The sequence below is a fragment of the Ochotona curzoniae genome, unplaced genomic scaffold (genome assembly GCF_017591425.1).
Source record: "Ochotona curzoniae isolate NIBS_2020 unplaced genomic scaffold, NIBS_Ocur_1.0 contig_2235, whole genome shotgun sequence".
Lineage (NCBI taxonomy): Eukaryota > Metazoa > Chordata > Mammalia > Lagomorpha > Ochotonidae > Ochotona > Ochotona curzoniae.
The window spans coordinates 3,446,484-3,727,027 of record NW_024465384.1 but is presented as its reverse complement, the minus strand read 5'-3'; the positions used below and the strand labels follow the sequence as shown (position 1 = coordinate 3,727,027).

At 46.0% G+C, this 280,544-nt stretch overlaps 1 protein-coding gene and 1 long non-coding RNA gene across 4 annotated transcripts; one reads left to right on the top strand and one right to left on the bottom strand.

The window, feature by feature from the left end:
* Window positions 1–2,156: 2,156 nt before the first annotated feature.
* Window positions 2,157–15,482, top strand: LOC121151073. Its single transcript, XR_005883117.1, has 3 exons — window positions 2,157–2,290; window positions 11,239–11,243; window positions 15,455–15,482. It is a non-coding gene; the product is annotated as an uncharacterized LOC121151073 (long non-coding RNA).
* A 32,597-nt stretch (window positions 15,483–48,079) lies between these two features.
* On the bottom strand, window positions 48,080–236,380 carry TMTC1 (transmembrane O-mannosyltransferase targeting cadherins 1). 3 transcript variants are annotated; one of them, XM_040972266.1, is made up of 20 exons: window positions 236,073–236,380; window positions 221,282–221,459; window positions 210,114–210,187; window positions 206,596–206,772; window positions 203,334–203,528; window positions 151,168–151,249; window positions 150,291–150,394; window positions 137,918–138,107; window positions 123,006–123,127; window positions 112,078–112,245; window positions 98,942–99,055; window positions 81,585–81,728; window positions 66,677–66,785; window positions 59,971–60,073; window positions 58,286–58,421; window positions 57,653–57,797; window positions 56,117–56,254; window positions 54,760–54,882; window positions 51,908–51,985; window positions 48,080–49,058 (listed from the first exon to the last, which is right to left on the bottom strand). In XM_040972266.1, the coding sequence occupies exons 1-20, from the start codon at window positions 236,378–236,380 to the stop codon at window positions 48,918–48,920; spliced, it is 2,829 nt and encodes a 942-aa protein (XP_040828200.1). In that variant the 3' UTR covers window positions 48,080–48,917. The 3 variants fall into 3 exon arrangements, with proteins under 3 accessions (XP_040828200.1, XP_040828201.1, XP_040828202.1); XM_040972267.1 differs by lacking the exon at window positions 98,942–99,055; XM_040972268.1 differs by lacking the exons at window positions 150,291–150,394; window positions 151,168–151,249.
* Window positions 236,381–280,544: the final 44,164 nt, after the last annotated feature.

The following is a 280,544-nucleotide window of genomic DNA, read 5'->3' as shown; positions in this document are numbered from 1 at the left end:
AGCGTTATGGATGGGATAAAGCTATAGGAATGCAGTCCAATGCATAAAGAGCGGCAGCATCCTACCATGGTTCAGTCAAGTTTACGGTAACATTACATATGACAGTTTTCTCAAGATAACAACAGTACCACGCGTCAGGGAAGAATCGAGACAGTTAGTAACAATACACTTAATACACATTTCAGTGCATACAGAGCCATCTCAGGAAAGGGTGAGGGAGCCCAAGGGTCCAACCGTAAGTTACTTATCAGCAGTCCGTTTTGGGAAGTAGCTTGAGTCCTGCATGGACTTGGACTGCTTCTTATGCCGAGGATATCTCTTTATCATTAAGGTGGTGACCAAAGTACAATAAGGAGTCATAGCTTTTTATTCATGCAAGGAAGACGTAGCCACTCTAAAGGCCCTTGTTATCACAAGCATCTAGTTGGGGGATGGAGTAGGTAGTATAATTAATTGCCAAGAAAGATAACAACTTTTAAGTAGCATTTCCATTTTCAGTATCAGGGTTTAAGTGTGCTACTCTTCTAAAGGCACAGACTGGATAAAATATTGGTATTTTATAAAGCTCTGATTGTGCAGGGCCTGGGACTGGCCCTGCCAGGAGTTCTCTGCCCACAGGCACTGGCTATCATGATCCGTTTTAGATGTATATATTTTTGTCCAATGAAGGCCTCTATGGTATTTAGGATGTATTTGGGGGTAGTGATCGTTAGCAGTTAGTGCCACATTTTTCGTTGATGTTGAAGGTATTTGAGTCTGTGAGAATGAAAACTTTTAACATTCATTTGCTTTTTGACAGCAAAGGTTTTAAGCCCTGCCAGGTGGGCAGGATGTTTCAAAGTCATTATGTTGTGGCAGGCTTTTAGATAAGCCATAACTTGTGTACCAGATTTTTGGGTGTTTTGTTTACTACAATCTTTCCACATATGACCCAGTTTGCCGCAAGTGTGACATTTAAGTCTATTTTCCTCTAATCTAGTGTTTAATGCAGCAGTCAACATTTGGGTTTTGTATCCTTCAGAGCCAATATCCATACAATGTCCTCCTTACTTGGGGGGTCCAGGACTGAGCCCACCTCTCAGTTCCCGGCATGGAACCCTCTACAGGCTGATAACTTACGTTAGATTGACCTCAAGGTAATAGGACAGTCCCAATCTTGTGCAATTTAGACCGACAAGCTTTTTGCCAATGAAATCCCTTCTCACAGCGTGGATAGCCAGTGCGAGGCATATTTAAAATGGGTTTAGGAGTGTCCATATGTTTTTTGCTGTTTAAAATTGTGAGACAAATTTCTGGTGGGAGCGCTGTTGCTGAAATGCCCGACTCCACCACATGAAGAGCAATTGTTTCTTGCTTTCTTCTTTGATGACATCTAATGTTCTTTTTTTATTATTATTTTATTACATTGCATCATGCGACACAGTTTTACAGGCACTGGGATTCCCCCTCCTCCCCAAAACCTGCTCCCCCGCCGCATGGTGGATTCTTCCATCTTGTTGCATTACCACAGGTCAAATTCAGTTGAGATTTTTTTCCTTGCAAGCATCTACAAAGCATAGAGTCCAGCATCTTATTGTGCCGATAAGTTCAACAGTTTCTTGGGGAGACAGTCTCTGGTCCGAAGGTACAGCCGAAAAAGTATCATCCCAATCAATTGAAAGCCCCGACATTACATCAGTAGCGATTTATAACGTAATGGAATTAGTTGGCATGGTATTGTGTAACCAGCATGTTCAAAGAGAGAAAGAGGAAACAACAACAAAAGAGTAAAAGTTCTGAACCACATCCTATGACTTCTACATTGACATTACAATTATTAGTTTATATACAGCTGGGTTCTATACACCTTAAAATGGCTATAGATTACTATTCAGCTGTCTCATGTCTATTTTAATTTTAGTAGTTAGCAGTTCATAGTGTTGAAGCATGATTTTGCAAAACCTGGCTGTTTTTTGGGTAGTCTATAACTGTAACAAGAGATATGTCAACAGTTCAGGTGAACAGTTTTAGGAGGGGTGTGCAGAGAAATCTGCAATACCCCAGTGAGGAGCAACCAATCTTTGTGTCCCACCCGGTGAGTTATAAGTGCATGCCCACTGCCCATTTCCTGTTTCTAAGCTTTCCTTGCTGTTCCCCATCTATTCTAGAGGGTTTTTTTGTTTATTTGTTTGTTTGTTTTGAGGGGTTTCTGGAGCAATCCTGATGGTCATTATGAGAGAGAGTAGGAACCCAAAGTTAGAACCAGTCAAGAACCAGACAAAGCTCCTCTCCCTAGTCCTGAAGGAAGTTTGTTTCTGCGGACCGCTAAGTGCTCCTGGTTGTCATTCCGATGACCTTGGATCCTGCAAGGCGGGGTATGGGCTTCTTCCATCCCATGTGGGAGACCCAAATGGAAATAGGTGACCTCCGAGTTCTCGGCCTCCAAAGGCACTCCAATTCCCCGTGGTCTCCTTGGCGGTTGGGATGTAGTCCTCGGAGCTCGTAGTGATAGTCCTTGGTGAGGATCTAGGAGTCTTCAGAGTTGGGATATGAGCTTCCTCCTGTCTGCCTGCTCCACTCTGTGCATATGACCTCCTGTTAAGAGGTTGTTGGATGCTCCTGATTCCCCCCATATGCCCTCGTAGTTTTGCTATTGTCTAATGCTGATTTGAGTCTGTTGTCTATGAGTTACCGGTTATGATCCTGATAGGTTATACTTCCCGTCTTCCTCACACCTTCTTGGGTGATGTAAGATTTCTCTGCTCTCCCTTCCCCTTTCCGAGTAGCATAGAGCCTTACAAGTATATTAGGTTTTACCATTCTTTGATGTAGATCAGAAGCAGTCTGTCTCATATCGATTATTGATTCATTGATTACTTCACAATATCTTATTGCATGAGATACAGGCTGTTTGGGGTTGAAATAATATTAGTGTTTCAGATTGACATGAATTCATAACAGCTACATCAACAACAACAGCAACAACATTGACAACAAAGTATATCACCCTGAAAAAAAGTAACACCACTGAATAGCCAACACATGCATCTAATGTTCTGTAACATCTGAGCTTGAAGAGCTCCAGCAATAGTAAATCCTTGCATGTAAGATGGATTTACCTTAGCACAAGCTGGAACATAGTCTCATGAGTCTCCTGGTCTTGTTACTGGTTGAAATAAGCTTTGGCAACCTGGAGGTGCATTTTCAAAAGCCAGCTATTCAACAATGAGATCTGTAGCTCGATTGTAAATTACCGCCCAGCTCACCGCTTCGGCGAGTTGAAGTACAAAATCATCAAAACGCTCTTCAGGCTCCTGTAAAATATTTATGAAACCTGAAGACTTTTGATCTGGGAAGAGCAGGTGTGTCCATGTTCCTCATACCAGGGAAAAGATAAGCTGTTGTTAGATTCGGGGAGAGTCCAACCCCGTGGAGGGGAGCCGCACCGTCATTGGCAAAACAAGTCAAACGCAGAGGCTGCAATAAGCATGAGGATTTTATTGAGCATTCGCGAATGGGCAACAGAGTCTCTGGAGGCACCCAGGACTCTGCGCGCCTCACAAACATTTTGGAACAATTTTTATAGGGTAAAATCATAAACTCTGCATAACAGTCAGCATTTCTCACTTTCAGATTAGATAGTCCGGGGGTCCCTTAACTTTGTATATTTTCTCAATTGTTGACAGTCTGTATTCCTTGTCACTTTCTTATCCATTACATTCTTGCGTTGGCCTTGCTTCTTTATCTTCTGTATTCCTGTAATTGTCTGACTCATTTCTGGGAAACTAAAACTTTACTTGTTTCATGAAATGACTTCTCTATACTTGTTCTAACATGGCTCTGCTCTTGCTCAGCAGAAAGCAATATACAGAAGCAGAATCAGGCGGTTATTCTAAGCTCTTACATTCCCCCCTTTTCTTTTAGGACATATTTTTAATCTTAAAATATAAGCATTAATAGGCATTTTCTTGTAAGAACTGATATTGACTGGTTAATACAAATGCTTGAATTACAGACAATCTATTTTTCATGAAATATAATAAGCGATTAATAATACAAGGTCTTATAGTTAAAAGGAGTAACAATAATAATAAAGGTCCTGTTAAAGTGGAAACGAGAGTAGTTAGCCAGGGAGATTGAGAAAACATGTTTTTAAACCATTTTTGTTGGGCTGACAATTCTTTCTGTCTTTTATTTAACCTGTCTTAGTCGATCTAAAGTAAATACCACTCATTTTCTACTTGGCACACTCTTTCATAGCCTTCTAATTGCACTATTTCATTCTTAATTACTCACCACGGTGCACTTCCACCCCTCTGCCGGCCCAGCGGGGCAGAGGGAGGGAGGCAACTGTCAACATCCACTTACGCCAATAAGCACACATCCCCCCACGGTCATACACATTCTTTTAACAAACATAAACGTACCCAAATTCAAGGGCACTTGCACAATCTCTCAGCCTATTCTCTGATAGTCACTTTCTTACAAGGATTGCCCAAGGGCCAGCAGTATACTTGGCCAGCTCCCTTGGGGCAGGCACTGTGAGTCATTAATCACTGGGAAGCTGCATTTTATCTCCAAGTAAAGGACAGAGCATCTATTTGGGGCACAAAAAAGGGTCAAAGGTATGGAGTGGATTCACTGGAGCAGTAATTTGGAGTTCTGCAGGCCATCAGAAACAGGGGGCTGGCTTGGACTGTGAGGGTTGACATGAAAGTGCCTGGCAGCAGCCAGGGAGGGAGTTTAGCCCACAGTGTGAGGGAAAGCTCAGTTTCGGTCTACACTGGGCTAGAACTCCCAGAAATTACCAGAGGTCTGGGCAGTAAGAGGTTTGCCTCTTACACCAAGCTTTGCACTTAAAGCTACACCGCTTATGACAGTGCAGGCGCATGATGTCTCTATGGTTTTGTCTCTACAGCCCTAAACTCCAGCCACTCTTCACACTGCAGGACAGGTTTATAGCAAAGCAATGCAGACTAGGCTTGGTCTAAATATACAGGAACCAGCAGCCAGGACCCAAGGGCTGCAGGCAAGACACTTCTGGCATCACTAGCTGTAGACTCTTTTAGAACAAATTAAACCCTTCACTGGGTGGCCCCCAGGAAACTTACAAGAGGTCATTAACACCATAAATACTGCAAACAAGAGTTCTTACACAGTACATTAAATATCATCTGGCTTGTTATAAAAGTTATCTGCAGACTCTAGGCGTGCTGGGAGCAGGAGCCCCCGGAGCCTGCCTGTGGGGATTTGCATAGGGCTGGCTGGGAGGGCGGAGGCAAGGAGGGCACAGGGAGGCCTGGGGTGCTTTATGTGGGAGGCATGTACCCAGGCAGCAATTCCGTCGACTTTCAGGGCTGTTGGAGTAGTCAGTAGGACGGTCAGCAAGTGGCTTCCAGATGTACTCTCTCACTGTCTGGAGGGCCTGGAGATGCGCCTGCAACGAGTGTGAATGGGGGAATATGGTAGGATCAAAATCACAAAAAGAGGATGCCGGTGGCGGGCTTCCATACAATATTTCAAAGGGAGTCAATCCAAATATGGAGGGGGTGTTTCATACTCGGAATAAAGCTAGTGGTAGGAGCACCATCCAATCTGAATAGCCAGTCTCTAAGGTTAATTTACTCATGGTCTCCTTTAAGGTTCTGTTTATTCTTTCTACTTGACCTGAGCTCTAGGGTCTATGAGTGTAATGTAATTTCTAATTAATCCCTAGTATAGTGGCCACCTATTTACTCACCTGGGCAACAAAGGCAGGTCCATTGTCAGACCCTATTACCTGTGGTATTCTAAACCAGGGGATGATTTCTTTTAAAATCTTTTTAGCCACTACTATGGCAGTCTTTTTCTTGGTCGGGATGGCTTCCGTCCATCTTGAAAAGGTGTCCACGAAGACTAGGAGATATTTGTTCCCGTATTTAGTAGGCTTGACCTCTATGAAATTAACTTTTCAAGTCTGTTTTTTTTTCAGTCTCTTTCTTGTTACTGTGGTTCTTCCACGGGAATTAACTTGTTGGCAAGGTGTGCAGTACTTGACTATTTTTTCAATTAAGTCCAATGTAAACCAGTCTTTTTGAGCATTAGCTTTTTCTTCTGGAAGGACAATATGGCCTGTCTCCATCCTCCCGAGTTGGTAGCCTTTATTCTTTCTGCTAGCCTCAGGGCCTGAGTCAATGTCATTAGTTCTGCTTTTTTTTTGGGGGGGGGCAAATTCCCCCGGGTAGTTTACTAGTCCATATTACTTTGTGTCCATGCATTACCGCCACCCCTGCCATCCGCTTACCCTCTGCCATATAGTTATTACCATCTGTGAACCAGGTAACTTCCACATCTGCCAGTGGCTGGTCTTTTAAATCACGGATTCCTGCTGTCTCGACCAGAATTTCCTGACAGTTATGAGGCTCCACCTCTCCAGGGTTGATGTCCGGCAGAAGTGCAGCTGCTTTGAAATGGGCTATAGGGGCAAACTTTATCCATTCCAAATTCAGGAGCAGGTTCTGGTCAGTAAGGCCTGCTCGATCCCATCAAAGGCTTTAAGGGTATTGCCAGGGCTGTATACCCTGGAATCCACAGTCTGCAGAACCCAGCAATTCTCAGAATTCACAAACCTGACGTGCCGTTGGCTTCTGGCAGATCTGGGCCTTCTTTGCAGATGTCCGTTGTCCCAATTGAGCCAGTTCTTCTAGCAGGGCAGAGGTTTCATCGGCATGGAAGGGGGCTAGGTCTCACTGCTCGTCCCATTCCGGCAGTCTCTGCCCACGTTGCTGGGCGCCGGTCTATCCAGTCTGGTTGGCAACCAGGGGGCAGGGGTATCTTAAAGAGGTGATGTTCATTTTTTAATTTTATATACAGTTAGTACTTGCAAAAAAGTGACTATCTCCATCTATTACTCGGGGTCTCATTCTTGTAAAGGTGATTTGGGCTCTCAATTTTGTTTCTCTTTTCTGGGCAGTCTTAAACTCAGTGTCTTTTTTTCTTTATAATAGGCGCATTGGTCTTTGGTTAATGCTTTTCTAGGCCGCCAGTTGCCCAGGGTCCCTATTTTTTTATATTCTTTTTTATCTTTCTCCCTGTCCTTGACTACGGTGGCCAGGATTTTCATTAAATTCTTTTTCTATTTCCCATTCTTTATTCTTTCCTATTTCCTATCCTTAATTCTTTTCCTATTTCCCATCTTTAATCTTTTTCTGCTCTCTCTCTCTTTTATTCTCTGTCTCTCTTATGCACTTACTCTGTCCCTCTTATAAACTTACTTTACTAGATTCTGCAGGGAATTTCTTTTTTTAGCCCGTCTAATTTTTGAAGCATTTTCTTTATATTTGCAGCTGCCTGATTTATAAAAGCCATAGTCATTAAGGCTCTCTGTTCCTCTGCCTCTGGATCTATGAGGCAATTGAGGAGCACAGAGGGGGGTTCAGTGGGCCCCTGAAGAATTTCTGTTACCTTAGCCAAGTTTGTGGGACGCGTCGCGGCCCCTCTGAGACCAGCCACGAGAGCCTGGTGATAGATTCGGAGGTGCTCCCTACCTTTAACGGTGTTGAAATCTCAATTCGGCCGCATCAAGGGGAAACCGAAATTTACAACATTCTGCAATTGAGTAGGGCGTCCATCAGGTCCTGGGACATTTTTTCGGGCTTTTAGGCGGATGCGCTCTCTCTCCTCAGTGGTGAAGAGTCTGCAACAACTGCTGACAATCATCCCAGGAGGGCTGGTGGGAAAAGACCAGGGATTCTAAAAGGACACTTAACTTCATTTATATAAATCTGCTGAAGAGAAAGAGAAAGGCCAATAAAGCAGAGGCTGCAACCCATTTGCCTTTTGTCCCTTGAGGCCTAAATGCCTGGAGAGGGAGGGCCACAGTGGTGTCTGGGGTTCCCGGCCTGCCTACTCCCGCAGTGGTCCCTCGGAGGGAGTGAAACAGGAGGAGGATCCGATAAAAGTCTTCTTGGGTCAATCTGTTGACCTCAGGGCAGCCACAGCGGTACCTGTGCCGGGCAAGGGGAAAACCAGAGACGGATCCATGGGGGGATTCCCAGAAAGATTTCAAACCAGGATAAGGCTGCTGATCAGGGTGGCTTTTTGGACCTGTTGGAAAAAACAATCCTTTAAACTGCTTGGATGATAAGCAGCCCAGGTTGAAAACGGGGCCCTTCTGCAGAGCAGAAAGTCTGCCAAGATCTTTTCTTAACCGGGAGGGAGAGGTCGTGAGTCCTGTCCTTAACTTCAGTCCAATGGTCAAGAGTCAAACTAAGGGGAATCATCACAGTCTGTTCCATAATGAAAGACAAAAGACCACACACAATAATTACAAAACAAATGACACAAACAGGATTCGCGCGATGCAAGATTTCCTAAGGGCCCGATACAAAATACAAGAAGGTCGACCACACAAAGCCAGACGAGGGTGAAGTGATCTTCACCCCGTCTCCAAGGCACCGGGGCATCCCCCGGCGTACAAGGCCAGACGAGGGTGACATGATCTTCACCCCGTCTGCAAGGCACCGGAGCATCCCCCGGCGTACAAGATCAAGCCGGTACCGTTCAAAGACTGGGGGGGACAAGGACAGTACAGAACAACACAAAAACAAAAACACACTTTCCGATCGGTCTTACCTCCCTCTGCGAGAGTTGTTTGCTGAAGACAGTCGCTCCATTCCCGGCCAATGCAGCAAAATGTTAGACTCGGGGAGAGTCCAACCCCGTGGAGGGGAGCCGCACCGTCATTGGCAAAACAAGTCAAACGCAGAGGCTGCAATACGCATGAGGATTTTATTGAGCATTCGCGAATGGGCAACAGAGTCTGTGGAGGCACCCAGGACTCTGCGCGCATCAGAAACATTTTGGAACAGTTTTTATAGGGTAAAATCATAAACTCTGCATAAAAGTCAGCATTTCTCACTTTCAGATTAGATAGTCCGGGGGTCCCTTAACTTTGTATATTTTCTCAATTGTTGACAGTCGGTATCCTTGTCACTTTCTATCCATTACATTCTTGCGTTGGCCTTGCTTCTTTATCTTCTGTATTCCTGTAATTGTCTGACTCATTTCTGGGAAACTAAAACTTTACTTGTTTCATGAAATGACTTCTCTATACTTGTTCTAACATGGCTCTACTCTAGCTCAGCAGAAAGCAATATACAGAAGCAGAATCAGGCAGTTATTCTAAGCTCTTACACTGTAACTTCCGCTTAGGCAGAGTAAGCTGTTCTGAAATCCCAACATGAGTGGCCTGTCCTAAAAGCATGTGTGAGGTAAAGCATTGATATGCCTCACAGCTGCCAGAGTCTTTACCTCTGATTTGGGGGGAAGGCTTGTGCTAAGGTATAAAATAAAAAAGTAGTTTTATGCATTGAGTCGTTCTGTTTGATTATCGCAGTAAGAAATAGTAGTAAGTGTTGGAATAAGGGTGCCTTCAAGTAGAATGTAGACTAAATGAGTTCAGTAGCCAAGCATGTCATAAGTAGGAAGATCTGTAATAGGAACTAGTATTGAAATAAATAGATGTTTTTCGTGGTGGGCTTTCTTTGGAGAGATGGTTTTGGCTGGCAATTAGTATTTGTGGTAGTAGTCAGAATGTTAGATTAAGAGGGGGGTAGATGATGGATCAGACGAGAATATGAGGGAGAGGTTTAGGTTGTGTACGTTATGTTGATTTATTAGTAGTAGTGGCACAAGGCCGATGAGGAGGCTGTGGATTGTGGTGTTAATTCATAGTGTTTTGTTTTCTGAGTATCAAGTCGATGGTAGGAGTATAATTGTGGGGATTATTTAACACTGTAGGATGTTTAGGTTATGTACATAGTCTAGGCCAACTGTGTTGGATATGATGACTAGTAGAGCCAATCCATCGGCAGCCTCGCAGCCTGCGAAGGCCAATAAGATGACTGGGGATACAAACGACAGGGTAAAATTTCTATTGAGTGAAATAGTGGTGGCTCGTACAAACAGGCATAGTATTCTACCTTCTAAGCGCAGTAGTGAGGATATTAGGGGAGATCGATCAACGAATATGCCAAATGGAGCTATTAGGAAAGCTACTGTAATATTTAAGGTAGTAATAGACATATTGAGAATTCTGGGTAAGCCACAATCTAATGAGTCGAAATCATTTGTTTCGTTTCAAGTAATTATCCTATTCCACGCACGCTAGGCCTTTTTGGATTCTCTGGTAGGCTAGGCCTATTGCTAAGACTGAGCTAAGGAGTAGTGCGATGGTGAGTATTGACATTAAGTTGTTGGTTTGAGTAGCTCCGGGAAGGGGAAGGGGAAGGGCAATGTCTAAGTCGAAAAGCAGGAATGTGATGGCCACGAGGAAAAGTTTTAGTGAGAAAGGTAGGCGGGCGTGCCCAAGTACAGCTCTAGGTGAGTTCGGAGCTCGAGGAGGGTGTGTGGAGTCGGCGGTGACAAAAGACTGAGACACTGTCACTCGATGCCTTCTTGCTGCAGCTCAAGGAGAAGCAGTCCTTTTTATTTACTCAGACACATTACAAGCCTCTGCACAATCGTTTGATTTTAGTTACTGTCATCAGTCTCTTTAGCGTTGTTAGTCACTCTTCAGAAGTAGCCATTAGGTGACAGTCCGGACTCCAAGGGCAAGGCACAGATGGCTGCCTACTAATCAGTGAAACATTCCCACTACGTTTTATGTTCACAACTTATCTATCACTGAATGGGAGAGATACATCAAAAGAGAAGAGAAAGAAAAGATCTAAGAGAAAAAGTTTCAAACAGTAAATCCCCCTACCACTGCAGGCTCTACAACCTCATAAACAATCAAACAATAATGCAAAGTATATCTGTATGATGGTAATAAAATTGCTCTATGTTTTCTCTAGTTAAAACATTTTGGAAGCAGCTGAAACAACTACATTTCCTATGCTCTAAAGAGTTGCAAGGACAGGCTAACCTTTAGAGTCGCTGTAAGTATATTTTTTGCCATTGCAGCTTCCACTCATACTCCCATCACTTCCATTACTTTGTAAAAATCTGATCAAGCCGTTTTACAGAAGGCATGCTATATATCTGGGTCAGATTTCAGGGCAATGGGTAGGCACACAATAAGGTGTGCAGATACGTGATGGATTTCATTGTACTCCTGTGTGTAAATTGTCAAAGGTGTACTCACCGGGACATTACCAATAACATTAACTCTCAAGCTCATGTTGGTTGCAAAAGCCATCTTGCAGGGGCAAATAATGGCTCAATAGATGACAAAATTTGTAGTGGGGTGGTTGAGTGTCTCTGTGAACAGGGGGTGAGACTGTGTCAAGGTGGCCAGAAAGGAGTGTGCCGGGCCTGCCAAGCAGGGGAGTTGTTCTCTTGACACCTTCGTGCCATGCACACCTTGTGCACAGAATTCAGCATTTCCTACTTATTAGGTTGAAGGAGGTGCAGCGCTGTACAAGTGGGTTGAATCATGGAGCTGAATGGTCGGAAGATGACTGGAACAAGAAAACACAAAAAGGAGAACAATTAGCATGATTCCCAAACTAGTAAAGAATGAAGAAAAGGTCTTATCAGAAATAAAAGATGAAAGAATGTAAAAATGGATGAGCAACACCTTCCATGGAAGGGGCCAGAAGGTGAGAGTAAGAGATGGCACAAATCTGGGCATGTAATTCCTGGATGCTAAGGGTAGTAGAAGTCCTATTGCATGCACCTTGGAGATGAGTTTTAACATCATTCCAAGAGACAGGTGACTCATTATTAGGGAGAGGAGTGATACGGATCCATTTGAAAATACTTTGGCAAGTGGCACCAAATCTGGGTTTTAAGTTTCATTGCCAATAGAAATCACTGCCTCTTCTAATGCGTTCGTCTTAGCCTCTAAATCTTTATCAATACTCTCCTGGGTAAATAAGGCAGGCTAACATTACGAAAAAGAGTATTAACCTGATGAGCTGTATGAACTTGTTGGGTAAGGGCAGTCGCTGAAGCTGCAAGAGATCCAATGAGGGTAAGAAAGGCAGACCTTAAAATAAGGAAACCACAAAGCGTTATGTGCCGGAGTCCAGCTCCAGCTGAGTTCGGAGCTCGGGAAGGGTGCGTGGAGTCGGCGATAAAGAAAGACACAGACACTTGTTGCGTTTTTTCTGCCTGCTTGCTTCTTGCTTGCTCGCTTGCTTTCAGCTTCGCTCGCTCAAGAAGAAGCTGTTCTTTTTATTTTCTTAGACACATCACAAACTTCTGCACAAACGTTTGATTTTTTTATCTTTTACTTTAGAACTGAGACAGCATGCACAGATGTTCAATTAATTTTTACTTCATGGTCAACCAGGTGCTCTTAAAGATAATTCTGTAAGTTACTATAATCAGTTTCTTTAAAGCAAGCCGTTATTCATTCTTCAGAAGTGGCCACTAGGTGACAGCCAGAACTCCAAGGCCAAGGCACAGATGGTTACCTACTAATTAGTAAAACATTCTTACTACATTTTATTTTCACAACTTTATCTATCACATAATGGGAGAAATACATCAAAAGAGAAAAAATATAAGGGTCTAAGACAAAAAATTTCAAACATTAAATCCCCCTACGACTGCAGGCTCTACAGCCTCATAAGCAATCAAACAATAATCAAAAGTATATCTCTGTGATGTTAATAGAATCATCCTATATTTCCTCTAGTTAAAAGATTATGAAAGTGGCTAAAGTAGCTACATTTTCTATGCTCTAAAGAGTTGCAAGGACAGGTTAACCTTTAAGGTCACAGCAACTATATTTTTGCCATAGCAGTTTCAGCTCATACTCCCATCACTTCCATTAGTTTGTAAAAGTCTTGTTAAGCCGTTTCCCAGAAGGCATGCTATATGTCTGGGCCCGATTTCAGGGCAATGGGTAGGCACACAATAAGGTGTCCAGAAATGGCATGGGTTTAATTGTACTCCTGTGCGCAGTTAAAGGCCCACTCACTAAGACATTATCAATAACATTAACTCTTAAGCTCACAGTAGTTGCTAAAGCCATCTCACAGGGGCAAACAATGCCTCAATAGATTACAGAATTCTTAGTGGGATACTTGAGTGTCCATGCAAACAGGGGGTGAGACTGCGTCAAGGTGGTCAGAGAGAAATCGCCGGGCCCTGCCAAACAGCTGGAAGCTCCCCAGGCCCTGCCAAGCAGGGAGCTGTTCTCTTCACACCTTCGTGTCATCCATACCTACTGCACGGACCCCAGCAGTTATGGATGGGATAAAGCTATAGGAATGTAGTCCAATGCATAAAGAGTGGCAGCATCCTACCTTGGGTCAGTCAAGTTTACGGTAACATTACATATGACGGTTTTCTCAAGATAACAACAGTACCACGCGTCAGGGAAGAATCGAGACAGTAACAATACACTTAATACACATTTCAGTGCATACAGAGCCATCTCAGGAAAGGGTGAGGGAGCCCAAGGGTCCAACCGTAAGTTACTTATCAGCAGTCCGTTTTGGAAAGTAGCTTGAGTCCTGCATGGACTTGGACTGCTTCTTATGCCGAGGATATCTCTTTATCATTAAGGTGGTGACCAAAGTACAATAAGGAGTCATAACCTTTTTATTCATGCAAGGAAGATGTAGCCACTCTAAAGGCCCTTGTTATTACAAGCATCTAGTTGGGGGATGGGGAGGTTGAACAGTAGGTAGTATAATTAATTGCCAAGAAAGATAACAACTTTTAAGTAGCATTTCCACTCTCAGTATCAGGGTTTAAGTCTGCTACTCTTCTAAAGGCACAGACTGACTGGATAAAATATTGGTATTTTATAAAGCTCTGATTGTGCAGGGCCTGGGACTGGCCCTGCCAGGAGTTCTCTGACCACAGGCACTGGGTTTCATGATCCATTTTAGATGTATATATTTTTGTCCAATGAAGGCCTCTATGGTATTTAGGACGTATTTGGGGGTAGTGATCGTTAGCAGTTAGTGCCACATTTTTCGTTGATGTTGAAGGTATTTGAGTCTGTCACAATGAAAGCTTTTAACATTCATTTGCTTTTCGACAGCAAAGGTTTTAAGCCCTGCCAGGTGGGTAGGATGTTTCAAAGTCGTCATGTTGTGGCAGGCTTTTAGATAAGCCATAACTTGTGTACCAGATTTTTGGGTGTTTTGTTTACTACAATCTTTGCACATGTGACCCAATTTGCCGCAAGTGTGACATTTAAGTCTATTTTCCTCTAATCTAGTGTTTAATGCAGCAGTCAACATTTGAGTTTTGTACCCTTCAGAGCCAATATCCATACAATGTCCTCCTTACTTGGGGGGTCCAGGACTGAGCCCACCTCTCAGTTCCTGGCATGTAACCCTCTACAGGCTGATAACTCATGTTAGATTGACCTCAAGGTAATAGGACAGTCCCATTCTTGTGCAATTTAGACCGACAAGCTTTTTGCCAATGAAATCCCTTCTCACAGTGTGGACAGCTGGTGCGAGGAATATTTAAATTGGGTTTAAGAGTGTCCATATGTTTTTTCCTGTTTGAAATTGTGAGACAAATTTCTGGTGGGAGCGCTGTTGCTGAAATGCCCGACTCCACCACATGAAGAGCAATTGTTTCTTGCTTTCTTCTTTGTTGACATCTAATGTTCTTTTATTATTATTATTATTTTATTACATTGCATCATGCGACACAGTTTTACAGGCACTGGGATTCCCCGCTCCCCCCCCCCCCCCCCGTGGCAGATTCTTCCATCTTGTTGCATTACCACAGGTCAAATTGAGTTGAGATTTTTTTCCTTGCAAGCATCTACAAAGCATAGAGTGCAGCATCTTATTGTGCCGATAAGTTCAACAGTTTCTTGGGGAGACAGTCTCTGGTCCGAAGGTACAGCTGAAAGAGTATCATCCCAATCAATTGAAAGCCCCGACATTACATCAGTAGCGATTTATAACGTAATGGAATTAGTTGACATGGTATTGTGTAACCAGCATGTTCAAAGAGAGAGAGAAACAATAACAACAACAAGAGTACAAGTTCTGAACCATATCCTATGACTTCTACATTGACATTATAATTATTAGTTTATATACAGCTGGGTTCTATACACCTTAAAATGGCTATAGATTACTATTCAGCTGTCTCATGTCTATTTTAATTTTTGTATTTAGCAGTTAATAGTGTTGAAGCATGACTTTGCAGAACCTGGCTGTTTTTTGGGTAGTCTATAACTGTAACAAGAGATATGTCAACAGTTTAGGTGAACAGTTTTAGGAGGGGTGTGCAGAGAAATTTTCAATACCCTAGTGAGGAGCAACCAATCTTTGTGTCCCACCCGGTGAGTTCTAAGTGCATCCCCACTGCCCATTTCCTGTTTCTAAGCTTTCCTTGCTGTTCTCCATCTATTCTAGGGTTTTTTTTTTGTTTGTTTATTTGTTTGTTTGTTTGTTTTGAGGGGTTTCTGGAGCAATCCTGATGGTCATCATGAGAGAGAGTAGGGACCCAAAGTTAGAACCAGGCAAGAACCAGACAAAGCTCCTCTCCCTAGTCCTGAAGGAAGTTTGTTTCTGCGGACCGCTAAGTGCTCCTGGTTGTCATTCCGATGACCTTGGATCCTGCAAGGCGGGGTATGGGCTTCTTCCATCCCATGTGGGAGACCCAAATGGAAATGGGTGACCTCCGAGTTCTTGGCCTCCAAAGGCACTCCAATTCCCCGTGGTCTCCTTGGCGGTTGGGATGTAGTCCTCGGAGCTCGTAGTGATAGTCCTTGGTGAGGATCTAGGAGTTTTCAGAGTTGGGATACAAGCTTCCTCCTGTCTGCCTGCTGCACTGTGGGGTCCCCCCCTGCTCTGTGCATATGACCTCCTGTTAAGAGGTTGTTGGGATTGCTCCTGATTGCCCCCATATGCCCTCGTAGTTTTGCTATTGTCTAATGCTGATTTGAGTCTGTTGTCTATGAGTTACCAGTTATGATCCTGATAGGTTATACTTCCCATCTTCCTCACACCTTCTTGGGTGATGTAAGATTTCTCTGCTCTCCCTCCCCCTATCTGAGTAGCATAGAGCCCTTCAAGTGTATTAGGTTTTACAATTCTTTGATGTAGATCAGAAGCAGTCTGACTCATATCGATTATTGATTCATTGATTACTTCACAATATCTTATTGCATGAGATACAGGGTTGAAATAATATTAGTGTTTCAGATTGGCATCAATTCATAACAGCCACATTAACAACAACAGCAACAACATCAACAACAAAGTATATCACCCTGAAAAAAAGTAGCACCACTGAATAGCGAACACATGCATCTAATGTTCTTTAACATCTGAGCTTGAAGAGCTCCAGCAATAGTTAACCCTTGCATGTAAGATGGATTTACCTTAGCACAAGCTGGAACATAGTCTCATGAGTCTCCTGGTCTTGTTACTGGTTGAAATAAGCTTTGGCAACCTGGAGGTGCATTTTCAAAAGCCAGCTGTTCAACAATGAGATCTGTAGCTCGATTATAAATTACCGCCCAGCTCACCGCTTTGGCAAGTTACACTACAAAATCATCAAAATGCTCTTCTCCTGTAAAATATTTACAAAACCTGAAGACTTTTGATCTGGGGAGAGCAGGTGTGTCCATGTTCCTCATGCGAGGGGCGCCTTGCCTTGCCTTGCCTTGCCTTGCCTTGCCTTGCCTTGCCTTGCCTTGCCTTGCCTTGCCTTGCCTTGCCTTGCCTTGCCTTGCCTTGCCTTGCCTTGCCTTGCCTTGCCTTGCCTTGCCTTGCCTTGCCTTGCCTTGCCTTGCCTTGCCTTGCCTTGCCTTGCCTTGCCTTGCCTTGCCTTGCCTTGCCTTGCCTTGCCTTGCCTTGCCTTGCCTTGCCTTGCCTTGCCTTGCCTTGCCTTGCCTTGCCTTGCCTTGCCTTGCCTTGCCTTGCCTTGCCTTGCCTTGCCTTGCCTTGCCTTGCCTTGCCTTGCCTTGCCTTGCCTTGCCTTGCCTTGCCTTGCCTTGCCTTGCCTTGCCTTGCCTTGCCTTGCCTTGCCTTGCCTTGCCTTGCCTTGCCTTGCCTTGCCTTGCCTTGCCTTGCCTTGCCTTGCCTTGCCTTGCCTTGCCTTGCCTTGCCTTGCCTTGCCTTGCCTTGCCTTGCCTTGCCTTGCCTTGCCTTGCCTTGCCTTGCCTTGCCTTGCCTTGCCTTGCCTTGCCTTGCCTTGCCTTGCCTTGCCTTGCCTTGCCTTGCCTTGCCTTGCCTTGCTTGCCTTGCCTTGCCTTGCCTTGCCTTGCCTTGCCTTGCCTTGCCTTGCCTTGCCTTGCCTTGCCTTGCCTTGCCTTGCCTTGCCTTGCCTTGCCTTGCCTTGCCTTGCCTTGCCTTGCCTTGCCTTGCCTTGCCTTGCCTTGCCTTGCCTTGCCTTGCCTTGCCTTGCCTTGCCTTGCCTTGCCTTGCCTTGCCTTGCCTTGCCTTGCCTTGCCTTGCCTTGCCTTGCCTTGCCTTGCCTTGCCTTGCCTTGCCTTGCCTTGCCTTGCCTTGCCTTGCCTTGCCTTGCCTTGCCTTGCCTTGCCTTGCCTTGCCTTGCCTTGCCTTGCCTTGCCTTGCCTTGCCTTGCCTTGCCTTGCCTTGCCTTGCCTTGCCTTGCCTTGCCTTGCCTTGCCTTGCCTTGCCTTGCCTTGCCTTGCCTTGCCTTGCCTTGCCTTGCCTTGCCTTGCCTTGCCTTGCCTTGCCTTGCCTTGCCTTGCCTTGCCTTGCCTTGCCTTGCCTTGCCTTGCCTTGCCTTGCCTTGCCTTGCCTTGCCTTGCCTTGCCTTGCCTTGCCTTGCCTTGCCTTGCCTTGCCTTGCCTTGCCTTGCCTTGCCTTGCCTTGCCTTGCCTTGCCTTGCCTTGCCTTGCCTTGCCTTGCCTTGCCTTGCCTTGCCTTGCCTTGCCTTGCCTTGCCTTGCCTTGCCTTGCCTTGCCTTGCCTTGCCTTGCCTTGCCTTGCCTTGCCTTGCCTTGCCTTGCCTTGCCTTGCCTTGCCTTGCCTTGCCTTGCCTTGCCTTGCCTTGCCTTGCCTTGCCTTGCCTTGCCTTGCCTTGCCTTGCCTTGCCTTGCCTTGCCTTGCCTTGCCTTGCCTTGCCTTGCCTTGCCTTGCCTTGCCTTGCCTTGCCTTGCCTTGCCTTGCCTTGCCTTGCCTTGCCTTGCCTTGCCTTGCCTTGCCTTGCCTTGCCTTGCCTTGCCTTGCCTTGCCTTGCCTTGCCTTGCCTTGCCTTGCCTTGCCTTGCCTTGCCTTGCCTTGCCTTGCCTTGCCTTGCCTTGCCTTGCCTTGCCTTGCCTTGCCTTGCCTTGCCTTGCCTTGCCTTGCCTTGCCTTGCCTTGCCTTGCCTTGCCTTGCCTTGCCTTGCCTTGCCTTGCCTTGCCTTGCCTTGCCTTGCCTTGCCTTGCCTTGCCTTGCCTTGCCTTGCCTTGCCTTGCCTTGCCTTGCCTTGCCTTGCCTTGCCTTGCCTTGCCTTGCCTTGCCTTGCCTTGCCTTGCCTTGCCTTGCCTTGCCTTGCCTTGCCTTGCCTTGCCTTGCCTTGCCTTGCCTTGCCTTGCCTTGCCTTGCCTTGCCTTGCCTTGCCTTGCCTTGCCTTGCCTTGCCTTGCCTTGCCTTGCCTTGCCTTGCCTTGCCTTGCCTTGCCTTGCCTTGCCTTGCCTTGCCTTGCCTTGCCTTGCCTTGCCTTGCCTTGCCTTGCCTTGCCTTGCCTTGCCTTGCCTTGCCTTGCCTTGCCTTGCCTTGCCTTGCCTTGCCTTGCCTTGCCTTGCCTTGCCTTGCCTTGCCTTGCCTTGCCTTGCCTTGCCTTGCCTTGCCTTGCCTTGCCTTGCCTTGCCTTGCCTTGCCTTGCCTTGCCTTGCCTTGCCTTGCCTTGCCTTGCCTTGCCTTGCCTTGCCTTGCCTTGCCTTGCCTTGCCTTGCCTTGCCTTGCCTTGCCTTGCCTTGCCTTGCCTTGCCTTGCCTTGCCTTGCCTTGCCTTGCCTTGCCTTGCCTTGCCTTGCCTTGCCTTGCCTTGCCTTGCCTTGCCTTGCCTTGCCTTGCCTTGCCTTGCCTTGCCTTGCCTTGCCTTGCCTTGCCTTGCCTTGCCTTGCCTTGCCTTGCCTTGCCTTGCCTTGCCTTGCCTTGCCTTGCCTTGCCTTGCCTTGCCTTGCCTTGCCTTGCCTTGCCTTGCCTTGCCTTGCCTTGCCTTGCCTTGCCTTGCCTTGCCTTGCCTTGCCTTGCCTTGCCTTGCCTTGCCTTGCCTTGCCTTGCCTTGCCTTGCCTTGCCTTGCCTTGCCTTGCCTTGCCTTGCCTTGCCTTGCCTTGCCTTGCCTTGCCTTGCCTTGCCTTGCCTTGCCTTGCCTTGCCTTGCCTTGCCTTGCCTTGCCTTGCCTTGCCTTGCCTTGCCTTGCCTTGCCTTGCCTTGCCTTGCCTTGCCTTGCCTTGCCTTGCCTTGCCTTGCCTTGCCTTGCCTTGCCTTGCCTTGCCTTGCCTTGCCTTGCCTTGCCTTGCCTTGCCTTGCCTTGCCTTGCCTTGCCTTGCCTTGCCTTGCCTTGCCTTGCCTTGCCTTGCCTTGCCTTGCCTTGCCTTGCCTTGCCTTGCCTTGCCTTGCCTTGCCTTGCCTTGCCTTGCCTTGCCTTGCCTTGCCTTGCCTTGCCTTGCCTTGCCTTGCCTTGCCTTGCCTTGCCTTGCCTTGCCTTGCCTTGCCTTGCCTTGCCTTGCCTTGCCTTGCCTTGCCTTGCCTTGCCTTGCCTTGCCTTGCCTTGCCTTGCCTTGCCTTGCCTTGCCTTGCCTTGCCTTGCCTTGCCTTGCCTTGCCTTGCCTTGCCTTGCCTTGCCTTGCCTTGCCTTGCCTTGCCTTGCCTTGCCTTGCCTTGCCTTGCCTTGCCTTGCTTGCCTTGCCTTGCCTTGCCTTGCCTTGCCTTGCCTTGCCTTGCCTTGCCTTGCCTTGCCTTGCCTTGCCTTGCCTTGCCTTGCCTTGCCTTGCCTTGCCTTGCCTTGCCTTGCCTTGCCTTGCCTTGCCTTGCCTTGCCTTGCCTTGCCTTGCCTTGCCTTGCCTTGCCTTGCCTTGCCTTGCCTTGCCTTGCCTTGCCTTGCCTTGCCTTGCCTTGCCTTGCCTTGCCTTGCCTTGCCTTGCCTTGCCTTGCCTTGCCTTGCCTTGCCTTGCCTTGCCTTGCCTTGCCTTGCCTTGCCTTGCCTTGCCTTGCTTGCCTTGCCTTGCCTTGCCTTGCCTTGCCTTGCCTTGCCTTGCCTTGCCTTGCCTTGCCTTGCCTTGCCTTGCCTTGCCTTGCCTTGCCTTGCCTTGCCTTGCCTTGCCTTGCCTTGCCTTGCCTTGCCTTGCCTTGCCTTGCCTTGCCTTGCCTTGCCTTGCCTTGCCTTGCCTTGCCTTGCCTTGCCTTGCCTTGCCTTGCCTTGCCTTGCCTTGCCTTGCCTTGCCTTGCCTTGCCTTGCCTTGCCTTGCCTTGCCTTGCCTTGCCTTGCCTTGCCTTGCCTTGCCTTGCCTTGCCTTGCCTTGCCTTGCCTTGCCTTGCCTTGCCTTGCCTTGCCTTGCCTTGCCTTGCCTTGCCTTGCCTTGCCTTGCCTTGCCTTGCCTTGCCTTGCCTTGCCTTGCCTTGCCTTGGCTTGCCTTGCCTTGCCTTGCTTGCCTTGCCTTGCCTTGCCTTGCCTTGCCTTGCCTTGCCTTGCCTTGCCTTGCCTTGCCTTGCCTTGCCTTGCCTTGCCTTGCCTTGCCTTGCCTTGCCTTGCCTTGCCTTGCCTTGCCTTGCCTTGCCTTGCCTTGCCTTGCCTTGCCTTGCCTTGCCTTGCCTTGCCTTGCCTTGCCTTGCCTTGCCTTGCCTTGCCTTGCCTTGCCTTGCCTTGCCTTGCCTTGCCTTGCCTTGCCTTGCCTTGCCTTGCCTTGCCTTGCCTTGCCTTGCCTTGCCTTGCCTTGCCTTGCCTTGCCTTGCCTTGCCTTGCCTTGCCTTGCCTTGCCTTGCCTTGCCTTGCCTTGCCTTGCCTTGCCTTGCCTTGCCTTGCCTTGCCTTGCCTTGCCTTGCCTTGCCTTGCCTTGCCTTGCCTTGCCTTGCCTTGCCTTGCCTTGCCTTGCCTTGCCTTGCCTTGCCTTGCTTGCCTTGCCTTGCCTTGCCTTGCCTTGCCTTGCCTTGCCTTGCCTTGCCTTGCCTTGCCTTGCCTTGCCTTCCCTTGCCTTCCCTTGCCTTGCCTTGCCTTGCCTTGCCTTGCCTTGCCTTGCCTTGCCTTGCCTTGCTTGCCTTGCCTTGCCTTGCCTTGCCTTGCCTTGCCTTGCCTTGCCTTGCCTTGCCTTGCCTTGCCTTGCCTTGCCTTGCCTTGCCTTGCCTTGCCTTGCCTTGCCTTGCCTTGCCTTGCCTTGCCTTGCCTTGCCTTGCCTTGCCTTGCCTTGCCTTGCCTTGCCTTGCCTTGCCTTGCCTTGCCTTGCCTTGCCTTGCCTTGCCTTGCCTTGCCTTGCCTTGCCTTGCCTTGCCTTGCCTTGCCTTGCCTTGCCTTGCCTTGCCTTGCCTTGCCTTGCCTTGCCTTGCCTTGCCTTGCCTTGCCTTGCCTTGCCTTGCCTTGCCTTGCCTTGCCTTGCCTTGCCTTGCCTTGCCTTGCCTTGCCTTGCCTTGCCTTGCCTTGCCTTGCCTTGCCTTGCCTTGCCTTGCCTTGCCTTGCCTTGCCTTGCCTTGCCTTGCCTTGCCTTGCCTTGCCTTGCCTTGCCTTGCCTTGCCTTGCCTTGCCTTGCCTTGCCTTGCCTTGCCTTGCCTTGCCTTGCCTTGCCTTGCCTTGCCTTGCCTTGCCTTGCCTTGCCTTGCCTTGCCTTGCCTTGCCTTGCCTTGCCTTGCCTTGCCTTGCCTTGCCTTGCCTTGCCTTGCCTTGCCTTGCCTTGCCTTGCCTTGCCTTGCCTTGCCTTGCCTTGCCTTGCCTTGCCTTGCCTTGCCTTGCCTTGCCTTGCCTTGCCTTGCCTTGCCTTGCCTTGCCTTGCCTTGCCTTGCCTTGCCTTGCCTTGCCTTGCCTTGCCTTGCCTTGCCTTGCCTTGCCTTGCCTTGCCTTGCCTTGCCTTGCCTTGCCTTGCCTTGCCTTGCCTTGCCTTGCCTTGCCTTGCCTTGCCTTGCCTTGCCTTGCCTTGCCTTGCCTTGCCTTGCCTTGCCTTGCCTTGCCTTGCCTTGCCTTGCCTTGCCTTGCCTTGCCTTGCCTTGCCTTGCCTTGCCTTGCCTTGCCTTGCCTTGCCTTGCCTTGCCTTGCCTTGCCTTGCCTTGCCTTGCCTTGCCTTGCCTTGCCTTGCCTTGCCTTGCCTTGCCTTGCCTTGCCTTGCCTTGCCTTGCCTTGCCTTGCCTTGCCTTGCCTTGCCTTGCCTTGCCTTGCCTTGCCTTGCCTTGCCTTGCCTTGCCTTGCTTGCCTTGCCTTGCCTTGCCTTGCCTTGCCTTGCCTTGCCTTGCCTTGCCTTGCCTTGCCTTGCCTTGCCTTGCCTTGCCTTGCCTTGCCTTGCCTTGCCTTGCCTTGCCTTGCCTTGCCTTGCCTTGCCTTGCCTTGCCTTGCCTTGCCTTGCCTTGCCTTGCCTTGCCTTGCCTTGCCTTGCCTTGCCTTGCCTTGCCTTGCCTTGCCTTGCCTTGCCTTGCCTTGCCTTGCCTTGCCTTGCCTTGCCTTGCCTTGCCTTGCCTTGCCTTGCCTTGCCTTGCCTTGCCTTGCCTTGCCTTGCCTTGCCTTGCCTTGCCTTGCCTTGCCTTGCCTTGCCTTGCCTTGCCTTGCCTTGCCTTGCCTTGCCTTGCCTTGCCTTGCCTTGCCTTGCCTTGCCTTGCCTTGCCTTGCCTTGCCTTGCCTTGCCTTGCCTTGCCTTGCCTTGCCTTGCCTTGCCTTGCCTTGCCTTGCCTTGCCTTGCCTTGCCTTGCCTTGCCTTGCCTTGCCTTGCCTTGCCTTGCCTTGCCTTGCCTTGCCTTGCCTTGCCTTGCCTTGCCTTGCCTTGCCTTGCCTTGCCTTGCCTTGCCTTGCCTTGCCTTGCCTTGCCTTGCCTTGCCTTGCCTTGCCTTGCCTTGCCTTGCCTTGCCTTGCCTTGCCTTGCCTTGCCTTGCCTTGCCTTGCCTTGCCTTGCCTTGCCTTGCCTTGCCTTGCCTTGCCTTGCCTTGCCTTGCCTTGCCTTGCCTTGCCTTGCCTTGCCTTGCCTTGCCTTGCCTTGCCTTGCCTTGCCTTGCCTTGCCTTGCCTTGCCTTGCCTTGCCTTGCCTTGCCTTGCCTTGCCTTGCCTTGCCTTGCCTTGCCTTGCCTTGCCTTGCCTTGCCTTGCCTTGCCTTGCCTTGCCTTGCCTTGCCTTGCCTTGCCTTGCCTTGCCTTGCCTTGCCTTGCCTTGCCTTGCCTTGCCTTGCCTTGCCTTGCCTTGCCTTGCCTTGCCTTGCCTTGCCTTGCCTTGCCTTGCCTTGCCTTGCCTTGCCTTGCCTTGCCTTGCCTTGCCTTGCCTTGCCTTGCCTTGCCTTGCCTTGCCTTGCCTTGCCTTGCCTTGCCTTGCCTTGCCTTGCCTTGCCTTGCCTTGCCTTGCCTTGCCTTGCCTTGCCTTGCCTTGCCTTGCCTTGCCTTGCCTTGCCTTGCCTTGCCTTGCCTTGCCTTGCCTTGCCTTGCCTTGCCTTGCCTTGCCTTGCCTTGCCTTGCCTTGCCTTGCCTTGCCTTGCCTTGCCTTGCCTTGCCTTGCCTTGCCTTGCCTTGCCTTGCCTTGCCTTGCCTTGCCTTGCCTTGCCTTGCCTTGCCTTGCCTTGCCTTGCCTTGCCTTGCCTTGCCTTGCCTTGCCTTGCCTTGCCTTGCCTTGCCTTGCCTTGCCTTGCCTTGCCTTGCCTTGCCTTGCCTTGCCTTGCCTTGCCTTGCCTTGCCTTGCCTTGCCTTGCCTTGCCTTGCCTTGCCTTGCCTTGCCTTGCCTTGCCTTGCCTTGCCTTGCCTTGCCTTGCCTTGCCTTGCCTTGCCTTGCCTTGCCTTGCCTTGCCTTGCCTTGCCTTGCCTTGCCTTGCCTTGCCTTGCCTTGCCTTGCCTTGCCTTGCCTTGCCTTGCCTTGCCTTGCCTTGCCTTGCCTTGCCTTGCCTTGCCTTGCCTTGCCTTGCCTTGCCTTGCCTTGCCTTGCCTTGCCTTGCCTTGCCTTGCCTTGCCTTGCCTTGCCTTGCCTTGCCTTGCCTTGCCTTGCCTTGCCTTGCCTTGCCTTGCCTTGCCTTGCCTTGCCTTGCCTTGCCTTGCCTTGCCTTGCCTTGCCTTGCCTTGCCTTGCCTTGCCTTGCCTTGCCTTGCCTTGCCTTGCCTTGCCTTGCCTTGCCTTGCCTTGCCTTGCCTTGCCTTGCCTTGCCTTGCCTTGCCTTGCCTTGCCTTGCCTTGCCTTGCCTTGCCTTGCCTTGCCTTGCCTTGCCTTGCCTTGCCTTGCCTTGCCTTGCCTTGCCTTGCCTTGCCTTGCCTTGCCTTGCCTTGCCTTGCCTTGCCTTGCCTTGCCTTGCCTTGCCTTGCCTTGCCTTGCCTTGCCTTGCCTTGCCTTGCCTTGCCTTGCCTTGCCTTGCCTTGCCTTGCCTTGCCTTGCCTTGCCTTGCCTTGCCTTGCCTTGCCTTGCCTTGCCTTGCCTTGCCTTGCCTTGCCTTGCCTTGCCTTGCCTTGCCTTGCCTTGCCTTGCCTTGCCTTGCCTTGCCTTGCCTTGCCTTGCCTTGCCTTGCCTTGCCTTGCCTTGCCTTGCCTTGCCTTGCCTTGCCTTGCCTTGCCTTGCCTTGCCTTGCCTTGCCTTGCCTTGCCTTGCCTTGCCTTGCCTTGCCTTGCCTTGCCTTGCCTTGCCTTGCCTTGCCTTGCCTTGCCTTGCCTTGCCTTGCCTTGCCTTGCCTTGCCTTGCCTTGCCTTGCCTTGCCTTGCCTTGCCTTGCCTTGCCTTGCCTTGCCTTGCCTTGCCTTGCCTTGCCTTGCCTTGCCTTGCCTTGCCTTGCCTTGCCTTGCCTTGCCTTGCCTTGCCTTGCCTTGCCTTGCCTTGCCTTGCCTTGCCTTGCCTTGCCTTGCCTTGCCTTGCCTTGCCTTGCCTTGCCTTGCCTTGCCTTGCCTTGCCTTGCCTTGCCTTGCCTTGCCTTGCCTTGCCTTGCCTTGCCTTGCCTTGCCTTGCCTTGCCTTGCCTTGCCTTGCCTTGCCTTGCCTTGCCTTGCCTTGCCTTGCCTTGCCTTGCCTTGCCTTGCCTTGCCTTGCCTTGCCTTGCCTTGCCTTGCCTTGCCTTGCCTTGCCTTGCCTTGCCTTGCCTTGCCTTGCCTTGCCTTGCCTTGCCTTGCCTTGCCTTGCCTTGCCTTGCCTTGCCTTGCCTTGCCTTAGAAATCTAAATATTGCCTGACCACCGTGCTCACATGTCAGTATTGCATTCTCCCCACTGTCAGTGTGTAAATTCCTTGGTGACAACAAGAATCAAGAATGTGAAACAATTTAACAAGAAAGCTTGCACACATTCCTCACAAAATCTTCAATTTTGCAACTATCCCAATGGTAAGTACACACTGAAATTATTGAGAGCATGAAATTTTTTTTTAAAAAAACTATTTTGCATGCTGATATAGAAGTTAACACAAGACACATTAAACTGAAACCCTGTGGTTCTTGACCTCTCCATCCTCATAGAGCCGCTGGTGATCATCTCTACAAAAGATGACCTTTCTGACTTTCCATATTGAACATCGTAGGCCTTTGTTGCAGGAAGAATTCTGTCCGAGGATCCTGGAGGACAGAAGCTGGTGATGGTCTTTGGCACTGAGGCTGGCAAGCTGAGCTTCTCTCCTTTGAGGAGTCACAGTACAAAATGATCTGGAACATACCAGTGACCAATGCAATGAGGTAAAAAAAAAAGCCATTGAAGCCATTGAAGGAAGTAGAAACGCCAGATCCATTTGACGAGTTTCAAAGCGAGGTGGAGGCCCAAGGAATAGTAGGTATCACATGGTGATCAACTGGGCCTGGCGTCTTGCTGATCATGAAGAGCTGCGGCAGGATGGCCACCGACTCCAGGGTTAGGAGTTCCTGTCCCACAGTACCCTACAACAGGGCAGGGGGTACACTAGTCAGCTGATGTATAACTCCACCTCCCCACAGTACTTTGGGTGCCTTGATGTGGGGCTTTAGCTCCCAGAGTTCTTTGGGTGCCCTGACATGGCATCTTGCTGGCAAAGGCAAAGAGGCCTGTGTTGCTACAAGCCCCAAGGGTCTTCCACCCCCTCCCGGGCCTTAGTGGGCAGAGCTTCAGCCTTGGATGCATGATATTCTGACAACACGTGTCCGGGAACACTGTCCTGGACCCCAGCCTGACCCTAGGATGACTCAGGCTCTGCTCAGAAGGCCTGAGCTGACCAGGGTAGAAAGGGCAGCTTCACACACCCTCTGGTGGCCACCAGGACTCATTGCAAGACACTCCTCCAGGCTCTCCTGCCAATTCAAGGGAAGCACCCCAGGCCAGAGAGGCATTCCTTGTGAAGGACTCTGCTGTAGAGGTTGCACAGGAGTCCCATGATGGAAGCCCTACACATGCACGCCCTCGGGGTCTGCATTGGCAGGAGAAAGCAGTCTAGAGCCACAGCACAGCACAAGGCATACTCCCTCCTAGGGCGGCTGGCAGCTTTGTGCCTGCGTGCCTGCCTGCCTCCGTCCTATTTGCTTTCAAACACAGAGGAACAGAGGGAGAGACAGCAATCTTTCTTGCATCTGCTGGCTCATTTCCCCAAGGACCACCACGAGAGCCAGCTGTGGCTGGACCAGGACAAGCCCGGGAACCAGGCCCTTCTTCCAGATCTTCCACGGGGCATGGGCACAAGGCCCTGGACCATCCTCTGCTGCTCTCCCAGGAGTATCGGCAGGGAGCTGACTACAGGGGAAGCAGCCAGGATTTGAAGCAGCACCTAAACAGGGCATCTGCCTGGCGGGCTGCGGCTTGACCCACTGGGACACCACCCAAGACCACACCACCCCACCCCACACCACCCAACACCACCCCCCACCATGCTGGTTTCTTCACCACCTCCTCCACCAGGCAGGAGAAGGTGCCTGCCCCTTGGCTTGCACAACATATGCTGCTCCGTGCTGTGAGAGCAGCAGGCATAAACGAGGCATCCAGGCATGTTGCTCCTGTACCTGTCCTGGTGAGAAGGACCTCTGCGGAGAGCAGACACCAGCTGTTGGGGTGTCCCGCGGCACGTGGCTCATCAGTGGCAGCCTGCAGGAGAGTTGAATCCAGGATGCCCCTGGGGGAGGGTGAAGCATTCCCGGTGAATGAGAGGGCAGCGGCATCTGGTGGGGGGCTGGGGGCCGTGGGGCCAAATTCCTGCCTCAAATGCACACGACAGGGATGCCTGACCCCTCAAGTGTTTCCTAGCAGGCCCTGATGAAGGGAAAGGGGTCTTGTTGAGTCCCGGCATGGAGATGGCATGGGAGGCCATGCTGGACCCCCACATCAACAAGGATGTGGCAAGAGGAAGCCTATGGCATCTTATGGACACACACAGACACACACACATGCACAGGCCCTATAGGAGAGAATGACAGTGGGTAGGTAGGCAGGAGGGCAGGGACAGACTCCAGTACCTGGGAAAGGGATATATGACAGCACCGGCAGGAGGAGCAAGCAAGCAGGCCATTGTGGGGAGGCCGCAGCCCCATGCACGTGACCTTGAGCTGTTGAGCGACCTGCCTGTGTAGGTAGGAAAGTGTCCTGTGAAAAGTGATGAGCCAGAGAGCGCGGGAGACACCCTGGAGCCTGAAGACACGCACGAGGGAGGGCAGGGCTTCTGCGGAAAAGCAGGAGGGTAACAGACCTGTTGCCAGAGACCAGCAATAAGCAAGTGAGCAGGCGAGCAGTGTCTATCAGGGCAACTTGAAATGAAGCACTGAGCGGGCAGGGGTATACAGGGCAGCAGTGAGGGCCTCCAGGAGGGGCTGGGGTGCACGGCCAAGGCAGGGGCAAGCAGAGAATGGGCGAGTGGTATCTGAGCGTAAGGATAAGGAAGGCATCCCTGTTGACCAGCAGAGGCTGATCATTGCAGGCAAGCAGCGGGAACATGCTGCACCCTGTCTGACTTCCACATCCAGAAGGAGTCCACCCTGCACCTCGTCCTGCGCCCGAGGGGAGTTGTCCAAGTTCTCCCCCTCAAGCTTTTGGCACATTTCATCACTTCTCTTTCAATAAAGTTCTTGCATTCTCCACCTCCCCAATAGGGTGACCACTTTTAGGTGTGTACCAGCCACATGAAAGCAAGATCTCACCCTGCTTTAAACTTTGAGATATCACATAACAAACCATCAAGATATGAATCTGTATACGATTTACATAATTGTACATTTATGCTAATGAAAATATATGCTTACATATATGACAGTGTGTGCTTATGATTCCCTAAGATGAACCAAAATTTTTTCTTTCTCCTTTACCAACACAGAAGGCCAATCACCCACCCCCCAACCCAAGATAACACTAATGGTGAACACTGAAAATTTCTTCCTGTAACATATAGGCCTATGTTATATTTTATAGTTTTGGAGATATGGGCAGCTTTAAAAGATCAGCATTTTACAGTCTTAGACCTTCTGAGACCAAATTTTTTAAATGTATATTGATACAGATGCTGCATGGTATATGGTGGGATATGTTCCAATAAGCCCATTGTTAAGTTAGAATATTCTAAGCCAAAAAAAATGCATGGTCTTCATCCAATCCAGCGAACACCATAGTTTAGCCCATGTACCTTGCATGGGCTCAGAACACTTCATTAGCCCAAACTTAGCTAAACTGATCTTATAAATACGTGTTGATTGTGTCCTATCATGTATTGACTGGTGCTGAAAGTGAGAAAGGTGGCTGCATGAGTAAGCTTTTGCACTATTTTAGGTTGAAAAAAAATCCTCAATCAGGAGGCTGGCACAGTGGTAAAGATAGGCTAACCTACCTGCAGTGCTGGCATTTCATACGGCACAGGTTCGAGTCCCAGCTGCTCCACTTCGCATTCAGTTCCTTGCTAATGGCCTGAAAATGCAGCAGAGAAGGGACCAGGTGCTTGGGCTTCTGAATCCACGTGGAGTACGCAGAAGAACCTCCTACCTCATGGTTTTGGATCAGTCCAGCCCTGACTGCTGCCTCCGCAAGCAGATGGGAGGTCACTGCCTCCCCATCTCTGTGCAAGTCTGACTTTCCAATAAATTAATCTAAAACAAATGTTAATTAGCCCGAGTTGGCAACCACCCACTTCACAAAAATAGTCCATGGACCTTTGATGCAACATGTTAAATCACACTGACCTCATACACATGTCAACATTAGAGCTCCACAAATTTGTTCTTGCAGGCCATATGGGACAGACTTAGGATTCAGGCCTATGTTCGTTATACACGTTCTCTTAGTGTCCTAAAAATCCTCTTTTCAAATCAGTGCAAGTAACCATGTCTTAAAACTGAAAGTTAATTTTCTCTCCCAGCTGGAAAGAACAAATTGTGTGTTGCAAGACTCTAAGCACCTCTCGGTCACCCTGTGGTTGTGAATTGCTCATGGCTGGAGGCGTCGGAGGGGAGGCACATGGGTTCAGGAGCTCTGCCGCTGGTCGCTCAGCAAGTACTCTCCAAACCCTTTCTCTGTAGCAGTGAGCTTCAAGCCCTGGGGACGGGGCGATGGACAGATGTGATTCGAAGAGACTTGCACTCTGTCGAATGAGATATAGAACAAGATTGCAGACACTTACACCAATAACGTGTGGGTGAAGAAGTCAGATGGCAAGGTACTGTACTATGGGGTGCACGGGGAGACCTGCCACAGCAGCGTGTGGTTCCTCCCGAGAGGGAATTGATGAGGAAGCAGCCATGTGTAGACTGTAATAAGAGCACTCCATGTGGGTGCAGAGTAATATAGAACTTCATACTGGGTTCCAAAATGAGTCATTTCTATTTGCCTGTCATTAATACTTGCCCTGTCTCTAGGAGTTACAGTCCAGGAAAGTGGCTGGATTTTTCTGGAAAAAATGTGGAAGCAGCTCTAATCCTATCTATACACAGGTGACACGGACACTCTCCTGATGCCTTCTGTGTGATCTTACAGAAGCGACCCAGCACTCCATGACCATCCCAAGCTGCTGTGTTCCTTTACCCCTTACAAAGAAAGAAAAATATCTGTGGGACCCTGGACAGGTATCAACAGAACATGTTTAAAGATGAAAATGGAAGAAGACATGCAAGTTACTTGCATTTCACAGTATTATTAAAAATGTAGAAGTGTGTTAACATTCCTCCCCAGTTTGCATGAGCTATAGGATTCATTGTCCTAAGCATTCAAATCACTTTTCAAAACCATTCTGCTTGGCCCGGCGCAGTGGTTAAGGTCCTCGCCTTGCCCGCCCAGGATCCCATATGGGCGCCGGTTCTAATCCCAGCACCCCCACTTTCCATCCAGCTCCCTGCCTGTGGCCTGGGAAAACAGTCGAGCACAGCCCAAAGCTTTGGGACCCTGCACCCGTGTGGGAGACCCGGAAGAGGCTCCTGGCTTTGGATCGGCATAGCATCGGCCGTTGCACACACTTGGGGAGTGAATCATTGGATGGAAGATCTTCCTTTCTGTCTCTCCTCTCTGTATCTGCCTTTCCAATAAAAAAAGATAAAATAAATCTTAAAAAAAAAAAAAAACATTCTGCCTGGACTTGAAGTGTCATTACACATTGTGGAATACTCCAGCTATACACCCAGTGAGTTGTTACTCTCCTACAGACTGTTCAAGTCTGTACATAGATCATGCAAAATGCCATCTTTTATCCAGTCACCTGGATTGAAGCAATAAGCTTAAAAGAATTTTTTCAATTCCAAAGTCAGGAACAACTGGCCTCTGCTTTGAGCAGTCTGTACTGATGACCTCTCAGGAACGTGACTGGCAGGGGTCAGCAGTAGCTGCCAAGGTGAGGGGAATTTGAAAATTTTACGAGAAATGTACTTGAAGTTGTCCCTGGTAGAATCAACTTGGACATCTACTTAGATTTCCCATAAACACACAATTAGCATGAACTTTTGAACAATTCCTTACCCCATCACTGTAGTTTCTAAAACTAATTTCCATCTCCTTGAAGAGGTAGAGATTGAGGCTTCCACTTGCTGGTTCACTCCCCAAATGCTGTCAATAGCTAGCCCAGAGCAGGCCAAAGCCAGGAGCCCCTAGCTTGACTTGAATCTCCCGCGTGGGTGGCAGGGACTCAAGCACTGGATTCACCACCTTTTGCTTTGTGGTAAGCAAACATTTGCTGCAACTTGGATTGAAGTATAGGAATCTGGACTTGAACCAAAAACTGATAAGGTATGCAGGTGCCCCAGACAGCATCATACCCACTTCAAACGCATCCCCTGCTCACTTCTTGTTTCTTCATCTAGGTGTTGCTGACACAGGTGATCACCTTTTGAAAATTCTCCCGACTGTCAAATTGCTTCTCAAAGATGTTTCAAAACTGGAATCAACACCCATAAATGTATTCTATAAAGGTCTCTACATGAAAAAACTCAGGTGAGAGTCCAAGTGGCTATAAAAATACAGTCACTTTTGCTTTGTGACAAGTTCTCCCATTTTCTCTCAAAAACACTTTACCCAGGAGTGAATTGAATTACTTCTCAGCGCACCTTATGCACTACAGTTTCTCAATGCACGTAGACCTCCCCCCCTTATAGCCACACTCATTCCAATTCCTTGCATGGGCATCACACACTTCATTTTGGCTTATTGAGGGGAACAGACCCAGTCAGGAGTCTGTGCAGTACCTTGCCGATGTCGGACGCTCCACAGCACTGGCCATTTTCGTCATTATGTGCTGACTGATGAAACTTTATTTTCAAAGACACCCTTTAAATCATTCCTCTGTAGTAAGGAGACAATTCCTAAAGTCATTTTTACATATGACAACTTATACATAAAACTTTGGGTGCAGCATAATTAAAATGGTGGGAGAGTCGATAACAGGAATCTCAACTTACAGTGAAACTGCATCTGGAATAAATCCTTAGAACCTCCATTTTCTCAAAATGCTCCTGGCATTCGAGTTCACCCACTATCTGTCTCCTGTGACTAGAGAGTTAGAGGGATCACGGTTTGCATTTGGCTTTCAGCCCCTGTCAGCTGCACAGCACCGGTTAGTCAGTTCACCTAAGGCTCCGTTGTCTCAGCTTGAAAGGGAAGCAGTGGACGTACGGACGTACCTCCAGCATTTGTAAGGAGGTACGTAACAGAAATACATGGGAAATGGTTCATCTGCACCTGTGTAACAGCAAGCCATTAGTGAATGCCAACAGCTCTCTTGTCACTCTGCTTCTTACAGCTTCACATCCTGTGGTCCAGGGATCTACTTCCTGCCTTTTCTATCCTTTCATCTCAAAGTCCATGTTATTTGAATGTTTCTTGTATACTGTCCACTGGAGTCCCTGCAGAAGATACTATCTGAGTAAAGGGCATTACATTTGAGATTATGAAGAAGCTTATTTATCTTTACAAAACTTCCAAAACAGAGTGTCTGACCCCCTGAAGCACGTTCTCCAAGATGAATGGTCTATTTTTCTTACACGGTCTGTGGACACTTTGTGTTCGCTTTGAACACAAGTTCTGTACTATTTCCTGAGGTTCTTGCTGAATATTAACTCCCGGGCCTCACCCGTCAGCCACAGAATCTCCATCTCTGTGTCGGCCTCAGGGTTATTTACTGTTCTAATGCCATCAAGGTGATTCAAACATCCTACATCCAGATATACAGATCTCGATCAACTCCACCGTAAGTAAAAATCCCTATTACACAAATATTTACACTCACCTCAGGACCGATCAGTCTCACCTTGAAGCAGTGGGGATCCATCTTACCATCTCTTTTCAAATGCATCATCCTGTTACTAGGTCTGAGTACCAGCATGCAATTGAAGGTCATACAACGTGTACCTGTGAACGCTGTAGTAACATCTAGATTTACAGTAATAAAAATCTAAATCATAGTATCACCCAATTAAATTTTTTTAAACAGTGATTTGGTTTTCTGCAATGCTGGTTATACCGCATGTTGGAAAGAAACACTCATTTCATTTGTAACAAAAGCATTCTATCTCATTGGAAAACTTTGCAAATAAGGCCAAGGTACTCATTTTCTCTATGCACAACCTCAACCGATTCCTAATGTGTAATGTACGATGACTTCAGTAAAAAAAAACCCCAACACACACAGATGATCATGTATTCGTGATCCTTCCGAGTATGTTTCCGGAATAGGCTAGTACCCGAGTTCTGTTTCACCAGGAACTGCCCTCCCGCGACATGCGCACTGTTCTGCTGCGCTTGGAACCGTGCTTCCACTCTGCCACCCGTAAGGTCCAACCCAAACTCCAGGTCTACCAAGATTCTAGTCTGTAAGCTACATTGGCATGCAGGTGCCAAGAACACAGCTACCAGGCTGAGGTCAGTCTGTCCAGTTTAAGTCATAACTGAACGTATTCTTAAGATTAGCAGCCAAGTAGAAATAGTTTTACATTACTTTTCTTGAACATGAACTATCACCACTACAGGGAATCGACACAAAAAAAGTTAAAAAACTTTCTTAAGTGACCAGAAAGTACACTGTTCCCATTTTCAACTTCCTCTAGGGACTTAAACGTTACCTAAATGTTCGAAACCCTATTTATATCCTCCATGTTCCCCTTAAAAACATTACTTTCAATCATTTGCTAACTTAAGAATGTTAAAGCTCCAGTTTCATAGTAGCAGGAGTTGTCCGTGCAAGAAAATCACATCTATAGTCTGCCGCAATAGTCTGTCCTGAAGAATGCCAATGCTGCAACCATGCTGCACGCTGACAGTTTCCACATTTGCAGGATGGAGTGTGGGTCCAGCACAACGGCTAAATGCCTAAAATTCTCAGATGTGTTCAGTCCTCCCTACTGTGAGTACCAACAATGGGGCATGTAATTTTCCACACAAATCAACCTGTCTATGCCTTCATCTTACACTGAAAGTGCAACTTGTGTTGTTTTAGTTTCAGGTGGACCTATCTTGGGGACTGTGTTTTCATGATGCTAAAAGTCTTACTCCTTTTGGGGCTGATTCCTTACATTGGTCCCCACACCAGTTAGCATGTTCTTACCTATCAAGTCTCAACTTCATCCTCTCAACTCATAAAAACTGACATGTCACTTTAATACCAAGACATTGAGTGTAAATTCCTTCATCTCTCCTGTGCATCAGCCTCTGTTGCTTTAAAAAACATGGTTTCCCAAAATCAAAATGTTCTTATTCGCTGTGCTCTCAAATGTTTCTCTGGACTCTTGCTGTGTCTTTTGCTCACGGATACAGCCGAATCCATCCTGTCCAAATACAAGCTTCTCTTGATACACTGCATCAGAATCACGGCTTCATTTTCATCTCAGAAAATGGGAGCTCCAGGCTGAAAGCTTGAGTCAGAAAACCCTCCCGTCACCCATGAGGCACTTTCACCCTCTCAAAACCCAAATGTTGAGCTCATCAGTACACCTCATGCTCCTAACAGAAGCAAAACTTTCAATGTTACTTATAGTAACTTTTCCCCCCAAGCCCTTTCATCCTTGCTATTGGCCAACACAATAACCAAAGCGATTCTTTCAAAATATGTTCCATCTTGTCCTTACTCTGTCCCATATCCCTCAAAGGTTGGCCATCTCCAAGTCAAACACAAAGTCCTTCCCATGGCCCAAAGTCATGGCCCGCCACGACCTAACCACTTCAATTCCTCCAACCAACTCTTGGTCTTCAGCATCCCTGTGATTCCAAATACATCAACTGTATTCTTGCGTCACATGCATCACTCTGTCTACCTACAATGTTCCTTTCTGAAATAATCGTGCATCTTCTCTCCTCCCCTTATCCAAACCACCGTCAACATGCACGTTTATGATGCAGCATTCCCGGACCACCCCCTCAGCACCTTGCGTGTGCCGATACTCTACCTCTTACGTCTTCCTCATCGTTCTCTACCTTTACATGCACCTGCTGCCTTGCCCCATGCTCATTTTCCCCACAAAGGAAAGCATTCTGGTGCGTCATGCACTTCCGGATCCCTACCACCCGAAGTCATGTGACAGATTTCCAAGGCTTCAATATCAGTCTGCTGACTATTGCTGACACCAGAGCTTCACCAAACACTTGAACCGTTATGAATATTGCTTCTGTTCCCACAGCTCTTCAAGTCTCAATTTCCACATGCATTGACATTTCATCGACTCACTTTCCTCAACCAGCAAAATCTTAGATTGGGAGACCAAACCAAACAAAAACCTTTGAAGCGGCTAACATCATAGCCAGGTCATTTTTTTCTTCTGTAGCATTTCTCCAACTTCTCTGTCTACACACACACACACACACACACACACACACCATATACCTCCTTAAATCACTCAGTCAACTTTGCTCTCCCATTTTCATTGTACCAACACAGTTAAGTAACACGGACTATAAAAGTTACTTCCTGTTTTTTAACATTTTCCATCTCTCTTCTTACAAGTCGTTAACAGGATTGTCATTTTATGCATCCTTATGCTCCTTGTGTTTCTCCAAGATATGTTTAAGATTGCAAAGATACTGGCACAACTTTTACAGTTTAACTATATCTAAGGGTATCTAGGAAAATAACTTGTAATACACTGAAACTTATGTAGTATTGACTATTTTATGTCTTTCTAGGTGATACTCAAAACATCACCATGGTTACAGAAACATGTGTAGTAGCATTAATCACCAAATTCCTCTGTCAACTTCAACGACAGATACCGTTCACATTAAACCTGATTTTCCAATAAGCAATCATGCTAGTATGACTCAAGTTGATGATTTATTTTGAACACATGAAACACATGTTTTTCAGCCATAAAACATATACTTAAGTAAATTAAACAGTAAGACTCTAGTTAAGCTGCTCTAGTTAAGAATATGGCATCATAAATTGCTGTATTTATAGATTTATATTTTTATTGCTTGATTTCATTAGCAGTGGGAGAGGATCATCCTACTGGGGTTATGTACCGGTTGGGAGAACACGTCTTGTCTTTGCAATGGTTGGCAACAAATCTTCTCACTTTCTCCAAAAGCCATCATCCCCTCAGGTTTACAACCTGTGGACATGTGCAAAGGAAGCGAGCTATGGTGCCTTTGTGAATGGGCATTTCAAAAAATGGTACAGAAGTCAGTCTGCAACTGCACCATTTATATTATTTGCATTATTTTGATTTATGGTAACATGTTTTAGTTGCTATGATTCAGATACTTTAGAAATCCTACTGTTTGAATTCTTCACATACAAGATCCATGCAAATTTCTCAATTCACAAATCAAGTGGGAGCTCACATGTGTGTAATACATCCCACTCATTTACTCTCCTGCCCACCATGTTCTACGATGTCCTGGCAGCACTGGACTCCCTCCCAGTTGTTGCTTTGAGCAACACCAAGTTGCCATACCTTGTCCTGATTTTTTAGTTACTGACCTCAATTTTAAGTGTTGAAAACTATGGGTGAATATGAATAGGGCACTTATAGCTAAAAAAACAAAAAAAAGCCTAGTTTTCAATGTAGCACAGCCCTTGTATTTGCTTTCTGTTGAAGACTTCTCCTCTGCCAGCTCCCCAGTCTAGGGCATTTGAGCTAAACCACCCTGTTTTCCCTGGCTCCCAACCACACCAGGGGCAAACTCTTCATTGCACACCTTGGATCCTTTCCCAGGAGAATTCATTCCCCATCCCCATCTTTAGATAGTAGAAAGAGTTAACACCCTTCCCAGTAACAAATCAACACTTGAAAGCATTGTAACTAGATTAGAATAAAACGTTAAATACTATAACTTCTAAAATGTGCACAGAAGCTTCCTAAAGTCAGAGACCTACATTTTTTTAAAGCGACTTAATTGCTATGCAGAAAAGAAGTCATTTAATTTCACAGATTTTTCATTCTCAAAAATCAAAAGATGTAACACGTCTGATTTTTTAAGAGTTAGAAATATCTAATCCTACTTCAAATGCTTGCCAGTTATTGAGGAGTGGGGGAGGTAGCGGAGAAGAAAACAGAGGAAGAAACATACAGAAGATTGGACAGCTTATAATGTTAATCCAAGGGCTGAATCACACATGTCCTGCTATTCATTTGCTTGCGGCATTAACTATCATTGTGAATTTGTATGGCCCTGTTTCAAGTCTTACTATTATTAACATTTGCTTCAAAACTTACTAACCTTGTCAACCATCTCTTTTAGGTGACTGAACTGGCACATAGTTGCTACTAGGACACAACTGTTGCGTCATTGCAGTGGACCAAGAAACAAAGCAGAAAGATCCCACAAGAAGCCCAGGCCCACTTGCCTCCGAGGGAGCACTGCTCTGCAGCTGTGCCAGGGTGACAGTGCTCCTGGAGCTGTTTGCTGGGCAGCTGAGGATGGACAGACAGTGAAGGACAGATGGTGCCGACAGGATGCTCTGTGGAGCTGGGTCCAGCTTTTGGCAGAACTTGGCTGCTCTGTGAGCTACCTGCTACTGGGGGGCACACTGTCTCTCTCTCCTCCCTTTGGCCGTGAAAGCACCCCCATGACATTCCCTCTGCAGTTGGGCCTCTCCGCCCCTGCAGAGCAAGTCCCCGGATGCCTCCTACCCAGCCTTCTTCCAGCGATCTCACCTCTACCATGCACTAGAGTCACTTATGAATACATTAGACATTTCCAGAGCTGTGCCTTCACCTGGACCAATTAATGAGAAAAATTACTAAATGCTGCTTCATTTTCCCACTTGCTGCCAAGTGCAGTCAACAAGGCTCAAGGGCAGGAGAGAGGAACAATCTGTTTTCTAGTGCTCTTCAGCCATACAGAGGCAAAGCATCAGCTGAATAAATGAAAGCAGCTCTGCCGACTATTCTCAATGGCTGATTCTACAATCTCTTAAGTGGAAAAAAATCAATAATGTCATGAAAATTTGGTACCAAATTTTATGTTGTTAGTATCACAGCATTAGGTAATCCTGATTTCACAGACCAGCATTCATATACATTGGCCTAAGATCTTTAAAATCATCAATATCACTGCATTGTAAAACTCAGCTCTAGCCTCTCTCAACTTTCATTCCTGTGATGGAGAAGGCAGTAGCAGTCTGACATTCCTTTTTATTTTACTTTTGTGCAAATTCTTTTGACAGTCAGATTTTGCTAATATATCACCAGTACCCATTACTTTCAGTGGCACGACCGAAGTTCATGGGCATTGTTAATTTCATCAATGAGCTCTTTCTGCGTGATCCTTTCCACGCTCTCATGCCTGAAGACCAGCTGGGAATGTTCTGAAGTCACGGCTTAAGGCTCATCCCTTCAGAAGATTTAGTTTAGTTTCTGCCAATCAGTACTCACCTCCATACACTCTCAACTAAGATCTCGGCTTGGGGGGAATTTAGGAATCACACAGGTAAGGTCAATTCCAACCTCACACTCAGTGAGGGCTGGCTCCTAAGTCAGGATTCTCATGTGAACCTTAATTGGACAAAGCTTTTCTTATCTAACAGATGATAAGCCTTATTCACTGTTTGTGACCCATCTCCCAGCCCTCCCCCATCTTTCAATCCACAGCCTCCCACAGGTTAGGCAAATCCCTCAGCATCTGGGCTTTTGTTAGGCCCCGAACACGTGCTAATCACATCCAAAATAGTACGCAGAACCTTTAGCTAGCTAGTCCACAGTGCTGACAGAAACAAGTAACTTTTGATCACATTTTCCAATAGCCCCGACTGCTTGGTTGGGTATACAGTGTACAACAGCCCAGCCAACATCAGACACAAGTAAGCACGAGGATGATTGGCACGTTAAGCCAAAAATTTGTGGCTATCACTGCTAGCCTACTCAGTGCATGAATTACAGCTTACCGACTGAACAAAATTATCTTCAAAAAGGCACAAAGCTTAGCTATTCTGTTACAACACATACTCAGAGAAATTAAAGTTAACCCAACTTAAAAGCTAACCTAAATTCCACTCAGCGTTTCCTGCAGCAACATATGGTCAGAACTCATGCACCTAGGGCCACTGGACTCAGGGTGAACTAGTCTTGCCTCCTGGGGTGCATCTGGGGCTTAGTCTGGGCAAATGCTCATGATGGAACCCACTTGTCAACAAAGATACCACAGGCAACACACTCAGAATTTGCAGGGGAATTTAGAGCTTTCCTTCAAACACAGGGAAGGGAGAATACCTGTGCCTACACGTTGCAATCCCAGAATCCAAACAATTTCCAAAAGCAATCCTGACAACGCCTTGAACGGATCAACGTGCACCTCCATCGCTCTATTCCTTCCCTCCCTCTCCCAAATGCACCACACGACACGACGGACTCACGCATCGTAAGGGAGTAATCCGCCCTTTCCAGCAGGGCAGCACTACCTGTGCCAGTGCACCAGAGGAGTCTGTGCTCACCTAAACTCCACGGGAAGCCACAAACCCAGCACGGAAGGCCTCTTCCTGGGAAACACCTTCAATGAAGACAGGCTCCGCCTTTATTTACACCAGCGGGGCCAATGGGCTACACCTGCCCTGGTGCTACAGGTGCCTCTCTGCAAGATGTGGGCCCTGGGTTTGTTTCTAGCACCTTCTGGCCTCTGGCTCTGGAGATCTTTGCGAGGCTGGGAGGGATGCTCTTGAGTGTCCAGTCAGGGGCAGGGAGCAAGGCTTTCATAGCATGTGGCGCTCTGTCCTTGACTTTTCCTTCCAAGACAATGTAATGTAACCCAAGCCAGTACAACAAAACTACTGCCTGTACTAAACACAAGCTGGTGGATGTCTGGAAGGTGGGACCTCATCCAAGCTGCAAGTGTTGATATTTATACATCAACCAGTCTGAGGTTAACCTTACCTGGCTGTCTAACCTCCAGCTAAAGCAGCTATCAAAACACCCAGAGGTCCCAGGGTGAACGGAGGAAGACAAGTAGGAGGCAGTGAGTGGGTGGAGCAGCAAGATCAGGCAACCGAGGAGGGCAGAACATGGCCACATGTGCAAGCAAGTGAGGACCCCTCGTGAAAGAGACCTTGGCACCCACACAGAAAACTCCTGGCTCCAACCTGTTTGCTCCTTAAACACAAAGGGGTTCCTGAGATCCTTGTGTTCAAGTCTCAAAACAGAAAAGCACTAGAGCTGCATTGTGCCATAGGGTGAACCGACGCTGCACGTGGCTGGTTGAGGAGCAAGGCAAGTGGCACTGACAGGTTAAGCTGCTGTCTGTGGTGATGGCATCCCTCACGGGTGCCACTTAGTGTCCCAGCTGTTCCACTTCCAAACTAGCTTATTGGGAAAAGCAGTGGGAAATGAACTCAATGTCTGGGTCTCTATTACCCTTGTGGGAGAACTGAAGAAGCCCCTGGCTTCAACCTGGTCCAGCACTGGGGAGTATCAACAACTCATGACAAAGACATAAAATAATGTGACTATCACTCAGGCATTATCATTATCTCAATGATGAGACTGCAGGGAACAGACTCATGTAACAGGTGACTCCGATTTCCTGGGAAGGCCAGAGAAGGGGACACGATTGATACACAGTGCTGGCTCCCATGACTGCCAGGTCTCCAAGGAACTGTTCTAGCCTCTCTCAACTTTCATTCCTGTGATGGAGAAGACAGTAGCAGTCTGACATTCCTTTTTATTTTACTTTTGTGCAGATTCTTCTGACAGTGACGTTTTGCTAATGCATCAACAGTACCCATTACTTTCAGTGGCACGACCGAAGTTCATGGGCATTGTTAATTTCATCAATGAGCTCTTTCTGCGTGATCCTTTCCGCGCTCTCATGCCTGAAGACCAGCTGGGAATGTTCTGAAGTCACGGCTTAAGGCTCATCCCTTCAGAGGATTTAGTTTAGTTTCTGCCAATCAGTACTCACCTCCATACACTCTCAACTAAGATCTCGGCTTGGGGGGAATTTAGGAATCACACAGGTAAGGTCAATTCCAACCTCACACTCAGTGGGCTACACCTGTCTGGTCCTACAGGTGCCTCTCTGCAAGATGTGGGCCCTGGGTTTATTTCTAGCACCCTCTGGCCTCTGGCTCTGGAGATCTTTGTGAGGGTGGGAGGGGTGCTCTTGGGTGTCCAGTCAGGAGCAGGGAGCAAGGCTTGCATAGTGTGTGGCGCTCCATCCCTGAGTTTTCCTTCCCAGACCTCATAAGTAACCCAAGCCAGAATAATAAAACTACTGCTGTTATGTAGCACAACCAGTGATAGCCAGCACGCACCGACAGTGGGCAAATGAAATATGGCTGTGTCCCCTACCCTCTGTCCTGAAGGTGGATCCTAGCAGCAATGGAATGATAATTCCATCCTCAACCACTCCCCTCATGTCTTAATTTAGTCAGGATATTGGATGCAGACAAGTCTGATTCTTCTAGGTGTTTTTAGCTACAAACCCAGTTCCTGTTCCTGCCCATCCCAACGAGCTCTAATCAACCCCTTAGCCCACAACATTTAGGTATTTGCTCCTCTCCCCCTGTGACTCACCTATCAACGGAGAGGGGACAGTATTGCATTGTCATGTAACCACTCCCCTCACAAGTCCCCTTAAAGGGTCTGTGAAGTGGGGGCTCGCTCTTTTTGGCCAGGTGCTTCTGTTACTTTGGCACCTTGACTCTTGGCTGACCCAGGACAGGTAATCCCCTGAGCATGGTCCCTGTGTAGTGCTTAGATGGGACAATGGATATAATAATGTTGTTTCTGGTTTGTGTGCTGTCAGGAGTTCCAGGAGGGGTGAGGCCTAGCAGTGATGGAATGTGGGCAGAGAAGCCAGGGAAAGGTGAATGTCTGCAGCTTTGGAAGTGTGTCCAGGTTATTTGTTGCATCTCTTTTAGGATGACTTATATTGTTGGGGAAGCTGGGACATAGGTCTTCAGCTTAATGGATGGACTTAAGGATAATGACCATGTGTTCCTTTCCAGATTGTTTGATTGGATTGGATTGGTTGGATTATGATTGGGTGGCTTGCCGTATGGACTTGTGATTTGCTATTGTGCTCTATTATCACCAAGCTTGGTTAATAAAGACTCCTTAATAAACCTTAGACATGTCGGGTGATCTCGCTCGCACCCCGCAACACTCCCTGTGCTAAACACAAGCTGGCGGACGTCTGGAAGGTGGGGCCTCATCCAAGCTGCAAGTGTTGATATTTACACATCAACCAGTCTGAGTTAACCTTACCCAGCTGTCTAACCTCCAGCTAAAGCAGCTATCAAAACACCCAGAGGTCCCAGGGTGAACGGAGGAAGACAAGTAGGAGGCAGTAAGTGGGTGGAGCAGCAAGATCAGGCAACCGAGGAGGGGAGAACATGGCCACAGGTGCAAGCAAGTGAGGACCCCTCGTGAAAGAGACCTTGGCACCCACACAGAAAACTCCTGGCTCCAACCTGTTTGCTCCTTAAACACAAAGGGGTTCCTGAGATCCTTGTGTTCAAGTCTCAAAACAGAAAAGCACTAGAGCTGCATTGTGCCATAGGGTGAACCGACGCTGCACGTGGCTGGTTGAGGAGCAAGGCAAGTGGCACTGACAGGTTAAGCTGCTGTGATGATGGCTTCCCTCACGGGTGCCACTTAGTGTCCCAGCTGTTCCACTTCCAATCTAGCTCGCTGGGAAAAGCAGTGGGAAATGAACTCAATGTCTGGGTCTCTATTACCCTTGTGGGAGAACTGAAGAAGCCCCTAGCTTCAACCTGGTCCAGCAATGGGGAGTAAAACAGTGGATGGATGAGCTCTCTCCCCCTTTCTGTACAAATAATTTTTTTTAACTCAGTACCTTATATTAGCCACATTTCAAGCTCTCAATACCCCATGTTTCTAGAACATTTCCATCATAATAGGTAGTTACATTGGACAGTACCATCCCTACATGTAGTATCATTTTATGGCCAGTACTAAATAAAGATACCCTGGAGTCTACCTTGGAGATAACACTTGTGTGTTGTATAGGAGGGGGCTCTAAGAGTAAGAAGCCCTCTTGTGAAGATAAGCACTAAACCCCCAGAGGATAAGATGGAATTACCGCAAGACACAGGGGGGAACATATGATTTCCAACCTGCATCTACTCTGTAAATAAAAGCATCTACCAAGGGCCTGGCATGATGGCTCAATGGCCAAATCATTGTCTTGCATCTGCTGAGATCCCATATGGGCACCGGATCATGTCCCGGCTGTTCTGCTTCCCACCCAGCTCCCTGCTTGTAGCCTAGGAAATTAGAAGAGGAGGGCCAAAAGTCTTGGGACCCTGCATCCATACAGGATACCTGGAAAAAGTTCCTGGCTTCCTGGCCTCAGATAGAGCTCAGCTCTAGCCATTGTGGCAACCTGGGGAGTGAATTAGAAGATGGAAGATCTTTATCTTCCCTCTATATCTGCCTTTCCAATTAAATTCTGTCTTAAAAAAAAATCTACCAAGTCACATGACAGAAGGTTGGCAGCCACATAGTCTCTGTGTGGAATGTTCGGGCAGTGTGCATAGAGAGCCACAGACCCAGGCAGTGCAATGGCTGAATGAACAAACGGAGAAGGAAAGCTGTCTTTATTTTTCACATTTGTTAGAGAGGGAGTAAGACAAAGGGACACACACACACACATACACGGAGCCTCATTTATAGGTTCACTACCAAATGTTGCAAGCTAGGAAATGGAAACTCTTTAAATCTCCCATTTGAGTAGTAGGAACCCAATTACTTGAAGCCCATCTTCCTCCCAGTGGGTGCATGACTAGGAAGCTGGAATCCAGGGCACAGGTAGGATTTGCACCCAGGCATGCTGAGAGGGGAACTGAATGTCCCAACAGGTGTGTTAATCACTATATCCCAGGCCTACCCTTTTGGTCTTTAAAGGACTTACCTGGATATCATGGACTTACATGGATACCACTGAGTACTAATACACAGTAGTTAATTGATTTAAGCCAGATGCAAATATATAGACATTTATAGAAGTTTCGTGTGGAAAGACCTAAGCAGGATACACATAGTCAGATGGAACAGAAGACAATTTTCTGAGCATTTCTAATGAACACAGCAAAATTAACAAAATCATACATTTATTAAATACAAGTAACCAAGACAGGAAATAAAAGCATCGTGAACAAAGAACACGACACAAGTTTCTTCCTTCCCAACAAGAGGAGGTTGCACATGAGTCACAGGATGTCTGACAATTTCCACACTCATTTCGGTTCCTTAGGATGAAGTTTTGCCTCCTTTGTCCCAGTCACATCACAGCGCCACCGTGAGAATCTTCAGGTGCACAGAAACAATGCCCATCTCCTGTGTCATGTGAAAACACTGGCTTTTCCATGTTCATAACTGTATTAACAATCATTAAAACAAAGAGCAGCAGCTAACACAGTGCTTTTCAACCCAGCTTTTAACGTACTGTTGAAGCAGTTCAATGGAGCCACCAGACCACCTGGCCTGTGTGGGATGATGATAACTAAGACACTGGCTCTCCTGGCCCCAAGTGAGGCGGCTCCCCGGTAGAAGACCGAAAAACCAGAACCCAGAAATGTTGATTCTTGGAGCAGTGAGCCATTGAGATCCACAACCCCGGAAGGCATGAATGGCCTAAGCTGGATACTGCCACCATGGCAGGTGCACCATGGACAATGTACAGACATCCCGGGATTCCTGCTTGTACACATCTCTTTCCCAGTAGGAGTAAACAGTGATGACGGCTGCGCATTGTGACAAGGGATGGTTTGACATGTTACATTCCCTAAGGTTTTCACTGAACACACACATGGTGATGAAAGGGGAGCCTTTAAGTATGGATCAATTGAAACATGAATTCTTTCTACCTTGAAATTCAACCATACTTTTCATTGCACATAATTTCCTCTAGAAGTGACACTGGCTACTAAAAACAAAGTCATCAGATTAGATTTTTAAATTATTTAACATATTTTTCTTTAGCAACCAAAACTTGAAGAATAACCATAAAACAGATATATTTCCCTAAACTACTTTTTGGTATTTATGCTTTTACATTTTTCAAGTGCAGCATAAACACAGTAGATTATTTTTGGTCTTAAGGTTAAAAACATGTCCTTTAGATAGTTACAAGTTGCTACATTGGAAGGTATCAACATGTTACTGGTTGATAAATGTGATAAGCAAGCCAGGAACACTCAACTAAAAGCAAACTACCTGTAATCATATTTGCTTTGAATGTTTCTTCTAATACTTTTGCTGTTTTTATTCATTCCAAGGAATCCATAAACTAAAATATTTTTGTTTTTTCAAAAAGATTCTAATAAATAAAAATAAGAAAATCCATCAATGATAGATTCACCTGCTATGTACTTGAAAGAGCCAGAGATGCGGGCATACATTTGATGCCATGAACAGAAAAGCATCAGTCGGATATAAAGGGCAATGTGTCTGGTGTAAGCAAACAGCAAGGCGACTTTCTCCATCTGAGATCTAAGTCTGCAAAATTAAGGCCAAGTGCTAGGCCTGCTGATTCAAAGACAAAGCCAGTCACTTGCCTGTCAACCTTAGAATGACACCCTCCAGTGGGTTCTCAGGAATTCTTTAGTGTGATTTTTTGGTTCATTTTGGGTTGGATTTAAAAGCAAATTTCTTCAAAGATGATAAATGCCTCTTGCTTGTAAATAGATTCCCATGAAAGTGGTCAGCCTTGCGTGGTTCTGTAGCTTTACTGCCCATCAGTACTGACATCCAGACAGACAGGTGTCTAGGACTTGGAAAGGTCCCCAAGCGGCTCTAAAGAGCAACCAGCATCGAGTCGCTGTGTGTGTTGAGGGCTGGGGGCAGACCTCGACTCTCAGCCCAGTCAGGATCATCCACCAATGCCTGAGACAACCAGCCACGCTGGCTCCTTATTCTCCTCCCAGTGAAAGTTACTGTGGGACTAGGAGAAACTGTTTGCACGGAGCATCCGTGAACTCATCGCAAAACCCTGCCCAGCTCCAGGTAGTACCTACCACTAACTCTAGCATCTCAGGGTAAGGGTTAAGAAGTTCCACAGGGAGATGGAATCCAAGGGTGGATAGTCCTCTCGGGTTTGTGATGTGCTTCAGAATACACAGCCCTTCGAGGGTCTGCCTCAGGAGTCCCTCCAGTTTCCGTTCCTCCGAGGTACTTCATCTTTGGTTTAGTTCACATGCATTATATCACCTTTCAGGTCTGTGAACTCCACTCATCAACTGGCGACATCGCAGACAGTGATATGGCAAGGTAAACAGATGCTGCTAAAGCCATTTTGGTGGCCTCTGTGTCCAAGGACATCAAGGGACCATCACTTTCGGGCCATGTAAGCGAGGGGAACCGACCATCAAGCACAGGGGCACAGACTAGACAGAAAAGGTGTAAAATATGCATATGGGAACTCTACATGCAGTGGAGACAACACTGGTAAACACTGGTCCTATTCACAAAGCAAACTTGTCCTTAAGTCTTGGCCAACCAAAGCCACCCCTTTCTTTTCCTTGGCCATTTGTCTTTTGCCATCCAGTAGCTGCTCCCTAATTCTAGCAACTGGTGCAACATTAAATCACAGGATTTTATCTTCCCAAACCACTGGGAACTTGAAGCACCGCATTCAACCAAGTGTGGGATGCCTCCAAGTATATGGACTTTGGGACAGCATGGATTGCATGTGCAGGTTCACACTGCTCTTCCTTTCCAGAAAGATCTATGTATCAATTCACATGCCAAGCATGCCTTCGTGGAGGGCAAGCTGTGTCCCTCTCTGAGTGCTCCAGAGTAACTGCTGCTTTGAGGATGAATTACTCTCATTATTTCCCATGACAATAATCAAATACAAAATAGCGAAATACCTCGTCTTTAAAAATCAGCCTGTGATTCTTTTCCTTAAATGTTTCTTAAACATTCATTGGCCACAATCCAATGAAGGATAAAAATATCTGATCCAGTAAACACTGCTTACTGCTAAAGTTCCATCAGAAGCCTGTGCATGCAAACAGAGAAATGAAGGTGGGACCAGAGGGGCACAGGGGAGACTAGGACAGAAAACCTCCTGAGGTCCACAGGACCCTTTTTAGTTGGGACAGGGAGAAAACTAAATTCTCATACATTTATGCTATGCAAGTGGACTTCAGAAAGTTTGTGGACCATGGGATTTAAAGATGAATGTATTTAGGGGTAAAAACTTTGAAAACTATGCATGTCCAGGATCTTCAAAGAATTAAAGGGAAACGTGTTATAAAAAAATTTGTATGGATTTCACAACCTTTTTATACCAAACTTTTTCAATTTCATTTTCTGCAAAGTTTTGATTTCCCCTTGTATAACCCTAAAAGGCCATTAGGAACAGAAAGAGCAATAGACATACATTACTGGGTGTCTGTTACATATAATAACACATGTGCTAATGCCAATTTTCTAACAATGTGCCTTTAGAATACTGGGCCCATCAATCATTCCCAAAGAAATTCTCCTGGTTGTTGAGACTTATCTCAACAGAACAACAAAAATAATCACATATACAACTGGTTCTTTCCGATGCTGGATCGAACCAGACAGGAGGCCTCTCTCTCTCACTCTAGGGACAGGCAGGTACAACACGTGTGCCTGAACCACTCTACGTGGGCAGACCTGCCTCAGCACGGGGAGCCGCACACGCTGCCCGCCAACTTAGAATCGGCTGTTCCAATTTCCTCACCGTCGAAGGATCTCAGCTGAACACTCGGTGCCAGTCCCTAACTACTCTAATGTTAGCGTGTGAGTCAGCCCCAGCAGAATGCTGAGGGGCTGTGCAAAGCTTCACTCTCCCATACATTCCATTGAGACCGTTACAGAATCACCTGGAAGCACTACAGACAGAACAAGGAGATGTGTGGGCATATATTAGCGATTTCCTAAGTTACGCAATAAATAACACTTCAAAATATGTCGTGAATTCAACTTTGCTTTCCTTCCCTTTAAAATATGCATAGTATTTAAAGGATACAATGAGGCCTTTTTTTTTTTCCATCTAGATTCTTGGAGCCTTCCTCATGAGATTCCCAAAACTATAAATACACAACCAGTCACTCTGGGTGGCAGTCCTTCCTGTTCTAAACTCGGAACTGTCGTCCGCCGAGGAAGACAAGTCGGTCCCCTTCCATCCAGCGGCCGTTGCACTAAGCCTTCCATGATGCACTGTCAAGATTTCTCGATGGTTGAATACACTTTCCAGAAAAAAAATAAAAATCTCATGAACTCTTAACATCAATACAGTATGACTTTTTTTTCAGTTAATATCTTTAATATAGAATATACTATTTCTTTTTCTTCACCAAAATAACAATATATTTGAAGACAAGAACATCAAAGACTTTAAATGCACTTTTGAAATCTGAGAGTAGGAGCACTACTCCGGTAATACTTGTAATAAAATTAAGATAATTTTAAAACATTTCTTTTCTGTGAACAAGTAGGGTGCAAGCTCCTTGATTTTCCACTAGGGATAAAGATATCCACATTCAATCCTACAGCCCCCTCACGCTGTATTAAACTACGGGATACACTTCGAAGAGAAATCAATTTCCTCCTCTGTAGGACTCTAGCAATATCCTTAGCAGGATATTTAGATAAAGCTCAATGAACAATAGCTTTTTTTTTTTGCCTGCCTATTCTGGAAGGTTCTGCAAAAGCTATTAGATACCCATGCCTGACTGTGGAGAATCACACAGGCTGCCTCTTAGGGGGCGCTGCCCACACAGCTTCCCCCAGAGGGTGCTTCCCCCTCAAAACATCGCATCCTACTTCACTACATTGCAAAGCTCCTGTATTTCTGGGGCGTGCAAGTCCGAACGAAGAAATGGAAGCCGATTTCCACGTTGCAAGAGCCTAGAAGCCTCCAGGGAACTCTGAAGTAAGAGCAAGCAATGATTCCCTCATCAAGCCTGTCGTGGTTTTCTCCTGGCTAGAACCTTTTAGCTGTGGCTGGATCCTTCCAATTTCCTTCCTGGAGATTCATGTCCTCTGCCGGCATCCTGGGCGGGAGACGGCACGCACCTGCTGCCCAGAGAGCTAGCCTCTTTCACTTTTTTTTCCCCTCTCCTGGAGGCACAGTGCTACTCCTGGCTGCTGCTATGTATGATCCTTGTCTCGAAGCTCTTGTAATCGTTTCTCTAAACGGTCCAGCTTGGCCAGGTTCTCCTTCAGCAGCTTGCTGTCTGGAACCAGTTGCAGGGCTCTCTCGTAATAAGCTCGTGCGGATACGTAGCTTCCCTGCGGGGAGAAAGAGAACTCTTACATCCAGCACACTCCGGGTAAGGGGGCAGAGAGACCCACTCTGCCCACGTGATCCTATGGAAGCCCCCGCCTCTGGGTTTCCTTGCGGAGTTCTTCCTTCTGTCTTAGTACTTGGTGGAGACTCCTCGGTTTCAAGGACCTGAGTAGCACAGGTGAAGAATGCATGTTACATAGTAAGCGCAAAGTGCAGGAATGCAACTTTTCAACTCTACTGAGCCATGAGGCTGACCACCTGGCACAGTATTTTCACAAGTTTTTTTTTTGCCTTTATAACCAAATGAAACCAGGGCTAGAAACTCCTGTTTGTCACACAGAGACCGAGGGGAGAGGAAGAGAAGACACGAGAGGAAGCAGAGGGAGACAAACTCAGAGAAGAAGGGAAGAGAGAGTTAATTTAGGCAGTTCAGCATCTTTATCCATCAGTATAATGAGTTACTTTAAGATTCAGCTGAAAATATTGAAGCAACTTTTGCCTAAGACTCTCTCTCTCTGGCAGCAAAAGTACCATATAGAAAATAGCAACTAATGTTCACTGCACGTGTAACTTCCATGGGACTTCGTAGGTGTCAACAGTTTTGTCACGCGCTCACACACACGAGCTCTCACTAGTGTGACAGACACCCCCGCAGAGGCACATCAGGGCTGCAGATGAGTATCACGTACTTCTTACAGTGTCCGCTTGTCTATCTGATGAGAAACCTAGGTTTATTTCCTCACTCTCCATTCATTCTGTCTCGGGTTAAACCAGAAGCTTTCGTTTTGAACAGTTATGTTCTGATCCCTTAAGTCCATGCCCCAGATCATAGCTGGGGGTATTTTCCCTGGTAAGTGCCATGCCATACTTGCCATCTGTTACATCCAGGCTGTGAGCCATGGATACCCACCCTACGTCCTGTCCCACGTGCGTGGTCCTCAGTCACCTGCACTTAGCATGGGTTTTTGAGACAGGTGGCCTGACGTCCTTGTAAGCCACACCAGGTCTTTGTTTAGATTCTAATCATGGCATTGCTCTGGGATGAGGGCAGAGACAGAGAGAGGCTTGAAAGCAGCTCAGCTAGAGAAGAGAGACACCTTCAACTCAGGCCAGAGCACGCCCTTTCTCTGCTCAAGGTCATCCAAGGACCACGACACGTTTGGACTCCAGGCTCTGCCAAGACCCCGTGCACGCAGCTCCTGTGGCCTCTGACCTCAGCTTTGAGCCTCTGCTCCACTTGGCTCTGCCCAGCCACACTGCATCCTCGCTGCTCCTGGAACACGGAAGGGCCACGCACACTTCAGGGCCTTTTCCTCTGTTCTTGCTGTGTGCTGTTTCCAGGTCTCTGCACACGGAGCATGTTTCAACTGAGGCCTTCCTACACGTGCCTTCATTTCAAATTTTAGCTCCACTCCTTGGTACTCTAATTTTCTTCCCTTTTTCCCCTTTAAAGCCCCGATCAGCAGCTGGTATGTTCCCTGTACGTATGCATATATGCATACATGAGGGAGTGTGCATTCACTTATCACAAATCAACTGTTAGCTCCGTGAGGACAGGGATGCTGATCGCGTTTGGTCATGGCTGTGGTCCAGGGCTTGGAAGCAGACCTTGCACACAGCACGCTCCCCATCAGTGCTTGACAGGTGAGTGAAAGGCTGCCTGCAGAGTCTCTGGGTGCCTTGGATACAGAGGGTGGTCCAACCAACAGCCACGCTGAATCCTCAGGTAACTTTTCTATTTTGTTTCATTTTTTTTATTTTTGAATAAAGGACCAAACATGCTTCTTTCTTTGTAAAAGGTTAGGGAACATAGAAATAAGAGATTAATAGAGACATCCCTCCAGACATACAAACTCTATGCCCAGGGATTCAGATCAACCACAGAGCAGAAACTCTAACACAAAACAAACCTGCATCTGGCCTGCACATGCTCAGACATTTCTTGTCACTGTTCATTATAAAATACTGTCTACACATGGAGTGCGACAGCCAGGTCCACGGCATCTACACTGCATTGGGTGTTATGAGTAATCCACAGATGAGTTAAAGGATAGGAGAGGCCTGCATGGGTTAAATGCAAATCCTGTGCAGTCTTATATAACGGACTCAGGCATCTCTGGTGGGATTCTTGGGGGGGTCCTGGAACTATGCCCCACAGATACCGAAGAAAATTACAGTACATGTAGATGCTGAAATGCTCCATGTTCCTCCTTAAACTGAAGTTTTAAAGTGAAGCCAGATTTAGTTTTGACAGCGAGTCGCAAAGAAAATAAGCCACGCTGCATTTCAACAAGGATTCAGTTCACTAAACACACTGTGTCTGCCAGCATTTCCCTTGACCGTAGGTGATGTTCTCTACGATTAATAAAATCACGGACTCTGACTTACACGGATTTACTTAAACATTCATTTCTTACACACACACACACGGAGGCATGCACATAGACAAAACAGAGCAAGCCTTCCCCTGCTGGTGCACTTCTCGGATGTCCTCAACGCAGGGGGAGGGCTGAGTCAGGACTGGAACCTCCTGCAACCAAACACTCCATGCAGGGGGTTGCGGGAACCCAGGGAGTACATTATCAGGAAACTGGAGACAGGGGCTCAAGCCAGGAACCCAACTCAGGAATTCGGATGTGGTTGCGGACTTGTTCAGCTTGAGGTTCGCTGCGCATCCCTGGACACACTGTCCAATGGTTTCACCATATTCAACAACGATGGAACACAGGATGATGAGAACCTATGCTTGTAGCACCCAAGGCATTACAAAGGGGACTGAGGGCTTCTCCGTCCTTTCAGGGTGAAGACAGACGGGAGGAGCAAACCCACGGGCAGTGAGCACGAGTCCTACCTGGATGTGCTGGATCCCGCCCATGTTCATCCAGGCCTGTGCTTGATCTGGATTCAATTCCACCGCAGCTTTATAGCTCTAAACGGGCAAGAAACAGCTTCCGGTTAGGGAGCCAGAAACTGGCTTTAATATCCCCGCAGGGCACATACTGTTTATTTACTCTGTGAAAATGCAAATACTTGATACACACCACGAAACCAGCTGCTCCTGCTTCCTAGTAGACGCTCCGTTCGTTTCTTATTTTCTAAACGTGAAGATTCGAAAAGGGGAGGAAGTGGATTTGAGTCTCTTCCCTACCAAGTGAACCTTGCCTGCAGGGAATCCAAGTGGTCTTCTATGATGTGGTTTCCATTCCCAGAATCGTAGGGAACTTTGCTAAAGAGCTTAACCCCGTTCACAATGATCATGGACTTGGCAAGGCCAGCCTATGCTTCAGTTCTTGGACACCATGCTGGATATTTCTTCAAACCTATCGATTTCACTAGAGTTTTAAATCTTTACGAACTCTTGTTTTTCTTACAGACGGGGTCTCCCAATGTTTGAGAGAGCTCCTTATCTCTCAGGTAAATATGATGATCTCAGGAATACACAATATCCTAATAAATGTAATGTCCATGAAGTCTGTTCTTAAAATTGCAAATACTGCTTTGCATCAAGCATATCAGAAAGTCGAAGGCTGGGAGGAAGGCCTTTGCAAGCAAAGCTAACCATCTGCACACATCACATCATGCTCCTTGCTATTTTTCTACATTATTTTTATGGGAAATTCACATAGACAGAGAACAGGAGAGGAAGATCTTCTGTCCGATGACTCACTCCCCAAGCGCTGCAATGGCCGGAACGAAGCCAATCCGAAGCTAGGAGCCCGGAACCTCCTCCAGGTCTCCCATGCAGGTGCAGGGTTCCAAGGCTTTGTGCCATATCCTCAACTGCTTTCCCAGGCCACAAGCAGGGAGCTGGATGGGAAGTGGGGCCTCTGGGACAGGAACTGGTGCCCATATGGGATCTAGGGGTGTTGAAGGTGAGGACGTTAGCTGCTAGGCTACCGTGCCAGGCCCATTCCTTGCTATTTCATTAGCAAGTATAAAGTCAATAGATCCACCAATAAAACTGTGTCCATGTTTGCCTTTGAATTGTAGAGAAAAAGCAGCAAACGGTCAGCAATCAGGCGGCTTTCCAAGAGCTAGAATCAACTCCTGATTCCACTTCTAAAGGTCTGTGTGACTTTGACCCATACCACGCCTCTGAGTCTCAGATTATACAGGTATAAAACAAGGACAATGGGGCCCGGCACGATGGCTCAGCGGCTACATCCTTGCCTTACGGGCACTGAAATCCCTTATGGATGCTGATTCTTCATGTCCCGGATGCTGCACTTCCCATCTAACTCCATGCTTGTGGCCTGGGACAGCATCAGAGGACATTCCAAAGTCTTGGGACCCAGCCCCACCCAAACGGGAGACCTGGAGGAAGCTCCTGGCTTAAGATCAGCTCGGCTCCAGCCACAGTGGTCACTTGGGGAGTGAACCTGTGGACAGAAGATCTTTGGTCTTGCCCTTCTCTGTATGAATCTGCCTTTCCAATAAAAATCAATAAATCTTTTTTTTAAAAAAAAAGGCCAAGGACGATGACCAGGCTCTTTCCACCCGACTGCTCTGAAAAATAGATTAGTTATTTGTTATCTACTTCACATCCAGGAATGCTAACAGCGCACAGCCACACCCATCAGCCAGGCCCTGCCTCCTAATCTTTCTAAATCCAGCTACTCAGTAGAGGGTTATTTCATCCACGGTCTAGCTACTGAAAAAATCTTTTGTTTCCAGTGTAAGATATTAAGACCTAGGCATTTAAGGATACAATGTAAATGTTCCTGATTAGATTATGGGTGTTTATTGAAGTTACGTAACTGAAAAGGGCACAGAGTTACTCCTGACAAGGTAGAGACACGCACAAGGTCTCACTGTGAGATGTACTCTCACAATGCCCGCAGAAGATGCAACCCCGTCGGCCGTCGCTCTGCGGGTTCCCACTCAAAGCAGTCTGTCCAACATCTAGGTGAGGCTTCCCAACACGGGGTTTCCAATGTTATTTGACACGGTGTGCTTTTTCAGCACAATTCTGGCACTCGAGATTTTACTTTTCCCACATGGATATTTGGTATGATTTTGGAACTCTGTAAATTCCAACGGGGGGCACCAGCAGCTCCCAAGGATAAAGCATGGCCTTTCTGTAAAATTCCTCTCTGTGTTTTTGTAGATGGCTGCTTGATTTCAAATTGTGCGTGATCGCATTGAAAGCTGTGGATAACGGTCATTGATAAGGCGCGAGACGCTGCTTTAAAGCAGACGACAGCAGCAGGGAGGTGGCAATGAAGGCAGAGGTGAGGGGAGACGAGGTAAAGGGAGGGGAGGGAGCAGAGACCTAGCAACCCGGACACTCCTACTGGAGACAGGAAGAGCTTTCGGAATCTGGAACAGGGATGAAGGAATCAGAGAGAAGCTGCTGGTGGTGGTGGTGGTGGGGGGGTGAAGCACCTGTGGAAGAGATCCAAACTGACCTACACGAGGCCCCCTAATCACAGCAAACAGGGAGAAGGAAAGAAAAGGCAGTTTCAGGCAAAATGCTCTGAGTGTCTCGTGCAAGCTGATAAGCTAGACGATTATGCAGAAATACAGCGTCCTCCTGGATCATGAAAAGCCAGAGGAGGAATGAGCGCCTAAGAGGATGTCAAGCGCTCAGAACAGCAACTCTTGTAGCGTTTGTAACACGCCTGGGCCTCGCCCAAGCTCCTCACCAACACCAGCAGGCTTTTCCCTTCAGCCCCTGAATGTCACGCCATCAAGTGTCGTTACCTCAAACGCTTTGTCCAGCAGGTTCTGCTCCCGCAGCTGGTTGCCCTTGGTGAAGAAGAGCTCAGAGACGACATGGGGGTCCTGGGGTTGCAGCTGCAGCGCCTTGTCAATGGCGTCCAGGGCCTGCAGAGAGCAGACATGCGTGAGGGACAGGGGTAGGCGAGGCCAGGATCCAGAGTGCCTCCAGCGAGTCTCTGGAGCTCTGCTCAGCCTGTGGGGCAGCTGTCGGATCAGGGAACCACTGAGCCACCTCCCATCCTGTCTGCTGTCTTTTCAACATTCTCAGCAAAACTCTGCATTCTTGCATCTTCGTCATCGTAGCCTTCCTGGCGCTGAGCACAAGTTCCCAAACACCTGCTGGGATGCTCTCACCCACGCAGGTAAAGGAGAAGCCACTCAGGTGACGGGATGGAGTTCTGCCAATCCACTGGCCCCATGGTGTCCCCTCCCCCGCACAGCCAGAGAGCTCCCTCCAGGCACACAGCACACTGGCCCCTGCTCTCTTCAAACTCCTCATCTTCTCCCAGGAGAGGAAGGAAAACTCTTGGTGTGGCCCCAAGCCCTGTGGGGGCCAAGCCCCCCAGATGCACCTCACACTGTCCTGTGCCCTCATCTTTATGTCCCATTGGCTCTCCCTGCTGCCACGGGGCCTTTGCACCTGCCATTCCTGTTGCATGAAACCTTCTTGGCCGTCCCTTTGCCTAGTAACTCTATTCATCATACAAGTTGGACCTCCCTCACTTCACTGGGCAACTTGACCTTCCCAGGCAGTGCAGGTTCCCTGATCACATGTTCTCGGATCAGTCACAAACTGGGTATGGATATATATTTATTGTTTATATAAATATACATTTGTTTTGTGATTTCTGGTGCAGTTCATTGTCGCCTTGTACTGTGAGCTCCAAACCACAAGGGCGGTCACTTCTTTCTTTTAATGTCACCTTACTCCTCCCAACAATGGGAGGTCGGTCGTGAACTGATAAATCAGGTGACTGTCCCGAATGCTAACAGGTGCCTATCGGGGTCACTGAGGTGCCCTGAAGAGGTGTTATCAGGACCACCTGGAATGATACAGGGACTGCTTCAAGAAGTTCATGCGAAGTGGACGTGACGACTTTGGTGACATGCAAACCGTGCAATCCATGTATAACTTTTTTTTTTTTATAATATTTAGTTTTTAGAAATTTTCTGGAGACTCCTCGGGGGTTAGAAAGGAAGATGAAAAACAATGAAGCACATTGGTATACAGCTGGCTGCAGACAGGCTGTGGGGCTATTACAAAAGAAGTTGACACTGAACGCAGCAGGAATGTACCATGACCCATGGATGTCATCCCAGCCAGCAGGGACTTCCCTACCTGGGCGTGGCGCTCCTGCTTGCTGTAGATGGCGGATAGGAGGCGATAGCATTCCAGGCATTCCTTGTCCTCTTCCACGATGTGAGTGGTCATCTTTTCAGCTTCCCTGGTCTGACCCATCACGGCCAAGACCTGTGCCTGCAAAACCACATGGACATGGGCTCAGTAAATAGTCGGACAGCACCTCGTCCGACCAGCTCCTGCAAGGGGGTGCTCAGCGAATGCTCCCAGCAAGGAGACTCAGCCTCCAGGCAGTGGCTCACAGCGGAGTCTGCATGACCACGGCTCACGGGTTAGACTTCTCACACTGGATCTAAGCCAAAAAGCTGAGAAGTGATTAGGGTTCGATTTCTCACTGTCTGTTTTCTCACTGAAGGAAATGCATGCGTTTATGTGTGAATGGCAGGAACGCCACGGACATCCAGTGGGACGCCATGCCTTTTCTAAGAGGAGCTCGACTCAGAATATCAGATGAGTAAGTGCTACGCTGTCTGCAACAAGATCACAAGCTTGTGCATCTAAGGAAGAGGCGGCGTGAAGGCGGAAACACCAGCATATTGCAAACAGGGTTACAAATCTTCCTGCATTTGCAAACTGTATTGCAGGGATGACAAACATGTCCTCATGCTTAGAAACTTCAGTAAGTCTATAGAAAATGGAATTAAAAATAAGCTACTTTTAGTGCAATGAAAATTGAAATCCATAAACGTCTCCATAATATGCATTTTCTATGAACTTAAAACAAGAGATGTATTCATTTATTTGAAAGGAAGCGTGACAGAGAGAGGGCGCAGGACAACGGGGGGTTTATTTGTCACCTATTGGTTCACTCCCCATACAGCTACGACAGCCAGGGCTAGGGCTGGGCTGGAACAAAGGTCGGAAGCAGAGCTCATCAGGGTCTCCCATGCGGGTGCCAGGGCCCCATGCACATGAGAACAAGCCAACACGTGCTCACTCCCAGGGGCATCCGCAGGAAGCTGGACCAGCAGGGGCTTGAAGCAGTGCCCATTCCGAACTGCAGCTTAACCTGCTGAGACACGATGCCCATCTGCCTCGCCACAGACTTCTCAAATGCATGGATCTGAAAAGTTTTTGAGCCCAAACAAACTTCTTAAAAAAATTAATCTTTTTCCACAAGTGTTTTTAAAAGTGTTCTCATATATGTAGCTGTATTCAGGGGGAAAAAAAACAAAACAAGGGACGTGAGATCTGTAACTCCAATATGGTTCAGGAGAAAAATAACTTACTGAGAACAGGCATATGCATTTAGACCTAGCTAAACGTGCACTCTCTGGGGGCAGTGATAAATGTCTCATCACCTGTGAGAGGGCATACTGGAGTTTACCCGTCGTCTGGCAACTTCTCCCTGAGTTTGAAATCATTTCCCAAAAAAGAGCATTTCAAGTGTAGTTTGTACGTATGAATGAAGTGACGTTGGCCGCAGGCATCTATGCACACCGTGGATGCTCCTGCACCAGGGCTGCCTCCTGGAGCACTGCCTATTCTGCAGGCTTCCACTGCCATTGAACTCACCAGTGCCAGGCGCAGTTCCCTCTGAGCAGGCTGAAGGGCTGCAGCTTCCCCATAAACCTGCAGAGCCTCCTCGTAGCGGCCGGTGTTGTAATACAGCGCTCCCAGAGGGGACAGGATCTCGGCTTTGCGTGCCACCTGCAGGGCGCTGAGGGCACAGGAGGGTGAGTGGACACTTACACGCCTTCCTGCAGGCACGTCTGTATTATTGCCACGCTCAGACTGGACAGCACTTGCCCACTGATTTATCTCAGCTTCAAGTTTTTAGGTCAAGACTGAAGTTTTAAAAATGATCAGGTGCCGGCACAGAACAAGGGACTTGGTCAGGAGACCCAGCAGCGAAGAGAACGAACTAGAGGCATTCCTATTCATGGAGTCAGACTGCCACATTCTGATCCTTTTCATGTGTGCCCATGGTTTGTGGCATGGGCGGCAGTTCATAGCTTTCCCAGACAAAGGACTAACGAAAGTGACAACTACATTCCAGCCACGGTTCCGCACCCCATCCCTAACCGAGACAACCACTTCCACCATCGTGGGCTGCCCCTTGGGGGCAAACGTGACCAGTGCTGTGGAGGCACACGAGGCACAGACAGCCACAAAGCAGCTCAGGGAGTGAGCAGAGCATCTTTTTACCGTTTGTACCAGTCTTCCGCCATGCTGTTCTCGCCCAGGGACCTGTAGAGGCGGCCCAGGTTCACCATGGCCACGTGATGACTTGGGCTGAGTTTGATTGCCTCCTGGTAGTGGGCTACGGCCTTTTCCGGAGAGCCTGAGACAGGGCCGGGGGCAGAGGGGGAGAGAACAGAGCAAGCCTTCTAAGCTACACAAGCTCTCCAGTTTTGCTCTGACACCTATCCCCTATCCCCGATATTACAGTCATGCTATTAGGTACTCAGCCCGAGACAGAGCTCGCATCCCAGGTCCGATGTGCATCACTGCCACACCCCAGACCACGTCACTATTCCGTCACGCTTCCGGAGACTCTAGCAGCAGAGCACTAAGGCACCAAAACACAGCTCTCTTACAAGTTATATTATTTCGAGTCCAAGTATTTTGTGGCGACTGTCCTGATGCCTGAGCCATCTGGAGATCACGGGGGGGGGGGGGTCGTTATTTCTCTAAGCCCCCCCTCACCAAACCACGGCAGGACAGGGGAGCCCGGAAAGCTCAGCACTGCAGAGTGGTGTGCAAGGCCCGGCTTACTGCTCGCTGCACAGTCACTGACATTTTGGCATCCCCAAGTCGACATCAGTGGGATCTTTAAAGTGCATTTTACAATTCCACACTTGCGGGGGTCAGCGTTGTGACTCAGCCACTGCCTGTGACACCGGTACCCCACATAAACTTTAAGACCTGGCTGCTTCACCTTTGATCCAGCCTCCTGTTTTAGCGACTGGGAAAGCAGCAGCAGATGTCCCAAGCATGTGGGCCCCTGCAGTTCCAGGGTTCTGGCGTCATCTGTCCAGCTCTGGCTGCTGTGGCTGTTTGGAGGAGTGAACCACCAAATAGAAGAACAGCGCCCCCCCCCGTAAGAAGTTGCTGTTATTATTTTTAAGTGTGTGAGATGATAACATCGATTGCTTAAGTAAAAGGAAGAAGGTTGGATTTGGCCAGCAAGAACCCATTGGTTTTGCCAATCTGCTGTATTTAACCTACTATGTGGCTAATGAACCAGCAGGTGGCGCTGCAGAATAACTTTACACACAAACATGGCTTAAGGCTCCGTGGGTGCAACAGACTATAAATTCACATTCTACAAAACAGAAGCAAAATAAAAACCCTCCCAAGCATTTTCTAGTGACAAAAATAACTGAAGTTGAATGTTACTGCATGGAAGCTACTCTTATAGTCAGTGAATGTTGCTTTTGTATTAAATTCATAAGCCTTTTTATTCCTTCTCACCAACAGGGCTGGGCACAAGTCATGAAGAAATTAGAATCCCTGCATTGAATACGATAAAGCAAGTGCGATCTGCAAAGGCAACGTGGCAACGTGCACTTTCTGCGATGCTCATGAAGGTACCATGCAATGCTTGGACAGTGTTTCCAGGCTTTGGATCACTCACAGGCAGGCTGTGCATCAGCTCAGGAGAAGATCGCATCATGAGAGACTTACAAACATGCACAACCTGAACAGGACTGGGACTCGGGACTTCAGCAGGCCCACCACCTGTGGGGGAGACCCAACTGCAAGAGATTCAGCTTCAGGACAGCCTCTGGGTGCGTGGTGACGGCCAGCAGGGGGAGGAACCTCACTTGCTTGGCAGGTGCGGCCAGCTGTTCACGCACCAGGCACCTGCTCCCTGCGGTGTCTCTTACCGGAATCCACCAGGAACACGCCGTAGTTATTGTGCAGGTCTGAGCTGTCCGGGCAGTTCTTGATCCCAGCCTGGTAGACATCTTCAGCTTCGTGAAATCTCTCCTGCAAGGAGAGCAAAGATGAACCTATGACACGGTTCTGCAAAAGCAGGCACAGCTAGATTAGCGGGGAGATGAAGAGACGGGAGGCGCTCGCTGAGCACCTGCTGCAGTGCCGGTTCCCTGTGCACCTGGCCTGCCGTCGATGCCCACAGTGCCCACCTGCGTGGGGTCCCTTCAGGGCAAGCAGGCAGCGTTCACGCACGGTGGGGGGCGGGGGTTGTGCAGAGATTTCACAATGCGTGCAAGCAGCCTGCACCGCAGGGCGTCCTTGACCTCGAGAACTCGCTGGGACGCACACAGTGGTGCATCCACATGGGGAAGGTCCCACAGGTGGCAGCTGGGCCGGGAGGCAGGACAGTCTGGTGGATTTGCCTGACAGCCACATCTGCACACACAGTGGCTTGGTCTACCTACATGGCAAGGCATGAGCTGGGAGGCCGGGAGGAGGGAAGGAGAAGCTGGGAAGAGAGCTTGAAATGGAAATACGCCTACTCCCCTTCAGCTGCCCAACACCTGTTCACCCCATTCACTGGTGCTGCCCTGCCTGGGCTGGACCTCCAGCAGGACTCTAGGTCGCCCTGTCTGCCCTCACAGTGAGCTGAAAGGGATTTTTTTCCCCATGAAAGGAATAACCCTGATGTCACACTCTCACTTGCTGAAGTGAAACGCAGTAGTCAACAGCACCTTTCAAGTTACCATTGCATCTGATCTTGCTGGGTTCCTCTCCCTCCCCAGGTCCCTGCTGCTCCACTCCAGAATAAGGAGAGAGAGAGAGAGAAAGGAGGGGAGGGGAGGGGAGAGCAAAGGAGAGAGAGAGAGACAGATGATCTTTATCATCTTCAACTTTTCTCTTCGGGGGGGATTTACAAGCTGAGCTTAAGCCTGAAAAAGCAATTTCCAAAGTATCAAGAAGTAATGCAGTTTTAAAAGGCCCCCGTGTGTCACGTCCTTGCATTTTCAGCCACCCTCAGGGCATGCTCAAGGCTCTGTGGAAAATGTCTTTAATCCATCATTCTTTTCCTCTCCTTGGACTCTGGATTTCAAGGAATGCTAGCCTCGACTTACATACATGCTACAGAGACCCACTGGGGTAGCGCAATGCTATAGGTGCTATAGGTGTTCAAAATAAATTGCACTTTGGATGAGAAAAGTGTTTTGCGTCAAGTGGAGGCACGCGTCCTCACTAAAGCTCCGAGGCAAGCATTTCCCTGCTTTGTTCTGTCTTAGCAAGAAGCCCTGAGCTATGCCTGACTCCCCATTCCTCCCCCCTGGTCTCTGCGAATTCCTGAGTTTCAGAGCAAGGGCATACAGGCCTATTGTAGCGCAGCCTCCATCACAGTTGGCTGCGGCACCAGGAGAGGTCTGGCCAACAGCACTGTCCACTGTTGCGCAGGGCCACAACTGACCACAGCCTCAGCCTTCCGGGGCAGTGAGTGGCTCTAAACAGACAGCTTGCAGCGGGGTTCCTACCCAAGGTTCTGCAGGTGCTCAGACAGATGGGAAGAGAAGGGACCTTGGGGCAGACAACAATCAACATTGGCACTTCTTGCAGGCTACAATAATCTAACTCAGCGTGCCTTGCCCTTTCCAAAAAAGGGGGTTCCAATTCTAACTGTGCTGGGAGAAACTGGTGGTTGGAAACTTTTCCAATAGCAACAAACTCTATAGTTTCGGTCTCAGTAACCCAGCGAGTGAAAATTGGCGTAACCCAGTATCTCTCAGGCTTCCTGGTTTATGAACTCTAACAATTATTTGGGAAACTCAAAGAGATCTCATGGATATGGGCAACAGCTACCAGTGTCCACTCATAAGAGAAAAGAATTTGAGCATTTTCTTAAAAATACATACGTCAGATTATTAAAAAGGTAAACAGTGATAAAATACTTCCATGAAGAGTGGCTCTTTATTAGATCTTACAAAGCCAAAGGTAACGATTCTGCGAGCAGTGGCAATCATTTATCTGACTTAACAGGCGACAGTTGGATTCTTTTGTGTTGGTGGCCTGAGCGACAATGGATCTCTAGATACAAGCTAATGGCTTCTCTAGGAAACCACTGAAGACCCAGTGGCTCCAAAGGCAACACAGAGCTGCTCTCCCACCTTGCTCACTTTCAACATATTACAAGAGACACCCTCCACCTTTAGCATGCGCATTGATGAGAAGCATACCGTCACTGGTCAGGACTCCTCTGATTCAGCATTCCGCCCCTTTCAATCACCTCCTAGGTGTTTTCTAACCCTGGGCTTTTGAGTCTCCCAGCAGAGTGGGATCATACCATTTTAAGACAATTCCAGCAAGGAACCATAACCACTAGTAAGAAGGAAACGCCAAGGATGGTAAGACACCAGCTAAGAGCAAATGTGACCACAGCAGGCACCTGCAGCCTTGGGGCCAGGCATTGTGGGGAGCCCCCCTGGCATATAACTATAGCTTTCTGCTTCTCCAGACTTTGATGACCATTTTGCCCTGATCTATACCTCCGGGCACCATGCTCTGATCCTCCGAATCTCAAACAGTCCATTCCCTCTGACCAGAAAGCCTTTTCTGCAATCTTCATCTATTCAGATTTCAGATTAAATACGATCCTTGGCAACCACCCAGACTCCCTGGAAGCTCCTTCCCATGAGGCTGGTCCCCTTAGGGCCTCAGGGGACTCACTTCCCTTTGGGATCTGTGCTCCTCTCTGTCACGTGTTTCACAAGGGACTACACCTCTATATCAGGGTAAGCCTTCTCTTCTAGAACCTGTCTCTCTGAGCAGAGGTCACATCCCTTGCCATGCAAACAACCTCCTGTGTTTGGTGATACGTATGTCCTCAATATACAGATCATAAATCAATGCAGTTAATTCTTGAATCAGTGTGCATTCCAAGATGACCACATCACCCATGCGTTTGTATCCATGTCTTAACCCACCAAAAATTGGCATTTGTACAGAGACACAAACCCTGAGCCTCCTCGTCTGATCTACAGCCTTAGCTTAGATCTCATTCTTCCAGTTTCCTTTTCATTCTTAAATCAAGTGAAGTCATTTCCCACAACACATGAGAAGAAAATATTTTAAGTGTTACCACATTAATTAATTGAGTTTCTCAATAAGTGATAAACCTGGAGCTTGTAATAACTTACACCGGGTCAGAGTCATAAACAATGCTAATTTTATTCCCTTTGTTGCTAGTGCAATGTAAAGCTGTATAATCTATGGTAAGAGTAGCCTGGTTATGAAGGACTATGGGCTTATAAATGTTTATGGTCCTGTCTGCAAGCTGGAGCCCAGCCAGACCTGCAAGCCATCCGAGAATGAGAGAGGAAGCCAGAGACCACCCGGCACGAAATCTCCAAGTTCATGTTTGTCTTCAGTTTTCCCGACGTCTCTGCCATAGCAGACAGAGGAATGTTATCTGTTTGCTGGGCCCTTAGACGTGTGTGGCTGTCGCATCAGCATCTCCCATCTCTCCTCCGTCCCTTGCCCTCCCTTCCACTCCTCCCATATCCATGCTTCTTCACTACTGCCTCATTTGGGGACCACAGCTTCTTACAATGAGAAAGTCCAGACATCAACTATTTTTCTTTTTTTGTTTTAAACTTATTGGAGACTGAAGTGAAGATAGAAAGAGCTCCCATCTTCTGGTTTGCTTTCCAAACGCCCATAACAGTTAGGGCTGGGTAGGAGCAAAAGCTGGGCACCAGTAACTCAACCAAGGCCTCCCATGTGGGTGGGAGGGAGGGACCAACCACTGAAGTCATCACCAGTGCCTTCCAGGGTCTGTGTTCATAGGATGCAGAAGTCCAGACCCGGTATTGGGAATTGAAGTCAGGCACTGTCACACGGAACATGGACATCTGATGTGAACGGACAGAAGAAATGTCCTCTCCCCAGGGAACAACTTCAGCCTTGGTTCTAACGTCGGTTATTCGGATGAGCTCTGTGCTTCTTGCATCTTTATAAAATGAAAAGCTTAGAGAGTTAAAAAGTCTCCATTTCCCCCTCAGCGAAGTCACCTGCTCGTTGTATGGTTTTGTTTGTCTGAAGTTCTACATCTACTTTCTTAGCCCTGAACACGGTCACTGCGAGTTACAGATCTCCAATGGGCTGAGGCATTACATGTCCAGAACATGAAATCTTGGTTCATGTTCACGGTGGGAATCTGTAACCTGCCCGTTCCAAAGGGAGGTCAGGAAGCAGATCTATGAGGTCACTGTGAAAACTTACCCAGGGAAATCCCAAACTAAACTAAGCAAACTAAGCCAAGAGATGCTATACGCATGCCTGGGCTACACACTGAACTGCGCTAACCCTCAGTCAGGGCACAGTCATGCAGAGGTACCGAAGGAATCTCTGGTCATAGAAAGGAAGACACAACTGGAAAGCTAAAAGGAAACATAATTAAAATTTCCAGGAAGTATTTTGCAAGACACAAAAATGTGTGATTATTTCACACGCTGACGTGGGTTTCCTTATACAAAGTTATGAGGAAAGGCCACTCTCTAGGAGACAGTGATGTAGGTGGTATTGGTGTATGTGTGCGTGCGTGTGTGTGTGTGTGTGTGTGTGTGTGTGTGTGTGTGTGGCACAGGGGAGTGCAACAGAAGATCAATTTGAGTGGAAGCGTGGGGAGGATTAAATATTACAGTAAGAAAAAAAAATGGCAGTATAGCAATATATAACCGTCCGAACAGAAATTCCATTAAAAATTCTGTTTTCATCTGCCTGAAACACAGAGCGAGAAAGAGAAGGAATCTTCCCTCTGCTGGTTCACTCCCTAAATGCCAGCCAAAGCCGGGGCTCCCACATGGTTATAAGGACCCAACCCTCTGAGCCATCAGCTGCTGTGCTCTACAGTGCAACATCAGGAGGTTGAATCAGAAGCAAAAAAGCTGTGACTCAAACCGGCATTCCACCACAGGACAGGAAAGCCTCAATGGTGGCTTCACGTCTGCACTCTAACACCTACCCACAATTCCCTTCTTAGAAAGAACTCCCCGAAGCCAACATAGCAGGGTGCTGAAGTGCAAGGGAAGTGGAAGTCATTTATGGAAAGGATGATTTTCATCACATACAAAACTAGAGTATTAACGCCATGTTTCATTTACTTAGGCCTCTTGAATCCACCGAAAAATTGAGGAAGCTTTTCAAAAATACACAGCACAAACTGAATAGGAAAACATAAATATATATAACATTTAGGGAAAGCTTAACATTGTCTAACAATGCAGCATGAAAGCATTCCTCTCTAGAGTCCCCACACAGAAGTCACTGAAAAATGTCATAGTTGATGGCATCGGGTCCCTGCCATCAGCTGCAACAGGTCACGCGGATCCTTCTCCGACTATTCTAAGCCTAAGAACAGCATCACACCGAAGCACAATTCAGTCACAAGACAACATGGCCAACGCACACCTCTACCTGTAACCTAAGAGTAAAACCGAGAACATACCAGATCCACCATCTCGCATCTATACTGGTTCATGGAGTCCCTCCAGAAAAGCTCACTCATCATTTTCCAGGTGGCAGGCATGGGAATATAGCCATGAATAAAATAGACAGCTCTGCTCACAAATATTCCAGAGATGGGACAAAGATACCACCAGATAATCACCGGGCAGAAATGGCTCTAACCTGAAAACTCCAAGCCACTAGGGAAAGAAGCTGCAGATGGTACAGGTAGTGCTTGAGCGAGCCACACGGTGGGCACCCGCTCCTGGAGCAGTGGGTGGAGGGTCCCGGAAACATGAAGGAGCCTGGAGGATACTAAAGGACAAAGGCCATCCTTTCTTTAGAAGACCCAAGTGTGTCCGCTTCCCTACTTCAGGCTGCCAGATTATTCCAGAACATGACCACAGTCAGTTCAGTTTCAACCCTGCTCTGGAACATGACTTCGGATACTCAGCAGAAAATGGGGTGGCCCACCTATGCTACACAGAGAATATCAGAAAAAGCGAACGTGGTTTACAGTATCTGCCACTCACATGTCCACACAACATCTTCATTTTGTTTCTCAGTGGAGCCTCCAAAAATTTGTGAATGAAGATTGTACCGCATGTAACCGACATGCCGTATCAAGTCATCTTGCAAAGATGTTTTTACATCAACAACAACCTGACAAATGGTGAGGCAGTACAGCACAAGGGCTGTCAACAAAAATGTCATCACCCTGAGCTCTGCAAAGTGGGCGTCAAATCATTTTGACAAGTGCAAAGGAGGAGTTTCCCAGACGCCCCTGCTCTGTGCCACAGGAAATCTTCTCACAGGACTGACTCTGAGACCTAGGGACATGAGGACAAAGGATCTACAAGATCCTTGCTAACTGGATTCACATGGAGCTCAGAGGACTGATCCCTTAGCCACTCCCCTGAGAACAATGACAAGTAACCAACCATGGAGGCAGCAACCAGCCTTGTTCTCGACACTTTAACCTGCAGTGGTCAGCAGATCCTCAGCTCTGTCTAGAGGCTCAAACACAGAGAACGCTGGAGAGAGAAACAGAGCTTGCACTCTGTCATGCGCAATGGGAGCTGAAATGAATCTGTTAGCACCATAATCTGTGTGACACTAACTGATATACTCAGTAGTAGCTGTGTGGAATCCAGTGAGGACGGTTACCTGCTCAGCCAATAAGGAAGCCAGGCTTGAATACGCGTCCGCAAACTCGGGGCCGTACTTGATGGAGTCCTTCAGTAAGCGGATGGCTTCCTCCTTCTTCTCCTGGGACCTACAGAGGCAAAGGGGAATGATCACCTTTCATCACACTTTGTGTAAATCCCTCCCATCAGGATGTAAGCTGTCTCCTGCCGAGCAAAGACAGCTGATTCATTCTGGATTCCATCACCAATGAATTGAACTGGGTTCCTTGAAGGCGCTATTAACACCTTTCTGTCTGCGAATTCTTTCTGGAAATAGCCCTATGCAATACTGAGGGTTCTTTCTGGACTCTTCAACCATAGTTCATTAAGTTCATTACCAAGAAACTTTGAGCCTCAGGGGATCAGTTTGTGGCTGTGGGCACTGTCAGGGCAGCCTAGGAGTCAGCTGTACTACTGTAGGCTGAGATGCCCCATGATGGCTGGGCTCGCTGGCAAGGATGAGCCAGGCTAACCTATCAAGGTGAACCTTTGCAGTTGTATTCTAAAAGGGGAAAAATCCACACACAGCCCACGCAATTAGAAAGCAGTGTGATCACTGGTGCCAAAGAACAAGCAGCTACTTTGACCCCATTTTGTTCCTGAAAATCAGGGCTAGCTCTAGCTTCCTCACTCAACTCTTGGTTCGGCTATTATGTTCTGGCTTAAAAAGGACTTAAAGCCTGAAGGTCACTGCCATCTTCTTGGGTAAAGTTCTCTGTCCTGTTAGTATCATGGGGAGACACTGGATTTTAATCCTGGTCATCAAAATCCATGAAGAAAGAAAAAGTAGGGATCAGCTTTGCTCATGAGGCAACTCCACAAATGCTGATCTCTTGTTAAAGGCAGATATTGTAACTGGCAAAAAAAAAAAAGTAGAAAGAAGAAGAGAATTCCTTGAACTGTGGGGGAGCACACTTCTCCCATCCCCACCAGTTACAAATACAGGGCAATATGGGTGAGAATTCATGGATTTAACAATAACTATATGCTATCCACTCACAAATTTTCACTAATATTATTAATTCTTGCAATAACCCTGTGTGGTAGGTATTACTGTCCTATTATTGTAAATATTTTCAATTAAAAATAATTATTTATTTGAAAGGCAGAGTTACAGCCAGACAGTGAGAGAGAGATAGAGACCTTTCTACGGCTGCTGATTCACTCCCCCAAATGGCCATACTGGCTGGGTCATGTCACGAGTGTCAGCTAGGGTTCCCACACTGGGTACAGGGGCCCAAGCCCCTTGGCCGTCTTCTGTTGCCTTCCCAAGCACTCCAGTCCACAGCCAGAAAGGAAACAAAGCAGCTGGGTCATGAATTGGCACTAACATAGCACACTGGCATCACAGGTGTTGACTTAACCCATGGCACCAAAATGCTGACCCACAACTGTACTGAATTTTTAAAAAAGCCTTATTTTTATTTTTATCGCAAAGTCAGATACGTAGAAAGCAAGAGAGACAGAGACGAAGATCTTCCATTCGATGATTCACTCCCCAAGTGACCACAATGGCCTGGTGCTGCACCAATCCGAAGCCAGAAGCTTCTTCCAGGTCTCGCATGTGGGTACAGGGTCCCAAAGCTTTGGGCCATCCTCGACTGCTTTCCCAGGCCACAGGCTGGATGGGAAGCGAGGCTGCCAAGATTAGAACTGGCACCCATTTGGGATCCCAGCGCATTGAAGGCAAGGACTTTAATTGCCAGGCCATCGCACTGAGTCCCTCTTTTTTTTTTTTTTGAATGAGAAAATCTGCTGTCCAGGTCCATCAAGGGACTCAGGCATGTTCACACAGGCAGCCTCTGGAGTGCCCCTCCACCATCCCGTACCTACTTATTCTCAGTACTTCGACACTCAGCTCTTCTGATCAAGCAGTTCAGAATGTGATTCAGCCTGCTGCATCAAGAGGTTAGAAACACAGACTCCGACCCCATCCCGACCAACTGGTCGACACTCCGCATTTTCTAAAGATTTCCAGATGATCTACCTGCAAAGGCCAAATTTCAGGAGAAATGTTCCATGAATGATCACAAGGCAGTGAAGGCGTGGTCCTGCCCAGCTTCCCTACAGCTTCAGCTGCTGTTAGGTGAAGGTAGCCAGGGGGAACCTTGACTCTGCAAGTCTGAGTTCTTACTTAACAGAAGCAGCTCATTACAGGGCAATATCGCCTCGCAGAGTTTGGGGCAGGAAGTCATATTGCCAACACCAGAGTTGGATTTCAGGATACAATTTCATAAGTACTTGAGTGTCTATTACGTGTCTCACACTGAGCTATTATTGCCCTAGGAAGTTGGCTGTCCACACTGCATGATGAAGGTCTAGCTAACTCCTAATGGGCTCCTTGGAATGCAGTCATGAGTGTGAGAACAAGGTTAGGCACCTGCGTCTTTACATGGCTTCTCCTTGGCACAAATGCGGCTTTAACAGTGCAAGATAATGGCACATTTGGCACGACATATCCCAGTGCTTACTTGTAGATTCACATATCCAGTCAAAAAACCATTTAAAGAATGTCTGCTAAGCTCCACGAAGCCCACATGCTTGCGTGCAATTAGGTTCTGTTCCAACAGATCCCTTGAACTAATTATTCCTCCAGTACACATTTTTACAATTAAAATGTACTTCTTAATCCTACTAACTTGACTAAGGTTTTCTACTCAGCAGACCTCTTCCTCTGGGGATTTCATAAATCTTTATTAACATCCATTTTGAAATCCTCCTGAAGTCCAAAGGCATACATGGACTTAGGAAATGAAGGCTGTAGGTTGAGTCCCTCGGGGCAATACTGAGCTGGGGTATTCATCTAAATGAGCAAACACAATGACAGCAGCCTGACAGAAATGGTGGAGAGCTTTGGACTTGTCCTGGCTCCCACCAGTCAGAAGGGATGCTTCTTCCACGTGAACTCCCCAAGACTGGTGAGCATTTTAAGACTATCTATGAATATACTTGTAAACACTTCTCACTTCCCAAGGACATTAATTCATGGGACAGACTAGAAAAGTTACTAATCTTGGTGAGGTTGTATTGTCTATGAGAGAAAAAGAAACACAGCTGTATCTTGAGGCAGGTGTCTGGCACAGTGGGTGAGCCACTGCTTGGGATGCTGGCATCCTATATCCAAGAGTTGAAGTTCCTGTCTCCTGGACTCCAGCTTCCAGCTCCTGCACACCCTGGGAGGCAGCAGGTGATGGCTCAGGTAGATGGGTTCCAGCTGCCCATGAGGAACATCCACAAGGCGTTCCTGGCTCCTGGTTGCAACCTGATCTAGTCCCAGCTCCAACAGTCATTTGAGGACTGAACCAGCAGAGAGAAGATTCTCTCTTTCTCCCTTTCAAACAAAACAAACATTAAGAATAAATAATAGGGAAGTTTTAAAACCCTAAAAGTCTTCTAAGGGATGGTAGACCTTAAGAAAATATCTCTTAGCATGACTTTGTGGGTGAGGATGACAATGTGCCAAGAATGTGGAAAAAGACATTTCTTCCAGGCCTGTACCCACGGGCCATGTTGTGTTTGCTTTGGAGTCTTCGAGAGCCTTTTTCCGCACCATGTGGTCAGATTAACCAAGAACACATACAATTTGGGGAGGCATCATTCAATGTCCTAAAGCAAGACTCCGAAGTTACTCAAGTGGTCAATTTCTTCCATAATTTCTCTCATTTGCTCTTTGGAGGCAGCTTAAGAAACACATGTGTTTTGAAAATAATGCATGTCCTTGATCATGCAGTTACTGCGTGGGCATTAAACATCACTACGAACTGCCCACAGCAGCATCTCTCTCACAGACACAGGAGAGCACATGGTGCTCGGCTTACTGGTCCAGACGGACAGTGTTCAACAACTCTTCTGGATTCCTACAGTCCCAGTGCACCTTACCCAGCTGTGCTTAACACCTTCATCCCCACATCTGTCGCTAGTTCCTTCCACATATCACAGGCAGACAACTCAAAGTCCTTCAAGAGCACTGCTTTCAACATGTTCTCTTACAAAAAAAAATCTTGACAAATGCCCTTTTGCTCACAGACTGTCTAAAACCGGCAAGATGGTTCTGACCAAGACCACTGCCCCAGGTGGGCTGGGGAGGGGCCTTGGCACTTCTTCCATACCACCTTGGGCATCCAACTACTCCATTGCTTCTTTGACTCCACAGTCCCTTAATCTCATCTGGACTGCTCTGAAACAGATCTGAGTGTTCAGAGATTAAGCTTCTTAACAGGATGCTTTATGACAACCACTCATTTTAGAAACTGAGGCTACAGTTGGAGGTCCTGAATTACAAGAGTGGAAAGTGAGAACCTCAAAGCCTCCACCATTTCCCTCGTCCTTAGAGAACAAGACCATTGCAGTGGCCTTGTGCCTGTCAGCCTGGCATTCCAGCACTGCAAGTTACAGGGCTCTGCCCTGTCCCCACACTACTTCCGGTTCTCTTGTGAAACCTTTCCCGACCTGCCAAGTTCAAAGTATTATCTCATGGTCACAGCTCCTAAACACAATCCAGAAAGAAAAAGACAAGAACAAACAACCCATACATAACTTTGTCTATCTAATCTTTATCTTCACGTTTCTATTTTCGCTTGGTATCTCAGTAATAACACCTGGAAAAGCAGTGGAACGGCTGAGAGCCCTGCTATCCAGGCCCAGCCCTGGCCATGGTGGCCATCAGGAGCCTCTCCTGTGTGTCTCTCCCTCTCCCTTCTTAACAACAAAAACAAACAGATACACTGAGCTCTAAGGTTTGTGCCTCCTTCCACAGTCCTTCGGCACCAAGTGGGAACTCTGCATCTCGCCTGCCCCATAGGTGGGCACACTCTGCCTTCTTATTTCCTCCCAGTACCTCACTGCCTGTGACCTTTCCAGGCTTTCAAGGAAGGATCCGTATCTGATTCACCTTGAATTCTGTTTCATCCTTGAGACTAGGACAATGATCTGCACATGGCAGAAAAGGCAGGAAATACAACTCGGGTCTTCATAAATCTCCTTACACAAGAGTCCTAATATTTCAGTAAATTTAGAAGTTTAGACAGAAGGGGGCAATGTAATAACTTACTTATATCTTTGCTTTGCCAGCTCTTTAAGGATTACAGATGTGTTCCTGAGGATGACAGACGCATTTCAAGACTTAGAAGCACAAGAAAACAACAAGAACGCAGCTGACATCCGCCTTGACTACATTGCTAAGCAGTGCACCTGTCTCAACTCTGCAGAGCAGTTAAAAACACAAACTCAAGATCAAGTCCAAGCTTCGACTTCACTCCCACAGGCAAACATTCTGTCCCTGCTGTGTCTCAGGCCCACAGCAAAGACTCCAGACGCTTCGGCCTCTCTGATTCATTTGCTGTTTTTCAAATCTCACTAAATTCTCTCTTTTCCCTTCTTTTTTAAAAAATAAGATTTTATTTATCTGAAAGGTAAAAGCTGCAGAAAAAGACAAGGACAGACAAAGACACTGTGATCTTTCATCTGCTAGTTCACGCCCCCTGATCGTCGAAAGTGTCGGGGCTGGGCCAGTCTGAATCCAGGAGCCTGGGAGCTTCATCCGCGTCTCCCCTGTTTGGTTGCAGAGGCCCAAACAGTTGGGTTATCTTTTGATGCTTTCCGATGCACATTTGCTGGGATCTGGATTGGAACTGAAGCAGCCAGGAATTAAACTGCAGCCAATATAGGATGAAGGCATTGGAGATGGCGGTGTTGTGTGCTACACCACAGCACCCAATCTTAGCTACTCCATTTCTGATAGAGTCCACTGCAGGCTCCATGGCATAGGACACTGAGAGTTGCCACTGGACTCTGCACTCATGCTAAAGAGGCAGTAGTGCCATGCCCACCGGGGATACTTCTGGATATAGGGGTCATGGGATGCTGGCTGGAGTGGCTGAGGGGCACAGGGACACCCAGTCACGGCAGGGCAGTCTCCTGTCCCATCAGAGCTCCTGCAGGAAAGACCTCAGCTGTGTATCCACATCACGGCCCCCGTGGTATCTACCCCAGCTCCCCAATGCCAATAAATACCCTCTAGTATCGTGGCAACTTCCCACATGATTCCCTCGGGAACATCCCAGAGGCTGCAACTCCTTGGAATGGGTTCCTGGGACCAGGAGAATCTCTATCGCTGATTCCTAAGAGTAACAAACAGCAGGAATGAGATCTCGCTCATCACATGCAGATGCTGCCCTTAAACACTGCGGTTTCACGGGGAATGTTCCCTCTGGTTGAATGGCTTTGGGACTGTTTCTTCCTGTGTGTTCAGGAAAAGCATTTGCATCCTCCCGCTTGCCTGGTTGCCTCCCAAGACAGACACTGAGCAAACGCAAACAGGGCTCCAGCACAGTCCCTTCCAGTAATTAAGACTCTGTCAAGTTTGTCAACTTAGAACACTTTCTGCATTCCTATCGAGGAGTCTCATGACACATTCGTTTCGACTAAAAGCAGATGCCTGCTTTGGAATAAAAAAAAAAAAACAACTGACACTTGGGGAGAATTTAAGAAATTCCAGTAACAGAAATGAATGGCTTTGGCGAGCCACTTGGCAGCAGTAAAATTTCCCATTAACCACAGTGTGAACTTGGCGTGCTACTCCGCCCACTTAATTACCATTCCTTGTCAGGGCGTGCTGTTGGTGTTGGATCCACAAAGGACGCCTCCCACAAACGGAAACAGCCACACTGCACTTCTCCAGCTCCACCTTAAAAGCTGCAAACTCCAACTGAGATGACCTTTGGAGAGGACCCAGTTTTTCAAAGCTTTTCTCTCTTTTACATGCAAAGACAAAATGGGATTATATTCTGCTTAGGTGGCTTAGGTTCAAGCTTATGGAGAGCAACTCTGGGCCTTGCAATGGAAACACAACACCTTCTTCCCAAGGTTCACCCTCGTTTTGCTTTGACTTCTGGCTGGAGCCATGCACAAAGACCTGAGGACATTGCTCATATTACAAACTTGTGCAGAAGAGAACATTTTTTTTTTTCACAGTTCAAAATTGTACTTATTCTAGTTAAAATTCAGAAAGGAGATTATTGCCCCTGGCCTACCACATGCCCTCAGGTTGGAAATTCAGGAACTAAAGAGGGAACGTGCAAGCCTGTGCTGTCACGCAACAGCCACAGTAGGCGATACAGTCCACATCAGGACCCTTCCCAGGGGCTGCCCAGAGCAGCAACCACAGAAACACCAGCCTTGAGCCTTCCTGCCTGTGCACTTTAGAAGGGTCTTGCCCTCTTGGTGGTCCGTTTCGTTACGCTGTGGCTGTGTACTAGTCCCAAAACAGCCATGCTCCCTGCACATGCGTAGCCATTTCTTCACGTGTGCATGGAGGTGAGCTAGGAACCAGGGCCAAGCCAGTATCATTTCGAAGAGCACCTAACATGTGCTGTTGAGACTTGAAGGAAAAGGTTGGGACCTGGGTGACAGCAGCCAAGAGCATCCTGGTTTAAGCCAGAATCAATGTATCTTGCAGTGAAAGGCCGCTTGGATGACCCTGTTTAAGGCACAGTCCTAAACAGAGATGGCTGCCTGTTGTCTGAGCAGTGTGACATGGCAGATGCTTCAACTCTGAGCTTCAATGTGTGTATCTGCGAAAGATACACATCACCCTGCCTTTGCAGGGGTCTGTATCATGAGGAAGGCACCTTGCAGAGGTTCTTGCCCATAGAATGATGCAGCAGATACATAAATGTCAGGTCCACTTGCTCGTTCCTACTCTCCACCCAGAGGCCACTGATTTCCCCACGAAAGGGGAGGGCTGACACCAGGGCACGCACTACACCCGGAGAGAAAAAGCTCTCCGCTGGCCACCTCCTCACCCCTTGGCTCTGAGACCCGAAGCCTGGAGGCCTCGTTAAAGGCTACAGCTCCCAACTCTACCACCTGGTCCCACCTTGAGAAGGAGACTGACCCTCACAGAGTGTTGCACGCAGCTGTCCAACTGTGTTCTTTATCCCTGACTTATTAGGAAGTTTAGACCAAGATTCTGAGCTTCACACTGGAAGTGAGAAATTACGTCCCTAGAACACTTATGGCCAAAATTAATTCCATCTGTATTGGGTTCCAGGTCCTATGTTAAGTGTTTATGTGGACTATTACACTTGGTACCCATGAAGCATGGAGTCCCTGGTCTGGTGTCCACGTCTGCCATGAGTAACTCAAGAATGAACTTGTGTACTCAAGGCCACACACCAACACACAGTGTAGCTCAGACTCCAGTTCATGCAGCTGGGGCCTGGGACGTTTAGTTTCAAGCAGGGCACTTGGGGTAGCAGGGACCATGACAGCACCAGCTTCAGAAGTCCCCTCCCAGCTTCCCAGAGTGGGCCTTCCACTACCCTGATTCCCTGTCTGTAACCATAGGTTGTAGGCCTGTGCTCAGGCTGTCCCAAAGAAGCATATCATCAGACCAACATCAGTTGCCTCCCTCTGCCTTCCAGGTAGGGGCTCTATGGTGCTGCCAGGGTCAAGGCAAGAGAAGGGAGGCTGTTAGAACTGGCAAGAAGTGAAGGCAAAGGCCAGCCCCTCACCACCTTCCCACTGAGCTCATTGGGGGCGACCCTAGAGGTTACAGGTAGGGCTGGGCACCACAGACCATACATATGCTAGGGCCCCCCTGATTCTCCTGCTGGCCCACAGAGAGCTCCCCAGCCTGGGAGCTGTTGGTCCTCCCTGACAGCGTTTGTGCACGGGCCACACTGACCCAGGTGCTTGTTAAGCTGTAGTAAGACAAAGGGACATAGAAACACAATGAAACACACACACACACACACACACACACACACACACACACACACACACACACGGTTATACACACTTCTCTTACACTCTTAACGGAACAATGCCTTCTTTAACCTCTATCTCAAGTCATTCTAAATGACTTACCTGCCCACAAGACAGCCAAAGAAGCTGGGAAAAGATGAGGAGGGGGAGGCGGTGGGAAAATGATTTTTAGGGCCAGGGGACGCCTGAAAACTCCTGGGCTTGACAATGCCGTCTTGCCTGTTAAATCATCCTCTGCTAAAAATATTTACGTGAGGAAAGAAAATGATGATATTCCAATTCCTTTAAGAGAATGTAAACAAAACCAGGGGGGTTCCTCCAAGGCTGCTGTCACCCACAGGGCTTCCGGCAGCGCAGCTCTGCTTCTGGCCTCAGCAGGGTTGACTGCAGCTGTCACAGCAACAGAATAAATAGGGAAAGGTCCTTTGCTTGTAAAGCCGACTCTGGGCTTCAATCCACTCAAGTTCACTTCATTAGTGAGCACAGTGGGAAGGAGAACTGTTGCGGTGAGGAAAAGCCACTCAAGAGACACCGTAACAATTAGCAGCGTGGTTGTGCCAGCTAACTCCCAAGGCACGGGGGAGGAAGGAATGCTCATTTCCCAGACATGGGCGATGAAAACAGAACTGCATTATTACATGGGCTGGAGGGGTTCTCATTCTTTTAAGCATTTACTGTTCTAGTAGTATTTATTTGAAACACAAAGTGGCAGAGACCCATGAATATTATTCATAAGGATTTAATTGGAGAATGGCCAATTAGAAGAAGGATTCTAAAACAGGCTTCTCATGAGGGAGGTGGACAGGATAATGAAAAATAAAAGCCAAGGGATCCTGATCCAGGATTAGGCAATGGGTTACCTTTCCTGGAATGGAAAATTCCAAAGTGATGTCACACATGTGACTGAAACAAACTAGATGAATCATGGTACAGGGTAGACCCTGTACAGCCACCAGTGTCAGACAGTACAGACTCCAAAAACAGTCAGGAGCAGGAGTGTCAAGAACAAGGGCATGAATAAAGAAAACCAGGTTTCCAGAAGAGAGGGGCTCATCACACTGGAGTAAGACAAAGGGACACAGAAAGAGATGCTGGTCACAGCCACACCCTGTTTCAAAGGGCCAACTGGAGGGAGAGAGAAGGGGAAAAGAGAAGGGTTGGCAGAGCTGGGAGGCCAGGTTCAGAGAAAAACATTTCAGAATCCAGGTATCAGAGAGTGGGAGGGTCACACGACTGACAAGGCCACGGCAAAGTCAGGATAGTGAGTGTCCCTAGGCACAGCAGAAATGGAGAGCCCTGGAGCGGAGCACACAGAGGCAGCCCATGACTGATGGAGCTGTTACGTTCCCTAAAGATGCCAGCACGGGGTGGAGAGCAATGGCAAGGCATTCCTGTGGTCCTCAGGTCCCTACGGTTGTGCAAAAATTTGTGAGATGCTAGTTTTGAGAGTGGAGATGGTGTTATGAGATGCTAGGTAGGCTTCAAAGGAGCTGGGAGGAGGAGACTTGGGGACAGGCTTCTGTTACATCAAGTTAAGCTGCTGCAGGGACACCCACATCCTGTACTGGAGTGCCCTGGTTTGAGCCTTGGCTTTGCTCCTGATTCCAGCTCCCTGCTGGTGCCTACTCTCAAAAGCAGCCATTGGATAGTGCAGGTTCTTGGGTTCTTGCCACCCACATGGGAGGCCCAGAACAAAGTTTAGCTCCTGGCTCTGGAAGCCCAGCCTTGACTATTGCAGGCACATCAGGTAGTAAAATAGCAGATGGAAGATCCTGGTTTTTCCAAAAAACCGAGGAAGGCAGGGAAGAAGCCCCAAAAAGGATAGAGAGAGCTGGGAGAAAGAGATCTGTGGAGAAAAAGTTATGAGTGAAAGATGAGAGCAGCAAATGCTACAGGGTTGGGACTGGACAGAACAGATCTCAAGGAACCCTGGCTACTGACAGGTCACCATGGGGAAAGTAGAGGAGCAGGCCTCCATTCCCTACTGATGTGAGCAGAAGGACCTCAGAAAGCAATCATTTATCCATTAGGCTGGCATTCTGTATTCCCAGATGTGAGAACAGCCCAGCCATCTTTGAATGTGCAAGTCGCCTTTCTGTGAAATAAAGACTGCGTGGCCAGAGCCAACCCTCTAAGGAATATCTCCCCGGCACTCACATCTATTTTAAAGATAAAGGATGCCCTCCTTCCTGTGTCCTTCTTTAGAAATTCAATGTTCCAGAAGATCAAACTAAACAAAACCAAATTGTGCTGTGTCAAATTCATCTTCTAGACAGTTCAATGACTGGACATTGCATTTCCCATTCTGAGTTTTGATTGTAAGACTTATTATACCACACACCACTCACATTCTGTGATGGGGATGGAGGGCTGTTTTGACAATGAGGATGGGGTTGATACCAGTTTACAAGAGGTTCTTCTCTTATTCCATTTCCGTAACAAACACCAGCAGCTATTCTATCCAGACATTCACAGAAATACCTTCAAATATCCTGAATTTAAATATTCTATTATATTATCTTGAGTCATTAGGGACTTCATATCTGTTTGTAAAAAAAAAAAGTTTATGCTAATCTCATCTGTTTTTCTCCCTCGCTTTTTGACATTTTAGGTTTCAAGCAAAGGCAGCAAATAATTAATATGAATTAAGAAGGCCGGCGTGGACAATCACCCCTCATCGACCTTTCTCACTGCCACTGTGCTGTACAGACTCACAATGGATTAGCTTCAAAATCTAGAGGAACAGTCATGAAGGGGGCCCACAGTGTGTGTATGATGCCCAGGGAATCTCCTGTTGCAAACAGGGCTGAAGGTGTCTGCATGTTCCAAGAATTCAAATGAGCTCCTGGGACATTGCTCGGAGGTTCTGACATGATCACATCTTATTTAAAGATGGTTTCCGGGGCAGACACTTCTTGCAATGTCAAGGTTCTTAGTGAATATCTGTGTTAATCCATATACATGAGCATGCGAAATATTTCTTTTCCAAGATAGACAATGAGTCAAACACACCCTGGATTGCAAACATTTTGAGTAATAAAAGAATGTATGCCATTCCAGTAAAATTTTAATTTTTGCATTTTTAAAAATTACCTTTAGTACTACTTGTTAAGATAATTTGAATTATACTAGAGCTAAATAGAATGTTACTAAAATTCATTTATTTTTATATATAATTGCCTTGAGCAAATGTTTGGCACAGTAAGGGCTTGGATTCAAATCCTGACTGCTCCCAAATCCAATTTCCTACTAACGTATATCCAAGGAATCAGCAGAAGACGCCACAACTGCTGGGTCTCGGTCAGCTACCTGGACATATGGAGGGAGTCCCTGGCTCCTGGCTCTGGCCTGGCTTGGCCCTGGCTTCTGTGGACGCTTGGGGAATGAAACAGTAAATCAGAGATCAGCCTCTCTTTCTCTGCTTTTCAAATAAAACAAATTTTAAAAATACATCTACCTAGAATCAAGTGAAGACGTGTTTAAACAGACAAAGAGATACCAGCCAGTGTGAAGCAGAGAGGGCACATTCGGGAAACAGGAGAGGACAGACTGATGGCAGAGGGACACCTGGAACTGATGGACACAGGAAAGCAGCACACACAACAGTGTGGTGTTGCAGTAACCAGACATCCCAGCAGCATTCAGACAGCGGCAATCGGAACTGCACTGGCAGCCGGAACTCCACCCACAACCAGGTGGGAAGGGGAGCTCACAGGAGCTCAGGGTGTGAACCCAGATAAAGAACTGCCTGTCCTGCTGTGATTTGTTTGATTTGGCCAGGAGCAGCGACAGAGCAGCAGGTCCCAAACAGGCAGTGCAGGAACAGGATGGATTTCACAGCCCCAAACCCCAGTAAGGCTGAATCAGTGCCATCTTATGTAGGGGGGCAAAGGCTATGGGATAGGACTACACAGCACTAAGTTGAGAGCAAACACATTTCTGGCTCTGTGAATTGCAACAATGTGGTATCCTACAGGTTTCACCCAAGAGAGGTCTGGGTAGCCCCAAGACCTAACAACCAGCAGATCAAGGACCCCAGCAGCGGCATGTCAGGCACCTTTTTGTACAGTGTGGCAAAGGCTTTGAGACAATAGTGAGCTGTACATGTGTTGAGCTGGGAGTGAACTCACAGAGTTCAGTGCACTGCACTGGTCCCACACTGAAAATAATACCGATTTTGGCATCTTATGATTCAAAATAGGTCCATGTGGCCCTAGGACCTAACAGCCAGCAGGTCCCTGCAAGATCAGCGCCATGAACAACCTAGGTGTGTATAGGACACCCGATGTCTCCCTACTCCTGGGAACTGCTCAAGCTGGAAGAGGGAGAAAGCTTGAATAGACAATGGTACAGCCTTAGCATGGAACCACAGGAGATGGAGAGTGGTGAGCTAGGAGCTGGGGCTACAGAGACCATGGTGGAAATCTAACATAAGAGCCCAGATCTGAAACTCACTGGCGGGATTGGCACAAGTGACTACAAACAAACAGCTATGTACCAACTGCAATAAGTAAAATCGAACTGCAGCCCTGTGGGTGACAGAGCTTAGAAACCTGCCCCAAGGATAAGAATCAGCTGACCAGAGGTACAATGACCAAGAACAGAAGGCAAAAGCATTCTTCACCATGATACATGATAACCAAGCTCTCTTCAATTGAACATAAGCACTTTTTTTTTTTCAGTTGGTTTTCATCATTTCCAGTTTCTATCAGATTTTAACCACCTTATCTAATTGGAAAAATGATGTATTGATGTAGTTTTTATTCATTTCTTATTTGGTTTCCTTCCTGTTCATTATGCTTTCTTGTTATTTATTTGCCTGTGTTAGTGAGGTATTTCAGTACGTGGCAAGTTCACTCTTAAACAGAAAACTGCAAGAGCAAGTGTTCAGTGGATTAAGTAGCCACTGGAGACATCCAGTCCCATATTGGAGAACCCTTGGAGTCTTGGCTAATTCACATTTCTGATGTAGTGTGACGCTCATGTGCCCGGGAAGCCACAGGTGATGGCTCAAGGGGACTGACTTCCTGCTTCCAGGATTTGACCTAGGTTAGCCCGAGCTGTTCTCAGTACATGGAAAGTGAACCAGGGGTTGGAAGACCACTCTTTGTTCTTTTCTTCTCTCTCTCTGTTAACTCTGCATTTAAAATAGGCTCATTAGGGGCATAAGACTTCAGAGCAAGGTGGCTCCTATGGTCTGTGTGACAGCTTGTTCTGTGATCAGAAGAGATTCAATGCAAACACAGACACACATATGCACAGGTGCGGAGGACAGCATCTGTGAGAACATGCCCAAGTCAGGAATATCCCAGGCCATGAGCAGGATGCATGCTAGGGAGGTAGGGAGGTAGTGAAGTGCCAGGATCACCCCAGAGGGCCAGCAGGAAAGAACAAGGTAAACCTTGAGCCTCAACAGACAGTGTGGTCTCTGCAAGTATAGATCCAGAAGCATATTCTCTAAGTATGTTAACTGCCAGTACACACCCTCACTGGAGGGATTGCGACAAGTGGCTGCAAACAAAGAGCTGTGTACCAACCAGTGTAGGGGCATGAGCTCACATCCCGGCTGCTCCACTTTTGCTCAATCCCTGCTTGTGGCCTAGGGAAGCCACGGAAAATGGCCTGAGTTCTTGGGACCCTGCACACACATGGGAGATCCATATGAAGTGTATGGCTCCAAGCTTTGGATTGGCTCAGCTTTGGCTGTCGTGACCATTTGGGGAGTAAATTAGTGGATGGAAGATCTTGCTTTCTGTCTCTCCTTATCTGTCTGTAATTTTACCTTTTCAATAAAAATAAACAAACCTTTTAAAGCGTCTTTGGAATAAAGAACTGCTGCTAGCCTCAGCAGATCCTAAGTTAATGAGACCATGGGCCATTCCCCAGTCCCAGCCCTTAACAATCCACACACGTGTCTTGGAACTAGTGCTTCTGGAAAGACAGTCCAGGAAGCACTCCTTTGGGCTCCTCAGAGTCAGGCCTTACCGGGATGAGGTTCACTTTCCCTTCCAAGTCTGAGAATCCTAACTCCTCAGCTCCAGGGAGGGGCAATGACCCCAAGAGCAAAGGAGGATGCAGGAGGGAAGGGTTTCCGCCTGGCCACTTGTAGACAGGACACTCACTTCAGCAGATTGCCCAGGTTAAAGAGAGCCCGGTTGTGCTGGGGGTGCAGCTGCAGCGCCCTCTGATAGTACATCTGTGCCTCCGCCGTGTCCCTCGTCAGGGTCCCAAGGTTGTTCAGGGCACTTGCATGGCGTGGATACAACCTGCAGAATCAGAAACATGAAGCCAATCAAGGTTCCTCAAGTCTCAAGTTGGGCCCACCAATCCCAATTATGCTTCCACTGAAATGAAACAAATCCTTAACTCTTTGTTAACTGTCTGCATCAAGCCTTGAACATTTTTGTCTCACCTGAAGGTACATAAATATGGCTGCAAAATACATACCTGATGTTTACAGCTAAACAACCCTTAAGCAGCATGAAAATAAGAAATATGTAAACCTACCAGGGTTGACTCAACCTTTGTCCTTAGACGCCTACAGTAACTTCCAACTGCCATGGCAAAAATCCACCCTGCGTTGGGGATGGCCTTCCAGCCTGGTGCGGGGCTGGCCAGCTGCCTGTCAGGGGTCTGGATCTAACCACAGGTCTCTGGGGTGGAAACTGCCTCAACACCTTTGCACTGGAGCAGAAGGACCTCTTGACTGAAAGGCTGCCGCCCCTTAATACAATCTCTCTCCCCATTAGAGCTCTCCATCTTGCCCTACTTTGACTATCTTATCTCATTCCCTCATCCTCCTGCAAGCTGGCTGCACCTGGCATGAAATAGTTCTTAGAATAAAAATTGTGCGAACTGAAAATAGTTAAAAACTGAAAATTAGAGGCTGCTGGCATAATGACACAGCATGCTAAGTTATCAGCTATGGCACTAACATCCAATATTCATGCTGGTTCAAATCCCAGCTGCTCCACTTCCAATCAACTCCTTGCTTATGGCCTGGGAAAGCAGCAGAGGATGACCAAGCCTTTGGACCCCTGCCCTTGGACTCCTGGTTCCTGGATTACTGACCCAGCTTTGACCACTGCGGTTATTTGTGGAGTGAACCAGCAGGTGGAAGATTCTCTCCTGTCTCTCCCCGTCTCTGTGTAACTCTACCTTTAAAATAAAAAAGTATTTAAAAAAAATCCCTTGAATATTAGCGAATGCCTGGTGAAGGGGAAATCAGCACTCCTAGAGCTCAAAGGCAAACATACACAAAGCCAGACCAGTGTGGCTCTGTAATTTGTTAGCTTCCAGGCCTTTGCAGTGGACACATGTAGCAGTCTCATAGCCTTACTCTCTCACCATCACCCAGGGCCCTTCCGACAAGCCCCTGGGCTGGCTTTTAATGAAGATAGGCCATGATAATATCCTAGGGATAAAAAGCTGTGCACTCGTCCAATGTTTTGACAAACAAATGTCACTTGTGCTCCTGTCATGCACCTTGGAGGATCCGTTTAATCTGGGAATGCAAGGGGTTCTTTTGGAAGTCCATGGAAGATAAGTTACACAGTTTTGTGTCTTGGTTCAGCACAGAGCTTCCTAAGCTGATGTGACCTTTCCCAGTTCTCTCATTTCTCTCTCAGAACAGCCATGAGTATCCATTAGTAGGAGATACTCTATGTGGCTCTTCTGGGCTGACAAGGGACAGATTTGATACGATAGCCCTGAGTATCACATCGCCCCAAAGTCTGAAAGCCCTAATTACAGCAGCTTTGGGGACTATTAAGAGACATTATATTAAAGGAAGTCAGTGGATGGAAATGCAGCAAGTCAGTGCATGTGACACTGTTTGCTTTGCTTTAGTCTCCTCTAGCTGGCACAGAAAATTCTAAGGTCCCTAATATCGGCGTCTTAACTCCCAACTCTTCAGTGGCTGGCTGGCCGACAGGTGCATGGCGCTTTCTCTGAGATGCCAGTGGAACATTTCATTGGTACAATGAGAAGCAAAAGCACTCTCCCATAGCTGACCATCACTCCATGCCCTCAAGAGTCTGGGAAGCTGCTGCTAAGAACTGCTTTGGCAGTGGCTGTAGGAGCTTGAATTCTTCTAAAGAGGCTTTTGTTTTTTTCACGTCAAACAAAGCACTACAGCCTCCAAAATATCTCGATGGCATCCAGTGAATGTGGTAAGGACAATGGCCATGCACCTTGCCCCCTCTCGGACCAGCAGTGACAGAAAGCACCTGTGGCATGTGTGCCTTCCTGCATCCCACAAGAGGCAGGTTTTTAAGACTTTCTCCCTTCCCTCATTTCTTCACACGGTGGAGCCCTTGAAATAAACATCTACTGGAAAAAAAAAAAAACCCTACACAAAAGGTCAAGGTGAAGCCTGTAAGAGCTTCCACAGTGGGCCCACCAAGGTGTCCAGGGGCCTGTCTGCTCTGCCAGGCAGCTGGACCTCAGCAGCTGGTCCCAAGCCCTGCTGCCTGGAGGTTCGATTCTCACAGGATCCTACCGCCATGCCAATGGACAGCCAGGTGCTTCCAGTGTCCAGTGACTACAATCAGAAAGAGAACACGAGTCCATGCCAAACTCTCAAAACAAACAAGCAAACAAAGCAAGCACTGAGAAGGAAATCAAGAGAGAACAGATGGAAGCCCGAGGAGAGACCAGGGCTTCTCCACCGCTGCTCTGAACTCTAAGCAGGAGTGGATGTGCAGGAGTGGAAGGAGGTGCAGAAAGAGAACGCAGTCACAGAGGAAGCCCTGTGATGACAAGGAGCCCAAGCCCACCCAAGGGGCAGCTCGGATTCCCTCGGGCTTAGTGATGCCACCACAGCCACAGCTCTCCCCCTGGAAACTGTAGCCATCCATGGATTATTCATAGTAACAGTGAGGGTCTAATAGCAATCTCCTCTCTCACTGCGTATCTAATTAGGCTCACCTTACAAGCGCTGAATTATTTATGAAACAGAGCTGAATTTCATTAAAAAGAATCCTTAACAACCAGGTCACAAGAAACATCTTAAAAATATTTATACACTTGCACATATAGATGTTTCCTTTAAATCCGGACTCCGCTTTCCTGTGGGCCTATGCAAGGACAAGATTTATTTGGTATATTTACTTTTTAAATAACTTTGGAGTTGGCTTGCTCTGTGTCAATGCTGGGGTCTCCACTGACGGAGGAATTTTCGATGGAAAAGAGGAATAATTTCAGCAATGCCTATGTTGCTACATAGGAACCTGCAAGTATGTTTCACCAAAGACCCGTTGGTGGTTATTCCCATCTTCATCCAAAAACCTCAACAAATGACTGACTCACTGAGCTGCAATAGACTTTTGAGGACCAGTAAGAACAGAACCAGATTTCTTCCGAACAGTCTTAGTCAACATTTGTGTTGTATGTAGGGACTCTCGCTACTCATAACCATCATTCCCACTGAAGGGTATTATGGAGCAAGGAGACCAAGCGCCTTCTGCAGAAAGTATGTTACACTGTCCAGTACACCTGGGGCACAATGAAACGGATTTTTCCATCCTGAAGAAAAGAAGTACAGGTATGTGGATCAAGTTTTAGAAGCTGAAGAAAATCTATTTTGCAGTATTGAAACGATTTGAGTATTTGAATGCTCTGATTTTAAGTAATTGGAAATATTTAATTATAATAGTTGTATTTATTTATTTGAGCGGCAGGGAGAGAGAACTGCCACCTGCAGGTACATATCCCAAAGGTTCCCTAGAGCCTCAGGTGTGAATCTGGGATCCAGTGCGGGACCCGCACATGAGTGGCAGGGACCAGCTTCTCTGAGCCATCACCACTGCCTCCCAGTTGCTGCCAGAGCAGGAAGCTAGAGTTTGGAGCTAAGTCCCAAACTCAGGTACTCCAAGCGAAATATGGATGGCAGAGCTGCTGGGCTCCAGTTCTGCTTCAGGTAGATTTTTAAAGTTTGTTACTACTTTCATTTTGTTTGACAAAGAGAAGAGACAGACACAGAGAAATCTTCCATGTGTGGGTCACAGCCCCCAGTGTTTACAGCATACTGGGCTCAGCCAAGAGCCCAAAACCTGATCCACGTTTCCTTCATGGGTGACTGAGACCCAATTACTTGTCCCCTGCTTCCTCTCAGAGCCTAAGTTAGCAGGAAGATAAAACTGAAGATGGAGCGGGGGTACACATCCAGGTACTCCCATTTGGGGAGTGGGTACTCCACACAGCATCTCAATTACTGTTCAAACACATACCCTGTCCTGTATTGTTGTTTTTACAATCCTAACATCTAGGTAAGTGTGTTAGGGGCTCTTCATTTTTATCTAATGACATTTCACTGTCAGAATTAATAAAACAGACAATCAAGGTCATTAGTGTCCTCCATTCCCAATCACCGTCCCTCCAAAGTGTGCACCAACAAGGCAGCGGGGGAGAACAGTGTCCTTAAAAGATGGAAGGCAGGAGCAAAAGAAACTGCGTTCAAAAGGCCCTAGAATGGCATCAATGGCACTCCACATTTTAAAGTGCTTTCACACGCTCTGTGTCATTTAACCCTCAACATTCCTCAAGTGGAATGATCGTTCGATTTCACCACGCAGGGCTGAGTGGCTGAATGCATGAGCTAGACATAACAACAACAGCAGCTCCGGACATGGACGTTCTGAAGTGCCAAGGAGGCAGATGGGTCCTGAAAATCTATTTGTCTGCCCAAATGAAAGCCAAATCATTCCACCTTCGGCGATTAAAATGCCCTGTTACAAATGAAGAGCTTCCATTTGGAACGCTTGTTCCTTGTTTATTTATTTATTTTTTGGGGGGCACTTCTTTCAACCATGAACTGGTGGCTCAGTGTCAGAAGTGAGAGAAACTCAGTACCCAGGAGCCCGGGACACAGAGATGCTTCCTCGCTGCCCAAACATGTGCACTGCCGTGCGAGGCCACTGGGATGCCTGGAAAGCCACTGAGAACAGCGGCGGAGTTGAGTGTAGGGCACACACGTGCTTTCCAACGTGCTACTCCCAGGCCTTCTGACTACGGAGTGGTTTTATGTTCTATTTCAGGCACTTACTTTAAATTTTGTACAATCTGTCTCAGAGTCACACCCACTGTTAATTTTTCATTGTTGGAGTACTTCTAGAGACATTTCCTTGCTTGCATAATACTGAATCATGTGCTCCGGTTTGTAATTTCCTTTCAGAGACTACACACCCTGATTTATTTGCCCGATTTTCATTCCACACATTAATTTATTTGAGGTTAACTATGCTAAAGTCAGATGTTTATTTTCCATTTCCTGTGGAGGAAAATAAAAAAAACGCCATGAGAAAAACATAGCTGAGAAAAAAAAGTTAACCATGAATACCTGAATATCAACAAAGCAAAAACCTAGACCAAAGAAACCTTTTGTGTCTTGATAGGCTACGGTCAACCCTGTTGGAATTTTAGGTGTTTCAAGTGGCTGCTCCCCTCGGATGGACCGTCTGGGTCGTGATGTGGTCACATTGCTGGGTAGAAGATGGGTCATTTTATAGGTCTGCCTCTTTAATTGCTTGGCACTGTCGTTAACATCAGGTCTGTGTGTTGTCACGTCCCCTCTTCTGAACCAGCACACACGCTTTGGGAAGCAGTGAAGCAGCGGAGTGGGACACCCTTCTCCAGGGCCCTCCTCGTGGGGACCCAGCAGGATCCACCCAGCCCTAGGATGTCATGAGTCATTGGGAAGGGCTGAGCTTTCCTGATGCACGGGGTGGGGAACTTTACTGAAAAGCTTTTCTACTCTTTGGAGCCCAAAAGTAAAGAGGATTACCCTTCCTGGAGGGGTCACTTTGGATCTCAGGGGCTACTTCGGGAGAGTGCGTAAATAACCGGAGTTCGAAGCCATGAGTGACTCTCTGCGTGCTTTTGGATTTATGCCTGTCCTTTAGTTGCTTCCTCCATAAAACCTAATAACGCTTTGACTTCTGTGGACAAAGGGGTCTCTCTGTGAACAAATGAGATGAAGAATTAAAAATATCCACCGTACCTACTACACTGAACACATGGGAAGTCTGGGGCCAGCTACAGCACCTGTGGGAAGCTTGGCTCAGCACCCTCTGGGGTGCTAATGAACCCTTGCCACACTGGAGGAGCCAGCTCTCCTCCCTCCTTAAGAATCTTCCATTCTTCAAAAGTTATTCTCTTTACTGCTGCCTTGACCTTCAATTTGCTCCCATCAGTCAAAGTAATACCCATTATCTCTTCATCATTCAGGCAGTGAATAGTCGAGACATTCTGTAGCCACCTGTTTGCTACACAGCAGGTTCCCAGAGGTGAAGGAGTAAGCTGTTCCTTTCAGAGAGGGTAGCAATGCTCTCTGTCAAGGACTCACTCCAAAACCCGCCAATCCCTCCTCATCTCAGGCACAGGATGCCACCGGCCACCACAGCAACTTTCTCCAAACTCTTCCAACACGCTCACGACCAAGCGGGACTCCAGACATGTGCAAGGATTACATCCTGGTTATACCGAGACTCAAGGTCCTGCGCTGTACATCAGCTCATTGCTGGGATCCTTGTACCAATATTCCTCAGGCCTGAACACAACCTGGCTGATGAATTAACTTGGTGAAGAAACACAGATGGGCAGAGGGAAAGTGGGCTAACACTCCCCATCAATGACTGCTAACCAAGGGGATCATTAGAGGCGAGGAGGGCAATTCCCCTCTAAGGAACTGTCACCACTGCCTGCTGATGGGTAGGGCTGGAGCTAGGCTTATTATTCTTCCTTCAACATACAGGGCAGTCCTGCAGAGTTAAGAACTGTTCTACCCAGAGCAGTGACAGCCTCTGATGGAGACATGCTGCTTGCTACTAGACAGCTGCCCTCTGTCCAGAAGAGCCTGTGATGGATACAGATTATGTACTACTTTCATCCAATCTGTCTTCCCATGGACATTTACTAGGCACCTGTTAATGTGCCTGGTCCTCTGCTAAGGACCAATCAGAAGGCAGCTGTTCTTGCCTATTGATGGAAGAGAGATCAGCACGCCACATCACGCAGCACAAGGATGGCAAATGGAGAAGCTGCTAGCATCCAAGGAGCTGGGTCCAGAACACGCATCAAGGGGTCTCCTGAAGAGCTGATGCCTTTCCAGAAGGGGACAGTAGGTAAGGTGGGAGAGGTCTAAGAGGAAAGGAAAATGCAGAGGACCTGGGGAAATGCAATCATTTGGCTCAGGCTGGAACAATGAAAGGAGGAAAGAGAAGAGGCTGCAAAACTAACAGGTGCACCTGAGCAGTCAGGAAAGAGCAGGTGCAGCAGCTGTGGGCAGGGTGTGAATCCACACAGAGCCTCTTATAGCAGCCCTTGGTGCCAAGAACACGACAAGGAAAGAGATGAGAGACTCAAGCTCCTTTAAAGGTTTGTGGATGGAAGAGTCCAAAGCAGGAGCAGAAAACCCAAGCCAGCAGAGTATCACAGGTTATCAAAAGCCTTACTTAAAGGAGAAGGAAGTGGCCACCAAATTAGGTAACTCACATTTAGATGCAGAGAATAAAATATGTAGCATTTATTCACCAAATATTTACAATTCCATGTGCCTGGTCATCTCCCTCATACATACAGAGTTTTCTCTTATCTTTCAGGGCAGGCTCACAGATACTTAACCTAACCCCGAATAAGGATGGGGGGACCTCAACAATACCTTAGAGGGGCATGTGTCTAGCTTGGCACTGGATACGCCAGTAAAGATGCTAAAATGCCACACTGGAACTTCTGGCTCACAAACCTACCTCTGCTCCCTCACTCCGCTCTCCTATCCATCCAGACCTTGGGAGGGAGGCAGTGATCCCCAGGTCACCAGGCTCCTGCCAACCTGGGAGGTCTGGACTGAGTTTCTGAGTCCTGAAATCAGCACTCCTTCCCATCAGTGGAATGAACAGGCATGTGGGTGTGCCTATGGCATCTGTCTGTCTCTCTGTTCTTCAACTAAGCGTATTAAAAAAGAAAAAAGTTCAAGTTCATGGAAATGTCTATTGTCACTGAACTCCATTTCCATGCATTTTTGGAAGTCCCTTCGCTGGCAGAGTAGCAGACGCTGCGCAGAACAATGAGGCAGGGAAGAGGAAAGAGAAGTGAGTGGTTACTACCCTCTCAGGAAGGTGGCCAGGCAGGGAGGGCCTCGTAGAGCCAATAACAAGAGCCCTAAAAAGAGGGAGACAGGCAGCCATTTAGGCATCAGAAAGTGACAGAGAGGGAATCCGGGACAGAATCCCACATACAAGTGTTCAGCACTGCCATACGGCATGTAAAGCCACAGCTTGTAGTGCTAATATCCCATAGCCATTTTGTGACCTGGCTCCTCCACTTCTGATCTAGCTCCCTGCTAATGAGCCTGGGAAAGCACTGGCAGCAGAGAGTCCAGGTACCTGGTCCCCTGTACCCATGAGGGAGACCTGGAAAAATTCCCTGGCTTGTGGCTTCAGATCAGCCCAGCTCCAGCCAATGAGACCATCTGGAGAGTGAACACGTGGATGGATGGTCTCTGTCTTCCCCCCACTCACTCTCTTTCTGTAACACTACCTTTCAAATAAATACATACATATTAAAAAAGAAGAATCCCACACACAGGGATTCTTCTGTGAGGGACCATGTAGCTGGAAGTGCAGGAGCAAGGGGGAAGCCTTTTCAGGGCTTGGGGCAGTCACTGTGAGTGAGATAGGAGCCACTGCTGGAAAGGGCAAAGCATCCGAGGCTGCTGTGTGGCCACAGTGTCGGAGGAGAGAGGGACCAGTCAGAATACTGCAGTGGTCTAGATGAGAGACGAACAGCGCAGGAGGGGGAAGTGGTCAGCTCTTGGAGATGCCAGTCCCACAGGCTGAGTTGCTTGCTGCTGTGTTTAGATATTGCTTTGAGCCTTTCACATGAATTCCCTTATAGTCCTGTGAGAGGGCAGTCCACTACTCTCCCTGAAACAGGATGCTTAGTACACATGCTGGAAAATTAGTGACAGTCACAAGAAACCATGCATGAAGCTGGCACAGTGGATTTTGTCTTATGCCTCTGAGGGTCTCCATTTAATTCTAGGGTGCTGACAGCCACAACTGCAAAGTTGGCCACTCTCAGCTCACAGTCCCGTTCCGCTCGGGGCACTGCTGGCAACTTTAGGGAGCCACCCTACCCAGGGCTGCAATCCAGTCCAGGGAGCAGTACCTAGCAGACAGACAAATGCCAGGGCTCACCTCCAGGTCCTGTGCTTGGGACACCTGCTCCAACCCCCGCAAGTGCCAAGGTTAAACTCCTGGCTCTAGCTCTACTCTGCATATCAATTTCCTGCTACTGGGCACCCTGGGAGAGAGTCATGCTGGCCCAAGTACCTGAATCTCGGTCATCTATATGGGAAACCTGTACTGAGTTCTAGGATCTTGGTTTTGGCCTGGCCCAGCCCCAGCTGTTGAAGGCATCTGGGGGGAGAACCAGGAGATAGAAGATTTCTCTGTGTGTGTGTGTGTCTCTGTGCTGCACCCTCTCTGTTTTTCGCATCTAGATGAGGTCATTTCCTTCAGGACTGCCCAGGGCCACTGCATCTCCAGAGCTGCCTGCACGAGCCTCTGCCCTGACCTCTCTCTGCCTGGTTTCCCCAGCTTCCTTCCTCCCTGCTCCCAAAGGCATCCTTCATTAATTTTCTAAATGCAAATATCTGCCCGATTCTGTCTCCTAGGGACATACACCAAGTTCTTAAAGTGGAAAAAACAGATCAGACAGAACACAACTATTTTGCAAATGAAGTCCCAAAATCTGACTTTGAAATTCCATTCATAAATATGCCTATAATATGATTAAAACTCTAGGTTCCCTCCCCACCCCCATGAAATAGTGTTTACTTTCTTAAACTTAATGAATAAAACTGCCAGATTTAATTAACACTATGAATACAGTGAGAACATCATTTCACTAACAAAAAGAAACAAAAACAATTCTGGAAAAGTATATTTAGACTTTCAGAAATGGAAATGGCATGTCCGCCAAGGCTCCCATCACCACTTGCTAATTCTGGCTAACAATCAGAAATGGAATTTTAATGCTTTCCAGAAACACATGGCAGCTAGCTCCCAAGGCTACCTGTAGTGCAGAGTTATTTTAAATGTTCATTTAACACAGGCTGTGTAAAAGATGGTCTGAAAATACTCACTGAGTCCTGATTTTTTAAAAACATATCCAAGCTCCAGTAAAAGGCAACTTTTAAAGAACCAGTATTTTAAAGTGAATTACAGCAATTTAATTTTGATATACAAAGATATCAAGACTGGTTAATTACACTGGTTTCTTTAAGACTCATTCCTTCACCCCTTCCCCTTTTCCACACACATTCACTGCAGCCCAGTAAACTCTCCTTGCTGAATTATACCTGTCCACACGGGAAGGAATGCAGGCAATTGCAGCAACAAGCTCCATGACTATGACAAACCTCTATTCACTACACAAACTCGGAGAGGAAGAGCCTAGGTCTTTGAGTGCATTATACCCTGTGTGCACATCCCTCCTGCAGAACATGAAATGTGCAACAGGAAACATACTTCTCCGAGTACAAAAGTAATTCAGCTAGGGTAATAGACATTTAGCTATAGAATTTCTGTTGTACACATCAACAGCAACCCATCGGGTAGGAGTGGAAAAGGCCACTTTAATGAGATGATGACCGGCCTGGTACACCCGAGTTACGTTCAGGGTAGGGGACATTATCGTCTGTGGCTAACAGGTTATCTGCCTGTGAACAGTGTTCCTGGGGGGTCATGGAGGTCCAACAGCACAGCTCTTGGGGTGACTAAAGAGCACGGCAGCCCTTTATCAGGATGGGTCCTGCAGAGGACACACCAGCAGATCTGGGTGTGCAGCGGCTGAGCACAGAGGCCATGAACGACAAGAACATCTCCGTGAACACGTGACCAGTGCAGCACAAGTTTACGTGAAAGCCCCTTCTGGTCCATGGGAGCAAAGCTGAACTTGATTCTCAATGGCCAGGTTCTTGCGGGCTAACCCATTCAATCAACTGGTAACTGAGCCACACAGGGAATTTAAGTAACACCCAGTAGATGACAAAATAGACACTATGACTTTATGGCCTGTCATGGAAATTCTTCTGACACTGTCTACCAATGATGTCACTGGGTTTCCAGGCATTGTGAGTTTCCTGTAAGACACACGGCTCAATACACAGACACTGGTCACCTGTCCCTGCTAGCCGGGGCCCCTCTGCTGCCACAACTGTTAAGAGTCATCTTTGTTTTTTTTTTTTTAAATTTTATTTCTTTTTATTATTAACACTTTATAATACAGTTCCATAGATCATAGGATTTCCCTTAACCCCTCGCCTCTCACTGATTTCTCCTATATCATTACTATAGTATAGCTCTTAATATACAATCATATGTCCATCATTGTGGGCACGGACAATGAAGAGAGCCCAATTGTCAAGATACAGTAAACAGTTTCATTGGGAGTCCATCTTTGCCTGTTATTTAACTTCATGGTGTTGTTAATTTCTGTTTTTTTTTCTTCCTGTTGTTATGTTTTGTGGCTTCTCATTTAATGGGATGGACAGTAACTGTGTAAAGAAGACTATCATATCTAGTAGCATGTTATTTAATTTCATGGCATTGCAAATTTCTATTTTTCTTCCTGCTGTTGATTTTGTGGCTTTTCATTGATGGGGATATACAGTAATTGTGCAGTGGAGGCTATCACACCCAGATGTGAGGATACAATGCAATATGCATCTCTACTTCAAGAGTCATCTTTGTTGAGTAACACATTTGTTCCAGTCATAGTTCTCACGGCAACTCCTCAGGATAATGACATGTTTTATAAGCCAACAAAAGTGTGGAGAGAAGAGTGATTTCTATGGAAAATACTTAAAAACTTTGGAAATACCACAAAACAGGGGAACTGGTAAAAAAGAAAAAGCATTACTGAATCAGATAAAACTGTAAAAGACTAGAGAAAAAAAACCAAAAATCTCAGTAAACATAAATTATTTTGCAAATATCATTCAGTTTTTCTCCCAATTAAAATACTGAAAGTGATTATCCCAGCAATGAATAATGGATGCAGTGCTCACAAATTCTAATCAGCAGACTCATCAGAAAAAAAGATTGCTAAATGGGTGTAGGCTTCAAATATCAGGATAAATTTCATGAGTACTTCATTTTTTTCTATGATTCTTTACTTTTAACTGGCTTTAAGCTAAACCAAAAAGCGCAGGGATACTTGAAAAAGTTCATGAAAAAAAAATGCAATCAACTGATAATTTTGGTAAAAGAAAAAAAAACCTGTGAAATTCATTCCTGGTTGTTTCCTACAGATTATTTCCATTAATTTTGAAAACAATTCTGATATAGATGAAACTTAGTAGAAACAGGGTAGGAATAAATGAAGTAGAAAGAATTGTTTAAGATAATTTTGGGATGAGGGGAAGCTGGTGCAATTGCTTACTGTCTAAATCCTGTGTTGATCCGCAGCCAGGAGCCCCGAGCCTCTTCTGGATCTTCCACGCAGGTGCAGGGTCCCAAGGCTTTGGGCCATCCTCAATTGCTTTCCCAGGCCAAAAGCAGGGAGCTGGATGGGAAGTGGAGCTGCCGGGATTAGAACCGGTGCCTATCTGGGATCCCAGCACGTGAAAGGCAGGGACTTTAGCCATTAGGTTATCGTGCTGGGCCCAAGAATAGCTTTTTTTATTGATGGTCCCTGGCCCTTGGGTTTGGATTATTCTCTGGCCTCCTCCCATACTCTGGCTCACTGTTGATGGGTATTTCCCCATGTGGGGTGACCCACACTGACATACACATCGACTCGCTCATTTTAAGTTAATCCTGCTCGTAGACAGGAGGACAGACACTTGTATCCCAACCCTGGCGACTCCCGGATCCTCACCAAGCACTATCAGTATGTGCACCAAGGACTGCATCCCAACTGCCAAGGAGACCACGGGGAATTGGAGTGCCTTCGGAGGCCAAGTACTCTGAGGTCATCCACTCCCATTTGAATCTCCCACATGGGATAGAAAAAGTCCAAATCCCTCCTTGCAGAGTCTAGTGTCACCGGAACAACAGCCAGGAGCCTGAGCGGTCTACAGAAACAGAAGAACAGTAAACTCCCTTCGAGACCAGGGAGAGGAGCTTTCTCTGGTCCTTGCTTAGTTCCAACTTTGCATCTCCACCCTCTCCTGCAATGACCATCAGTGTCACCTTGGTGCCCCCCCCCCCAAACAAAACGAAACAAAACAAACAACAAGAAAAATTAGAATAGACAGAGAACAACAAGGAAAGCTTAGAACTAAACAGGAAACGATCAGTGGGGACTCACACATACCTTACTAGGTAGGACATGAAAATAAACTACTCCTAACTAGGGCATGTAGGATTTCTCTGCACACCCCTCCCAACAATATTCTATGCCTCAATGGGTGTCACATGCCTTGCTAAAGGTATAAGCTAGTTTAAACTATCCTAAAATCTGCCAAGTTCAGTAAAAATTATGCTTCAACACAATAAACTGCTAAATACTAAAATGAAATAGACATGAAATAGCTGAATAGTACCCTCTAGCCATTTTAAGGTGTATAGCAGCTGGTTGTATACAAACTAAAATTGAAATGTTAATGAAGTAGTCACAGGATGTGGTTAAGAACCAGCATTTTCTAACATATCAGTCACAATACAATGTCAATTAACCCCATTATGTTGGAAACTGTTGTTGATGTTATGTCATGGCTTTTAATTGGTCGGAACGATATTCTGCCAGCTCTGCTTTTAGACCAGAGTTGGTCTCCCCAAGAAACTGTTGAATTGAACTGGACAATAAGATGCTGGACTCTATGCATGGCACATGCTTGCAATGAAAGAAACAAGACTGAATTTGAACTGTAATACTGCAATAAGGTGGAGAAATCAGCCATGGGGGGAGGGCACGAGGAGGGGATGGGGGAACCTCAGAGCCTATGAAACGATGTTATAAAATGAAATCCAATTTAAAAATGAAAAAAGTTAATCCTGCTCTCATTTTGTACTGTATTTATGACTCTGCTTTGAATTCTTATCTCCATAGGGGCAAGAATTAGGAAAAAAAGTTGAGGCTGCATATGCCCATTATGCCTCCATACAAAATTTCAAGTTTTTTCTCAGTTCTACCCTTCTTTTTACAGACTTTTTGAAGTGGTCAGACACACATGCGGTGTCTTCTGGATTTTCCCAGGCATGGTGTCTGCCTTCAGCCCCTGGGTGTAGGGCTTCCTGGGCGTGCCTGAGCACAGAGGGTTGAATTGCTGGGTGGTTCCTGACTTTCTTTTCCCATCCCGTGGGGTGCAATGGTAGGAACCATTACCAGAGTGATGAATGGCTATGAAGCTTTGAAGGCAGGCAGTCAGTACGCTGTGGGTTTCTGCTGTTCCACTGTGGGAGATCTCAAGCTTGTTAGCAATGCAGTAAGGATGCACCTGCAGAGCCACACCCCACAGCCAGCACTGGTGCTCGCCTTGGGAGAGAGCAAAAGGAGTATTATTCTGATGATTTGAGTCTTTCACTGTAGAATCTTTTTGGTGTCATTTCCCAGGGGAGATGTGCACTGCACTACAGCAATACAATAAATGAGGGCAGAAGGGCTTCCCATTATTTAAAAAATAAAGCTTTAAAGAAACTGAAATGTTCGGGTTGTCTATAATTATCCACTTACTGGGAGGTTATTTTTAGAAGTAGAGGCCAGCCAGGAATAGACAGGGGTAGACACAACCCTGATGACTAATTTTACCTGCACCTTGGAGACCCAAACGCTTATTATAACAGCAATGGATAATTGCTAGAACTGACTTCAAATAATGGTGCCTTGAACCCTGAGTTTCACTAATTACTCTTTTTTTTTTTTTGGCAGAGTGTGAATATAGAAAAAAGTGGATGGCTAAAGATGGAGGAGGGGTGTGAGAGCAGTGGGGTGACTGATTTCAGTGCTGTGTCTTATGCAGACAGATATTTTCAGTGGCATAATCAGAAGCAGGTGTTTGCTGGAATCATTATGTGGGATGATGCTTGGCACGGTCACACACTGTAGCTTAGAGCACCTGATCGCAGCCTCAGCTTTCCTGATCCCAGCCTCTTGCTAATAAGCACCTCTGGCAGGCAGCAGGCAACTGCAGTAGTGGTTGGGTCTCCAGCATCATCGAGACCTCTCCCCAAGGGAACTGCTGGTTCCCAACTTTGCCCCGACCTAGCCCCGGCTATTGAGGGTACTTGGGGAATGGATGAGCAGATGGGAGAGTTCTGCCTCTCTGTCATCTATTACTTTCCAAATAAATAAATACATAAAAAAGTTAAAAAAAAAAGAATTTAAAAACAGAATCACATCCACTGAAACTTCACTGAAAAAGCATCCACGCAAAGAGGCAGATGTTTTAAATCAAAAATATTTTCAACCCAGCCGACGGTGTAGGATAACTCACTGATTACCGGGCAATTTATTTATAGCATTAATTGCTTTTGCCCATTTCTCAGGGGACATTATTTCTTCCAGAAGCACAGTTTCTGAAGCAAATATTTTATTTTTGTTGTTTCACAAGCAGGAAGTGGAGGTACCCAACCAGCCACTATAATTCTGGAAAATCAACTGTGGGAGAAGCGTGCTTAAGTTATGCCTTAGGGCCAGTCTTATATTTTTTGCTCCAACTTGACTGGAAATTGTTCCAGTGAAGCATGGATTTAAAAGATCCTGCCATGCTTCTTTCCAACCAACATTTTTCACACAAACTAGCTGCTTTTCTCCTGTTTTCAAGGTCACAATCTAAAAATCCTTGAACATTAATTATTAAAACACAAATATATTTGGCATGTATCCCTAAAGGATCAAATCAATACAGATTCATTGTGGAGTGAATGAAATCACAGAAAATGTAAAGGAGAAATATGCATAACCTGTAAGCCAGAGATATGCATTGCAAATATTTTGGAAACTGTCTTCCACTGAAAGAATATTATTCTTTCCTATAAGTTAAGCATGGCATTCCATTGCTTGATAAAAAAATGTGTTCCTCAATGAAAAAGCTTTGGTACAACTATACCTTTATAATGGGTACTTCCTGCAGTATGTGGGAAAAATATTTGGTAATGGACTTGATATGTATGGTTTAAAACATGTGTCATAACTAGCAGTCCCTCACCTCTAAAATATTTTGATTTGATACCAAAGATATGCTCGTGAGGTCCCTGACACTGATGGTTTTAAACCAGATCCTTGGAAGATTCTCACAGTCAACTTTCAAGAAAGGTAGTTTGGGTGGGACATGTATTTTAAGAACGTGGAAAAGGGAAAAACTCAGAAAATCCAACTGAAGGTGCACCACCAGGGGCAGGTGTTTGGAACGGTGCTTGCGTCACCACTCAGGACACTTGCGTGTGAACCCTACCCGTGAAGACCCGGCTGGAGCTCCAGCTCTGCTTCTGACTCTGGCTTCCTGCTAATGTGGGAGGCAGCAGGTGATGGATCAAGCACTTGAGTGCCTGCCACCCACGTGGGAAACCTGGACAGGACTTCTGGCTCTTGGCTTTGGTCTGCTGCAGCCCTTACCTGTTGTGGGTGTTTGGGAAGCGAACCGGTGGGTTTATCTATACTTGTGTCCCTATTTTAGGATAGATTAAAATAAATAAAATCCAATAACCAACCCTGAAGCTTGTAAACCTTTACAGAGGCTTCTGTGAGCGCTGCGGGACTCGGCAAAGGAGGGGGGCACAACACACAGACCTTACCTACACGGGGCCCCAGGCTGTGTCACTTATCAGGGGTGCATGTGTTGAAGATTAAACATGGTTACTGTCCAGACTCATCAGCGACAACCCCATTGCAGGTCAGAACTGCATCAGCAGAGTAGCCACAGCTCACATGTAAATCAAGTTTCCTTTATGTCTCAAGGTCATAGCTAAGAGTGTGGTGTGTGTGTGTGTGTGTGTGTGTGTGTGTGTGTGTAGGAGCATGAGGAGAGGGCTTGTGAATTCACACACAGGCACATGAGATGGACATTTTACCCAACACGTCCACTGCATGCCGTGCCTTGTTCTTGCTTCATACAATGCTCACACCATCTCCTCTCTGTACTCAAGTATTTGCCTTCATAAGCATCCATTCAGATACGGGAGGGCCCAGGACTCTCCACATGGACAGAATGAATAATTCACTGCAAACAAATACCTAGAGATCGGATGAGAGTGTTTGTGACGATGGCTTGTGCAGTGTTCAACCGGGTGTTCCCTTGTGGCATGGCATGCAATGATAAAAACTGCCACGGGACACTGCATAGAGTTAGTACCACTGTTATGTATCACATTCCAACAGACTAGAACCCTAAGCTGAAAGGTTTAAAGAGCTGGCCTGTGTTCACGGAGATGCTCCCAAAATGAACACGACACGCTCTGCACACACAGTGGGAGGAGAAGAGTGACATCAACCAAGATGTCAAGTGCACAGGAAGCCGCACCCTGCACGAGCTTACTTGAGGGCGGTCCTGTAGTGGTAGATGGCTTCCTTGTTCCGACCTTGGTCCTTCAGGAAGTTGGCATAGTTGTAATGAACCTTGGCATTATGGGGTAAAGTCTCAACTCCAGACCTAAGAAGGCAGAAAAAAAAAAAAAGAGAAGAAAAGAATCGTTTTGAGTTCTGCTGGTTTTTCTCAGTTTCATCAACCTGTATTACAAGTGTTCATCGCATCCCTTTAAGATGAGAGCTCGAAAACTTGTGCATTTATGAGTTCTTTTTTTTGGGAGAAATAATTCTGGTTTTTTTTTTTCCCCCAGGGAGCAACAACACAGGCAGTGCACAAACAGGCTAACTGCGCATGAGCAAAGTGCAGGTAAACAGAGGGCCTCTTGGCCCAGCAGGAAGCCCTGCAAACAGGAGCCTCCTCTGCAGGAGTACAGCAGGGTCCAGAGACAGCCCCAAGGGCCCACCACACCACCAGCACAACACGGAACTTGCAGTTCTCAGGCTGGCCTGGCTTTTCCAAATCAGGGAGCAGCAGGCAGGAAGACATGAGGACACTGGGATGCTGCCTGGACAGATCCTCAAGAGGATGGTTGGTGACCCCTCATCCATTTAGAGGTCACCGAGGGAGCATTAGGCAAATCCTTCTTTCCTTTCACCTATGTCTCATGGGCTGGTTTCCTCTTCGCACAGAACCGACGAAATCACCCAAGCAGACCTCCAAAGAAAGACCAAATGATCAGGCACATCCAGGGATGAAGAGCCCATGACACAACATCTTTAAACCGTGACGTGAAGCAGAACATGTGCAGTCTTTGCTCCACCTGCTTCCCCTTCATTCGCTGGAACCCACACTGGGCGTGAGGGTGAGATTCTCTCCCGTCTCCCCTACAAAGTCACTGCTCTGTCTCAGGAGGCCCACCCTGGAGGAAAAACACCTTCCAGACCTGGTGGCATACAAGGAGAGGCAGAAGGGCCCCAAGGCACTCCGCAACCAGGGAAACAAAGGCAGCTTTATCTGTGACCATCTTCACTTGCCTCGCACCTGAGCAGTCTGGCACATCAGAAAGCAAAAGCTGTGGTCCACACAGAATCACTAGACAGGGAGAAGGTCCAGAAGAGACAGACGATTCTAGCATTGCTCTCATCTGAGTTAGTGTCCGGCTGCCCAGTGCCTACAGGGAGTTCCTTTAACCCAGGTGCCAGACACACAAGCTGGTCACATTCCCTGCTCTCTCGGAGCTTATAGGAGTGGGGGAAACACAGGTGAATTTGCAAGCACGGGCTGTGAAGAAACAGTTTACAGCAACACGCGAGTGCAATGCCATGAGGAAGAGGACAGGAACCACCTTTCCAGAAGGCAGTGAGCGCACAGCTCTAGGATAAGCAGAAATTCAATTACCCTTGCACGGATGCTCAGTACCTACAGGCTGTGGGAAACCTGCAAAAGTGATTCAGTCTGGCCCTGCCAAGGCAACTGCAAACCAGACTCGAAAACTCAATAAATCGATAGCAGGCTAATTTGAAGCTGATCATTTCACACGGCCCGTGGATGCTATTAACGGCCAAATGACCCATGGCGGCACAAAGTTCTCTATCCCCGTGAGAGATGCAGTGGGGTGCCCTAAGCTGATGACCCACGGAAAACACAGCAGGGGTTTACAAAGTTGCTGGAAGGCTGAGAGTGGAAAACCCTCAGGTGCCTGTGACTGTACTCGAGTGTCTGGGTTTCACTTCGGGTGGCACACCAGTGGGTATGCAGTGGAGCGAAAGGATTCTGGCATGTTTAGGGTGCAGAGGTGGCAGGTGGCAGAGGATGGTATTAAATGGTTCTCTGTAGGACAACCTAGGCACTAACCCATCCAGTCCTTCCAGCCTCTGTTCCTCCCTCCCCTCCTTCCCTCCCTCCCCTAAGGTTCTGGCGAGGCCTTTCTTCCAGGCTTACAGATGGTCACTTCCCAGTTACATCTGCCTGTGACCACGATTTTTTCTCAGTGTATGTATAGAAAGACAAGACAATTTTGTGTCTCTTCTTTGAAGGGCACCAGCTCTTTGGACCTTGGGGGCCCAAACTCATGATCTAATTTAACCTTCATCATCTCCTCACAGATCCAATCTCCAAAAACACTAGAAGTTGGAGTATCAAATCTAAGAGTTTTAGGCAGACATAAACATCCAGTTTTTTTTTTTTTAACTTTTCTAATGAGTTTATTATATATTTCCATATTCCATAGGCCCTAGGATTTTTCTTATCCCCTCCCCAAGCTACCTTCCCCACAATGAATTCCCCCATATTATTACTATAGTACAGTTATTCATAAATAATCACATGTTCATCATTGCAGGCATGGACAATGGCAGAGAGTCCAGCATCCTACTGTCAAAAAATATAGTTAACAGTCTCATTGGGAGTCCATCTTTGATCTGGAAGTAGAGACGCATACTGCATTGTATCTTCACATCTGGATATGATAGTCTCCATTACATAGTAACCACACATCCCCTTAAATGAAAAGCCATAATACAGAATCAACAACAGGAAGAAAAGTAGAAATTTACAACGCCATGAAGTTCTCAAGAGTAAACACCCATTTCTTTAACATTCTACCCAGGACCCGCCATGCATGTCCTTGTTAAATGCAAGCACATCTATTCCATCCCAATAGCCCAAACCCTTAACTTACTCTGAATTCTAAAGTCCAAAGTCTAAATGTTATCTGAATCCGAAAGAGGTGAGGTAGGATTCATTCTGAGCAAAATTCCTAGCAGTGATGAACCCATGAAGTCAGTCAGACTGTGTGCCTTCTACCTGTCGTGGCAGGGCACAGATAGGAAAGCCTCATTCCAAACAGACAAATCTGCAGGACCAAAGAGGCGGTGGGTGCTAAGCAAGCCCCAAACCCAGCAAGGCAAATTCCATGATACAGGCTCAGTGCTCTACTCTGCAAGGCCACAGGGTGGCAGTGTCAGCGCCAGGGCTCTGAAGGGTGGCCCCACCTCTAGGCTTTCTACAAGTCCCTGAAAATGAATGGCTAGAACGAAGTCTTGGCCAGAGGCTTGCTGCGAGCGGAGGTGCTAACAAGCTCTGAATCAACGTGGGGGTAATTCTTCCCTTCTTGTAAAGAATAACATAGGTTCACAGCCCTTCCTCACTCTGCCCTATAATTTGCTTCCTGTAGTCCCAGGCAGCAGTGACTCTGCTGGTATATCAATCCCTGGCTCCCGCTGAAACAAATGAGCAGATCCCTGGCTCATATCCAGGGATTCCCTTGACGCGCTGCTTGCTCAGCAACATCCATTCTGCTCTCATTTGAGCAAGTCTTCCTCTTCGCACAGTGTGATCACTGACAACCTTTTCAAATCTTTCGCACGTTGCATTTGGAAGTCTTCAAGTTGAGGTTCCTTCTTGCTTGACAATCCCTTCAACTCATCTCGTTTTTTGCATTTTATTGTAAGCATTTAAGCGGGAGCCAAGCTGTACCTTCAACATTTTGACTGGGAAACTCCTCTGCTAATTATGTTACTTCTTCATTCACAAATCCAATCTACTGCAAAACACTAAAACACAAACACAGTCCAGCCCCGGGACTTTGGTCATTTTTGAACAAGGATCACCTTTCCTGCAGTTTCCAAGAACAGGCTACGCATTTCTGCCTAAGACCTATTCCTATCAAAATTCTGCCCTCGAACATCCACCTGCTCTGAGCACACAGCGTTTCTGTAGCTGTCCGTCCCTCTGCCCCAACAGAACAAGCTTTAACATCCGTATTTCTAGCACATACCTCACAACTCCTCTAGCCTCTACCCACCACCTTGTTCCAAAGCCGTGCTTTCATAGTTTTTGTTTATTAAGCACTTAACTTTTTGGTAACCAGATCCGCATTAGCCTGTGCAGACTGCCAAGAAACTACACCCGAGAGTGGGTGGGTAAAAAAGCATGGAGACTGAATTTCTCACAGCTCTGGAGGCTGGGTAGGTCCCAGGACAACCGGTGTCTACTGAGGTCTCGTCCTCCAGCTGTGGCCTTCCATGGTGCCTCCTGGACACATGTGCAGACCCGGCACGTGAGCTCTGCTCTCTGCTCCTCTTTTTACAAAGGACACTGACCTCATGCCCTCATTTACCCTGTAAATGCTTCCTCCTAAAAACAGTACAGTGCAGTAAAATGGAAGGAGCCAGGGACCTCCATGCCCAGTGAAGCAAGGCAGACACAGAAACACAAACGGTGTATGACCTGGTTCATCTGCGAAAGTTAAGAAACGAGAAGGAAAAAGAAACAAAGAATGCAGATCTGAACTTGGTAGTTCTTCACTGCCACCCAGGACAGCGTGGAGGTGGAGAGGGCTAGTGGAAGGCTGGATAAGAAGTTTCAAACACGGTCACACTGGGTGACAAGTTCCCGTGTTCCTAAGCACAGTGGGGTAACTGTACTCTCAGAAAGATACCACGTACTAAGCAAAGAGCTGGAACAGAGGAGCTGGGGTAGCCCGGAAACGCAAAACAAAAGAAAATGAAAATGCTAATTGGCAAGTTTTATTAGTTTCCACTGCGTACGCATGTGGAAAAATTGTGTGCTACACCACAAAAATGTGCAACCATTAGACTTTAGTCCACTATGTTACAATAAAGAATTTCAAATAAACGAATCAGGTTGTACTACAGTAAACGTGGGAGAGTGAGTATCCCTTTGATATCCCTTTGAGGTTCTAACTTGTTCCACTGGAGATATGCTCAGGACCCAGGAGCCTAGCCCATCTTCGAAGCAAGAGGCAAGAGCTCTGATTCCCAAGAGCACCAGTTAGGAAGCAAGGAGTTGGATCAGAAGTGGAACAGCCAGGGCTCAAATTGCTCCCATATGGGATGCTGGCATTGCAGGTGGAGGCTTACGACAAATACACCACAATGCTGTGCCGGATCTCCTGTTACTGTTTTCAGGAGCCTCCACGCTGCCTTCCTCAATGGCAGCGCTCACTTCTATTCCCACCAACAGTGTACCAGAAGACCTTCTCTGCACAAACTCCCCATTGCTATCTCTTGACGGTCTCATAGCAGCCATGCTCAAGGGCCTGAGGTGCTATTTCTCTTTACTCCTGACTTAAATTGCTTTGATGATTACTGATGCTAGGAGCCTTTTTATTTGATTTTTGCTGTGTCTTCTTGGGAAATTCTCAATTTTGGCATTTTTTTTATTACTGAGCTATGTAAGTTCCTTAAATATTTAGGTGATTAACCTCTTTTAAACTGCATTTTCCTCCCCATTCATAGAATTCTCTTTCATTCTGACATTTTCCTTTGAAGTACAGAACTTCTCATCTTGATGTGGTCCCACGTGTTTATTGCTGCTTTTGCTGCCTACACTTCTGGTGCAATGCTCAAACAGCCAACTTATGCTAACAGCTTAGAAAAAAAGAAAGAAACTGTAGCACTTGCAAACAGTGGAATATTATTTGGCCCTAAAGAAAGTGACACTGCCCTTCATGGCAACATGAAGAAATGACGTTAAGTGAAATAAGTCAGATATTAAACAAAACAAACAAAAACCTCCATGGTCTCACATGCAGAATCTAAAATGAGTCAGACACACAGACTGAGAAAACATAATGTGATTGATGGGGGTACTGGTCCATATCCCAGCCACTCCTCCTCTGATCCAGCTCCCTGCTGATATGCCTGACAAAGCAGTATGATGTGGCCCGGGTGTCTGGGCCTCTGTACTCACAGCACAGGCCAGTATGAAGCTCCTGGCTCCTGACTTTGGCCTGGCTCAGCCCTCGCCATTGCAGCCATTGGAGAATGAACCAACTGAAGCTCTCTTCCTCCTCCTCTGTAACTATGTTTCTCAAATAAATAAATCTTATTAAAAATGCTATTCACACCTTAAATTTGCAAAATTCTAAAATGAAGAAAAAAAAAGAAAGAAGGTGGAAGAAAGAAATTTACATTCTTTTTCTCTATGTTTTGGCTGAAAGAAGGCAAAATCAATATCGAAGAAAGCGAGGACCATGCTGTGGCTCTCTGGGCATCTGCAGGGAACCAGCACAATGTTGGCACCAGCTGAGGCTGGTCAGAGCATCCCAAGGTTGTATCTTCAACACTGCAGGTGTGGCCACATTGTTCATAAAGGTTTATCTAGTTAGGAGTGGTGTCTAAACTTTTAGAGAGGCCAATTTCATGGTTTCTAGAATCCGAGATTGGGACCATACGTGGCCTATAGGCTAACCCATTATCTCACACCAGACTGCCTCAGTGTCCTGTCCTCCTGTTCCGGCTGCTGATTGTAACTTCCCACTAATGCTGATCCTGGGAGTCAGGGGCAATGGCTCACGTAGCAGGGTCCCCTTAATCCAGTAATCCATATGGGAGACCCGGATGTGTTTCCAGCTCCTGGCTTCAGCCCCAACAGCACGGGACAGAGGAAGAGGCACTGTAGGTATCCGGGAGGTGACCCAGCCAATAAGAGCTAGCATGCTCAATGTTCCTCTCTCAGCTTGCCTTTCAAAACAATGTATCACAAAGATAAAAACAGAGACCAATGTTCACCTGGCACTTTACCATTTCCAAGGAGCCCACATGCTCGCTTCGGCAGCACATATACCATTTCCAAGGAGCCCATCTGGCCTCAGCCCTGTAGACCATGCTGGCTGAGTTCCTAGTCTCCCTGCGTGCTGGGACAAGGAGGGACCTAGGCACATTTTGTCCTCTAAACCATCTTCCTGCTCCCTGACATGAGAAATGAGTCCTGACCTCTGCTCCTCAAATAAGAGTCCAAAAGCTGGAAGCGGGGAGCTCCCTGTGAGCCCCATCTTAGGATGCAGAGTGTCAGAACTTGCCCACCTCAGCCTCAGAGTGGTGGAATCTGAGAGCCTCAGCCACATTCTCACTCCTTCCTTCTCTTGCACTCTCATTTTACACAGAGGAAGCCAAGATTGGGAAATACTCTGTGGCCTCTTGCAGGTGACCAAATCAGGTGACCACAGTCAAAGGCATTCCCTGTGTTTTACAGACAGTCCTGGTTGGTAGTGGAAGCTCAACCAGGAACACTGCCTTCTGTCTGTGATGCACTTTGTAGTTTGTAAAATCATTCTGTTCCAATGTTAAAAAAAAAAAAAAAAAGTACCATGAGTGACTCTAGTCATACAAAAGGATTTCTTTTTTTTTTTTTTTTATTAAGGACTTATTTTCTTTTATTACAAAGTCAGATATACAGAGAGAAGGAGAGACAAAGAGGAAGATCTTCTGTCCATTGGTTCACTCCCCAAGTGACCGCAATGGCAGGTGCTGTGCCAATCCAGAGCCAGGAGCCAGGAACCTCGTCCAGGTCTCTCACACGGCCTTGGGCCGTCCTCGACTGCCTCTCAACGCCACAAGCAGGGAACTAGTTGGGAAGTGGAGCTGCTGTGATTAGAACCGGCGCCCATATGGGATTCCAGCACATTCAAGATGAGGACTTCAGCCACTAGGCCACAGTGTCGGGCCCATACAAAAGGATTTCATAATGTTTGTAGGAAAACGGAAATAAAAGAACTTCTCAACACAAGTTCCGTCAAGCTCACAACACTTTTGAGGTGATAACATTCATTATTTTATCCATCACCAAAGAAGTGAGGATCCTGGAACTTGATCCTGTCAGATAAGTCTTTCTTACACTATTGACTGAAGATAAATGGGCGCCCTTTAGAGATTTTTACAAGCGCCAACACTTTCAAAACCCAGGAGGAGCCCAGGCATATGTTCCCGAATGCCCCATGGAAAACCTTAAAAAAGCTAGCTGCACTTGATGGGGGAAATGAGCAGCAGGATGCCCTGGGACAGCTTTCCCAAGCCTTTTCCTCCTGTAGAAATGATCACTCATTGGTTCACCAGAGTCACCCAACACTGCTACACGACCTTTGCTCTTGACCTCTGCACTTAAAAACAGCATCTGTTTCTGTGTGGGCGGGGCCACTTTCATAACTGGGTAACCGGATCTTGACATTCCACATCTTGTCTATGCTCCGAGTTCAGTGCTATCCCAGAAAAGGCACCTGCCATGGCCCATTCCAATTTGTCTAAGGAATTCAGAGTCTTATCCCTCCGTGTCACATCGCCCTGGAAGCTTGTCTCTTTACTGGGACCTGTGACCTGGTATGACTGTCGCCGCCGCAGCACCTGCCAAGCAGAGAGCTTGGTCTACTCAAACTCCTCAGTCAGAACTGTGTCCTCTGATCCAGTTGAGATGTCGCTGCTGCTGGCTGCTCTTTCTGTTGCTAATCATCACTTTTCTTCAACTGAGTACAAAGAAGATGAGCTACTTGATGTGATAGCCTGCTGCTGTGGGCTTCATTTTCAACACTGTCTCCTGTTTCAATCCTTGTTCTTCTTAATTGAAAAGCAGACTGACAGAGAAAGAAGAAGAGACATCTTACATCTGCTGGTTCATGTCCCAAGCGGCTGCAGAGGTTGAGGGAGAGCCAAGGCAGAGCCAGAAGCCAGGAACTCCGACCGAGTTGCCCGCAATGGTGTCGGCGCCTACTGCCCTCCCACACTCATTAGCAGGGACCCGATGCTCCAGTAAGGAATGCTGGTGTTGCAAGCCATGACTTAACTCACTACACACACCACAATGCTGGCCCAGGCTTATCATTTCTGGGTCTGCTGATTTCTTAGGGGACCCTGTCCCCACAAATGTTCTAGCGCGAGTGACTTCATCATTGTCCTAACCCAAAGTTTTTCACAAATCTGTTGTTCTTGTCTTGCTTTTGCAAGAATTCAAAGGGATGTTCTAACGGATTAGTACACGTTACTCATCGAAAAATTTTGAAATCTATGCAGTTGTTTTTATAATGGGCATCTCTATAAACTTTCTGAAGACTTCCATATGGACGGGATCTGGGTCAAAGTGACAATCACAGTATCTTTTTTTTAAAGACAAAATTTCTACTGAGTAATTTCTATAGCATAGGAGTTTTCTTACACAGAACTGAGAAAGCACAACAGTTGGGCTCGAAGATGGTACTGATTACAGCATGCTTGCCGAGATGGGTCCTTTTCCTCTGTGTAATTAACTTGGTTCCTCTAACCTACAGCTCTCCCAAGGGCCCGAGGAAACACAGCCCTGGCAAAGACCGGGACGTTATCGCACGACATCAAGAGCAAGTCATAACACTCAGAAGAGAAAGGCAGCAGGGTGGAGCAACTCAAATCTGAGCAAAGCTCTGTTTCTGCCATTGTTATTTTTGAACTTCATGTTCTTTTTGTGATATTTTCCTGCCATTTTTTTCAGAACAGTTTATATAGAAAAACAACCAACCAGCCAAAGGGAACACTCTCTTTAAAACCTCAACTGGCCTGGTGCTGTTCCCTGCATGGATTTGTCTCTCTAGAGGCTCCCCTGATGCCCCATTTAGCACTTCCAGTTGTTTTCATGAAAACACGCAGCTTCAGACACTTTGACCCCACAGAGAAACGTCATTTCCACAACGGACACGGCTGATTCTCAAGTCCTGGAAGCAATTCTGTTCATGGTTAAACCACACACTCACATCTCCTATTCAACGCCGGGTTTTAAATGACGCTTACCTACTTCTCCCTCAAAACTGCTATTTGTAGGAGACTTGAAAAGTAACAGAAATCATCATCATAACACTCTCACTTTTATCAAGTGTAACTGCAGCTTTCAGAACATTGATTTGTTTTCTTTCAGTGTCTGAACAATAGGTCTGCAGAATCATTCCCAAGTGCCTGCCTGGAAGACAAAAGTACTCTGAAGTTCTTGGGATTCAGCCAGATGTTATCAGAGAGGGGAAATAAGAACAACATCTGGCCTTTCTCAGTGCTGACCCCTCTTTCAGTCCAAGCTTGTATGATGTCACACGCAGCATGGGCAGTATGGATCAGATGTCCATTTCACATCCAGTGCTGTGCTAAGCACCCACTGCAATGGGCCACACCTTCTGCCTCATTCAGTAAGCTACCAGATAGGTAGGACCTGCCTCCCTGCGGTAGCATGGAAGAGAAAACGGAACCTCACAGAGATTGTGTGGGTTTCTTCCAAAGCTATGGTATAGCTGCATAACAAGAACAGCTTCAAAGGTTTGTGGAAGACACTATTAAAATCTGTCTACTTTGATGCAAGAAAAAAAAAGAAACCTCTCCATAGTTTTATATGACAGATTCCCATGAACTTTTAAAAGATCCTCTACCATGCATGAATTTCAATATTTCTTAGACCAAAATAAGCTCCCACTGCTATTGCAGGTAAACAGATGCCAGACCCATCACTGTGGCCCGGTCACAGACTAATTCATTCTTCTACTCCACACACTCTTAAGGCACTAAGGCACCAGAGTGGTTATATAGTATCATGCCCAAGATCACCCAACTAGAAAACAACACTACTTGTAGTCAATCAGGAAAGCCTAACTCCACACTCCACACTCAACCACCAACCCTATCCCGTCCATAAGCTCCGGGCAAGTGCTTTGCTCAACTTGATCCCAATCTCACACATCATCCCTGCATTCAAACACCTGGCCTTAAGGAAAATAGAACAGCCTGTAAAAGCCTCAGTAAACCAAAAAAATGATAATAGGGCCAAGTCTTCTATAAATGTCTCTAGCTTTGAAGTGCATGTCATGTGGAATTCCCTCTGACCCCGAAGGCCTCTCCTTCAGCCCCTGTGTACAAACGCTGGTGTACTCATCAACCATTCACCCACTGCTTAATTTCCCCAACTAGATACAAGAAGACTCCAGAGGGCCCGGCACGATGGTGGTGCAAGTCGTTAAGGTCCTCACCTTGCACACCCGGGATCCCATATGGGCACCGGTTCTAATCCCGGCAGCCCCGCTTCCCATCCAGCTCCCTGCCTGTGGCCTGGGAAAGCAGTCGAGGACGGCCCAAAGCTTTGGAACCCTGCACCCGCGTGGGAGACCCGGAAGAGGCTCCTGGCTTCGGATCGGCATAGCATCGGCCGTTCGCTTGGGGAGTGAATCATCGGACAGAAGATCTTCCTATCTGTCTCTCCTCTCTGTATATCCGCCTTTCCAATAAAAGCAAAATAAATCTTAAAAAAAAAAGAGAAGCCTCCAGAGTATCTGTTTGCTCTTAATTTGCTGATACTCAGCTGCTCTTCCTGAAACAAACTTGTGCCATCAGTAAACCTCATTGAAAGACAAAACCACTGTGGGTACTGCAGTACAGAGAGTGTCAAACACAGGGATAAACTGTTGCAATGTTTCTCATAAAAAAAAAAAACTATGGAAAATGTAAGAGTGAGAGAGAATGGATGAGGATGTACTTAAATGATTAGACTGCACTACTCCTGTGCCAGCACAATGGGCGTGGCATGGCAGGGACGGGTAACAGTTCCATGGTGGTTGGCGAGAAGGCTCTTCAATGAGCAGAGGTGGATCTGGCATGGTGGCCTAGCAGCTAAAGTCCTCGCCTTGAACACGCCCGGGACCCCATATGGGCACCAGTTCTAATCCCGGCAGCCCTGCTTCCCATCCAGCTCCCTGCTTGTGGCCTGGGAAAGCAGTCAAGGACGGCCCAAGGCCTTGGGACCCTGCACCCGTGTGAGAGACCTGGAGGAAGTTCCTGGCTCCTGGCTTTGAATCAGTGCAGCACCAACAGTTGCAGTCACTTGGGGAGTGAATCATTGGATGGAAGACCTTCCTCTCTGTCTCTCCTCTCTGTATATCTGACTTTGCAATAAAAAAAAAATCTTTTTAAAAAATGAGCAGAAGTGTGTTGGAACTTGCACCAAATCATAAGCCTAATTTTAAGAGGACTGTCACACATCTGGGTGGAGGATAAACTCATTATAAAAAGTACGTGCAAAATTGTTCGCATGGCAACCTTTCTCACTAGCACCAGGTGAAGTAACGACAGTGACAGTGATAACAAGGACAATGCTATGGCAGCAATGAATAAGTGATAGGACAGCACACCAAATTTTATGGTGCTTAAAAAGTTTGGTGGCAAAATCAAATATTGATTTGAAAACAGCAGGTGGTTGCAGTGAACATCTGTCTGGCTTGATTGTTCAGTCTCATGGTCTGTTGCTTTTTAGGAAGCCCTCTTGCTCCCTGTCCTTGTTTCCCACTGGGATGTTCCCTCCTGTCTTATGTTGCGGAGTCGCTTGGGTCCCTGAGATGCTCTACCCATGCTAGTGCCTGCCAAGGGGAGACAGCGGAAGCTCAAGCTAAGCCAAACACAAAGGGACTGTTGTGTCAAAGACAAAGGGACTGTTTAGCCATCAGTTGTCATTTCTGAGAATGGGCTCGGACAGCATGCTGGATCTTCACTTCTCCTTCAGTCCCAGCAGCTTCTCTAGGCTCTTCCAGCTCTCTCCCTTTTCCCAACGTGACCCTAACTCAATATCACTGATCTGCTCATAAAGAATGAGAGCCAGATACCAGCTGAGCATGCAACTAAGGAAATATTTGTTGCCTGAACTAGCCAAGATTGCAAGCAAAGATAGTTGATAGAAGAGGGTACAGCCTGGAGATCCCTGGGAACTTGGCAAATAATCCTGGGATGCCAGGTGCAGGTTACCAGGACTGTGGCGTCTGTCACACAGACCGAGTGGAGAAATAGCACTCTAAGTGACAGTCGCAAAGAATGTTTAAGCTCTCCAGACTTCAGACGCAAGTCTGAAGTGATCACAGAGACACCTAGCAGGAGATGACAAAGTCTTTCCATTCCTAGCTCAACATTAAAAATCAGCAGGAAGCAACTGCGTTATAGATCACAAGAACCTGCTGGAGTAGTCTGCACAAATGTGACACTTCTCTCCCTGCCTGCTGCACGCTCTCCTAGCCTCTCCACCTGACTGAACAGCAGCATTAACCTCAGAACCTTCATTTCATTTATGGCTGATTATACAGCCCGGCTCATCAAGACTGTTTCCATCTGAATTCACAGACCACAAGACCTTACCATGAGCCTTATTTTCATAAACCCACTTGGGATGAATTCATGTTAAATTTTATGCCACATCATTAAAAAAATGTCAAAACTCAAACTAAATGCGTACCTTCCATTTTAGTCTTCTAGTAAAACAAATTCACCAACAGTACCAGACTCATGGCACTTGACTTTTTGGAAACAAATACGTAAACACTGAAGCCAATGGGAAAATGTTCATGCTTACCCAAGCAAGCCTACCTGAAAAGGGACTCTCTGGACAGCCAAATTTCATTCTGTTTCACAGTTTTCCAAGAGAACAGCAAGAGCAGCAGCACAGTGGACGCAATCATGGTGGTGGCCCCACATCGGTTGAGCCAGGTATACAGCTTGCTCAGTCCGTGCACAAAAAGGATGCAGTAGCCCATGCTGGGAAACAGAGTGGAAAAAACACAATCAGCTGGGGTTGGATGGCCTTTGAGCATTCCCTGTACTATTGTAATGAACTTCGGCATAATGCTTGGCCTATGCAGGGGAAAGACACATAGTCTTCCCTGTCTTGGGCCACACGCACATGTTTGCTCTCTGACATGCTACACTAATGTGCTTGCTCGTTTCTGGAAACCAGAGTGCAGGATGATCCTGCAGCCAAAAGGGCCCCTGAATTTTAACATCTCAGGCATCTTGAGACATTCACTTGTATGTCCTGGATGCCTGACTGGGTCCTCTGGCCCATCCCACTTATGTCGCTGTCCTTGCAGAGCCTTTTGCCACCAAGTGTCCAAACCTGGAGCCTATGCTGCACCCAGCTCTGGAGGGACAGTCTGAGCATCCCTTCCGCTGTGGCAGGGCTGCTGCTCAGCGAAGGGCACCTGTGTCAGTGATAAGAGATGCTCTGCAGAGGGTTTCTCCCACCACAGCAAACAACACCCTTCTGCTCTGGAAGATGTAAGCATAGGCCAGAATCTGAGCTCATTACAGACAGGCAGGACCGACAGCACCTCCTGCTGACCCAGGCTCAGTATTCTTCCATATTCACTTCCTGACTGAGCAGGATTTCCACGCCCAGGGCTGTCAGTTCCCTGAACCCCTGGCGCGGCTTGGGGTCCCTGACATCATCTCTGCATCCATACAGATACACCACGCCATTATTGTTGTGTGACCCAGAGCAGCTGGAGGCTACTGTTTTCCAAAGATGACAACTACAAATTATTACAGACTATTTTAAGGCAGTTTGCATAATTAAGCCATGCATTGCTCAGAAAGGAATTTTGATCAGAAGCCCCAACTCAATAGAGTTCATACACTTGTTCAATTCCTTATCCATTCTTCCTGTTGTGTGACTGGTAGTATTGTAGGCAGTAAAAATACAATTGGTAATGAAATACAGGCTCCTCTCTCGGTGAATCCAATCTAATCAACCAAATTGGTATCATAAAAAGAAATCATGCTTCCTATCCCTAAACATGAGTCTCTGAATGCCTGTGCTTAGTTTTCAACAGTAGAAAAACAGGAGAGAGGCATGTGACCTGGCGACCCCGAGGACCATTTCAGAGCTCTAGTTCCCTAAGGTTACAGAGTTCACTGTTTATCCAAAGGGAGTCAACGCCTTACACATCCTGATGATGAACCACCTGGGCTAAGGAGACAAGGGACCCCAGCCCACCATCCACCCACCCCTAGAGCTAGACTCCATTGCTGCGTGGATGCTTCAGAAACATGGCATGCTCCAGAGAGGAACTTACCATGGAAAAACTCAGAAACGCCCAAACCACTCCTCATTTCTACAACCCCCACCTTAAACATCAAAGGGCAGAGTTTTCCCTACAATCTTGTGTTATTCTACTATTTTATGCTAATGTCTTCACTGTTCCTGACCACAGAGACTCTTCAAGTTCCTGTTCCTCGGCCCGGTGCGATGGCGTAGTGGTTAAGGTCCTCGCTTTGCACGCCTGGGATCCCATATGGGCTCCGGTTCTAATCCCGGCAGCCCTGCTTCCCATCCAGCTCCCTGCCTGTGGCCCGGGAAGACAGTCAAGGACAGCCCAAAGCTTTGGGACCCTGCACCCGCGTGGGAGACCCGGAAGAGGCTCCTGGCTTCGGATCGGCATAGCATCGGCCGTTGCGCTCACTTGGGGAGTGAATCATCGGACAGAAGATCTTCCCCTCTGTCTCTCCTCTCTGTATAGCTGCCTTTCTAATAAAAATAAAATAAATCTTCAAAAAAAAAAAATTCCTGTTCCTCTAGCCCCAGACTGCAACCACCATGGAAGAGGGGGATACTTGCAGGCCCAGGGTGATGATCTCTGGGATACAGCCTCTCATCTCACAGATATTTCACAAGCATCATCGCCACAGGTCTACACTGTTAAAGACATTAGTGGGGCTGGAATGGTGGCTTGGAGGGTTAACTCCACCTAAGATGCTGGATGGAGTCCTGGCTGCTCTACTTCTGATCCAGCTCCCTGTTAATGTGTCTGGGAAAGGGGCAGAGAATGACCCAAGTCCTTGGACCCCTGCATCCATGTGGGAGACACAGAAGTTCCTGGCTCCTGGCTTCTGGCTGGAGATTTGGGGAATGAACCAACGGATGGAAGATTTGTCTCTCTTTCTGTCTCCTTCTCTCTCAACAACTCATCCTTTCAAATAACCTATCTTAAAAAAAAAAAAAAGACATGGAGCACAGAGTGGAGCAAGTGGGAAACAATGCTTACCCTCATAGAACTTGCATGAATGAGTTACACTTAATGACAGATCATGTAGAAAAAAGTCAAGCAGGCGAGGAAGTTGGGCGCTTAGTGTGGGTGATCAGGAATGCCCTATGAACAATGAACAAAGACCTGAGAGGCTGGGGTCATGCCAGGCAGGCAGCTTTTTCTCCAGTGCCAGCTCCCTTCCTCCTCCCACCTACATAAAGCCCACTCTCTATTCTATCTGTCTTGTCCAGCACTTCCTATGTTTGATCTGAGCTTACCCACACAACCCGATGGGTTACCACTATTCATGTCTGACACATGGCAGCACTGAAGAAGTGGAAGGCTACCGACCTGCTGACTCAAGTCACACAGCCAGGAAACCCAGCAAAGACAAAAGCTGCAGAGTTCCCCCTTTGGAGTTCTCGCTCCATCTGCTGCCCTGCTGGCAGGCTTTTGACTGAGCGGTCTAACTCTTGTGCTCCTCATGACTTCTCACACAGCCTGACCTACTTTTCCTACCAACTACCCCATTCATGAAATTTCTACAGTCATTTACCACCTCCTGTAAGAAGCAGAGCTGCCATGTGGCACAGCAATGGGAAGCAAAGCACTGAGATGCTAACCACGCCAGGGCAACAACCACAAAGTGACACAAGACAAGAATGACAGCAGCGGCAGCAAGGGCAAGTGGCGATTTCGCACGTCTGTGCACTCACACGGTACTTCAAGCCAGACCCTGTGCTAAGCACTTTCTGTGGATCTGGCCATCAGATTTGTAGGACCTGGAGCAAGAACAGCACGTTAAACACATGATTTCATTATGCTTGCAATGAAAGAATCTTGACTTAATTTGAACTGTAATACTGCAACTAGGTGGAGGAATCCACCACAGGGGGAGGGCACCAGGAGGGGATGGGGGAATCCCTAAGCCAAGCTAGCTTTCTATTGGTTTTTCACACTCAGTGGAGTAACACAGGGGATGGATGATGGATGTGGGCTCTTTTTTGGAAAGTAGGAGCAAGAGTAGCTGGGGGAACTGGTTCTGCTTTTAACAGGGGAGTTGCAATAACTGAGTAACTACGACACCAGGCTTGTGTCTCTGTTCCATTGGAGGGCACTTCAGCTCTAACCACCCAATGCTGTCAGTTTCCTATTTGGTGTGACTCCTACACACGTGCATAGTAACACACCTGCACACTTTTCCCCCTGTCACATGTTTACTGTCTGTTGACTTGAGCCGATGCAAAGACCTCACCCTTGGAAGGCTAAAAGAAATGCCTTTCCTCTGTGCAGGCCACGAAACTGTCTCCTTACTCCTCACATCCGCCTCTGTAACAGGAAAGCAGACATATAGCAAGCAAAGAATTGGCCGCTTCTGTCCCACTGGAATGTATAAAAACAGGCAGATTTGGCTCATGAGCTGTAACTAATTTGCTGACCTCTCCTATAACCAAAATGAGGGCACATGCCATTCCTTCCCACTGTTGAAAGGCATTTGAATCAAGCAATTCAATTTTTTTTTCCAAAAGTCTCAGTACTGACATACAGTTTAAAGACCTGCTAAGCAGTTTTACATAATATCTATTTAAGTTTGCACACTTCTTAGAGACCTAAACGTTACAGACATCAAGATGCTTCTCCATTACGCAACTCCATCTTTCAACATCTCCCTGAAGGCAGATCCCAGCAGCAAGTGAGCCCAATGGGCTCTCTGCATTGCTGGTGGCAGGGCAATGCTTCATCTTGAAAGAGGATCTACAGGCTTTTCCGATCTTCTGGGAGATGACTCCAGAGAAGTTTGCTTTAGTTTGGTTAAGAAAACTCTGGGCTGCTAAGGGAGACTTTCTGGAAGCACATTAAGGGGCTCTGTTACGCAAACCGGTAACACTTGACAAAATCAGAACCTGGAGAACTAAAATCTATCCAAGTGGCAGAGATCCAAGTGCGTGAGCCGTCATCTGCTGCCTCTCAGTGCATGCATTAGCAGGAAGCTGCAATCCAGAGGTTCTGAAGTGTATATACTGCGAACACTTAAGGAAATCTCTTACACTATTTGAAATCTCTCTATTCAACAATGTAGATCTTTGTGGAGATAAAGATCATGAAACTTATGAGCTCTGGGGAATTAATGCACAATGAAGATGCTTTTATATTCAATCCTGGTAAGAACAAAGATGAATTCTTTAAATGCTTGGGTCAATTGTTTATGGATAGATGAACAGTGTATTCATTTTGCACTCCCAGCACTTACTTCGTGAGTAGAGCTGAAGATAGGAGAAGCTGAACTGAACAAAAAAGTCAGGGAATAAGACTGACTGAGCAATAGTATGAGCACTCGGAGAATGGTCCCAGGACTGGTCTTTTCTCCAGGCCTGTCTTCCTTCCCTCCAGTAGTGGCCCAAGCACTCTCAACCAAGCTTTCTACCAGGGCCTCATGCTCTTCTGGTCAAAGTCAAGTACTTTAAAACATTAAGTCCCAAACAATCTGCCCTCCTAGAACAAATCCACTGCTACCGAATGCTTTCACTTCATTCCCCACACACATTCCAGGGACCAGCGTCCTCCCTTTGGATGCAAACGCATAAAGAACACACTGGTATCTGCTACACCTTTACACCGACACATTCCTGAGTGTGCAGGCATAGACCCAGTCAGATGTCCATCATGCTTCAATTTCCTCTGACACTTCTCTTCTGACCCAACTTCTACGTTATGGAATACCATGAAAAAACACAGATACACAAAATGGTGACCCAAACCCTCACAAGGACAAGACAATGCAGGGTTTTCAAAAGAGTAAATTTGGTTTCTTTAAGATGACTGAAATGTGCACGCTCCCTTGTGCAGCATCAAAGAGAAAGAGATGCAGTGAAGCGCACCACCGCATCCAGGACTTTTGTGAGAGAGAGAGAGGCTGAGTGGCAACTCTTGGCTCCAGTTGCATCTTCAGGAAAAGAAAACAAGGAGGCTTGTAGAACCAAAGGAGAAGATGGAAGAAAGGAGAGAGGGAGAAGGAGAGATTGCCTTTTCTCCAGGCCCACGGCTTTGATTTCCTCAGCCTCTTCAGGGTAGGCTGCAATAACGACCTGCAATTGCCTGGCACAGCTTGCAACGCTTTTCATGTGCTTTATCCTTTTAGCCACATTGGAACCTAAATGACACACTGCAAGTCTTATTTTCAAATCCTGATTTCCAACACCTTTAGAAGAGAACAGATAAGAAAATTCATCTTTCCTACCTAATGGGGTGCGGCAACATTGGGACCACAACCCCAGCAAACAGGTGTCCAAACTTAGCTGAAGCTTGCGTTCAGCACCGAGAATAATAACGCAGCGTGACAGACAGCTCCGGTAAGCACCTTGACCTTCTTACTACTCGTTCTGACCACTGCTCTCTTTGAAGTCTGCACTTGCCTGTGGTCTGCAGTCCACACTCTCTGGCTTTAACACTCACAGCGGAGTCCCTTAGCAAAGCCCTCCTGTGTCCCTGGCTAGTCATGACCTTCACACAGCATGCATCCTCATGTGACTCAGGGACTGACCACAGTCTGCCGCAGCCCCAGGTCTTTGTGCACCTGGACTCCATTCTTCAGAGCAGCTGGCACTGCAGGAAACCTAGCTCCTCAACCCCATCCCCTCCTCCCAGGTCATCTTCCCGAGAACAAACAGGGTGGCACGGGCACCACAAGAGCAGAGTGGCATGAACAGCAGTCAGAATTCTTCCACTCTCACCCTCATCCGATGGTCCTCAACCTCATCTCACGGTATTCCAAAGGAAGACTTTGATGACCCTGGGGCCCCCTGTAGTTTACTAAACCACAGGTGGCCCTGGCTGCCTGACCCAGGAGTTGTGCACACCAACGGTGGAAGACATGGGGAGGAACAGAGCAAGGAGGGATACAGGAAAGCTGAAACACGTAACACAACCAATGCTGCATTTAAAAGCTTCAAAACACTTCTCTGAAGTAAAGAGCAAACATCTTGTGTTCCCCAAATGATGCTACAGCTGCATTTTTCTTTTTCTGGCTTTTCTCCCAGAGCAACCACACACGATACTTCCTCACCATCCCAGGTTCTACAAGAGAAACCTGGTGTTGTAACATGACCATGTTCGAGAAGCACAAAACACAGACTTGTATCTAAAGAATCACTGAGTGGAGTCATATGATCCCGCCAGCACACATGTGGACGCACACAGGGTGACTCCCTCCTCTGGGTGCTGGTGTCCTTACATTAATGGTGAAAAGCTTTAAGAATCCTTTTCCCCGGCTTTGGCTCGAGTGGTGCCCTGACAAGCTTTCCCTGTGCAACTAATGCACTAAAGGGTAAGAGTTCCAAACAACAAAGGAAGCCGAAGAGGTAGGGTGACCCTGGATGGCTACCTCTGTCTGGTTCTTGGGCTTTCTGCTCTCCCTAGGACCCAGCTGCCACCAAGCTACAGTGGTTCAGCCTCACCAATTCCTGACCGGTCATGGATCTGGAAACAAGTTACTTTTATGGGTGTCCCAATCCCATGCTTAGATATCAGACTTAATTCCTGAGCCTCAGAATGCAAATTCCAATGCACAGGCAGGCTTCCCACCTGCTCTCAGAACCATGTCATCTCTGAATACAGTAGGGTTGTAGCATCGCTCCTGTCACCCTCTTCAATGACAGACCTTACCCTCTTGTTTCTTGTTGCTGTTTGCCCAGGTGAACAGCTAACCATCACTTGTCCTGCTGCTCACCGACTGTCCATGCCCAACAGTGGATTACCCTCCTTGATCCCAACTGTTCAACTGCTCTCATTGACACAGGGGCACTCAACACTTTGGGAAAAGTAAGTTCTGTGAAATTGCACATTTACCAGCATGGCAAGGCCTTTCTTTTGCCCTGTACCTTCCACGTGGCCCCGAAGCAAACCCAAGCAGCACTCTCAGGACCTGCGTGGGAAAGCCAGCCCTTCGTTCCCAGCAAGGAAAACGTCAGCCTGACCCCATTACAGAGAATTTGTGGGACTTCAAGGCAACCCTAATCGCTTTATACTCTGAGAAGCATCTCCTGTAATTGGTGTTCTAAGAGCAACCTGCCAAAGATCAACAATTCCACCCTGAGTCGATTGCTATGTGCTGCAGACAGAAGGGTTGCCTACATTTTGAGCATCCACAGCCATGCTGCACAGCGCCAATGCACACACCCATTAGCACCCCGGAATGGAATGGAAAGCAGAGTGGTGACTTCAGCCCAGCCACCCCAGATGGGAGGCAAGTGTCCCAAGCTGTGTCAAATTTCTGCCCTTAGAAACACACAAGGCCATTGTTACTATTTATCTTTTCCCTAGGATCCCTGCTATGTCACTTCCATTTCGAGTGCTTCAATGATTCCTGATCAGCTCAATCCCAAAACACTGTGCATGCCTCCCTCCACTTGTTCCTGAGAATTCTCTTTCCCTCTGACCTAACCCCAGTTTCCTTAAGTTGCTCGGGAACTTGCTGTAACTCATCCTTTCTCTGGGTGATGACTGAATCTCTGATCACTTCCAATAACTTCATTTTAAGAGTTTTCATCACCTATGCCTGCTTCATTAATTCTAAGAAACTGTAGCTCACTAAAGGATTCTAATGTAGATTTTATGAAAGACAAAAAAAGACAGCCATGAAATTACATACTCCTCTTGGGAAGAGGAAAGAAAATTTCTACAAGAAGCTGACTTCTACCCTCCCTCCTCCTCAATCTCCTGTCTATTCAGCCAAGAACAGCTTCCAACCTGGAACTGATCCATGCTTCCACCTGCTGTGGAGGCCAAGCAGTGCTCAGCAAATGCTGTCCCTTTTATTGACAGCTTGCAAAGTGCAATCGGGGTTGGGTGGAGGGAGAAGCTGGGATCCTTGGCCTTTTCTGGCTCAAACTCAAGGCAGCCCAGCAGGCAGCAAGGAGCGTGACAGGTTCAATGGTGGGCTCAAGGGCAGAGGTCCAAGAAGCACCACTGGTCTGATTGATTGCTGGCTTTTCTCATAAAACCTCTAAATCTATGCGCTGGAACTGATGGGGTGCATTCAAGCTTAAGCACTGCAGAGGAAGACTTTTGTGACATTCATAGGTGAGCGTGGAGGATTAGGGTTTGGCTTCAGAGTAGCTTGAAACATGGTGAGTGGAAGCCCACCTTCCCATTGGGAGATCTCAAGCTGGTAACTCCACTGGCTTTCTTTTCATAAAGGTTACTCATGCCACAACCACAAGTCAACCTGAGTCCACTAACAGGGACTATCCTCAAAGAGCCTCAACACTCGAACTACGCAAAGTGGCCATAACTAGAAGGAGGTTCATGGAGAGAAGGTCCCTGTGTGTAGAAAGGCTTGACCAAGGCCTATCATCAGGGTGCTCACAAGGAGCAGGCTTGACCCAGTGCCCAAGCCGCTCCGCAGCCTGCCTGCAGCCTCTGCAGCACCTGCAACTCCAGGAAGACATGGGAGCTCTCACTCATTCTCCACCCAGAAGAGGCCAGCTGCTCAGGGCCAGGTGACATCTATTCCCGAGAAAGACTTTTGAAGACATGGAACAGGGGAAGGAGTGAGAATGAGAATGAGACTGAGAAAGAATCTCCTATCTGCTGGTTTCAGGGCTGGACTGGGCTAAAGCTAGGAGCTGGGAACTCCATCCATATCTCCCACATGCCCATGGTCAGCAGAAACTCAGCCATTTGAGCCATGCCCTGGTGCCTCTAAGGGTGCACATTAGCAGGAACTGGAGCCCAGCCACTTGTTCTGGGTTGCAAACACCCCATGCTGCATGCTAACCATTAAGTCAATTCCTACCCCAGGCTCTCAGTTCTCATTCAGCATGGACTACTCCCATTGTCCAATTCTAGGCCAGAGCAAATTCCTAGGGTGCAGCTCCTTTCACTGTTAGCTGCAAGTAGGAAGGTAAAGAGAGACAGGGACTCACTGAAAAAGCAACACACTGTTCAGTTAGTGCAGCTTCCCGAATCTGAGTCCTCGCCCAACTAGGGCTAGTGATCTGACCTATTCAGTAACCCCGGACCGCAACAAGGGTTTAGGACGGCACCCCGCTGCCCTGATCACAGGATCTGGAATCTTCTGGGACTGCCTGTCTGGAAAGTGGCTGGATGGGCATAGAGATGGCATGGGAATTAATTCAGCGTCCACTGGGCAGTAAACAGCAACCTACTCTGGGGCTGGCATTACGGTGCAGTGTGCCAGGGAAGGGAAAGGAAGGGAAAATTCCCGAGACTATGGAACTGTATCATGGGGAAAAAAAGTTACAAACAAAAAACACCTACCAAGTCTGAACGCTTTGAGGCATTTGGCTTTGGGGGAACCAGACATTACAGAAATCATTTCTAATGATACACATTTTTAAATCTCTAGGAAAGCATCATAAAGAGACAATGATTTCCCTCCAACTTTGTGATTTATGATACTACCGTCAAGAAACGTCATCTTCACAGAACTTACTGAAGAACCAATTTTTCTAAAAGGCATTCTCATAAGCAAAAAGTGTACACTTCCAAAAGTTGCATCAAGATCTCTATTTTTCTTAAAATATTTATTTATTTTTATTGGAAAGGTAGATTTGTAGAAATGGAGAAACAAAGATCTTCCATCTCCACTGATTCACTCCCCAAATGGTTGCTACGGCCAGAGCTGAGCCGATCCAAAGCCAGGAGCTTCTTCTAGGTCTCCAACACAGATCCCTAGGCTTTTGGCTATCCTCTCCCCAACAAAGCCATCAGCAGGGAGCTGCATGGGAAGTGGAGCAGCCAAGATATGAACCAGCACCCGTATGGGATCCGGGCACTTGCAAGGTGAGGACTTAGCTATTGAGCCATTGTGCTGGGCCCCAAAATCTCTATTTTAAGAATGGGAAAGGTGGATGGAAAAAATGCTTCAAGTCTTGCTCAGGATCACACAATACAGAATCAAGGCCCATAATAACATCATGTGAGTAAAACAACAGCTACCTTGGCTCAGAGAGTCACAGTATAGGGCCACGGAGGAACAACACACATGGGGGTATCCTCTGTTGTATTTAGTAGTGTTTCTTTGTTCAAGGACCAACTATTTTAACATCATTCCCATTTTTAAATTAAGGGGGATGAAGAGGAATAGAAGCAGATAGGAAGTTCATCACAAACAAACAAGCTGATACACAGGACAAATCACCTGATGAATGTCAGCGATATTTCTAGAAAATTATTCTCATTCTGTTTAGCAAGAAATATTCAGACACAAAGGGTGTGGTACATGATTGCCGCTAACATCCTGAATATGGTCAGATCAACACATGGCATTTGGCTTGCACACTTGCGGCCGGAGAAAAGCTAGTGAGTGGAGGAAAAGCAGCACCAGGCAGGTGCCCATGCACAAGGCAGGGAGCATCCAACCTCAGAGAGTGTCTCTCTCGGGAGATCTCGCTGTCATAGAGTCTGGAGCTACGGGCAGCAGAGGCAGAGGGCAGGTCTGGGAAAGAGGGGATATTCATGGGCAATAATTACCTAGGCATGTAAAGGACTCTTTCGGCCACCACAAAACCCACCCTGAAGAAGAGATTGCTGGCTGGAATGAACGGCAAGACCAGGAACAACAAGCCCACTAAGACTTCCTCGTGCTCCGATCTCTGCAACACACAACAGTAAAGGACAAATTAATGCTTAATTCCACTTAGTCAGCATTTATCCGGCGCTTTCCAAGCTCTCAAGAAAGGAAGCAAGACATCAGAGCACTGTAAATTTTGGGTGGAGAGCTCACAGGTTGACACTGCTGGCATGTCACACACACAGTCATCACTTCTCAAAAAGTATCTGCAAGGTCTCATGCTGGCACAGGACACTCAAGGACCATCAGCGGTTGTTCTGCACGGGTCCTATGGCAGCCCTGCTCCTTGGTCCTGCCCCGTTCAGGGCCCTTGGCCCCAGAAGCTTTGTTGCCACGAAGCAAAGCTGCTGGAGAGACTCAGGCACAATTAGGCACCATGGAGACCTCAATGTCCAAGAGACACAGAGCCACACACAAAAAAACAATTAATTGCTAAGGGTGAAATCAGAGACCCCAGTGAAGAAAAACCTCAGAGCCGAGGCTTTTCTCAGCAATATATGGCAAAGTGTCATTTTTACTTTCCAAAGGAAATCTAACATGAAAACCATATATATAAAATAGTCCTTGATACAACTCCAAATGTTCCTGATAAACATCTTGAAAAGTTCATAGCAGAATAAAAATAATAAAATATCTTACAAATATAAATGAAAAGCCCTACTTTACAGAACTACAAACACCTTAAATGAGCAAAGTAAATTTTTAAGCATCATAGGACTTTTGTCACCTAGATTTTATTAAAAGTTTGGCTTATTGGCTACGGTACACAAAGTAGTTACATTTCTGAGTGATTCCATATGATTTCAAGAGTTTTCATTAAATAACTCATGATTCCTCAAATAATGTTCTCAGTTTTTTTTTTAACCTGAAAAAATCATATCCTTCACAATCAAAACAAGGAAGAAGATATGTGTAGGTTATGTTAACAAGTTTCCAGACCAAATGCAGGCAATATCCTTCTGAGCCACCAACATTTCTGTTTAGAATTCATCTGCTATAGAGTCAGAACCCAACTATGACAGGACATAAGCTTCTTTTCATTTCTTTTTGTAGCCCAGACCAAAACAGATCAGGTACTAGAAAGCTTGGATACAAGTCACAAACAAGCAAAACAAACATGAAAACCCATATAGATTTCAAACCTTGTCTTCAATCAAAATAGCTTCGCTTTTTTAATTCTATTTTTTTTTCAGTAAGCTATTTGAGGTGCTCTTGTACTTGTTTTAAATACAAAGAACAGAAAGACAGGAGAAATTAGAAGCCATGGTTTCAAGCTGAGCTCTGAGCCCCATCAGGCCTGCCTCCTTCCTTCATTCCAGGTGGCTTGGAAACCCAAAGCACACACTGCCTCTGACACTGCAGGAGGCTCACTGATACCCCATGAGACTCCACCATTCACCACGCACCCTTCTGAGACAGCAAGGGAGACCATACTGAGAGCAAAGAAGGCATCAACTCTAAGGCTTTCCAGCGCAGGAGACTGGCTAGAAAGTGGAACAGCTGGGGCTCCAACAAGGCATTCCACTACAGGATGTGGTCATCCCAGATATGAGCTTAACCAGATGCACCACAAGACTAGCCCTTCCTACCGCCATCCCCACCTTGAGCCCCACTCCCACCCCCGCCACCCCATTTCAACTCTCCACACACCCTAGGAGTTGCTACTTCTCTGAGCTTCTCTGTTTAACATTCAACTGCGAAGCTATGAACTGTTTATGTATGCATCTACTGGGAGTGGAATATTGTGGTAATCAATCTTATGACATGATTGTCCCAGTATTAACTCAGGCAGATGGATCTGGCAGATCAAAAGAGCGGTGTTGCTTTAAAAGGGATGTGTGTGTCCACACGAGGTTACTTTAATACATTCAAGGGAAACTGGAATTAAAAGACAAGAAGTATCTTCCATGAATCTCTTGAAATGCCTTTAATATGTATGGAACAGGAAGCCAGCAAGTGGCTTCAGTAGAAAGGAGGGGGCTGAAGGAGATATACCCAAGTGATTGCCCTGTTGTGGGAAGTTCAAAGATGCAGAGATAAGATACCTCAGAGAATATGTGGGCTATAACTCCATCCCTCTTAGGAAACCTAGCCAGGTTGGGAGCAGAAAGACATGCCCATGAATCAGGTGCTCAGGGCTGGCACCATGCTGTCCACATCCAGCTCAGCAAGCCACACAGGGCTGGCTAGGGAACCAGATAATGCCACAGGATCCTAGGCCAACAGCTAGAACTTCCTAAAGTGACCTACTGTGGGAGGAAGACAAGCCTGATTCATCATTTATCTCCCTTCCAAGGACGCAACTAGGAGCCATGGTGGATTTAGACATGTAAATCATCAGGAGTGACTTAGCACTGATAAAGCAGGGTGTCAGATATGTGCTCATCAATACTTGTGTTCCCATGGGCGTGCACATGGCTGGCACAGTGGGCTCCCTCTGTGAGGGAACCTTCTGTTAAGGAGGCATCTGACTGCCAGATGTCCCAGAGCAGGATGCTGTCAGTGTTTCTGTCATTCCAAGGCAGGATGCCTTACTTCTACACACAATGAATCACACGCACCAAAAAGGTGTGAGCCCTCCACCATCTTGGAATAGTCACATAGAAGAATGATCCTTTGTTAAATAAAGATCCTGTTTTTTATTCTAAGTTCTTGACCTCGTAGGGATCATAATTCAAAGTCGAGGCATAAACACAATGAAGATGTGGGAGAGTAGATACGTATTGACACACGAGTGTGGGCAATCCCACATGGACCATGACCCACACATCCTGAACAAACAGGGTAAGAAGCGAAAGGAAAAAAGGGGTGCTCCCACATATAACAGTCCCTTTAAGGGGTGGGGGGGTGACACCCTAACGTAATATACGTGTGAAGCTTTCTTGGAGTTTCAAGACACTTGCATGTACAACGTAACTTCCAGGTGGTCGTGCTGGTGTCTTCTGTTTCCTGGCCCCAGTGCATCATGAGACAGCTGGAGTATTAGATTGACCAGGTAAGGGAGTGGAGGTACAATGCAGGCCTTCAAGGCAATTACAACATTTCCTCTATGCCTTTTTCTGCCAATTGTCATCTTTGTTCTATAAGTGAAAATTAACAAGGAGAAGCAGTCATAAGAAATCTCCAGTTTCCCTCACTTAGGGAAGATCGCCGGCTTCAAGAACAGCATTTCCTGAAGCCAGTGCTGGACCACAATTAATCACATGAGCTACAGAGATAGGTTGGGCTTACTTCAACGTTACTGCATACAATAAAGTTCACAGAGCTTCTTTCCTGAGGACTATAAAAGAAAAGTCAAAGCCAAGATTAACCTGCATAATTACACTTATAGAAGAGCTAACAGCAGATTCCTTTCCTGTTATCTATCAATGTCCTCAACCCAAATCAAAATCCCTTCTACAATCAAAGTGTGTTGTATCTCACTGAATAAGACAGCTTTCTCGCTTCAGAAATGTCTGGTGACAGCAGCCGGATGGATCAACCTGTTTCTACAGAGGATGTTCAAAGGCTCGTTTGACAAGTAACCGACACCACCGACTACTGTTCTTCTCTCACTGCTAATTATATATTAAACCATCCCCCTACCTTGGTCTAGAAGGGCAAACTTAACTGCCTAATGAAATGCGGCAAAGACAGATACAAAGGTATCCCGTTTTTAATGGATATCAAATATTTACAAGTTTCCGGATCTGATGATTAAGTTTCACTGCTTCAAAGTAAGACAGGGATCTGTGTTGCAGGTTAAACTTCCACTTCCAATGCACACAGGCCACATGGGAGCAGCAGTTCAAACCCAGGCTCCTCTACTTCTGATCCAGCTCCATGCTAGAATGCCTTGGAAAACAGCAGATGATGGCCAAACATGCCCATCACTGTTACCTACGAAGGAGACCTGAACAGAGCTCCTGATCCTAGCTTCAGCCTGGCCCAGCCCCACCTACTGCAAAACCATGGGAAGTGAACCAGAGGACTTAAGATTGATTTCTCTCTGTGTGTCACTCTCTGAACCTCATTCCTTCCTCTCTCTCTCTCTCTCTCCCTCCCTCCCTCCCTCCCTCCCTCCCTCCCTCCTTCTCTCTCTCTTACCACTCTGGCACTCAATCTTTACAATGAATCATTTAGTAAAAGTTGTAGGATGCATGCATTAAAAGACTGATTTCTATCTCTCACTAGCAATTCAAAATCTTACAGTGGCTATAGGACAGTGGAAGCTTTATTCACCATGAAGCACCCCAAAAAGACAAGTTAATTTTATAAAATGTCACAAAATGTAAATATGTTTTGGCAAGTCACGGTATTCAGTTATATACTGATGTAAGCCCTGTCTCTGTGAGTATCTAAAGGGATAATGGCAACCAGTTAGAGGTGGTTGGCCAGTCATGCAGCTCGAAATAATAGTGGCACCTTGGAACTGGAAGAATTTTCCAAGCAATGTTAGAGAGGCTGACATTAACAAATGTTCTGAATGAATCACTTTTCCTGCCAAATGTCAGGGTCCCGGGTGACAAGCTGATGGTGTCCATTTGGCTATTTAAAGATGCCAGGGTCTTTTGTAAATACTGATGGCCTCTGGCCATTGGCGACAGATGGAATACAATAATGAAATTAAGTCTTTGATGAAACCCTGCCCAAAGTGCAGCCATTCATTAGCCACTACACACCAGCTCACTGAGAAGCACAGGAAGTCTTTGCTCCTGTAGCTCCAACAGAACCTTCCACGAAAGGTGCCTTCGGAAGAGAAAGATAGGATGTTCTGAGATAGGAAGGACTCGGTTTCCTTTCAGCAAGGAAGAGATTCTATCCAGGCCTATTTCTGAAATCAGGACACATGCAAGGGGAGATACAGTGGAATAATATGCACGATGCCATGTTGGTCTTTACTTTGGAAACTATAGTCGACAATCAATCAGCCATCCTGGGTGACATCCACATCTCCAAACAATGCCAAGTTCAGAGGGTCTCATAGCATCCCTTACCAAGTCACGAGCCATAACCACTGCCCTATCAAATAAACATGCACACACGTGCATTCCTGATTATTGCTGGACAGAAAAACCAACCTCCACGAGTTGGTTCCCAGGTCTTATTTGCTGCTAAACTAAAACTTCAAAAGAAGTGGAGCCAGGGCAGACATTTAACCATAGGAGTGGCTGGGGTCAACCCCCAGCTCCTGACCCCAGCCTCCTGCTAATGCAGACACATGTTCCCATAACCCAAGGGAGAGACCCAGATGGAGTCCCTGGCTTACAGCCTGATTCTCCCAGTAAATAAATAAATAAAAATGTTAAGAGCATTTATTTCAAATGAGACCCTTTCCAGGTGGTATTAAAGAGGTACCATGAAAATTCCTCAATGATGCTGTGCCAGTGACTGGTTTTAAAGGTTTGGAGCAGACAGACAGGAAATCAGGTGAACAGTATCCAAAAGTGAGCTCACACCTGACTGGACCCCTTCATACATCAATGGCAATGCTACCTGAAGCATTTTGCAATAACAATGATCTGCAAGGAGCCCCTAAAAACTGCAACACATCTGAGAAATGCTATTCATCATGTACCCCTTAGGGAAACCTACAAGACTTAGAGCATGGCAAGGGTTTTGTTTGGCTTTTTCACTTATTCAACTCCAACAATCTTTATGAACAGAATCCTTGTTTAACAGCCAGTATGATACTACAGAATATTTTGAATCATGCTGGTATAAATTCAATCTTCCACCCATCTTACAGGTGTCTATAACCTACTCCCTGCTACACTCCCCACACTGGACAACAGATAAGATTTCTATTGCATCTCAATGACAGCTTCCACGCTACAGTTGAAACACACTTTTTATTGACTGTCATTTTTTTCTAGGTAAAATCACTATATATGAAGTGGATTTATTAGGCCATCTGTCTGCGTCACCTTGGCCAAGGTGAGTCCCGACAGCTGAAAGGTTTTTGGCAGGCAACAGATAGAGTTACGTCAGATCTGCATTTCCAAGCATCAGGTCAGGTGGATGAAGTTGAAGCACAGGAATGAGAGATGCTGGCTTGTGTAGGACAAGGCAGGATGAGAGCACCCAGTGCCTTGTAAGCTGCTACTAAAGGCGATGATTTCTCCTCACTGGGATGTAAGGACCCACTGGAAGATATGGGGACATAGTCTGGCTTAATACCAGATGGAGAACTGATCAAGTCATAGCAAATAAAGAGAGACAGATTAGAAGGTTGTGGCGCTGTACAGGCAAGAGATCATGACAGCATCACCTAGCAAGGGGATAGCACTGAGGCAATGGTAAGATATCAGTGGCCGCGGTGGAGACATCTTGCCAAAGGTGGGCCTCCCAGACATGCTCACAGACTGGGCATGGCATAAAGAGAGTGGAGGAAAAGTAGGGGGAGCGGAGGACATCCTAAGAATTTGAGACACCCAGTCAGATAAATGCACCAGGATGGAACACTTGAAGACATCGTTGGGGACACAGAATGAATGGGCAAAGCAGGGTGACATGATGTCCTACAGCATCTAAGACACTCAAAAGACATAGAGGCACATCGTTCTGAATAGCCCTAGCACCACACGGATCCAATCACTCTTTGGTTTATTTTTATTTTTAAAGGCGAACATGAAGCTCTGAAGACCACAGTAGTTGGATTTTGATGTCTAATAATGCAGATGTGTACATGGGAAAGCTGAGGTTACAAATCTACTTTCTAACACCCAATGAGATCCTCCTTAAGTCATGCATGTGTAACAATGAGGAAGTAATTTTCATGCAGGTGGGGTGTGATTCTTCTCCCCCCAACCCCTAGACTGTGGTTATTCCTTGTGCCCCCATTAAAGGATCATGGATGCTGGACAAGTGACCTCTATATGAATATTGGCCTCTTTTGTATTTTACATGGGACTTTCTGTCTAGAGGGATTTGACTTACCTGAGTCTATCCCATAGAGATGTAACCACATGGTTTTTTTTTTTAACAAGATGGAAAAAGGCATACTGCTTTAAATAGAAACTTTATGTTCTGAACTGAAATAGGAAGGTCAGAATGGCTCCAGAAATTACAAAAAAAAAAAAAACTTTCCATGATTTCAAGAGGTAAAAACCAATCAGAAATATTTTAAGGCTGTGTTACAAGGTGTCTTTTTAAAAATCTGAATCATTTAGTTAAGACAAATAACAGGTGTTAAAAATCAAAATTGTCTATCAACAGATGGAACTTTCTGAGTAAAAGCAAAGATTTCCATAGACCATGAACTCTTGTAGAAATTTCCATAGCTCCAAAATTACCTGAAGCAGTTGGTTATGTCTGAAAATGATGTTTTCATGAGGTTGGCATTACTGGTAACGCATTTACTCTGCCCCCTATAACCCTGGCATCCTATATGGGCATTGCTTCAAGTCCTGCTGCTCCACCTCTGATCCAGCTCCATACTGATAGTCTGGGGGAAAAAGTAAAAGATTACCCATATGCTTGAGCTTCTGCCACCCAAACAGGTGACCAGGATGAAGCTCCTGGCTTTGGCCTCACCCAGCCATAGCCATTGTCGCCATTTGGGAAGCGAGTCAGCCGACAGAAGGTCTCTCCCTCTTTCTAACTCGGCTTTGAAAAAAAGTTCTTTTCCCATCATTCATCTCACCAATTCTTCCATCAGTGAATCCAGAGACTCTTTTCACCGAGGCATAAACATCCAAGGGAGAGTGTGTCATCTCTAATTAGAGTGACTTGTGAACACAAACTTGCCTGTGAAGGTCAAGAACACAACAAATGACTGAACGTTGCACAAAGTTCCTCTTGGACATGAACTGAAAACCAAGAAGAGAACTGTGTCCAGGTGAACTGCACAGGATCTACACAGTGAGGAAAGGTGACCAAACATTGCAGCTCCAGAACAAGGAGGGGACTTCATAGGTGAGCCTGAACTGCTCACAGACAGGATGGTTCCAGGAAGACTTGGTTCAGAGATCTCTGCCTTATACACAGGCACTGAACAACGCCTGCCTTTCACGTGCCAGCTCGGTGCCAACACCTGACACTTAGAGCAAAGGAGAACTTCAGTGACAGCAGGAGAAACTTTGCAGGAGAAAGATTTTTAAATAAAAGGACACCTTTCTTAAACTCTGCCTGCTTTGGATAAATTTTCAAATGCCTCCAAAGTCATCAATGATATTTGAAGTTGAGAGGGTGGGGCCATCTTAGTGGCATAGTGGGTAAAGTGACCACCTGTGAATCAAGTCACAGCTGTTCCATTTCTAACCTAGCTCCCTGCTACTACACCTAGGAAAACAGCAGGAGTTGGTCCAAGTCCTTGGGCCCTTGTACTCATGTTGGAGTCTCAGAAGCAGTTCCCAGCCATAGCACCATTTGGGAAGTGGCCAGCAAATGGAAGTTCTCTTTCTGCCTCTCTCCCCCCGACTTTCAAATAAACAGATATTTTTTAAAAACATACATACAGTTGAGAGCGTTAGGTGCTTCTCCAGTGTGCATCAGTGACAGCAGCCCTCTTCCTCTTCACTAACATTCAGTGGGAATTAGCACAGTTTAAAGTCATATTCTGCCCGTCCCACAACGACTACCCTGATGACACCTTGGCATTACAAACCCCAAAGTGTTACTGGATTGGCATTTGTGATGAGCATTTGAAGAAGTTCCCAGAGTTGGGGAAAAGGCAGGAGGAGGGAAAGTGCTACCTGCTATAGGCAACAGAAGCAGCACACAGACTCTGAGCTTGCAAATCCGTACCTTGGCAGTCAGACTCACAATAGGCAGTCAAGTGCTTTTCTTTATTTAAAGCTTGATATTTCTACAGAATGGAGATAGAAGACTTACTACACTCCCAAATTCAAGCTGTGACACTTTCATGATGACAATGGCGATAATGATGACAACTATAACAGCAGTAGAAACAGCAGGCATAGGTTCCAGGAACTTCTGTGTGCTTCCATGGAACCGAGGACTTCCTGTGGCCTGCCATGGTCCGCCCTCACGCCGCTGTACAAGAGCTGGGTTCAGTAAGCTGTCAGAGCTGATGGCTATGCAGCCTGCCCCAACACATACCCTGGGGCTTCCTATTACATGGAGGAGACTACCTGAGATGGGCAGCCAGTGGTGCTGCAGGTGTTGGCATTCAGACCAGTAGCTAAGATACCTGCATCCCTCCGCTAGAGTACCTGGGTTCCATTCCCAGCTTCCAATTCTGAATTAGCTTCCTACTAACGTAGACTCTGGGGGGCAGCTAGTGATTGTTCCAGTATTGGGGTTCTGCCACCTACATGGGAGTCTTAGATTGACTGCCTGCCTCTTAAGTCACTGCAGATGGTTTTGGCTCCCCAGGCTTGGCGGGGCATTTGGGGAGTATATCAGCAAAAGGGTTGACCATCTCTAAGCACAAGCCATCCATCTCCACTAGTGAACCTGTGATGTGGACTGCAGAAAGGTGATTCAAGAGCCAGACTGGGGAGGTACCTGGGGGAGAGGCCAGGGACAGCTGAGGCTTCTCCTATCATGAGAAAGTACATGATCCTCTCCTCCAGGTCTCAGGTGTTCACTAAGACCTGCAAACTCCAGGTTGCATCTGCCTTTAAGCTTGTTCTGGAGCTCAGAGCTATAGTTCATGTCTTGTCTTAGTCACATGGAATGACGAGGGAGGCTGAGAACAAACAGATGAGATCCCTCCCAAAAATGAATCAACAAAACAATCGAAGTCCTTAAAGCCCCATATACCCAGGGAGGAGCAAGAGAACTCTACTACACAGAAGGCATCTTAGTGAGGCCATTATTACAAGCACCAGCTGCCCACCAACCCACTTCTTTCGCTGAGGTTTTCCTTGCAAGCTACAAGATTATAAAAAATATAAAAACACCTTGAAGTCTCAAGACACCATGTGAGAATGCAATAAAGAACCAATACTAAAATAAATTACTCTCAAATATAATTTAGTGGTGTTTCCTCTGTCACAGAGAGAAACCACATTAGAGGATATGGGAAATGAGAGTCATAAAGAGTAGGCCCAGTGGTATTAACTCCCCCTAAACAACTCAAATTAGACTGGCTGCCTTCCTCAAACATGTCACTTCTCACAGCAAGTCAACAGTGTGACATCATGTCTGCAAGAGACATAAAAAGATCCAAAGCATCTTTCAGCTGACATCCTCCTGGGCATAAACAACAGCCACTCACAGGAGGGAACAGGACAGAGCCTTCTGGATCAGGGCTCTTCCTGTCTACTGCACACACATTCGCAGACTAATTATCCTCATGGCACAAGGCAAGGGCAAATTAGTCTTCCTTAAAATTGACTGTAGCAATGTACTCAGCCCAATCATGAATTTCCAGATGGTTCTCAACATTACGTAATAAAAACTCAAATGCATGCCTATGCAATAAATAACGTGAGGAGGAGGAGCAAGAGGAGGAAGAGGAGAAAGAGCTGCAGCAGCAAATGGCAAAGGGGAGGCAGAAAAAAACATTCCACCTCCAAACTCTCGAAAGTGTCCAGTGATGTTCTTGGATAAACAATCAACTACTCCTCCAGGTCTTAAGTTTTTTTGTATCATGGAACCAGGGTAGGTTATTTAAAGAGAGAGGAAATGTTTGGAGTTCATACGTCAGAAATGATTGTTAAACTCATTCTTTGGTTATTTTTGGAGACAGGAAATGTTTGGGCTTTGTATGTCAGTTCTCTTCAGTTCCAGACAGGGTTTTGTTAGAACTCGCCCATTTGAGTTGAATATCTGTAGGAATAGAGCAATGAGATAGGGAAGTTATTTGGAATAGTCTGCACCTTGTTATAGTGTCTGATTAAACTAACTTATAAAAAAAGAATTTCTTCTTGGAAAGAATACACCCTGTTTCATACCCTGCATTTGCTCATGTGTCTCTTCATAAGAGTTATCATTCAGTTATTAACAAAATGTAAGTGCAAGTATAACTACAACATGACAGAGTACGACCCACCTTTCTGTTGCTCTAGCTGACAACAAAGTAGGGAGACACAAACTTCAGAATAAAGTGAAGAAGAGTCTTAGAAGACTCTAAGTATACGAACTGGCCACTGTGATGCACAATAAAAACTGGTTAATGTCAGCAGAAAAAAAAAATCTGTACACGGCTGTGTGATGTAGCAGAGCAGGTTAGGAAGCCACTGGGGACATTCACAGCCCACACTGCAGTGCCGAGTCCTCGGCCTCTGAGCTCGCTTCCTGATAATGCACATATTGGAATGCAGCAAGTCATGCTTCCGGTGTGCTTAGATCTTGCCATCCACCTGGAGAACAGAATCCTAGGTATCTGGCTTCAGCCTGGCCTTATCTTGGCTGTTCAGGCATTTGGGGAGTAAATGAATAAAGTGAAACTGCTCAATCAATCATTCCCTCTATCTGTCTCTCCTCTCTCTCTTTCACTGACTTGACTTTGTTTCCTCTGGCTTTGCCACCGGCCCCTTCTGCTCCAGCCATGTCAGCCTCTTTACATGCTGTGACTGCTCTGGGACCTTCCTGCCTCAGGACCTTCGCACCTGCTCTTCTCTCAACAGCCACATGATGCATCATTTACCTCCTTCATGCTTCTGTTTGGATCTCACCTCCAGCCCTGAACTCATCTCAGCACTTAACCCCTGATATCAAAATACATATTTCAAATGTCTAAGGACAAGCTCCATGCGCCCAGAATTTTCCTGTACTTCGCTACACAAACCCAAATAGCCAGAAGGCACTCAACCAATGTTACAACAATAAAGAGGAGGCTAAGCAGACTAGATTTTCCCTTGAGTGTAAGGCAAAGCTGGTTGTGTCCTATTGAAAATTAAATCCTATTCTGGGATCATTTCAGAAGGGATTTCTTTGGAGATACTTCCTCCCCCACCCCAACTGAACCGCTGGACTCAGGACTCCAATCATGGATCTGTGGTCTGACCATGGAGTGCATGTGTCAGAACTGGGCCTCCTCAGTGGCTTCGACAGAGCAGTGGATGGTATATCCAGACGCACATAGAGGATTTGGCAGACCATTGGGACCTGCAGAAGATATTTGGTATCATAGCAGACAAAGGAGGTTAAAAGAAAAAATTGGTCAACCATCCCAGTTGAGTTTGACAGCAAATATCTGGGTGAATAAAGACTCTAAGGGGGCTAAGTCAGCCAAAGGATCTTATGTTTGGATCAGTGAGATTGACAGCATTTCAGAACTGTTGTAACCACTTAAGCAGAACCCTCAGAGCATGCTCCACATTGGGGATCCTGGGATGGCATCAGGTGGCCATTCCCCAACTTCAGGTGCTGATGCATTTAGGAGGCCCCTGTTCCCCCAGATACAGGAAGAAGAAATGGAAAACTTGGAAAAAATGGTCTCATCCACTTTCCCCTAAACCTTGACCCGTCTTTCCCTAATCAACCATGTAGTCAACATCAAAAATAAAATTAAAAAAAAAATAGGAAGTCAAAAATTCTATGATTTTCTGGACTCAGTGCTAAAGGAAACTTAAAAAAAAAGGTAGAAAATGAAAATAAAAGTTTATTTTGGAGCAAAAAGTTTCTGGAAACCCACGAAGATTTTTCTTTTCAAAATATATATATTTGATGAAGTTTTTGAAGATTCATAGACCTCAACAATTTTTACATGAAAATAAACTAATCATTTCATTCAATTTTTGAAGTACTGTCAATGGATATACTTGTACATCCAACAGTCTCTTTCCTGGTTTTACACTGAATAAGCTCACTGCTTCAACATCTAGGAATCATCACACAGGTTCAGTTTAACACCTACTGACATAGTATGCATGCTAGAAAGATGCTAGCCTCACAGGGTTTCTGTTCTTGTTGGCTGAAACGCGTTCAAGAAAATGGCCAAATTATACCCATACAGTGCAGAAAGTTTAAAAGTGAAAAGGAAATGGGGAAAGCAGTGGAGAGAATGAAAATGCCTTTTAAATAGCGCGATTAGGACAAAACTTACTCAGAAGGTGAAATCTAAGCTCAAGTGTATGTGTCTAATCTCATGCCAGAGTTTCTTGAGGCCGCCAATTTGCAATACCCTTTCTTTATTTAAACCCATTACAGAAAGATGACTAAAAATGTCCAGTACAATGACAGTGTTCAGTTAAAGAACAGTCTCTGAAAATGCTGTGGTGGCAATTAGGAACCGTCCACAATGGAGTGAAATTGAATACATCCTCCTCTCTGCATACAAAACTTCACTCAAAATAAATCAACTGAAATACAAGAGCAAAAGCCGCAGCTGTAAGTCTTCGTGCCCTTGGGTTTGGCAGCACGTTGTTAGAGCTGACAATAAAATTACAAGTTAACAAAAGAAAACGGGATACTAGGCTTCCTAAAAACCGGGAACATGAGCATCCAAGGACCTCACCACAGTGTGAAGAAGACATTAACGCAAGTGTGAAAAGATCTGGAGAATGAGAGAAAACATTCACAAAGACCTTGGGGACTTATATACTGAATGTATAAATAATAAAACTCAACCTCAAAATGACTAACAGCTCAATTTGAAAATGGACAAAGGACCTGAACGAATTTTTTTCTGCCAAGAAGATACACAGCCAAGGAGCAAATAAAAAGGTGTGAATCACCGAGCCTCATGAAAATGTATATAAAAACAACAACGAGGCGTTTCTTGAGACTCTTCAGCATGGCTTTATCAACACAAGCACACGAGGAAGTGCTGGAGCACACGCAGAGCTACTGCAACCCTCGCCCATGGCTGCTGGTAATGCCATCTGGTGCAGCCACTGCGGAAGAGTTTGCCAGCTCCTCAAATAGTTGAAAACAGAGTCATCCTAGGAAACAACTTCATTCATGTATGTCTACCTCAATGAAAAAAAAAAAAAACCATGTCCACAGAGAAAGCTGAACGCAATGATGCGAACAGCAGCATCATTGGTAATGGACCAAAGGAGGAAGACTTAAATACCCACTGATGAATGAGTGAGCACACACGTTCATTGCAATATTATTTACCTGTAAAAAGAAATGAAGTACTGATGATGTTACATTTGTAAATCTCAAAAATGCTCTATTAGGTGAAAGAGGCAGGACATGGAGCATCACATCCTGTGTGGCTCCTTTTATACGGTCTATCCAGAACGTTGAAACCCACAGGGAAGAAAGTAGATCAGAAGCAGTTTTGCAAGCTGTTGTAAAAGTTTTGAAACTAGAAAGAGCTCACAGGTGCACAACACTGGGAACACTAGAGTTAGCACTGAACTGGATACTTTCAAATAGTTAACCTTTCTGTAGATGTGCAGTACTACGTCTTTGCAGATGTAACATGAATTCTTCCAATGACTAAAGAAGATGTCCTCCTTTGATTTCCCAGGCCATAAGCAGGAAGCTGACTGGGAAGCAGAGCAGCCAGGACGTGAACTGGCATAGCACCCACATGTGATGCTGGCTCCAGCTGGAGGAGGATTAACCCACTACGTTACTGTTCCAATCCTTTTGTGAAGAGTCTTGGTTATATTTGAGGCATTCACGCATGAATTATTTGTCACCGCTTCATGCATCCCTGCATTAAATCAAACCAATGACTTAAAAAATGAGTTAGCTACTCTAGGAAATAAACTTATTTGTAAAACTTCAGATCCAATTCCTTCAGATTGATAGAAGCAAAGAGTTACAATTAAGGAGGTCATTTTCTGTTAACTCTGCTAAAGTCCCTAAAATAAATACAACCTACTTGAAAAATATGGAATACATTAAATCCTACGGACAAGAAATAAAACCAACACAGACGAAATCCCTGTGGGAAATAAGAGCCTGAGGATACCCATCTTCAAGAGCACACAGTTCATTTACTTTCAGGAAAGATTACCTTGCAGGCTGCTAAGCAGTGCAGCGTCAGCAAAGCCATCACCAGCGCCAGGAGAAGGGTGGCTAGGTTCCGCGTGTCCCAGATGGTCTCCACCAGGGGAATACTGCCCACTTGCCAGTCATAGCACAAGGTAACAGGTGCGAGCATAAGCCACACATTGAAGGCCAAGAGGTAGGAATAGGTAAGGAATCTGCAAAGAGAAGAAGGGTCAGTGAAACACACATGAACACACATGACATAAGCCATGGACCTATCTATTTGATTAACTGATCATCTGGGGATATATCTAATAGTTTCTAACCACGGAACTAGGTGCTGGCTTTACCATGGCGAAAACCACGTACAGGCATCAGCATCATGAGACACTGTAACCCGGGATGGATGCTGTGAGCAAAGTGTTCAAAAATGTGCGTGATGGAAATGCTGCCTGGTGTGAAGCGGGATTCCCTCAGTCAGCATGATCTGAACTTTTCCTTCTCCTTTATACCCAGAATCCTGCAGATTCGAGCATACTTCAACATTTTTTTTATCACATATTGCCCCTTATTGAATTTATTTCAAAACACTGAAGTATCCATGGTTGATAAGGCCCTTTCTTCACAAAGCAAGGAACCAGTCTTCAAGAGGAAGGGCATGCAGCTCCCCTTGCTGACAAGAGCCTCCAGGAGCACACAGGTGAAAAGAAAGACAACAGATGGAGCCATGGGTCCTGTTTCCTGTGTGGGACTCCAAGGTAAAGCAGGGGCGCCTTTCCCTTTGAGTAGAGAAAACTGTCTGTATTCCGATGTGTTGACTCAATGCAATGATCAAGCAGTGTTGCTCACTCTTGGAATTTCAGAATTCTTAGTTCATGATCAGTTGTTTTAAGCCCCTGGAACAGGAGATGACCCAACTCGAGCAGGTTCAGCCCAACATCCTAAAGATGGCCCACTTCTAGCACTTAGGTAAGACCCCAGAAGCACAGGCAGAGCAAAAGCTGACAAATGGAACTACAACACGCTAAGAAGCTTTGGCACAGCAAAGGGAATACTGAAGAAAATGAGGGACTGACACAGAATGGGAGAATGTAGCCACGCATCTGGCAAGAACACACAAGGATATTAGTACATGGTTGGTGGGACTGTCAACTCACACAACCATTAGGAAGAGAGTGCTTAGACTCCTCAGAAGCCGGAAAAGAGACCCACCTAACCTTCCAGATACACCCAGAGCAAATGAAATAAGCATGCGTAAGAGCTATTCATACCCTTAAGTGTACTGCAGCTCAGTTCACACTCGCTAAGTTAAGGAATCAACCCAGATGTTCACAACTGATAACCAGATGAAATAAATGTGCTATATACTCATAACAGAATACTACACAGCCACAAAAAGCATGAAATCCAGTTAACGGAAACAAAGTGGATGTCAACACTAAGCTTGGTGAAATAAGGCAGACCCAAACAGCAAACTATCATGTTTTCTCTACTTTGTGGTACCTAAACAAACCCTAGGATGTGTAAGTGTGAAACTGACATCTTACAGGCGGATATTGGTAACTCTTGACTATTCATACTCATGCATTACAGTGGTTTTTATGCTGTTAGTTGAATGCTATATTTAATGGAGTATTTGTCACAAAAAATTAAAAGAGAAATGAGAAAGGAAGGAGAGAAATATCCAGGATTGTAACTTCGAAATACATCAATTCTGTTCTCTTTATGATAACAGGAAATTTTACAAAAAGAACTAACATGAGCCTCCTACACATCTCATTGTCTGAAGACGACACTTAAGAAAGTTTCAATGCAAAAACAGAACATTGTCAACAGAAAAAGGGCAGCTCCCGCTTGTTTCACAAGAAGTACAGTCATGTATCTTGCTCTTTGTCTAACTCCCAGAAAACCCTTTATCCTTTGCTGAACTCGGAGTCTTGGGTTCACTGCATACACTTGGCACCTCTTGGAAGGATGTCTGCCAACAAACACCATGAGTACACAGCACCAGTGTAAAACACAACTACTACCTAAGCATAGCACCCACCCAGTCCAACCCTACCTGGTCCCACCTGAATGGATGATTGGTCTTGCCCCTATCCAACACTTGCATATTTATCCCCTAGCTCCTGGAGTACTACGGATGTCTCCAAGGCTTCCTCCTGCCAAGCACAGGCCCAAAGACACTGCTTGCTTACTCTCACCGTCAGCATGTGCTACCTCTACCTTCAACCATCTCTGGAACAAAGCCAAGAAAGCCAGCACTTGCCAAACCTTTTCTCCAAAAGATAAGAAACCTTCACTTGAACTGAAGAAATACTGAGGAATTACCCTGTACAATTTCCTAAGTGCTGAAGGGTTATGCTCTAGCTCCTCCCCATCACATTGGCATATTCACTGCACAGGCAGTGGGAACAAAAATATATGTTGGGTACCAGTCCAAGGGTACTTTAAAAGGCTTGTGGAGAATACAAGGCAAGTTTATTTTATTGCAAAGATGTTTGGAATCTGGGGCTGGCATTATATCATTCTCAAAACCAGAACCCTGTAAAGGAACAATGGGCTTCTCCACTTACGATTCAATTTCCTGTGAACAGCCTCACAAAAGCAGCTTGACGATGGTCCAAGCACTGGGGCCCCTGATACACCTGCGGGAAACCCAGATGAAGCTCCTGCATCCTGCCTTCAGTCTGGCCACGGCAGCCACCGGGAGAGTGAACCAAGACTTGGAATCTCTCTAAAGTCTTCCAAAATAATCATTTAAAAAACCTCTATAAATTGTGCATTTTAAAAGCCATATACACACTATACATAAACTTCTGAAGATCTCTCACATAATATAAACATCGACTATCAGTGTTCTTAGAAATGGTAGATTAATTATAAAAAAGAGGATTACAGGAACCATCCCAGATCCGCAGAGAATGCATGGCAAGATGGGAGAGGGAGATTTAGGCAAGGCCATTAGATGAAAAGAGCTACAAACTGTAAATGAACAGGCACTTTCTGGGAATGGTTTATAGGACAGGATTAAAATGTGTAATATAAAGAATTACAAAATGATTCCCATTCGAATGTCTAAAACGCAAATAGGCTGAGTGCTGACAGGTGAGTGACACAAAGGGAGCGTTAAACATTGCTGTAAACGGACTAACCTGATTTGGAGAACTGCAGGAAGACACATGAAAGTAAATTAAGTACTGCCTGCAGTAGCCATTCTACTCCTAACTTAGTACCCAACAGCCCTGCATACAGGTTTACCAGATGACACTTATAGGGTTGTTCATAGCAGCAGTGCTCCTGGCAGCCACAACCTGAGCCCAGATATCGACATATAATAAAGTGGATACCTACCTCCCAGAGCAGCTATTCAGTGGAAATCTGGTCAGCAATAAAACTGAATGCACCAGCATGGATGAACCTCATAGTGTTAATGTGATAAAAATAAAAGTCTGCAGAAAATATACACACAATAAAGGGGAAAAAAAAACATCTAAAGACAGTGGGGGATGACAGCCAGTATACAGCGTGGCTCCTGAAGTCACAAGGTTACCTCCAGTTGGGAGGATGGCACAGAAGGATGCCAGTCACTCTCACTGTCCTCCTCTAGGTAACAGGCAGCAGGTACCAGGCCAGAGCCATGGTCCTTCCAGGTCTTAGCCCATCAGTAGCAACGAACACTTGCTGAGACCAGAGAAGAACAGGCCACTCCCCTTACCCACTCACTACACACAAGATTCCAGCATCTCTAACCAGCTTCTCACTGTGGTTTGTAGAAGTTCTTTGAGCTTGTAAGGACCTATGGTTCCATCCAACCAAGCCCAACTGATTGGAAAGCAGTTCCAAGCTTCTGAAGGAACCAACCCCAACAGCTTTAAGAAAGAAAAGGCACAGTGGCCAGTGCTGTGGGTTAAGTTGCAGACTGTGGTACCAACATTCCATACTGAGCACCAGCTGCTCTGCTTCCAATCCAGCTGCCAGCAACGTACCTGGGAAGGCGTGGAAGATGATTCTAAATACTTAGGTCCCTATCACTCATTTGGAAGACTTAGACTGAGTTCCAGGCTCCTGACTCCAGCCTGGCCGATCCCTGGCCATTGTAGAAAGTAAGAGAAATGAAATGAAAGAAAAGGCGGGCCATGCCATGAGGACCAGGTCTTTACCACCATATACCTCCCCTGAGGTTCCACACTGCTGACACAGCCCCTCACCTGCTTACCAGGTCCTCTGGCATCAAAATTCACAGGTGGCTGAACTCCAACCCTTTCTGAACTTTCAAGCACCAACCCAGATGTCACATCCTCTGAATCTTTCCCCTGCCTCAGCACCAGAATGTGCCCCAGAATGCCAAGTGGGCACACTCCAGGTGGGCCCCACAGCACCAGGGCCTATTAAGGTACCCGGCTTCTTCGCCAAAACTAAAGCTCCATGAACAGGGAGTATACTTTGGCCCTGAATGTTTCCATAATACACAGCTCTTGAACCAAACAGAGTCTAAGGCTTTTAAGAACTTAGTCTGATATTAAAATAATAGTATTGACAAATGGGGAAACACTTGAATTCTATATTTCATTTTGGCCTGAGACAAAAATAAAACTTCAATGAAGAGGGTTTGAGCCATGAAAACACATAATCAATAGGCACAGACTATAAACTCTTCCCCTTTGCTGTCCCTCTCAGCACCTCACTCACTCACACACACCATGGGATCCTGAGCAACACATAAGGAAAGGTGTTTCTCTTCACAGATGCACCAGCGTGGGCTATGCCTGACCTGCTTGTTCTTTATCTGCGCTAAGCTACAATGAAGAGCGTTTACATAAGAACTCTTGTGACCACAGATGAACTCTAATGGGAAGCTGAAATGTCACTGTGTTTCTGACCTTTTGAATGTACTATTAATACAGCTTTCTTATTAACAGAGTCAGCTGCCTCAGTGTAAAAATAAATGAAAAAGTACCAGCACCTTTCCTTACCCAAAGAAGCAACTGGAGCATCTGCAATGCCTTGCCCATCTCCTGCCTCTGTCTCCATAAAGTATTTTATATCTTTTATATATATATCTGGATTCATAACCAGCATGCTTTCTTCCATGGAGCACAAGTTGAGCGTCCACTGAGAGGACACATCCCGACTACATAGGATACACCAACCCGGGTTTCCAGTGCCCATTCAAGTGTCCTGTTGGGCTGTGAATCCCTTCCAAGAACATGAAAAATCTGCTACTGTACACAACACTTTGTAGGTTACAGAGCACTTGCATGTAACAATTATCTAATAACAAAAACAGCTCTAGGGACAGGTGAGGTGGCCGACACCTTTTTAAGATGCTGTGTTCTATACTAGGATGCCAGAGTTCAAGTCCTGGTTAGGCTGCTCATTCCAGCTTCCAGGGACACAGTCTGGCGGCAACAGGTGATGGTTCCAGTAGCGGAGTTCTGGTCATCCACTTGGGAAACCTGGATTAAGTTTCCAGTTCTTGACTTTGGCTGGACCCTGCCCTTGTCATTCTTACAATAAAGATATTAGCTTCTAGAAGGCTGAGATTTCTTCAACATCCCACAGCAAGCACTGCACATAATATGGTTCCTCATCGTACCAAACAGGCTCTCAACAACCACTTCTTTGCTAACGCAGCACACTCAAAGGGAATATGAGGAGGGATTTCATCTGCCTGAGATTCTGGCTTATCTGAACTTTAAGTTGCAAGCAATTAAAGCAAGGCTAACACAAACTTGAAATTGGTATATAATCTCTTCTAACAGCACATCAAACCTGACCACCCTGCTGAAACTGTTAGAACAACTCCCAGCATGTAGAGGTCTTAAAGAAAAGCTTGCGCTGTTTGCTTTTATGTTTCAGTGCTAAGCAGAAAAATCAAGTCTACTCATTTAACCTTCATCAGCCATTCAGGGATTCAAGATTGTAATGGAGAGAGAATATGCAGATTTAAAGGATTCGACAGTTTTCTTCAAAAAGTAAAATACCAATAAGTGATTCACATTAGCATGTTCCAACTACTGATCCTTAACCAGAGGTGAATGTCACCCTCTCTACAAGTTCTAATAACACTCCATCACCAACAACAGCAGCTCTCCACCTGTGTTTCTAAGAAAATCATCGGTGTCCTTTCCGTTTGGAAAACTCAACTATCTTGGTCATTTTTGTCCTGAAGAAGCTTACTATGAACATGTGGAATACGTCAGGAAAGCAGTTCGCTTCTACAGAGCCTCAGGCCACACAGAGTAGGCACACAGGGCTCAGAAAGGTGAGTGGCAGGGCAGGCATCTGGTCAGGTAATTAGGACACCTGTTCCGTGTCGGGATACCGGAGTTCAGGTCCTGCTAATGCACACCCCGGGAAGCAGCAGGGTTCCTGTCATCACGTGGGCCAACTGGACTGCGAGCCCAGCTCCTGGCTGTGGCCTGGCCACTTCAGGCATTTACGGAGTGAATCAGTGTACAAGAACTCCGTATGCTTCCTCGTCCCCTTTCTCCTTCCTCCTCCTGTGTCTCTGTGTTGCCTCCTACCCATCTGCTTCTCAAAGAGAAAGCCAGACAATTCTCATTAAGATGCTAGTTACAGGACTGGGTGATGGCATCAACATGAAGATGCCAGGTAGTTCCGCATGCACCAAAGGCTACAAGGAAGTTGCATGATCAAGCATCTGAGGACCACCTTCTGGCGCACGTGGGTAAGCTCACACATCATGCTGGCATCCCACAAGGGAGTACTGCTCTGAGTCCCAGCTGCTCCCTTTCTAATCCAACTCCCTGGTAATGTACACGGAGAGGTGCTCTGAGTGTTTGCTTGGACACTGCCACCTAGATGAAAGACCTGGAGTGAGTTCTAGGCTCCTGATTTGGGTTTGGTCCAATTGCAGCTTGTTGAAACAATCTGCTGAGTGAATCAGCAGATGAAAAATTGCCGACCCCCCCTCAACTTCTCTCTCCTTTTTTCTCTCTCTCTCCCTTCTTCCATCTCTGCTCCTCTCTAATTTTGCCTTTCAAAGACAACCTTATAAAAGAAAAAAACAAACAATACCTCCTTTGTTCCTTAACCTCTATTGACCTACCTCCTTCTCAAGTGGCAGTGACACTGTCACGTCATCCACACCTGATGGTTAGCACAATCTGAATGCTTGGGTTTAAAGGGAGAGGGATAGAGACAAGGGCCTCATCTCCACAGCATCTTGAGTAACGGTGCCTTCCAATTCTGACAGAGTCTAACTTGTGCTTTGACAAGTCCAACGGTTAAAAACAAGAGGTCAGATTCTAAATTACATCCAAACTACTGTTAGAACAAACCGTATCCAAACATCTTTTAGAACATGTCCAAAACATAATTCTTATACAACTACAAGTCAAAAACTAATGATTTGTACCATTTGTTCATAAGAGAAGCAGACACTTCACAAAGCCTGCTTAGGAACAAAATCCAAAGAATCAAATGCAGCACACACTTTGACAGGAACAAATATTTCTGTGACTTGATAGACATTGCCAAGAAAGTGAAATGATGACACTCAGAAAGGGAGAAAATGCTTATAAATCATAAGGGACTTGTATCTAAAATAATATGAAAAGAACCATCCCAACAATGATGCAGATGGTAACTCAATGAGGAAATGCCATGGATCAAGGATCCGGACATGCTTTTCTCCAAAGAAGATTCCAGTATACACATGAAAAGACAGTCAACCCCAGGAACATAGAACAAAACCACATCTCACATCCAATAGTGGGATTACAATCATCGAAAAGCCCACCAACTAAAGGCAAGGACCAGTATTGAGGACCTGGAGTCTACACACATATTAACGATGGAAACGTAGCAGGGTATGAGGGTAAGGTCAGTATTCAAGAAGTTCCTTCAAAACGTTGAACCTAAATCAACAAGGATGCTTCAACAGCTGCAATCGTAGGTAGAAAGACTCAGAAGAAATGGAAACCTAAATCCACATGAATACTTGTATACAGATGCTCATGGCCCCAAAGTAAAGTATTCATCATAGCCCCAAAGGAAAACAACACAAAGGTACAGTCCTATGGAAAAATGAAATACATAGCGTATCTGTTCAATGAAGAAATGAAAAGAAGGGACCTAGCAATCCATGCTATAGCACAAATCAGCTTAAAAATACTGTGCTAAGTGGTAGTCAAAAAAAGATTACATGCTATCTGGCTGCATTTATATGACATGTCCAGAAAAGGTAAGTCAGTGGTTTCCCAGGTGCAGCAGAATAGGGGCACAATTATAATCACTGCTAGCGAATATGACGTTGCTTAAAAAATACTTTGCCAGCCAGAGTGACAGAGAGAGGGAGATACAGAAGAAATCTTCTGTCTCTTAGATCACTTCCCAAATGGACACAATGGCTAAGGCTGAGTCAAGGACAAAGCCAGGAGCCAGAAGTTCCATCCAATTCTCTTACAAGCCTGCCAGGGGGTTGGGCACTTGGGGCATCTTTGCTGCATTCCCAGACATATTAACAGGGAGGCGAAATGGAAGAGCCACTGCCAGAACTCAAAGCTGATGATGTGGCACAGTCGGTTAAGCAGTCATCTGTGATATTAGTATCCCATATGAGCTCCAGTTCAAGTAGCAGTTGTTACAGTTCTGATCTCTTCTGATCTAGCTCCCTGCCTGGGAAAGCAGCAGCAGACTGCCCAACTACTTAGGTCCTTGCCACCCACGTGGGAGATCTGGATGGTGTTGTTGGCTCAAGGCTTTGACCTGGCTGACATCTAGCCACTACAACCATTTGCAGAGTGAATAATCAGGTGGAAGATCTCTCTCATTCTCTCTCTGCATCTCTGCCTTTCCAATAAGTAAATATTAAAAAGAAACTACATACTTAATGGGATGCCAGCGTTACTAGTAGTGACATAACCCACTGTGCCACAGCGTCAGACTTGAATATGGAATTTGAAAGTAGGGAGGGAAATTAGATTTCTAAAATTGTGGTAATGATGGCACTAAAAAACACTGAATAATACACTATGAAAGGAAAATCACATGTTATGCAAATTATAATTCTGTAAGGCTATTACTTAAAACATATAAAATAAATACATAAATGTCTGTAAGTTAGATTTTTGAAACTAGGATTTTCATAGCATGTAGAAAAAAAAAAGAAGCAATGAGATAGGCATATTAGACACAATTTGATCCGAGTGCCCAACAAGGCAATAAACATTCAATAAGTTTTCTCTTTTCTACTAAAGAGAGATCATCAGAAGTGTCAGGTCTCCATGTTAAATTGCTTGCTGACCGAGCTGCAAAATACAGCAAATAAACCCAATGGTGTCCATGTTCCCATCACAGTCAGCCAGCCAGCTCCTTCTGCTCCATCCCCAAGCCCTGAGTCATCTCTCCTCACACAGATTTCTCATGCCCATTCCTCCATGATTCATCATCTCAGTTTAGTCAAGCCATTTCATGGAAACAGATTAAAGAGAGGCAGGCAATCTCAGAACTAGCATCACAGTGCACTGTCTGCAGCAAAGGAAAATTGGACCAACGTGCTCTGAAAAGTGTTTAGGATTTTTCTTGAAACGAAATATACGTAGCTTCACTGACTACTAAATGCAGAGCAAGCAGAAATGCTCATCAGACATCTGTTTATGATGTGGACTCCGCCAGGAGAAATCTTACCCGGGGCAGGGATGCAAAGGCACCCTTGGAAGACGTACGCAGTTTATTGATGAAGTAAAGGAAGACACAGAGTTAAGCCTGTGCAAGATTCCCGTGCTTGAAGTCCTAACCCTCAATGGGACGAGATTTAGAGCGAGCCCTATGAGGAGGTTAAAAAAGTGGAATGAGCACCTGGCCCTCTTATCCTTGTAAGAAGAGGACTGGACATCATGACTCTTCCCCTTCACGCACGCAGCAAAGTTCAGGTGAGGACCGGGAAGAGACACTGGCCAGAATGGACATGACAGCACCTGGATCTTGCACGTCTCGCCTCTGCAGCTGTGAGGGGATGCATCTCTGCTGTGCGCGCTTCATGACCCGTGTTATTAATTAAGACAAGCCTTGCAGAGGTGGACAGATGGGCCTGCATGGGAAACCGGAGATGCGTCCTGACAGCCTCCCAGAGCCAAGGGCACAGGTGATGAGGAGAAAAAAATCCATCGCAAGTTGGCAACAGCCCAGGGTAGCTTGACAGCCATCAGCCTAGCAGAAATTTTAAAAATCACAGAAATAGGAGGAAGCTCATGCAGAATGGAATTACAAATAATGTTCTGGGGCCACCATGGTGGGTGGTACAGTGTGTTAAACCTCCGCCTGCAATGCTGCCATCCCGTACAGGAGCATCAATTCAAACTCTGATCTGCTTCCCATCCAGCTCCACTGCTAATATGTCTGTGAAGGCCATGGAAGACAGCCCAAATGCTTGGGTCCTTGCCACCTCATGGGAGATCCAGTTAGGGTTCCTGGCTGGTTCCTGGCTGGTTCCTGAATGGCTCCTGGCAGCTCTGAGAGTCAGGGTCATTTGAGGAATGAACCAGTAGATGGAAGAACCCTCTCACTGCCTCTCTTGACTCTACCTCTCAACATAAATAACAAAATAAACAATTAAAAAAATCCCCCACGATATTCTGAACATTCAAGCACAGATTCAAAGACAGCTGTCTTACAGGAAAAACCACTCAGGCTAACTACAAATCTTAAGCTTGAAACGTAAGAACAGAAATACATTTTTAACAGAAAGGGGTAGAATATAATGACGATGATGACGTGGTTCTTTGGATATTGTGGCCTGTCACTTAGTGTTGACTGAACTGCCGACAAGGGTCACTGATTTGTTCAGTCAAGCCCCTCTGGAAAGTTGTACAGGTGCCCTGAAAGCAAGAGAACTTGGCAAACAGCTGGCCCAAGCTCTGGATTTTTTTCCAGGGGCTTCACCAAAAGCCAACCACTGGCAAGAAGAAGGCTGGAATCTAACCTCATTGGTAGCTTAGCGAGCCCTGCAGGGAGAGCAGTGCGTGAGCTGGAGGAGAGTGGCTGCTTAGCCTGGGCACCGAGCATGGATGCAGTTTACTGAGGACCTAGGACAGGGATGAAGTTACTGCTTTGTGAACTGAGAGCAGTGGATTTTGCTCTCGCTTTTAGAACTTGGATGGCGCAGCTTGGTTTTTAAAGACTGGTTAGCTCAGGGAACAGACTAGCTCTAATTATAAAGATAAAAAAGAACGCTCCAATTAAAGAGATGAGAAACTTGGAGGGAAACCAGCCCAGTGTGGAAGGAAATAGGCCTTTATGTAAGAGCAGGATCTGGCAAAGGTGATTCTCCCTGAAGGGCAGAAAGTAGCTATTTAAGGATCTACAGAATCTGAAGTCAGTCAAGCACTGCGCTCTCAACAGCTAAAAACAGCCTTCAAGGAGCCCTGGAAAAATTGGTGGTTGAGAGATGGCTTAACACTATTGGTAGGTTGCAACATTAGCAAAAAAGACTTGGCATGGAAATGTTAAGCTTGATTAAAGGAAAGTTAAATAACACTTTGAAAAAGCTAAGCTATAAACCACTTAGGAAGGCTCGAGGAGCCTGGAAAACATAGGCCAACACTTAGTTTTCTAGATCAATAATTCCGGAAAGCACATTCAAGTTGTAACTAATTTTGAGTGTATTTTGAAGTAAGGAAAACAACTGCGATAATACAATTTTAGAAGTCTGTTCCATTAGAAGATATCGTTTTCGAGTAGAAAATAAAGGATCTAAAGCAAAAGAAGATGCGTAGAAACAATAAAGAAAAGTTAAAAGGGCAAATAAGGCAGTAGAAACTTATCAATGAAAACGCGTACGGCAAACAAGTGACGGAAAGCCAACATCTTCACTGGTGTAGAGACAGAAGCAACGGCCTGCCGCCCCTAGAGACGGAGGGAAGCCAGGCTACAGGTGACAGCTCAAGACTCTACACAGCAACAACCTGGGGGAGGAACTGTGACTGTGAAACACTGATACAACGAACCTGGGGAACACAACGCAGCCACCTGAGCAGGCAAGGAATTTAAAACCACAGGAGCTCTGGAAGTCTTCAGCACAGATGGCACGATACAATTAACCACACTTCAGCTAAAATACTTGCTCACTTGTGTCTGCCACTTGCAATGGTTACAATATCCACTCTACACACTTTTACCCACCATTCTGTAATATCTGCCAAATGGGCCACAGCATCGTTACTGAAAACAAGTTCTTCAGTAAAACACTTGTTGAGCAAGAAAAACTGTATACCAATGAAAACAAACACAGTAATACTGCCCCAGCAATTTCATACCTAATATTGAACATAGCCTTTTTTTCATGTAAAGCCAACATGTAACTCAAGATTTTTAAAATTTATTTAGTAAGTACTAAATCATATTTAAAAAGAAAAACAGCTTTTACTGACCTTGTGAGAATATAAGGCGAAAATGAAGCTGGGTTATCCTGCTCGGAAAACAGGGGCATGGATCCTCCCATGATCCACAGACGGAAGTACAAAATGACAATGACCTTCAGAGACCAGAGGATTTGGTTAGACAGCATCAGAGACCTCTGCCCTAGCTGCAAGTATGTCCCGCTCCTCCTATCACGAAAAGGAACCAAGGCACATCACATGACTCCTTAAATTATGTTCAAAGTTCACCACTAGAATGTGCCAGAATATGCAGTGTGTCAACGCTGGGCCCTACACGCCAGAAGTCCTGCAAGTCCTGATTTGTTCTTTAAGGATCCAATTATCCTGTGTGAGAAATCCTAGGAAGACCACAGGGAGAGGCCACAGAGAAAGAGGCATCCCTGGGAGAGGGAATGCACAAGCGAATCCTACAACAGCTGCATAAACTTGAGTAACCCCGGCCCCAAAACAATGATGATCGCAAGGACCACTAGCATGTGTGGTGTAAGCCACAGCATTAAGGGCAGATACAGTTTTGATGTTTAGGCCACTAAACGTGGGTGGGTGGGGGCATTCCTTGAGTTCCAACAACACAAAAGGATACAGCCAGGTCTGTGTTGCTTTCTCTTGGGACAGCTCAGCATCAACATCTCGACAAAGGCTTGTGCAACACCGCTGTCCACCATGTCCACGTCATGAAACTCATGTCTACTTGCAACACCTATGTCACACCCATGGTGGCTAAGTTTGTTACTGGTGTCAGAATCCACTGTTGATTCTAATAAATAACTTTAATCACTTTGCTAAGCCCACTGAAAGCAATAAATCTTAGAAAAAAAAAAGAAATATTCCTTATCTGATATGTCAAAGTAAATAGACATAGACTTACATAACTAATGACCAAAACAGCCCTTTTCAAAAACGGTCTCATGGTGAGCAGGAAATTTCTATTGTTGCTCGCTGTCAGGTACCTAAAACAAGAAAAGAAAAAAAAAAAGAAGCATCAGTATGAGAGTTCAGAAGGTAATGGTCTCCTCTGAGTGTGAAAACACTGTAGCTTTGGCAAAGGCTGCCAACACCAAATCCAGGCACAGCCTTAGAGCCAAAGCCCCTGGCTGGAGCCCCGACCCTGCAGCTTCCAGCCCAGGACGAAAGGGTGAGACTCTCAGACTCTTGGCACATCTGTCTCACTTCTAGGAGGATGATAATGGCATCCTCTTCGGGAAAGTTGTGATCCATCGATGACATCAGAGTGGGTCAAGTCTTAGCACAGCTACCTATAAATAGTACTATCCCATTTGTTGGCAGATAAGCCAGCCATCCTGACAACTATGGTTACACTGCTCACAGGTATAATCTGATGCCAGGAGTATGTCCTCCTTCTTCAGGAAATAAGGGGTGCAATGTCTTCTCCTCAATGGATGTCTCATCAGCCAGTCTTCCACAACAATCCTCTTGGATAGATGCAAAGAGAGTCCTCCAATCCACGTTGTTCTCTCTTCGTCATTCTCCATCCACTGGTTCCTATACTGTGTCTTAACGATGAACTCCCATTTGTGGTGCAAGATAAGAGATGAGCCCACACACTCCTACTGCAAATGTCATCACAGTCACATCAAATGTGACAGTGTCCCGGGCCCCCCAAGTGGCAGGTGAGTTATTTTTCCACACCGGATGATCAATACATGCTGACCAACTAACAGAGTCATGTTAAAATATGTACTCTATTCTCTCCATCCTTTCCTCATCTCTGGACTACATTAGCACACAAACTAAAATTGCTCAGTATGGAATAGGAACAGTAAGTGAAGAGAAGAAAACCACTGGGGTGTAGCATCTCCCATATGTTGAATCCTGATGATGCAGAATGAAGATATTAAATTTTTCATCTCCTCTCAGAATCTATAAATATCTCAGAAGTTTTTGGCTGAATGTCAGCTCCAGGCTGATGTATAATAAATGGCTCAATATCATGCCAAAAAATTATAACAGCTATGTATGAAATTCTGTTTAGCATGCCCATCATAACTAATTTAATTTTCTTTGTTCTTTAGTAAGCAAACAAACATATATTCTGACTACCACCAACAACCACCACAGAAAGAATTTGAATTCAGAGCTTTCAAATTAGGAATTTAACTCCTACTTCTCTTTGAAACACAAGAAATAAGATTACTGTTGGCAGAGGTAGCAGAGACACAGACACAGTTCATGCTAGAAAAGATGATGAGTTGAGCATAAACAGCCAGAGATAGGCAGTCACTTGGTAGAGAGGTTATAACAACACTCAGGTCAACTGCATCCTCATCACCATGTTTGGTTCAAGTTACAGCTACTCTGTCTCCAACCTGGTTTCTTGCAAGTACACACGTGGGAGGCAACAGGTGACAGCTCATAACCTGGAGTTGTTGCAACACATGCGGGAGACCCAGACTGCATTCAAGACTTCAGACTGGCCCAGTGCTGGTTATTAAAGGAATTTTAAGGGTGAACCCACAGATGAAAGTGTCTGTCTGGGTTTCTCTGTCCTTCTGCCTTTCAAATTGATTCAAAAGGTTAAAAATCACGGACTTTCTTTCATACTTAGTGCTCAGAGCCTACAGAGGTGTGTAGCAGACATCACAACACAAAGCCATCCAATGCCACCTACCACGCTCCACTCCTGATTTCAGATCGAGTAAAAGGGTTAAAAATCATGGCTGGCATTGTCACAGAGTAGACTGAGGCACTACTCGTGATGCCAGCATCCCGTTTCAGAATACTAATTCTAGTCCTCTGTGCCCTGCATCTAATCCAGCTCTCTGCCTGGAAAACCAAGAAAGGACCCTCAAAGCTCTTGGTTTCCTCTGACTACACACCAGAACTGGATGGATTTCAGAACTTGCTTCAGCTTGGTTCAGCTTCATCTGCTATGGCCATTTGGGAAGTGAACCAACAGATGGTTGGTTCTCTCTCCCTCCCTCCTTCTCTCCCTGTCTGCATAAATGGACCTCTCAAATATTTAAAACTTAAGGTGAATTTAACTATTCACTGTTGGTCCCCTCTTTTCTACACATTCCTTTAGCCCATGAAGTGCATCATCTGAACTCTGATAGGCAAAGGTCAACCACAGAGGAGCCCAGCAACTTGGGAGTCACACCCGCCCTTCAGTGAGGGTTGTGAACAGGAGACAGCAATACAGTTGTCGGTTTTCTGCACTCAGGAAGCATGAGCTCACCCTTTAAACCCCATGTCCTGCCTGTGATCCTTCTTTTTTCTAAAAATCTTACATAATTCATTATCATCTGAGATATGGTGAGGGACAGAAGCAAAGACAAAGTGAAAGACCAGGAGTAGGGAAACAAGAGCAAGAATGGGAGCAAGAGAGAGGGACAGAGAATTCTCCCAACTTCTGGTTCATTTCCCAAATGCATGCAATCACTAGGACTAGGCCAGGGCCTGAGCCAGCAGCTGGTGAATCATGTCAGTTTCCTAAACAGGTGGCAGGAAGCTAAAGCAGGAGTCAGGAGCCAGAGGCAGGAACTGAACTCAGGAACTAGCTGTGCAGGCCTTGACCTTGGTCTTTTGCCCACTCACAGACCATTACCTGTAGAGTTTGACCTCAGACTCCAGCACCAGCAGTCTGTGAACTCAAGATTCCAGACACAGTCTGCTTTGTGGTTCTTCATTGTTGTGCTGGCTGTTATTTTTACAAACTGCCTGTGGCAAGTGGGAAGACAGAGAATTTGCTGGAAATGATGTGAGAGGAGCAGAGCAGTTGTGACTGAGTGAACAGGCTAAATGTAAATCCTGATTTCTCTCTCTCACTGCCTGTGGGAATTGGGACAGTTAACTATGAATGTCTCTGGTTTCCCATTTGCAAAATGAAGGTACCATTAGTGCCCACCTCAAAGGAACTGCTAGGGGTAACATTTATTAGAACCGTGCCTGAGGCAGAGGAAGCCTTCTTTTATTAAATTTTAGCTGCCCAACTAAATTTTAGCCGCCCTTGTCAACAGAAAGTACATTTCACTGTTTTACCTGTCCAATATCAAACACACTTTCTCATTGGCTGAATCATCTTTGAAGTCATTAACCTGCATGTACCAATCAGAGGTTCAGAGAGTGTGTCCTATTATTGTTGGCAGCTTTTAATCTTTTTCTTAGTGCAAAGATTCACTTAGGAACCTGCACAGTTTTGCACATAGCTGTGGCAACACCACCTGCCATTTCTGGTATGCATCAACTATGGATGGATAAAAAAGAGAAACACCCACAGGAGTGCATGCTCAGGAGACCACACAGTGCGGCTCAAGGGCTGGGGAGAACCTGCAGTTCTGGCTTTCAGCTCACTGCTCACACAGGTGAATCTACAACATGGAGACAGCACTCCCTGTCTGCCATCCTCACACCGCTCTCTCCAGGATTCAGCATAGCCCCAAGACAATCATGTCCTGACTTCTGTGTTTTGTATTGTGCCTGCTTCTGATCTTCAGGCTTTGGCTGGTGAACATCAGTACGGTACGTGACTACCAACGCTGGTACCCCATAGATGCTCATAATTTGACTCAAGCAGTTCAACAGAAGACTGAGGCAGCAAGCCTTCTAGGTCAACCTCCTTCCTCAGGGAAAGGGGCTTCCATCTAGCATCCCAGGTGCACATTGGCAGGAATCTGGAGTCAGGAGCCAAGCCAGCACCGGGGCCCAGGCACTCTGACTGGGGGGAAGGTCGATGCCCAAAGCAGCATCTTCGGCACTGAGCCACATACTTCTCTTGTTTCTTAGTCAGTCTCAGATTTCAGTATCTAGATCCAGAAAACAAAAGCAAAATCAAATTCGCTGCAAGAAAACTCTCATCTCTGCAAGTACAATTGAATGCACTGAATCCTGAAATGCTGTTTTTTGCTTTGCCTACATCTGAGCAGAATTAGTGAACCTCATCACAGAAACAGACCCTGCCCACACAAGGTGTGCTACCACTGCACACAGGTCCCTGACCAGACAAGGATGCTGCCCACACGAGTTGCACCACTACTATACCCAGGATCCTGCCCACACGAAATGTGCCACTGACCGCACACAGGATCCCAGGCAACCCAGACATTGTAGCATCATAGTCAACAGGTATCCTGCAACTCATTGAAACATATCTGCCAAACAAGCTATCTATGGGGTTGACATCAGAAATGAACAAAAACTGCTTCTGAGCAACGAAAACAGTATTTCAAACCTACAATGTCCTGGTTTTCATTCCTAAGGCAAAATAAACAGCATACAGAGCACTGCCACTCCAGGGCTGATTGGTTTGCTATGTGCCAGGCATGATACACCAACTCCCTGGCTTGTCTGTAGCTGGAGACGACCACACAACAGCTCCAGCCATGGGATGCAAGCGGAAGTTACAGGCTCCACATGCAGCCAGGTGCTAAAATCTGTCCATTGCACTTGAAGTACAAGCATTTTCCTCTTCTGCTGGATGAAGACAAGCACCAAGCCCAATACCACTGCCTGGAGACGCTATATCAGAGGAGAAGGGAAGGAGAGGTTTCTGAGTCCCAGCGGGGATGCGCAACCCACCAATGAGGGATATTTATTTCATATTTTTTTGTAAACAAGAGCTAAATTCTATTGAATGCAAGCTCCCACTTATGAATAAGACCTTAACCTACAGAGAAGCCAACAGCTCTAGGAGACAGCAGCTACAGTCCCAGGAGATATCTAAAAAGCCACCAAGGGTAGAAGCCAATGGGAAAAATTCCAAAGAATTCATGCAAGCAACATTAAAGTCCCATTATTTACAAATATGTTTAAAAGACAGAACTAAAACAGAATTCAGAGATGGCATGCGTTCTGTGAAACAGAAAAAAAAAATCAGCAGCTTATTGAAAACTCATAAAATACTGTGACATTCTGTCTGAAAGCCTGAAACACTCAATCTTTAGCAACGGCTGAACTGTGCAGCCACATCAATGCCCTGGTTGCAATATTATGCTCTGTTTATGCCGGATATCAACACTGGGGGCAACTGGGTGACAGATACAGGGACCTCCTGTACCACTTTTCCACTTTCCTGGGAACCCGTAAGTAACTAAGGCTTACTTTTGCAATAAAGCTAATTTAATTCTAAAGCCACGTGTTTCTGCCAGGCAATGCTGAGCTCAAAGCATAAACAGACACTGGAGCTCACAGATTCGGCATCCGCACTTAGCTCATGTTCAACAGTGCTCACTGCAGGCTGCCTGTGGTTGCTGTTGTCAGCAACAGAAGGGGCAGAACTCCAGGCTTCGAATCCAGGATACACTGTCCAGAGTCATCTGCAAGCAGCACAAACTCTCAACAAATCAAACTTATTTGCATCCTTCATCCTCTCATTCCACCCCCTTGCCACCATCAAACAGCATCTGGAAACTTAAAACAAGATCCCCAAAATAAAAGAAAGATGTTTAAATTGGGATAAGCCTTTTGCTAAATCAGAAAAAAGTAATTTAAGAAACACTCCCCCAAGCATCCGAATCTAAATTATACTTTAACACCATATAAGACTTCACAGTTAAACATGAAGTGTGTGTGTGTGTGTGTGTGTGTGTGTGTGTATGCCTGCTCTCACAAGAAACCAGAGAATAACTCTATGTGCAACATAAACAAACACTAGATCGCAGTCTCGCAGGCCAGTGTATCTCTGTAAAATGCTGCTCAATATAATTGTAATTTCCTCCTTCACACAGTTTAAACATTTAGAGAAAGAGAACCTAACACAAGAAGAGAAATTGAAAGAACGCAACACACTTGAAGAGGCAAGCAAAGCTTATAAATAATACCTCCTAATTATTCAAGCAATGAGATGTTTTCGTGACAAAGCAGCCCAGAGCTGCTCAGAATATCATTTCTTATCATCTTAAACAAGGAAGAAGCAGTGTTGGTGAGACACAGGTTATCGCATGGCCATCAGCTGGAGCAGGGGAGAAGAGCAGCAGCAAAGACGCCACAACTCAGACTGGCACACCAGGTGGAAGTACTAGTGCCGCCGCTGAGTCCAGCATTTTGCTCATGTGTACCCTGGGATGCAGAACACGATGGCTCAAGTATCTGTGTCCCTGCCACCCCATGGGAGACCTGGTTGAGTTCCAGGTTCCTGAATTCAGCATCATTTGGGTTGTAAACCAAAAGTTGGAAGACGTCTCTTTCCATCTCTGTGTCTGTCTGTCTCTCTCTCTCTGTCTTCTTTTCCCTGAAAATCTTTCAAACACAAATTAATAAATCTTACAAAATTAAATATTTGAAATTCTAACTGCTTGAACAGGAAATAATTTTAAATTTTCTATGACTACACAACCATATCCAAAGACAATGATTTGAACAACCATAAAGGAGTTCTCTTTCTTTATCATTCTAAAGTGGTACAAACAGGTTTTGAACAAATTCACATCTCATTCATTTCTTCATGTTTAGAACTATCTGAACCAGCATCATTGCGCAATGCTTCTTACGTATGCTGGTTGGTTCCCCTCAGGATTCTAAAAATGTAGTATGAAGTTGGTATGTGATGCAAAGTAAGATTCTGGTTTCTGGAGCCAGAGCAGTGATTTAAGATGGCTACTATTTGACTTTGAGTTGTTAGCTGTAGTAGGAACTAAGAAAATATTAGGATACTTAAAACATTCATGGGAAAACAGAATTGCAAACTTACCCCACAGCCAAAATATTTGGAAATCCATGTTTCCTTATTTTATGGTAAGAATTTTTATGCTAGGCACATCGGCGTAGCCTAGCAGTTAAAGTCCTTGCCTTGAACGCGCCAGGATCCCATATGGACACAGATTCTAATCCCGGCAGCTCTACTTCCCATCTAGCCCTCTGCTTGTGGCCAGGGAAAGTAGCCAAGGACGGCCCAATGATTTGGGATCCTGCATCCATGTGGGAGACCTGGAGGAAGTTTCTGGCTCTGGCTCTGGATGAGCACAGCACTGGCTGTTGCGCTCACTTGGGGAGTGAATCATCAGATGGAAGATCTTCCTCTCTGTCTCTCCTCCTCTCTGTGTATCTGACTTTGTAATAAGAAATAAATAAATCTTTAAATAAAAAAGAATTTTCTATGAACGTTTCCTTGTTTTCTTGCACAGCAAGAACCTAGCATAAGGCATAGGGTACACACACACATATGCATTTGTGCGGGCACATGTATTTAGTCCACTGTAATTTTTTTCATCACATTGCAAATGACTGACTATAGTGAATGGAGAGAAGATTCCCTTGGCTCAAGGGCAGGTACCCAGTCTAGCAGGTAAGTCACTGGTTGGAAGTGTCTGAATCAGAATGCCAGCGTTTGAGCACAGCTCTGCTCCAATTCCAGCATCCACTCAAACTGCACCCTGAGTGGCAGCTGGTGATGGCTCAAATGGCTGGTCCCTGCCAACCACACGGAAGACCTGGCTTTTGGCTTTGCTGTCTGGGTCATCGCACACATCTGGCGAGCTCACTCACTCTTGCTCTCAGATAAACAAATATTTGTACAACACAGAAAACATTCTGACTTGTTTTTTTCTTATCCAGAGGTGTCAAGATATTTTTAATTAGATTCCCAGAATCTTGCTTTTTCCTTTTCTATCAAGTGCTTCCTACTGCCAACCGAAGAAACTACTTTTTAAAAAGATTAATTGGGCAGAGGATGATAAGATCGTATCTTTCCAACGTACATTTTTATTTTGATGAATGAAATGCATTTCACAGACACGGTAAATGATAGTTGAACTCCCAAGAAAGATTTTTCCAACTAGATATCCAACTCTGTTATTTCTCAGCAGCAAAATAAATTAACTCACACTGCACAAGTACGCATTTCAAAAATTAAATCCTGTCCTATTTACCTATACAAAACCTGCACATGCTTTTTATTCTAACACAAATTGCATCCAAATTGGTTTTCACATAGATTTTGTTTCCTTTTGTCTAGGAAGGCAGAGGAGCTAAGAATAAGAGCATTACAAGACAAGCTTTGTGTTTAAAGATTTGCTTTTGTATTGCTACCTAAATTAACATTAGTTATATATATATATATATATATATATATATATATATATACATCTATATATATATGTATGTAGAGAGAGAGAAATAAAAGTGAAGAAAATCGCATTCTATACACCTATGGATGAAAACCTTGATAAATGAATATACTTACTTGTTAAAAACTGCTTTTGCTTGTTAGGTTATATATTCATAAAACCTGATGCACAGCCACAAAGCCACAGGAAAGCAAATTCCCATTTTCTAAAGGGACTCCCAGTTTTAACAGCAAAGTCGTCCAAGGTATTGCAGAAATAAACAAACCACATTTGCACTAGAGGTTGACTGTGGACTAGTGCTTACAAAGGTGACTCTTGACAGCGCCCCATTACTGGTTCACTCAGCAGTACTTTATTCCTACAGGAACCAAGCCAGCAGGTGCCAAACAATCCAGACCCTCAGAGCACCTTGAATCCCCCACTTACCAGACACCTGCCATGTTCAGATGCAGCTTTGCTCTCCAAATACTCATTCACATGAACCTCCCCCCGCCCCCGCATTCCTGAACTTGACCCTCAGATTGCCCTTACCTTTAGGACTCTAGCTACAGGGTATACCCCGGTGTCACCCACATGGAAATACTGGCACAGAGAGGCATTGGCAAGCAGATGAAGAGGGATCTGAACCATGTGCTTATTTCCAAGAGGCAAAAACTCCCTCTACGGCTGGCTTCAAGCCCCTATGATGTTCCCTAAGGCAGAGCTGAGAGGAGAAGCACACACCTGGCTCCCAGGACTGGCATGAGCCCCAGGGCACACAACTGCTTTGCAACTTCATCTCCTGGCCAGACCCTGCCGCTGACCTCCCTCAGTTGTACTTTTTCTCAATTCCAACTCATCACCATCCTCTCAAAATTCCAAATAAAAGCCCTCCTCTTATATTCTCTGCTATGCCCAAGCTAGAAGTCACACAATCATCTGATTCCTCTTTTCGTGTCATCCACAAATGTATTTCAAACCATGACAATCTTAACTCTACATAAACAAACTATTTTTATCCTATTACTGTAGCACATGAAAAAAAAATCACTATGTTTTCACCAACTTTGGAGTTTATAATATGATTGGAATCAAAATTTGGATTCTAGCATATAATACATACGAGTCTGTTTTGCTATAAACAAATGTACAGAGAAAAATAAAAAGCTCTTCTTTAGAGCAAACAGCTACATATAGAAGGAATGTCAGAATTACACAATCATGATTTGCATCATAGTAACTGAGTCAAGCAGGAAAACAGGGGCGTTAGTATAGTCTCAAAACACAGGCCTGCAATGTATTTAGGAAATAGAAAACAGAGTTAGCTTCACAGTAGAAAAAAAAAAACTCAAAGGCATCATTGCTACAGAACAGACATCTTGAGCCAATGGACGTCTTCTCCAAACACATTCACACTGCACACCTTTGGGCGAACACTGTGCAGTCTTGCACTGGCTTGCTTTTCAGAAACACACACTGCAATAGGAGGAAGAGAAGAGTATCATATCAAAAACATTTCAAATTAGCCCCCAGACACACATACAGCCAGGCTGGGCATTTATGTCCCAGGTAAGACAGTGTGGTTCCCTCCAGGACACAACAGTCCACGTGGGACTCCTCCAGCATCATGCCTGATGGGAAATGGAAGTGACCTGTGGGCAAAGTATCAACTCCTCTTTTCATTACCCTCTCACAACAACCATTTAAGGGTTAGCATTGAGCCCATTTCACAGAGGAGAAAATGAACATCTAGTAATTTAACTGATAAGGAGGGGTGAGAAGGCTGCATTTTACATCAGAGTCTTCCCGTTTCCAGTTCCCACTCTAACCCTCTCCTATCTTTTTCTTCTAAGTAGGTCACAAGTGTTGGCTGAGCTCATTGTTGGGCAAAAAAAGTCTACCATTTCCCATTTTTTTTGGTGTCATTTTGTGTGACCAATGAGCTATAAGAATAAACATGGGAGTAATGTGGCACAGTGCATCAGGCTGCCTGTGACACTGGCATCCCATTTGAGTGCTGGTTCAAGCTTTGGCCACTCCACTTGTGATACAGCATTCTGTTAACGTACCTGGGAAGGCAGCAGAGGCTGGTCCAAGAACTTGGCCTCTTGTCACTCACATGGGAGGCCTGGATGAAGCTCCTGGCATTGGAATGCCCAAGCCCTGCTGCTGCCAGAGAGAGAGAACCAGCAGGCAGAACATGCCTCTTGGTGACTCTTCTTTCCTTTCTAACTCTGCCTTTCCAATAAACAAGTAAACAAACAACCAACAGGAAGGTGCCAATGTGGTGATATAGCAAGTTAATCCTGTGATGCTGGCATCCCACACGGGTGCCGGCTCAAGTCTCCACTTTGTCTGGTTTCAGCTTCTTGACATAGCAGAACTAAAACCCTAACAAATGCACCTTCTCCAAGTAAAAGAGCTATGACACAGTAGCCCCGGATTATAACTCCTACTCTAACTTGGACAACTTCCAAAAGGTACAGAGAGAAAAAGATCCAGAAATGGCTAACTCATTCCAGAATATCCAGAATGCAAATTCCCCAAGATCGTTAGGATGAACACAGGAACCAATGCACCTCATGCGATTCCCTGAGTTTGTCCACTCACTCATGTAGAAAAAGTCATTCATTCATCAACTGTCAGAAGCGGCACGAAGCTGCTTGAAACTGTGACATCCTTGCTGCATTGTAACAACTGGGCATTCCTGAAAACATTGACGACCGTGAGGTTGACCACTTCCTGTTGAAACAAGTCCTTCACCATAGCCTGCCCCCTCCCACAGTCACATGTACACTATGGGTAGCTCTTCTGACCCTGTCTGGAGTTCCAAATGCACACAGGAATGAATGGAATGCAATTCAAATACCTTTTAAAACCAATTCCTCCCATAGCATAATTTGCACAAGCGATTTCCATCGTAAAGAAAACTGATTCTCAACCCAGAGCCTCTTAGAAAACATTTTTTGTAATATATGACAAAGAGCTTGCTGGTAAACTCAATGTAAGAAAGGAATGCGCCCAGAGGAATGAACTGCTGAAATCAGTATGTATTTTAAACAAATCGCTTTTCTTATGAGATGAGAAAGAAGGAAAACATGCTATTCACATCTCAGAACAGATGACACCACACGCTAGGCAAACCTACGGGATAGGAACTCCATGCATTTATGGTCTCAATTACAAAGGCATATTGTTTTAGCATCTTACACATGAAGAGTGACAATAAAGAACCAGATCAGGGTTGCTCATCTGTTTGGTTCATAAACCGGCACTGATGAAAATCCCCAAATACGAGTTTCTTAACAACATTGAGGAACTGAAAAATGGGTAAAGTTTACAACCCAAATTATTCATTTCAGAAGATTTAACAGCCATTTTCACAGGCCTTGGTCTTCACATCCACACACATTAATTTGGTGACAAACACAATTAAACACTGAAGAACGTGTGTGTGCTTGCCTATTCTTTTACCAAAAAGTACTTCAGATGGGAACCTATACATGTGCATAATAATCCATTTTGCTACATTTTGGGGAAATTTTTACGCTGCCCTAGATCAAGATTAAACTACCAATTGAAGATGAGATTTCTCTGGTTTGCATTCTTCACGGTGACATCATGCAGATCACTAGAAGCCAAACTGGAAGAGAAGTCAACATGTAATTCCATCCCACACTCAGGATGACAGCCAAGATGACACACAGTAAGGAGCAGGGGTGGTGAGGAGCAAGAGGTCAAGGCTTCAGATACGACTGGAGGAAACTGCGCCTGTTGGCTTTTGGCTGCTTCAGCACGCTTGGAAAATAGTTCAGGGAGAATGGAAACACAACACAACCACTGCACTCAGGTGCATACCATCCTTCCTGATGATGGAAATATTTGAATGCACAAGCATTTAACAGAATTACACATAATTTTCCCAAAATGGAACCTGACCAATGTCCACTGAATGATGGATGGATAAACACTTATAAGCAAAATACAAGGCAGAATGATAGTAATAAAAATATCAAAAGGGTAGTTGTACAAGTTATCATGCAAACAAATCTCAAAAACATTAGGCTAGGTTAAGCAAGCTTGACACAAGAGAATACTTATTTTATTGTGGCGTTCATCCGATGTGTCTACAAAGGGCAAAGACATTCAGCGGCTGAGTGGTTGCCAAGAGCTGAAATTGAAAGTTAGAACCCAATACCACCAGCCAGAAGGGGTCTTATGGTGGTGGGAATGAATACCGACTCATAGCAATGCTTACACAGCAGAAAAAATTTATGAAAAAAAAAAACTGTAGTGCCAGTTAAAATGGGCAAATTTCACACTGTATAAAATATACCTCAATAAAGCTATATATTTCTCTTTTATATGTTGGTTATAAATATTAGTGTGACAAGAATCTATTCACTGGATAATGCTGTAAAATGAGAGATATATTTTCATGAAAGAAAAGCCTAGGTTGAAGGAAAAAGGCACTAAAATGCAGTGGCAGATTCACAGCACACTGTGTATTATATTTTATTCCCTGAATATTTATAGAGCATACTGAAAAACATGCAGTCTATGACAGCTGAGAACCTAATCAAAATCAAGGCCTGGGTTATTAATTATATTCTTCCATTTATTGATAGGTTATACCAAAAACAGTTTATTTTTCATAAATGTTTTGATTATAAAGCAAGCACTACTTGAAAGGTTACCTGATTTTGGCATTGATCAGAAAGCGGTTGGGTTTCTTCCCTGTTCCCAGCTCGTGACCCTGGGGTACCTAATCAGGAAGTGATCTCAACAACCTTCATTGCATGGAACACACACCACCCTCACTGAGTACTTACTGAGCACTGCACATGGGAGCTTCCTGTGGCTGTTGGAACACATTATCCAACATGGTGGTTTAACCAAACTGCAATCCATTTCCTCACATTTCCAGAGGCCAGAAGCCCAAGACATCAGCAGTACCCCAGTCCCCCGTCTGAAGGCTCCAGGGGAGACTCCCTCCTGGACTCTTCTGGCCCCACCTGCCCTTGGCTTTGGCTTGGCGCCCACAGTACTCCACTCTCTGCCTCCATTTTCACCTTCCCTTCTCCACTGGGCCTCTGCTCTCCCCTCCTAAGAGCCCGAGAGGACAAGTAAGCCAACACTAACTCATGCCATAGACCCTTGCCAGCCATTACACACTGAACACAATGCAACAAAAGCCCATTCGAACAAATACCTCCCCGTGGAAAAGATTGAGGTTTTGACTAGGAAAAGGCTCCCTGAATAGACTGCCACAGCCTTCAAGCAGCTAACATGTAACGCACTGAGGACACCCGAGCACAGGACACAGACTAGCATGCACAGACTGCAAGACTTCAGCACCTCAGTCTAGCCCTCTACTAGCTTCTCCATTTGTGCAGAGCTTCTCTGCCTCGTACTCACATGAACTTTGCTTCTTTCTTCCTCACCTTGTGTCCAATCTCATAAATCATCAACATCAGCATCAGGACACCAACCCGGATTTTTCTCACCAGTTTTCCGGCCACAGAACACACTGGATCAGATTTTGGGCCACCAGGGTCATCCAGGTTGGTGGCATCTCAAAGATCTTTAAGTGCATCCGCCAAGACCCTTTTCCAAACAAGTCACATCTGTGTCTCTGTGACTGTGGGGGAGTCCCTATTTAATGACAACATTACACTATCTGAAAGCTAACTTTCAAGTGGCTCAAAGGGCTTGTCAAGACAGTGTCAGACGAAAGCTGTTTTTTGCTGCCTCATGATAGTTAGGTCAACAATTTACACGTAGCAGGAACACCTGGATGGACTTTGTATGGGGAAAACAGTTTTGCTTTTCTTTGTAACTTTTGCTTTCGCCTCAGATTATGGAAACCCACTGTGTGGCTGATTTGACCACAGCCTCCTGGGAAACAAGCAAGCATGACTTAAAGAAACAAAACTCCCTGAAGCATGTGCCAGCAAACACTCACATTCAGATCTTTCCAGCCTCTCCCCTTGATGGACGATGGTTACTTTCCAGGATTCCTATGACTTTCCAAGGGTGTTTTTCCATGGAGGAATATATGAAATTGCCTTAGGCTGCCACAGCGTTTTAATGAGCTGTGAAACAACAGAAGGTGACATGCGCATCTTTGTCTTGGCAATTTATCACCGCCTTCAGCAACGGGAGCTGGGTTATCTCAGCACTGTGCACAGGGTTCCCCATGCGTGTGCAGGGCGATGATGTATCCAGCCAATGCATCTGGACCTGAGGCTGTATAGTTCCTACAAGGTCAAAGTCGCAATGGACAGGCAGAGGAGACAAAAAAAAACCTAACTCAAAAACAGTCAATTTCAACCATTCTACCTTCATGTTAGGAACAGATGGACATTCTAATATATCTGCTACCTATATCCATACTAATTTTTAGTGATAATTCATTGGTTTGCAAAGATTCACACTGCACTCAGCAATACCAATGTTATTTACTCTTCCCTACATAGTTCTGTATCATTAATTATATCTCATCCTGAATCCTTCCACAAAGTATATTTTCCAAAAAGACTAAGAAAGAATAGTGGGTATTAAATTTCTTTGAGATCCCGTCTTATTTTTTTCTTCAAAGATGAACATGTGGCTGCTTCCCCATTTAGACATGTATTGTTGTGGATTAAGAAGGAAGATACAATTTTTAAAGATTTCTTTTTATTGGAAAGTCAGATATACAGAGAGGAGGAGAGACAAAGAGGAAGATCTTCCCTCTGATGGTTCACTCCCCAAATGACTGCAACGGCTGGAGCTGAGCCAATTTCAAATTAGGAGCCAGAAGTTTCTTCCTGGTCTCCCATGTAGATGCAGGGTCCCAAGGCTTTGGGCCGTCCTCAACTGCTTTCCCAGGCCACAAGCAGGGAGCTGGAAGGGAAGTAGAGCTGCTGGGATTAGAACTGGTACCCATATTGGATCCCAGCACGTTCAAGGTGAGGACTTTAACTGCTAGGCCACACTGCAGGGCCCAGAATAGGAATTTAAACAACCTATCACTAACACACAGAATAAATGAATATATTACGCCATGTTAAAAAAACAAAATAAAAGGCAATGAAAGAAACTTTGAAAACCATGGAAGTTTCCAGAAGTGGATTTTAATTTTTCTTATGAACCACTCTCCTTCCCTACAAAATCTAGAATTCTGAGTTCCAGGAGAGCAGGAGACTGAAATAGCTTTGGTAACCAATTTATTTGTTCAGAACACCAAGTATTATCTAGTTTTATTTTCTTTCACTTTTTAAAAGATTTATTTTATTTTTATTAGAAAGTCAGATATACAGAGAGGAGGAGAGAGAGACAGAAAGGAAGGTCTTTTATCCGCTGATTCACCCCCCAAGTAACCACAATGGTAGGAGCTGCACCAATCCAAAGCCAGGACCTTCTTCTGGGTCTTCCATGTGTGTGCAGGGTCCCAAGACTTTGGGCTGTCCTTGACCTGTTTCTCAGGCCAAATAGGGAGCTGGATGAAGAACAGGGCTGCCGGAATTAGAACCGGTGATAATATGGGATCCTGGCTCATGTAAGGACAGGGCTTTGGCCATTAGGCCACCATGTCAGGATCACACTGTCTGGTTTTCAACATGGACTGTCCAATGAATGAAGGAACACATGATGACCAAGAACACAGTCATGCAGTTCTTGGTGTGAATACAGGTTGTAATGCATTCTTCAGGTCAGATGGATTCTGTGCTGGTCACTCTGCACTTAGCATAGCACTGGTTTTTAAAGGTGTCTTCTCTTTGCAGTAACAGTTGCACCATGAGCCTCGATCCACACTCCCATCTTCATAGTATTCGCCAACTGTCCATGGGTAATGACAGAGGTTGGCAATTGAAAGATCTTCTGCAAGGTTTAAAAGGCACAGGGTTTTAAGCAGTGGCTTCCACAGGCTTCTCCAGCAACACAGAACTATCAGGAAACACAGATAATAGGGAGGGCGAAACACAGAGATGTACAATGTCTGCAGAGTGGGTCAGCAGGCTGAAGCACACGCGAAACCAGCGCTCCAGCTTGAATCCGCAGGAAGAGCTGACTTTTGTAAATGCCTGCTGGAGAACTCCCCTTAACCTAAGATCCCTGGGGCTTCTGTTTGATTCTGAACTTTAAACTGATTGAATGAACCCCACTGTATGACTGACAAGGGTCCACTGTATTGAAAATTCACTATTCTAAATATTAATCTCATCCAGAACACTCACCATCATGTCCAAGTTCCTTACACCAAGCATAAGCTCCTAAGCCACAGAAGTGTAACCAGGTGTTTTTGTTTTGTTTTTTATTTTTTAAAAGGGAAACCTTTCTGACTTCTGAAATGTAAAGCCAGAAAGCCGATGCTTGAGGGCTGGACTGCTGGCTTCCCATTGATCCATGTCCTCAGACAAACTGCCTCGTTCCTCCATATTTTAACTTCTATTACAAAGTGGAAGAGTCTGGTGAGGCCAGATGTCATCTCACAGCCCATGGACCACAGGACTACCATGACGACACCCAGAAGGAAGGAACTGCCAACCAATCTTGACAAGCCTTAGTGCCTGTCACCAAAGACTTGCAACTATTTGGTGATTGCACCATACAGCACCCCCTTCCATGCAACACCACCCCCCCGTTTTTTATTTTAATTTTTCATTATTACAATAGTAAAGTCATTCAGCAACAGTCACAAGTCCGTTATTCTGCTATTTAAGTGTATCATCACATTGTAGCTGTAGGCAATGGCGGAAAGTCCAGCCTCCTATTGTCAAGATATAGTGAAGAGTTTCATGGGAATCCATCTTTTATTCAGGAGTAGAGATCATATAGCCCTCTTCAAGAATCTCCAAGCACCGTCCTCCAGGAGAGCAGTGGTCCCTGAGACCCTAGAAAGATGACTTGAAGGATGCTTTGTCCTTTGACAGATTCCCCCAGACACCTGCTTGAGTACCCACACAAACCTCTGGCATCACCACCAACATCACAACCAGGACCCCCACTCGCACCTCCCATGAGCCTTGCAAACGCATGAGCAGCACTTTCTGTCCTGCAAACCTGAGCATCTCCAACAGAGGGGAAAGACGGGGTTAAATTTTCCCTGCAAAAACCAAGCCTGCCCTCTCCAGCTGTGAACAATTAGGCCTGTCAGCCTTCCCTCCAGGAAACTCCTGCTGCTTTATTGGGATGAATGGGGAACAAAGTTTTGACTTTTTGATAGGTGAGGCTATAAATCTACCACCAAGACCAGGAAAGGACCAGCTGGGTTTATGCGCCTGCGTCCTGAGAATCTTTAATTATGGACCCACAACACTTTAACTCCGCCATGCTCCATTGTGTTCCTGGCAGAAATGAGAAGGGACAGAGGGAGGAGCTGAAAGCCTAAGGAATTCAGATCTCTTTAGTGGAATTAAACGGTAATCATGGTAATCGTGTGAAGAACAAGTTCCCTGAATACCCACAGTGTGTCAATTTTTAAGTACTGGCTTGTGCACAACTCTTTTTCCTGTTGATCACACTTCTCTGATTTCCGTTGCATTTTCCTGTGTAATTTTAAAATCACCTTCCATAGAGACATGGGTAGTCTGACACTGGGAGAACAGGAAAAGTCAAGTCAGGTTACACTCAGTGTGATGTGTCACAGACAAAGGAAAACACCACATCATGGAATTCAATGTTCCACTGATGCACAAAATATTTTCCATGATTGCTTTGAATAACACCTTGTTCATAAGAACTTCCAATGGAATTGACACAGATTAGAAATATGGTAAGGTAATGCATATAGGTACAACAGGCAAAAAAAAAAAACCTGCATTTGAAAAGTTGTTCACATAATTGGCCATTTTCAACAGCAAGAAGACTTCTTGGCCAGCACAACTCACCTTTGGCACCTTTGGCCTGTGGGGTGAAAAGAATCTTTTTTTTTTTTACATTTTATGTTGGATTAGTCATTTTTTTTAGTGGGTATTTTTTTTTCCTTTTTAAATTCAAGTTCTTCATCAGGTGGCTTTGATCTCTTCATGGGACACATGTTGCCCTGTGGGGAGACTTCCCTGTATTCTGGAAGGATGGCACGCTACCCAGCTGAAATCCAACCTGCCCTCCCAGCACAAAGCAGCCAAGCAATGGGCAGAGCAGCACTCACCTCTGGAGAGAATGGAGAACCCCACTGTCTCCTACTCTGCCGATGCAGCATGAGGAGGAATACACAGTCCCTCCCGGTGCCCTGCTCACGTCTCCAAAAGCGTTGGCTGCATTAGGCCCCCAAGCTCTCAGTCCTCATCAGACAGATCCCACTGCCCATAGCAATGCTCAGGCAATTCACATAACATTTCTGCCCCTGCATGTCCTTCTTGTGTAAAATGGACTAGTGGACTAGAACAGGTGACAAATGAGCATTTCATGTATGTTATGATTTTTTTTTTTTTTTTTGCCTGATGGCCCAGCTGCCACCTCTCCATAAAACAAAACAAAAACCAGTAAGACTAGATCTCTTGAAACATTACAGGGATCAGTCCATAACCTTGGGTTCTGGAAAGTCCTGAAAGGGGAGTGATGGTCCTTATTACAGGAGAATCTCATTCCTGGATGAGATCCTGCTTTTCTTTTACCACTCATGCAGTAAGCTGATAATGCCAAAACTGACTTCTGTACATGAACTTGGAAGGACCTGTTTGCCTGGGTCAGTTGTTCACTACCAAACAGGATGTAGATCTTACTGACTGACTGGTTTAAAAGTGTATGATGTCTAAACTGATTGAGTGTCCGTGTTTCACGCCTCTACAGCTGATTGGATAATCTGTATTGTGCACTAGTGTAAGCTTGGTTGATTGAATGACTCATATCATGTGCCAGGACTATCTTGGTTGGATGGGAGATTGTTGCTTAAAAACCCCTGAACACAGCGGATTGTGGCTACTCCCCTGTTCCACTTGCAGTGGTATGGAACAGTCCACCAACCAGTACCAGCTGGTGAACAAAGACTCTTGAACTTCCAAGAGTCTACCACTGACTCATTTTTAGGATAGATCTGTTCAACTTGCAACACACAACTGACATTCAATAAAGGCTGTTCTGAGAGAAAACTTCATGACTCGATTTTCACGAAGAGACAATTGTAAAGCAGATAAAACTGCCATTCAGCAAGGTACAGGCACTTTACAAATTTAGGCATTTAAAGACTTAAACAAACCACCCCAATTGACAAATGTCTGTTAACACTAGTTAAGATTCTTGTACAAAGGGTCCACTGTTTAAAAATCCACCAAAATCAGCTCATTCACAAAATTTCTAGATTCTAATACAATTTTTTGGCTTGAAAAAAAAAAAAAGCACAGAGACCTGGAGAGGTCATGAAACTCCCCGGAGGGAGCAGGGCAGCTGCTGGCAGCAGTTGCTTCCCCTGAGCCCTCCACCACGTTTACTTTAGGCTTCCACTATCCTGGCAATGCTGCTAAGCAGTAACTGTGCCAAGTTGGGGACCTAACAGAGGGTCATTCTGCAGGATGTGGGGCTCCCCAAAGGGCAATGCTGGCTCCAGGACTCCTCATCGGCCAAAGCAAAAGATCACAACACAACCTAAAGCCCTACTCAAGCTACTTTCCTTGTCATGTCCATTCAAGGGATCAGCCCCTCACACAAGGCTAAGAGTTTTATCTCTCTCCTCTTTCCTCTCTTTCTTACAAACTTCCCTTGATTTAATAAAGCGACTTAGACTAAATCGTAACTGGAAGCTGCCCAAGGTACCATCACCAAAACTTTCATGACAGTGTCTTAGAGATTCTGCAGGATCCCCTTCCCCAATCACCATCACCACAGACACACAAATACACATCAACGTGGAAACCGCTCTGAGACTGCATGGGACATGAATGAGGTATCAGGCACACAGATTCACTGTCCAACTAAATCCATCATGCGAATAACTGCAAGACAAGAAAATGTTTAAGCATTCTCAAGGCAATTAAATAAAAATAATACCCGTTAATGTTCATGAAAATTTCAATCAACCAAATGTCACTTTCCTGACTTGGTTAAACTATTTCCCATATGGAGGATATTTTTTCCTAACATAACTATGTATTGGTTTTAGGAAGATACTTAGTTGACTATTTTATGCCCATTCATTCTGGAAACAATGTATTAGAATAACAAGAAATATACACCATCGTTTATTTTCAGAGGGAGCAGGTATTCCAAGAACTCAAATTCCTGTTCCAATGCCTACTTTCATAAGTGAGTCCTCCTCCTTCTCTAACACAAATATTACCTATGAAAACTTTGCAACATGAAAGCTGCTCATGCACCTTTTTTTGACCTTGCCTCGCAGCCACCTGACAATAGCAATATGCAGGAAACAGGATACACTGCCTCCTGAACAACTGGGGTTGGTTATCTGTGTATCTGCCCTGCTTGAGTGGAGAGGGAACACACCAAAGCTGCTTATCTGCTCGCTGGCCAAGGCTGTTGGCTGTGGGCCTTGGCTCCTTGCTGGCTGTGTCTGTTAAAGCCACCCTCACTCCTGGCTCACGACTCACGTGACCCGTGCTTCAGATGGCAGCCCAACAGTGCACACAAGACTCGGCCTTCATTAACCCTCTCTGTGAAGGGATAGCCTATCCCCTCTTTTACATGAAACTGACTCAGGCAGGCTTCTGAAACATTCGGGGTGTGGATTGTGGCCCCAGTCTAGGGTCACTCGTGTCCTGGTTGTTCCACTTGCCATCCAGCTCCTCGCTTGTGGCCTAGGAAAGCAGCAGAGATGGCCCAAAGCCTTGGGACCCTGTGTCCACGTAGGATACCCTTCAGAAGCTTCTGGCTCCTGGTTTTGGATCAGCTCAGCTTGGGCAGTTGTGGCCATGCAGGGAGTGAACCAGCATACAGAAGGTCTTTTTCTCAGTATTTCCTCCTCTCTCTACATCTGCCTTTCAAAAATAAAAATAAATCTTAAAAAGAAGGAAGGAAGAAACGAAGAAAGAAGGAAAGCAAGCAAGCAAGCAAGCAAACTGCAAAAACATATCAGCTGCAGTTTTTTCTTGCACAGAGGTACAGGTGGAATAAGGAACTTCACAAGGACACAAGACAAGACCAGCAGGTCAAGTTCAATGCACAACAACTTAACAGGATCTTTTCTTTAAGGGTCTGAATTGAAGACTTTGTAACAGCATGGAGGAAAACAAAGGGGAACAGAAAAGAGAAGACTAGACGGTGGCTACCTAAAGATCTGCCCAGGCATCTGACGAGATGTAACACCTGGCTGCATGTTCAGGATAAAAGCATCTGGTCCACTCTGCTTTGGGTAGATTCAACTCTGGGGATCTGCTATTCTCAAAGCTCTTGGCTACTGCACATGTAAAGTGAAGCAATGAGGACTGCAAGAAAACTCCCAGCCACGGGATGGGATTAGAAAAGCGGAAGAATAGGAAAGTGCATTTCCTGGAAGGACCCAGGCTCCCTACACCATGTGTAGGACAATGGCATGAGAAGGATCGGGGAGGTACCCGTCACCCGAGGGGAAGGGCCAACCTCAGGGATTAGCATGAAGCAGTCCTCAGAGCCCAGAGCAGAGGCCAGGTACAGAAGACAGCCCTGTGCCAGGCAGTCTGTGGGGAAGGAGCCACCCTTAGCACCAGCACCGGAGTCACCTCAAACTGCATGGGGATGACTGGTTAAACTCAGGGAGTTTTCTCTGCCCCCCTCCCCAGCTTCCAGCATAGATCAGAAGGCAGCACCCCCAAAAATGTCTCCTTGGCATAAGGATTATGTTGAGCTGAGTATTTTCAGAGTAAGAACCCTAAGAAGGGAACTGCAATGGCCCTTTTGTAAGGGGTAATTTATACCTCGAGGAAACCCTCACCTTCCTCTCCGGACCAGCAAGGGAAGATGACTAGATTATTCATGGCCTACAGCCTCCCTGGCCTGCACACGTCTGCTTTGCTTGGCCATTCAGCATCACTGGGAAACCTCACACCCTTCCTGGTTCCAAGAGACTACGGGGATCTCTGCTGAGTTAAAGCCTCCTCTTGGACAGTCACTCAGATCTCTGGGCATATCCCCTGTGCACAGCAGATGTATATGTATTAAACTCCTGTTTGTTTTTCTGCTGTTGATCTGTCTTTCGTTAGGGGTTCTGTTCCCCTCCCCACCAAAGAACTACGAGAGGCAGAGAGAAAATCATTTCTCCTCAGTATACCAGGTCCAGCCTACTCCAGGGACAGCCTCAGAAGCACAGGTTGGTAAAAAAAAAAAAACCCACCTATTCTATTTCTGACATTACTGAAGTCTTCTACTCCCCAAGAAATGTCTGCTTTTGGCTTGAGAAAAGCACTATAAGCTATAAAAAGCAATTTACAGGAAAGCTGTAATTTATCTCTTATCCCATCTTCTCTGGCTCCCAGGATATGTTTCCTGCAGTCTTTCCTCTGTTTACTAGAAACACAATCAATCTACTCAGGACACACTGTTCCAACGCACAGAGGTACAGACGTTTTTGCCTTGCTGTATTGTTTTTCTCAGTTGACTGAATATTTTTAATTTCTTTTTTTTTAAAGATTTTGTTTTTATTTTTTATTACAAAGTAAGATATACAAAGAAGAGAGGCAGAGAGGAAGATCTTCCGTCTGATGATTCATTCCCCACGTGACTGCAACAGCCGGTGCTGTGCCAATCTGAAGCCAGAAGCCAGAAACCTCCTCCAGGTCTCCCACACAGGTGCAGGATCGCAAAGCATCAGGCCGTCCTTGACTGCTTTCACAGGCCACAAGCAGGGAGCTAGATGGGAAGTGGAGCTGCCAGGACCAGAACCCGCACCCATATGGGATCCTGGCACGTTCAAGGCAAGGACTTCAACCACCAGGCCACGCTGCTGGGTCCCAATTTCTAATCAACACATAGTAATTCTATATATAAATGGAATGAAGGATGATATTTCAAGACACACACATAACATGCACAGTGACAAACCATGACCCCCAAACAATGCCGCCAGGTGCAAGAAAAGACACATGAGTGGGCAGGAAAAAGCCTCATCGAGAGGTAAAATTCCTCTTAAAAGCTTTCATTTTATTTATTTCAATGGCAGAAAGACAGACACACCCAGATACAGAGAGATACAGATCTCCCACCCACTGACTCATTCCCCAAATGCCCACAAGAACCAGGAAGAAGACAGCTGGAAGTCAGTAGTCCAGAAATGAATCCAGTTCTCGCATGATCACAACAGGGATCAAACATTGGAGCCATCACAGCAGCTTCCCAGGGTGTGCATTAGCAGGAAGCTAGAACCAGAAGTAGAGCCGGGACTCACACCCATACACTCCCAACATGAGCAGAGGGAGTCCCACGTAATGACCTCATTGTTGAGCTCTGTGCCCATCTTGAGAGCTTCAATTCTAGCAGTCTGTACAGGAAGTGACAAGTTTACATGGAGAGGAATGTGTGCGTTTGTCAAAGGGCAGAGACTTGCACAGCAAAGATGGCAGAGCCAAGGCTGAAGGGCAGACAGCACCTGTTGTCATCACCATTCCTGGGTGCTGACACGGGCAGCAACTGCCCAGCCACTGCATCCTCATCACTGATCTATGGTGATTACAGTGCAACCTGGCTTCCAAATAAACCACGGTGACAACGAGGCACCACCGTAAGCGTCGGCATTCAGCTGGAGCCACCACTTCCCTGCATATGTTGGCTTCCGTGATGTATCATGGCAATGCAAGGAGGTGATTGTAGAAGTCCTTGGAGAGGGGTTTGATGTAGATGCTTTCACCTGACTCCAAGAAGCTTAACCCACTCGGGAACAGATACCCTTTAAAAATGGTCGCTTTCACGCGTAAAGGCGAGAACCAGTTCCTTGGAGTTTACTGTGAACTCTGGCAGTGTCATTCCACTGCGCTGTTTTTCTGCTAACACCACTTTACTGTTGATGAGGATGTATGGGTGTGCAACTGTGTGCATGTGAAAGAGAAAAGAGAGAAAATCAACCTTAAAAAAAGACAGTGGCAGGGACAGGATTGCAGTGGAAGGAACACTGACATTACCAAATGGAAGAACGTATTGTACTCTATGCACCACACATTAAAAATTTTGGTGATATCAAGAGAGCAAAGTACTAAAGACGAGAATGAGCTGAGTCCGAAGGCCACGAGTTCTGTGAGAACTGGCCGATCAGGCTGCAAACAACTGCTAGGCAGATGAGGAACTGCACATAGAACACCTGCTTGTGACTCTGCGGTGCCTGAGAGCTGGCTGGAACATGGTGGACTGCATGGGAAGCGCTCTCTAGGCTGCAGCCCACACCCAGTGCTGGGCCCATTGTGGGTTACCTTCAAAGACAGCTGCCAACCAGATGACTTGCTGCTTTGACTTTTGTTGTCTGTTATAACTGCATTTGTGCCACTCTTCTGCAAGAATGAAACCTGACTACTGAACAGCCGCCTCACCCCTCCCTTGTCACTGTGAAAATACAAAGACAAGCAAGGGCTGCACACAGTTACCAGGACTGGATATGGAGCCAGCACCATGGCATAAAAGGTTAAGACTATATCGGCCTGAGATGCCAGCATCCCATAGGGGTGCCTGTTAAAAGCCTGGCTGTTCTACTTCTGATCCAGCTCCCCGCTATAGTCTGGGAGAGCAGCAGAAGATGTTCCAAGTCCTTGGGCCCCTGTCACCCACTTGGAAGCCCCCGAGGAATCTCTCGGCTCTCAGCTTCAGCTATTGTGGCCCAATGGGGAGTGAATCGGCACGTGGAGATCTCTCTTTCTCTCCTCTCACTTTTATTCTGCCTTTCAAATAAAAATAAATAAATCTTGAAACAGAAAGGGTGGCTCTGTTAAACACCATCTAAACACAAGGTGGTTTCTCCCCAAGAAATACACTCACATAACCAACCCATGTCCAAACCCAGATTGCAGCGAGCTCTCTCGATCCGACACAGACTGAGCCTGTCCTTCAGGTTCCCAGGTCCGCACCTTGGTCACTGAACTCAGCAACCTCAGGGTCAGATCTCGGCATCATTTACTGCAGTTCAGCACTTCAGACCAAAGGTCAGGTTCCAAGAACATAAATCTCTGTCCTCTTCCCAAACAGTGAAATGATGTCCTAAAAACATCGGTGTTTAAGAAAGCCTTGCCTTTTCCAAGGGCGCATCTTCGGACAAGCCTATAACCAGAGAAAATTCACCGAGAAATGAGAATGAACGATGGTCAAAAGGTGGGAAGAGGTATTTTCTCCAAGATGCTTGGCCTTTGTTTCTTTCTGCAGCAACCATAGTGACTCAGCTGTGAAGGCAACAATGATGCGCTAGAATGTGGAAACTGAGATCAGAGTCGCCCCATGCAGTGATGCACGGAGCAGCAATGCATTCAGGCTGCATAGGTTGACCTGCGGGCGTCATTACAGACGACCACAAGCTAAGCACACTGGGCCTCCTAGAGCTCCAGGAATATCCAAGTGATTAAAAACCACCTACTTGCTGGCTGTGCCTATCACACAAAAGGACTCACATACTGCATCAGAGGATCTGTGTAAGGCAGCTATAGTGCACAGCCTTGGGGGGAAAAAGGATGCAGGCAGCAGAGTGAAGACAAAAATGAAAGGAAATATTTCTGCCTTGAATGCAAATAAAAAAGAACAGTCTATTTCCATGTTCCCCTTTTTAAATTACAAGTAGATTCAGAGTGAAAATTCTGGATGACAAACTCCAGTTTTCCGGAGAGAAAACACTTGAAAGAACCCAGAAAAATCTCTATTTGCCTGTATTTCTCTATACTTTCTGCCCGTCTTTCCCTGGTAGCCAGAAGAAGTAGGATGATAATCAAGATGGCCACATCAAGGTGACATTTTCATAAATGCAGGTGCCTTCCAAAATGTGGACAAAAGGTGTATAATGCTTTTAAATTATCAAAGTATTTTTAGGAAGCCTTCTTTACGTGTAATATGTATATACTTCTTTATGGGGGCATAGTATTATAACTCAATGTGTGTCTACAATGCGGAATCATCAATTCACAGTAATGGCCATCTCCATCTCTTCAAATGGTTATCATCTCTACGTGTCAGGGACCCTCTGCTGAACAGTGTAACAAATGGCAACAAACCACTGTTTCCCCACTGTGCTGGGGAACATCAGAACTACTGCTTCCCCTAACCCTGTGCTTGCCCCATTATTCCCCTCCCCATCACTTACCCCTTTGGCCTCTGCTGACCTCCATTCTCTTCCCTACCTCTGTGAGATCCACCTTCTTAGTTCCCACAGTGAGTGTGGCCTCTCAGTATTGTCCTTCTCTACCTAGCTCATTTTGTGTAACACAATATCCTTTAGCTCCATCTAGGATGTTGCAGATGACCGAGCTGCATCCTTTTCATGGCTGAAGAACATTCCATTGGCAGCAAATGTCACATTTTCTTTATCCATTCACCAGTGCGGACTCCTTGGTTGATGGTCAAGCACGGCTACGGTAACAAACCTGAATGTACAGCTATCTGGTAGAATGAAAGATGTATGCCTACACCCAGCAATGGGACAAAAGGTCATGTGGTTGATCTGTTTCCAGTTCTTGGAGGAATCCAACTACTGTGGTCCCTGATGGCTCTATCAGTTCACATCCCTGCCACCCATGTATTAGAGACACACTTCACATACATCTACCTTTAAAAGAAAGCATTCAGTAATTTAAACTCATTCTTTCCTGGACACTAAGCTATGAGCAAGTTCCTCCAGGTTGATATTGCAGTTTAACTGGAGAGCAGACCTAAAATACAGCAAGGTGTACAAGACATATTCTGCTACAAAGGTTTGGTCTCATTATCACAAGGCCAGCCAGTGATCCCAGAGGGGCCAGATGCACCTACTGACACCGAGCTGCAGAGGTGGGCCATTCTGACACAGCAGCATCTTGTCACGCTTTCCTACCTCTACTCAGAGGCTCTTTCTGCTTTCTAGGGCTTCCCTCATTCCCAACCACCCCCATCCTATATAGAGCAGGTGCCGTGTGCAGCTGTTTCTCACATGGGGCTGCTCCAAACCCAGTGTGTGCCACCTTGCTGGGGCCTGAAGAGAAGTTTTGGACCAGACAAGATACAGCAGATCCCATGTCCTTTGCCATGACTACTGGCACTGCCCATCGATAAGTGTGGAGGCTGCTTTGTCAGCAGGCACTGGAACCACATACTTGTTTCAGGATCTCTCAGGAGCCATGTGTCTGGGAAACCAAAAGATACAGAGGCCAGTGTGTGTGTCCGCAGCTGGACTTCACCTGTCCTTGGCAAGGCCTATGTTAGTCCTCAGAAGACCATTCTCAGATAAGGAAACAGAAAAATAAGGTGCATACCAGAAGCACAATGTTTACTTGAGAACTAAAGGACACATTTCCCCCTGGGGCAGCCGGCTGTCCTGGCTGTCACCTCCTCCAAACACAGGGCCTATATAAACTTCCTTCCTTTATAAAACACACCTTGATGTCCACAGAAAATAGAGTAACACTGAGTTGTTTAGGTGTGACTAACACTGAAATTGGCTAAGATAGACCGAGAATAGTAAGTGTGTGTGTGTGTGTGTGTGTGTGTGTGAGAGAGAGAGAGAGAGAGAGAGAGAGATCCCGCCAGCCTGTACAGGTCAGGGCCACAACCCAAGTCCTGCCTGTGTGTCTGCTCTGGCAAACCTCAAATTATGAGTCTCCCAAAGCACATGAGCCTGTCTGCTAAAACAAATATCACATATCAATGTCATCAAAAGTGTTTTGGTATTGAGAGGCAATCAAACCCACAAAGAGCTACAAATTTCTGAAATGTTAACATCTGAAAACCTTTTCTTATACAACAGGAGCGACAGACACCATCAGTTAGTTTGCACAGAGTGCTAAACTCACTGCTCATTTCAGAGAAAACGCCTGTGATTAACCTCCAAGGCCGGCGACATCAAAGCTGCTTTGACATGTGTGTGTCCTCCACAGCTCTCGTGTTGGACATTTAGTCCCCAGTACTACCAACTGGGGAAGCAGAGCCTTCTGGGAGCTGCTCCAGGCACAAGGGCAGAGTCCAAATGGACGAACAAGTGGCTGCTGCCACAGGGACAGCCAGCCTGAGTACAGCCGCTCTCCTTCCTGCCCTCGTGCCTTGCCCTCACCCGCAAGATCCAGTCGTCAAGAAGCTATCCTGCAGGCCAGGAGACCAAGCACAAACAGGCAAGCACCTTGATCTTGAACTTGCCAGATATAGTACATTTCTACTTCTTTTAGTAAATCTCCCAGTTTCGGTTATCGTGTTAGGGCAGCATGAGATGGACTAAGACAGTATAATTATCAGTCAACAACCCTTTCCACTAAACACCATGCGTCACTACAAGAAAGATGTTAAATAAAGCGGCTTCTTGAGCTGACAACACCCTCGCACAAGCACTGGTCCTAAGGACATCATCGTCTGGTGGACAGCAGTGGTGCTGTGGACACAGGGCCCATCTCAGCACTCCGGGAATTGAAGTGACCTACTCGGGTCTTGAGATTTAATGAAAAATTGCTTTTACTTTTTCCAGCAAGAATATTCTCATGAGAATGTGGACCACTGCCTGCATTGACCATAAGGAGCCAGCAGGTGCATTGTCAGTGCAAATTACCATCACAAGGGGGAAAGTCCATGCCTCAGATTATTACAAATATATATTTGACCTCACAAAACTCCCCAACCTAGGCTGGGGTTCCCTGTTTAAATTTGTGCACTAGAGTTACACACACACACACACACACACACACACACACACACACACACATGAAATCTAACAGGCTCTCTCCCAGGCTCACACAGGGGTGAGAGGCCAAAACACTCAAGTGGCTGACACTGGCAAGCATAGGCCTCTACTGCAGAATGCTCTGGAACAGAGGGCAAAGGTCATGACCTTTACTTCAGAGAATGTGCATAAGGGGTGCTTCTAGCTTTCGACCAGCCCTACACCAGCCAGACTTCCCCTGATAAAATAAATCTTTAAAAAATCGCCTGCTTCAGACTTACAGAATTTCAAGTCTGGCAGGACCAGAACAAATGATTTTGCAAGGATGATACAGGCCCTGGGCCAGAAGTTTCCCACCCTTGTGTTAATTCCTTTGACCTCACAAAATTCATAGGAGGTTAGTATGGATTTTAAACTCCATTTTATAGGCAAAGAATTGGTGCTTCAGAGCAACTTGAGTGCAGATGGGATGTGAACTCACTGACCCAGGCTCCATGGTGTGTGCTTTAACTTTCACACTGTGCCATCTCAACACATTATTCAAAATAAAATTCACACTGTTGTGAAAAACTTAGACTAGTACACACAACAGAATAAATGAAAATACTCAGAGCCTAAAGACATGGAAAATTTATAATCATATTAGCTTATTTGCAGATTTTTGCTGCAAAGAAATAGGATACAGCAGCTAATAAAAATGTAAATTACATGAAATTGGAGTAAGATTCCATTGGCTACATGGAATGGAAATGTTAGCTCAAACTGGGGGGGGAGGGGGGAATGAAGTCCAGGAAAATTCTATGCAATAAAAAAGAAGCTTACTTTTTAAAAAAAAATCATGATGATCATTTGAAAACTCACTTGGAATTTATAATCAGTAGACACATCTAACCAGATGCTGTAACAACTCTATATTAAATTGTCAAATACAGATGATATGATAAATCCTCTCTGCAAACTGTGGAATACATAAGACCATGTGTACCAGTACACACGTCAGAGGGTGTCCATCCCTGGCTTTTCAAAATGGACATAGCAGGTGCCTGACCCAGAAGGCCTAAGGAACACTATTCCAGGCTAGGAGAAAGAGACTTCTCTTCGGCTGAAAGAACTTTCCCACAACAACCTGGAATCCACGGGTGCTTAACAACCTTGCACCTACAGAACTTGGCTTGCAACAACTTGGCCTCCGCTCTCAGCCATACCACCAGCAACTTAGCCACAGGTGTTCCACTGAAAATGTCTCTTTTCTCTTAATTTGGTAAAAGGTAGATTTTCTTTTATGTTCAGAGTTTAGCAAATCTGTGTCTCTGAATATAAACACAGACGTGATACATAATGAGGGGAATATGGTCTATGAAAATGCGTCATTGAAAAATTTTCATCACTGTGCAAACATCATAGCGTGCTCACAAAACCTAGATGGTCTAACTTAACAACACACACCTGGGCCAAGATGGAATATACAGTCACACCGATGGAATAGCTTGCTGCTCCTGGCCCCGATGTGAGCCAAACACCGATTAGAGCAAACACAAGAGAAGACTGTCGAGAAACATAGACACAGCATGGAGGTTGTGCTTGCACAACACACATACTGTTTAGCTGATTTTTCATAAGCAGAAGGAACACCCTAAAACTTCAACAAGGAGAGCAAATATCAAAATTGCAGCACATTTAATAGTATTATCAAGCATGTGCACTGTATATAAATCCACGTGCTATGCATGTCTGTTTGACTGACAGAACACTAGGCTGGTTACACTACATCATCACAGAGTATAAATGACACATACTTTTATGATCTTACAGCTACAATCTTACTAGGTGATGGGAACTTTTTCGTTTCATTGTGATTTTATGGGATCTGTTGTTGGCCAAGGTGTCACTACATGGAACCTAACTGTGTTGGTTTAGTGATGTCGTTCAGTAAATCAGTTTTAAGAGAGTAACAAGCTACATTCTTTGTTTTAAACACTTCCTATTAGATATTACATATGTCACTCCAAATTAACAGTGGTACAATCATTTAGTAATTAAGAAATCTTCAAAGTTTTGGCATACAGAGACTTATAATTACTCTATAAATGAGAAGAAATTCAATTCATTATAAACTAATGATCTAATAATTACTCTTCAGTCAAGCAACTTTTATCTCAAAATTGCAAGTGATTTATAAAACTATAAAATTAGGCGATGACAGCTACCAATAAGAAATACTTAGGACTTGCTTAGTGGTATAAACAGGTAACTCTACCCCCTGTAATGCCAGCTCCCCCATGGATGTGCTGGTTCCTGTCCCAGATACTCCACTTCCAATACAGCTCCCTGCAGATGGCCTAACAACCTGAGAGAAGTAGCAAGGATAGTCTAAGTGTTTGGACCTTTGCCATCCATGTGGGAGAGCCACATGAAGCTCCTTGCCAGTGACTTTGGCCCAGCCCAGTGTTGCAGAAGAAAGATTGTCCATCCTTTGGTTCACTCCCCATGTGGCCACAACAGCCAGAGCTAAGACAAAGCCAGGAGCCAGGCAGGGGTCAGGAGCTTTTTTCGGGCCTTCCATGAGGGTGCAGGGATATAAACTGGTGTCCAAATGGGATCCCGGTGGATGCAAGGTGAGGATTTAGCCACTAGACTATTGCACTAGGCTTGTCATAAAACGTTTATAAATGTTGAGCATATACAAAAAAAAGTGGCAGGCTTGTGATCAATAGGATTTTATGGCTCAAATGTGGATTAGCATGTTGGAGACCACAAGGACAATGCAATTCAGATGGCAATCAACAACACAATCTTCCACAGATCAGAACATGATGTAGTTATTCCTTTTTTTTAAAGACTTAATTGTTTTACTTCAAAGAATTACAGAGAGAAGAGAAGAGAAAGAGAGAAGAGAGAAGAGAGAAGAGAGAAGAGAAGAGAAGAGAAGAGAAGAGAAGAGAAGAGAAGAGAAGAGAAGAGAAGAGAAGAGAAGAGAAGTGAAGTGAAGAGAAGAAATGAGATGACATTTCATCCACTGGTTCATTCCCCAAATGGCCATTACAGCCAAAGCTGGGCTGGTCCAAAGCCGGAAACCAGGAGCTTCCTCCAGGACTCCCATGTGAGTGGCAAGAGGCCCAAGACTTGGGCCATTCTCCACTGCTTTCCCAGGCCACCAGGAGGGAGCTGGATGGGAAGTGGAGCAGCTGGGTCATGAACTGGAACCTGTATGGGATGGCAGCACCCCAGACAGAAGTTTATCCTACTATTCCACCACACTAGCCCCCAAGGCACATACCTTCTTATACTCCTTCTTTTCAACAGCATAGTGGGCACCTCAGAAATATAAAACAGAAAACAATCAAGGGAACTCACAAGAGTTAGAACAGAGGTAGTTTGTACACAACTGCACATATAGAAAAGTCAAGAGCCTACTGTACGTTGCACTACTATAAAAACTATTGGGACAATAAGCACTGATGGCTCTATTTACAAAAATTCAAATGTGAACATAAATTTTATTTCTACATACTCACACCAATCTTGAAAAGCAGACCTTAAAAATAGTAATGTGTAATAGAACATCAAAAATAAAGAGTCCAGGATGAGGTGAGGCTGGTACAGAAAATCATAAAGCATGATGTAAAGTCATGAATTCAGATTTCAACAACAGATCAGCAACTGCTAGTAAAACAGCCAAGGCAGCTACAAAGGGACGCAGAGCACCTAGCGCAGCAGACATCGGAATCATTTTAAGGCAACAGTAACAGACGGGATAGGAGCCTGGAAGACAAAGGAATATAACAGAGGAAGTGGAAACCAATAGATATCCCCAGCATCTGAATTACAGCCATCTTGAGCACAGGCCAACGGTAACAGGCTGGACCCTGAGCAAATCTTGTTGGACATGAAGTTATTCATGTGGAAGACAAGGAAGGAAGGAAAGGAGGAATGTAAGTCAGGAAGATCCACATAAGATATTTAACTACAAAAATTAAAAATAAATAATAATTCGGTAGAAACACTCAGAAAACAGTCTAAGATTCACAACCTCCAATCAGAAAAGACATAAAAGACGTAAACCATAAAAGACTAAATTTTATTGCATTTGATTTGAAAGATAGAGACGAGGAGAGAATCTATCTGCTGGTTCACCCCCCCCCCCCGAATGCCTGCAACAGCCAGGGCTGTACATACAGGTGTACGGGCCCAAGGATGCTCTGCTACTTTTCCCAGATCGTTATTAAGGATCTGTATTTATAGTAGAGTAGCTAAGCACAGAACCAGAACCCATTTGGAGCACTGGCTCTGCAGGAAGAGGATAAACCTACCACCAGGCTCAATACTAAGCCCTGCTACATTAAACAAGTAGCTCTTTAGAAACACCAGCCCAAGACCTGAAAAGGCACTTTATAGGGCCAGTAATAATAATTGTATAAATTTGTCATCAATTAACCCCTGACATTCTGATTAGAATAGAGTATAATGATGACATACGAGCTAAGGAGTAGAGTATATGCTGGCACAACCAACTTGAGGGAAAAAGTAGTGCAGGTCTAATTCATGATGATAAGGATGTGTATACCCTGTGGCCTGATAAATTCCACCTGCAGGAACGTGACCCAGAGAAATGCTTGCACGTTAAGCATCAGGCTTAAGAAGAATGTTCACAAAACACTATTGTTGACAGCAACAGCAAGCCCTAATGCAGCTGACACGATGTCAGACGGGACACTGCGCAGCTGGGAAGTGAACAGAGTAAATAAATGCCACCACCTAGAACAAATAGGACTCAGGACTCCTGGGTCAGGCGAGAAAATCAGGATACCAAGTAACACACAGGCAAGGATGCAACACACACAAACGGACTCTTTGGGGACACACACATCAACGCAGTAAATCCAAAACCAACACCCGCCCCCGACAGAATTCATGATGTTACCTCTGTCTCAAAATTTATTAAAACAAAAAGATCACATAAAACGAAACCAATACCCACATACTAAAATGGTATATAGTTCAAATCCATCAATCCAAGTGACAGTCTTAAACTCATAAAACTTGGTTATATTTGTCAAACTCTCAATGTGGTAATTCCTCATTTTGGATCACCAATCATTACATAATAAAGGCACAAGTGAAAGACTATCAGAGAATATTCATGTTCATGAAATACTGCACTCAAAACAATGACAAAGCACTCTAACATAAATTATTTAGTCCTGGTTCATAACTAGTTCAACACTTGACACAGATTAAACTCTCCAGTAATAAGACGTCATCATTTCGGCAAAATAATTTCTTTCTTCTTTGGTTTCACAAGATTACCCACTACAGCCTTCAATTTCTCAGTCATTCCCTTCCAGAGGCAAAACAATGGCGTCGAAGACCTACAGTTATTAATACTTAGTGAGCAAATTCTGTACTTCATCTTGCTAATGACATTCAAAGAAATGCATCTGAAATGACCAGGCTGCTGACTGGAAGATCTCCACCCTGGCGTCTCCCAGCTGTTCAGGACCTCAGCCCAGCCACACAGACCCAGCTAAAGCAAGCCCAGCACTCCCTCCCCAGCCTTGGTAAGTCCACTGTCAGAGCAGCCCCCATACACAACGTGGCTGCCACCCAAGCCCACCAGCCAGGGGAGACTGGCAGCCTATGATCTGGAGCCACTGAACCAGAGAAACACAGAAATGGCTACAGAGAAGCACCCGACCCATCAGAGCATCGGGGCTCCTGACCCCTCAGCCGGCTCCATGCCTCAAAGCAGATCACTGGGTTGTATATTTCACACAAAAAGAAAAACCATGAACAAGAAAACTGGTCTTTCCAGACACCAGGGACATTAAAACACATATTTACTCAGATGGTAACAGACTCCACACCACCTCTCAGTTTTCATACCGCCCCAGAGAAGCTGGCCTTGGACTTACAATAAAGTCCTTTTCAATGGATGTCTGCTGTTGAGGGCTAGAGAGGAAACGAGGCGTGTGGCCAACACAAGCACACAACAAGAGGTCCACCCCATGGGGGTTCCTGCATGGGGTGGCCAACCCAGGACTCACCATATGTCATTACAATCCTTCCTGTCTTCTCTCCACACTTGTCACAAGTTTTCAACAACAGCTAGACTGCTGTACATTTCATCTCTGAACCATCCCCAAACTCCAGCCCTGGGGTAAATGTTGGCCAGATCAATGTGGAGCACTCAAACATCGGCAGGGTTCACCACTTGGCTGTCAGCAGCACATAATAAAACCACCTGAGAACAGACTGGAGGGGGAGAAACAACAACCCAGGAAAGCCAAGTAAGGCAATATCTTCACATGCAGGCGAAAGTTATGCCAAGAAAGAACTGTCAAGATGGAGAAACTAAAGGCACACATAAAAGATACTGCCTTCCCCAAACTGTACCCACATGCCTTATAAGCAACCCTAGCTGTAGCTAAGAGATAATGAATTATGTAAACAGGGTAACAAGACAGCAAACAACCTTCTCAGCCATCCAGGAGGCTCGGCTGAGCGCAGCAGGGGTGCGACACTGCAGCTAGAGCCTGATTCGGCTGAGAGCACCGTCAAACACAATTAAATTGCCCAAAATGTCAAAATACAGCACAGAAACCATAACACATGTCGCAGGAGCTCTGCGTCTAGAAAGATCTGATGTGTGATTTATTAAGCCTGGGCCGGAGCAACGCAGGATCAAAGCCGAAGAGAGAGAGAGAGAGAGAGAGAGAGAGAGAGAGAGAGAGAGAGAGAAGAAAAGCTCAGAGCCGAGGTCCCAGGGTGCTCTTCTGAAACACAGAGTGTAGGCTACTACCCACCACCTACACAGCCATAAATTACAATGAAAAAGGAACTGTAAAGTCTCAGAAAGTGCAGGAACCTAGGGAACCAAAAGCATGAGGTTTGTTTTGAATGTGAATAGGAGAGCTTGTCATTTTCCGTGCACAGGCAGACACAGCAGCAGCGGTATCCTCCAGCTAACGCAAAGGGAAAACTAATTTAATAAGGAATGTTTAATGGACCACGCACTGGCCATGCGGCATGCAGTATCATCTGTATGTCCAGCGGTGGAAATTCTTTTACAAATAGGAATTTCATTAGGATGCTGGGAGGCAGGAGGGTTTGCTACTGCTGTTTTGGGTGCTTCTTAGAATCCCCAAAGCCATAGCCAAGTGCCTACGCAGGCTCTGCTCCCAATGCTAGCCTCCTGTAAACGCACACCCTCGGGAGGCAGCAGGTGACAGCTCCACTACTTGGGTCCCCTCCATCAAAGTGAGAGATCTGGTCTGAGTTCTCATGCTGTTACTGGCAAACACAGAATGAATTAGGGCACAGAAAATCAGTCTCTCTCCACTTGCCCTTGAAACAAAATGAAAATAAAATTTCTGTGTGTGTGGTTTTTTTAAGTTCCATTCCAAGAATAGAACAGGCTTGGTTGGAGTTGGGACCAGAGAGCACAACACAGCATGCCACTGTCATATCAAGTTTCACTTCCAGACCCTGCACCATAACGAACCTTGACAGGGAATGGGAACCCGGGAGGCAGAATGGAGCAATACTGGATGCCAGGAGAATCCCAGAATCTGGTGGGAACAGCTGGCAGAACAGCGCCACTAGCTTCATTAACCAAACTCAGTGCCCCTGCTGGGTGGCCTCATCAGGACACGCTGACCATGGACACATGGCCTTGAGTGACCCAGGGTCTCACCTGAGGACATGGACCCCACTTTTTCATCTGTAAGTCCTCTGCCCCTTGTCACACACAGCAGCTAGCAGGTGCACACGGAATCCTGATGAGCACTGGCTGCAGCACAGCCCAAATGTGGCCACCTCTGCATGCAAACTTGCTGGCCCACTTCTCAGCTGTGACCCCCTACCAGCTGTGAGCGCCCCCTCCCTGTGTCTCAGCATCCACCTGCAAAATGACCACAGCACCTGCCTCATGATATTGTGCCCATGAATTTGTTTCTTATGGGTCCCCCTGTTCTGCAATGGCAGCTTACTTCCCTGCCTGCTTTGTCTGTTCACTGACCTCTGCAGTGTGCCCTCCTTACCTAATTTGCCCTCTGCAGCCAGGAGCTGCCCCCTCCCCTGCAGCAGCTTCTGCTTCACTCACAGAGGAAGTCTTGGCTGGACAGAGGAAGCCTGGATGACCTCGTCCTCAAGGATTTACTGACTCCGCCCTGCCAGGCTGAGGCTTTCAGCTCCCAAGAATCCACCGGGATTACCCTTGTTGCCAGGCTGTGTTTGTGATGACAGTTCCTGTTGGCTGACTGACCTAAGGAGCCTGCCTCTGTCTTGGAAAAACACTCCCCTCCAACGACCTTAACCGGACTCTCGTCTTGGGATTCAATGAATCTCCTTCCATTCAGCTGGAAATGCATCTCAAATCTGGGGATCACATGTCACATGCAAGGCCAAGCTGGGTGCTCACAGCCAATATGCCAGTGAGGACTATGGAGAGCTGGGAGAAGCTCCACAAAAAGCCCTGGAAGGTCAGGCTGAATCCAAACTAAACCCTCCCCACTCACCAAATCAAAGGCTGAAAATAACCAGAGAAAGGGAGATTTTAAAAATAGACATGGGAAGGTGAGTGTGGGACCAGAGACTTGCTCCTGCCATCAACTCAAGAACAACCCAACACACAAATGTCCTGCCTGATGCTTTTGTAAAGTAACAGATTGGATTGAAACCAGCCATATCTCTTGGGAGCCAGATGGATTAAGTTAAATGTCTTATTTGTAAGGTTACTTAAAACACCGAGCCTGAGGCTTTGCAAAAATCTTGTCTCCACATCTGCTTCAAAGTCTCACCAAAGGATCCTCTTGCCCCCGAGACCAGCAGCCACCACAGATTCCTCCTTCCCCACCACGCACGTTCAGCACAAGCAGGCTGGGTTGCCACACTATACCCTCTCCAAGGAAGGCCGTCAGGGCGGCAGCGGGACCCTGGGCAGTCCCCATAGAGGGTTCTGAGTGTGCCAGCAGCTTAGTTCTTTCCTGATGTGAAACCTAAGTTCTCATTTGCTATTTCTTTAGATCACAATAAAAGCTGGTAAACCCAGAAATGATAGTTCTTGCATCCCAGAATCTCAATGATCAACCTGTCACTCACCTAGTGGGGCTAATCGTGAGGCCCAGCATATGGTACAGCATATTAAGCAAAGGTCTGAAGCGCTGGCATCCCATAGGTGCACCTGTCCTGGTTACTCTGCTTCCAGTCCAGATCCTTGCTAATGTGTCCAGGAAGGTAATAAAAGATGGCCCGAGTACCTGGGCCTCTGCCAACCACATGGCAGACCCTGCTGGAGATCCTGCCACTTAGGGAGTAAACAGGGAGACGGAAGATCTCTCTTACATGCTTTTACTGTCTCCTATCTCCCGCTGCCTTTCAGAGAAATAGATATATCTATAAAAGAAATTTTATTCCTGGCTTAATGCCCGTTACAGTAGGAATCTAGCGACAACACAAGTAAAGAAGGGTCATGAATTAGAATTTAGAGCAAGGCGTGATCTGTAAGAACAAAGTAAAATTTAAAAAAAAATCATTTTTTACTAGTTTTCTATTAGCCTTGTTAAAATCATTTCTAACTTGGCAAAGAACTCACTTTAGCAGTCTAAATGTCCAGCATGGTGAGTTTCTCATGGGAGAACAATTTATCCTCTTGAAACAAGCGAACAGATATGTTTAGCAACTTCTGCTCCCTTTCAAACTAGCACTATAATAAAGTTTACGAATCCAAGGTTAATTTTATCTTTTCCCTTTCACTGACCTGAAAGGAAACCTACAAAGAAACATTCAGGCTGTGGATCCATTTAAACCCAAAAAGGAGGAAATGAAATGTTACTTTTTGGCAACCAGAATGTACACAGACTTTTTTCCAGTCACTGTAATTACCACTTTGCTTACGCAGTTAAAGATTTTTTTCTGGCACGCAACAGCCCAACTTCTTCCAAATCATATTGTCAATTTCCAAGTAGCTCCAGAAGAGTCTTGCAATTCTTCTTGGCTACCATTTTGCTCTGCTCATTCATTTATGCTTTATTGTAACAATCAAGCAACTTTATTCTTCTCCTAAACTAAGATACATATTATTATCTTTTTTCATGATCAGAATGATTTTTTTTCCTAATATTTACTCAGGATTAATTACATGCAAGCATAGCATCAAGCACTTCAAAAAGAAGGATGCATAAAGACTGCAACCTTTCTGGGAGAGCACATTGTCACAAAGGTTATACCCACAGGGCAGAGGATGGCAGCTGTGAAATCAGGAAACTGAGGTTAAATGCAGAGGCCTTCAAACACGGGGTCAGCTGACACAGCTGGGTATAGGACACAGTGTTTGGAAAGCAAGCTTTGTACAGCAAGAAAGGATTTTGTGAGAGGGCAAAGTGAAGCATGAGAAGCATGCAAAGGAAACCCATGGCATTGTGTAATGGAAGTGAGGCATTGCCTGGCTGCAGTGATGCCTGCTGGACAGAAAAGCGCTGGGCAGGAGAAAGACACTGGGAAGCAGGGACGAACAGTTGAGACTAACGCTCTTCAAACACCACAGAACCGAGATTTAGGACGGTCCCCAAGGCCAGACAAACTCTGTTCTACGCCTTCTCCCACTGAGAACTAACCTAGGTTTGCAAATCCACACTGTGGACAGCAAGAGGACCTAATTCAGAGATCCTTCAGAGGATGGTCCTGTAGCGCAGTGAAGAAGGCCTCCGCCTGCAGCACCAGCGTCCCATGTGAGCACAGATTCAGTTCAAGTTACAGCTGCTCCACCTCTGATCCAGTTCCCTGTTAATGTGTCTGGCAAAGCAACGGAAGGTGGTCCAAATGCTTGGCCCCCTGCACTCACATGGGAGACCTGGAAGAAGTTCTTGCTCCCGTATGGCCCAACTCCAGCCACTGCAGCCATTATAGAGTGAACCAGCACATGGACGATGCATCTCTCTCTCTTCCTCCCTTGTAATTCTGCCTTCCAAACAAACTTAAATACTTAGATAACAAGAGATTTTCTTCTAGTGCTATGTAGTAAATTCTTGCCAAGCTGTTGGACATATTTTATTTGTGCTGAGCACAGCTTTTCTTGATTCTGATTATCAGCCACCTGAGGGGGCAGGTCCTATGTCAACCTCCAAGGAGTCCTGGTATAGAAGGACCTGGCCAGCTGCCCAGCATCCTGGTCAGGAGGCTCCCACTTTCCACAGCCGCTCAGACAGGCTGCTCGCTGCAGCTGCCACTGAGACCAGCAACATGGCATCGCCTGGCTTCTAAGCCCACCACACCATCCCTCACTGCCCCCGATGGACCCCAGAACCCAGCCCTCACCTCCTCAGTGGCAGTGGTAGAGTCCCGGTGCCTTCTGCTGCATCTGCTGAGCTGCACACTACAGCAGACAAGGAGGTGGGTCAAGCAGCACCCAGATTCCAACAGTGACCACCTGTGTTGCTCTGGCCACACCAAGGGCTCTGAGCTCAGTTTGCTCACACCTTGAATGTGCAAACCCTCAAACCCACCTGGATGTGCTCAAAATGAGATAAACAAAGGAGCAGGAATGTGCATGCCCAGAGAGGAGCATGGTCTTCCATGAGGATCACCCATGTAGCGCTCCAAAAACCCCATGAGGTCTGTGAGGCTGTTACTTCCACTTCAGAGGAGAAAGTCAAGCCTAGAAAGAACACAGGGCTTATGGAGTCCCAGACAGTGGGGGCTGTACCTGACCTCTGTCGTCACGCTCTCTTCCACCTCGTCAGAGCACACAGCATAGCCGATGTCAGCCACCAGGCACAGCACCAACACACTGCTGAGAGGGCCTTTGGTGAACACAGAAGCCACAGTCTTGGGGACAACCTGTAACAACCCTGGGCAATGACCAGTCATTGCACTGTTCATCCCTCGGGCCAATCAGCCCAGAGTCATTTCAGCAAGACCAACACCTGTCTGCCTCAGCTGTGTCTCTTCTCCCTCCAGAAGCGTCCTCTTGCAATAACACACCTCCAGTTCATGAACTTGGCAGGACCTGCCTCAGCCAGCAGTGAGGCCTCCCGGGCTGCAAGTTCCCAGGAATGTCTGTGGTTTCCGGGCTCTACTCCACAGCTCCTTTCTTCCAGCTGCAGGGATGTCCCTCCCCCACTCTGTCCTTTCATCTGCTGAGCTTCTTGGAGGCCATTTGCCTCATACAGCTTCTCCAGCATGGACTGCACTTGATGGTCACTGTTCTCCTGCACATCCAACTCACTCCAGGCGAGATAACTCACTTCTGCCACCGCTGCTTGGGTCACTGAGCATCCCTCCTCGTAATGCACGGATGCTCTCTCCCACTGTCCCAGGACAGAAGGGGCCCCCAGTCCACACGGTGTTCATTTGCCAAACAACCCCTCGTGGCATACAGCGTTCACATGCCAAACAAAATTGTCCACCTTAACCGCAAGTCCTTTTCCCTGACCCAACACTGCCTGCTGTCTTTTTGCATTTCCACCTGTCTCTTAAACTTCAGGAAAACACAAGTGTCATATATAAAGAAGTTTTCTTTTTCTTTCGACATGCCCGTCTGAAGTTTGCTGATGGGGCCACGTGCCTTTACTAACCTTGCCTGTTCTGATTTTTCAAGCAGTTTTTAAGAGATGTGAAAATTTCTCATACGGGAAATGTCAGACCATTTCCCCAGGACCGTGGTATTTCCTGCACTTTCTGATCTTTGCCACACTCTTCCCTTATGCTGAATGGATGACCTCACCCATAACCTAGGAGACCAGACATCAAACGGGGAAAACAAGTACTATACATATGTGTGTGTGCACGCATACATGCATAGACATATAAATATATGAAGGGTCCTCAAAAAAGTTCATGGAAAATGCATACTATTAAAAACTATGCAGAGATTTCAATTATTTGCACCAAAATAATCATCTTCAAGCTTCATTTTCAGAAACTCTTCTTGTGTGTGTGTCTGAGTATCTGGGTGTATGGACACAGGAAAGAAGAAAAAGAATGCATTTCATTATAAAAATGAACAAAGGACTGTAAGAGTTGACCCATTTCCCATGCTTTTAATATGGAGCCACCAGTGACAGTTTTTCACCAAATTCTTTTTTTGAACATAACTTAATTCAGCTTGAGTTTAGTGATTGATTTCTTTTTCCTTTTGCTTTGTAGAAGAAGAGAAGCTGCTATGGTAGACCTCCCCAGGAGGTACTGGTCTTTTCTGCTCTTTCCTGAAAGCAAAGACTTGCTCGGGCCATGTGACACAGAACAGGACCTGGCAGATCTGTCATATGCACTCTCCTGCCTGCTAGCATCTGGCTGTTGCCAAGCTGGTAAAAAACATCATAGCTAAGCAACCCATCGCACACCAGCCACTTTCCAATTCAACCCTGACTTCAGCAGAGGCTGGCTGAGGCAGGCAGAGGGAAGTCCAGTGTGGGCAGAAGTGGCAGCACTTGCCCAAAACCATCAAATCCCACCAGTCTTCAAGGAGGAGCTGCCCTTCCCTGGACCACCTCTGGCCAGTATCTCATCTCCCACATAAACTCATCTCCCACATGGACTTGCTTTTCCCATGCACTGCAAAAGCCAGCAGAAAGCTTTTGGGATCAAAGCCTCAGGAACCAGACCGCAAGCTAATGATTTCCAGGGTCTCCATCAATAGTTGAGCTTCTACCAGTTTCTACTTTCCTTCCCTGCAATTCCAGTCTCAAATCTGGAACAACTGGATAATAAGATACCACACAGAGTTGTTACAAAGATTAAGTGACCTAATAATACATACGAAGCACACAGAACAGTGTGCGAGTATAGAAGACTTAATAGATGCTGGCTATTATTGCTAATTCTGTTCAATATATTCTGGAGGATGGTTTATTGGAACTCAAGAATATATCCACCAAAGAGAACTATTACCTTATCATTTGGGAGGTGTTTAATAAAAGCCTCCAGAAATGCACTCATTGAAAAGATGACATTTCATAAAACTTGGCAGCACAACAATCAGTGGTTATGGATAAAGGTTGACTGGGTTTATACATCACAGGTGAGGTGATTCTGCTGCTGGTCATGGTTGGCTCAGAGGGGACCACAGGCCTAACAGGGCAGATTGGCCTTGGTCCTCCCAATGCTGAGCTGAGCAGCAGCACACAGCAGGCATTGCAGGTGACAGAAAGAGAAAAAAGGAAGACTGCTCTTCCAGTTGGCCTCCCTGTACCCTGGGAGTGCACAGACAGCTCCAGGTTATGCTATGGGTGGGACACACTGAGCAGGCCTGCTGCAGCCCTAAAGGGATGGAGATCATGGCCAGGGAAGAACTGAGGGTTCCTCCAAGTACATCTTCTCCCTGGCCACACAGCTCGTCCACCTGCTTCTCCACACAGCCATCCATCAGTGGCCGGAGGCGGAAGTGCCATTTCCATGGGAGCAGTGTGCTCACAGCCAGCAGCCTCTGTTTAGAACCCAGGGCAATTCCTTCCCAGAGGACACAGCAAAGGAACCAAGACCAAAGTCGAGTACAAGCAGAAGGAAATCAGAGCTAGTTTCGTACCAGGGAAGGACCAAAATATGTCTAAGAGGGAAGGCAAATATGGATGTTTGCTTCGTTATTTTCTTCATATCCTCTTGTATGTTTTTAATTTCTTGGCACAAAAAAGGGAGGAGGGAAGGGGAAACTTTTACTATTTCTCTTAAGGAGCTCAGTGGCATATCAGGTTCTGCCTGTGATGCTGGCATCCTATATTGGAGCCTTAGTTCAGGCCCCAGCTACTCAAGTTCCAATCCAGATTTCAGGGCTTATAACTGGGAAAGCAGCAGAAATACTCAGGGCCCTGCCACCCACGTGGAAGACCCAGATGCAGTTGCTGGTTCCCGGCTTTGGGCAGAACCAGGACCAGTGACTGCAGTCATTTAGGCAGTGAACCATCAGACAAGACAGGTACCGCTCTCTCCCTCTCTGTCATTCTATGTTCCAGACAAACAAGACAATTTTGCAAATGTGATCCTTCTCTTTTTTAAGATTTTCTTTTTTATTGGAAAGGCAGATTTACAGAGAGAAGAGGAGACAGAAAGAAAGATCTTCCATCTGCTGGTTCACTCCCAATGTGGCTGCAATGGTTGGAGGTGTGTCAATCGGAAGCCAGGAGGCAGGTGTTTCTTCCAGATCTCCCTGGTGGGTACAGGGTCCCAAGACCCTGCACCATCCTCCCTTGCTTTTCTAGACCATAAGCAGGGAGCTGGATCAGACCAACACCACATAGGATGCTGCCTATATTGGATGCCAGCACTGCAGGTGGAAGCTTAATCTCTACGAAAAAAGCAAACTCAGGCTCGGTGCAATGGCTCAGTGGCTAAATCTTTGCTTTGCACATCCCAGGATCATATGGGAGTAGGTTTATTTCCCAGGCTGCTCCACCTCTGATCCAGTTCCCTGCTTGTGGCCTGGGAAAGTAGACGGCCTGGGAACGTAGACGGTGGTCCAAAAGCCACCTCCCATGTAGGAAACCTGGAGAAAGTGTGTGGCTTCTGGCTTCGAATTGACTCAGCCTCAACCATTGCATCCACTTGGAGAGTGAATCAGCAGGTGGAAGAGCTTCCTCTCCTTTTCTCCTCCTCTCTATATATCCAATTTTCCAATAAAAATAAATAATTCTTTAAAAAGTTTTAAGAAGCAAAAGCCAAGAAACTTACTGTTGGGTCCAGAAACACAATGGATACTTTGTCCAAACTTCTGCAAATGCTTTCACAGATAGGCACAGATTTGGAGATTCCACACAACACTCCTCCAATACATAATAGCACACAGCTCACCACTGTCACACGGGCTGAGACTCCATGCTGAGAGGTACCACACCCAACAGATAAGGCAACACAAAGAGTAGGCAGGGCCCCTACTAAGGGATTTTTTACACAGCTGGCTCACAGATGCTTTCCAGAGCATTTAAGGACTACCTAGAGGCAAATGTGACACATGCTACCAGCATACTATAGGAACGTGAAGATTGTGTGTGTCTGCAAGGTGCTGAGCTGGGTGTCTTTAACCAGGAATCCCAAGTCTGACAATACCCCAGGCTAAGAACATCCAACCTTGAAAACATGACCAACCTGCTCATACACAGAGGAAAGGAGCACAAACTGGTGCTCCTAGGGTACTTCCGTGATCCCCATAACATTCTATAAGTCACTCAAGCATCTTTCCAGAAAACAGACTTTTCAGAACTTGACCTTTAGAGAATGGGGCAACCTCAGGAGTGGATCAAAGACTGCTTTGTAGTTGGACACAAGCTCCCTAACTTGCCTTTCCTATTTGCCTGAATGGTGGGAATACCTGCTTCCTGGGGACCTGTGTTTGGAGGCACGGCCACATCAGGGCTAACCTGGGACATTACTGGCTCCCCTTTTCCTCCCAATGGGAGAGATCATCATGACAAACTCTAAAGATGTATAGAAAACCAAGTACCGCAATGTTTCCACAGGCAGCTCAACCACTCCTTCCCCAGCTGTAGCTGCCAGCTAGTGTTTTTGGTGGGTTCATGTGGTATCGGCCCTGTACTCTTTATACAAGTCATGCCATTTACAGTAATGATAATCAGTCATTCTTGTGTGATAGCTTTGGGATTAAGTTAATACGAGTTTTCAAGGCTATCAAAATAGAAATCTGGGACCAAACCTCATTTTGAGTGACTTTAGGATCCATGCACCTGGCATGAAGCATGCCACTGCTTTATTGTGATTGAAGATACATATGGTGGAAAACTCTAAAACTGCTTACAGAGGAAACTTCATCACTCAAACTCTTCAAGTCAGCACACTGTTTCCTCTACATGAACATTACATTTTGCTAGTTACGCTCTAAAATGAGGAGTCTGATGTGCAGGCTCAGTCAGAATTTATCTTGGCAGCAAACAGGTGCATCTGATGTGGAGCCACACTTGCTCCACCACTTAGGGAGGCACAGTCAATATTGGTCTGCAGAGCATCCAATCGATCAAGCCGGAGAATATTTACTCTGCATCTGCTCATTTTCTTTGCCAAGCAGAAAAGCAATTATCTGCTCCAGCACAAAATACAACAGCTGCTTGGACACAACACACGTAAGACACGATCTTAATCAGAAACTGGAATTCAGAAGTATAAGCTTAGCTGACTGAGTGAACAACAGAATGGGATTAGCAGCCCTATGAAACTTTTTAGTATTTTCTGCTCTGGAATATATTCATGAATTGAGAAGATGTATATAAATTCAGGTGTGGCCAAGTGGCTTTCTTCCCATTGTGAACAAACAACACACCCTTCAAAGTCCCTGTTAACTTTTCTTAAACATGAAAACTCTGCTAAATTATAAAACAGCAAACACTAGTAAAGAACTTTTTATGGAAGAAACAACCATCACAAACAGAAAACATGGAGCCTTCACAAATTTGCAGGATTCAATTACGGTAAATATGTCAAAACTACCATTTGGCCATCCTCAGATTACAAATGTTGTCAAACGGTTTGCATTTTCCAATCTTCACACTTCGATAATATATTCCATCTGGGCTCTGCAGTCACACTTCCCAGCACAGGAATCTAATTCCGGTACAAATGCAGCTGTAGCCTTGGCTCTCTCCAATGACAGTCAAAACCCAAAGGCAACACTCGGAGGCTTCTCCACTCCAGGACACCTGCCTTCTTTCCCAGCTTCACTGCCCACGAGCCATGCCCTGAGCGGCCTGTAATCATGTGCGTGCACTCATGACCAGGTTTACAGGGGCACACCTCCGAGCCTTCTCCTGTGCTGTGCCTCCTGGTGAGGCAAACCTCCACAGCATATTGCACAATTCTACCAGGACACTGGTGAGCACCAGGAACGCATCTATTGGAATGACTTCTCCAACAAAATGTCAGCTAACCCATCCTCGGGTGGTCAGTCTCTATACTGAGTTCAGGAATCACCATGTAGGACTGCCAGTCCACCTGCTGCAGAAACATAAACTGGAAGGCCGTATGTAACAGGAATTGAGGCAGTGCCACGCTCACCAAATGAAGTAAAACCAGCCTCTAAAATTGCACGCAAGAGAAAACAACATAAACTTTAGAAACACAGCGAAAAAGATGCTGAAGCATCAAAGAAACAAAAACCAAATGTTTATTCCTTGCTAGTCTTTGTGTCCAGAAGTGAGGCTCACACACGCCCCTCAGTTCTGCTAGATTCCAGTTCATCCTTCTAACAAATGCATCAACTTTCCTAAGCAGGTTCTTCTTCTAAAGTTTTGCTCCTTGCAAGCCAGAGATACCTAAGACATTTATATATAAATGTTTAATAAATGTGCAGTAATCAGTAAACTGCCTCTCAGGAGTCAACAGAAATCAGTTAGCAAATACACAATTTTACATCTAGAATGGCTAAAGACAGAACACATTTAATCCTTAAAAGTTTCAACTGTTTCGCATTGACATTTCCATCAATACATCTGGCCTAGGACTTGGGCAGCCAAGAAACCAAAGGAAAAGCAAACAATGACACAAACACACGCTAGCAACATTGCCTCCACAATTGGTTTAGTCCCTTAAAGAACCTCTCCTTACGGAATCTCATTTCAGACCAACCTCCAGCTCCCACAGAACCCCCCAGCTGCCCACATGGGGACTAAATCACAAGAGGAAGGGTGACAGCACACAGTTTCCTAAGAGATTGAAGGCATGCTGTCAAACCACGTGGAGGCACCCCACTCCTTGTTACCTGTCCTGTCTTACAGATAAGATCCAGTGAGGTAAAGCAACTGACCCAAGGGCCATGGCAGGTGAGGATGCGAGCAGAACCTTTCCCCAGCACCCAGCTAGGCTTCTTGAACTACCTTGTACTCCTCTCATTTGCTTGCAGCCAGCACAGCACAGGAAATAGCTCTTCTCTTAAAAAAAAAAAACCAATAACAACATTAAAAATGAATCAGTGACTCTGTCCTATTCGGGGTTTTTCATTAACCGTTTGAAAGAACAATAATGAGTTTGACTCTCTGAGACATTCTGTTCTCTTCATCATCAGCCGTAATCACGCCTGCATTTATTTTCTGTTCACAAATATCTGGACCCGAGCGTGCAATCTCAATTCATCTGAACATGGTCACTGTCCTTTGCAGCTGACAAGGGAGTTGCAGAGCACCAAGGACAAAGGCTCACCCTGGGGCTGGCAGGACAGCCTGAAACATAGTTTTATAATCAACGAAGTGGTTTTTCAGGTTTGAACTTTTCAAAATTTAGTAGATGTAAGATCAGAGTGACTTCAAGAGACAGAGGTAGATTTTTCATCCCCTAGCTCATTCCTCAAAGGCCTCTGCCAATCAGGGCTGGGACCGGTCAGAGTTAGCAGCCATGATCTTCAACCAGATCTTACACGTGAGTGACAGGAACCCAAGTAGCCAAGCCTTCGCCTGCTGCCTCCCAGGGAGCACAGCAACACGAAGCTGGACAGGAAGCAGAGCTTCTGTCCCACGTGAGGCAGAGACATCCCACGTGGCACCATCAGCTGCTGCATCCCAAAGCCTGCCCGACCACTTTTTTAAAAATGAAAACTTATTGTTTCCTAATTTCAATATGAAGCATCATGCTCTATTCCTTTCTTTCATAATCACAGGGAAAATTCATTGAAAGGAACCGAGTGCAAAGCGTGCACACACACACACACACACACACACTTGAGGCTCTACCATTCAACAGCTAGAAAAACAAGTCTTTAAGTACCTGGCCCTTTAGACACCAACAAAACCCCTTCCCTTCACCCAGCTGCAGGTGGTTCAAGTGGCTTTTTGATTGTGCCCAAATTATGATAGATGAATCGTTCCCACCCCTGCAAATCTTTACTCAGGCTCCTCTTACGCGCTCACCAATATTCACAGGCTAAAGCATGAAGGGAAATCTTTAATGCCAGGCCCTCATGGAGACTTCCGCTCAGAGTGATTTCAAAATCAATATGAATTTCCAGGTCATATATAAAGTAATAAAATTCATGGTTTGAATAATACGAACTGTATCAAAAATTCACCAATCCACAACATGAAGCACTTCTTCTCATAGGGATATAAGGTTCTCTGTCTTTAAAAAAATTTAAGTTCGTATTATTTGACGTTCAACCTACCGGTTTGTTCATAAAGCTACAGTTTATTCAGTAGGAATTCTAAATATATCAAACCACCTTTCTTAGAAAAACCCCGTTGTTGGCCAGGCATTTCTTGGGAGAGCACACACAGGACGTCACTCATGGGTTCAGAGTGGCCCGCTTCTCTCAGGAATCCCACTGTCCACTCATGCTTGGACACACCTGCCATCAGCAGTCCAGGGTGTCTACCTTTCCGACCCACTGCTCTCTAAAACACCGCAAGCTTGTCAGCAAAGAGGAGTGCCATGAACAAGCCAGAGACAGGACAGCAACCTTCCTGCACACACACACACAGTGAAGAGGTGAGTACTGCTAAAAGGAAAGATTTCTCCACCCTTCTCCCACACTGGCTTGAGCACAAAATCAACATGAGCACAGTGGTACATTCCAGCATTGGTGCTTTGAAAAGTTACATTTTAAAGCTATTTTAAGCTCTTTTCACAAGCAAAGGGATTTCAAAAGCTCATGGAAAACTGCAGTGGAAAGGTAAGTTTAATGTGATGCAAAAAAAAAGAAAATCTGCATCCTTATACAGTGTTGGCTTTTATATGATACATTTTTCCTTAACTTGTTGAAAACCCTCCTGCATTTCAAGGGTTTCAAAAAATTTTCACACTAAAATAATTATATTTTTAAGTGCATTCCCATGACCTTCTTGTAGTATCCCCATATGAACTTGCTTTTCACAATAACTCTATGGGATGGAACCTAGTATGATACCCATTTGTACAGATGTGGAGACAGACTCAGAGCATCTAAGCAATTAACAACATACGAGGGGCAGCAATGGGGCGGATCTAGAAGCCAGACCCTCTGACACCAGCCATGTTCTTTATTGCTATATGCAGCACCTCCCTCACAGGGAAGCTTCAATGGAAAGCTGGAAATTAAACACGTAACACAGTGTCCAGCCCTGGGTAAGTATGACTGGAGTACCTATTACATCAATCACGAGTAAATTCGCGATTACAATGCTGACTTTTGAAAGGTAACAGAGTTTTCAAATCACCATATTTCTACATTTCTTTTTTCCTACTACTGGACAAATTCCTTCATGATTTTTTTTAAAAACTCTCAATGTTATATCCCTATGGTTTTAATGATCTGTGATTATTTTAAAACGTACTGTATATGAATGAAATTCATTTTCTCACTCAATTGCTGCTGACTGTATACCCGCTAAACTCTGGTCTTTTTGCTTTGGACTTGTTAAACTTGCCAATCGGTGAAATTTTGCTTTTGACCATAAGGAGAATTTAAAATACATTAGCCCAAAACTAACAAAAAAAGAGCGAAATAGAGATGAAAAAAGATGGGAAGGAGGGAGAAAGAGCATTTCACTATGTTCTTAGAATTTTACCTACAAATCACAATAAACTTGTTTTTTTAAAAAAAAGTAACTAAAAGGGCCTGGCACAATAGTTCAGTAGCTAAATCCTCATCTTGCACACACCAGGATCCCATGTGAACTCTGGTTCTTGCCCAGGCTTCTCCACTTTCCATCCAGCCCCTTTCTTGAAGCCTAGGGGAGCAATAGAGGATAGCTCAGGGCCTTGGGACCCTGCACCTGCATGGGAGACATAGCAGAAGCTCCTGGCTTCTGGCTTCAGATTGGCTCAGTTTCAGTTGAACCAACTGATGAAGATCTTTCTCTTGCCTTCTCTTTGTAAATCTGATCTGTCTTTCCAATAAAAATAAATAAATCTTACAAAAACAAAAAAAAGGTGAGACAGGCTACATAATTTGCCCTGCACTCTCTCCCTCCCTGCTACAAATGCTTTTGTGTTCAGAGTCAGTTTTTCAATGATTGTACCCAGTCTAGTTTGGGGTTCAGGAAGCCTAATTTCCAGTTTGCACCGACCAAAGCAACCAGCATGATTACTAGTTATCCAGATACTTTATGTCTTATTATTTTTGAAAAAACTTTATTTCCTTGAAAAAGTGTTAGACAGAAGGAAAGATAGGGAGAGAGATCTCTCATCCATTGGTTCACTCCCCACATGGCTGCAAAATGGCAGGGACTGGGCCAGTCTGAGCCAGGAGCCAAGAGCTTCTTCCATGTCTCGAGGGATAATGGAGGAATCCAAGGACCTGGGCAATCCTCCACTGCTTTCCCAAGGTTCATTAGCAAGGAGCTAATTGATCAGAAGTGAGAGAGCTAGGACTCAAACCAGCACCCAGACGGGATGTGAGCATGGCAGGTTATGGCTTATTGCATTACGCCACAGCTCTAGTCCCACGTCTTACTGTTTCTAGCAATTTTATTTTACTTAAAAGATAGAATGACAGAAACACACACACACACATGCAGAGAGAAGGGGATGGGAAGAAGAGGAAGACAGGCAAATCTTTCATTCACTCACTGGTTTAGTTCTGAAAGGGCCACAATATGCAGACGAGTTTCTACATCCTCAAGGAAGAACAGCACAGCAATGCGAAGTGTACAGTGCTGATACTGCAAGATAATCAAGAAACCACCTCGAGTTCCAACGTAAGCAAATCATAATGTAAAAGGAAACTTTCGGCAATCAATCAAAAACCACACCTGAAGTCTGGTGAGAGAGTTTTTTCCCTGGAATGATCCAAAATAAGACTACAGCTCTGCTTCCACCAATCGGGTGTGATTCCACTCTGTGGCCTCCCCATAGAAGACCCCTTTGGACTGCCTCAAAGTACCCCAGGTCTGGACCTGGCCAAGGCATGAATCAACTGCTCAAACAGGGTCTACGTGTCTAACCATGCCAGGTCATGGCCTGAGCTATTCTGCCAGCCAGTCACTGCACCTGTGCTGACAAATCCACCTTAGTATTCACAGATAGGTCAAAATGTTTTTTAAAAAAGAAGTCAAGTCCCGAAGTCTGAAGTCTTCCCTGCTTTCTCAAAAATAGGACAGCAGTGCCCTGGAGTTCCTCCAGAATGCCATAGTCAACACCAACAACCAGAAGACCAGGCAATGGCCAAGCACACCCATGTCTCCCTCGTACCACCAAAAACACAGGGCACCCACAGACCCACCCTGCACTGCCCTGCTCCCCAACAACCACACACACCAGGCTTCAACACGCTTCCTCTAGCTCTCATCTCAGACAAAGGAAAGGACGAGGCAGAAATAGAGAGAGGGACATGGGCAGGATGGGAGCCGGTACCTCACTTCTCCAGCCCTCTCAGGCCACACCTGGTGACACCAGTCATGGAAGACACACAAAGCTCAGTACCTCATCAGGGACCACACGGCTTGTGGTGACCCCAGGAATCCACTGCTCTGGGGTTCCGGTGGGAGCGGGGAGTGGCAGCCACCCCAGGCGCCTTTGGGAGGAAGCCGGGGCTGCTTCCCATTCTCCCGGTGCAGGTGAGCTGGTCGGGTGCTCCCAGGATGCTGGAGGCTGCAGGATGGGATAATCCCATTGCTCCTACAAGGCACAGAATGAAAAGAGTGACAAGGCTTGCAGCAGTAACCGGCTCCGTCTCCAAGCCCCATGCCCAAGAAGCAAGCATTCCCACGGCTTCAGCCCTTTCACTTCTGCCAGGTATCTCTGGAGTTTTAACTTAAAACTGAATTTCATGTAGTTAAACTACAAATTATATTGATCACAACTATGAAAAACAAGGGACACACACTTGTTACACTATATACACACACACACACACACTTTTCAAATCTAATCTCCAGACATACTTCTCGCACAGTATCTAGTTCCAGCAGAATTCCGGATTTCCTAACATAAAATAATCCTGTGAAATACTGTAACAACAAGGGCAAAAATTAGAAGTCTGACACTACCAAGTGGTGGCAAGAAAAGCTGACCAAGAAATTGATTTTCACTCACTGGCACAGCCCTCTAAGCTGCAAGGGCTCGGGATGTGCGGAGCCCACACCCACCTCTCCTCTGTTGCAGCAGCTCCACCTTCCTGGGTGTCCAACACAAGCCTCACACACGCAAAAATCCACTGTACCACAGTTGGGGAAATAAAACATGTGGAAATGACTTAAATTTCAAACCCAGGAGAATGCATCAATTGTGGTAATTCTATAGCATACTTCAGTTAGAACCAACGAAACATAGTTCCTTAGGATAACATGAATGTATGTCAAAAGCCCAACGTGAAATGGAAAAAGAAGAAAATGATTCCACTGAGGCAAGCTTAGAGACCTGTAAAATAACAGCATTTGATGCTCACTGGCACACAGGTCAGTAAGCAGTGCCATGAAACAGTGCCATGCAATGCTATTTTCTAGGTGTTAGAAATTCTATCCTGCCATTCATACAGCAGGAAGAAAAGAAAAGTTAACTTTTAGGAGCTGGTGACCTTTCACCAAGAAATGTCTCCTCCTCAAAGTGATGTCAAACAAAAGAAACCCCACTTCGTTCCTGTGGGTCAATCTTATAATGAGGAGTTAACTCACTCTCCTGCCGGGCCAGTGCATCCACCACCGTGTCCACCACCGACCGATCCTTTCCTGCCACCCAGGTCCAACAGTGCAAGAGCTCAAGACCTGCCGGGTGCTAAGAGGATCACACCTGATGAGTTGGGAAGCAGGGATCAGCAGACAAACCCCCAAAGTCCGTGCAGAACTGTTCATGAGGTCACTGGAAAGACACAAGCTCGTGGGTGCCTCCAAGGGGCCCATGACCCCCACCACTGAGAAGGCCTGAGCCACAATAACTGCCTCAAGGTCCCAGAGCAGCAGATGTCCTGTGAGGTCTCCCAGGGCCCTGTCCCATGTCCTCCCCGGGTACATGGCACCTGGGGGACCCTGTAGCTCTGGACATGTGTCCACTCAGGCTGGGTGACCATGGGAAGTCACCGACCGTGCCATGGATTGCCCTGTGTGAAACAAGGCTGGTGGCTGTCGTGAACAGCACACGCAAGCACCTAGCAGGCACCAGTACTCTGAGGAAGCCAGCCTTGCGTGGTCAGGATGCCCTGTTCCTCACAGTTTCTCCTGCTTCTCTCCAACTGCAATGCACGACTCCTTCAGGCATGTCTGTCTGCCCTGCTGTCCCACAGGCTCCTGAGAGAGGGAACCTCATCAGCTTTGCACATGGCTGGGGTGTGAAACAAAGGTGCAAAGAATGAAGGCCTCCATCTGCAGCGTACCTGCTGGGAGAGTCAGGAGTTGCTTCAAGAAAAAGCAAAAAGTCACACAGACTAGCAGCTGTGTGGCTGGTAAGCTAGGGGTAAGCAGTATTATTTCTCATATATACAACATCCAGTACTTTAACATGATAAATGCCAGAAATGAAGCTTCTTGGAGGAAGAGGATAGTTCTCTCCTTTGAAGAAAAATGTCTGGCTAAGCAGAGAGAGGAGGAAGAGGAAAAACGGGATACAGGCCACCTCAGGCTGGGAAGGCTTCAGACAAAGCAGGTGAGGAGCAGGTGTCTGTACTCAGCAGTCATATCCTTTTGCTGTCATGAAGACAAGACAAGGCGAATGCAAGACGAGAGTAGGAAGCAAGAGGGTTTGTGGTGGCAGCTCTCCAAAGAGGAGGGCGTGCAATGTAGTGAATGCCCCTGCTTGAGAGGGCAGAGACCCTCCAGCCAACTGCAGGTCACCTGCCTTGAGGCATGAAAGTAGGACACGGCACTAACCGTGAGACTTGCAGGGAGCCAACAAAACACAAAACTCCATTTGAATTATCTCCAAGCACCATGCTCCCGGGGAGGTGATCAGAATTTAATGATTTGTCCCAACTGAACTATTCATCACCACTGCTCTCATCCTTAAGAAGAATAAAGATGTAAGGAATCAAATAAAAACACAAGATTAAAAAAAATTCACAGAACAAAATAGGAGAAGAAATCGGCCATTTTTTAAAAGTTCAAAAGATCCTTATAATTACTGAAAAGCAGAGTCTGCATGCAAGGTTGTTGGTAATTATGGAACTGATGGGGAAAGACATTACAGTATGCATTTGAACTTCCAATATCCCTTAGTTATTTTTACCATCCTTTGTCCACAGAATAAAATGAGGATTTTTTTAAAAAGGAGATGGGCTACCAAATAAACTTGTCCCTTAGTTGGAATATGACATGTAGGCAACCCCACATGGTGCCAACTGGCTCTGTGTGGAGCTGCAACAGGTGCCTCTGAACACTCAGGAAAAATGCCATCCACAGAGCAAGGAACACGGGTCCCTCCTCCAGGGCGGTGCTCTCTGGCACCAACCACCGCAGCCAGGTTTTCTCAGGGGCATACAGCCAAAATAAATCAACCAAACATGCACCCCACACAGGAATATCTTTCATCTCCAAATCAAGTTTACCAAAAACGTCATTGTCCTCACTGGTTTTCATAAGAGTAGGAGAGTCGCAACATACAAAAACACATGAGTCTGAATACACTGTTTGTACAACAGGCTAAGGTGAGATGACACTTAACCAGGTCGTATACTGCTCTTCCTTGCAAGCGAATTTGGAAATAATTATTTGAATGACATTTCTGCCCACAGGCTGCTTGACAGACAATGACTTACGGCTTCTCCTGCTTGTGGTAGATGGAGAACAAGTCATACACCAAGCACACGCCAAACACCGTGAGGCCAGTCTCTTTCACCAGCATGGCGCAGGTCCCCAGGAACAGGCTGAGCACAAGGAAGAAGGGCGAGGCCGTGGGAGGGAAACATCCACCAGCACAGCACGGATCCAGACTCCTGGGCGACAAAATGTGAAGTCACCTTCTAAACCAAAGACCTCGTGCCAGTTTCACTGGACTTCTAGTGATCCAGCAGGCGAGAAAAAAACTTCCTCATGATTGGCCAGCAGGCAAGGAGATTTACCACTGCTGAGACGGATGGCCTTCTGGCATCACAGGATAAGCCCCTCTCTGCGAGGCTTGCCTTCCATATTCTAGCAACTAGTTTGAGTTCTGGCTGCCCTGCTTCTAATTTATCTCCACTTAGAAGACAGCAGATCATGGCCCAAGTGCTCCGGCTCCCGCCACCCATAGGGAAGGCCCAGATGGAGTTCCTGGCTCCTGGCACCAGCCTAGCAAAGCTCCATGCATAATAGCCATGTGGGGAGTGAACTAGTGGATGCAAGGTCTCTGTCTTTATCACATAGCCTTTCAAATAAATAAAATCTTGGTAAAATTGCTAAGATGGAAAGATACTATGTAATGTAAAGATTAGGATAAGATAGAAGTCAATACACAAAAGACATGGATGATGCTACCATACAGATAACACTTAGTGATTTGCACAGACATTTAAGTAAACATACTCTAAGAAGTAGTACAGGTTTCCAAACTATAGGCATAAGCCCCAGGGTCTGAGACCTGGGTTCAAATCACAGCTCTGCAGTTCACCAAGTGACAGGAGGCAACACAGCCTGCTTCTCGATGCTTCAGCTCCCTGTGCAAGAGATGGGCTTTAAGCAACACAGGAAGGATTAAATGACTTACCACAAGCCCTGCATTTATCATCCTCAATACCCCTTTGCTCGAGAATGTTTTACATGCCTCTGTATGCAAAGAAGCTGGTGGATATTAAAAGCAGAATCCACATTTCTGTCCGTAATTAAATACAGATATTTTAACCTCTTCTTTTAATAAGCTCTAGCTTAGGCACAGCTTACATTTTTCTCAATTTCATGTCCCAAAGGAGTTTTTTTTTTTTTCAGGACTTATTTACTCTTATTGGAAAGGCAGATTTACAGAGAGAAGGAAAGAGAGAAACATCCTCCAATCACTGGTTCCCTCCCCATGTGGCCACAATGGCCAGAGCTAACTTGATGCAAAGCCAGGAACCAAGAGCTTCCCCCAGATCTCCCAGTGGGTGCAGGACCCCAAGGCTTTGGGCTATCCTAGGCTACAAACAGGGAGCAAGATAAAAAGTAGAGCAGCCGGGACACAAACCAGCACCCGCATGATATCTCAGCATATGCAAGGCAAGGATTTTAGCCACTGAGCTATTGTGCCAGGCCCAAAAGGAGGAGGTGTGTGTGTGTGTGTGTGTGTGTGTGTGTGTGTGTGTGTGTGGACAGCATTACAAAGAGAGGAAGATTGAGAAACAGAAAGAGAGAGAGAAGAGCAAGACTTTCTATCTACTAATTCATTCTTCGAATGCTAAAATCGCTGGGGCTCAGCAAGGCCAAAGTGACGAGCCTGGAACTCCATCCCATCCCCCTTGTAACTGGCAGAAGCTGAAGCACTTTGACCATCTTCTGCTTCTTTCTCAGGCATATTACAAGGAGCTGGGTCAGACACTAAGCAGCCATAATTCCAACTGCCCCTACGGGATGCTTGTACCATAGACAGCCCAGAGATGTTCAAACACCGTCCGGAGCTATGGTCATTCCATCCTCTTACAAAGCAGAGCTGACCCCACCGCCGGGAAGTGGCCCTGCTACCTTCAGCTGCCGCACACCTCCTGGTTCCTACATCGTTGAAGTACAGGCCAACATCTCCGTAGCTGTGATGTCTACTCCTCATCATTAGGTCTTAAAACAACTGCACAGAACCATATGCAAAATTCATAGTAGGCATATTTCTTTATGAAGTTAATCTACAGCTTAAAGAGCTCCAATCCACCGGTTCACATTCTAAAAGCTAGTAATACCAGAAGCCGGATCATGCCAAAGTCAGGACCTAAGGAGTCAGTCCGCATCTCCCATGCGGTGGAGAAGGATTCAATGGCTTGAGCCTGCACCTGCTGTCTCCCAGGCTGCACATTAGCAGAAAGCTGTAGGCAGCAGCCAGATTTGGATACCCCATGCAAGAACCGTGAAACAGGGCATGGATGTCTACCCACAGCTGACATTTCTCAAAGTGAGAATACTATGAACAGCAAACCCATTCAAACACAGCTCATTGTCAAAGACACAAGCATGCTGCAGATCTCGTCACATTCCCAAGTACATCAACAGCACAGAAAAAGCCCCAGGAATCACTGCAGCTGCAAATGGACTCAATCTGTTGTAACAGGAGAATAAACAGAACACAATTACGAGGTCTGGGCTTCGGGTTTAAGATTTCACAACACTGTTTCATACAATGAAAAATACACCAGAACACCATGCAGCCAGGACCAAAAGACTGGTGCCTCAGAAAGAAACACCTCTGCCCATGAAGGCAAACTCACAAACCTTACAAGTTCATTCATTTCCTCCCTGATCCAAGGTCTACCATGGTTCTTGTCAGGGTTCATCAGTCTCAGAAAGCTGCCTGGCCATTCTCTGCTGCAGGTGCTGCCTCCTGCCCCTGGGGAGTTCACAGGCAACATCCTTGGTCTCCACCCACTGGGTACCTTTGCAGCTGCAACAACCACAGGTGTGCCCCTAGCACCAGATGTCTGCCGGAGACGGAGGTCAGCCCTCTCGCAGTGTGACTGCTTCAGAAGAGGGGTGTCAGTCAGGGTCACAGAGGGATCTGGAAGTCAAAGTTCACAACCCTTTTTAACCTGGCATCTCTCCACCAAGCAGAGGATGCAGCTGCTTGCTCCACGCCATGCTCTCAGCCCTCTACCCCACTCACCCCCTCCTTATAACCTGTGCTCTCCCCTGTGTGCATGAGCATTTGATTTCTGGGGACCAAGGAGCATCACACATCATGGGGAGTCATCTCACTGCTTTTCAGTTTCCCAAAGGCAAGCACTTTCATAATCGGATGAAAGAACGAACTGGACAAAGAATGAAGAAATACTGCTTTCTACTCAGCCTTGTTATTTTAAGCCCTCAGCTACTTTGGTGAGGATAACACAGAGGACGAATCATGCAAGGCCAAAATGAAAAGGAGATATCAGACAAACTCTGAACAATTGCAAGAAAGAATTGCATCCAGGATATTTTGGTTCAGAACTATGATTTCAAATGTAATGTTCAGATTCCAGGAAGAAGAGCTGGGGTTGCCACCCAAGGCAAGCATGGGGCCTGAAGAGAGAAGAGCTCAGCTCTGGGGCAGGGAAGAGCTCCCATCACTGGTCTCCAGCCCACTCCTCACTCAGGCTGATGGTGCCAGCGCAGGTGCCTGGCATACCTGGAATGCAGGTTCACATACCTATTGTAGGACAGAAAGGCCAGCAGGAACAGCAGGCACGCCAACACGTCCGCTCTGCCCACAATTCCAGCCACCTGGGAAGTTCATGAACAAAAAAGAAAAGCCTCAGAACACCATTTCCACAAAATCATCACAGTAATGTGTTTGTGATTTGATACACGAATGATTAAAAAAAAAATGATTCCTCCCATACGGATATACAATTAACCACCTGTGATCATCAAATATACTTACCAATAGTTTTACAGGAGGAAGAGAAAAGCAAGAGGGAAATGGAGATGCTCGTACTTTTTTAACCTCTCTACTATAAGTGTATTCACTGGGGCTAGTATCGTGGCACAGTGTGTGAAGCTGCCCCCTGTAACATCAGCATCCTACGTAAACACTGGTTCAAGTCCCTCCTGCTCCACTTGCAGTCCAGCTGCCAGCTCATCACTGGGAAAGCAGCAGGATATGGCCCCAGTGTTTGTACCTCTGCCACCCACTTGAGGACCCAGATGAGGTCCTATCTCCTGGTTTCAGCGTAGCTCAACCCCAGCCATTGCAAGCATTTGGGAAGTGAGTCAACAAAGACAACCCCCGTTCTCCCTCTCCCTCTATTTCCCCACATTTCAAATAACTACACCTTCTTTTTAAAAAGTGTAGTCACTGACTCACTGAGTTTTCAAAAAGCATTTTGTAAAAATAACTGAATGTCAGCCATTATGCTAGTTTATGGGCATCAGAGTGCTAATGGGAAAAAGAGTATTAATAAAATTCTAGAAAAGCTGGGAAATAAATGCTTTGGTTTTCGTTCATTCATGTGTTTGTTTTAAGGAATCAGCACAACTGAGAAAGGAAGTGGGTCTGCACTCATGGACAATACCCAGCTATACCTACGTGTGTACTTGTGCAGACGCGTGCACTGTGCTTTTCTTAGCTGAAGCATTGGAAGACACATTGGAAGACATCCAATGGATGTCTTAGGATGTAGCACTGTAGTCAACATGTGTGTGTTTGAGAGAGAGAGAGAGAAATTTCTAGAATTGCAGGGCTCAGCTGGGAAGATCCAAGAGGAGGCTACACTCTGTTATCGCATCAGCAAGAAAGAAGGTGCTTAGAAAATAACAGTGGGAAAGTCAGAAGTCAATGTCAAGCACCTCCCCCAGACCAAATCTAAAACAATCTGGATATCCCAATAAATAAAAATCATAGATTATCTTCATCCATTCAGTGGGAAAAACCAGAAATCCATGAGTTCAGCCTGTAAGTAAATTCACAGAGGAATGACAAGATGGTTGGATAGTGCCCTAAGTCCAACGCTGCCCAATCATCCGAGAGAAAGGAAAACCTCGCTTCACAAAAGATGCAGTTGAAAAGGGGCAGGCATTTGGCACAGTTGGGACACCCACACTTCCTATTAGGGTGCTCACAACAGCACTGAGTCCCAGCTCCACTTCCCAGTGCAGCTCCCTGCAGGGTCCACCCCGGAGGCAGCAGAAGATGATACCCTGCGGCCCAGAAAGGGAGCCCCGATGGAGTTCTGGTGTCTTCCGACCTCACTCATACATGTTGAGGGTATCTGAGGATTACATGAGTAGATGGGGTGAATAGGGTGGTGCTGAAAATCACCAGGCTTCTAGAAGATCAGATCAAGTGGCAAATATTAAAAATTATAACGGAAGCCAAAGTTATGGCACAAGAGAGTTTTGAGGCAAAAGTGTGTGCGTGGCTTCAAACGCTGTCTTCAGAAATGACTTCATCGTTAGAGAAATGTACAGGAATAATTACACAATGGAGAAAACGCACTGTACTCTGAGGGATTAAAATGAAAATCCCATCACTGAAAAGCATGCATCCCTTTTATAGCATTCTAGCCAGGGATTCAGATCCGGCTACATCATCAGAATAAAAATGACAAGTCCAGATAAGAAATATCTACAAAAAAATACATAAAGATATACAACAGATTATTCACGATACCAAAAATTTACATCAGTAATATTTTACAACTTTACATTGGAAGGTTTTCATTCTTATTTATGTTAAATCAGATTCCTAACATTACAACTCACTGCAATTTATTATAAGCCATATTAAAGAATATAAGTTAATATACTGCACACATGCACAAGTTATATTTTTGTTTTATAGTACTAATACACTATGTGATATATGCTAATAATTTGATTTAAATCTTTATATAGTTTGTACCTTTGTAAATCCTTACATATTTGATAGGCTATACCTATAAATAGAAAATATACTTGTAGACCCCAGTGCCTATTCAACTATGTCATAAAATTAAATAATAAAAAAATACTTGTGAAAAACATAACACATCAACTATATATCTTACGTAATGTAACAAGTATATGACTAACGTTTTATGTTACATACTTTGCAACACAGTCTAAAAAATATTAAGATGTATAAATTATAGAAAAAGAGTGAAGACGGGTAACTTATCCCTATGTATAGAAACTCAGAGAAAAATTACAATGAATACTGTCATAGAATGCAAACAACTGAATTATTATTGTGTGAAAGAACTCAAATTAGGAAAACCACTCTCAAATACTCAGAAAATAGATCAGTTTATATAACATGCGGAGGGAGAAAGGACGAGCAAACAAATGTGGCAAACTGTGAAAAATGAATGCGTCTGAACAAAGACTAAGCAGTCAGCCTCTCCTCTTGTTAATATTTTAAAGCGTTTCCAAGCAGCGTGTCTTCAGAAGACTGAAAAGAGAGCCAGGGAAAGAGACAAGGGACACTTCATAAATGTTTGTATCATCTTGCTACCTAAGGTCATTTCTTAGAATTTTTGAAAGCCCCAGAAACAAACTGATAAGAGCAAATTGGGGTGAAGTTTAGAAAGATGCTTCCAGGTACGTGTCTCCTAGAACTGGGTGATGATGGGCAGCTCACAGGAATTGGACAGCAAACACCAGCAGTCCCTGAGGACCAGTGAACTATCCCGGAGCTGCACCACCCCACAGGCCCACAGAGGAACGCAAGATGTGACGGCAGGTGACAGCCAGAGACAGACACTCGAGACAGAGCAGCAGGGCAGGCACACAGACACCCGAGACTGTCTGAGACTTCTTTTTGAGATGCTGCTTTGCCACACCCAGAGGACAAGTGCCATGCCCGGCCGCACACAATGCAGAGATGACAGGCACACAGCCCTGCCTAATCAATGGACTCTTCTCTCCCCTGCTCCTTTGAGAGGAAAGCAGTGTTGAGTGTCAGCCTGGACACAGGTTTTTCTTGAACGATCAAGTGCATTATTTTTGTCCTTTGTAAGTTTACATGCATCCTGTCTTCAACTGGATTAAGCAATTTAGAATATGCATTATCTTAAAATCTAAAAGGAAAGTAATCCAGCTATATGCAAGTAAATGTGCTGACAGCAAGTTACATACTGAGGACAATTCTAGCCCAGTCTATATCAGGCAAACTCAGACAGGGACTAAAGACTGCTCAGGCCACATGGGGCTGGCAGCTCTCACCTACTTTGCCTGTGTGGTGCACAGCTCATTGACTCATGCATGTGTAAGGAGCCGAGGGACACCAGGAAGCCTGCATGACTCATGAGTGGGGTGTGAGGCCCCACTCAGATCACAGCCTATAAAGAAGCAAAGGTGCAAAAGTCAGACAGAGAGCCCCAACCTGCTCAGATCACACCACTGGCTCCTCCAGCACTACTAACTCAGTACCACCTGCAAGGTCTCCTGAAGCTTAAACACAGAGCCAAGTTCACCCCCAACAGAGTCCAGGGACAATGTCAAGCCTCCAGGACTGAGGAGGCATTCATCTCAGCCCAACTGACCTGACCAAGGGCAAGACTTGCAAGCTGCCATTGGCTGCAGCAAGTGGGAAACGAGGCGATCCCAAGCCGGGTGAACTTAACTAATGCAGTGACTGCTTCACTCAGCGCAGCCAAGTTGGAAGCAGCAGCAGCAACAGCACAAGATGCCAGATGGATGTGCCAGATCTGAAGAACGCAGTGCCCCCTGCAGCAGAAGCCCAGGGAAGGTGTCAATATTCTAGTTCTAACACCTCCATGCCCCATTGCCTCGTCAAATGTCTGAGCATACATAGAACATCCCTGCTGGGCTAGGGACTTGGGACAATGGGTTAGACTGCAAATATCAAGACACTTTGGTGAGTGTATTTTGGACATCCCCTCCTCCTACCCGATGCACTGAGATGCTATCGACATCATCGTGTTTGGTAACTCCGTGTTTTCTTCCAGTTACTAAGCATTTTCCATGCACTACCTCCTGTGCCAGCTGGAGGGATTAAATCAGCCTCGAGGACTTCACCAGCTGCATGGGAGGAAGGAGGGAGCTTATACCCGCTGCAAGGCAGCCACGTGCATCACAAGGGGAGAAGTCATTGCGAGAGCAAGCGGGAACTGCAAGGACTTCATGGAATGGCCGCCCCAGGAATGTGAGAAGGAAGGGACAAACGAGGTTTTCCGAAAACGTGGGGGCCAGGTTGGGAAGGAAACACGATGTGCTCCAGGCAGAAGTCAAAAGCAGGGCAGAGAAATAGAGACGTGATTTCTGGAAGGGAGAGACAGGGAAGCAAAGGGAGAGTGTTCCATCAAAGTCAGGTGGATCTGACTCTAGGATTAGACAGGCTGATGTGGAAGGTGCTGGAAAGCACCAAGGCAAGTGGTCAGTCATGATGTAGACCTACATGCAAAGACGAGTCCTTCAGCCTCTGGTTACAGATTCCCATTCTGGAGGCAGGGCTGCTATTAACCAGGGAACTGTAGCCTGCAACACATACTCAAATGCTGGGGAGAAAAAAAAAAAGGTGCTGTTCATTGGATGGGACTCAAATGCAGCCTGAGCAGTCCTCCTCTAAGATGCTCAGGACGGCAAGTGTTTCAGAATGATTGCACAGATATAATAAGAGATCTCGGGGATGGGAATCAGGCCTGAACACTCCACTCCTCCCTGCTTGCTGACACTTGCACACAAGATAAAGACAATTCTACATGGTATTTTTAGTGAGCATGTGCGTTGGCTGCAGTCCATCACAGCAAACGCCCCAGGTGCAGTTTCCACTTGCAGTACCACATCCAGGCTCAAGAAGTGTCCATTTGGGGGGGCTTCTCAGATATCAGCTTCCTAGGGTAACAGACTTCCTAGCAAAGTACCAGAGTCCTCATTGCCAACCAGGCCCTAATTTGCTCTCAAAACTTTTTTTTTTTAACTAGGATTTGCACAGTCACTGGCATTCATTTTTTCCATAAGAATGAGTTGCACAGCAACCAGCCAGAAGGACTCATGAGATCGTGACCAATCTTCCCCGGCTTCCTCCTGTTCCAGTTCTGGAAAAAGTCAGCTTTGATCTTCAACTCCATGTGTCTCGGCCCCAGCTCTCAGCTTGGCGTAAACGCGTTCCTTCAAACCCGATCAGCTCTGATGACTTCATTTTCATCCCCAGGGGAGAATTAGAATAAACTCTTACCATCTTTCCAGATTCTTGACTAATTTTTCTCATGACGCAGGACACAGAAGAACACAGCATTTCCCCCTAGAAATACATGACGAAGCAACACTTCGAAGACTCTCAAGGGCCTCCATGACAAATATCTGGGGCTGCTCTAGTTCTTGGATTGACCTTGGCAATGACCAACTCTATTACGGTCATGGTCTTATAGTCCCACAAATATTTGCTGAATTATTGCATCAATGAACGAGTCTATCTTTTTCTACCTAAATTGAAGAAAAATAAAACCTGTCTGCAAAAGTTCTTGTTTTGTGTCTACCTGTACACACATCCTCTGGCTTTGCTAGTAGTTTTGTCAGCTGTACCTGGGATTCCTCCCAGGCATCCCCATATCTGCTGGCCACTGAAAACTTCCTGGATCAAGTCCTGATTAACTACTTAATGATCACGTAATCCATCATGCAGTTATTCACTCATATCTTCTCATTGTGTTTAAATTAAATCCCAACCCCCCCAAGAAAAAAATTCAATTGTTCATCCTTGCTGAGCTACTACGGTCCCACTTTCGCTCTTGTTAGCAAAGATGAGGTCTTTCCTGGTACCTCCCATCTCCATCTCTGAAAACAGCCATCACCCTGTAGTTTATGTACCATGTTCCTTCTACAACTCTGTCCTCCTCTTCAGGATCTGACCTGAAATGTACAAAGCAAGTTTATTTCTTTGGACTGTGCTCTGTAGGTGTGAACCGCCTCTGTAGGGCAAGTTTCTTTGTCTCCTTTTTATGCTTGACTCATCTGCTCACAAAGCTAACCATCTTCCCTACCGTCCTCCCGTCAGTCAATGTCCAACCCTCACACGCCGTGGCCCCTTTAATTGTGTTACTATGTTTGTTTGTTTGTTTGTTTGTTTTTTCAATTAGCACTAAGGTCCTCTGATATTCCCTTTCAAAAGTCATTTTTTTTTCCTGACAAGATTTTCCTCTCTTCTTAACATCCAACCTAAACTCCCACAGTCCACAATCGCATTGACCCAGAAGGCCCATGTTTTATGTTCTCCACCTCTGCAGCTGTGGAATTAAATCATTGTTGCCCAGTTACTTGTTGCTTTCCTGGGATAACTGCCGCCACAGCAATCTAAGCACAGACTTTCAAGTATATTTAAAAACTTCTTTGTCAGAAATGTATGAGGGTACTTTAAAAGTACATGGGAACATTGCATAATAAAACAACCAAAATCAAAATATATATACAAAACATGCATCTTTTTTAAAAATTGCTTTTCTTGGAAAGTGAGATACACAGAGAAGAGGAAAGACATTTCCCACAAAGCGGCCACAACGGCTGGAGTCTCTTCCAGATCTGCCACATAGGTGCAAGGTCCCAAGCCCTTGGGTCATCCAAAATGGCTTTCCCAAGTCACAAGCAGGGAGCTGGGTGGGAAGCGGGGAAGCTGGGATACACACTGGCACCCTCATGGCATGCCAGCACATGCAAGGCAAGAACTTTAGCCACTAGGCTACTCTAAACATCCATTTTATAACCCTCTTAAGCTTATATCTAAAATTTTGCATTCATATATTTTTTTTTCTTCTGGGTCATTTGTTTCCTTGATTGTTACCTTTTTTTTTATTGTTATTAACATTGTATTATGTGATACAATTTTATAGGCACTGGGGATTATCATTAAAAGGATAGAACTTCCCATATGTTGTACATACTAGATTTTTTAAATAGACTCCAACGTTGCTATTTGAATACAAAGGGTGTCTGAATGCTACAGCTCACATTCCACGTACACAAACAGACCTGTCCTTAAATAAACCAGATACTGCACACCCTTTGTCTCTGAACTCCTTGTTTCCCTTTTATTTCTCCCTCCGGATTTCTGCTGAAAGGTTTCCTTGTTATTTATTTAAATACCTGCAAGACAGAGTTTCAGAGAGAGGCAAACATGTTCCATTTTCTGATTGACGATCCACCCTACATGGTCCCAAGTGGTTGCAATAACCAAAGCTGGTCCAGGGCAAAGCCAGGAGTCTGGAATGTCAATCGGGGCTTCCACGTGGGAAGCTGGGGCTAAGTCCTTGATCCGCCTTCCCAGGCCCATCAGTAGGAAGCTGGGTCAGAACCCAAGGAGCCAAGGCCAAGACAGCACTACAATGTGTGACGTGGTTTAACCTCCCAAGCAGTGGCTTAGCGCACGGTGCCACAACGCCAACCACTTTTTCTTAACATTTTACACACTTAGGCTTAAAATACTTTATCATTCCAAGTAAATTAATTTTAAAAATGTCCTATAACTGTAAGAATCTGAAGCATTAAATTTTAAATTTGGCACTGGTATTCTAATTATTACCCATTCATAAGTATGAGATATATACTACAAAGCAGAAAAATCATAATTACTAAACACAGAATATTAACTCTAGTTAATATGGGTACAGCAGGCTTATTTTTATTTTCACTAAGTTCAATCATAGCAGTCTAAAGTTTGCCTTTTCTTGCCTAGTTTTTATTTACAGACATTCTACATAAATAAGAACAGAATCAGGTTCTAAAAAGGATTTATTTAATTCTAAAACTATTATCAATTATCGCATGGCTATGTCATCTGACATGATTTTTAACTATCTATTAGCTGATCACCCAATGAGGGCCTTCTTTAATTTGGTCAAAAGCAAAAACTTTGAATTCAGCCATCATTCCAGTTGCCTGTCATTGACTTTCACACAGTTAGGTAAGTATGGCAGAAAGCTCTACCAGCTTCCAGCAAAGCGCAGCGACTTGCTCTTCATGCTCCTCCACTTGCAGCTCCTCTGCTCAGCCTCCCCCACACAGAAAGAAAGGCACTGTGGCACAGCAGGACAAGCCTCCCCGCACAGCTCAGGATGCCAGCACTGTGTGTGGCAGCACCAGTATGAGTCCTGGCTGCTCCACTTCCCATCCAGTCCCTTTGCTCATGTACATAGGAAGGCAGCAAATGACAGCTCACGTACTTGGGTGTGTGCCTCCTACATGGGAGACCTGGATGCAGTTCCTTCTTTTCTTTCTAATTCTCTCTCTCTCCCTTTCTCTCTCTCTTTCCCCCCCCCTCCCCCTTTTCTCTCTCTCTCTCTATGTGACTTTCAAATGAAAACTAAAAAGAATGGTATGGGAGGCCCTGGTGTGATAGCCTAATGAGGCTAAATCCTCACCTTGCAAGTGCCAGGATCCTACATGAGTACCCGTTCATATTCTGGCTGCTCCACTTCCTATCCAGTTCCCTGCTTGGGGCCTAGGAAAGCAATACAGAATGGTCCAAACTCTTGGGACCCTGTACACACATGAGAGACCTCAAAGAAGCTCCTGGCTCCTGGCTTTGGATTGGCTCCGCCCAGCCATTGCAGCCACCTGGAGTGAACCAGCAGATGGAAGGTTTTTCTCTCTGTCTCTCCTTCTCTCAGTAAATCTGCCTTTCCAAATAAAAAATAAATCCTTTTAAAAAAAAGAATGGCATGGTGAAATTACCTTTATCAAGTTTTTTTTTTCCTTTTTTAAATTATTTATTTGGAAGGCAGAGAAACAAATGAAGATCTCCCATCTGCTGGTTCATTCCCCTAAATCCCACCAGGGCCGGGTGAGAATGAAGTCAGCAGAGAAGCTCAATCCACGTCCGTACGGGTAGACAGACCTCAGTACTGGGGCTATCCCCTGCTGCCTCCAGCACTCCTTAGAGTGATGAGGGGGCTTCCCAGCCACCACACCAGATGACCACCCTGATCCAATCTTTATCATTTAATCTAAACCTACTTTTGCCAAAACCTGGAGCTTACAGATCCTGTTTGTACAAAGTGCACCATATAACCCAAAAGGCAAAACGACTTATCATCATCAAGAAAGTAGTGCATCAAAATGAACATATGGTTATGCATCTATGTAACAACTATTTGCTTCTGAATCTAGAACATTCCTTCTTCCTTCTAACACCAGGCCATATCCTTCATAGAATTATCCAGAAAACAGGGCATGGTTTGAATCCCAATAAATCAAAGCACTCCTTTCGAAGTGCCTCAGGGAGTCTACATGCCTGGGGCAGAGTAAGATTCTGAGGTATAAATGTGATGTGCTCAGGCAGATCAAATTCAGCAAAATGTTCAGAGGCGAGCTGAGGCTCCAGACTAGACTGACTGATTTAACATATTTGAAAAACAGAGAGCCAGAGACAGAAAACCAACAGATGAGATCTGCCATCCCCTGGTCCATTCTGAATGCTTCAACAGACGCAGCTAGACCTGGCTGATGCTAGGATCCTGGAACCCAATCCAGCCAAGTGGCCCAAGTAGGCAGCCATCGCCTGCTGTCTCCCAAGGGCCAGGAAGTGGCAGAGGAGCTGGATTTCACATCCAGAACTCCAAGGCGGGATATAGGCTTTCCAATTGCTACCTACAACACCTATCCCTAGGACTCTACAAACTGGTATCCAAACCTCACTTGGACAGTGTTCAAATACCCCCGGTTAGTACAAATCAATTAGCTATGCAACAAAACTATTTCATAATACCATCGCATTCATTACATGAGTATAGGATCATAGGTTCAAACTAGCAATACTTTCCAATAAATTCTCCATTATCCGCAGGTCAACTACACTTTGCATTACTGAACTTAAACACAGTTCGCAGCCTTTCAAGACTGCCTGTGCCCTTGCTATTACAGGAATTACACTCCAGCTTCTTACAGCAGTCCTCCAGCAGTTAGAGCTCTGCATCAGCAGCATGATAATTATCAAGTGGAGAAAATTAAAATATAAAACGTGTATCTCATGGATTTTAATGTTTTTAGCTTCATGTCTTCAAAACATTATTTTTTTCTCATGAAACTCTTTAATGACTCAGATCATGCAGTAGCATAATTTTCTTCAAGAATGTTTTTGATTTCCTTTTTCATTTCTTCAGCGACACATCAGTCATTCAGTAGCATGTTATTTAACTTCATGGTGACGTAAGTTTCTATTTTTTCTTCCTGTTATTGATTCTGTTTTGTGGCTTTTCACTTGGGGGGATGTATAATGACTAAGTAGTGGATTCTGACATGTCCAGATGTGAAGATACGGTGCGGTGTGCATCTCTACTTCCGGATCAAGGATGGACTTCCAGTGAAACTGTTGGATGTGTCTCGACAATGGGATGCTGGACTCCCTGCCATTGTCCATACTCTCGATGATGGACTTATGACTGTCTATAAGGAACTATGTTGCAATGGTATGGGAGAACTCAGTGTAGGTAGGGGGAGAGGAATTATGGGAAAAGGTAGGGGAAATCCCAGGGCCTATGGAACTCTATCATAAAATGATAATGATAATAAAAAAGAGAATTTGAGTTTAAAAAATACATAAAATGTGAAGCAGGCGAAAGGAGTTGGTATGACAAGTATCTCAAAATGTCCCTTAATGGTTAAAACCCATTAGGACTTAAATTTTGTGCAAATAAAAAACTGCACGTTCAAGGCCACCTGTAATAACAGCAGCGATTATTTGGAACAGCAGTTAAATCCTGGAAGTACAATGAAGCCAATCTGAACATTCAAGAAGAAAAGCTGCCATGTAGAATGATTTCTAAATAAACACTAGAGTAGAGCTTTGAATTTGTAAGAGTTTTGAAAGGAGAAAAATGATGAGTTTAGCAGAGATATCGATGTGTTTTTTGGTTCATTGTTTCATTGAGTTCCAATGGCACTCACCGCCTCGGTGTGAACAGGATGGACGGCAAAGAGCAGCGCCGTGACAAAAGCCAGTCCCCGGCTCTTGAAGACGGTCTTATCACAGGTGTACATCAGCACGACAGTCACAAGGCAATGCAGAATCACATTGACTGCATGGAAGTAGAAGGGGTTCATGCCAGTCAGAAGGATGTTCAGTCTGTAGAAAGAACAAAAATGAGATGCAACTCATCACTTTAAAAATAATAATAATAATGGGTCACCTGTTAGCATGAACAATGGATTCTCTTTCATTTTACATTATTTTTCTTTGATTTTAAACACAGAAAAAGGTAGAAATCTTCCACTTAGTCATTCACTTCCTGATCACCCAGAGTACCCAGGACTGGGCCAGGCTTAAGCCAGGAGTCTGGAACTCCATCAGGATGCATCACAAAGGTGGTAGAGACTCAAACACTTGAGCCATGATCTTCTTCCTGCCAGGATATGCAATGGCAGGAAGCTGAACTGGATGTAGACAAGGCTGAACTCAAAGCAGGTGCTCCAATACAGCATAGGCATCCCAGGGAGCACCTTCAATACTGTGTCAAATGCCCTTCCCCAATTAATCACTAGTAAATGATTTCCAGTATCTGGTTCTTGGCTAGATTCAAGTATGTAGCACTTGCTTCTGTCCCAAATAGTCTACAGAAATCAATACATATATAATATAAAAGTAGTTCAGGAAATGTGATCTCTGAGAAGGCAGACAAACAGATGTTAAACCTGTTTTACCTTCACTCCAAGGCTAAAGCCAACAGCCCCAAAAGTCTTGCTTTCAGGGCTGGCACCTTCCTAAACAAGAAGACTTCAGACCATTGGTCATGACCACATACACTGGAAAGGGACACAAGCTATGGGGTTGTAATTACACTCACAGGCGGGCAACTGTTGCAAGAACAACATCTGTCTTTTCACCCATGGAGCCAGCCATATTATATATCAGGAGGCCCCATGCAATCACGGGCCCAGAGGGAATCTTGGTCATTACATGGCATGGGCAGCTGCAGCTGAGATAAAAAGTTAGAAGTGCAGCATGTCTTAAGTCATAGTATATCTTCTGCAATAGGAATTTCCACAGATTTCAGATGCAGATTGCCAAGATCATGACAAAATGGAAAAATAAAAAGCGAAAAAAGAATCACAAAGGGAAGAAAAATAAACTGCTCAATGTCTTAAAAATCACTTAATGAAGACAGAAATGCACAACAAAGAGACATTGGGGGTTCCCTTAAATATACTAGTGGGACATCACATTTCCAAATAAGCTTCTGCTGTCACAAAAAAAAAAAAATCTGTTTGAACAGGGTGAGGCAGTCTTAGGGTGGAGCATCCTATGTACACCCTGAGTGGCACTGCCAGGAGTGGCCCAGCTCTAGCCTGACCAAAACATCGTTCCAAGGCATTAGCCTGGGGTCTCTGATCTGCCTCCCTTGCAGAAACAACTAAAGTCTGCTACCACGACAACATACTCAACATACACATCTTCAAGATACTTTGCTTAATGTGTGCACAGATTTAACCTACAGAATTTTAAACATCTCAAGCTCTATTTGGACACATGAATCCCAATGTCATCATTACTAATCAACTCCATTTTCTCTCCTGCTGAAATAATTAGGGACCAGAAACAAAAGCCTGGAGAAAAGAATCACTGGATGGGATCCAACTGCAAAGGGCTCCAATGTGAGATGCATCCCAGCTGTGTGTTGGGAGATGCATGAGCCTGGCACGCCACCACAGTGCCCTTCTGTGGCAGCCAAATGGGAGACAACACCTTCCAGAGGAACAGGAGGTGAGGGGGAAGCCAGGGAGCCAGCAGGTCCAAGCCCAGCCCATGCCAGGGCAGGAGGCCCCACACATGGAGGCAGATTCCCTAAGCTGGAAGCTGTGAGAGAGTAAAGCCAAGCCCCAATCCTCAAAGAATGCGCATGAGCTTCCAGAAAAAAAGCCCAGCCCCCTAAGGTCAATTTCACATCATTTTTCCAAATCATCAGGCTGAGCTTCCCAGATGAACAAACCATTCCTGTAACACTCACTCAAGGCCAGAAGTGATGATGAGAAAAAGCAGTCAAACTCATAGGCAGCTGGGGAGTGTCCAGGGTGGAAGGCCTGGGGATCAGGAAGAGGCAGCTAAAGCTTTCACCTCTTTACTCCATAGACAGCAGTCTACCTCTGGGAATTTAGTGTTAAGGCACTAACCAGACACACGACCAAGGACTACATCCACAAACACAGTCACATACGACAAGAAGCACTGCACAGTCCCATTATAAAAATGGCAATGAAGATAAAAACAAGACATCTAGTTCCAGAGGTCTTCAAAAAGTTTAGAATGGAGCCCAGCGCGGTGGCACAAGTGGTTAAAGGTCCTCGCCTTGCACGCCTGGGATCCCATATGGGCACCGGTTCTAATCCCGGCAGCCCCACTTCCCTTCCAGCTCCCTGCCTGTGGCCCGGGAAAGCAGTCGAGGACGGCCCAAGGCTTTGGGAACCTGCACCCGCGTGGGAGACCCGGAGGAGGCTCCTGGCTTCGGATCGGCATAGTATCGGCCCGTTGCGCTCACTTGGGGAGTGAGTCATCGGACGGAGGATCTTCCTCTCTGTCTCTCCTCTCTGTATATCCGCCTTTCCAATGAAAAAAATAATAAAAATAAATCTTTAAAAAAAAAAGTTTAGAATGTACTGCATGAAATACCTAGGTATGGATTTGGAAATACTATTGCAGTAAAATAAGCCTATCTCAAAATCTAGTTTTTCCTGAAACTTTCTGAATCCCTCTCCTAAGCCAATACTTGAAATACCTGAAAATACTAAACCTTTGATCATACATTTAAGTCACAACTACAACAGTATTTCACAACAGGGACAAACGACGTACTTTTCCAAAGAATCTTATTGAAAAATAAGAAAGCATCATTAAGGCATATGTTAACACTGTTTTAGTGAGCTTTTGTGTGGCACTTAGTATAACATTCCTTTTCCTGTCCAAAAACGGGAGGTACGAATCTCCTTTGTGGTCCCCAGGCAGCATATCTGAAAGTGTGCAGGCGTGGTCCATGTAACTTCTATTCCTGGAAACTGATTAGGATGGAACGCAGGGGCTCTAAGTGAAACCAATTAGATCCTCCAAAAATAAAAATAGGGCACAGAATGAGGACTCTCAAGAGTAAAAAAGCAATTGGTATCAAAGCTCTTGCCCAGACACAGGGCCCCGATGAGTCTGAACTTCAGGACATCACCCAGGATCTGCACTTGGGAGAATTTTCCAAATGTCTACAAATATAGAGAGGGAATTCCCTGAACTACAGACAAGTGAGCTAGAAGGGAAAGGCAATGAAATGGTAGTGTATATCCTGCTGAACACAGACACCGGGTCTCGGGAGGCTGGGAGACAATCTGGGGAGACAGAAAGGGGGAGCGTGCTGATTTAATGGAGGAGAGGGTGTGAGGGATGCCTTACATGATGAAGGACAGGAAGGGAATGGGCTGGGAGAGAGAAAAGACGTCACCCTGAGTAGTAGCTAAGTGTAGGGATCTGGCACTAAGGGGAAGTGGAATAACCCTTGCCCCAAAAAGCCAGCATCCCATGAGTGCTGTTAGAGCCCCTGTTGCTCCACTTTCCACCCAGCTTCCTGCTAACGCATCTTGGAAAGAAGTGGATGCGCAAGTGCTTCGCTCCCCTTTCCCATAAAGAAGCAGCCAGATAAAGTTTCACTTTCCTGGTGTCTTCTGCCTGCTGCAGCCATTTGAGGAGCAAGCCGGTAGATGTCTCACTCTTCCTTCTCTCCCCTCCCTGCAATTCTGCCTTTCAAATAAAATTTTTAAGCATTTAAATATTAAATCCAATATCAACAATCAGGTGTAAGTATCAAACTATTTTGTTTCCCCTTTACACAATTGTTCCTTCACAACTCATCCACATTTTGGGCCCGGCGCGGTGGCGCAAGTGGTTAAAGGTCCTCGCCTTGCACGCCCGGGATCCCATATGGGCGCCGGTTCTAATCCCGGCAGCCCCGCTTCCCTTCCAGCTCCCTGCCTGTGGCCTGGGAAAGCAGTCGAGGATGGCCCAAAGCTTTGGGAACCTGCACCTGCGTGGGAGACCCGGAAGAGGCTCCTGGCTTCAGATCGGCATAGCATCGGTGGCCCGTTGCGGCTCACTTGGGGAGTGAATCATCGGACGGAAGATCTTCCTCTCTGTCTCTCCTCTCTGTATATCCGCCTTTCCAATGAAAAAATAATACAAATAAATCTTTAAAAAAAAAAACTCATCCACATTTTAAATGTAGGTGTTTTCCCGTAGAAATGCCCAGCTTCTCATGGAATACTAGAAGCCCTGGTCACTCTGAGCCTCCTGGGAAACAGGGACACATTTGGGCATTCATTCCCACAGGATCAGTGCTCAAGACTTGCCCCAGTCTCCACCACTGCCTGGTGTGGTCGCCCTTACCCCAGCCCAAGCCACTCATTTACCACTGCACACCCCTGCCATTTTCCCTGATTGAAAGAAGAGAACACTTGCTGGGTATGAATTAGGATCTCACATGGGGAACAAATCAAAATGTTTGCCTGTCTTAAGAAAAATGGAAGAAAGCACGTGTCTACAAGAGGGGGGCGGTCCCCTTTGCCTGGCTTGCAAAGTACAAGACAGCGAAGGCAGTAAGCTCCTGTGTAGACCACTGCACTCCACAGCCCCAACAAATGGATTCTGGGCAGTTTTCAACCCTTGGGATGCCAAGCACAATGAGGTGGGTTTCTAACCAAGAAGTAACACCTAACCTGGTAAACACGCAGACGTGTAAAACTAGCATGGGTGCTTACATAACTAGACATGCCCAGCAGAAACGTGACAACAGCCACCTGATGTGCCACCTAGGAACAAAATCACAAGTTCCATGTCACCCTCAAAGTCCCTTAAAGATGGTGCTCAACCAGTTTCTAAAAGCTGCTCAGCTACTTGTCTCAAGTTATCAGCATCTTTTAATAGTACTGGAGGAAAATAATTTAACAGTAGATGTTAAATGAAGCTTTACTAAATAAATGAAGCTGTAAGTTAAGGAGAAAAACATCATCTCTTCCTTTCAACTCTAACAATCTCTCATCCTACTTGGTTGAGCCTTCGTTTAGCATCCAAACCAGGTCAGACAGTCAAAAACAATATATATTTTTTTTTCTGAAATAATCCTCATAGCCATCTCTGAAGCTTTTCAAACTTTCCCAAGTTCAGTAGCTATGAACAGCAACAGCCCCCTCTCCATCCCAACGCCCGCTGCATTCCTGTCAACAAGCTGGGGAATTCACAGCAGTCAGATGACATATTTTCAGTAAGGCCATGTATGGTGCCAGGGTGACAGACCCTGGTATCAAGGGGTGGGGAAAAAATGCCTGCTAGCTGCCCCTTTTCTTGGCTTCCTTTTGCTTCTATCCCATGGCTTGGGATGCTATTCTCCTAACAGTAGCTCAGTTTGGGGGTGGGGGGAATTCACCCACAGAAGCACAACCTGTGAAAGAAACTCTTTCTAGGGAATTTCTTAGGGTTCTTGTTCAGGGGCACCCCAACTCTACTCTACTCTACCTTGACAGCTCAACATCCAGATATGGAGGTAGTTAGAGGTCTTGACTGTCCACCATGGTGACTTCCACCTGCTTTCTGGCCCTGGGCTGGGAGCTCTCCCTGGAGCACAGACCTAGCCCCAGGCAAGAGGGCTGTCCCATTTAATAGCTGGGGGCTCCCTCAATAAGGTAATTCCCAAAGCCTTCTCCAGGAATGCAGTGAGAAAACGGGAGGCTGTGCACAGCCAATGTGCAGAAAATGCACCCCAATATTCTGGTCCCAATGAGTCCTTGGGTTCCCTTCTCCACATTATTCCAAGGAGACTTTACCACTCACACCCCACTAACCATGGCCCCACTGGGTCCCTGTAGTGCCTAAGCTTCTTAATTGCCTGGTGTAGGGACTGAATTCACCAATCTCAGGTCACACAATGAGACAATTTAAATTGGCAGATCTACAATGGGGCCCCAAGACCTGCCCCAAGCACCCCAAGTGACTCAAGGCAGTGACAGATCAACGAAGCAGTTCTCGGAGCTTTGGAGAAACCTGCTGAGAATTGCCAAGCTTATTAGAAAAACCTAGCTTTCTTGGTAGTAATACAACACACATTCTTTTCAGACAGGAACTACAAACAAGGGAAAAGAAAAATAAGCAAATAACACGTGCTCCCTGATCATCAGCGTTAGGTTCCCCAACCATTCTCCCGATAAGTTCAGCCGCCCAGCAGTCAGCACACAGCACATTCTCCTGGCTTCCCCTACTTCTCCCTTCTTCCCCATCTACTGCCCTCATTACAGCTCTCCAAGGCTTACAAGTGGTTTCCACGGTCTTCTTAGATTGTTCAACCCATAAATAACAACATCTGCTTCTTCCCGTTTTCCCCTCGAAGGCAAATCCCCGAGGCCCTCAATCATTTTGGTTGCTCTTTCTGTGCTATCCCTCTAGCGTCAGGAATAAATCGACAAATCATCATTGTTGAGTACATCCCAAGGATGAAAGGATGTAACCCACAGGCACCAAAGCAAGCAGCAGAGCACAGAGCAGCTGGACACCCAGGCCAGGACGAGAGGCATGATTCTGATCTGAGCTCAGCACATCACGGCCTCACGCGGCCATGAAGAAGCAGCCCCACGGGAGGGGAGGTGGATGTCATTATTGAGAAGAGTAACAGCAGTGACCCTGCCAAAGAGAGGATAAGAGAACTGAAAACAGGCAGGTCAGAACCTGCATATGGAAGGCAAAACCCAGAAGCAAATCCACTAAGAGACTTGCAAAATAACAAACAGTCCAAAGCCTCATAGCCTAGTTAAAACTATAACCAATTTACCAACTGTAATTTTTGGTTTCCACAGGTTAAGTGTGAATTCAATGAAATTCCAACAACGACCATCCCATGCCAATATAGATGTCCGAGGCTGAAGGCACAGTCTCCTGCAAGACTCCCTGCCATCTCAGATGTGAGGATTCCCAAGCCACTTAAACTTCTGTATATTTCTATTGAAAAGGCCGATCAGATTTACAGAAAGACAAAGAGAAAGATCTTCCATCCGCAGGTTCACTCCCCTAATGGCTGCCACAGCCAGAGCTGAGCCGATCTGAAGCTAGGAACCAGAAGCTTCTTCTGGGTCTCTCCCAAGTGGGTGTAGGGTTCCCAGGCTTTGAACCATCCTCCACTGCTTTCCTAGCTGTTAGATAAAGCAGGGAGCTAGATGGGAAATGGAGCAGCTGGCGCATGAACCAGTGCCATGTGGGATCTTCACTTGCAAGGTGAGGATTTAGCCATTGAACCATCATGCCAGGCTTTATCCCTAAGCCGCCTATACTTCTGACCCAACAGACAACAAAGTAGGGTTTACAGAATAACTCTCAAAGGTCAGCACAGCCCCAGCCTTGTGAGTATTTTACTTCAATGAATCAAAGCCTCAATCTGCAAAGGCAGAGACCCATGGGAAGTGGTCTGAGAAACTGCTGCGTATCAGTGGTCTGAGGCTTCAGCATGCCTCACCCACCCAGCTCAGCAGGGTCTCCCAGCACTCAACAGGAAGGTCAGACAAGCCACAGAGTTCATAGTTTCTCCAGGGTTCCATTAAGAAGACACCAAGCTGACCTCATCTTTGACCTTATGGCCAACTCCATCTCCACCTTCCTCTTCCTCCCCCAGGGTCACAGTCCTGACCCTCTGATCATGTGACCAATCTTTGCAGCATGCCAGGCTCCATTGTGAAGCCAGAGGAGAGAGCACCACCAAGACCCACCTCCACCTTAACATCAACTTGGGTCTGATCCCAGGAAGACATCATGAAGAGCAGGGCAAGGTCCTCGGAAATCCCAGTGCTTAAGATGTTCAATCCCGGGAAGCAGCACAAACAGCAGAACAATTGCTTCCTATCTGACCCCGGAGGAGAGGATGTCACAGCAACACATACGCTTCAGCTGAAGCATTTCCACGTCCCAGTATTCCATGTCACCCAACCAGAAATGGTACTTCCTGGTACTTCCATTCCCTATTGGACTGCCAGGCACAAGCATGAATAAACTGCCCCTGAGAATAGGGTGAGAGAGGCCCCAGTGGGATGCTGCATCTTGGCTTGGAACACACACCTGGTATCTGCAGCTCTGAACTGTGCAGCAAGCATCCACTAATCCTTTATGCCATGACACACACCTCCCACGCCCACGACGGCACAGAACATCCTCACTCCCAACAGCAGTTACTGCCTGTCACAGCAAGCCCCCACTGTCCCTTTCAGAGCTCTGGCTGCCTTTTGACCTCCTGAAGGCAGGACCCATTGGCACCACCCACAAAGATCTCTAGTGTCTCTCCTTTTCTCTTTGAGAGAGGCAGAAAGACTGATAACCCAGGCTGGCATTTCCTGAACATTACAGACATGTACGCTCTACCTGCATACTGACCAGGCACAAAGATGAGTTGGCCATGAATATTTCAAAAACCAATCTGTTTTGAACTGATAAAGATATCTACTCCTTGTAACAGGAATTCTGGAGCCCCCTGCTTTGCAAGCTAGGCCAACTACTTAATACTGGAGAGACATCTCACAGAGTTTACAACAAGGGGAGATGACAACCAACAACAAAAAGAATGATGGCAGATAGAAATTAGGGAGAGTAGAGCAAACCAGGGTGAAAAGTCCAGAGGAAGAGAGGAGAGTTTGCTTCTACAGAGCAAGGGGCTGGGAATGAAGCAACCCTTGGGGAATGCAACAAAGCCAAGATATCCAGCCACACGCAGGTCTGGAAAGGGGCCCTGGGGAGCAGACACCAACCAGTCAGAGGCCTTGGGGTCACTCGGTTTAACCTGTGTGGTGGATAGGGGCTCCAGGATGCTGCAAGGGAAGATCAAGCAGAGATTACAGATGAGAACACGGAAGCAGCCAGGAGACAGATGAAACAGAAAGCGGTGGGCAGGAACTTCGTCTGACCACGTAGAAAAGGAACACTCCCATAACTCTGGCACCATCAACAACTCCTCACTCCTGTTTTTTTTTTTTTTTAAGTGGGATGCCTCTGGCACAAAATTAGGGAAAACATGAATAAAGCAACAGAGGAGGAGGGAAAACACATTTGTTGATGAGAATAGATTGCTTCAGGCAGTGACTTCCAAGTCTCCACTCAGGAACTAACACAAAAATCCGCACGAATCCAAAATACATCCCTCTCACTTTCCACCCAACCCACACCACCAGACTGGTACTTCCATAGTGTGGTTTCTACCTCACACCCATCTACCCCGGCTGCACCCACAGCTTCCTCCTCTCCGGGATCTGAGATAACCTTACTAGGGCAAATAATCTTTCAGAATCATTTATTTTCCTCCACAGAATCTGCATGGCCCCCCATCTTACTCTCATCCATCAGTGAACAAGCTGTCCCGAGATGAACGCTCACAGAGGCCCAAGGAAGAGAGCGAAAGAGGCAAATGTTCGCCTCTTCATAAGGGCTCTGGGCATGGAGGCAAGCGTCTCCTTCTAGAGCAGACGTATCCCTGGTGACAAAAAGATGCCAACAGGTGCAGAACACTCCAAGATCAAACGCCAAGATGCCTCCCATCCTCACAGCTGCACACATTAGGATGCTCTATTTTTTTTTTTAGCTCCGACATTTTCAACCACCCACTCGCACTCTCTGTTTATGTTACCAAGGCAAGCCTTCCAACAAAATCAAGCTTGGGAGCAAACTCTGATCTGATGGCCTACACACAGAGGAAATAAGGTTTCAGTGCTTGCCTTGGCCTCAGCTTCCCTGGCTGGGACACCGACAAACTACTGGTTCCTTCCTGCTGCAACAGACATGAAATAGCTCTCCCAATAGGAGAGTACTTCTAACACTGAGAAGGAACTGGGTCCCAAGAGGAAGGAGGGGAGGGATCAACTTAAGAAAGCGAAGCACCTTTTGCATCAGTGAAAGCCAGTTTTCAAGGAGTGAGCTTCAAGCATCACGGGATTTGGTTCTGTGTCATGCCATTGCCCATGCAGAGACTTAACACCTTCCTCCTGATCTCTGAATTGCAAACAGGTCATGCCAGTGAAGGATCAAACAGCAAAAAATGAAAAAAAGGCAAAAGAGGCAGATTAAGTTATCACAGATGTTTGGATTCTGCTCTACTTTGTTCTAAAAATATCCACACACGCCCTTGGATGTGATCTGATGGAAAGACTGAAGATGAGATGCAATCAGAAAAAGTAACCTACCAGTCACCTAAGTTCACTTCAAGGAACACACAGAGGGCTAAGCAGGAACACAGATGTGCCCAAACACATCCAGCAGAAGGGGTGGGTTCAGGCAGCCAAAGTGACTGCCAGGCGCCTCCTGTATCCACACTGGTGGAACCCAGCAGGACAGCCATTCTGGATGCATGGGGTGGATGGGCTCAAGGCAGCAAAGCCAGGCTCAAGTGGCATACACATATGAATTGGGACATGCCATTTGCTTCTCACGGCCTCAGGCTCCAACTTCAGGGATGCAAGTGGCTTGCAAACACCTGGCACATCCCCACAGAGCCACACCTTAACTTCGGAGAGCTGAAGGAGGGACAGCAAGGTGCAGGCACAGCTGGTAGCCCAACCATCCACCCACTGCCCCTTCAGCACTGCAACCTGCACCCACCTCAGAACACAATCACAGCCACTGAACTGGAACCTGGCAAATCTCAAATCTCTCTCATAACCAGCTCTAATCCACAACCATCCCGGAAAGAAAAATACTTTTCCCCTGATTTTTAATTCATCTATTTATTTATAAAGCAGAGGCAGAGAAAGTATAGCATGAGCTCTCATCTGTTGGTTCATTCCACAAATACCTGTAATAGCAGAGACTGGGCTAGGAGATTCAATCCAAGTCTTCCCCATGGGTGGCAGAGATCCACCTGCTGCCTCTCACGGTGCCCAGAATCAGGAAAAGAACTGGGGCTTGAAGCCAGGCACCCCAACACAGAATATGGCCATTCCAGAGTCCTACATACTGTCCCATAGGCTTGCTACCACTCAGAGAATTCTAAGCAGCTTGGCCTCATCTCACTAAACTGATGCAGTCCAAAGCCACAACACCTCCCTGAGCAGCCCTCATGTTCCATTGCCCCAGCGCCCCCCACCCCCGCAACAAACGCTCTTATAATGTATTTCTTCATTCTAACTTCAGTTTATTTCTCATGTGAGACAAGTGGGACAAGTGTATTTACTACATAAGCAAGCATCTTGCTTATTTATTATAGCACATATGCAAGCACCTTTGCAGCAAAAAGCACTATGCATTTATCAACATGTACTCCTTGGGAAATTTCTAGCTCTCAGGATGACAGACAGACATTCATTGAATCAGAGACAGTAAATCTTTTAACAAAAAAAAAAAAATAGGTTTGAGGTTTGCACCAGGAAAGATTGCATGAGGACAAAATAATTACCTACAGCTTGGGACAAAATATTTGCCGATCACATATCTGACAAGGGACATGTACCTAGAACGTAAAGAACTTCAAGCTCCACCATCAAAAAAAAAAGTTCACTTTGAAAACAGACAGAATATACAAAGGCACATTTATTTACCAAAAACCCCACAGAGGACAAAAAAAAAAAGCACATAAGAGAGTGTTTTACATCCCCAGCCAGTTGGGCACTGAAACTTTCCTAAAGATCTCACAATGCACCTGTCAGGGTGGCTACAGTAAAGGACAGGAACAATGCTAAGTGCCACCAAGTGGTGGAGGCAAGGACGCAGGGTCACCCATGCAAGGCTGGCAGCAGTACATGCAGCACGACTGGGCAGTCGCAACAAAAATGAATGTGCCACCACCATTCATGAACACAGCTACTGCACTCCTGCGCATTATCCCCAGAGAAACCAAAAGTTAAGCACACACAAAAACCTGTCAACACATGCTTCTACCATTTTTATTCAGAATTTAATTCAAGCATTGCAAACAGATGTCTTCAACAGATGAGCTGGGAAACTGTGATGCATCCATCAAAGGACTAGTATCCAGCCATGAAAAGCAATGACCTGCTAATGGCTACAACATCCTGAACTAACACGCAGGGTGAGAACAGTGAGTCTCAGCAGGTTCCCAGCACAGGAATCCACAGATTCAATTGTACTAGCAGAACAGAGACTTGTTGTAGAAGTTACAGATGGGCAGCTTGATGGCTTCCCTGCCCCTACTGTGATGGGGACAGCCAGGTCATCATCAGGAGACTGTCCTGGATCTTCACTGCGGTGGCAGCTTCAGACATCTGCACATAGGACAAGATGGCCTTGCATGAAATACTCATAACAAGGAAGTCTAAATAAAATCTAGAGGTCACACCCACGGTAATACAACCATTCAAAATGTCATGGGGTAGGGGGAGCAGCCTCATGATGCAGTGCAGCCTGCTGTGCCAGCATTCCACAGGTAAGTATTTGCTTCAAGTCTTGGTTGCTCTGCTTCCCGTTCAGCTTCCTGCTAAATGCACTGGGAAAGCAACAGAAAATGGACCAAGTGCCTCGGCTCCTGCTATCTATGTGGGAGACCTGGTGGAGTTTCTGACTCCTGGTGTATGTCAGGCCATCTTTGGCCATTACAGATAGAGAGTGAATGGCCAGATGGAAGATCTCCTTTCCCCACCTGTTACCACCATCACTCTGCCTTTGAAACAAACAAATCAATCTTAGGGGAGTAAATTACTATGATGTTTATATCATTGCTTCGTTTGCTTTATTACTCAACGGCATGGGAACATACAATTACCTCAAAACAGGCTTTCTTTAATGAGTGTTCATTCCCACAGAGCTGTGCTCCAACAAGCATCATGCAGAATACAACTGAAATCCAACACAATTGGAAGGAATAAAGAAGCTGGGCTTTCACCAACTCTCTCTCTCTCTCTCCCTCCTTCCCTCCTCCCTCCCTCTCTTATTCAAGCAAAATTTTAAGTTAAAGTTCATTTTAGCAAAAGAAAAAAAAAATTTGCTATCCACACTGAGGTACCAAGGGCCAAGCTGCTGATGCCAGCACAGAGCATGGCAGCCGAGGTGCCCCTCCAGCCCTCTGGAAGACAGCTAATTCTTCTCCTCCACCTCCTCAGCCTTGCCTCCTCCTCCTGGGCCCTCCTCCTAACCTCTGTCCATGCCATCTCCACTAGGAACAAAAGCAGATAATTTTTTTTAGGACACTGCTGCCCAGCAGGAAGGAGGCACAGGCACGTGACTTTGACATTTGTGAAATGGAAAATGCGCAGCCTGGCAGGGGAGGGGGGTATTGGGGGGCGGCTCCTGGGTTCACACATCCAGCGTATCCCCGCTGTGCCTTCAAGGAGTCAACCACCCCCACAGTGACAAGCGGAAGAGCTGCCGGTCCACAAGCACTACGTGTATTTTTGCGTCACACATGGAGCTCTTAAGGTATCCTCAGATGTCTTTAAAAACTACGCGCAACTCTGCAAGACCAGGTTGACCTCTTGGTTGAAATCCAGTGCAACTTTCCCAAGGAGTCCAACGTTTACAAAATGCACTCCGTGGCCTCCAGTGTGCCCTATTCGCAGCCTCCATAAGACTGCAAACTTGTCAGGAGGGTAGAATTAAGTCCTACCCTCCTCCCCCACCCCTCTTCCAAGCTTTTCCCACTCTGATGGCTTCCCTCCACAAGGCATCAGGGCCACCTGCCCAGGAACCTGCTCCTAGCCTGCGGGCAAGAGCAGGCTTCGCTGAGGACCAGATCCCCATCCACGCAGGCTCCTAGCACACCCCTTGGCAAGGTGTGAAAATGCTGGTCGCAGCCAGCCCACCACGTTTCCACGCTTTCGCCCTGAGCTTTAACTTCAGCCTCCGTGTTCAGCCAAATTTTAAGAGTGGAGTCCCTGGTGTGGGCCCTGCTTCTCTCACACCAGGCTCTTTAGCCGCCTACTTCTGAGGCCACCCTACCTCCTAGCTCCACCCCCACCCTATTTCCAAATTCAGGAAAATACCCAGCCGGACGCCCTCGGGCGAACTTTCCCTTTTCAGAAACCTGCGGCAGAAACGCTGAATCACTACTCGGACACTGTCAATACAAAACTGTTTGATTCATGATCCAGGACCCCGGAGTGTCCCACGCTCCAGCGCACCTCTGCTCTGCACCTTGCAGTCCCCAGTAGCCGAGCAGTGGAGCGGACATCAGGGAAGCAGCGCGCGCGGCACCACGGAGCTGATGGAGGACTAGGGAAGAAGGGGGGCACCTTCGGTTCCCTCGCCTGCTCCTCCCCGAAAACTCACAGGCAGCCCAGACAGCCCAAGGCTCCTCAAGGCTTCCCTCGTCTGAAAGCAAGCTTTAATTAATGCGCGGCTAACTTCTCGGCGCCAAAGCGTCCCTGCAGCCTCCGAGGAATTCCCAATGTGGAAGCCTCGTTCCCACCTTCCGGCCGCTCCCCGCCACCACCACCTCCCGAAGGCGCACGGCCCGCGAGTTAGCTCTCTTGGCCCAGTTCCGGGGGTTTGGGATGCGCAGACCGAGCCGTCTCCCTCAGTTGCACGGGAGAATTCCGCCAGGAGCGCAGACCTTAAAGCAACTCAATCCGAAGTCCCCAGCCCGTGCCTCCAGAAGCGCGGAGGAGCCTGCGGAGCCTGGAGGGAGCTGAGCTGCCTGCGCAGCCCAGAGAGGGAGAAGGAGCGCAGGGAAAGGGCTGCAGCCCAGACGCGCCCACAACTTCCCGGGGCCTGGGGAGCGGCGCCAGCGGGCTACCGGGGACTCACTTAAAGGTGAGGACGCACAGCGGCCGGTAGGACTTGTGGCTGGTGTTCTCGGCCATGCCCTTGCCCCAGAAGTCGTTGGAGAAGACACCTCCTCGGAGCGGGGCTCCGGGCCGCACGTCGGGGTTGTTGACGATCGCCCACACGTCGTCGTGCACGAACTCGCCCTGCAGCGAGCGGCCGTAGCACAGGCAGCTCGCCCCGACCAGCAGCGCCGCGGCCCCGGCCCGCGCGAGCCCGCAGCCTGACCGCCGGGAGGGCGCGCGGTCCCCACCGCCGCCGCTGCCGCGGGCAGACGCGGTCACCACCATCGCACCGCCACCGCCGCCGCTGCCCTGGCCTCGCCCGGGCGGCTGGCATCCTCCCCTGCCGGGGCTCCGGCGGCGCGCGGCGGCTGCCCGAAGGGGCGCTCGGGCACGGTGCGGCGGCAGCTGGACCCGCTGCGGGCGCCCCGCGCTCCGCCGCCTCCTGCGCCGCCGACTTGGCCCAGCTGCAAATAAACAGCAGTACCCCCGCCTCCTCTGGCCATCGCCACCTCCTCCGCCCCACTGCGCATGCCCGCTCGCTCTCGCCGCCCGCTGGTCTCCCCCCCACCCCACCCCAATCCCGGGACTCGTGCTGCTTCCCCCACCACCACCACCACCACGCCCGCCCCCTTCGCCCCTTCCCTGGCTCCGGGAAGCTGGAGCCACTGGCGCTCCAAGTGAGGGTCCGCGCGCAGGTGCAGCGGGGAGGCGAGAGGCGGGAAGGGTACCCCGTGTTCCCTTGCTGAGCGCGGCGCTGCTCCCCTGCTTGGTGCCATTGGGTACCTCCAGGGACACCCCTGGGGCCGCGGCAAGCAGGTAGGCTGTCGGGACCCTTGCACCACGCGACAGCCACAGGGTCTGCTCTTCTCCAAAAGATCCCAGCTTCTGGGCACCCGGGACCTCTGCCGGAGGCTCCAGCTGTAGCCGCCCAGTGGCCGGCCCTGCCCAGGGAGCGCAACTGCGAAGGGCGCCTTTCCCTAATGCTCCTGGAGAAAGCATCTCCCTGCCCCGGAGTGGTCCAAGAGGTCACAGCTGCTTTCTTAGCCCCACGTTTCTCTGCCTGCACTCAGCGAAGCCCCAGGTTTGGGACCGCGCGGGCTGAGTAGGCATCGGAAACATTTGTCGTCCTTTTATTAAACGATGCAGACAAGCAGGGAGATGCCGTAACCAACTGTTTTTCCTTCCTGACTGGGTCGTTTGGGCCTGGTGATTATTTCCTGGGGTGCGGACAGTTTTGCTCTGAGCCTCTAAGTCAATACCAGAAAAACAAAACAAAAAGAAGAAGGCGGCATGGATTGAAGGCCCTTGGCTCCAAACTTGCTGCTTTTCAGAAAAACACTTTTCTTTTTGAAACAACTAATTACAATACCTAGCTAAATGTGATGCTGCAGTGATGATTACAAACATTCATTCAGGTTTGAAAACTATATTCTCTCAGGCAGGGTGTGGATTTCCACACCTTGTTGTAATTGATGATAATACCTGCAATTTGATGCCTCTAGGCAAAAAAAAAAAAGTCACTATTCCTCTTCTTCCAAAATCCTTAAGAAACTCAATGATCTAGCAGGAAATTGAAAAGCATTTATAAGCCTCATTATCAAAGCTTTTTTTGATTAAGGCGTATCTGAGAAGTTGAGAATTCAATGAATTGAAAATAACATATTCCAAGTCAGGACACATTTCGCCTCTTGCTTTTTCCCTTGTCTTTCTTTGGCTGACTTAAAATTAGTGGCTGAGACATGCCACTGGAAATCTTGAACGTCAGTGTTTCCAATCGCTCATCAAAGCTCTTAACACCCAATAGCTTTAGTGCGCACAACCCAAGCATCACCCCAGTCCCCCGCTTGCCCACACAGCATCCTACAACCCTTCCCCTTCACCTGCCCATCAATTCAGTTAAAATATATGACAGGCATCCTTGGTTCTGCAGCTTGCTCAATCTAGGATTGGATGGTGAAAGCTGTAAGTATGTGTGAGGAGTTGCGGGAAATGTGTACCACCACTAGGTTCCAGCTTTCTGTGCTATCAGCTGGCTGTGGGGCAGTGGCTTGGCCGTGCCGAAATGGGAACAAATGTAACCGATCACCAGGCAGTCCTTACTGGTAATTACTAGCAGCTTCTAGAGCCAACAGCTTAACCCCATTAGGCATTTCTAATAGTGAGAGCTGAGACGCCAAGGAAGCAGCTAAAGTAAAACTCAACATGTTCCAGGTGTCTGTGCTCAGTGTGCCCTCTGGGGTCAGTGGCATCTGTCTGGAGTTCAGCTGGTAACAACCTCGGCTTCTGAAGGGTATGAAAGCTATTCTTCAAATTTCGCACTCCTCACATCCTATCCTCTTCTTCCCTCCTCTCTCTTCCCCTCCCCTCCTCATGGTCTGAGATACTGCGTTCTGTAGGTGAATTGCATTTCAATGCATCCTCCACTTAACAATATTTTCAGCTTACAGTGAAGTTTGCTGGGTTAAAACAGAGAAGAAACCTCAGATCTGTTTTTTAAGAACCAACCAATGGGCAAATGCCTTTCTGAATTAGCTATTTGCTTATCAGCTCCCTTAATTTCTGATTTATGAACGCATCGAGTAATAGGAAAACCGTGTAGGTAGTGATGTCAGAGAGATTCTCATAGATTCACGCCCCATCAATGCACCCCCTTCTCTCTGTGGGGCTTGTCAAGGAGCCCCCGGCCTCCCAAAGGCAATGTAATCCTTGTTAGATACTCTGAGATTCTCTGTAAAGCACTAGTGATTATCAGAAGCGTACTAAGTGCTCAGAAGCCGTGAGTCCACTCAGAGCAATTTAAACATAAACAAGGACACCAGAGATGCTCACTGTGCAGCTCACACAGATGAAGTCACTCATGCAAATTAAGACAGACCACGTTCCTGCAAGAGCTCAGGACACAACACGAGTAAACCAAGGACAGGTAGGTATCTTCACCAAGCACGTTTCAGATCACTGCTGAACAAGAGTCTCTACTTGAACAGCTTTGAAGCAGGTGTCTGAACATTTTTCAGGCGCATCCCTGCGAACTGAGATTGGCAAGGACCTCACCCTGGATTCCACCCGTGCCCAGGATCATTTCCACCTCTCTCCCTCCCTAGGACACGTCTGTCCACTGTGAATCAGCAAGTGTCCCCTCTGACTCTAGACGTCTCCTCTTCGTCACCGTCCTCTCCTTGCCACTGCTCCCTGGCTTGGCTCCATTCGAACTTCATCCTCTTTCTCCTGCGAAACACTGCACTGCTGTTGTGCCAGTATACATCACAATGTTCCTGGTTGAAATCTTTACCATGATTTAATAGGTATCCTTGAATCTGGCTGGTTTTATTTTTATACTACTAGCTGGATTTTTCCAGTCTGATGGTAGAGCCTGATCAAGTGTATCCTAAAGAAATGATTGAACGGTTTGCTACAAAACAGAAAGGCAGCAAAAGGGTTGACATCGTTCACATTCATAAACATGTGCATGGAGTTAACTTATGTTATCTGTCTTTGAAGAAAATATAGAAAAGTAGAAGGAAGAGCTGGAAAATTCTTACGACCCTACTGTCCATCTGGTGGGTAGACGGTACATCAAGCCGGCCCAACATTTGATTCAGGCTGCTTCCTAGCCAAGAATGGTATGCACAGCCAAGAACAGCTGCAGCTCCATCAGTGACAAGGTGCTCTTCATGGAAGGAACCTGGCTTCCCTTTCCACCTCTGGAGCACCCCTCTGGGACTTTTGCTCAGGACTAACATTTGGGAGTGTCGAAAATGATCTTGGGATCAACATGCTGGCATAGTGACCTAAGCCTCCACCTGAGTGCTGGCATCCCACATCTGGGGTACCAGATGGAGTACCAACTGCTCCACTGCCAATCCAGCTCCAATGGTAATGGCCTGGGAAAGCAGTGGAAGCTGTCCCAAGTCCTTAGGCCCCTGCACCTAACGTAGGAGATCTGGAAACAAGCTTTTGGCTCCTGGGCTTTGGATCAGCTCAGCTCTGGCCATCATGGTCACTTGAAGAATAAACAAGCAGGTGCACTGTCTTGCTTTGTCTCTCCTTCTCTGTTCATAACCATGCTTTTCCAATAAAAAGAAATAAATCGTTTTAAAAAAATGATGTGTGACCTTGTACTTCGCAGAACTCAGGCAATAAGCATTGTAAACATCTTACCGCCGTGTTCAGGTAAAAGCATGCTGCAACAAAACTCATTGGCAGGAAGGGGAGGAAGGATCTTTTTCATACAACCCTTTCTGGGTGTCTGTCTCAAAAGACAGATTCACAAGAGAAGAGCAAGCCGGTTTAGCCAACACAAGCTGCATGTGATGTGGGAGCCTTCCTAAGGAATCTAGTTTGTACACTAAGCTGGGTGAAGGAGAGAGAATCATGGGAACATGTACTTGGACAAAAAGGGGTCCAAGGTGGTACACAGGGAGCTGCTCAGCAAGGCTGGTTTCTCCGAGATGCTCTGTGCCTGTCCCCATCTTCACAGAGGCCCCTTCTCTCCTGACTAGAGGGAGAACCTCTCTAACCTGAGGGTATTCATGTCTGCTTTGCAGAAGATCCTGAGAGCCTTCTGCACCCGCCATTTGTGAATTCCTTCTGTTTAAAATCTTCAGTAGATCAAGGTATCATAACTGGGGACACGTGTTCTGAACCCTACCAATATCAAGGATAGTCTAGAATTGTTCAGAGTTCAGCAGCTCTGGTTTGGAAAACCAGCGCGACACTGCAAAGTAAACAGACGTGGGTTCAGAACTCCGATGTCAACATTATTATGTGTGACACACAAGAAGACCGTTTTCATATGAATGGAATTTTAATTGCCTATCAATCAAAATGCTACTTTTGGTTTCTTGCACAACCTCCACAATTTCCAGGAAATGTCAGAGGAAGTGCTGAAAAACCGTTGAACAAATTAACATTTAAAATTAAACTGAGCTTAAAGCAAAGGATTTGTGTGAAGAGTTAGTTTTGTTTTTCTTCAGGGGAACAAAAAAATCACCAGATTCAAGAGCTGAGGATGTATTTTAGGTTTTTGAGACAACTTATCAGGTATTTATTTTAATGTTGTCATCATTGGAAAGACAGTAACAGTTGGATCAGCAGAGAGCTCTCCATAGTGCAAATGGCTCTCCATAGTGCAATGGCTATCTCCACCATGTCAATATTTTACAACATGGCTGGTACCATGCCACCACTGTGCTGTCACTGAAACCAGCGTGGCATGAGACGCTGAACAACACGTCATTCGGCAGGATTCCCATCAGACATGACAGATGAAATAAGATCATGAGCCTAATAACAGTAAGATAATGAGAAAATGATGAGGTTTGGGCATTTATTTGCATATGATCTTTTTAGCTTAATGACATCATACACATGCAATCACTTGTGTTTTGAAACCAGTGTAAGTGCCACTTATCTTGCCACGAGGTAAGATTGGCCATTATTGGAGCTCTGCAGCTTTGAATTTCAACGTTGAATGTGTGCGTGTGTGTCAGGGGGTTGGGGAGGCCCTCATCATACCTGGGCAGTGAAGGACTGGCCTTACCCACCCAGCGTCCTGTCCCTGGCTGCTGGATAGCTCTTCAGGCCCCAGTGTGGCCTGCCTTCTGGCAGTATCTTTGTTCACCTGGGGTGTTGGCACTGGACAGTCTGACAATGCCGTTCATGATACAAGCTTTGAGCCACACAGTGTCCCTTCCAACCCCTGGGGACCAAGAAAAGGAGACCAGGATATGCCACTTTGGCATCAGACTGTGCCCAAAGTATCCTTGAATAGGGTTTTTCTCATTTTAAAATTTCTCTAATAAAATTTTCTCTTTAGCTTTATTTTATGTAAAAGGGAGAGAGAGAGAAAGGGAAAGAAAGAGAGAGAGAGAGAGAGAGAGAAAGATAAGAAACCAACATCCTTTGGTTCATTCCCTAGATGCCCACACCAGCCATCACCTGCTACCTCCCAGGTGCACATGAACAGGAACCTGGGATCCAAAGCAGAGGTGGAGACTCCACCCACAGCCGCTCCCAAGCACCACTGTAACAGCCACACCAGACATGCATCAACTACTCCTACAAAAGAGAGGCAACGTCAGGCACTTTCAGAACTGTAAAGCTAAATCCTCTTCTCTGTCCCTGTCTCAACAAATCCTCACCCCCCCCACACACACACCACCAAATAAACAAATAGCAAGACCCCAACTCTGGTGCTGCTGTGTGAGAGCTGCCAGATACTCACAGCAGGAGTGCCTGTGTGACTGTGAGTCCAGAGACAGTGAAGCTCAGCTTAATAGCATTTTAGAAAAGAGAAGCCCAAGAACAAGGAAAGTCACAAAGTCCACTATAGCAATATTAACTGGTTTTTATAATAATCAGCATGCAGTATTTTATATCCTATGCTGTAACACTCTGTCTGGGTGTGTTTAACTTAATGCCGTACTTTGTTATATTGAACTGTAAAGCGACTCTGCTAGAGGGATTTCCTTCCTTGTAGCAGGCTCTGAGGTCCACTCTGCTCCATTGTCATCCCTGAGCTGCACAGCATGTGGGCCTGACACAAAATGATGAATAGAAAGAGCTCCTCATCTCCAAATTGGTAAGACTATCAAGAGGATGATGACAGAGCAGCAGACTGAAAAGGGGGTCCTTCCCAGCACTGTGTGGGCTGCACCGCTGCTGAGGGCACTGGTGGCATGGCCTTGAGGCCAGGCCTGCACTGAAATCTCTGCCTGGTTTGTGGACTCAGAAGAAACGCTGCTCTTGCCGCAGATGGAATGTGTGGTCCAGGGCACAGAGGACCCAGTTAAAACACCTGCCATCAGCCAATGACTTGTATAATCTTAGCAAAGAAATGAGATTCGGCCTGTGTGTCTGTGAGCTAATATAGAAAGACGTGAATCTTCTCAGATCTCTCGATAACTTAAACAAACAAACAGGGAAATGTCCTCAGACTTTCGTTTTTGGCCACCTTATTCTGAAGGAGGCAGCCAGGATTGTGGTGTTGGGGTCGTGATGGAGGTGATGGTATTGAAATGATTCCACATCTTTGCAGGCTTACCTGGGAAAGGGTTGAAGGCTGAGGTCTTTCCGGTTACCCAGACGACAAGGTGAAGAGTCTTGCCTCACAGTGAGTGCCCCGTTCTCCATCTGCCTTACTTCCCATTGGCTCTGTGATGTTGTTCTTTCTGGGTAGTCTGTAACCATCACACTGCCTTTTTCCAGCCTGTGCGTATTACAGCTTTCAGAGACAGACCTTCCCAGGGATGAGATCTTTGCTGACCAGCTTGGACCTACTAGAACACTCAGATGCCATTTTTTCTCTTTCTACTGAGTCCACCATGCAGATAACTGTTATCAAGGTGTGGTATCTGCAGTGACAGCAATGGCAAACCCAGGAGACATGCCAGAAACGTGTTTGTTTGCTATACTCATAAAAAATGTGATCAACCAATTAATGTAGCTTTGCTCATAAATGCTAAGACATTTATTTATTTGAAAAGGAGAGAGAGAGAGAGAGAGAGAGAGAGAGAGAGAGAGAGAGAGAGAGAGACTGACCTAGAACTCTCTTCAATTGACTGAAGACATTCCCTAAATAGTGACATTGACCAATGCTGGGCCAGGCCCAAATCAGGAGCAACATGCGGTTCTCCCACATAAGCAGCACATAGTAGGCTCTCAAGTAATGTGGCCATCTCCCAGTGTCTTCCCAGGCACAGCAGCAGGAAGTTAGAACAGAAATAGAAGAGTCAGGATCAGAATCCAGTGCTGTGACATTGGATGGCAATACTGAAAGTGGCTGCATAATCTATGTGCTACAACAGCAGTAGGCCCTGGAATGTAATCCTTGCTCTACTTGCTGGGAGGAGAGAGTGGACTGAACTCCTTGTGGAACTCTCCAGGAGTAACCAGCAATGTTGTAGGCATGGCAAAAGTGCAATAGAAAACCCCAATCAATTCCTCTTCTGAAGATACATACAAAAGAGATTAAACAACAACATGGGTACCCATCTGGCTCATCAGTGAGACAACATGTAGCATGCCCACATCCTTCATCAGGGTTTCTGAATTTGAGTCCCCATTTTGCTTCTGATCAACCTCCTGCTAATCTGCATCCTTAATGTAGGAGGCAGCAGTTGATGGTTCAAGTACCCAGGCCCCTGCCACCCTTATGGGGAATACACAGGAAATTCCTGGCTCCTGGTTCCTGGCTTCAGCATGATTCCCATTTGCCTGATTTAGGAATGGGGTTAGGGGTGGTGGTAGTGGTGAACCAACAGACGGAAAACTCTCTCTCTCCCATATTTCAAATAAAATAAAATGAAAATCAATAAACATTTAAAGCCACATTTGCCTCCTCCTCTAAGATAATAATTCAGAGAAATGTTGAACCAGAAGGAAATAATGAGTAAACCCAACACTTGGGCGCTTTGGGCTCCAGGGGCAAGTGAGAAACTGAGTATGACTCCTGGACTCTCCAAGCACCAGGAAGGGAAAAGCAATGGGATTCAAGGTCTACCCAAGAGGGAGCCCTGGTGGCCCCTCCTGTGTATGGGGGTAACATGAAATGTGACAGAGAAGATGAACTCAGAGTTGGCCACTGCTTCTTCTGTCTCCAGCCCAGTTTCCAGGGTTCTTGACAATCTCAGTAAAGAAGGAAAGACTTCATGGACACTGTGCGAGACTTCTGTACCAGAAAGCCAGCCCTGGAACAGATCCTGCAGAGCTGTGTTCCAAGAGAAGGAAAATGATTCCAGATGAAAGTACAGAGATAGAGGAAGTCGGCGAGAGTGACTTAAATGGTAAACACGGTGCTATGTGATTAAGCCTCCTTGAAGATTGCCTGGTTACAAATCTATGGAGACAGAAACAGGACACCCAGTTGCCAGTGCTGGGAAGAACGCAGTGGGGAGAGACTGCTAATAAAGACGGGAATTCTTTTCAGGAGTAATTGTTCTAGGATTAGATGGTTGTGATGGTTGCAAAATTCCATGAGAATGCTAAAATCCAGGGAATTATACATTCAAAAAGAAAGAATTTTCTAGTATGTAAATTATCTCCTGCCACAGCTCTTAGAAAAGTTCATGACAATGGTGTATAAATTAAAAATGACTGCATGGGATTATTTTCAAATCAGAATGGTCTCAGAAAAGCACAAATTGGCAATCACGAATTTGTGCAATTATTCTTTATGCACATTTGGTAGGTGTACACCCATTCTCTATTACACACACACTCTCCCACATTTTATTTAAAAAAAAAAATGAGAATCAACTAAGCCAAAGGTGTTAATACTAATATACACTTGGTTTCTTTAGGCAATTCCTTCTTAAAGAACTCGTAGCAAAGCAATGATGCACTTTCCTTGGGGAAAGAGGAGAGAAGATAAAACTTTCTTTATATTGAATGGTATATGCAAGGCAGTATGGAAATAAAGAATGTGAATAAACTTAGTAAATGCAATAAATACAAATCACCTCTGAAAATGAAAACATAAAAATGAAACTAACACAGCCACCTTGCAGTAGGAAGGCTATGACTTTACAGATACTTTTTCTGCTTCTGAAATGGTAACTGTTATAAACCATGTTCCTCCAGCTTAAGCAAGACCAGCGCTGTCCTGTGTGGCCCTGAAGCTCAGCAGACCAACAGGTTAGGCTTTCGCCTAATCGCTGATGGAAGAGGTGGGTGTCAGAGGAATTCACAATCAAGCAGTGCTGGGATTTCTGCAGAGATGTTTAGGGTTTCTTGGAGGTGGGGAGCAAATTCACTGTTTACCCTAAAGTTTAAAAGTTTGAAAATAATACATTTATAGAATAAATATCTAAGTTAAATTGAACAAGCTCAGAGGCAGGGAGGGGAAGATATGTCTGGCCTGTGTAAGAAATCATTTCACAGGTACGGTCCTGCCAAGGCAACTGCAAGTGAGACCTCAAATCCAATACATTGAAGGCAGGTTAATTTTTTCATTGATCATCTTGTATGCCTGCAATTGATGTTGCTAAACGTCCAAATGGCTTTTGGTGGAAATCAGGTTCCATACCCCGGATAGGATTCACTATCTGCTTTGTGACTTCTATGACCATGTTGCCCAGATCAATCCCGTGGAGCAGCTTTCCTGGAAACTTGCTTCAGACAACCTCTTGGCAAACTACTGCAAGGACCAGCGTGGTGGTGCCGGGCAGCACACCATCTGCAGCACTGGCATTCCATTTTGGAGCAACGGTTTGTAACCTAGCTTCCTCCAATCCAGATCCCTGCTAGTGTGTCTGGGCAGGCAGAGAAGATGGCCCAGGTGTGTGGGCCCTTGCAGCCACATGGGAGACCTGCATAGAGCTCTCAGCTCCTGGCTTCCTTCTGGCCCACTCCAGACCACTGTAGCCATTTGGCAAGTGAACCAGCAGATGGAAGCTTTCTCAATCTGTCTTTCTGTCTCTTCTCTCTGTATCTATGTGCGTGTATGCGTATGTCTCCACTTCTTTGTCACTCTGCCTTTAAAAAAAGTTTTAGATTTTTAAAAGATCTTTAAAAAACTAGGGGCTGGCATTGCAGTAGAGTAGATAAAATCAATATCTGTGATGCTTGTGTCCCATACGAGCACCGGTTCATATCCCAGATGCTTCACTTTCTATCCACTTTCCTTGCTAATGGCTTGGGAAAAGCAGCAGGGAAGGGCCCAAGTTTGGGCCCTCACCACTCAGGAAGTTCCTGGCTCTGGTTTCTGCTTGGCTCAGAATTGGCCATTATAACATCTGGGGAATGAAAAAGCCGATGGAGGATATTCTGTCTCCCTCTCTCTCTCTCTCTCTCGTTCTCACACACTCACTCTTTCCAGTAAATGTGAATAAATCAATGCAACTCCCACAAATCTTCCCAAGCCTGTCAACAAGGATGGCCACAGCTTCTTCATTTCTTGGCTTTAGGGTTTTTTTTTTTCTTTTCTTTTGCTATTTAACACAAGAGCTATCATTTAAGATCATGACTTTTTACTCTCCCGGTGTAAGTGGAGACCAATTCCTCATATAAACATTTTACTTTCTTCACTGCTGTGGCATAGTTAGCTTTTCCTATAACCTTGTTGTTTTAACGTTAACATGAACTTAACCCTTTTAAAATTCAATTTACTGAGATATCTGTGCAGTCCAGTTGAAGAGTTGAACTGAACCCAGTCTAGATTTCTCAGGATCTAAATTTCATCTCAGCAGAGGCCAACTTAGATAGTGGCAGCTCTGCCCCACAGGAGACTGGCAGACATGGAATGCAGGTCTGGTTGGGTCTGTGACTGTGCTACTACCAAGCAGTGACTGCAGCATGCAGAGGAATGGAGGCATTAAGGCAGAGAATGGGCCAGCAGCCAAAGTTCACAGGAGGAGAAATGCCAGCTGTCACAACAGTCGGAATCCAGAGATGAAGCTGTGTCTTGGAAGAGAAGGGATGCTGCAGGTGTGTGCAGACAAACCAGAGCAGGGACTCCGGCTGGCCATAGGGTCACTACTCCTTTCCCAGAGTTGGGCAGGATGGCTGCATCATAGATCCTCAGCGCCTGCTCCCCTGGCTGGGAGGGGAAGGAGGAAGCGTAAGCTCAACAGGCAAGCTGCACTAGATAGAAAAGTCCCAGGAACACACTGCAGCCCATGAAGGAAGCTGCAATCATGTGACATAGTTCACAAACAAATGAATTAGAAATGCCTCATTTCATTATTCTTGAGAAGTGAATGGAAATAATATTGATATTCTGTATTTCTAGGGTTGGGATCTTAACAGGTCCCATCCATGGATGGTACTGAAAATTCCATATGCAGCCACTTAAGGGACAAGAGGGATGGCCAAGGCTGACCAACAGAAGACGGCCCAGCCTCCCTGCTGCATTGGGTCTGTGTCAAGGGAGTCGGAGCTATAAAAGGGGACCAGGCTAAGCCACAGAGAGGTAGCTTATGTCAAAGCTTTCTGGAAGCACTTCAGGATTTTCATAACCTATTCCCAAGACCAAGTTCTGGGAGCCCACAGTTCCTGCTGACACTGGAAAGCACAAGGCTCTGTAGCCAGATTGCTTGGGAATAAATGTCAGAAACGCCCCTGATCAGCCCCATGACCTTGGGAATGTTTCTCTAATCTGTAGAAGGCATTACTTCCCATCAAGTGCTGGAGAGAGAATCTGTTGCATAGTAAATGCTCAATTTTTCAGCTAATACTTTCTAGTAATCGTGGTTGCTTTGGAACACTGCACAGAGCCAAAATACTGTGTTTGATGAGCAATACGTATCAAAAGGGAAAGACAGGGAAGTGATGCTAAGTTCTGTCGGTTGACCAGTTGTACTCAAGTCTAGCTGTGCCACCCCACCCCATTCACCCTGCTACTCTACTCCCTCCTCCAGTCTTGGGGGAGATCTGGTTCCAACACACTGCTAAGGGAAAGTTCAGCAAAGGACTCAACTGTTCTTGATTCCTCTGAGCTAAACAAAGACAGCGGATGAGTCCCAGTGGGAAAGATGTCTTATTTACTGGGGCTGCCCTTGTTGCATTTGCACTAAAGACGGACTTGATATTAGCGCTGTTGGTGAGCAAAGGGGAAACCCACAGACTTCTTAAAAAGGAAAAAGAGGAAGAAAAGGAAACATTGCTGGTAAAACTGGTGTCTTGATAGTATTGGGAGGGAAAATCCAGCCACTTAAACTTGAATTTTGCATAACATGGATTACTTCTTGTTTGAAAATCAGGCTTGCCTGGATGCCTTGTATTTCACAAGAGTAAATCTGTCCATGCTCTCTCCAGGTCATGTAGTAATTCATATAATTCCGTGAAATAAGAGTTTGCACTTCATGAAGTATTGTACAATACGCCCAGCATCCTCCAAAGGGAGATGCCAGATCACCCAGTCCCTGCTTATCTTCCAGTTAAATGTCAGTGCTGTTTTCCTTAACAACTGAGGTGACCCAAATATTGTATAGGTCAAACACAAGCAAAACCGGGGGCAATACGATTCATTTGTAATTAGGGAAATATCCAACACTTGTCACTTCAGGAAGGACGGTAATGCTTCTGGGCTGTGTCTCATGCAGCTGTCTGAGACAAGAACAACCTCCAAGAGCAAGAGTGACAGGAACCACGTTTGAATTTCCTTTGGCTCAGCTGCTACCACCCCATACGTGCATACACACCCCAACACACGTTCTGTTTATTTCAGTTGCAATAGAGTTCTCTGTTATTTTTATCTAAACAAACAAATGGCAAGGTAATATCTGGCCATGAAGATGTGCTGCTTACTTGGGCCACGTCAGTGATGTTTCCCACTTATTGGGCTTTTTATGGTTTTCCCATAAAAGCTGATGGCTGGATGGGCTGACAGAACCTTCCAGGCGAGGGCTGGGGCCATGATAAAACAGCAATCTTCTGAGAGATTTACCTGCAAAAGGGCCAGGAACATTAAAGCCTGACGTAGTTTTCCACCCCATGTTGCTGCTTTTCTCTTGGTCCCTGGAGGGGTCTGGGAGGACTATATCCTGTCAGGTTAATTGAGGGTGACGTGAAATGAGATCTCAGCAGCTGCCACTATAAAGGCTGGGAGGGAGAGGCTGGGCATTCAGGTGAGCCAGGGACCAGAGGAGCCGGCTCCAGCCTGGCCAGAGTGTGGACTTCGTATGGGAACCCACAGGCACAGAGGCTGCAGGGTAAGTGGACACCAGGTCTTGTCTCTGGGATGCTGGACAGAGGCATTCAGCTGATAGGGACCTACACTGGCTCTGTCTCCAGCAATGTACGTAAAGAGGGCTTCTGCTCGGTGGAGTACTTGGCAGAGCTGAGTCTGGATGTGTGATGTTCACACTGGGGGGCCTGGGGTGGCCTAACTGATGGAGTCACTGATGGGGGTGTTCACGTCTCACTAGGGGGCGTAAGTTCAAGCCCAGCTCTGCTGCTGATTCCCACTTAGAGCTAATGCCCTCCCTGGGAGGCAGCCATTGCCACCTGCCACTCATGTGGGAACACCTGAGTTCCTGGCTCTCAGCTCCACCTGCAGACTGGGTGAGTGGGGAGCACTGGTGAGTAACCACAGGGTGGACCTTTCTCCACACTGCCTTCTCTGTCTCTGTGTTTCTCACACACACATGCAAATACATTTTTAAAATGCAACCTGTCCTGGAAGTTCTCACCCAGATATATATGCCTAGCAGGCTATACTATGGAACTGGGCCTTTGAGTGTCACTGAGCAGCCAGGGCTGTGTGCCCTGAATTCAGTGCCCCCAGAGAGCTTCAGGGTAGGGAGCCTACGCTAAAATGGCCAGGGCTTTGCGGGCAGGGACCTGGTCCTCCATGTCAGGTACAGAATGGTGCTTGCTGACCTCAACCATGAGGAAGCCCAAGTTCAGGGGGCACATCGGTTCCACGGCCTTGCAGAACCTGTCTGACAGTTCTGCCCACCATCATCACCTCTCCTTTGTCAATCTGACCACCATGGAGCAATTCACCTCTGGCTTCACCAGCCAATGTATAACTCTTCCAAATGCCACATCTCTACATAGTTACACATCTCTACATACTTCTCAGTCAGTAGATTTTTGGGCTCCCAGAAGGAAAGAGCACGGTTTTTCTTCAGGGTTTACACACCAAAGGTGAGCTGACCTGTGGGATGCTGAATGTGATGGCGACCTGAGTTGTGTATCACTGCCCTGCCAGGAAGAGGCCATGGCTCATAAGACAGAGAAGCTTGTGAGCCCTGCAGGCCTGAGCTCCCCTCTCTTAGGAGCCAGTTCACAGGGCTTGCTAAGCACCTACTAAGGATGGTATAAGAGAAGGACTGAAAGGAGTGTAGCCAGACTGTGGGCACAGAGTTGGAAGACACAGCTGAGTGAAATCAGGCCTGTCTAGGTCCTAGGCATCCACTGGTGGACTCTGGCAAGGATCTACCCCGCACAGTGCAGCAAGAGGTCATGATACATTACAGGGATGGCACATGGATGCCCCTGTTGTGCTGTAGGTTTGGAAATTCAGCAGGCCCAGTGACAAGGCCATGTGCAGAGAGAAGCCATGGGTGCCAGGAGCAGCAGGAGTATGACCAGAGTGTACACCTATCTGAGGATGGCAGTGTAGACCAGGACTGAGGGCAACATGCTCTGGCCAATCTGGAATCCCATTAACTGGACCTGACTGTATCCTTTGTGCTGACCTTGAAGGAGTCCAGACTCAGAAACCATGAACTTTACTGGTATGGCACAATCAGCGGAAGCCCATTTGGTGTGTCTTCCCCAGTCCACGCTGCAAGTCAGGGGACATACTCAACTCCAGGCAGAGACTGAGGGATTTCATATGCTCTGGCTGCACGGCAGATTCTGGGAGTGGTCCACAGGCCCTTTCCCGAGGGAAGCTCTACTTTTCAGGCATGGCCTGCCGGCTCTCTAACCTTCCCTGGCATCACCACTGGATCTCTACTGGCCCTGCTGCTTTCTGGCATCATTGCTCGCATCCAGTTACTTTCAGTCGGTGATTTTCTATTCCAGGGATGAGCAAGCATTGCCATAAGTTGCGTCTCGTTTTGCTAATGTCACTAATTTCTTTGCTTTCTTGCATCCAATCAATCATTCCACTTCATCTGTGGGTTTCATTAATGAGTCATTGACTCCCTCTTCCAGACCATTAGTGAAGATGTCAAAATTCTGATCAGACCCAACACCAACTGCCATGGCTCACTGCTGGCTGCTGCGGCACCTCCTGGGAGTGACATTCATCACTCTCATCCATGAGCCTTCATTACTCTAAACTGATCCTAATCTACTTTGCAAGAAATACTTCCTAGTCTGTTGTAAAAAAGTGCCATGTTCCCAAGGCATCCCTCCTTTCTGTAGGGTCACCACAGATGGTCATGTAACACAGCACAGTCTGAACAGCTATGAGAAGCTAGCCTCTGCGACACAGGTACTGCAGGCTTGGCCATTCACTCACTCTGTTGATGGAGGCACAGGAGGATGACACTCATGGCTAGCATCCTCTGTGCTCTCATGACTCTGCAGTGTCACACTTCCCCATCTTTTTATCTTCATTATTTACCAATTCATTGCTTGCAACTTGGGTTGTAAGTGACCCTTCAAGCTAGCTCCTCCGGGCAGGCACAAGGAAGGGAGACCTGCCCAGATGCAGTGCTCCCAACCCTCAGCCCAGTAGTGTAAAACAGAAGCTGTTTAGGCTGTTTCCTACATGCTTCCTAGCCGCACTGTCCAAGTCTGGGGTAATGCCAGGGCAACATGCAATAAAATGCTTCATTTTTCCTTTACAAATTTAACACAAAGTGAAGAACTCAATGTTTTGAAACAGATGCCCCGGCTGTTGGTCCATGTGGGCTGCTATAAAGTGATACAGAGCGAGTACATCACAAGCAGTACGAACTTACTGCTCTCAGGTCTAAAGGCACGAAAGTTCAAGATGAAGATACCAGCTGCTTACAAGATGTAGCTTCTGGCTCTGTATACATGCGGTGGGAGGGAATGAGGACTCTTTCCAGCCTCCTTTATCAGGGGCTGATGTCACTAGTTAGAATGAGCTCTGATGACAGAATCACCTCCCAAAGGTCCCACATCTTAAATCCCAATACTTGGGAGATTGAGTCCTAACATAATGATTTGTGGAGGGGAAGAGAGACATATATTCATACTACAACAACCCCTGAACAATGAAAGGAGGAAAAAGAGAATTCAGTGGGTAAAAATAGTAAATAGACTGAGTGGTACTGTGGAGAATAAACCTTTAAGACATTAAAACATCCTACAAGCAAAGTCAACACAAATTTCACTCTGCCTTGACCACGAGGTAACCTTGCCTGGATCTGATGTATTCTAGAAAGACATAAGACTCCTTACTCAGGTCTCTTGTGGAGCAGAGAAACCACCAATAAAAGCCCACATGGCACTCAACAGCACACAGGCTGTGAGTGAAAGAGATGGCAGGCACTATAACTGTGGGATTGATTTTTAAATGCTTACACAATGAGCTTGAACAGAGTGTCCTGACACAAGCACAGACTCATCAGCTTGTCAGACTCTCGGGGCATGTTTTCCTTTTTCTATAGGAATCCCTGCAAGCAAGCCAAGTTTTCTCACTTGTGACCGAGGGAAAGACGTGTGATCTGCCCTCGCTTCTGAAGGAGTTGAGCCTGTCGAGTCTGGTGAGACACAGGAAAGCACCTGGACACCTGTACTTGCGTGAGTTTCTCTTTGTGTGGGGCACAATGACAGTGTGGGAAAAGGCAAAGAGGGCGAGGGCGTCTATCTGGAGGCCAAATGCTACCTGTGTGCATGCTTGGGAGTGTTGGTATGGATGTGAATGTGTGAGTGTGCAAGAAGGGCAAAGGGCGACTGTTAACAGCACCTTCAACGAAGACACACCACTTAGCACTGCAGATGCGAAGAAGCTTTTCATTGTTTAGGTTCAAGCACCTTTGTAGAGGGGCCTTCTACTGAGTCAGGGGGAGCGAGAAGAGGGGGAAGGAGAAAGGCTGTGACATACTGAGTTGATACCAGAAGTGATCCTAGAGGGACGGTGCAGGTGGCCAGCCTGAGCTCAGCATTTAGCATCAGACAGAGCCCAGAGCAAAATGAAATCCATCAGAGCATAACAAACCACTCTCCCTACCAAGACAACAAGACAAAGTTCACGTGACTTTCTAGGGCTGACTCTGGGATGTAAGAAGAGATATGCAAGAATGAATACATCCATAAATCTCTAATCTCACCCTCCCATGCTCGAGTTTGTAATAGAAGGACTTGGATCCCGCGAACAATGCCTGTTCTGCCAGCAGATTCTCTGCTAATCTCCGCTGACCCAGGTGGGCACCATGAGGAGGTTGGACCACGGATAAGGAAGACAAAATTCACCTGCCTCCATGAACTGCTTCTTGTGGCCTTCCTGCCTGCACACCCTAGCACAGCTTCCTCACCCTGGCAGTGGCAGGTCTTTCTGGTGACCCAAGGTGGGTACAGCTAGCCATTTTTATAATACACAGCCAGATTCAAGAGATGCCTGTTCCATCAGGCAGCACCACCTTCTTCTTCCAGGTCTGGTTCTCAGCAGAATACTCTGAGCTCAGGAGCAGCAGAGCCTGGGCCAAGGGTCCAAGGCATCTTCTTTAGAGGGGCCCCACTGTTGAGTTCAGTTTGATTTAGAAGTCTTTGTCACTTCCAGAGTCAAATAATTTAAAACAAGACATTTAAACAAAATCAGAAAAGTAACGAGTCAAACACCCTCTCAATCTCTCTCTCTTGCTCAGCAGGCACCATAATTGCTTATGTAGACATTCCTAACACATCTATGAAAACAACTGTTAGAACAAATAAATGAAATGATCAGAGTCATTGGATCAAGGTTAGTGTAGGTGGAGCATCTGAAAGACTTTGAACAGCACTATGATGCCACAAATGGAAGTTTCTACATCTGAGCTCTAGTGACGTATCAGTCAAAATGTAGATGTACAAAAAGTATTGTATAAAATCACCTTCAGGCTGTGTGTATATATGTGGACATGAGCTATAAACAAATATTGTGTTTAGACTTGAGAATGAACCCCCAGGACAACCAATTACATCTGCACAGATGAGAAAATCCAAAACACTTTCAGGCTAAAGTAATTTGGATGAAGAATTCTGAATCTGTATACTGAAATCTGTTACATTTTTATATTCATGAACAAGCAATAGGAAAATGAAACCTTAAATCTTCCATAAATAGTAACATCAAATAGCTCAGAACCAGCGGGCTCTGTCTTCCAGCTTTCAGTTTCCCCTTTGATTTCGGGAAGAAGAGACGGCATATCTCCTGCAGTCACAATACATGTAACCAGAACTCAGTGTGCTGCAGTGGGAAATGCTTCTGTTACTATCACTGCTGCTCACCATCTATCCATCTTCCCAACTTTGAGTTGTGCTGTCCAGAAGTGACGGTTTCCAAAGAGAATTCATTCCAGCAAAAGGTCACTGGGACTGGGATTTGATACTGCCCCTAAATCTCTCCTGGTTCCTCCAATCCCAGAACCAACAGGCGAAGGGGGAGGGATTTCTCCTGGTGGCTTGGTGGTAGAGTCTGACAACCCAGATGGAAGTGGATTGGTGCTAAACAGGGCCAAGAGCAATGACTCTTTCTGGAACCCAGGGGTTGTCTGAAATGACCTTTCCCGATTGTAAAAGTTGATGGAAAACTGCCACATCTAATAAAGGAAAAGGAGACCAATTGTTTAGATTTTTCAGGTAAAGAATCCTGAGCAACCAAAGCCCCAGCTGATGAGAAAGAAACCTTGGGATGTGGAATAGGTGAATGGAGCTACAGGTGCAATCCACGGCCTAGCAGGCATTGCAGCAACTCCATATGGTTCCCTCTTTGTTGACCGGAAGGCTGTGGATGTACAACGGCTTTTGGAAAGATCATGGAAGATGCATATTATGAAACATCTATGCATAGATTTTAAACACCAAAATGAAATTTTTTCATTTCATTGTTCCCACAAACGGTTTGAAGTGCCCCTTGTGTATTGCACATTTTATTATTCTTATCCATTCCTTGTTACTTGGTATTCTTATTGGACTTGTGTTTCCCCGTCCATCTGACTCCCCTAGCCATGTTTTGTTATTCACTGTACATGTGTTTACTGAATGTCCATGGCTTGGACAGATTCAGAAAATCTTTCAGATGAAGGAAATGTCAACGTCTTCCTTCCCTACCTATGAAATGCCAGCACTGAACTAGAAAGTTCTCTAGCAGATTTAGGGACCTGATGCAAAGATGCACTTGGGATTCCTGCACATCAGAATGTTCAGGTTTGAGTTTCGGCTATTCTACCTCTCAGCCGGCTTCTTGCCGATGAGCCGTCTGAGATACAGTGGATGGTGGTTCAAGTAATTGAGTCCTTACCACTTAAACACAATAGTCATGATGAGCTCTGAGATCTTGTCAAAGCCTAGGCCAGCCCTGGCTGTTGTGGGCATTTGGGCAATAAACCAATGCATACAAAGAAAGTCTGTCCTGGACGTTCTAAGTACCTCCCTAAGACTAACAAGTTCAACCCACAGACAGGAAAACTCTAACTCCATTCTCATACCTTCCCATCTTCCTACCCAAGTCTCCTTTTTAAAATCTTAGGTCCAGATCCCCAAAGATTCCAGCGATCATCTCCCACAAACAGACAGACCTGTGACAGACAACCGGCCTTGTCTGTCACAGAGCTGACTGCCTGCTGCCTGGCGTGGCATGCCTGTGGGGGAGAGGCCCTTTTAGTTTTACGGACAAAACTGTTTTCTCTTAAAAATAATCTAAACTGCTGACAGGCTGCAGTTCACAAAGGCACAGCTCAGGGGGCAGGTTGCTGGGGGTGAACGGCTTTCCTCTTTGTTTCATTTCTCTAGATTTTTAGAGAAATCCCAAACTCCAAAGGACAGAGGCACTTTTCCTGAAAATATGAAGAGGCACTTTGGCCTCCATGATTGCCAGCACAGCAACACATTCACACAGCGATCTACCCTGATATTTATCTCACCATTAAATACAGCAGCCTCACATCCAAAATGCTACACGTGGGACATTTCCCAGGTCTTCTGGCTGAAGCTCACTTGCAAAAACCCCTGCTGTTACACATTTTTGAAATAGTGTAATCTGAATATCACTATGTCTCTATCATGAATGCATTATTCTAATTAGTGTTCAGGCTACCAGTTCCAGGATTTGTTCTGATCTCCAAGCCAGGCATAAAGATTCTTGAGTCTGTCAATCTAATTTTAGCACTGAGAGTGGTGGTTCATCCACTCAAACACATTCACAGAGCAACACTTTCCTTGTGGAAAAAGCAGTGTCACTCCCCTGAAATTCTCTGCACGTGGTCATCGTGGAAAGGACATGGAATTTCTTCATCTGAACCCGAACCAGGGAAGCAAAATTGAAGGAGAAAGACCACATGGGTCACGGGCCAAAGCCCTTACAATTGCCATGCTTGCCAAGAAGTGACTTTCATAATTACGTTTTTTAAAAGACAGAGTTGGGGATGGAGCGATGGCTTCACTGGCTCATGTCTCACCTCCAAGCACTGGGATCCCATGTGGGCATCAGTTTGCATCCTGGCTGCTCTACTTTTCATCCATCTCTCTGCTTATGGCTTAGGAAAGCTGCAGAGGGTGGCACGAAGCCCTGGGACCCTGCACCCATGTGGGAGACTTGTAGGAAGCTCCTGGCTTCAGACTGGCTTAATTCCTTACACAAAAAGGACAGGAAGGATGGGAAAAGATTTTCATGGTGCCGCAGTGAGTTCCCTGTTACCTCTAAGCCTGCTCTGTGAGAACATTTTTTTTTTAAACAGGATGAAAAAATAAACAGTAGAATGAGCACTACCATCTGGATAAACACGTGTAACTCTCCAACTCCTCTCCGTGTCCTCCAGCAGATAGTTTAAATGCATTTGGAGCACTCTGAGTGGGTGCAGGGAGAGTGAATTCAGGATTTCAGCAGTCCCTCCGCCCTCAGTCAGCAAGAATGTTCTGCAGAACCTCTCCAGTTAGTTCAGCACTTTGCTACAGTGCCGGATGAAAGCTTCAGGAGAGTGCACGCAAGCTGCTTCCAAAAACAGCTTCTCAGCAGATTCCTCACTGGGAGTGCAGCCTTGAGGGGTGCAGGGCACTAAAGTGGGGTCAAAGCCCTGGCTTTAGTCACTAAGGCCAACTAGTTAAAAAAAAACAATCTTTTAAGGGGAACTCATGTGAAGGCTTCCTAGAGAGCTGTTGGCCACTGAGGTCTCAAAAAGTAAACACCAATCTAATTCCAATCACACAATAAGCCAATGATACCCACTAACTGACTCCCTGGTGTAAACACATCAAGAAAGTTCAGAAGGATCAGATCTCTTTATCCACCCAGTAGGAAAACAATTTAACAATTTCTGATTAAAAAAAATACAAAATGTAGGTGTGCCTATACGTTGGAAAAATAATTCTTTTCTGGAAGCACATCCCGGAACTAAAGTCAGAAAAGAAAGCAGAAAGATGCTATGTAGAAAAATGCTTGCTGTGGCATTATAACTGACAGCAAGTGCTCAGATTAGGTTCTTTGCTCAACAAACATGGAAGACTGCACAAGCACCTGTGTAGCTACTGAAGGGGGTGAGTTACTCATTGCAAGAATGACACTTATGATGCATTTTTAGATGACAGACTAGTGAATAGATAAGCCATTGAATGAGCTCTTCTTAACTTCCCCACTCCTAATACCAACTCTGAATCTGCCATCATTCAAAAAGAAAAGACAATGAGTAGAAAACACACACACACACACACCACGCACGTGCACACACACACACATACACACACACAGGCACTTCAACAATGTCATGGAAAATGGAATTAAAAGATAAGTTTGTTATTGTACAAAAAACTGAAACCCATGAATTAGAGGGGTTTTCAAAAATGGGTTTTTATGAATATACATATTATGAGAAAGTTACACATATTTTTTTAGAAATTGGGTGAAACTAGATATCTTTAAATTCAATTTTCATAAGCTTTTGCAAGCATGTGTATGTATTCACTCACAGACACACACACACACAGATTTGCTAGAAGGGATCAGCTTAGGCAATCAAAAGAAATGGTTAATCCATCTCTGCAGAGCTGTACACCCATGCCTGATGCTGGATGTTGTGTTCATGAGGTGAAGTCAGTCAAAAGAGCCCCTAGACAGGATGCAACATCAGGAAGATGTGCTGGCACCTGTTCCCATGGGTGAGGGTATCCTGCAGCAGCCCAGGGCTTCTGTCACAAAGACAAGGAGACTGGAGGGAAGGTAGAGCATCACCTCAGTGAAACTAACAAGCTGAGTCAGCAGCAAGATGTGTCAGTGTCAGAACAGATGCTGTTTCCTCTGACTCCCAAGCTCCACAAGCCTGGCAAGCATCTTGCCTGGGACCTGCCCTAAACCAAGAATAGAAACAGAGAATTCTTGGAAACGCAGTTCCAACTAGCCAGGTAGCACATCATGGAGTTGGCGTGGAGGGAGAGCTGGCCTCCTGCTCCAGGTAAGAAGCCCAGGGACTCCCTGCTCCCCTCCTCTCTGTAGTCTGATCCACACATCCTGCTCACCCCCACCCTGCGTGGATCTGGATCCCACAGCATTGAAATGATTTTCTCTGCTCGCAGGCACATCAAGCATTCAGAGTCGCAAGTGTCTACGAGGCTTCTTAAGTGTCTACTGCTTTTGAGGATAACTTAATTCAGATCACAACAGAATATTGTGTAATTTTCTCAAGTGCTTTGCATGTATATATTTTAAAGTCAATTTTCCCATCAGACTTGCATCATGAATGAAATGGAAACAGAAAGGAAGTAAGTCCCCAGGAAGTACACAACTCAGAGCAGCACAACTTGGACTTGAACTTAGATACTCGGATGCTAAATGCCATGTGCTTACCCTCATGCTGGAATCCCTCCTAGACCATGACCACCTGTATACTGCAGTCCTTCAAAAAAATCCTAACACGCTAAAGTCTTAAAAATTGACAAAATGGGCCTGGCACGATAGCCCAATGGCTGAATCCTCCACTTGAACATGCCAGGATCTCAGATGGGAATTGGTTCATGCTACGCTTCCCATGCAGCTCTCTGCTTGTGGCCTGTGAAAGCAGTAGAGGATGGCCCAAAGCCTTGGGACCCTGCACCCACACAGGAGACTGGAAGAGGCGCTTGGCTCCTGGCTTTGGGTTGGCTCAGCTTTAGCTGTGCAGCCACTTGGGGAGTGAACCAGCAGATGAAAAATCTTTCTGTTGTGTCTTCTCTCCATAAACCTGATCTGCCTTTCCAATAAAGATAATTGAATTTTTTCTAATCCGTTAAAGTGTACCACATGAACACACACAATATTCTATCTGCTAAAAGATATGAAAAATGTTCATGGATTTTAAAGAGATTTACCAGAACAAAGCTGTATTAAAGAATAATTTCTTGCAAGAGTTTGAAGGTTTCTGGATGTAGGTTTAGGTCTTTTATCCATGTAGATTGGATCTTAGTGTATGGTGATAGATGTGGGTCTATCTTTTTGTTTCTACAGGCTATCAGCCAGTTGTCCCAACAACATTTACTAAAGAGTCCTTCCCACTTGCTTAAGCTGTCATTAGTCTTTTTGTCAAAGATTAATTGGCTGTATCTGTGTGGATTCCCTTTTGGTGCTTCTATTCTATTCCATTGATCTTCCTTTCTGTCTTTGTGCCAGTACCAGGCTGTTTTGATAACCACTGCTCTATAGTATGTCCAGAGGTCCGGGATTGTGATTCCCCCTGCTAATTTCTTATTTTTCAGGATGGTTCTAGCTATTCGTGGTTTTTTGTGTTTCCAGATGAACTGTTGAATCATTGTATCCAGTTCCGTGAAGAATGTTTTGGGCAATTTGATTGGAATTGCGTTGAAAATGTATATTGCTTGTGGTAGTATAGACATTTTAATGATATTGATTTTGCCTATCCAGGAGCACGGGATGTTATTCCATCTTTTGAGGTTTTGTTCAATTTCCTTTTTAAATAGTTTGTAGTTTTCTTCGAATAGGTCTCCTACACTTTTGGTTAGATTTATTCCCAAATACTTCATACTTCTCTCTGCTATTTTGAATGGTATCCTGTTGGTTAGATCTTCTTCCATCTTGGTGTTATTTGCGTACACTATGGCTGTTGATTTTCGTTCGTTAATTTTGTACCCCGCCACTCTGCCAAACTCTCGTATAAGTTCTAGCAGTTTCTGTATTGAGTCTCCTGGTTTTTCTATGTATAGGATTATGTCATCTGCATATAGTGAAAGCTTGACTTCTTCGTTTCCTATACGTATGCCTTTGATTTCTTTTTCTTGTCTTATGGCCTCTGCAAGTACCTCTAGGACTATGTCAAACTCTTGCAAGAAAATGTAGGAAATACCCTGCAAGACCTAGGAGTAGGTACCGACTTTCTAAGAAGGACACCAAAAGCAATAGCAGTTGAGAACAGAATAAACAAATGGGACCTCATCAAACTAAGAAGCTTCTGTACAGCAAGGGAAACAATCAACAAAGTAAAAAAGCAACCCACAGAGTGGGAGAAGATCTTTGCACACGATATAGGCGATAGGGGGCTAATTTCCAGGATATACAAAGAACTTCAAAACAACCAAAAAACCAAAACGAACAAGCCACTCAAGAAATGGGCACGGGAAATGGGCAAACATTTCACAAAGGAACAAGTCCAAATGGCAAACAAACATATGAAAAAATGTTCCAGCTCCCTAGCAATAAGGGAAATCCAAATTAAAACATCGATGAGGTACCACCTAACACCAGTAAGATTGGCCCACATAAACAAGAACACCAACGACGCTTGCTGGCGAGGATGCGGGGAAAAGGGAACCCTACTCCACTGCTGGTGGAGCTGCAAATTGGTACAGCCTTTATGGAAATCAGTCTGGAGAACACTCAAACAACTCAAAATCAGCATACCATATGACCCAGCAATAGCACTCCTAGGAATATATCCAAAACACCTGATTTACGACAAACCAACATGCATCCCTATGTTCATTGCAGCACAATCAGTAATTGCGAAAACATGGAAGCAACCGAAATGCCCATCAGCAGAAGATTGGATAAGAAAGCTTTGGTTCATCTACTCCATGGAATACTACTCAGCTATTAAAAAAAACAAAATGCAGTTCTTTGTGGCTAAATGGGCACAACTGGAAACTATAATGCTAAGGGAAATGAGCGAATCCCAAAAGATTAGATACCACATGTTTGCCTTGATTTAACCTGTAATTTTTTGTTTGGTGGTTTGTTATTTTTTGAACCTGTCATTGATACTGTCTCAACCCAGATGTTTCGAAGAATGGAACTTGCATTATTTTTAACATATTGTTTACCCAATACTATGTCAATTAATTCCATAATGTTGTATAATGATACTGAGGCCTTGTTGGGGCTTTTAACTGACTGGATCTTTACTCTGTTAGACCTATCTTCAGACCATAGAAGGTCTCCCCAAGAGGCCACTGAACTTATCTGGACAATAAGACGCTGAACTTTATGCTAGGCAGGTGTTTGCAAGCAATGAATCTCAACTGAACTTGAACTATGGTTATGCAACAAGGTGGAGGAATCCACCATGGGGGGAGGGGTATGGGAGGGGTGGGGGGGATCCCCAGCGCCTATAAAACTGTACTACATAATATAATGTAAGCAACAAAAAAAAAAAAAAAAAAGAATAATTTCCACAATGACAAAATCAAAATTCCTGGGAAGATATAAAATGAATACCCATTAGCTATTGTATTTAATTTATTGCCTAATGAGGAATCCAATAAGATACTATACCTGATTCAATGACAAACCGATTTACAAATATTTATCTTAGCTATGGAACAAATTCCTTTTTCAAACACCGTGGATAGGAGTCAGCACTCTATCATGCATAAAGAACATTTGCATTGTAACCAGTTTTTTTTTTCTTATCTTCTGATTTGCTTTCTTTTAAAATAAAGAATACTATAATATTATAATACACAATAAGCTAACATTGGTCACTCTACTGTACATAGAAAGAATGACACTTCCACTCCAGATTTATGGAGCAGCCTTGTCGAAGACCATTCACCATGGACATCTCACAGTCAGCTCATTCTGAGACCCTGCTGCTCACTCTGAGCTTCTGCGCTAACGGCCACTTGACCATGTCTCTGGCTGATTCCCGAGACTTGACAACTTTTCCTGAGAAATGAGATTAAGACCTCTTGACTGAATTGAAACGAGCCATCCACAAAACATTATAGTTACTTCAAAAACTGTGCTATAATGGTGAAATCCAACAAGGCTACTTCCTATTCTAAAAGTCTAAGTTCTAAAAAAGTAGCATGCTTCATGCATTATGTATTATAAGGGTTAGATGATAGCAGTGCTATTGTCCAGTTTTAGTCGGCAATATAATTTTGGTGAGGATTAAGAAGAGGGGGGAGGGAGAGAGAGAATGAGCGAGAGCTCCCATCCAGTGGTTCATCCCCAAATCCCCCCAACAGCTGGGTCATGCCACGCTGAAGCCAGGAATGGGGCGAACCTGTTTGTATCTCTCACATGAGTGGCAGGGACCCAAGGACTCAGGCCACCTGGGAGTGAATTAGCAGGAATCTGGAGTAAGATGCTAGAACTAGGACTGGAGCAGCTCAACCAGTAACTTAATCATTAGGCTAAATTTTCATTGTGGGGGCAATTTTCTTAACACTTCACACAAATAGGTAAAGAAAAGAAATAATAATAATAAAGAATTAAGGTAAAAGTGAGACCATGAGAGTTGGATCGGGGTGTAAGAACAGTTACACAGATGATGCTAAAAATACCATTGGGCTCATTTTCTTTAGTCATCCATCCCCCATGGATGGATGTCGTTTCTTTGTGTTGGCTACTATATGTGGGAAGACAACAGGGTGGGAGGACAATGGGGAACCTTGCTGGTGTGAAGTCTTAGTCAGCTGTTACCCTATGAGAAAGCTCTGGGGACTCGCAGAAAAGATCTTAAAGTTTAGGCACAGGTACTCCCTAATACTGAAGCCTTGATGACCTAAGAAAGAGAGGTGCTTCTTCTAGCATATGCCGCTTAATTAATAGCAACCTGCTAGAAGAACACATTATCTACTGATTGACTCTCCTTGCATGCAAGCACGTAAACCTCATCCTGTCTGAAACCTTCTTTATGCCTCCGTAACCCTCATTCCTTAAGTCTTTTGTTGTTAATCAACTTTGGCTACTGACCATCAATCTGTAGTCCGTCCGTGCATATGATAATCAGCCCTGTGTACCAAGTCCTTTGCTGCTGCACAATGAACAATTGTACCCAGCACAATGAATGTAAGCACACAGGCCTATTTTTAACATACAGATTTTATTGTCTCCAGAGAAAGGCTTATTGTTTTTCTGTGATTAGAAAAATGACAAGGAACACCACAGTATGTAAGCTTTTTAAATTAGAGAATACACATCAGGCCTATGTTCCATATCAGAATCCATGTCTGTTACCCAGCACAGGCTCATGCACCCTAAGATGCAGCAGATTCAAGCACTTGAGTTCCTACCATTCACGTACAAGACTTGGGTGAAGTTCCTGGCTCCTGGCCTTGTCCCAGTCCAGTGTTTGCTATTGTGAACACTTGGAAAGTACACTAGTGGATGAGAGATCTCTTTGAATCTCTCAAATAGATAAATAAAATGAAGTGAATTTAAAAATAACAAAGTTTTAAAGTGTCAGAAGGAAGGAAGAATGCCTCCGCTGAGCTCTTTTTCTGCAATTACTCAAAAGGAGTGGATAGATTCCTAATGCAGGTGGACAGGAAGGACAAGAAGGCACCGGGTGAGAAACACAGTTCTTAGCTGAGAGGCCCTGCCCACCAATGGACCTGTCTGGACACTCTCCCAGCTCTCCCTATGCAAATGAGCTCCCGGCTCTGATGTCTGTGAGGCTGCTGATGTCATCACCACATTAGCATAGGTATAGCCTTATGGCCATAGCTGCTCCACTCGCAGTCCAAGTCAAGGACTAAAGGCTTACGCCTTGTTATCAAACATAATCACCAATCAGCGGAAGTCCCCCACTTAAAATAAGTAAAAACCCTAGACAGGACATCTTCATCCGGCAAACCCTTTCGGGTCCCCTCCTGGCTGTAAAGCTCGATAAACTTGCCTTCTTTTGCACAAAGAAGCAGCTACGTTTCTAAAGAACCCAGCATGAAGACCTATCACAGAGTGACACCCTGAGATGGTGGGGGCCTCGGCGCCTTCAGAAATGTTTGCAAAGCAGCTTCTCTGCCTGAGGTGGCATGAGGGGAAGAGGGTTCACACGTGCCAGGCAGGGAGTTAGTGAAGGAAAGAGACCTGGGAGACTTCTAGCAGTCTTTGTGCCTTAGCCGTATGAAGATAAAAACTCCATCTTCTTCCATGTCAATTAGACTCAGCCCCTTCTCATGACGTACTTGTAAAGATACCTTGGTGAACATGCCGTGAAACCCCAGAGATCATTCATCAGACATGTGGGACCCCACCCAAACCCACACATCATTTCTATATTTCAGCACATCCCTCCCCCACCCACACCATAAAGGGAGAGGAAACTGGGGCAGGACATGGGTCCCCCCCATTCAGAGGTGAACCGACATTACCCCTTTGGATGAACCCTGTTCCCACTCTTGCACCTTATCTGTGGCGGGGTGGAGGAGGGGAGGCGGTGCATCCCTCTGTACTCTGATGATATCCATCTCACAGGAGGAATGCAGGCACCAAGGGTAACATGAGGCTGTAAACAGGAAGAGCCCAGGTAGGAGAGCTTGCCAGAGCACAAAGGTAGCCTGACAACATCCTCACAGCAAGCTCTCAGAATTTCCCAAGTAAGGGTTGAGGTAGGGATGGGGGATATTCATTCATGAAACACATGGTAGACCTGTTTCCTTCACTCCACTTCCACCACCAGGATCCTGCTGGGAGCCAACCTGCTCTTATGCCAGGGGCTCTGCCCCAACAGACACTCCTTGGTGTCTCCCGCCTTACTCAGCTCAGTGCAGTTTTGTACTGCACCAGTGATTTTTTCCCCCCCAAATGTGATGCTGTCAGTCTCTTGAAACCTATTTGCCAAGGGACTACAAGAATGCACGAGGGAACCCATCCACACAGGTGGACTAAGTGTCTGTGTAGAGGGACGTGGCAGAGGGCAGGAGGCGGGACCCTGAAAGGGCATGGTCCTCAAGATCAGTCTGGGCAGGAGCACAGTGGAACAGTGGGTGGACAGCGGTGTGGAAGTTCCTTCCTGGTTGAGGCTGATGAGAGCGCTAGGCTGCTGGGAGCTGTACTGTCTTACAGGAGGGCATGGGCAGGGCAACACCACTGGGACAAGCTAGTGCTCTAGGGTAAGACCGGATGGAAGGTGAAGGGGGCTGCAAAGAAGATGCACGATTTCTCCAGTGTTAGGGTCCACTGCTGCTTGGTGCATCGTTCCTTCCGCATGGAACACTCAGGAATTCCCTGGGAAATCTACTAGATTCTATCAAGGCCTTCCTCTACATTTATGATGCTTCTAACATAGTTCAAAGTTGTAGCCAAAAATTCTGTCTTACAAAGGAGCAATTAAAATGTCCATTTTGGCCTTTCTTTCACCCTTACAACATTCAGTTGTGTAAGCGTGAAAAATTACCTTAAATTTCTAACTCTATGAAGTTTTGTAAATGTGCTTGTAATATGTAGAATATTCTTCTAATCCCCAAGTAGTGATTCCTAAAGAGAAATTTATAAAGTTTCTCCTCCTCTTTCCTCTCTCACTCACTCGCTTTTCACTATCTATTTTGGGTTAGGATACAGCTCAGAAAAACAAAGCTCCCCTGCACTTTACATGCGATTAAAGTCAATCTACACTTTCCAATATGGATTATTTTTGGTCCACTGAACCTTACTTCAATTCTTTTTCTGTTGTGTCTAGCATCGCAGTATGATTAATGACTGAATTTTCCTATCTTTCTCACAGTTGCTTGGAGAATTTGCAGCATTATATTTATTCATTCCCAGTGAAGAAATAAAGGAACAAACTCAGATGTAAATATCGCCCTTAGAAATGCATGCCCAACATCAATTAGGTGTGAATAATTTTTTATGATGATGCAAAGAGCAAATCTATGAAGTGCAGGTATTTCTTATCCACACTTTTAAGGTTTTTTTTTTTAAAAAAACCATACTTCTCATGAAAATGACCAGATTAACATTACAGATATAATATTTCCTCGACATGAAAGATGCTAGGTTGTCTTTATTATGGTTCTCCCATGGATATGTGTTGCCTGATGGACTCAGTTTTCAGAATGTCCACTCTGAAAAAAATGAGAATAATGCTCACAAAGAAAAAAAATGTCTGAAATTGAACTTTAATCGGGAAATAGTAATCTACACAATGAAAGTTGGCAGTTTTTCCAAATGGTCAACCTAAGAAACATCCATAAGTTTGTCATCTGAATTCCCATAACGTCACTTTTCAGGAAGGTGTGGCCTGCTGCTATGCCAGCTTCCCAGAACAAATAACACTCAGAAATCCGTTCTTCCCACTGAACGCCACAGACCCATGCCGTTGGAATAGTCTGTGATCCTGAAATGAAATGATTTTTTTTCCCCTGGCTTTAAGAACACCTGGAAATGGCAATTTGATCTGGATTTCTTGCTAGCTTCAATCTTAGGAGAGGGGTTAGCGAAAGCAGCTCTTGGCATCCAGTGTGCCTACAAACCTCATCCTGGCTCCAGGGCCTGCTGGCTCAGCTGCCCACCTTCTCCTTCCAATACCTGGATCCAAATGCACAACATTTCCCCCATTTCCTTTCATTGAGCAGATTCCTTTTCGCAGACTTGCTGGCACGATGGATCTTTCTGTCCCTTTTTACCTGAGCTAATGCCACTTGCCATTCAAGGTGCCTCACAAAGGTCAGACCGGCTTCAGGGAGATCTTTCAGCAGATTAGAGTCGCCAGATAAATAATCCCATGGTGTCTGCCTCACATTGATGTACATGACACAGTTTCTGATGTGGTTCCCCTTCCGAGCGTAAGGCCTGGAACTTTCTAGGACTCAACCCGGTGATCGGAAGGGAGTAGATACTCAGTCAATATGTGCTGAATGACTGGATGAATGAAAGGCCCTCTGTGCCATCTGACCCCTGTGGCTTTTAATTTGGAGACTGGCTTGCTGGGGGCTGCAGCAAGAACAGAAAGAGATAGCACACACTGATTAGTTCCAAGAGCCATGAAGGTCACAAATCTAAACCATATTTATTTGGAGAAGTTGTCACACTTGGGGCCATGGTGTGAAACAGCAGCCAGAGTAGCTGCTGGAGCCAAACGGAGGCGACCCGAAAGCATTCCAGCTCAGAGTCCAAGTGTACATTTCTGTAGCAAATGCCAAGTTTGGTTGCCATGGCAGTGAATGAAAACAAATTTCCCTGGCCTACAGTGTTTACGAACATGTTCCATTGATTTTAATGTAAAATTCCTCACTTCAGTTACAAAACATCGTAGTATTCTGGCTGATTTATATTTGTGTATTTTCTTGTCTTATCTTCCAATGAAAAGGAAGTAGCTATATGGCAAGGATTTGTAACCTTCTTTGCACTGACAGCGTATCTAATTCAGACTATCCCAGTTAGTAAAGACAAAAGCAGAACAATCAGTGTGATTTTGGTTAAAATTAAGCTTTCAGATTTTCTCACAAATTAGTACTTGCTACTAATAGTACAATTAGTGCTAATAGTGTTACTGTTATTACAGCGACATTGATGTTAACTGTTGAACTGCTTTTTGCTGACCTAATAGAACTTACATATCCAATCTGTTCACAAAATGAGTAATAGTTATGCAATCTGCTATTTCCAGGGCCTCTTTTTAGGGCTCCATTGCTAACTTGCAACATCATTTCCATGGTTAGATTAGGTGGGGTTTTTTTTGTTTGTTTTTTTTGTTTTTTTGTCTCCCTTTTCCTCCCTCTTTCTGCACCCTACCCCGACCCCTGCCCTATACCATTGTAGTTGTTAAGAATCGCTCCTTCAACACCTGCAATGGCTGGGGTTGGGCCAAGCTGGAGTCAGGCTGGTCTCAGGAGGCGAGTATCTGAGCCATCACCTGCTGCCTTCAGGGATGTGCACTAGCAGAAACTTGGAGGTGGAGCTGGAACCTGAACTCAGGCACTGAATGGGACACAGGTACCTAACTGTGTCTTAACTACGTTGTACAAACTCACCATACCATCTTCTTCACGTTTTCTGACCCTTCCAGGGAGGGTATGGGTACCACCATTGCTTTCCCAGACCTCTTCCATAGACACACATGTCACATCATATGTCTGAGTTGCCTGCTTCCCTCTTCCACATTAAAACAAATCTCACTTGAATTATTCCTAGAGGTCCAATTATATTCTAGGCCTCCTGTCACTTCTCTCTAAATCCCATTCTCGCCTTTCTTTTCCTGTACTTGCATTGCAGTTAGAGCTGTTAAAAAGGAAAATTTCAGGCTGATTAAATTTAACTGAGTTTATTTGAGCCAAGAATAATTTATGGTGTGGGCAAGATTCAGAACCAGAGAGGTTCAGAGAGCTCTGTTCTGCAACGGGAACTGTGAGCTTTTATAAGTCAGATGCAGAAGGAAAGCAAAGAAGGTACTTGACACTTGCCTGGTTTGGCTGTGATCTGGTGAGAGGTCCCTGCTTAGAGAATAGATGGCTGTTTCTGACTGGTTAAGCTAAGCTTTATCTAACTGTTTACACTGCGCTTCAATTTGCTTATATAAGAATACAAGGATTTGGTGTCATCTCAATCTAGCAGTCACCTAATTAATTTTTAAAAAAATATTCATTCCCTCTCTTCTGGTCATCCTCTGATGAGATACTAAAGTCTAGGCATCAACAACCTTCCCGTCACTTTCATGGCCCCTTTGTCATTGTCTCAGCCTAGAGCTCTTAATTCATGATGTCAGCCTCCTTCAAGAAATACTGCTGATGCTATTTGTTCATCATTGCCACTCTAATTGTAGTGAAGCCATCTGAAATACTACCAATGACCACAAATATGTGTTTAAAACTTCTGAGATAATACAGTACACCAGAAAGATGGCAGTGATGACTTTCAGGGGGATAAAGTCAGAATACTGGAGTACACTCGTCAGAAAAGGGTCCTGTGAACCAATCCAGCTAAGATAAACGAAGAAGACCCCAAAGGTCGGCTGCCCGAACAAAACCATCAACTCAGTCTCTGAGGCACAGGGAAGTTAGTTTGGACCTTTTCCAGATCTGAGCTGGAGTTTCTGTATTTCTCCAGCCTGTAGCTTGAATGTGGTGACTGCGTCGGGCATTCCAGTGAATGCCAAGAGAGGCCCACACACCAGCCTGTTGGAGGGTTGTGCTCTGAGGTTTGTGTCAAGGGCCCCACCTCCAGCTGGCAGGGCTTCAGGAACAGAGCAGCTCACAGATAACAAAACCTCACATGGGTAACTATAGCATCTGATAAGGGGCTCACTAAAGTTTCCCACTGAACCAATTTTTCCCTCTACAGATGTCCCCATTTCTAGCCAAGATAGTCACAGTAAGACCAATTTGGTTGCAGGACAGGCCTGGTATAACCAATTGCAGTGATTATTTACGTAAGTCATTGAGACTAGTAACCGACTAGGTAGGTTCTCTAATTTTATATTTGCTGGAATTTCTAGTAAGGAATTATAGATTAGACTCTTAGAAGCCTTTTCAGATTAAGAGACCAATTCAAGCTTTGTCCTACTTTGCCTGCAATATACAAGGATGGGGAAGAATTCTTGAGGTGCTCAAGATAGTAAGGTTCCTATGCCCTTTTAATTCAGTCTGCAAGTCTGGATAACCCGTAAAACCAGGCAATGGACCAGTTTTTCCTAATGGACTGTATTGCTTCAAAAAAGGCCACAAAAAAGGCAACCTTGGATCCTTTTTGTCTTGTCTTACTTGGAAGATTACGTTCATTCCAAACCTTAATAACAATCAGTGTTTCCAGTTGGACCCTGTTATATAAGTTGCTGCCTGGCACTGGAGCATACTTCATATCCAAGTTGGGATAGTCATGGCCCAAAAGCTTAAATGCCACCACTAATCAGGGAAAGGTAGGAGCTTTCCTTAAGCATCAGCGTTCATCTTGGTTGTTTTGAATCTGACCAGAAAGAACAAGGTTCAAATGATCTTGACGGTGAGATTATGGACTTGGAAGAAGGTCGTGTGGCAAGATCCTTTAGAATATGTTTCCTAGAGACAGAGAATACAGGAAGGCCTTTCTGTCCCTGGGCACGTATCCAAAGGACATTCCTGGCACACAGTAGTCTATAAACAGTTGTTGGGTAGATGGTACCTGCTATGTCAGCATAAGACTGTAGCTTGAATTGTGAGGAAGCACCAGAGGAAATGGGGCTAGCAACTAACTCATGGTAACATACAGGATAACCTACAGTGCTTATGTTCTCCATTTTCTGATGAAGAAACAGACTCCTGTGGTTCGATAACTCAGTTTACACAAGGGATAAATAAGCACATTGTGGAACGTAGATTCCCTCTCAGGTCTCTGAGCAACTCAATCTGTGCCTGCCCCACTACCCCGGGGTCCCATGACCTCAAAGCTTAGAAACAACAATGAACGTGAGAACTTTGCGTGCACTCTAGACGTCCATTAATCAAACAGATGTGATTTACTTAAGCTTAAGATAATGTTCAACTGAAAACTCAACATGTCCCAGGATCTGACAAAACTGCCCAGTACAGGTCCCTTGCATTTTGGGGTTAAGTGATTGGTTTTGTTAGTACTAATTAATAAAACCTGCTCAAAAATATAAATCAAACTGGAAATAATGTCCTATTGTAATACAAAAAGTCACATGGTGTATCCCCACATTTATTCAGAGACTGACTATTGTGCTGAGAAAAGTGGAAATTAAGACATGTCCATTAGAATTGGGTTTCCAAGTAATTTGTTACCATATTCCTTAATGGGACATGTTAAACTGTTTTACTGCTTAATCTTACTTTTTTAGCAGCCTTGGTAGATGGCATATACGGGTCTCATTTTGTCTCAAAACAAACTCAGTTCAATTGACGGATAACACATTTTCAATTTCTCCCTTTCTGCTGTTTTAGCCAAAATTTGTGAGAAAAGAGGGTACGAAGAGAGTTAACATACGTTGAGAGGTGAAACAATTAATTTAATCCAAAAACCAGAGGAAGGAAGGGGGAAGGCGAGGAGGCTTCTGTCCTCCAGGCTTCCTGGAGAGGAGTCTGAGGGGAGGATAGAATAGTAGCTGGTTTCCTTCTTGGATTGAGGCTCATGCCGATCCAGGTTCTTTGGTTTAATTCATAGAATGACTCTGTAATGTAGTAAGGGACTCTACTGTTAGTACAGCTGGAAGCTCGTGGAATAAGCAGAGAGGTAAAGAAGCAGCCTTGGGGAGGGGTACATGCCAGGACCTGCCCAGGAATCCAGTCCATCAATGACTCAACAGCACGTGTTTCTCATCCCTGACTTTAAGACCCAGATGTCAAAATGTTAATTTGCAGGAAAAAGTCAAATTATTCTATTTGGGCCATTGTCCCACCTCTCATAGCCACATGGGAGTAAGATCCTTTTATTTAAATGACAGCCAATGGTCCTTGGAAAAAGAGATGTGATCAGAAAAAGGAAGAGATGGGGAGATCTGGATGAAGACAGTGAAATATTTTACAAAACCTGAATCTTGATGCTTTAAAAGACACACAGAGAGAAAAAGACCCAAGAGTCTGAGTTCAGGCAAGTTTGGTCCAAAATATTAGCTGTCCAAGTGAGTGCATTATTGGGGCCTAGCAACGGCCCTGCACAAACACTCTGGATATTTCATTCATGAAAAGTTCAACACAAGTTAATACTATTTTTCCATTTGCCAAAATCCTGTTTTCAATCGTAGATCACATTCATGAAACTTGAATATCCTAACAGGCAGCAGAGATACATCTGTTATGCACTGTATTATCAAATGTTGCACAATACTGTGCTTACTGCTAACTTACAGGGATATTTTAAAAAGGAGATATTCAGGGAAGCTTAGCAATGAGATTTTTTTAAAGATTTATTTTTATTGGAAAGGCATATTTATAGACAGAAGGAGACACAGAGAGAGGGAAAGGTCTTCCATCTGCAGGTCACTCTCCAAGTGGCCACAATGGCCAGAGCTGAGCTGATCAGAAGCCAGGAACCGCCCCTGGCTTTCTCACACAGGTGCAGCATCTTAAGGAATTCGGCCATCCTCCACTGCTTTCCCAGGTCATAAGCAGGGAGCTGGATGAAAAGTGGAGCAGCTGAGACATGACTAATGACCATATGGAGTGCTGGCATCACAGGATGGAGGAATAGCCTGTTGAGCCGTGGCAACAGCTCCAAGAGTGCAATTTTTTAAAACAACTTTTCCTGGGAAACAGCTGGAGACTTATAGTCAAGGTAAGACAAGACACAAGGCCAGTAGCAGCTGCCTTCACAGAGCCAAGTGTTGTCAAATGATGGAAGAATTAAATTTCTTTCATGCTGTCTAAGTTATAAGCAAGAAATTCAGGGCATTTTCAGAGAGGCAGACTGCATAAAAAATTCAGTTTGATAGGAGAGGAATTTTCAAAGTAGCATAAATATCCAAACACGAAACAGGTTGTCTAGGAAGGTGGCAATTTATGTTCCTGGTTCTGTTCAGCATAAACGTTTCAGCATTTGTTGGGCATGTGAGGATGCTGGGATGTAACGGAACATGAGCAATGCAAACATATCCTTTGCAACAGCAGTTCACGACCTCCTTCCAGGTCCCGGGAACTGTTTTGCACCAGGCCAGGATGTAGCAGGTTACAAAACACATGAGTCAAGTACCTCTGATGGCCTGGGACATACATTCTTGGAAGAAGAGGCACCAGAGGTAGGGCCAATGTGGACACTGAGTCTGTGCAAGGCCCAACAAGACTATGGTGAAGGCGGGTTGCAGGCTGCACTCAGATCTGAACATCAGGGCCAAGCTGGGGCCCCAGTGGACTGTGCTATCCTGGGGGGAAAAGACCACTGTTCTGTCACTGGTAGCCAGTGAATATGCTGACAAGTGATCCAATGATGACAAAATAAATAAACTACACGGTATCACGGCAAGGCTGGAGCTAGGAAAGTAGGGAGTCACAGAGGTAGAATGGGAAGACCAAGCAAGGCGCCCTTAGGGAGAGGAAATGAGGTCGGAATGGCAAGAGGCAGAGGAGGACCCATGATACAGGGCCTTGTGGACTGGCACTAAGAGTTTGCATTGCTGTGAGTGAAAAGTTTAGGTTGCAGGCCACGGAGCAGTGATGTCATCTGATATACATTTTGAACATGTTTTCTTGGTTCCTGAATTGAGAACAGAGTGAAGACAGAAAGGGCAGGAGCAGGCCACCCAGGTGTGAGGATGCTGCAGTAACAGAGACAGGTCTGAGTTCAACTCCTAGCCCTGCTTGGATTCCAGTTTGCCTCTAAGGCACACATGAGGAGAACAAGCCCTTGGGTCCTTATTCACCCATGCTGAATACCCAGCAGGGGTCCCTGGCACCCTGCTTTGGCCTGCCCCAGGACAGTTGTCATGAGCATTTGGGACATGAACCAACAGATGGAACATTGTCAATGCTTCTTATCTTCAAATAAATTAAAAATAAAGAAAAACTAAAAAAAAATCCATTAAAACTTGGGAAATGTAGTTTTGCTTGGCCCTGACCAGTGGCTATAGTCAGATCTATACTGCAAATGTGCCAGATGTAGGAGAGTTCTGGATCCTCAGTAGACACCCAGAAGCCTGGGTGTTTTCTGCTTCTTTCCATTTCTTCCCACAGTAAGCCCACATTCCCTGAGGGAGCCTGACCACATATGTCTTCCCAGTAGTCTGGAAGAATCTGGCACAAAGGCCAGGCTTACACGGATGCAGTCAAGGGTTCTGTGGATGTTAAGATCCCAGCAGTGGCTCACAGTGTCTCCTTGTAAGGGTCAGATGGGCTAAGAGGTAGTTATGGTCTCTGATCCCTGGTAAAGTTACCTTTTGAAAATACAAACTCTTGCTTATCCCCCATTGTACCCTTCCAAGGGCACATTCTTCCTAGCTCACCCCCACCCCACCTCCCACTCAAAGCACAGCAATTAGGGGTGTCAGGTGAAGCCCTTATTAGAATGTAATCATCTCCCTGAAGAATGGGAGGAAGGGGCTGCCAGTCACATCCTTCTGATGGCCTTTCTGTTCTGATCAAGGAGCTGGGCAGGATTACTGTTCCTTGTGAACAAATTCTTCTCTCCACTATTTGTCCCATCTGTCACCCTCCCTGAGATGGTGCATAAAAGCCACCACTTCTACCATTTTCTTGGGTCTTTCCTCCCTTGGAGCCCCCTCTTGTCACTATGGCAGGAGGCCTCTCTCTCAGTAAATGCCACTTTGTACACTGAAAACGATCAGTTCTGATTGTTGTGGTCACTTGGGGAGTGAACCAGCAATGGAAGACCTTTCTCTTTGTATTTCCTTCTCTCTGTAAATCTGCCTTTCCAATAGAAATAAATGTTTTTTTTTTTTAAATAATGGGGAGAGGAAAGTTTTTATATTTTTTAAAAAGGAACTTCACTGGGGACCAGAGGCCCTAACTACCTATTAGCCCGTCTGACTACACACAGAAGAAATCATACTGCGTATGTCATCTGTCTTTTTGGTTAGGGTGCAAACTCTGCCAACCTGAGAACAGACTGACAACAAAGGGGAAAGCAATGAAATTAAAGAAAGTGATGGTTTCTGTACAGAAAGAAACACAAGGAAAAGCAAAGTGTGAGGAATGACTTCAACATTGGCCTTGAAGACTGGTAAGCCTCACGCCATGTCAGACCTGGTGCCATTTTAGACACTTGAACCTTGTAGCAGTATTCTCCATCAATCCACTGGAACCTAGCAGTCCTGTATCCCTGGTACCCACCTGTAGACCTATCTACCAATCATCGTGATTCCATACCTGCCCTCTTGCCGTGAAAGTACGTTCCCTCCCCTTGATATAAAAGCACACTGCCTTGCGCTCTTTTTCTGCTCTCTTTCTAGCGGCCACCTTCTTTGCTAGAATAAAGACCTGTTGTGTGACTCACTGCACCTGGCATCTGGGTCTGTGGCAATCATTCCTAACACGAAGTAACTTACGTGTGTGTGTGTCTTTGTGTGGACTTTTCTTTTTAAGTCACAATCTAAGTCCAATCGTCATCGACAATGGACTCCCATGCAAGACGAGGGGCCTGGAGTAATGCCAGGAAAATTTGTAACCCCACCCTCCGAAGCCAAAACAATACTGACAGGCGTGAAATCGCTGTTTATGAGGCTATAAATCTTAAAAGAGTACACTGTACATTCAAAGAAAAATGCCACCCATGAAGCTGAGGCTCTTCCACGCATGAATTTCAGCTGAGAGGCTCCAGGGCAGAAAAAGCTAATCTTGTTGACTTCCCACTTGCATTTCACATCTGGCCAGAGCTGGATAAGCGTGCTATGAAGGCAGTGGTGTCTCACTTTTGAGGCAGGGGCTCTTCTGCATATATAACTCTAGCCTTCCTCCTCTGAAAAATGAACATGCACACAAAACCTTTCAGAGGATTTTGAGGAGCTTCACTTGTTTCTGAACAACTACCAGCACAAATGAACAAAGTGAAACAGAAAACCTTGGATAGGATTTCTGAAGACATATGCCCCGGGCTATTGAGCTGGCCAGCCCAGGCCACAGACTCCAACAAAGCTGCTCAGAAGCACACCTAGATTTTTGCCCAATGTTTGCCCTTTTTGATGTTTCTAAAAGGAAAGCAGCAGTGGTGCCCTGAGCATGGGTGATTTAAAGAATGGTGGAGAAACCATGAACAAAGTCTGGGTGATTTCCATAACGCCTTTCAGCTGCCCCTGTGCAGAGCTGGCAGAGGGCTGTCTCAGCCTGGGCCATTCGCTTTGCTTCATCTGAAGAAAAAGTGGAAGGTGAGAGATTTGAGATCCTGGCTCTGAATGCTTTTCAAACTAGCCTGCATCAGAGTCACTCTGAAGGCTGGTTGAAATGTCTATGCTTCAGGCCTAGCTGCAGAGTCTCTCGCTCACTGTGGAGTGAGACACAAGAATTTACATGCTAGCCGGCTCCCAGGTGACCCTGATGCCCTGACTGGCATGAGTGCATCTGTTTAAGAGTCAGAGCCTGACACCTGCACAGATTCCTGATGCATTCCCTCCCATTCCTCCTGCAGTTCATCAGGTTCCCAGGGACTCTGTGTCTCCCTGCCCAATCTTCAGGATGTTCCAGCAAACCCACCAAGCCCATTAGTGTCCTGGGAGCATTGAACTTGCTCCTCCTGGAGCCAAACATGTCCTGTTCCTTCTATCATGTCCCTTTCCCCCTTGCTTTACTGAGATGCCTCTCAAATTCTTCTCCTTCTCCTGACTTCTCTGTCCTACGTAAAACAGACCGCAGCAGCATGCATTCTCCCATGCCACATGAGCTTTACTTGCATTGTTGATCTCACCCGGTCCATGCAGCTGTGGACCCAGCTGGCTCTTGGAAGACAGGGTTGAGTCAAGTTTGTTGCTGTAACTCCAGCTCCAAAACTGGGCCAGAAACATGATGGCTCTCAGCAGGTGCCTTTTTGTTGTTGTTGTTGTTCTTGGAAGACTTCAACATTAAAAATATTCTTTTGGAAGCTAGTACTGTGACATAGTATGTTAAGCCTCTGTTGCGTCCTGGCTGTTCCACTTTCAATTCAGCTCCCTGCTAATGTGCCTGGAAAAGCAGCAGAAAATGGCTCAAATGCTTGGGACCCTGTGGCTATGTGGGAGACATGGGAAGAAGCTCCTGGCTCCCGGCTTTGGACCAGCTCAGCTATGGCCAATGTGGTCATCTGGGGAATGAATCAGCAGAAGGAAGATCTCTGTCTTTCCTTCTTTCTCTGTAAAATTGCCTTTCAAATCAAAATAAATCATATTTTAGTTTTCTTTTTATGTGACACATCATCTTCTGTAGGACTTTATGACTTCTGGGGATTTATAACTTTGTTTTGCATAATTCAATGCAAACTTTTAAGCCTTCTGATTTTCAGCAGCTATTATAAAAATAAGATTTCCTAATACTGTTTGGCTACTGGCGAAGAGAGAAAGTATTTATCTTCATGCTTGCATATGTGGCTCATTAGTCTGTGTGGTTGGGAGATCAGGATTGTTGATCGGAGATGTTCACACAAGAGGGTAGCATCTCTTCGGAGGAAGAACTAGAGGAACTCGGTGCCTCAGTTCACTGGTTTCATCCATTATTGCCATACATATTCATTGACTGACAGCCTCATGCATGCCAGGGAATGTTCTGGGCCAGGAATAGAGAAGATAATAAAAAGGGAGAAAAAGTACTCCCCTTAAAGAACATTCATGAGATTAGATGGGAGGGGAGGGCAATTAACATAAATGTAATATGCTGAAAGATAGTAAGAGTTTGGAAGAAAAGACCCCAGGAGGAGGAGGAGGAGAGAGAGAACGAGGGTGTAGTTTTGAATAGGAGATGATGAAAGAAATCATGAGAGATTGAAAGAAGGGAAAGAACCAAGTGGGTATCTTAGAGAAGAGCATTCTGGGTAAAGGAGGGTGTGCAAAGGCCTTGAGGCAGAAGCAGGCAGGAACACTGAGGGAGGCCACAGTGGAAAATGGAGAAAGAATACAGAGAGAGAATATAGCAGCAGGCAATGAGCTTGGAGAGGGTGGGTGGGGCCTGTGGGCCCCGGGAGGTGGAGACAGGGATGAGGCCTGGGCTGAAACACCATCAGGCTCTGACTTACATTCTAATGGGCTGACACCATGGCTGTGTGGACAAGAGTTTCATATTCCAGTTTCCCCGAAGGAAAATCTGAGTCTAGAAATATTTCCTTAATAGCTAATGGTCTCAGACTATTCTTGAATACTTTCTGCCACAATACACCTTTTACTGATCATCAGCTGAAGCCAGGCAGTGCTGGCAACTGTTTTTGGAAGAAGGAGGAGAGAGTACCCGTGAGAATGGGTGCTGACAGAAGGCCTCTAGTGAAGGCTGCCACATAGCATGGCAGGTGATTCTGCTCTGCTAGCTCTCTATCCTCAACCTTGCAGGGTTTAGGGTCAGCAGGAGATACAAACTCAGGGCAGGGAGGACATTCTGGAAAGAGCTCCCTACAAATGTTGCTGCTTTTGTGTAGCAGCAGGAGTCACTTTATTATTTTATTTTAAATGTATTTTATTTTTATTGGCAAGGTATATCAGATTTACACAGAGAAGGAGAGATAGAGAGAGAGAGAGAGCTTCCATCCACTGGCTCGCTTCCCAAATGGCAGCAATGACCAGAGCTGAGCCAATCCAAAGCCAGGAGCCAGGAGCTTCTTCCAGGTTTTGCAAAGGGGTGCAGTGTCCCAAGGCTTTGGGCCATCCTCCACTGCTTTCCCAGCCCACAAGCAGTGAGCTGGATGGAAAATGGAGCAGTTGGCACAGGAAACAATGCCCATATGGGATCCTGGTGTGTACAAGGTGAGGATTTAATTTTGAGCCACTGTGTAGGGCCCAGAAAGGGTTATTTTCAACTGGAAATTCCATCAATCCCTCATGGAACCGACCACATGAGGGCAGAGTGCAGGTGTGGTGGGTCCCCGGCAACCCTGGAAGTTACTGGGGCTCCAGGGAGTACAGTGGTAAACAACATGGTAGATACATAGGACTGACGAGGGGGTGGGAGCAGCCCAGTGAGTTGGCTGAAGGGGTTACAGCCTCAGGGCTGGGCACAGGAGCCACTGAAGGGCTGTGGGCAGGGGACATGATGGTAAAATCTTGGGGAGCTTCAATGGGAAGTGGAGGATGCTCCTGGCCGGAAGGACAAAGGAGACGCTGAGGGAGACTATTATCCGAAATGACTTTGTGCTGACCCGTAGCATTTCATGAGCAGAATCAGCAAACTTTCATCTGCATATTCAAACTTCAGTGGGAATTTTTACTTGGGCATTAAGGCTATGATTAGGGGAAAATTCCTTAGGGCAGACAATTATGTCAGCATATTTTTCTAATTTATATTTTCAGCAGTACAAGTATTCCCCGAGGCCCGGTGACAGACTTCTATAAATACATTCAATTCAAATAATCTGGACCTAACAGTCAGCTTGATGAAGACCCCACCCACTTCCAGATTCAAGCAATTTTTAAAGGCAATTACATTTGGAAATTTTAGACCTACAGCTAATCAATTTAAGGAGAAACAGAGATGGTTCCAAGAGCATCACAATCGAGCATTTTCCTTGTATTTATATCTTCAGAATTAGAGTCTGGGAAGCTGGGCATGTTACCAACCATGTGAAAGGGCCAGTGTAGGCAGGCTTGTGGTGCAGGTGTGTGAGAGGAGCTCATGCACAGACTGTGGTTAGAGTGACGTAGGAACAAGTCCAAATGCTAACCAACACTGACCTCCCCGCCCCCCAGCTCAGAAATGCGACCCTGGCCAAGTTATTTAGACGCCACAGTGAGGGGCACTGAGCAGCACTGAAGGTCATAGCATCTTGGCTTCAATATCTAGGGTTCAAACTCTCCCTCTGCTGCCCTGGCTGTGTCACCTTGAGGAAGTAGTTTAACCTCCACGTGTTTTGGCATCCTTACCTGTGAAATAATAATTCTGTCTACTTACAGGGTCATTGGAAGATTAAATGATTCAACTTCTGTTGAGTGCCAGCAAATCCAAAGTACCATTTACTTGTGTTTGCTGTTTTATCATTGAAGCATAAGCAGGCTGCGGTACTCACAAGGCATTTGTAACAATTAAATGAGCTCTTGGGGAAGATGTATGTCATACGGTTAAGAGCGTGGATATTGTGAAGAGATTATGTTTGTTCAAAATTCATCTCTGCCACTCAGAAGCTGCAGAGCCAGAGGCC

What these genes read in the sequence shown, in the direction of transcription:
- TMTC1 (XM_040972266.1), bottom strand. Translation starts at nt 236,380, where the DNA reads ATGGTGGTGACCGCGTCTGCCCGCGGCAGCGGCGGCGGTGGGGACCGC. An exon ending in ATCCTGTTCACACCGAGGCG is followed by an intron (nt 210,188 to 221,281) that starts GTGAGTGCCATT and finishes TGAACTTCCCAG; the next exon opens with GTGGCTGGAATTGTGGGCAG. An exon ending in GGGAACTGCGCCTGGCACTG is followed by an intron (nt 56,255 to 57,652) that starts GTGAGTTCAATG and finishes GTGGTTTTGCAG; the next exon opens with GCACAGGTCTTGGCCGTGAT.